This window comes from Hypanus sabinus, chromosome 2, assembly GCF_030144855.1.
Source record: "Hypanus sabinus isolate sHypSab1 chromosome 2, sHypSab1.hap1, whole genome shotgun sequence".
In the NCBI taxonomy this organism is placed as follows: domain Eukaryota; kingdom Metazoa; phylum Chordata; class Chondrichthyes; order Myliobatiformes; family Dasyatidae; genus Hypanus; species Hypanus sabinus.
In genome coordinates, this window is record NC_082707.1 from 10,888,845 (window position 1) to 11,177,202 (window position 288,358).

A 288,358-nucleotide genomic window follows, 5' to 3' on the forward strand; every position below is an offset into this window, starting at 1 on the left:
TATTATCAAAGTACATTTATGTCACTATATACAACCCTGAGATTCATTTTCTTGCAGCCATACTTAATAACTGTAATGGAATAATAACCATAAAAGAATTCATGAAAGACCGTAATTTTATGTAATATGAGCAACACTCACAAAATGCTGGAGGAACTTTCCTCAGGATTTCAGCCTGAATTATCGACTTACTAGATGCTGCCTGACCTGCTCAGTCCCGCTAGCATTTTGTGTGTGTTGCTGTGGGTTTCCTGCAGTTGCAGAATCCCTTTTGTCTATGCCCACAGACAGTATATAGTACTTAAATGCTGCAATAATATCTGCTTCCCACTACTCTCTGTGTACAATATTTACCCTGCACATCTCCTTTCAACTCCTCCCCTCACCCCTTCACCTCAAAATCAGAATGAGAACCAGGTTTGATTACTGACATACAGTCCACAAAAGAATTTCTGGATCTTGTGTACCCATCTTCCTCAATCCCCACTTTTTCCCAGGCTGACCTCAGTAGAACAGAAGGTAATAATAGGAGGAGTAGGCCCCCTCGAGCCTATCCCACAACTCAAGATGATCATGGCTGACCTAGCCCAGGTCTCAAACTTCTCCAGTGCTATTTCCCCATTAGTAATACATTCCCTGATCTTAGACAAACAAGAGAAAATCTGGAAGGTCTCGGCCCGAAACGTCGACTGTACTCTTTTCCGTGGATGCTGCCTGGCCTGCTGAGCTCCTCCAGCATTTTGTGTGCGTCGCCCTGGTCTTTGAAATATTTATCTACCTCCTTTAAATGCCACTAATGATACAACTTCCAAGTCATCTGGGGCAGAGAACTTCCACTTACAAGAAGAAATTGGCAGAGTATTGCCCTAGAAAGCATCCTGTCTGCATGATTTGTGGCTTTGTACAGCAACTGCTCTGCCTGTGACCACAAGAAACTGCAGAGAGTTGTGGACACAGTTCAGCACATCACAGAAACCAGCCTCCCCTCCATGGACTCTGTCTTTCAGTCCATTCTCTCTTCTCTCCTCTGCTTTTGGGCAGAAGATGCAAAAGGCATCACCGGATTCAAGGATTTGCGAATGCAGAAGGTGAGCCGGAGTGTCAGTGCCAACTGCCTGCCTTTTGATAGCTGCCAGAGAAGGGGTCTGTGAGCAGCCTATCACAGTGTGGCTTGCTGTGGCAGGCGGCTAGTCCTCTCTGCCATGTGTGGTGTCCCTCTCTTTTGGTGAATGTTGGAAATATCAGAGGATGTTTATGGATTGGACTATCGTGTTTATGGACTGTGAACTTTTTCAGACTGATGATTTTTATATTCTGTGCATTTTATCGCCTGTTCCTTTTCTGAGGGGAAGGTGTTTACATAGAAAACCTACAGCACAATACAGGCCCTTGCTTGGGGGTTAATGTTCTGTTGTGTTCTGTTAGGTTTTTGCATGGGGGGAGAGGTTTTTTTGGGAGGGGGTATCGATGTTCCTGGTCCATTTTTTTGTGGGGAAGTGGGTATTTGGGGGGGGGGGGTTGATCATTGGTATGCTATTTTTTTATGTAGGGGTGGGTTTGATGGTTTGATTATCCCCTCTGAACACCTTGCATTTTCTTTCTTTGTTTCGTGGCTATCTGGAGAAGACAAATATCAGAGTTGTATATGAATACATGCTTTGATAATAAATGAGTGAACCTTAATTAACCTTTAACCATTACTACAGATAATTTGGGTGTAGCATGGTAGAGTAGCACTTAGCGTAATGCTTTACAATACCAGCAACCTCGGTTCAAATCCCATTGCTATCTGCAAGAGCTATGTTCTCCCCGTGACTGTGTGGATTTCTTCCGGGTGCTCCAGTTCCCAAGCACATTTGAAAGATGTCCAGGTAAGTAGGTTAATTGGTCACATGGGTTTGCGCAATTTGTTCTTTTATTGTGCGCTGGGTGTTGATGTTTTCTTGGACAAGTTCCATGGTGCTTCTTTGTTTTGCGGTAGGACAAATCCCAGAGTTGTATTCTGTATACATTCTTTGATAACGAAAGAACTTTGCATCTTTGGATTGAGTGACATGGGTTCGTTGGACCGGTAGGACCTGTTATTGTGCCGTATCTCTAACTAAAACACACTCAGTGGCCACATTATTAGGTACACCTGTAATCATCTCGTTACTGCAAATACCTAATCAAGCAATCTTGTGGCAGCGACTCAATGCATAAAAATCAAAAATGATCGAGGTTCAGTTGTTCAGAACAAACATCAGAATGGGGAAGAAATGCGATCTAAGTGACTTTGACCACAGAATGATTGTTAGTGCCAGATGGGGTAATTTGAGTATCTCAGATACTACCAATTTTCTGGGATTTCCATGAACAACATTCTCTAGATTTTACAGAGAATGGTGTGAAAAACAAAAAAAATTCCAGTGAGCTGTGGTTCTGTGGGTGAAAATGCTTCGTTAATGAGAGAAGTCAGAGGAGAATGGTCAGACTGGTTCAAGCTGACAGGAAGGTGACAGTAACTCAAATAAACAAATGTTACAACAGTGGTGCGCAGAAGAGCATCTCTGAATGCACAACACGGCAAACCTTGAAGTAGATGGGCTACAGCAGCAGAAGGTCACCAACATTCACTCTGCCCACTTTATTAGCTACTGGAGTTACCAAATAAAGTGGCCACTGAGTGTAGATAAATAATGTTACAGAAGCACATTATGTAGAAGGGGAATGATGTTGTGGGTGGAGAGCTTGTTACAGAAATCCCAGAGTAACAGAGCAAAGTTCAGAAGTTGAAGGTCACAAGCACAGGAAGAGGTCATCCAGCCCCTATGGTCTAAAGGGCAAAAATTACTGCATATCGCTTAGTGCCATTTCCCTGGTTTTTCCTCACCAGCCTCACCAAACAAAAAACCTTGAAGATTTTCAATTAAACTCTGGCCCTCACCGCCTCTTGCTGCAGAGTTTCAATTTTCACAACCATAGCAGCTGGGGAGATTCAGTTAATTAAACAAAATATAGAGAGGAAATTCCAGCATTAGTAACCAGGTTCATGACATGACAAGGTACTGATAGAAACTCATCTGGTTTATCAACGTCCTGAACAGAGGCAGCCCCGGTCATCCTTATGGAGTCTGAACTGGTCCTTATGTGATTCTAGACCTGGTTCATGGGCTCTACTTATGGTACCTGTCCCTGCAGCTCAGACTGGGTGAATAAATCCAGTTATCCACGCACCCCTTGTAGTGCAGCAGTTAGTGCAATTCCTTTGCCACCGATCAGGGTTCGATTCCCGCTGCTGTCTGTGAGGAGTTTGTGCGTTTTCTTCGTGACCATGGTTTGCATCCAGGACGTGCTCCCTTCTCGCTACCACCATCGAGCAGGAGGCACAGAAGCTTTCGATCCCACATCTTCAGGTTCAGAATCAGGTTTAATATCACTGGCATACAGCGTGAAATTTGCTAATTTTATGGCAGCAGTACAATGCAATACATGATAATACGGGAAAAAAGTAAGTCCATTACAGTAAGTATATATATATGTATATTAATTACAGTAAAATAGTGCAGAAATAATATTTTATTAAAAAAGGTGAGGTAGTGTTCATGGGTTCAATGTCCATTTAGGAATCGGATGGCAGAGGGGAAGAAGCTGTTTGTGAAGGAATGGTTATTACCCCTGAACCATCAACGTCTCAACTAATAGGTGGTGTAACGCTATTACAGCACCAGTAACCCAGGTTCAATTCCCACCACTGCCTTTAAGGAGTTTGTGTGTTTTCCCCATGACCATGTGGGTTTCCTCCCACATTCAAAGATGTACTGTTTAGTAGGTTAATTGGTTGCATGGGTGTAATTGGGTGGTGCAGGCTCGTTGGACTGAAGAGCCGTCACCATGCTGTATCTCTAAATAAATAAATAAAAATAAAAATAAGCCCACACTCAGATTGGAGGAACAACATCTCGTATTCCGTCCGGGTTGCCTCCAACCTGATGCCATGAACATTGATTTCTCCTTCTGGTAATTACCACCACACCACTCCTTCACCACTCCCCATTCTTGTTCTTCTTTCACTTTCCCTTCTTACCTACACAACACCTTCCTCATGTGCTCCTCCCCCTTCCCTTTCTTCCCTAGTCTTCTGTCCTCCCCTATTAGATTCCCCCTTCTCCAGCCCTGTACCTCTTTCACCAACCAACTTCCCAGCCTTTCCTTCACCCCTCCCCACCTCCCAGTTCCACTTCTTCCTCCCTGTTCCCATACGCTGGCTTCTTCCCCCTTCCTTTTCAGTCCTGATGAAAGACCTCAGCCTAAAATGTTGACTGTTTACTCTTCCATTGATGCTGCCTGACCTGCTGAATTCCTCCAGCAATTTTTGTGTGTTGCTTAAAATAAAAATAAACCAAACACTCCCATAAAAGCTAATGTGATTCATTGTGTTTTCTAACCCACTGTACTATATTGAATGTTCACAGTGTGATGTCCTGTACACTGAAGAATGCAGATACAGTCTGGGTATTTGTTTTATAACTCACCTGTATTCAATTCATAGGGACACACAAAACACTGGAGGAACTCAGTGGTATGGAGGGAAATGGATAAGACCACAAGACTTAGGAGCAGAATTAGGACATTCAGCCCATCAAGTCTGCTCTGCCATTTCATCATGGCTGATCTCAGATCCTATTCATCCCCATACACCTGCCTTCTCAACATATCCTTTGATGCCCTGACCAAACAGTAAACAATCAACTTCCACCTTAAATATACCCATGTACCTGGCCTCCACTGCTGTCTGTGGCAGAGCATTCCACAGTTTCACTACTCCCTGGCTACAAAAATTCCCCCTTATCTCTGTTCTACCATGTTGCCCCTCAAATCTGAGGCTGTGCCCTCTGGATCTGGATACCCCCACCATAGGAAACATCCTCACCACATCCAACCTATCTAGTCCTTTCGACCTTCAGTAGGTTTCAATGAGATCACCCTGTATTCTTCTAAATTCCAATGAGCACAGGCCCAAATCTGCCAAATACTCTTCATACGTTAACCCCTTCATTCCCAGAATCTTTTATTTTGCTGTTAATTTCTGATCCCATTCCTGACACCAATGTGGTGAGCATTTGGGATAGTCAGCATTTCAAGTCAAGACCCTTCATCAGGACTGGAAGGGTCATTTGTTCATTATGTACCATGTCTTCTGATGTGGGTGATCATGGTCTTTCCATGACCACGATAGCTCTTGGCAAATTTTTCTATAGATGTGTTTCTTCTGATCAGTGTCTTTACGGGACGGGTGACCCCAGCCATTATTGTCTGCCTGGCGTCAGTGGTCACGCAAACTTGTGATGTGCACCAGCTGTTCATACGACTATCCACCACCTGATCCCATGCCTTCACGCGACCTTGATTGGGAGACTAAGCAAGTTTGACACCTTGCCCAAGGGTGACCTGCAGGTTAGTGGAGGGGAGGATCACCTTACACCTCCTTTGGTAGAGATGTATCTCCACCCACCACCCCAGAGGGATGTATAGATGCCTTCAGGCTTCTCAGGGTCCACACCACCAGGTTCAAGACAGCTACAGTACTGTACAAAAGTCCTGGGCACATACAGAAATTATTCCCCCATTCCCCTCATATCCCACCCCCTGGAAGTGTTCATGTTTTATTGTTTTACAACATTGAACCATAGTGGATTTAGTTTGGCTTTGTTTACACTGATCAACAGAAAAAGACTCTTTTGTGTCAAAGTGAAAACAGATCTCTACAAAGTGATCTTAACTAATTGAAAATATAAAACACAAAATAATTGATTGCATAAGTATTTACCCTCTTCAAGTCAGTATTTAGTAAATGCACCTTTGGCAGCAGTTACAGCTTTGAGTCTGTGTTTTCTCTGGAGCTTCAGAAACTGAGGGATATCTGATTGAATTGAATTGGCTTTATTATTTACACCCTTCATGTACATGGGGAGTAAAAATCTTAATGTTACGTCTCCATCTAAATGTGCAATGTGCATTTATAGTAATTTATAATAAATATTATGTAGAACAGGATACTCAATATAACATAGAAATACAGTTGCATCAGCTGAATTAAGCAGTCTGATGGCCTGGTGGGAGAAGCTGTCCCAGAGCCTGTTGGTCCTGACTTTTATGCTGTGGTACTGATTCCTGGATGGTAGCAGCTGGAACTGTATGTGGTTGGGGTGACTCAGGTCTCCAATGATCCTTCAGGCCCTTGTTACACACCTGTCTTTGTAAATACCCTGAATAGTGGGAAGTACAGTGCCCATACCCGGGAGTGATGGAGCCAGTCAGGATGCTCTCGATTGTGGCCCTACAGAAAGTTATTAGAATCTGGGGCCCCATACCAAACTTCTTCAACTGTCTGAGGGAGAGGTTGTTTTCTTGACACCCCTGTGTCAGTGTGTTAAGATTATAGGAGGCATAGATAGAGTAGACAGGGAGTATCTGTATCCTCAGCTTGAAATAACTAATACCAGAGGGCATGAGAGGGGATAGGTTCAAAGGGGCAAGGTTATACTCAGAGAGTGGTGGGTGCCTGGAATGTGCTGCTTGGTATGGTGGTGGAGACAAATGCATTAGGGGCTTTTAAGTTTGGATAGGCACATGAATATAAAGAAGATGGAGGGACATGGACATGATGCTGGTTTAGTGTTTGGGTGTTTTTAATTTGCTTTTTAGCTGGTTCAGCACAACAATGTGGGCCAAATGGCCTGCTCCTGTGCTGTACTGTTCTCTGTCTCTGTAAGAAAGATTTCCAGCACCTGCAGTCGATCTTTTGTCTTCAGTTTATGGGGACAGCCCCACCCCATTTCCAACTCTGGGCTTGGAAAATTCCACCCAATGCATTCCAGGCACACAGCAGAGATTATTCCAATGTCCTGGTCACACCCAGAATATACAGGGAATTGGTTTATTCACCTATGGTTCCATGGCCTCCTGCGTGGTCTTCATAAAGTGATATCTCAAGAAGGTGGTATCCATTACAGACGACCCTCACCTGCTGGGACTCATAACTACTATTGGTACAGGAGCCAGAAGACCCACACTCAACATTTTAAGAGCAGTTTCTTCTTCACTGCCATCAGATTTCTGAGTGGGCAATGAACCGATGAACATTACCTCACTATTTTCTTCCCTTTTTGTACCACATATTTTACATATATGTTTATTATTCTAACTTATCATTATATTTATATACATTACACCCTACTGCTTTAGAAGAAAACACTTTTCATGATCTACGTCAGTGACAATAAACCCGATTTTGATTCGGATTAACTCTATTCAGATGGAGTGATTTAAATCCAGGAACTCCCAGTTTGCTGCCCCCAGGAGACACAAGAGATTCGATGGATAGTAGAAGTCTCGAGCAACAAACACAAAGTACTGGAGGAACTCAACAAGGCATGGAAAAGAGTCACTGTCCCTTTAATCTGAGTGGGCACACGGCTGCGCAGTAACGGAAATGCTCCCGTGCACACAGCCTTTGTTGCCACGCAGCTGGAATTGGACACAGCCAGGAGAAGTTCACAAAATGTGAAAGATTTTCTTTGTATTTCATTATACCCTTCAGTTAATAAACAAAATCAAAAATTGTCAGTTTTCATTCTAAGTATCCATAGTATGCTTATTACTAAAAGAACATTTAAAGTGCCGCGCAGCTTTTCAGGCCCTGTAAAAAATACTTGCTCAGAGCTATGGTTGGTCCGCACAGCTGTGAAAAGAATTAAAGGGAACGTTGAAAGGAATAAGCGGTCAACATTTCGAGCTAGTTCACAATTCTGCTTTCTTTTTGCAGTATCTGTTCAGGGGCAATATCTTTCTTTTTGCACTCTATTTATTTTTTAATATATTGCAACTTACAGCAATATTTATGTCTTGCCACAAAACACCAGATTTCACGACGTGTGTCAGTGATAAGAAGCCTGATTTTGTACCATTACACTGGGGCCCAACACAAACTGAGGAACAGCACCTCATCTTTTGTCTGAGCACATGGCAGCCCTCTGGACTCAACAGGTAACTTGATTTCTCAATATTTCAGTAATCCATCTTTAATTAAAGGAGATTTAAAGATTTTAAAGGTCAGCTTTACTTGTCACGTGTACATTGCCATGTTGAAACATACAGTGAAATGCTTTGTTTTACGTCAGCATTCCAACACAGTCCGATATTGCGCTGGGGCAGCCCGCGAGGGTCACCATGCTTCTGCCGCTAACGGTGGTGTATAGGGTGCCGCAGCAGTGTAGCAGTGAGCATTACGCTATTACAACTCAGGGCGCCAGGGTTTGGAGTTCAACTCCTTCTCATGGGTTTCCTTTCACAGCCCAGAAATGCACCAGCTAGTGGGTTAATTGGTCGGTGTAAATTGTCCTGTGATTAGGCTAGGGTTAAATAGGTAGTTTGCTGGGCAGTGTGGCTTATTGGACCAGAATGACCTATTCCGCACTGTTATCTCCAAACAAATAGCATACCCACAACTTACTAACCTTCACTCGTACGTCTTTGAAATGTGGGAGGACCCAGAGCACCTGGAGGAAACCCATTCAGCCATGGGGAGAACATACAAACTCCAACAGAAAAACAGGGTGAAATGAACGCAGACCATGTCCCTGTAAAGCATTATGCTACCTACTACGCTACTGCACTTGTTTGTTCTTGATCCTCTCAGAATGGAGGGTATTCTTAGATCCCATTGTCACAGCTACAGTGTGTACTGCAAACCTTCAACCAATAGGGGCATGGTACATGGAAAACCACCATAGATTCCCCTCCATGTTCAACAGCACCTTGACTTGGAAAGGAGCAGATCGGGCCCATGAGTCTGCTCCACCATTCAGTCATGTCTGAGATACTCGCCCATTCTCCTGCCTTCTCCCCATAACATTTGACGCAATTACTAATCAAGAAACTGTCAACTTCCGCTTTACGTATGCCCAATGATTTGGCCTTCACAGCCATTTGTTGTGAATTAATTCCACAAATTCATTACCCTCTGGTGAAAGACATCCCTCCTCATCTCCAACACGAGGGATTCTATGGCTGCTGTAAGTTCACAAGATGCTGGTCTCTATGGATGGGCTGCAAAACAAAGCTTTCCACTGTACCTCAGTACATGTGACAATAATAAACCAATTTACTAACAGCTCTGAGAAAAAAACTCATCTCAATCTTCCATTGCAAACACGTTATTTATAAATGGTTCTGCATCCAATCCACATCCACCCTGTTCAAGAACAGGGTTTTAAACAAGTCACGTCCCATTTTTCTCAAATCCATTGGGTATAACCCCAACATGCCCCCTGACCTCCTTCAGTGTTTTGTGTGCATTATTCCTCATCCCTGTTCTAAAGGGAAGTCCTTGTATTCTGAGGCTGTGCCCTCTGATCCTAGACTCTTCTCCTATTGGAAACATTCTCCCCAAATCCACTCTATGAGGCCTTTCAATGTTCCATGGGTCCCTCCCTCTTTCTTCTCAACTCTGGCAAGTACAGGCCCAGAGCCAGCAAACGCTCCTTATACATTAACCCCTTCATTCCCGGGATCATTCTGGCGAACCTCCTCTGGACTGTCTCCAATGTCAGCACATCTTTTCTTAGATAAGGGGCCCAAAATTGCTCACAGTACTCCAAGTGTGCAAGTGTGGTCTGACCGATGTTTTATAAAGCCTCAGCATTACATCCTTGCTTTTATATTCTATCCTTTTGAATTGAATGTTAATATTGCATTTGGCTTCCTGGCCACTGATTCAACCTGCAAGTTGACCTTTAGGAAATCCTGCTGGAGCACTCCCAGATCCCCTGCACCTATTTTAAGATGGTTGGAGGAAAGGATGGTGGTGGGGGGGGGGGGGGGGAATTGATATCAGAGGAAGGCTTTTTTTCCACAGTTTGTATATACAGAGAGTGGTTGGTGCCAGGGCTGGTGGCAGTGGCAGATGGCAGTTACATTAGGGACATTTAAGGGACTCTTAGATTGGAATACAGATGAAAGAAACATGGATGCCCATTTGGGAGGTAAGGGTTAGATTGGACTCAGAGTAGGTTAAAGCATCACTACAATAATTTGGGCTGATGGGGGCTGCACTGTGATGTAATGTTCTATGAGAATTAGGCATTTTTTCACATGCAGAGAGGGGTGGGTGTGGGCGGGGAAGTGGTGGAAGCAGATACCTTTGAGGCATTTAGACAAGCTGGGAATGGAGTGATTCAAACGGCACGGTGCCAATGATCCAGGTTCGGTTCCCGCCACTGTCTATAGGAGTTTGCATGTTCTTCCTGCAACGATGTGGGTTTCCTCCAGGTGCTTCAGTTTCCTCCCTCAGTCCAAAACATGAATTGGTGACATGAGTGTCATTGGGTAGTGCAGACTCGCTGGACCAGAGGGGTCTGCTACTCTGTTGTATTTCGATATAAAAATAAATGATATAAATCATGTGCAGGGAGGCAGGAGACTTTGTACTCTGTACTGTCTGAATTTCTGAATGGACATTGAACCCATGAACGCTAACTCACTACTTCTTTTGCACTACTCATTTAATTTGACTATTTGGTCTATGTATACTTACTATACGTCACGTTATTCCTCTATTATTATGCATTGTGCTGCTGCCACAAAGACAAATTTCACACCAGAACTGCCTCTGCCTAATTCCAAGGATGAAGTGCAGGAGGGAGCATCCTCATTACGTGAACTGGTGTTGGACCATAAGCCATTAGAGTGGGATTAGGCCATTCTGCCCATCGAGTCCATTCTATCATGGGTGATTTGATATCTCTCTGAACCCCATTCTCCTGCCTTCCTCCTGATCCCTTTGACACTTTTACTAATTCGGAACCTATCAACCTCCGCTTTATGTATACGCAATGACCTGACCTCAACAGCCGACTATGACAATGAATTCCACAGAGTCACCACTCTCTGGCTGAAGGAATTACCCCTCATCTCCGTTCTAAATGGACGTCCTTATATTCTGTGCCCTCTAGTCCTAAACTCTCCTAGGAAGCATCCTGTCCACGTCCACTCTGTCTCATGGAAGACCTTCAGGGCAATGGCCACATCCGCGATCCTAACGCCCGCAAGTGCCAACTGATACCCTGGGTGGCCGGGGCTGCCGCCAGGATTTGCCACCACCCCACTCCCCTCCGGCCCGGGAACGGAGCAACGCTTCACGTTGCTTGGCGTGGGGAGGTGCTGAGAGCGCGAATTCCCCTTCCCTCTGCACGGCGGTGCGGGCTGGCAATCCGTCGAGCCCGCAGCCCTGGCACCGAGCGGCGCCGGGGAGGGAGGGAGGGCAGGCCAGGAGGCGGCGGTGCCAGCTGGCAGCCCGGCCCGTGACGGGGACGGGCGGCGGCTACCGCTCCCCTCGCCGTCTGATTGGGGCTCGGGGTCGCCGCTGGCAGCCGCTGGGCGGAGCGCTGGACCTGGTCTGCGGTGGAAGGGGGGGGGGGGGCGAGAGCGAAGGATACAAAGTATCAGGCCGGAGAAAGGAGGCACTCGGCAGTGAGGGGGTGAAAAGGGGGGAAATCACTTCCAAAGTGCCGGCATATCGGCGACAGGAGCCACAAAGTATCGACTGATCGGCGACAGGGGATACGAACTAGCGACTGGTCGTCAGGAGGGGATACAAAGTATCGGCTGGTCGGCGCCAGGAGATATAAAGTGTCGGTCGGGGAAGCGAGCGCGATCGGCGGCTCGGAGATACGACGTATCGAGAGGCAGTTGGATTCGGAAGGTGGGCCCGACGGCAGGGGGAGATTGCAGGGCGGCCTCTCCGAGGCCCGGAGCCCGAGCTCCAGGGGCGACCATGGGTGAGACCAAGATCATCTACCACATCGACGATCAGGAGACGCCGTACCTGGTGAAGCTGCCGCTGGCCGCCGAGCGCGTCACCCTGGCCGACTTCAAGCAGGTGCTGAACAAGCCCAACTACAAGTTCTTCTTCAAATCCATGGACCAGGACTTCGGGTGAGAGCCGGGGCCGTCGGCGGGGGGAGCCGGGGTAAGGGGAGGGGAGAGCTGGAATGGGAATCTGGGGAGAGGGAGAGCCGGGGGAGGAGGAGGAGAAGGGAGAACTGGGGGTGGGGGAGGGAGAGAGGGCCCAGAGTGGAGAGATGGGTTCCAGGGGGAAGGGATATCGGGGGTGGAAAGAGGGAGCTGAGAGACAGCATATCCCGGGAGAGGGGAAAACCCAGAGAGAACTGGGCCAGGGAGGACGGCTGGGGAAAGGCGAGGAGGGAGATGAAGCGGAGAGAGACGGGGGGAAGGAGAGGTTGAAGCGGGGGAAAGGAAAGGGAAAGATGTGTGGCAGAAAGTGGGCGAAGGGGAAGATTTGGGATAGGAAGAGAAGATGGTAGTGAATGGAGCTGGAGCCGGGGAGAGAGGGGAATCCAGCCTCAGCCCCAAGGCCTGCTGTTATTCTAATGCCCAGGCACTGATTGTGGCCCTCAGGCCGGGCGTTGTCTCTGAAGCCGGGGGGTTTGGAGTTGACATTACAGCCGGCTAGTGTTCAGGGATTGGGTTTGCTGTCAGTGTCCGGGGCTGGGACGATCTCCGGGACGGATAAGTGACCGGCCGACGCCCGCTCCCCTCTCCTTCCCACTCATTTTATTTTCCCTTCTCCCGTTGCTTCAACCCAGGGCCCGGGGGCGAGGACCGGCTGTGGGCTAGGCTGAGTTGGGCCAAGATCATCCCCGCTCCAGGCTGACACCTTCCTAGGGCCATGTCTCTTCATGTCCCGCGACTGGAGTCGGTTGCATGAGCTGAGACAGAGCCCTTGGCCCGGGGCCGGAGGGAAGAGGAGAGGTGTGTGGGTTGGGGAAGAGTCCGCGGGACCTAAGCCCCCATCATCACAGGAAAATGGCGGAGCTTCTTTTGTGTGGGACTGTTTTGCCGAGAGTCCGGCGTATTGTAACGGGGCAGAGGGTATTCCCGGCGGCTGGGAGCTGGGCCTTCCCCGGATAGGAGATCCAGGTAGTCCCGTCTCTGCGGTCTGGGGAAAGCCAGCAGCTGGAGCCTGGGGCACCGTCTCTAGACTGACAGCTCGGGAGCTGCCATTCGGGAAGAAGCGGCGGCCGCCGTTTCAGTGAAACACCGGGTCTGGGGGAAGGTAGTGGGCGTGAAGCTTTCACCCGGTGCAAAGTCTGCTGGCGAACCCAGACGGGGGAGGCAATAAATGAACTCCCAGCAGAGGCAAAGCTGACACGCACAAAATGCTGGAGGAACTCAGCAGGTCAGGCAGCGTCTATGGAGCAGAATAAAGAGTCTACGTTTCGGGCTGAAACCCTTCATCAGGCAAACTTAGGGTTGTTTTAGAGAATTCAGGTGGGTGGGGAGGCAACTGAGCCGAATTAGAGCGACAATCTACTGGAGGAACCCATTGGGTCGAAACGCTGCATCTAACCTGAGGACAATTCCTCTCACAGACGCTGCTCGACCCTCCAGCAGATTGTGCGCTGCTCCAGATTCCACCATCTCAAACAATCTGCTGGAGGTATTGATGCCGCGTTTCCAACCCGAAACGTCGATGGTTCTTATCCCCACCAGTACAGAGGCTGCCCAACCCACTGAGTTCCTCTGGCAGTTCGGCTTTACTTCAGCATCTGTGCCCGGGCAGGCTCAGCGGGTCAGGCGGTCCTGTGACCGGAAATAGCCAGGCCCTCTTTAGAGTGTGAATCAGAGAAGCACAGAAATCTGACAATAAACGATAATTGGTTTATTATTGTCACATGTACTGAGATACAATGGAGAGTGTTGTGTTGACAGGTAATTGAATGTATCAGTACATTGAGGTCTGATAAAAGGAAAAGCTGTGACATAAGATATGGGAGCCAAATTCATCAACCTTTGCATTTTGTTCTTAAGCCAGTGATTTTCTAATGTGGACAAATGTTTTTGTACACACACAATGATGTATCCTATCCAGTGCTTGGTATGGCAACTGGTGTGTTGCTGATTGCAAGAAATTGCGGAGAGTTGGAAGACAAATTTTATTGTGGTAGGTACAAGTCCATGTGAGCACAGGTGCAGCATCATCACGGGCACCTAGCACTCACAGGAAAAACTTAAATCAAGACTTAGGAGCAGAATTAGGCCATTCGCACCATGCAGTCTGCTCCTCATTCAATTATTATCCCTCTCAACCCCATTCTCCTGCCTGCCCCCCCCCGTAACCTTTGACACCCTGACTAATCCAGAACCTATCAACCTCTGTTTTAAATATACCCAATGACCATCTGTGGCAATGAATTCCACAGATTCCCCACTCTCTGCCTGAAGAAATTGCTCCTCATCTCTGTTCGAAAGGGACGTCTTTTTATTCTGAGGCCTTGCCCTCTGGCTCCACTATAGGAAGTTAAGTAAATTGCACTTTTTTTAAAAACAGAAAACGTAGAGCGAATAAGTCCATCTGAGTGCAAAGTAGTCCTAGTGTCGCTAAACTCCAGTGATTAGTGTTGTGCTGGTTGGTTCAGGAACCAATTGTTGAAGGGTAGTAGCTGTTGTTGAACCTGGTGGTGTGGAACTTCAAGCTTCTGTACCTACTGCCTGTTGGTAGCTGTGAGAAGGTGGCATGCAATGCACCCTCTAATCCTTTTTACAGCTGTGGACCAACCATTGCTCTGAGCAGGAAATTTTTGCACAGCCTGGAAACCGTGTGGCACTTTAAGTGTTTTTTTTAATACTAGGCATACTATGAATATTTAAAATGAAAATGGTAAAATGATGCAGTTTTGATTTTATTTCTTAATTAAAGGGTATAATGAAGTACAACAAAGAAAATCTTGGATGTTTCATAAGCTTTTTTTCATCTGCCTTTATTCCAGTCTGGGGGAATTCAAGGCTGTTGTGTGGGAGCCTGTCATTTACTGGGCAGCCGTGCACCCTCGCAGCCCAGAGGGAACAGCGATGGCACGGGTGGGGATCTTTGACAATGGATGTTGCCTTCTTGAGGCAGTGCCTTCTGGAGATGCCCGTGATGTAATGCGCTGAGTCTGCAGCTTCGCACATTCCTGGGCACTGGAATTGCCGTACCAGACCACGATGCAACCTGTCAGGACACTTCCAACTCCGTATCTGTTGAAGTTTGTTCAGTGACAAGCTGAAAGTAAAGATGCTGGCTTGCCCTCCTTGTGAGGTGAGGACGCACCCACCTGCACGACCTCTGTCCACACTCCCTGTCACTTCAGTAAAGCAGCTACTTTATTCAAAGACCCTTCCACCCTGGACATTTTCTCTTCCACCCTCTGTCATCAGGCAGAAGATACAAAAGCCTGAAACACGTACCACCAGGCTCAAGGCTATCTTCTATCCTGCTGTTATAGGACTATTGGATGGTCCCTAATATGACAAGATAGATCCTTGACATCACAATCTACCTCATTGTGAAGTTGCACCTTATGTCTGCCTGCACTGCTCTGTGACACTTTATTGTTACAGTTGGAGATTTCTGTTATTGTTGATACCTGTTGCTGACCACATTACTCAGCAGGCCGTCTGATAACATTGTCGGCGGTGAATGGGTAGTGGTGAGGCGGAGTTGGGTGTTTTATGGCAAATGTTGCAGAGTTTTCCAGTGTTGTAGAAGGGTGGGGTGTAGCTGGGAAACAGGAGTGGTGTGTGTGGGGGGGGGGAGTTAAAAGATGTACCCACTTGGTGGGAGGTGTTGCCAGAGGTGTAGGATGCAAAGACATTGGTGACACTTCTGATACCAACTAGCTGGTTCAGGGTGCAGAGCAGATTTGAAGGTCTGATTGGGTGTCTCCTGCTCCTTTCTTATGATGGAGCCCGATACATCCAGATCAACCAGATAATAAAAGCAGAAAAAAATTGGGTTGAAAAAGACACTTTTTTTCCAGCTCTTCAGAACATGAATTGTTAGAGTCTTGAAACTGAGTCCATAGGTTGGCTTCAGTGATCACTTAAGTGTTCTGAGGGGAGCTTGATGGTTGAATTGTAATAACTATTTCTGAAACTGGTGGTTTCTTCTGCCTGATGGCAGCAGCGAGAAGAGAGATGGTGGGTCTTTGATGATGGATGCTGCTTTTCTGCGGCAGAGCTCCTTGTAGGGGTGCTCAGGGCTTTCCCTGTGATGCCCTTTTCTACTCTTGGACCCTGGTGTTTCCATACCATAACTTATTTACTTTGAGCCACGACACCTAACATATAACCTAGCCTAATCACGGGACAATTTACAATGACCAATTAACCTAACAACCAGTACGTCTTTGGACTGTGGGAGGAAACCGGAGCACCCGGAGGAAACCCACGTGGTCGCAGGGAGAATGTACAAATTCCTTACAGGCAGTGGTGGGAATTGAACCCGGGTCACCGCCTGTACTATAAAGCATTGTGCTAACCACTATGCTACTGTGCTGTCCATTAACTATGTCAATGCAGCATAGAAAGTGGCCCTTCAGCCCAACTTGTCTGTGCTGACCATAGTTCTTGTTTGCATTGCTCATTCTATGTCCCTGTCAACTCCTCCTACACAGGAACTTATTCCAAATGTCATTTTAATGTGATTATTCAGCTTCCCTGAATCTAAGAGAGGAAATGCATCACCAGGATGTCTGCTGATCTTTGTGTCAGGTTGGCTGAGTTGGTAAAAGTGTCACACTGATAACCTGAATTTGCAGTCACGCATTCTAATCCAGATGCACACTTCCAGAATTAGTCTCTTGAGTCTGCAGGCTGTAGAGCTCCATGACTTTTGGCCATGACAGAATGGTGCAGTAAATAAATAATCGCAATTCAGAGGTAATGGGTGGACCGGAGAAGACAATAAATTGCATCGGGGGTGTGCTGTTGTAATTAGTACACAGCCTGTGTGGACAGATTTGTTCTGCGTACAAGAAATGTCCCTTACTTTGAATCGACATAACACCTTGCGCATAAAACATGCACTCAGAAACCACTTCATTAGGTATATCCTTCACCTATAAAGTGGCCACTGGGTGCATGTTCATGGTCTTCTGCTGCTGTAGCCCATCCACTTCAAGATTCGACATGCTCTTCTCCACTCCACTGTTGTAATGTGTGGTTATTTGAGTTACTGTCACTTTCCTGTCAGTGTGAACCAGTCTGGCCATTCTCCTCCAACCTCTCTCATTAACGAGGTGTTTTTGGACACCGAGCTGCCACTCACCATATGATTATTTTTTTTTGTTTTTTTGCACATTCTCTGTAAACTTTAGAGACTGTTGTGCATGAAAATCCCCGAAGGTCAGTCATTTCTCTGAGATACTCAAACTACCCCATCTGGCACCGGTAATCATTCCACAGTCAAAGTCACTTAGATCACATTTCATCCCCATTCTGATGCTTGATCTGAACAACGACTGAACCTCTTGACTATGTCTGCAGGCTTTTATACATTGAGTAGCTGCCACATGATTGGCTAAATTGCATTAACAAGCAGGTGTATTTAATAAAGTTGCCACAGTACAGCACAGGAAAAGGCCCTTTGGCCTACGATGTGGTGCCAAGCTAATTAAATGTAATTTAATGCCCAATTAAACTAATCCCTTTGCCTACACAATGTCCGTGCCCCTCTGCACATTGATATGCCTGTCTAAGAACACGTATTGTATTTGCATCTGGCAATATCCCTGGCTGCACACACGACCCTTTTAACTTAACAATCCTTCAACCAAAGTGCGGTATTCAATATTTCAACCCTAGGAGCAAAGTACTGACTCTGTGTCTCTCGTGATCTTGCAAACTTTAATCAGATCTCTCTTCATTCTCTGCCAGTTCATAAAACCAGTTTATAGAACCTAGAAGTTCAAAATAAATTTATTATCAGAGTATGTAAATATCACTATATACAACCTTGAGATTCATTTTCTTGCGGGCAATCAAAGAACACAGAACTACAATAGAATCAATGGAAAACTACACATATATGCAGACAATGTGCAAATAAAAAAAGTAATAATAATCAATAAAGACCGTGGGTGTCTTGGTAGCATAGTGTTTAGTGCGACGCTGTTACCACTTAGGACATTCCAGTGTTCAGAGTTCAATTTCAGTGCCGTTCTGTAAGGAGTCTGTGAATGACCTCTCCGTGGAATGTGTGGGGTTTTTCTTGGTGCTACAGTCATTTCCTACAGTCCAAACACGTATTGGTTAGCTTAATTGGTCATTGTAAATTGTCCTTTGATTTGGTTAGGGTTAATCATGGGTTGCTGGGCGGGCGTGGCTTGAAGGGCTAGAATAGCCGGTTACGCGCTGTATTGCTAAGTAAGATAAATACACCAGTTGTAGAGTTCTTGAAAGTGAGTCCACAAGTTGTGTTCAGAGATCAGTTCAGTGTTGAGGTGAGTGAAGTTATCCACACTGATTCAAGAGCCTAATTGTCGAGGGGTAATAATTGTTCCTGCACCTGGTTGTGTGCGACCTAAGGCTCCTGTACGGTGGAAGAGGACATGGCCTCTGGATGGTGGGATGTCGCCTTGTAGATGTGTTATGAGGTGGGGAGGGCTTTGCACAGATCAATACAGTGTAGAATGAGCCTGTTGGCCCACGATAACACCCTGTTAGCCTTTAGCAAGATCAATCTTATTCTTTCATCCTACATAGCCCATACACTTCCATTTCTCTTACATCCATGTTCTTATCTAAGAGTATCATAAATGCCTCTACCATCACACACTCACTACTCTTTGTGACAAAACCCTGCCTCACATCCCTAAGAGGATGTCCTTTGTGGAAAAATCCAAGTTTAGTAGTAGCAGGCCTCTGTTAGTCTCGATAGACCATGGATTTGCACCTTGGAAAGTTTCCAGGGCGCAAGCCTAGCAAGGTTTTTTTTTGTGGAAGACCGGCAGTTGCCCAAGCTGCAAGTCTCCCCTCTCCACGCTACCGATGTTGTCCAAGGGAAGGGCATTAGGACCCATACAGCTTGGCACCAGTGTCGTCGCAGACCAATGTGTGGGTAAATGCCTACCTCAAGTACACATGCAGCCTCAGCCAAGGCTCGAACTAGTGACCTTCAGATCACTAGATGAATGCCTTAACCACTTGGCCACGTGCCAACAAGAGAATCCAAGTTTATCAAAGCAGCACCCGCGTGCAATGCTGGCGGAACCCAGAGGCCTGGCAGCATCTGTGGAAAAGAGCACAGTCAACATTTCAAGCTAAGACGCTTCGGCGAGCCTGCTGAGTGTGTTGCTTGGATTTCCAGCATCTGCAGATTTTCCTTGTTTGTGGCAAGTTTATCAAAACTCTTTACCAAGGGAAGCTCATATATTAAGAAAATAATCAGTCTTTCGAATGGTGAAGCCCCTACAGTGAAGTACGTGGATATCTGAATATTTGCATCTGATATTGTGCAGAGCAGGAGGAATCCTGGAATATTGGCTGGGAAATGATGTGGTGCGGTGATGGCTTATGAGCCATGACAAGAGCTTCTGGAATGTTTTGGTCACTGGCACTAAATGAAATGTCTCGTTAGATTTTATGTATGTTTTTATGTTTGTATACTCTGCCCAAGGAAGCAGTTGAGGATAATTAATTAATTATATTTAAGATGCAGCTGGATAGGTAGATTTTTGTAGAGGACGGGAATTAGGGGCTCCTGATGATAGAGCAAGAAGAGCGCATTGGCTTGGATGGTGGGGGTCCTAGAAGATGGATATTGCCTTCTTGTGGCAGCTCTCCTGCTAGAGGTGCTCAGTGATGAGGAGCACTTTGCCTGTGAAGAACTGGCCTGTATCCACCACTTTCTGCAGCCTTCCTGGGCATTCGTGCTTCCATACCAGGCCATGATACAATGAGTCAGGGCACTCCACACTTCTTAAAGGAAGGGCGGATTGCAGAGAGTTGAGGGAGAGCGTGTTGGGGTGTGTGTGGGAAGCTGAAGGCTGGGTTGTCATTGATTGGACAATGAGAATGAGTATGTGTGTTGGAAGTTCAAAACAAGGAAAGGGTGACTTTATGGAAGCAGGTAGATAGGGTCATAAAGAGACCTTTTGGCGTATTGGGCTCCTGTATTCAGTACAGGAGTTGGGCTGTTGTGTTGAAATTATACCAGCCGATTTGGAGCTTGGCGTGCTGTTCTGTTCACCTACCTACTGCTGGAGATAGGGACAGCGTAAGCAGTGTGCGAGGAAGCTAGGCGAGCGGGCAGGGGTCCATGCAGAAAAAAAGCAAACCCTAGCCAGCTGGTTGTCCCGTCCATTCTGCTCTCCAATAGACATTAAATTGGACTACATCTATGGCAACGAAATACTTGGTGGGAGTACAGAAACGGACGGAATCCTGGATGCCGCCATTCAGCTGATTATTTATGAAACATCGGACTACCAACCTACTGACCTCTGTTGTGTCTATTGTCTTGTTTATTATTTATTGTAACGCCTGCACTGTTCTGTGCACTTTATGCAGTCCTGGGTAGTCCTGTAGTCTAGTGTAGTTTTTGTGTTGGTTCAGGTAGTTCAGTGTAATTTTTGTATTGTTCATGTAGCACCATGGTCCTGTAAAATGTTGTCCCGTTTTTACTGTGTACTGTACCAGCAGTTTATGGTTGAAATGACAACAAAAAGTGACTTGACTTGACTCTCGCGAAAGATAGCAATAAGATTGAAAGAGTACAGAGAATCTCTATGAGAATGTTGTTGGAACTTGAGGACCTGAGTTTTAGGGAACGGTAGAATAGGTTAGGACTTTATTCGCTAGGAATGAGGGGAAGATTTGATAGAGGTGTACAGAATTACTATGTCCTTAGATCAGGTAAATGTAAGTGTGACTAGAAGTCATGGGTTAAGGGTGAAAGGTGAAATGTCTGAAGGGAACCTGAGGGTGAACTATTTCACTCAGAGGATGGTGAGAGTGTGGAATGAGTTGACAGCAGAAGTGACAGATGCAGGGTCAATTTGAACATTTAAGAGAAATTTAGATAGGTACATGGATGGGAGGGGCATGGAGAGTCTGTGTGGTGCAGGTGTAGGCCAATGGAACTCGGCAGAACAATCGTTTGGCATGGACTAGATGGGGTGAAGGGCCTGTTCCTGTGCTGTATTGTTCTAGGGCTCTGTGACTCTAGGAATAAAGGTGAGGCCATGAAAAGGAATATTAAACTGATGGTACTATTAGACTGGGGGTGCACGCTACCTGAGCCGACAGATCAGCTTGAGTACTTCATTCCTTTCGGTATCAATGCAGTGGGCTGAATGACAACATAAATACATAAATTAGTGTTGCGGTTAGCATGCCGTTATTAACCGGGGGTTGATTCCGTACTGGCTGTGTGAGGAGTCTCTGCTCGTCCTCTCCGTGGAATGTGTGGGTTTCCCCCAGGTGATCCAGTTTCCTCCCACAGTCCAAAGATGTACCAGGTGCTAGCTGCTCATTGTAAATAGTCCTGTTAGGTTGGGGTTAATTGGATAATTCGGGGGTTTCGGGGGTGGTATGACTTGAAGGGCCAGAAGGACCTAATCCGCATTGTACCGCTAAAATAAAAAATAAACAAACAGATAAATAAATAGATAGATGTCTGATGCCTTTCCTGTGAGTTGGGACACGAGTAGAGAAGTTGTAGATGCGAAAGAATTCTGAGCCGGTGGTCATCGTCTGGCACAAGGGAAGTTTCCATAAAAGAGCTTTAATGATTTAGCTTTTGACGTAGATTGAAACATTGAGTGGAGTGCGTCATTTTTATAACGACAGCTCATTCTGAGGACATGCAGCGGTCAGGCCACATCAAAATAGCATCCCCACATCTCACCAACCTGAGCCACACGCTCGTGGGGAGAAATTGCAAGCTCCTTGCAGACAGCATCAGGGAAACGATCATTAGCGCTGTAAAGCATTTGTGCTAGTGTACTGCCTTGCTTGGAGTTTTTAGTGGGACTCTGGAAGTTACCCCTCACTTAAAAATCGAGCATGTCGGTTTACAATGAGAGCTTTCTGTGCATAGATCTGCTGCCTCTTCTGAATGATGCAGCCGCAACCATCAGAGAGACCTGAGGTCGTAGAACATGACGTCAGCCCATGACGTTGTGCCAACCTTGTAACCTACTCTGAGATCAGTCTAACCTTCCCTCCCACGTAGCCCTCCGCTTTTCTATCATCCTTTTGCCTATCTAAGAGTCTGAAATATCGCTAATATATCTGCCTCTTTCACCACCCATGGCAACACACTCACTACTCTGTGAAATACTTGCATTTGACATCCCCCCCACCCAGGATGTTTCCTGTAGTGAGAGAGTCTAGGATCGGAGAGTACTTAATTTTCAGCACCTTCTGGTGACGCCGCTCAAAAAGGCTGTCCACTTTATCTATGCCTCTTAGCATAAGACATAAAATATAGCAGCAGAATTGGGCCATTTGGTCCATCGAGTCTGCTCCATCATGGCTGATTTATTTTGCCTCTCAAACTCATTCTCTTGCCTTCTGCCTGTAATCTTTGACACCCTGACTAGTCAAGAACCTTTCAACTTCTGCTTTAAATATACCCAATGACTTAGCCTCCGCAGCTGACTGTGGCAATGAACACCACAGATTTGCCACCCTCTGGTTAAATAAATTCCCTCCATCCCTGTTCTAAATGATGCATTGCCTCTCTTTGACAGAACAGGTATCTTTCTATTGTGAGACTGTGCCTTCTGGTCCTAGACACTCTCACTGTAGGAAGTACCTCTCCACATCCATTATTGAGATCTTTCAGTGTTTGGTAGGACATGCTGGTAGGCTTGGTAGGGCATGCATTTCAGGTGAGGGGGGTGACTTTTAAAGGAGGTGTCATGGGCAGGTTTCCTGAGCTGGTGGTAGAGGCAGATACATTAGGGAAATTTGAGTCGTTTAGATGGCCCAATGGATGTGAGGAAAAAGGAAGGGTATGGACATTGAGATTAGTTATCCATCTTATTATTTGGTTCACCACAACATTGTGGGTCAAAAGGCCTGATCCTTTACTGTACTCTTCTGTGTTGCAATGAGATCCTCCTTCATTCTTCTAAGCTCCTGTGAGTACAGGCCAGAGGCATCAAAAACTATCTTGTACATCTCGATCGCGTCAATCGTCTTGTACACCTCGATCAAGTTATGCTTTATGCTGTATAAGTGCATTCAGTGATAGATCTTTGAATCGCATGTGATATGTCTTCCCAGTAATGGAATATATTAGCAGTGATGTGACTGCTGCTTAGATGTGTAGGGCCATTTTACCCTCAGGCAGGATTACTGATCAGGGAGCAGATTGTCGTGGATATATATTCTGCAGAAATCACATAAATGTTTTATCGTATGATATGGTAACATGGGGAAAAAAAGGTAATTAAAATGCAGTTTCAGGAGCTCTCTGCTGTTTAATTCCTTTTGGAGTGAATTGTGAATCACAGCTTTGTATCTGAGGATCTGGGTATCATGTTTCTGGTTTGTGTATCTCTCGTGTCACAGACTCCATGTACACCTGTGAATGTTGTACCATTTAAAGTATCTTGTACACACCAACATGCTGGAGGAACTTCTGTGGAGGGAAACACACTATCGATGTTTCAAATCCCGATGAAGATTCTCGGCCCGAAATGTTGGCTGTTCATTTTCTTCCACTGATGCTGCCTGACTTGCTGAGTTCCTGCAGGGTGTTGTACGTGTTACAGAATATCAGGATCTTCAGAATCTCCTGTGTTTGTGTCCAATGCAGCTGGATTCTGTGTTAATGGCCTAAGCGTGTTTATGTTGCTTGTGATGTGCACTGTGACGCTCAGATCAGTTAGAAGGCAGAATCAAGAATCCACTTTGTTGTACCAGGGAACCATTCAACAGTGCGGGAGCTGTCCTTCAGCCTGGTGGTACGTGCTTTCAGGCTTTGTATCTCCTCCCCGGTAGGTGAGGGCAGAAAGGAGAATGTCTGGGGTGAGGGGGAACTTTGATTTTGCTGGCTACAGAGGGGAGGCTGGTTTTCATGATGTGCCGAGCTGTGACTACACTTCTCTACAGTTTCTTGTGGTCTCAGCTAGGATCGTTGCTGTACCAAGCAGTGATGCATTTGGATTAACAGCGAAGAAACAAGCTGTAAAGATTGCTGCCCACTCCACCCACCCACCTAGAGGATAGACACCTCAACAGGATGTTTCCTATGGTGGAAGAGTCTAAGACCAGAGGGCACAGCCTCAGAATGGAGGGGCATCCTTTTAGAATGGAGATGAGGAGGAATTTCTTTAGCCAGAGAATAGCAAATCTGTGGAATTCTTTGCCACAAACAGCTGTGGAGGCCAAGTCTTTATGTATATTTAAGCCAGAGGTTGACAGATTCCTGACTGGTCAGGGTATGAAGGAATATGGGAGATGGCAGGAGATAGGAGCGGAGAGGAAAATTAGATCAGCCATGACAAAATGGTGGAGTGTACTTGATGGGCCAAATGGCCATCAGGGAGATGCTATAAGTCTATCACCACCAGGTCTACATGTCATCTCTGAATCTTCATTCCTGGAGCTCTCCACAAAACTCACTCAGGTGTGATACCCTGACTGTCCCTGCACAACAGCCGTTCAATGGCCTTTCCTGCTCTCCTTGTTCTGTGATAATTATTCAGTCTGTTCTTCTGTTCACATTTATTTCAGTTTGATTATTGATGTTTGCCATGTACCGTTCTGCTAATTGTTGATTGCACATGGCTGTTTGCACTATTGTCTTGTAAACTGTTGGTTGTACTGTCCTGTGTTTTATGCTTGGCCCTGAACCACAATCAGTTCTGGTGTGTTTCACATACTGGCAATAAAGTGATTCTCATTCTGAAATAGAATTATTATGGACCAGAGAGAGAAGATAGTTTGGGATTTTAAATAGTGTTGACAAAAGTTAGAACATTACAGCACAGAAACAGGCCTTTTGAACCTTCTTGGTTGTGTCGAACCATTTTTCTGCCTAGTCCCACTGACCTGCACCTGGACCATATCCCTCCATACCCCTCTCATTCATGTACCTGTCCAAGTTTTTCTTAAATGTTAAAAGTGAGCCTGCATTCACCACTTCAACTGGCAGCTCATTCCACATTCTCACTACTCTCTGTGTGAAGAAGCCCCCCCCATGTTCCCTTTAAACTTTTCCCTTTTCACCCTTAACCCATGTCCTCTGTTTTTTTTCCTCTCTAGACTCAGTGGAAAAAGCCTGCTTGCGTTCACTCTATCTATACCCATCATAATTTCATACACCTCTATCAAATCTCCCCTCATTCTGCCTGTTCGTCATGATTGGTTACTAATTGGTATTGGGGGCAAGTTAGATGTGATTGGTTTGGGATATTGGATGGTACAGGATAGAGATTTGGTAAGGACCCATACCACCAGGTTCAAGAACAGTTATTACCCCTCAACCATCAGGTACCTGAACCAGAGGGGATAACTTCACTCACCCCATTGCTGAACTATTCCCACAGCCTCACTTTCGAGGACTCTTCATCCCATGTTCTCTATTTACTGCTTCTCCATCTATCTATCTATTTAATCTTTCACTTTCAAGTTTGCATGGTTTGTTATCTTGCACAGTGGTTGTCTGTCCAACCTGATCGTCTTCTCAAGTCTTTCACTGATTCTATTGTGTTTCTTGGATTTTTTGTGAATGCCTACAAGAAAATGAATCTTAGGATTGAACATGGTGACATATATGTGCTTTGATAATAAATTTAATTTGAGCTTTGAATGTTGTCATCTGAGGGATCGTTCACTAATTATAGGAAGTAAGCCCATGGCTGCCCACAGATCCATTAGGGTACAATGTGATGTCAGGAGCTGCCTTTGCCTGAACCGTACAAGGGCACTGCACACAGCAAGCACACGCTTCCTTATCTGTGGTCTGTTTACCTTTGTAATTGCTCTTTTCCCTGGCTTTCATGTCTGCCTTTCTCTCTCTAATTGAGTTTAGCATCTGGTGAGGGACAGGCTGGGGCCCATCAGAATTTTCCGTGTTAAGTCTACTTACTTACCCTCCGAGGTCAGGAAACGTGGAGGATATTAGGTTGATTTGCAGTGCCAATCAGCTCATTTTCAGTCACTATATCACAGAGGTTGCTTGGGAACTGTCAGTGAATCTCAACTGACACGTCTAAGCCTCGATCGAGATCCAAATGCTATTGAATCGGGAATTAAGAACCCAGCAAATCTCCAAATACTTGTCAGTTCTGACAGCTTCTGTCGAGGGAGAAATGGGGTTTAGTATTTTTAAATGTTTCTCTCCACCTGTTGTGACAAATTGATAAATTGGTTTATTATTCTGGGGCGCCACGGTAGCATTGCGGTTAGCGTGATGTTACCGGGGCTCACGGCATCAGGGTTCAAGGAGTTTGTACATTCTGTCCGTAACTACTTGGCTTTCCCCCGAGAGTTCTAGTTTCCTCCCACACACTTCAAAGGTATACCGATTAATAGGTTAATTGATCGTTGTAAATTGTCCTGTGATTAGTCTAGTGTTGGCTGGCCGGTGATGTAGGGGCATCTGCACTGGACTTTGAGTGGTCCTGAGTTTGAATCCGGCCGGCTCCTTGCACACTTGCCATCCGCGCTGGGTTGAGAGTCAAGATTGCAACTCGGCCTCGTTAAAAACAGACAAATGCTGAAGAAGCGGCAGGGTTGCTGTCTGATGCACCACAAGGTATGGAGAGGAACGAGGCTAGTGTTAAATAGGTGGGTTGTTGGGAGGCGCAGTCTCGTTGGGCTGGAAGGGCTTGTTCTGCGTGATATCTCTAACTAAATCAATATTCAGCCACTGTTTTTAATTCTGAGTCACAGATAATACTTGAGAGCTGTCAGAAAATCTCAGCTGACATGTCCAACCATCAATCAAAATCAAAGTGCTGTTGAATCAGGAATTTTTAAAAAAACACCAAACTCTCTGAATACTTGTCAGTTCTGGAAACTTCTGTGGAGGGAAAGGCAGGGTTTAACTTTTTGAAATGTTTCTCTACACAAGCTGTAGCAAATTGGTAGATGGGTTTATTATTATCATATGTGGCGAAGTGTGGTGGAAAATCTTTGTGGGTTATATGCCATCTATTCAGATCATTACATTACATAGTACTTTAAGGTAGTAAGGCAACAACAGAATGCAGAATAAATTGCTGCAGTTACAGAGAAGGTAACATGTAGGCAATGTAGAACTGTGTTTGTTGTTAACACAAATAATCTGTTTCATAAGACCATGATACATTGGAGTAGAACTAGACAATTCTGTCCATTCCAGTGTGGCTGATTTATTACCCCTCTCAACCCCATTCTCTTGCCTTCTACCCCTCACCTTTGACAACCTGACTAATCAAGAAACTATCAATCTCTGCTTTAAATATACCCAATGACTTGGCGTTCATAACCATTTGTGGCAATGAATTCCAGAGACTCACCACCCTCTGGCTAAAGAATATTATCATGTACAATGTTCCCACTGATATTTTTCCAGCTGCGTAGACCAACCATTGCTCTGAGCAGGAGATTTTTATACAGCCTGAAAACTACATGGCACTTCAAATGTTTTTTTTGTACCATGCATACTTCGAATATTTAGAATGAAAATTGAAAAATCACGTACTTTTGATTTTATTAATTGAAGGGTATAATGAAATACAGCCCAACAAAGTTCACGTTTTAAAAACATCTTGTAGCTGCAGCCAATGCCAGCAGCAACAAAGGATATGTGTGTGGGGGCATTTGAATTACTTCTGGGACCGTGCACCCATGCAGCTTCGAGGGAACAGTTGTCATATGTACCCAAATATAGAGAAAATCTTCCTGGTTTGCATTCCATCCATACAGATAATTTCATTACACAGGGTGTTGTGATAGTGCAAGGTAAAACAATAAGATAATGCAGAATAAAAACAGAGAAAATGCAATGCAGGAGGAATATAACGTGCAAGTTCATGGTGAGATAGATTGTGAGGTCAAAGGTCCACCTTATTGTATTAGGAGGCTGTCTTATTGCGTAGATATGCCCATGGTCTTATTGCAGTGGGGTAGAACCTGTCCCTGAACCAGGTAGCATGTGCTTTTAGGCTTTTGTATCTTCTGTCTGACGGGAGAGAAGAGAAAATGTCCAGATGAGATCTTTGGTTGTGTTGACTGTTTTTCCGAGGTGCTGGGAAGTGTAGACAGCGTCCATGGAGGAAAGGTGTTTTCACAGCTCCCTGCTGGCCCTTGCAGTCTCAGCAGTATTCTGGAACTACAGTACTGTTCTCGATCCAGGTGCTGTCCTTGTTAAGTGTAAGTTTCCACAGCCCCTTGGGTAGAGAATTCCAAAGATTCATGTCCCTTTGAGAGATATATCTCCTCCATTTAAAGAGTTGACATTTAATCGGAAACTATTCACCTCCCCACCCTCACAACCACGGCGGAAATTGAAATTGGTTTGTTATTGTCACATGTAACAGGATACAGTGAAAAGCTTGTCTTGCATTCTACTAATACAAATAGATCATTACGCAATGCATCGAGGTGAAAGAATGTAAAACAATAACAGGTTGCAGGATAAGGTGTAACAACTACAGAGAAAATGAGGTAGATGATGAGGTCAGGAGCCTATCTTATTGCACCATTCAATAGTCATATACCACTGGGGTAGAAACTCACTAAATTGGTCAGACAGGATCTTTCTTCTGCCAAAGCTATGATGGCTGGCTTTCATTAATTGCTTGCCACGAACACAAGAGATTGTGCAGTTGCTGCAACCCTAGAGATTGATCATGCATTGAGGTAAACAATGACCATGCAGAGTAAACTGTTGCAGTTACAGGAAAGTGCAGTACAGGCAGACAGTAAGGTGTAAGATCATAACGAAATCGATTGTGAGGTTTAGAGTCCACCTTTTCATTCTAGGGAACCATTCAATAGTCTAACAGCGGGATAGAAGCTGGTGGTACATGCCTTCCGACTATTGCATCTTCTCCCTGATGAGAGAGGATGCCGGAGGTTGATGGGTCTTGTGTGACATTGGCTGTTTTACTGAGGCATCGAGAAGTATAGACTGAGTCTGTGGAGGGGAGGCTGGTTTCTCCACTTCTGCCCTCAACACTCCTCCACAAACAGAATCATGTGCGTTTCTTATCTCTCATCTTACCGTTCATTCTCAGACTCGGGTGAATATAGATACAATTCGCGCATTCTCTCCTCATACTAGGTGAAGTCCAATTTGGGGTATTGAACACAGTTGTGCTCACCCACCCACAGGAAGGATTTCAGTAAGATTGAAAGAGTGCAGAAAACAATTGCAAGGATGTTGCCAGGATCTCAGTAATAGGTGAGGCGTCAATAGGTTAGTACTTTATTCCCTGGAGTGCCGTGGAACGAGAGGAGGCTTGAAATACAAAATTATGAGGGTTATAGATTGGGTATATTCAAGCAGGCCTTTTCCATTGAGTTTGTGTGAGTCCCGAGCTAGAGGTCATGGGTTAAGGGTGAAATGTGAAATGTTTAAGGGGAACCCGAGGGAGAACTTCTTCACTCAGCCTTTTTCGATCCTCTTGGTTTAACATTGAATCTACAGAGCAGTATTTGATGTAAGGAAGGGTAAAGTTTATAAATGCCAGATGCTCCACAAAAGCACTAACATTGGGAGAAGATTCTCTGGATTTATATGGCAAATGAGTTTGGCTCTCTTGAGAGCAGTTGCTTTGCCTGTTCTGAAGTAGCAAGCAGGTGGATGGATGGGCAAGTAGGGTCTTCGCACACACTCAGTGGCCACTTTATTAGCACATATCTGCTCGGCTTGTCATGTGGCAGTAACTCAATGCGTAAAAGCACGCAGACATGGTCAAGAGGTTCAGTTGTTGTTCAGACCCAAACATCAGAATGGGGAAGAAATGTGATCTGAGTGACTTTGACCGTGGAATGATTGTTGGTGTTAGATAAGGTGTTTTGAGTATTACAGAAATTGCAGATTTCCTGGGATTTTCACACACAACAGCAGGGGTTCCCAACCTTTTTTTTTATGCATGGACCCCTACCCTAACCAAGGGACCAAGCCAGGAGAGGAACACCTGCTCTCAAGTTTACAGAGAATGGTGCGAAAAACAAAAAACATCCAGTGAGTGATAATTCTGTGGATGAAGACACTTTGTTATTGAGAGAGGTCAGAGGAGAATGTCCAGACTGGTTCAAGCTGACAGGAAGGCAACAGTAACTCAACTAACCATGCTCTGTGGAGTGCAAAAGAGCATTGCTGAATACACTGAAATAGATGGGTTCCAGCAGCAGAAGACCATAAACATACACTCAGTGGCCACTTCATTCAGTACACGAGGTAGCGAATAAAATGGCCAATGAGTGTATGTGAACATTTTTTATGAATGCAAAAGTCACCTTACATTCATTCAGCTACCAGCCAAATCTATGCAATAACTTAAGCTACGAACTGGTGTGGAGATGGGGGCAGGGGGAAAGGTTTGCACAATGCATCCATCTGTACTCTAGCAAACATCCAAAAAGATGTTTATAACTTCTGTACGCTCCAACTTGTAAATCCTGGAGTTGAATTCGCATCAGCCATGTTAACTCATTTTATAAAGGCAGGCCAGGTGCATATAAATTTGTGATTGTAACATGACCACAGTCGTTGCTGGTGTGGCAGGTCTGTAGAGAATTAGGTGCAGGATTTGTCAAATTGAACCTCAGGTGTGCTTCAATGTGGCTGATCCTATTGTAAACTCAGCTCCAAATCCTTGCCTACTCCGGGTGACTCTTTCAAAGGAGCCTATAGATTCCTGACTCCATCACCTAGAAACTGACCTCTGCGGCACATGTTCTCATTGTTACTTATCGACACAGGAGATTCTGCAGAGGCTGGAACTCCAGAGCAGCCCACACAATATGTTGGGGGAGCTCAGAAAGTCAGTCGGCATCTATGGAAAGGAATAAGCAGTCGAGGTTTCGGGCCGAGACCCTTCATCAGGGCTGGAAGGGAAGGGAAAAGACATCAGTTCTTGCCCAAACTTGGCACTGAGATTAACAAATTAGCAACTCAGTTTCTTAGGAGGAATAGTTTTCCTTGCAATCCATCACTTTCAGTGATCATGGGGCACTACAGGACAGAAACAATCCTTTGGCTCATCTAGCTCACACCAAACTGTCAATTCTGCCTAGTCCCATCAACTTGCGCCCAGACCACAAGCCTCCATACCTCTCCCAACCACATACTTACTCAAAACTCTCTTGTACGTTCATCCGTTTATCACAAACCTATTGGTCCCTGCCTTGAGCTGACTCCATAACCTCTAGGGTCCCTTTCAAGGACCCCATAGCACGTGTTCTCAATTTTATTTATAAACACAAGATTCTGGAGATGCTGGAAATCTGGATAACAGATACATAATGCTGGAAGAGCTCAGCAGGTCGGACAGCACCAATGGAGGGCAATAAACAGTGCCGTTTTGGGGCGAGACCCTTCATCAGTCTTGATGCAGGGTCTCGGCTTGAAATGGTGACAGATTTTTCCTTTCCTTAGGTACTGCCTGACCCGCTGAGTTCCTCTGGCATTTTGTGTGTGTTTCTCAGTATTGCTTGTTTACTTTTAAATTATTTGCATGATTTGTCTTCCTTTTGCACATCAGTCATTTGTCAATATTTTTTAATGTGTAGTTTTTCATTCATTCTATTATAGTTGCTGTAGCCAGGGGTGATAGTTGAGATACGCTCCTAGTGCTGTACTTCTCAAACAGCCTCTGACAACCAAGTCCAGCTCCTGGCTCTCCCGTGTGGCTTTGCTACCAAACCCAGTGGAACCTACTGACAGGAGAAGGGGCAGTTGTAGGTTACAGGCACCTTAAAACCAGTAGCTTTGGGCAGATGGGGTTAATCATCTGTGGTTGGCTGCCCATCGAGGAGAAGGGGAACTCTGATAAGCTGCTGCTTTGTGGCTATACCCACTCAAGGGGAAGGCTTTGGGAGTGAACCCCGAGGGGAAAAATCCTAAGGCCGTCCTACATACAGTTGAGTTCACTGCTGATTGGCAACTCCTGTGATGCTGCTGATCCAAACTGTATCGATCTCTGCCGTTCCTTTGGGCTCATCAGCTGTGTGACAAGGGCGAGCATGCTACATAGGCAACAGCTTGTTCTTCATATCGTACTGCCTTGGCTTGTGTATCATGTAGATAGCCAGGACACACTATCCATGGCAGCCTAGACCAATGGAGACCCTCATTACTCATTTCTTTATTTTCCTCTAAATGTCTGCAAGAAAATATATGTAAAGGTAGTCTGTCATGACATATACCGCACATGCTTTCAAATAAATTTACTTTGAAGATGACGCCTCCATTAGAAAGGGAGATGAAATATAAAATAAAACCTACTGGGGGTGGGGAACTCACCAGCTCAGTCAACATTTGTGTTGGCAAAGGGCTGGTTGAGGTTTGAGCTTGAGACCCCTCCCCATCAGATCGAGTGGGTCGTTGACAATAACACAGTGCTGTCATGGTGTACATTGGCAGACGACCGACCCAGGTGCGGAGGAATGACAGACTCCCGCGTTGAGGCAGAAACAAGAGTTTATTCATGGGAATTCCAGCAGAGCATCAGTTGCTTGGCTGAGGAACGTGGTGTGCCGAATCATTCTCGAAACCCGCACGAGTACCCCGCGATAAGCGCTAATTGGGAGTCCCCTTTAAATAAGCACAGTCTGCTGAAAGTCTGTGCCAGTCAAAGTAAACTTGACAAGCGTAAACAGAAAGCACAAGGGTCTATCGACTCTACTTAAGATGGCAATTAAGAAATACAGTTGCACAGGCTCACAGGGCTCATGACACAGAGAAGGGAGAGGCCGTTTAGTCCACCTTGGGTGTGCTGACTGTGATGCCAATTTAACTAATTTTATCCGCCTGCCCATATTCTGTGTTCCTCCATTGAAGAAATATTATCTGCCTGTCTCCTTTGAAGAAATCCTGACAAAGGGTCTCAGCCTGAACAGTTGGCTCATTATTGCTCTCTATATATTCTGGCTGACCTGTTGAGTTCTTCTAGCGTTTTGCATGTGTTCCTTTGAAGAAGAGATTTCTAAATTCTCATGGGAGGAGAGCCTTTTCTTTGTTTCTATCAAAAGTGGGCTTTTAGTCAGTTACCTCCACTTCCAGTCCTAATGAACTTTGCCAAAAATGTCAACTGTTTATTCCTCTCCATAGATGCTGCCTTACCTGCTGAGTTCCTCCAGCATTTTGTGTGTGTTCCTCCACTTCTAGGTTCTCCCCTAACACAAAACATTCTCTCAGAATGCTGGTGGAACACAGCAAGCCAGGCAGCATCTATAAGGAGAAGCACTGTCGACGTTTCAGGCCGAGACCCTTCCAGCATTTTGTGTGTGTTGTTTGAAATTCCAGCATCTGCAGATTTCCTCGTGTTTGCTCACAAAACATCCGCTTCTTGGAGTTGAGAGGAAAAATAAATCAGTCATTATGAAATGGTGGAGCATGTTTGATGACCTGATTCTGCTCCTGTGTATTATGGTTTTAGAAGGTTACGGGCAAAACACTGTCAGACTTGGATGGCTTGGATGGGTCCTCTTGTTCAGCATGAACTAGATGGGCCGAAGTGCCTGCTTCTTGTGGTGTATAACTGCAAGAGTCTGATTTGATGACGTCCACTCTACCAGGACGTTTCAGTGCCTTGTATCCCTCAGTGAACTCCTCTCTAACTTTTCTGCAGTCCGGACGATGCAAGCATAGCCTTGCCAGATATTCCTCAGTAAACAACTAACTCCTTCCACCTAGTAGATTAAAGGGTTGGACAGAGTGGAGAGGATGTTTCCAGCAGCAGGAGAGTCTAGGACCAGAGGGAGAGTAGGTTGTCTCAGAATACAAACTTATTCCTTTAGAACAGAAATGAAGAGGAATTTCTTTAGCCAGATGGTGATGAATCTCTGGAATTCATTGCCACAGGCGGCTGTGGAGGCCAAGTTGTTGAATATATTTAAGGCAGAGGTTGATAGGGTCTTGATTATCAGGGTGTCAAAGGTTACAGGGAGAAGGCAGGAGAAAGGTACTGAGAGGGATAATAAATCAAGCTATGACTTGATGAAGTGAATGGTTTAATTCTGCTGCTACAGTATTGTGCAAAAGTCTGAGGCATATAGAGAGAGGGAGCCGATGTTTGCACAGTACTCTATTTGTCATCGTGGAGGAAATAATGAGTTTTTAAATCTGGCAGGAGCAAAGGATGTTGGGAATGGCGAGGTGGAGTCCCACGTGTGGGACAGGTGACAGAAAAGGTGGGCTGGAGGGGTGGGGGGCAGGGTGTAGGTGATGCACCATCAATAACTCACTCTGAGACGTAAAAGCGAGGTATCGGATTTTATTGACAGGAAGAAGGAACAAGCAGTGGTTGACCACTATACAACATCCTGGAGACAGAGAGGCCAGGCTCAGACCTCCATCACCTCTATACCAGGGTCTGTGGGAGGAGCCACAGGAGCAGTCATCAGGGGGCGTGTCCAGACAAGTATATGTAGTTCACCACAGTAGATGCAGACGCACCCAGCCCTGAGACATTTGATTCCAAACAACTGGTTTATTGATCATTACAGAACAGCTCTCTGGTGCTTCCCACTTCCTCCCCACTCCCTTCCCCTTCGTCCAACCATGATTCCCCTCTCCCTGCCTCCTTCCCACTCTCAATCCACAATAGAGACCCACATCAGAATTGGGTTTGAAATACACATATGTCATGAAATTTGTACTTTTTTGCGGCACTGCAATACATAAAATTACTACAGTACTGTGGAAAACTCTAAGGCACCCTAGTGATATATATGTCCCTAAGACTTGCGCATTTATTGTATGTCTTATGGTTTTATAGTTGAGAAACCTTCCCTGAACTGTTTGCAACACATTGGTGTCTTCAGTTAATTCAGGACGTAAATGCTGTGTTCAGTAATCAAGGTGTGGCCTCACAATGCCCCATATATCTGAACTTATTGTCCCCACAACTGTATTCAGTTCCCCTCACAATGAACATAATATGCTGTGATTGTTTTTTTATGATTGTTACCTCTACCGAGATCCCGTGAAAAGCTTGCCTGTTGATGCAGAGGTAGAAAAGGGTAAAATAATAACAATACAGATTAAAGTGCAAGGCATTGCACTCGGGAAAGGCCTGGGCCGGATTTCCCCACAACGGTGGTGCCGCGGTGGCTGGCTGCTAAAGCTGCTGCCTCACAGCTGCAGGGTACAAGGTTCAACTTTGACCTCGGCTGTCGTCCATGTGGAGGTTCCACACTGTCCCTGTGATTGTGTACACTTTGTCACATTGTCCTCAAGCCATGCTGTCAAGTCATTTAACTACATAAATGGATACTGTCAAAGGAAGCAGCGTTTCTTAGGACCAGGGTGTGAAGCACAGCCGCACACGTAATACACATAAAACACACGGTAACTTTGGAAATTAAGAATAAAATCTACAAATGAATTACTCATAAATAAACAAGGTAAAGTGCATAGATTAAATATTGCAGGGTACAGAAAAAATTAACAAGTGACTCTTCAAATGCGATGCAGCAGGGAGTTCAGAAACCTGAAGGAAGAAACTGTTTCTCATCCTGACCGTTCTTGTCTTTACTCATCGGGGTCTCCTGCTTGATGGTGGAAAGTCAAAATGGATGTTGGATGGATGGGTGGGATCCTTGATAATATTAAGAGCCTTGATAAGCCCATAAGATACAGGACAGAGTTAGGCCATTTGGCCCATCAAATCTGCTCCATCATTTCATCATGGCTGATCCAATTTTCTTAGCCCCAATCCCCTGCAGCCTCCCTTCATGCCCTGACCAGTCAGGAATCTATCAACCTCTGGCTTAAATATACATAAAGTCTCGGCCTCCACAGCTGCTTGTGGCAAAGAATTCCACAGATTCACCACTCTCTGGCTAAAGAAATTCCTTCTCATCTCCATTCTAATAGGACGCCCTTCTATTCTGAGGATGTGTTTTCTGGTCTCACTATAGGAAACATCCTCTCTACATCCACTCTGTCAAGGCCTTTCGCCGTTCCATAGGTTTCAGTGAATTCTAGTGAATACAGGTCTAGAGCCATCAAACACCCTTCATGTGATAAGCCATTCCATCCTGGAATCATTTTCGTGAACCTCCTTTGAACCCTCTCCAGTTTCAGCACATCCTTTCTAAGATAGAGGGCTGAAAACTGCTCACAATACTCCAAGAAAGGCCTCATCAGTGCTTTATAAAGTCTTCACATTACATTCTTGTTTTTATATTCTAGTCCTCTTGTAATGAATGCTATCATTGCATTTGCCTTCCTCACCTCCCACTCGACCTATAAATCAACCTTTAGGGAATCCTGCACAAGGACTCCCAAGTCTCTTTGCACGTCAGCTTTTTTGTGTTTTCTATCCATTTAGAAAATAGTCAACCTTTTTCATTAATTCTACCAAAGTGCATGACCAACACATTGCTGCATTCCATCTACCGTTTTGTTCCCATTCTCCTAATCTATTTAAGCCCTTCTGTAGACTCCCTCAAAATTACCTGCCCCTCCACCTGTCTTCATATCGTCTGCACACTTTGCAACAAAGCCATCAACTCCATCCTCATAATCATTTATATGTAACGTAAAAAGAATCGATCCAAACAAAGACCCCTGTGGAACACCACTAGTCACTGGCAGCCAGTCAGAAAAGGCTCCCTTTATTCCCACTCTTTGCCTCCTGACAAATAGCCACTGCTTTATCCATGCTAGGATCTTTCCTGTAATACCATGGGCTTGTAGCTTGTTAAGCAGCCTCATGTGTGTCACCTTGTCAGAGGCCTTCTGAAAATCCAAGTACACAACATCAACCAATTCTCATTTGTCTATCCTGCTTGTTATTTCCTCAGAGTTCCAACTGTTTTATTAATCAAGATTTTACCTTAAAACCATGCTGAGTACGGTCTATTTTATTGTGTGTCTCTAAGTACCCTGAGACCTCATCCTTCATAATTGACTCCACACCTTCCCAACCACCGAGGTCGGATTAACTGGCCTAAACTTTTCTTTCTTCTGCCTCTTTCCCCTCTTGAAGGGTGGAGTGACATTTGCAATTTCCTGTCCTTCAGAACCATTCCAGAATCTAGTGATTCTTGAAAGATCACTACTAATGCTTCCAGAATCTCTTCAGCCACTTCTTTCAGAACTGTGGTGTACACAATCTGGACTTATCTACCTTCAGACCTTTCAGTTTCCTAAGAACCTTCTCTCTAGTTATGGTAACTTCACACACTTCATGCCCCCTGGCACCTGAAACTTTCACCATCTTGCTAGTGTCTACCCCAGAGCAGACTGGTGCAAAATACTTACTCAGTTCATCTGCTATTTCATTGTCCCCATTACTACCTCTCCAGCATCGTTTTCCAGCAGTCCGATATCCACTGTTGCCTTTTTTTTAAACACTTCATGTATCTGAAGAAACTTTTGGTATCCTCCTTAATATTATTGGCCAGCTTATTTTCGTATTCTATCTTTATCTTCTCAATGACTTCTTTGTTGCCTTTGAGCTGGTTTTTAAAAGCATCCCAGTCCTCCAGCTTCCTGTTAATTTTTGCTCCATGACATGTCCTCCCTTTGGCTTTCATGTTGGCCTTGACTTTTCTTGTTAGCCACGGTTGTGATATTATGATCACTTGCCCTAAGGGTTCTTTTACTTTAAGCTCTGTAATCAATTCCGGTTCATTGCACGACACCCAATCCAGAATAGCTGATCCTCTGGTGGGCTGAACCACGAGCTGCTCTAAAAAGCCATCTCATGGGCACTCTAGAAATTCCCCCTCCAGCACCAACCTGATTTTCCCAATCTACCTGCATACCGAAGTCCCCCGTGACAATTGTAACATTGCTGTTTTGGCATGCATTTTCTATCTCCTGTCGTAATTTGTAGACCACATCCTTACTACTGTTTGGTGGTCAGTATACAACTCACATCAGGGTCCTTTTACCCTTGCAATTCCTTAACTCTATCCACGATGATTCAACACCTTCTGTTACCTCTTTCTAATGATTTGGTTTGTATGCAGCTCTCCTGATAAATGGTCCCAATGGCTGGTAAGGAGATCCTTATGATCCTCTCAGCCAGTCTCACAGTCCTTTGTAGGGATGTCTGCTCCAATGCTGGGCTGCTCCCATTCCAGTTGGAGATATAGACTGAGAGGACGCTCCCTAAGTTGCTCCTGTAAATTTCAGTTAAGATTAAGGTTGGGGGGAGAACCTCACTTGCCTCAATCTCCTCAGGTGTTGGGTTAATTGGCCACTCTCAGTTATCCCATGTGTATTAGTATTGGATTATTGTCACATGAACATTGAAAAGCTGTCTTGCATACTGTCCATGCAGATCAATTCATTGCACAGTGCTTTGATGTACAGTACTCTGCGGTTGTCTTAGGCAAACATATACAGTTGTGCTAGAAAGTTGGTGAATTGTAGAATTTTCTCTATTTCTGCGCAAGTATGACCTCAAATGTGATCAGATCTTCACACAAGTCCTAAGATTCCTAGATAAAGAGAATCCAATTAAATAAATAACACAAAGAACATTACACGTGTTCATTTAATTAATGGGGAAAACTGATCCAATATTACATGTATTTGTTGGAAAAAGTGTGTGAACCTTTGCTTTCAGTAGCTGTTTTCATTCCCGTTGTACAGCAATAACTTCAACTCAATGTTTCCGGTGACTGTTGATCAGTTCTGCACATCAGCTTGGAGGAGTTTTAGGCCATTCCTCCTTACAAAACTGCTTCAGCTCTGGGTTTTTGTGGGCTTCCTTGGCTAAACTGCTTGCTTGAAGTCATTCCACAACATTTCTATCATATTAAGGTCAGGACTTTGACTCAGCTGTTCCAAAACATGTATTTTCTTACCTGTTGTTGATTTACTCTTATCTTTTCAGATCATTGTCGTGTTGCATTATCCAACTTCTGTTAAGCTTCAGCTCCCAGACTGCCACCCTGACATTCTCCTATAAAATGTCTTCATACAATTTTGAATTAATTTTCCTTCAATGACTGCAAGCTGTCCAGTTCCTGAGGCAGCAAAGCAGCCCCAAACCATGATGCTTCTTCCACCACGCTTCACAGTTGGGATGTGGTTTCGGTGTTGATGTGAAGTGTCCTTTTCCTTCCAAATATAGCAATATGCATTTCTGCCGAAAAGTTCAACTTTTGTCTCCTATGTCCACAGAACATTGTCCTAGAAGCATTGCAGAACATCCAGGTCTTTTGCAAACTTGAGACATACAGCCATGATTTTTTTTGGAGAGCAGTAGCTTCCTTCCATGAACGCTGTTCTTGTTCAGTGTTTTTCCAAAAGTGGACACACAAATGGAGACTTTGGCAAGTTCTAGAGGTTTCTGCAGGTCTTTTGCTGTTATCCTTGGGTTCTTTCACCACCTTCAGCATTGCATGTTGTGTTCTTGGTATGATCTTCGTGGGATGTCTACTCCTACAGAGAGGAGCAACAGTTCTAAATTGCCTCCATTTGTAGACTATATCTCTTACTGTGGACTGATGAACACTCGGGATTTTAGAAATAAGTTTGTAGCCTTTTTCAGCTTCATGCATCTCTACAATTCTTCTAAGATCCTCTGAAAGTTGTCTTGATTGAGGCATGTTGCACATAAAGAGATCTTCCTTGAGAAGAGCAGGCTGTCAGTAACCTGACTTTGTATGTCATCTTGCAGGGCAGGGCTTCTCTACAACCCACAACTGCAACCTCATCTCATTGACTGGAGCACCTGACTCCAAACAGCTTTCATAGGTTCACATACTTCCCCCACAAATATATGTAATATTGGATCATTTTTCTCAATAAATAAATCAACAAGTATAATTTTTTGTGTTATCTATTTAATTGGGTTCTCTTTATCTAGTTTTAGGACTTAAGTGAAGATCTGATCACATTTTAGGTTAGATCGATGCAGAAATAGAGAAAATTCTGCAGGGTTCACAAACTTTCTAGCGCCACTGTATAGCTAGTGAGCCTAGGACCTTTGCACAGTACTGCAGTCATTTTATGTATTGCACCATACTGCCGCCGCAAAAAAAAACAAATTTCATGATGTGAGTGATGATAAACCTGATTCTGATATGAGGCACTATTGTGGACTGAAAGTGGGAGGGGGGCGGGGAAAGGGGAAGGAAGAGGGGAGGGGACAGGAAACACCAGAGGCACATTCTGTAATGATCAATAAACCAATTATTTGGAATCAAATGACCTTGCCTGGTGTCTCAGGGCTGGGTGCGTCTGCACCCACACCATCCCTCTGCCACTGGCGCTCCACCCTCACCATCCTGAGTGCCTTTGCACCTGCCAGATTTACAAACTCGTTCTCCGTTCTACTTTGAGAAATGGAGTACTGCTTGAAAGTTTTAGGTGCCCTCACTATATATGTATGTACTGCTGTAAAGCAAGGAACAAGGTCACAATGCAGAATAAAGTGTAAAAACTTTCGAAACTGTACAGTGGAGTTAAATGACAAAGGGCAAGATGATAGAGAGGTAGACTGAGGGCAAGAGTCCATTTTACCATCCACGAGTCCGATCGCCGCGTGGTTTAAGCTGTCCTTGAGCCTGGTGGAATGTGTTTCCAGGCTTTTGTATCTTCTGCCTGATGGGAGAGGCGAGAAGAGAGATTGTCCAGTATAGGAGAAGTCCATGGTTATGCTGAGCCAGTGAGAAGTGGAGACAGAGTCCATGAAGGGGAGGCTGTTTTCTGTGATGTGCTGAGCTCTGTGGTTTTTGCAGTTGCTGATTCCTGGCAATACAGACAGAGGAGGATTAGTTAACTCGCTTTATTTGGCACATGTACATCGAAACATACTGTAAAATGCATCGTTTGCGTCAAATCAAATCAGCGAGGATTGTGCTGGGCAGCTAACATACCAGCATTCTGACAGTCATACCCTGGTATACTCGGATCCCTCTGCATTTGTGTGTTCTCTAGTCCCTCACCCTTTCTAATATTTCCTGCTAAATGTGGAGAGTTCTCCTTGGTGTCTTGCTGTGTAAACTGTCTCCAGTGTTCTCTGAGAGTCCGTCTTTCACAAGTTCACTTTTGCTGCTTCTGCAGAGAATGTAGATCATGCTGGCAATGTGATCCAATAACAATCACTGTGCCACCAGTTCTGGGCCCTTTATCTAACACAGGATGTGCTGGCATTGGAGAGGATCCAGAGGAGTTTCATGGGAATGATCCCGGAAATTAATCCTGGGTTAACGAATGAGGAGCGTTTGATGGCTCTGGGTTTTTACTCACAGAATGAGGGGGTGGGGTGAGGGGATCTCATTGCAACTTACTGAATATTGAGGGACCAAAATAGATTGGATGTGGGGAGGATGTTTCCTTTAGTGAGAGAATCTAAAACCAGAGGGCACAACCTCAGAAGTGAGGGGTGTCCTTTTAGAACAAAGATGAGGATGAATTTCTTTGGCCAGAAGGTGGTGAATCTGTAGAATTCATTGCTGCTGACTGCTGTGAAGGCCAAGTCTTTGGGTGAATTTGAACAGTGGTTTAATCAAGCTTCTTGATTAATCAGGGTGCCAGAGGTTATGGGCAGAAGGCAGGAGAATGGAATTGAGAGAGGTCATAGATCAGGCATGATATAACCATATATAACAATTACAGCACGGAAGCAGGCCATCTCGGCCCTTCTAGTCCATGCCGAACACTTGCTCTCACCTAGTCCCACCGACCTGCACTCAGTCCATAACCCTCCATTCCCTTCCTGTCCATATACCTATCCAATTTTACTTTAAATGACAATACCAAACCTGCCTCCACCACTTCTACTGGAAGCTCGTTCCAGACATGATGGAATAGTGGAGCAGATATGATGGGCCAAATGGCAGAATACTGTTCCTATGTCTCTTTGATCCCATACCATCAGGCAGGAGGTACTGTGGCATTAGGATAGGAACTGTTCAGATGGGAAGCATCTGTTTTCCTGGCCTGTGAACCACAACTCCCTGACACCATCCATGTATGAAGTGCCAGTAGAATTACACTGTTTACTTTGTAACCTCTGTTGCAAGTGCACCTTTTTATTTGTTAATTTATTTGTGGTAATATTAATTTGTACGTGATTTGCCCTGATGAAGGGTCTCGGCCTGAAACATCAGCTGTTTACTCTTCTCTGCAGATGCTGCCTGACCAGTGTTTTGTGTGTGTCGCTTGTCGCTTTGTCCTGCACCTTGGCTCAGAGGAATGCTGTCTTGTTTGGTGGTACATATCTGTACTGCTGAATGACAATAAACTATGCTGTTCAATAATGGACACAAAGTGTCAAATTACTGTCTCGCCAGAGAAGTTTTCCCAGGGTGGATGCTGATAGATTCTTGATTAGTAAGGGCATCAAAAGTTACAGGGAGAAGGCAGGGTAATAGAGTTTGAGAGGGAAAGCAGCCATGATGGAATGTCAGTGTGGATGATTAGCTTTACCCGTTGCATGTACATGGTAATATGGAAACATGCAGTGAAGCGTGCCTTTTGCATCAACAAACAATGCAGTCCGAGGGATGACTAGGGACAGCCGTGCTTCCAGTGCGGCAGAGCATGACCACAACTTACTAACCCTAAACAGATGGGCTGAATGGCCCGATTCTTCTTATGGTTTCCAGGGAGTGTTCTCTGTATGGGGAGGGAGATGGCAGGAGTGATTGAAGGACACAGGTGGAGGTGGTGTTTGTAGAGAGAGGTCAGTGAAGGTTGTTGTCTGGGGAAGGAATGGGTATGAAAGTACCTAATGTCGAAGGTGGGATAGAATTGAGATTAACTCCAAATCTACTGTCAGAGCTTGCTGTGTAGTTAAAGTTGGAAAGGCATTGGAGGCCATTTGGCCCATCGGATGTTTGACTGCTTTTGTTTGGTCATTCCCCTTGTACCATTCACCCAGCCTTTACCAGAGACAAGGACCTGTCCATTCCCCTCGATTGCTCGCTGCGGGTATGCAGCGGATTCTGGAGAAGCCTTGCCCAGCACTTTTATGCTTCCCTTTTATTCCTGGTGGCCTTGCTTTGGTTCACATCTCCCTCGGCTCCTCGTGTTTCTGCAGCTCAGCCATCTGCTACGTACCGCTCGATGCCGCGAACCAGCAGAGCAGCCTCCATCTCACAAAGCTCCAATCACTTCCGTCTTTCAGGAGGGTTGTGAGGGATTTCTGCTTTCCATGTTGGAGAAGGGATTTTACATTTCGCAAGGACAGTTTGATTATTTGGGTTGGAGTGTTAGTATATTGGCAGTGCAAAAATTAACCCTTCTGTGTTTATCAATCGCGTTACTGGAGATTAAGTGTCACTGGGCCCTGCTTCTTTGATCTGGCCTACACCTTCAATAAGCTGTGGGATCTACTGTATGTCCAATTATCATCTATCTTGAAAATTATTTGTCTATTTTGAGTGGGAGGCAAGTACCAGGTATTAGACGATAAGATATGGGACCAGAATTAGGCCATTTGGCCCATCGAGCCTGTTCCACCATTTCATCATGGCTGACCCAATTTTCCTCTTAGCCGGAGTCACCTGTCTTCTACCTCTGTCCCTTCATGTCCTGACCAATCAAGAATCTTATCAACCTCTGCCTTAAATTACGTAAAGGCTTGGCCTCCACGGTTGCCTATGGCAAAGAATTCCACAGGTTTGCCACTCTCTGGATAGAGAAGTTCCTCCTCATCTCCATTCTGAAAGGCCGCCAGTTCTGAGGCCGTGTTATGTGGTCTTGGACTTCCCCAGCATAGGAACTGTATGTTTGTATGCGCAAGCTGGGGGAGAATATTCACGGGGCTGGGGTAGGTGCCGCCTTTAGAATTGCGTATGTGTGGTATTGTGTGTGAGGTGAAAGTTGGGGGAGGCTGAGACTCTGCAGGTGTTGCCCAGGGTCCGGAGGTGTTTAGTGTGGGTGTTTATGGCTAATGGAGGTTGTGGCTTGGGGTTAATGTGTGTGTTCAGGGTTAGGGTTGAGATGTAAATGCCGGTTTAGAATTGCTTAGAGACATGCCTGCAAAATGTTGCAGGAACTGAGGTCGGGCAGGAGAATAAATAGTTTGTGGCTCAGACTTTTCATCAGAACTAGAAGGGAAGGGCAAAGAAGCCAGAATGAGAAGTTGAGGGCAGGGTAGGAGTACAAGCTTGCAGGTGGGACCAGGTGTGAGGGATGGTGGATGGGTGGTGAAGGGTGATGAAGTAAGAAGCTGGGAGGTGATAGGTGGAAAATGTAAAGGGCTGAAAGAGAAGGAATCTAATAGGAGAGGAGAGTGGACTGTGGGAAACAGGGAAGGAGGAGGGGACCCAGGGGGAAGTGATAGGTGATTGAGGAGTGTAGCTTAAGGTTGGGGTTGATTATATAAACCACCAGTGTAGAGTTGGTTGGAGCTGCTTCCTGGGGTGGTGGAGGCTGAGAGGAAATCTGATAGGGCTATATAAGATTATGAGAAGTAAAGGTAGAGTGGACAGTCAGTGTCTTTATCCCAGGGCTGAAATGTCTAGTACCGAAGGGTATTAAGGTGAGCGGATCATTTCAAAGGAGATGTGAGGGGCAAGTTTTTTATACAGAGAGTGGTGTGTGCCTGGAATGCACTGCCTGGGGTGGTGGTAGAGGCAGATACATTAGGGACGTTTAAGAGACATTTGGATAAGCACGTGAATGTGAGGGAAATAGTACGATATGGGCAGTGTGTAAGCAGAAGAGGTTAGTTTGGTTGGCCATTTGATTATTTGTCTAATTGGAATGGCACAACACTGTGGGCCAAATGGCCTTTTTCCTGTGCGGTATAATTCTATGTGTGAGGTAAGGTTCCATCTGTGCTGTTCTGCTCCCTGCCCTTCCCCCAGAGCTCTTGGACAGCTGTCCCGTGGCAGTGTTGACCTGGAGAGAGACGCGGCCTTCTTGTGAAGGTCTGGACTGAGATGGAGAGGGTGTGGACAGCTCCCCCCTCCGCCGCCGGCCCATTGATATGCATGAAGGCTCTGCAGTCATCACACTGACGTATTGTGGTGCCAGATGGAACAAGGGCGGCAGAGTGCTTCACTCTGATAATTGAATGCCGCTTGAACTGAGGTCATTCCTGCCCCCATTCTCATTAATCAGGTTGAACAAAGAGGGCCCATTTGAGTATTTAGATTCATTAAGATTTATCTATTAAGCACATGGGTGCGGTAACACATGCAGTGAAGTGTGTTTGTGTTAACAGCCTCATGATGTGCTGGTGGCAACCCGCAAGTTCTGCCACACACTGTGGGTGTCACACCTACCCGCTCACCACAAACAGGCTTCCACTGGGCCACTGATCTCCAGACCATGGCCCTGGAATCGTAGACATTAGGCATGACCTCGGGGTTTGGATGAGCCCCCTTTCTAAGAATGGGATGGGTTGGCAATGCAGAAGTTCTGGGGAGGTACACGAGAATTGTTGTAATGTGAGTATTATTAAAAGTAAGTTAATACTAATCGGGAAGCTGTTGGTAGCAGGAGGCAGGATCTGGGGTTGGCGGGGTCTTTACTTCTGCTCTTTTTACTCCCAGTATGCATTGTATATGGTTCCTCCACCCAGGCCGCACGAGGCACCTGGAAGCCTCTGTACTGTAAATATCATTTGCTGTCCCAGATAAAGATGCTCTTTTGGCCATCAAATTATCGAGTGGTCTTTTTGTAAAGTAGAAGTTACCACAAGAATGAGCCCAGGAATGAAAGGGTTGACATATGAAGAGTGTTTGTCTCTGGGCTTGTACTCACTGCAGTTTAAAAGAATGATGAGGGATCTCATTGAAACCTATTGAATGGTGAAAGACCTGGATAGAGTGGATGTGGAGAGGATGTTTCCTATAGTAGGGGAGTCTAGGACTCAAGAGTACAAGGACAGAGATGAGGAAGAATTCCTTTAGCCTGTGCGAGGCAAATCTGTGGCATTTTTTTTGCCATGGGTGGCTGTGGCCAAGTAATTGGGTATATTTAAAGTGGGGTCTGATAAGGCCTTTTGGAACTCTGGCTTTGGCCTTCGGGCTCAGCAACCAACAAAACTCTAGGTCTCTACAAGCTAGGTTCAACCCTCCGAACTAAAACAATTTAAGCTTATCTAATAGGCTTTCACCATTCAATAACTGGTCATACAACAAGGAAGCAAGCCTTTCAGCCCATCTCATCCATGCTGGTCAAGATTCCCGTTTTAACTAATCCCATTTGTCTGCGTTTGGCCCATATCCCTGTAAACATTTCTTATCAAATAGCTTCCAAATGTTAATATATCTGCCTCAGCCACTTACTCTGGCAGATCATTCCAGCTGCTGATGAGTCTCTGTGTAGAATAAGTTACTTTTCAGGTTCTTATTAAATTATAAAGTTGAAATAATGCAGATAAAATTTACAAGGATGTTGCCACTACTCGAGGACCTGAGTTACAGGGAGAGGTTGAATAGGTTAGGACTTTATTCCCTGGTGGAGTGTAGGAGAATGAGGGGAGATCTTATGGATGTACACAAAATGCACATCAGGCCGCATCTGTGGAAATGAATAAACAGTCAACGTTTTGTGCCAAGACCCTTCATTGGATAGGAAGGGGGAAGAAGCCCAAATACGAAGGTGGGGTAGGGAAGGAGTACAAACTAGAGGGTGATAGGTGAAACCAGGTGAGCAGAGGAGGAGAGGGGAATGAAGTAAGAAGCTGGAAGGTGATCGGTGGAAAAAGCAAAGGGCTGGAGAAGAAGGAATAGCAGTGGAGAGTGGACATAGGAGAAAAGCAAGGAGGAGGGGAACCGGGGGAGGTGATAGGCAGGTGGAAGGGTAAAGGGATTGGAAGAGGAAGGAAAGGGGAGAGGGAAAATTTACTGGAAGTTGGGGAAATCAATGTTCATGCCATCAGCTTGGAGACTACCCAAACCGAATACAGTCGGCCTGTGGCGACCCGCTTGTGTAGCACACCGCTACAGGCCCTGCTTATCCGCAAGGGATTGGTTCCGGGACCCTTTGCGGGTACCAAAAATCGCGGATGCTCAAGTCCCTTATTTAACCTGTCTCAGTGCGGTGGACATTAGGACCCAATGGCGGAGCTCTGAATCTGCAGTGTTTCTGTTCACGAAAATAATCATGGTCACGATTGAAAATAAATTGGAAATAAAGTGATCGGAAAGAGGTGAAATGCCATCGGTCATTGAAAAAGCATTAGGCTACAGTCGGTCAACGATCGGAACAATATTAAAGGAAAAAGTGAGAAAGGCCCTGCGCCGATGAAAGCTACAATTATTACTAAGCAACGCAGTGGTTTAAGTATTGGGTTTTGGGTTTTTGATCCTCACATCAACCAGGCACGGTGGAGAGCGCACTCGGGAGCGATCTCTCATTGGATCGAACGCGGGAACTTTTGTTCCCGAGCCCGGCGCTAAAACATACATTTAAGTGTTTTATATGCATAGAAAGGTAAAATATATACTAAGACAAACGTTTGACTAACTGACGCTAAATAATACCGGATGTACCAGTTCCAACTTAGTAAGAGAACTTCCGATTTTTTTTATCCCGATCCACGATAACCCACGCACATCCTCCCGTATACTTTAAATCATCTCTAGATTACTTATAATACCTAAAACAATGTAAATGCTATGTAAATAGTTGTTATACTGCATTGTTTAAGGAAAAAAAAAGTCTGTACATGCTTTAACAAGTGCTGGAAGAGCACTTCCAGGTTTTCTCAACTCGCGGTTGGTTGAATTCGCCCACTTGGAGTTCGTGGATGAGGAGGGCCGACTTGTATGAGGTGTTGCTCCTCCAACCTGGGAGTAGCCTCCACTTGGCAGTAGGGAGGTCCATGACCAACATGGTGGAATGGTAAAGGGGATTGGAATTAAAATGTTTGGCCATGGGAAATCCTATTCGTTCTAGTATCTAAATCCCTTTACCAGGAAAATGCTATATGCATTCACCCTATCAATGTCCCTCATAGTTCTGCACATCTCCATAAGAAAATGTCCTCACCGTCCCACATTCCAGGGAAGAGAGTCCCAACCTGTGTATCCCCTCTACAGAGAGGGGCATTCCGGACTTTGGAGTGCAATCCCAGAGCCATCTGCAAGGACTCCTCTGTGGAGTCTAGAATTAGGGGGTGAGAGGAGAAAGATTTAAAAGGGACTTGAGGAGTAAATTTACCAAGTGTTCAACGTAAATTTATTATCAAAATTCATAAATATCACCATACACAATGCTGAGCTTCATTTTCTTGCAGGCAATCATAATAGTACAAAGAAATATAGAATCAATCAAAAACTACACACAAACTGGCAAAAAGCCAAATGCGCAAAGGAAAGCAAACTGTATAAGTACAAAAAGTAAATAAATAATACTGGGAGCATGAGTTGTAGAGTCTTTGAACGTGAGTCCATAGGTTGTGGAATCAGCTCAGGCAGGGCTGGGGTGAGTGAAGTTATCGCCTCTGGTTCATGATCCTGATGGTGTAGTGTGGCGACCCATTTCCTAGCGTATCCGAACCGACTCACAATTAGATAGCCTACGGGGGTTTGCGAGCACAGAGCTTTGGAGCCTCTGCGCCACGGGGGGCCGGTTGACAGAGGCTTAAAAGTGAGGCTGAAGTTTTCGAATAAAGTTTTTTCCTTCGACTGCAGTTACCGACTCCGTGTCGTAATTTTAGCGCTGCGTGTAGCACACCGCTACAATTGGTGACCCCGACGGTCCAAACGATTTTTGGACCAGAAATGACCGACGCCGCCTCTGTTCATGCGGTTTCGTTGAAACTGCTGGGTTTCTGGACACAGCGCCCAGACCTATGGTTCCAGCAAGCCGAAGCCCAATTCCACGTTCGCCAGATCACCTCAGAAGACACCCGCTACTACTACGTGGTGAGCTCCCTCGACCAGGACACAGCGGCCCAGGTCGCGGAGTTCGTACAGTCGCCCCCGGCAGACGGTAAGTACACGGAATTCAAAGCTCTGCTCCTCAGGACTTTCGGACTCTCACGGCGTGAGCGGGCTGCCCGTTTACTGCACCTGGACGGCTTGGGCGACAGACCTCCATTGGCTTTAATGAATGAGATGTTGTCTCTGTCCGACGGACACACATGCCTCATGTTTGAGCAGGCATTCCTGGAGCAGCTGCCCGAGGACATACGCCTGCTGCTGTCCGACGCGGATTTCAGTGACCCCCGGAAGGTGGCAGCCCCGGCGGACTTGCTGTGGAACACCAAAAAGGCGAGCGGGGCGTCCATCGCACAGATCTCCCAGCCACGCTCCCGGCAGCAAACCAGTCCAGGCCCGGCCACAGAGCCCGCCAACCCCAAGCCCAATGAACACTGGTGCTTCTACCACCAGCGGTGGGGCGCAGAAGCCCGCCGTTGTCGCCCGAACTGCGTACCCAAAGACCTACAGAACTGTAAGTTTGTGTTTGTACGAAGGGGCGGGCATTGGCCGCCGCTGCAGCGGCCATACGAGGGGCCGTTTATGGTGCTCCGGAACAACGGGTCCACGTTCGTGCTGGACTTTGGGGGGGAAAGAGGAGGTTTTCACGGTGGACCGCCTCAAACCGGCCCATGTGGACCTGGCGCAACCGGCCGAGTTTCCGGCGCCTCAGCGCAGAGGCCGACCTCCCAAGCAGGTTCTGGCCCAGACTGTGGACATTGGGGGGTGTATCGCCGGTTCTGGGGGGGGGGGGGTTATGTGGCGACCCATTTCCTGGCACATCCGAACCGACTCACAATTAGATAGCCTACGGGGGTTTGTGAGCACAGAGCTTTGGAGCCTCTGCGCCATGGGGGGCCGGTTGACAGAGGCTTAAAAGTGAGGCTGAAGTTTTCGAATAAAGTTTTTTCCTTTGACTGCAGTTACCGACTCCGTGTCGTAATTTTAGCGCTGCTTGTAGCACACCGCTACAGTAGGGTAATAACTGTTCCTGAACATTCTTTGATAATAAATGTACTTTGAACCTCTGAACCTAGCGATGTGGGACCTCCTGTACCTCCTTCCTGATGGCAGCAGTGAGAAGAGTACGTGGCCAAGGTTGAGGGTGTCTTTGATCAAGGATGCCCATCAGCCTCCTGAATCATCATGGATAATTTCGCTCACCCCAGCTCTGAACTGACTCCACAATCTATGTTCTCAATGTTACTATTTTTTGTATTTGCACGTTTATATTTTGCATATTGGCTGTTTGTCCGTCTTTGTGTGTGTTTTTTCATTGAATCTATTGTATTTCTTTGCACTGTGATTGGTGCAAGAAAATTAATCTCGGGGACATATACATACTTTGGTAATGCATTTACTTTGATTATGCTGAAAAACAGATTTGTAAACAGCTTGAATTTAAAAAGAACCCTAAGTTGTGTCAGGCTGTTTTGGATAATCAGGTTAACAGCCTTGATATCAACTACCAGGAAATCCAAGTGCTAATTAGCTGTAAATACGAGGTTGTTTTGTATTGGAAACTCCTTCAGGCCTTGGAGGGAGGAGCAAACCCCACAGATGCCTGAAGGCCAGGATTCAACAATATACCCATGACCTAAACACCAGATGGTGCATAGAAAAAGCACAGATCAAGCGACCAGCTGATAACCACAGCATGTGGCGCTTCTGAACTGCCACTGACGCATATGGAGCAAATATCCTAGGGTCAACATGCACAACCTCCAAGAGGACCACAACCTTGTCGTTAGGTTTAGAGACGTGTACCTCAGGGACCCAGAGAACTCTGTTGGCTGAGGCCATGCCCTTGAGCTTTGACCCTTGGTAGGTCACCCATGCCAAACAGGTCAAAGGGTAGAGGCCAGACTAAGAATGGTCCACCGGTCCTCCAGATCCAGGGGTTCAGCTCGGGGCTAACAACCCTTACTGGTCAAACAAACAGTTACAGAAACAGCGATGAAGAATCCAATGTTTGTGTATGGGGGTATTCCTCATCTCTACATCTGGGGCACAATAGAGAAGATGGCCATGGAGAGACAGAGATGACCTTTTTTGCTGCCCTAAATGCTGGAGAAACTCAGGTAGCATTTATAGATGGGAATAAATCCTTGAAGTATCACGCCAAAGTATCATGCCTGATAAGGAAGCGCTTTGGCCTGAAACGTCAACATTTTATTCCCTTCCATAGATACTGCCTGAACTGCTGGGTTCTTCCAGCATTTCCAAGACCAGAGGGTACAGCCTCAGAATGGAGGGGCATTCATTTCGAATGGAGATGAGGAGGAATTTGTTTAGCTGGAGAATGGTGAATCTGTGGAATTCATTGCCACAGGCAGTTATGGAAGCCAGGTCATTGGATGTATTAAAGCTGAAGGTTCTTGATTAGTTAGGGCTTGAAAGGTTTATGGGGAGAAGGCAGGAGAATGGGGTTGAGCGGGAAAAAGGATCAGCAATGATGAAATGATGCAGCAAACCTGATGGACTGAATGGCTTAATTCTGCTCCTGTCTCTTAATGGTTTTATAGGTGTGTGTGTGTGTGTCACTTAAAATTTCCAGCATCTGTAGAATTTCTGGTGTGCCCCAAGGACACAACCTGCTGGAAGCCAAGAATAGAGAATCAGATGGTTTATATAATCAGGTTGATTATATAAACACAAGAGATTCTGCAGATGCTGGAAATCAGACACAAAAGACTGGAAGAACTCAATCGGTCATACAAGACATTACCCAGACATCTTTCCTGAATCAACATCTCAGCATGCCTATAGCATGATACAGCCTAGTCTACCAAGGGCAAGGTCTTCTCCAGCATTAAGCACATCTACAAGGATCACTACAGCAAGAAAACAGCTTTCATCATCAAGGACTCCAACATCCAGACCATGGTCTCTTCTTGTTGCTGCCATTTTACACAGGTACAGGAGCCTCAGGTCCCACACCACCAGTTTCAGAAGTGGTTATTACCCTTACAACCATAAGGCGCCTCAACCACCGTGGATAATTTCACTCACCTCAACATTGAACTGATTCCACAACCTGTGGACTCATTTTCACGGACTCTCAGCTCATGTTCTCAATAGTATCTATCTCTCTTTCTACCTATCTTTTTTTATTATTTGCAAAGTTTATCTTCTCCACATTGATTGTCAGTTTTTGTTTGTTAAATTTTTCAATGCTTCTGTTGTACTACTTTGAATGCCTGCAAGAAACTGAATCTCAAGGTAGCATATCGTAACTATACATACAATAATAAATTGACTTTGAACTTTGAAATTGGTAATTCGGTAATTTTTTCAGAAATAGGTACTGATTGCTTGATCATGTCAGAATCAGGTTGTGAAATCTGTTGTTTGGCAGCTGTGGTACAGTGCAAGACATAAGATGCTATACAAGACTAAGAAATGTAGAAACTCAAGTAAGTATTGCAAAGAGAGAGCAATGATAGTGAGGTGGTGTTCATGGGTTGGCGCATTGTCCATTCAGAAATCCAATGGCAGAGTGCAATGTTCCTGAAATGTTGAATGTGTGCTTTCAGGCTCCTGTATGGTAGAAATGAGAACAGATCATGTCCTAGGTCATTCTGGGCCAATGTCACCAGAAGAACTCCCCTGCTCACTTCATGATAGCACTAGTGGACTGAGCTTGTTCAGTGCGTGTACTTCCTGAGGACCCACCAACAGACAGCCCCTTAGGAGAAAATCATAATTGCATTACTACAGTGTGTGTGTGTACGTACATACTGATTGAGACAAATGCATGCCCAACTGCTCATCGCTCCAGACCTGCTGTGTTTTCCAAATGTAACATTTACGTTTGGAGAAACAGTTAAATTGAAGGGGATGAGAGCAAACTAGAATAATCCTCTGAAAAATGAATACAATATTCTGTTCAGAGTCAGATGGAGTCATATCACGGGCAGCTGTGGTCTGTGGTGAAGTCGTGACTAGAGCTTTGATTTACCACAGCTTCCTGTATTGGTCTCTCAGCCTCTACCACTTCCTGTCTTCTGTACGTTGTCATGCCAGTGGAGGAAGGCTGCTCCCTTCCTGAAAGGCTGAACGCTTTGCTCTGAACCTGTTGGCTTCGGCTTATGCTTGACTGCCAGTCAGAAGTCCAGCGAGGGGCCATAGACAGTAAATAGTCACACATGGGCGTTTTCTCCCCCCCCCCCCCCCCCCGTTCCATCCAGTGCTGGATTTAATGAGTGTGTTTTATTTATTTAGCGATACAGCGCGGAGTTGGCACTTCTGGCCCTTAAAGCCATGCTACCCCAGCGATCCCACTCATACCTAACCATGTGACAATTTGCAATGACCAGTTAACCTACCTGGTACCTCTTAGGACTGTGGGAGGAAACCGGGGCACCCAGGAAACCCCATGCATTCCACAAGGAGGATGCACCGAGAACAGCGCTGGAATTGAACTCCAAACTCCAGAGTGCCCTGAGCTCTAATAGCATTGCAGTAACCGCCACGCTACTGTGGCGCCCCAATTGGAGACACTCAGAAATTTTAAGTGATCCTGGAATGGAGCTGGCAAGTATAACCCCTGGTAACCCCTGCGTTCGTTTGTTCTTTATGTGCCATGTTGTTTGACGTAGGCGATTATGGTCTTTCCATGACCATGATTGTTCTTGGTAAATTTTTCTACGCAAGTGGTTTGCAATTGATGCCTTCTGGCCAGTGTCTTTACAAGACGGGTGACCCCAGCCATTATCAATTCTCTTCAGAGATTGCTTGGTGTTTGTGGTCCCATAACCAAGATGTGATATGCACCGGCTGCTCATACGACCATCCACCACCTGCTCCTGTGGCTTCACGTGACCCTGATCGCGCAGGGGGAGGGGGGGGCTAAGCAGGTGCTACACCTTGACCAAGAGGTAGCGGGAGGAAGGAGTGCCTGACACCTCTTTTGACACCACCCTTCCACCCGATCTTAACATTAGGGTCCGGAACTGGTTTACATACAGAGGCAGTATATAGTGAGATTGTTAGCAAGGAGAGACTGATGATAGGGTAAAATTGCAGTCAACAGAACAAGTCACAATGTAAAAGGCAGGCAAAATTGAAAAGGTGACTACCGAACTGAAGGTGTTATATTTGAATGCACACGGTATATGGAATAAGGTGGATTGACTTGTAGCAGAGTTACAGAACGGCGTGTATGATGTGGCTGAAAGGAGCTTAACGTCTAAGGATACGCATTGTATCAAAATGACAGGCAGGTCAGAAGTGGGGGTGACAATGCTCTGTTGGATAAAAAAAATGAAATCAAGTGATTGGAAGGAGGTGACATCAGGTCTGAAGGTGTTGAATCGTTGTGGACTGAGCTAAGCAACTGCAAAGGTAAAAAGACCCTAATGGAAGTTATATAGAAACCCCAAACAGTGGTAAAGATGTAGTCTACAAATTGCAATGGGAGGTAGAAAATGCACGACAAAAGGGTAATGTTATAATAGTCATAGGGGATTTCAATATGCAGGTAGATAGGGAAAATCAAGTTGGTGCTGGATCCCAAGAGGGGGAAATTTCTAGAATGCCTATGAGATGGCTCTTTACAGCACCTCATGGTTGAGACCACTAGAGACCAGCTATTCTGGACTGGGTGTTCTGCAATAAACTGGAATTGATTAGAGAGCTTCAGGTCGAGGAACCCCGGTGGACAGCTAATCATAATATGATCAAATTCACCCTGAAATTTGAGAAGGAGAAGCTAAAGTCAGATGTATCAGTATTACTGTGGAGTAAAGGGAATTACGGAGGTATGAGAGAGGAGCTGGTCAGAATTGATTGGAAAAGAACACTGGCAGGGATGACAGCAGAGCAGCAATGGCTGGAATTTCTGGAAGCAATTCAGAAAGCACAGGATAGAAACCTCTGTAAGAGGAAGAAGTATTCTAAAGGCAGGATGACCCAAGTGAGGCTGAGAAGAGAAGTCAAAGCTAACATAAAAGCCAAAGAGAGGGCAAATAATAGAGCAAAAATGAATGGGAAGTTAGAGGATTGGGAGGCCTTTAAAAGCCAAGAGAAGGCAATTAAAATTCATAATGAAGGAAAAGATGTATTACAGAGGTAAGTTAGCCAATAATATTAACAAGGATACCAAAAGTTTCTGCAGAAACGTAAAGTGTAAAAGAGAGACGAGAGTGGATATCGGACGGCTGGAAAATGATGCTGGAGAAATAGTAATGGGGACAAGGAAATGGCAGGTAAACTGAATCAGTATTTTGCTTCAGTCTTCATTATGGAAGTTACTAGCAGTATGCTGGAGGTTCAAGAGTATCAGGGGGCAGAAGCTTGTGAAGTTGCCTTTACTAGCTGGGAAGTGGGGCTGAGGAGGGGGGATAAAAAAGTATCAGCCACGGTTAAATGGTGGAGCAGACTCGGTGGGCCAAATGGCCTAATTGTACTCCTATGTTTTTTGGTCTTCAGTGTGAAAGACATAAGGTATGGCAGAAATTTGAGAGTGTCGGGGCAGACAGGAGTGTAGTTGCTATTAATAAGAGAAAGTGCTTGAGAAACTGGAAGGTCTGAAGGTGGATAACCCAACTGGACCAGATATTTTCACCCCCCTCCCCCCCCCCCCCCCCCCCCCGGGTTCCAAAGGATGTTGCTAAAGAGATTGTGGGAGTATTGGCAATGATCTTTCAAGAATAAATTGACTCTGTCATGGTTCCTGAGAATTGAAAAATCACAATTTTTACTCCACTCTTCATGAAGGGAGAGGGGCAGAAGAAAGGAAATTATAGACCAGATAGTCTGACCTATTGGGAAGATGTTGGAGTCGATTGTTAACGACGTGGTTTCAGGATTCTTGAATGCACATGATAGAATAGGCCTTAGTCAGCATGGTTTCCTTAAGGGAAAATCTGGTCTGACAAATCTGTTGGAATTCTTTAAAGAAATAACAAACAGGATTGACAAAGGAGAATTGGTTGCTGCTGTGTACTTGGATTTTCAGAAGGCCTTTGATAAGGCACCACACATAAGGCTGCTTAAGGGAGCCTTTTCTGTTTAGCTGCTGGTGACTGATGATGCACAAAGTACACTGCAGATGCTGTGGTCAAATCAACACGTACAAACAAGCTGGATGAACTCAGCAGGTCAGGCAGCATCTGTTGAAATGAGCAGTCCTGACGAAGGGTCTAGGCCCGAAACGTTGACTGCTCGTTTCAACGGATGCTGCCCGACCCGCTGAGTTCATCCAGCTTGTTTGTACGTGTTGATGGTGACTAGTGATGTTCTGCGGGGGTCTATGTTGGGACAGCATTTTATATTGCATGTCAATGACGGATGATGGAATTGAAGGCTTTGTGGCCAAGCTTGTGGACCATATGGAGATAGGTGGAAGGGCAGATAGTTTTGAGGATGTAGAGAGGCTACAGAAGGACTTAAACAGACTAGGAAAATGAGCAAAAAAGTGCCAGATGGAATACAGTTATGCACTTTGGAAGAAGGAATAAAAGGGTAGAATGAGAGAAAATTAAAAAATCAGAGGTGCAAAGGGATTTGGAAATCATCGGGTTCAGGATTTCCTAAAGGTTAATTTGCAGGTTGAATTGATAGTGAAGGCAAATGCAATGTTAGCGTTCATTTCAAGAGAATTAGAATATAAAAGCAAGGATGTAATGTTGAGGCTTTATAAAGCACTGGTGAGGCCTCACTTGAAATATTATGAGCAGTTTTGGGCCCGTTATCTAAGAAAGGATGTGCTGACCTTGGAGAGGGTTCAAAGGAGGTTCACGACAATGATTCTGGGATTCAAGGGCTTGCCATATGAGGAGAATTTGATGGCTCTGGGCCTGTACTCACTGGAATTCAGAAGAATGAGGTGTGACTTCAATGAAACCTATTGAATGTTGAAAGGCCTCGATCGAGTGGATGTGGAGAGGATATTTTGATGGTGGGAAGAGTCTAAGGCCAGAGGATACAGCCTCGGAAGAGAGAGACATCCTTTTCAGATAGAGATGAGGAGGAATCAGAGAATGGTGAATCTGTGGAATTCATTGTGACATGCAGCTGTAGAGGCTGATGTATATTTAAAGCAAAGGTTGATAATTTCTTGATTGGTCAGGGCATGAAGGGATACGGGAAGGTAGGAGATTGGGTCGGAGAGGAAAATTGGATCAGCCATGATGAAATGGTGGAGCAGACTCGATGGACCTAATGGCCTAATTCTGGTTCTATACCTTATGGTCTTAGAGTCCTCTGCGCCAAAAGAGTTGGATAAGAAAGAATCAGGAAACTAAGAATAAAATGAAAGATATCTAAAAAGGATCAAACTGTTAGACCAGTTTTCAAAGTTCAAAACTCAGTGGCCACTTTATTAGGTACACCTGCTTGTCAATGTAAATATCTAATCAGGCAATCATGTGGCAGCAACTCGATGCATGAAATCATGCAGACATGGTCAAGATGTTTAGTGGTTGTTTACACCAAACATCAAAATAAGGAAGAAATGTGCTCTAAGTGACTGACTGTGGTATGATTGATTGTGCTGGATGGGGTGGTTTAAGTATCTCAGAAACTGCTGATCTCATGCAGTCACTTGAGCTTACAGAGAATAGTGTAAAAAAAATCTTGTGAGCTGCAATTCTGTGGGTAAAAATGCCTTGTTAGTGAGAGAGGTCAGAGGAGAATGGCCAGACTAACAGGAAGGTGTCAGTAACTTAAATAACTGGGCATTACAACAGTGGTGTGGAGAAAGGCATCTCTGAATGCACAACCTGCTGAACATGGGCTATGAAGCAGAAGATGACAAACATAAACAGTACAATAAGAGAGCAAGGACACTGAGATGGTGTACATCAGTTCAATGTCCATTCAGAAATCTGATGGCAAAGGGGAAGAACCTCTTCCTGAAATGTTGATTGCCTGTCTTCAAGCTCCTGCACCCCTTCCCTGAGAAGAGGGCATGCCCTGGGATGTGAGGTTCATTAATTTGTTAAATGCCATCTTTCTGAGTCATCACCATTTGAAGCTGTCCTTGGTGCTAGGGAGGCCAGGTCTGTGATGGAGCTGGCTGAATTTACAACTTTCTGCAGCTTTCTCCTACCCGCTGCATTGGGTTTGCCGTGCCAGTTGGTCGTGCAGCCAGTTAGAATGTTCTCCGTGGTACCTCTGTAGAAATTTGCTGGGACCTTTGGTAATGCACCAAATCTCCTGAAACTCAGAATGAAATATAACCTGTGGTATGCCTGCTTCGTTAATTGCACCAATATGTAATTGCCTGGAGCCTGATGCCAAATGAAACTAATTCTGCTTGCCTGCACATGATCCATATTCCTCCATTCCGTGCCTACTTATGTGCTTATCATAAGTCTTTTGAATGCCTCTATTGTATCTGCTTCCACCAACACTCCTGACAGTGCATTCCACTCTCTGTACAAAGAAACTTGTCCCACACATTCCAACTAAACCTTTTCCCTCTCACCTTAAAGTAATGCCTTCGAGTATTCCGCATTACTATCGTGAGATAAATATTCTGATTGCCTCCCCGTCTGTACGTTTGCTGATGTTAAGTCAGGTTACCCCTCTCTGACGCTCCAGAGAAAAGAATCTAAGTTTATCCAAGCTCTTCGTAGAGCTCATACACTCTGATGCAGGCATCGTCCTGGTGAAACTCCCTGTTTGTGGCAACAACCAGTGCTGTGCTGGGGACAGCCTGCCAGTGTAACTCCGCTTCAGGCACCGACATCCATGCCCACAACGCACTACCCATATGTCTTTGGAATGTGGGAGAAAACTGATCACCCGGAGGTCACAGTGAGAACATTCAGTCTCCTTACAGACAGTGACAGGAATTGAACCGCAATAGCTGTCACTGCCATGTTTGGGGTGTACTTTTATTTATTCCACTGTACTGTTGTCACAAAACACCAAATTTCATGACATATATCAGTGAGATTCAAAATGATTCTGATCCTGAGGGTCCGTGGATCCTGATATTGGGTTAAAGTTTGCTTCACGTTCCAGACTGTTAAATCTCGACTAAACTTGATTACTCCACTGTACTTTGCTGAGAGACTTAAAAAGACCTATCTTTTAAATATTAGCTTTATGTAGTCACATGTACATTGAAACATACAGTGAAATGTGCCATATACGTTAATGACCGACACAGTCGGAGGATGTGCTGGAGGCAGCCTGCATGTGTTGCTATCTCCATAACTTAGGAACCTGAATCTGCTTGTCTTTGGAATGTGAGAGGAAGCTGGGAGATGCAGAGGAAACACAATGCAGTCAACAGGGAGCGCGTACATACTCCTTACAAACCGATTGCTGTTGCTGTAGAGAGTTACGCTAACTGTTAATGCTACTGTGCTGCCTGCTAGGTAAATGTAGGAGAGGTTTAGATAAGTAAGAGGTGTTGAGGGCTATGGTCCAAGCCCAGGTGGATGGGACTAGCTGTGGGTAATAGAGCATGGGCGAGTTGGGCTGAAGGGCACCTTGCATGATGTGCGACTGTTTCTCATGACAAGGTTGCAAATCATGATCCATCAAGAGGAATGGAGGTGTTGGCCCAGGAATCAAAGTGTCAGTTTTCATTAACTTTTATTTGATTTGATGCCTTTTGGCCTATAGTTGCTGGAGTTTAGAAGAATTCTGGGGGAGGGATCTCGTTGTGGCCTATCCAATACTGAAAGCCTAGATAGAGTGGATGTGTTTCCTGTAGTGGGGGTGTCCAGGTCTGAAAGGCACAGACTCAGAGGGATGTACTTTTAGAACAAAGATGAAGAGGAATACCTTTAGCCAAATGGTGGTGAATCTGTGGAACTAATTGCCATAGACTTCTGTGGAGGCCACAACTCATTGAGTATATTTAAAGTGGTCTTGTGGCTTGGAAGCAAAGTTTGGATGGATCATAAGAGCTTTTCCATGTAGTTACTGGGACATAGGACATAAGACATAGGAACGGAAGTAGGCCATTCAGCCCAAAGCTGATATGGCCATCAGCCCAAAATGGCTGATACATTATCCCTGTCTAAAGCAATCTCTTGTCTTCTATCCATAATCTTTTACACTGTTACTAAAGAAGAACCTATCAGCCTCCTCTTTAAATACACCCAGTGACTTGGCCCTTACAGCTCTGAAGAAGGAGCAGTGATTTTGAACCATATCAAATTGTTTACGAGGATGCGGCACGTCTGATTGATCGCATAATGAGAGGGTTACCATATGAGGAACGTCCGGCAACTCTTGGGCTGTATTCCCTGGGGTTCAGGGGAATGAAGGGTGATTTCATAGAAAAGTTCCAAATGTTAAAAGGCCCGAACAGATTAGATATGGCAAAGTTATTCCCGTGGTAGGGGATTCTAGGACAAGAGGGCACAACTTCAGGACTGAAGGACATCCTTTTAAAAACTGAGATGCAGAGAAATTACTTTAGTCAGAGGGTGGTAAATCTGTGAAATTTGTTGCCACAAGTGGCTGTAGAGGCCAAGTCATTGGGTGTATTTAAGGCAGAGATAGATAGGTTCTTGATTAGCCAGGGCATCAAAGGGTGTTGGGAGAAGGCAGGTGGGTGGGGATGACTGGAAGAATTGGATCAACCGATGATTGAATGGTGGAGCAGACTTGATGGGCCAAATGGCCTACCTCCCCTATATCTTATGGTAACAAATCTCACAAATCCTGAAGTTATTCCTTAGATAGTATTCTTAGAATAAATGGTCAGTCATTTGGCATTAAATTGAGTAAAATATCTTCCTCATGTGGTTGTGAATCTTTGGAATTCACAGGCCTTGAATAGTATTCATGATATTGTCTGACACTTGGTTACCTTGCTGTGATCCATCTTCAAAGGCCAAAGTAAATCTACCATCAAGTACATATATGTCACCACATACTACCCTGAGACTAATTTTCTTGCAGGCATTCACAGTAAAACAAAGAAGTACTATAGGCAATGAAAAACTGCGCACAAACAGACTGACAAGCAAACAATGTGTAACAGAGACAAACTAAGCAAATAATAATAATTAATAAGTAAATAAAAAATACTGAGAACATGAGTTGTAAAGTCCTTGAAAGTGAGTCTGTATGTTGCGTTCAGTGATCAGTTCAGAGTTGTGGTGAGTATAGATACCTAAACCATTAGGTGGTGTGGGACCAAGTGCTCATCTGCTTCCTTCCTGATGACTGCAGTGAGAATGGAGCCCGGCTTGGATGGTGGGGTGGGGGGGTTGATCTTTGACAATGGAGGCTGCTTTCTTGTGGCACTGCTCCTTGTAGATCTGCTCAATGGTGAGGAGGACTTCTCCTCTGAAAAATTGGCCCATATCCACCACTTTTTGGCAGTTCCACCATTCCTGATGAAGAGTCTTAGCCTGAAGCATTGACTGTTCATTCATTTCTATAGATGCTGCCTGACCTGCTGAGTTCCTCCCAATTTTGTGTTTGTATGTTACTTTGGATTTCCAGCATCTGCAAAAAATTGTTGTGTTTATCCAGCACTTTGGCATTGTTGTTTCCATACTAGACCATGATACAACAAGTCAGGATACTCTGCTGGGTATCTACAGAAGTTTGTCAAAGTTTTGGATGACATGCCAAATCTACGTAAACCTTTTGGGAAGTAGTTGCTGATATGCCTTCTTTGTAATGGCAATTCCAGATGGCAGTAACTTGAGTGTGATATTTGTGTTGGTATTTCAGAAAGTCTAAACTTGTCTCCATTTTCCAACAGGGTGGTGAAGGAAGAGATATCTGATGACAATGCCAGGTTACCCTGCTTCAACGGCCGTGTGGTATCATGGGTGAGTAAATGGTTTCTGATCTTAACAGCAATGTATGGAGAAACAGGCCATACAATCCCTGCCTGTCAGTATTGTTCTCACTATCAGCATGTCCTATCCCCTTATCTCCTTCTCCCTCCTATATTCTGAATTTCTTTTCAATTCCATCCAAGTTTCTAATGAATCTAATTGCTCTGTGTTATGTGCCATATATTTAAAATGCCAGCACTTAGCTACATGAAGAACTCTCCTTGGCACGGAGCTGTAGTGATTAGCAGAGTGCTTTACAGGACTGACTGCAAGATAAGGGTTCGATTCCTAAGTCTTCGTTAAATCTTTTTGTACTGTGTTATAATCCCAGGAATGAAAAGGTTAATATATGAGGGACATTTGATGGTTCTGGGACTGTACTCACTGGAGTTTAGAAGAATGAGGATGGATCTCATTGAAACACATCAAATGAATACTGAAAGGCCAAGATAGAGTGAATGTGGGAAGGATGTTTCCTATAATGTGTGAGTCTAGGACCAGAGGGCACAGCCTCTGGACAGAATGATGATTCTTTAAAACGGATGAGGAGGAGTTTGTGTTGCCAAATAGAAGTAAAGCTGTGGAATTCATTGCTACCAATGGCTGTGGAAGCCAAGTCATTGGGTATATTTAAAATGAAGTTTAGTAGGTTCTTGAATTAGTAAGAGTGTCAAAGGTCATGGGGAGAAGGAGGGAGAATGGAGTTGAGAGGGATAATGCATCAGGCTTGATGAAATGATGGAACCGACCCAATGGGTTGAATGGCTTAATTTTGTTCTTGTATCTTATGATCTTTTGGGCAGTACACTCAATATCACAACATAAAGAATTTGCCTCTATTTATTTATTTGCTTATTTATCAAGATATTGCAAAACAGCCCTTCTGGCTGTTCGAGCTGTGCTGCCCAGCATCCCTTGATTTATTCTTAGCCCAATCAAGCGACAATTAATAATGACCAATTAACCTTCTAACCAGCCTATCTTTGAATACCCGCTCACGGGAAAGGGTTGGGGAGTAAACCTGGAGGATGAATCCGGATCCGGGGTCCTTAAGGCCGTCCTACATTGAGTTCAACACTGATTGGCAATTCCTGTGGTACCACTGATCTCTGCCGTTCCCTTGGATAGATCAGCTGCGTGGAGAGGGGAGCCTGCTACGTGTGCAACAGCTTGCTCTGTATATTATATGGCCCTGGCTCACGTACAGAATTGTATATCATGTAGACAGCTGGGGCACAACATCTATGGTTGACCCTGACCGACGGAGGACCTCAAGGCTCAAGAGGGAGCATAATTTTAAGGCAATTGGAGGAAAGTATAGCAGGGAATTTACAGAGGGTCTTTTTTTACAAAGTGGTGGGTATGTGGAAGAAATTGCCGGGGGTGGCGGTACAGGCAGATACAAAGACAGTCTTAGATAGGTACATGGATGATAGAAAACGGAGGGTTATGTGGGAGGGAAGCATTAGATTGATTTTGGTGTAAGTTAAAGGGTTGGCATTGTGGGCCAAAGAGCCTGTACTGTTTATGTTTTATGTACGCATGATACACAACAGACTATTTTGAATTGCAGGTTTCTGGAAAAAATGTGTGATGATGGCTGGATAATCTGGAAATGCTGTTAAAAGTACATAATACTGGAAACAATTTAACACCATCTATATAATCCTCCATTTTCTTCCATCCATGTGTTATCCAAGAGTCTCCTAGATATCCCCAATATACCTGTGTGTTGTAATTCAGTGTAGTTTTGGTCAGTCAGCATCTGTGAAGCAATTAATGCTGCAGGTTTAAGATCCTTCCTCAATTATGGGTCTCAAACATTAATAGTTTCCCTTACTATAGACACTGCCTGACCTGCTGAGTGTTTCAAGTATCTTTGTTGTTATCTTAGATTTTCAGCATCTGCACAAGTGTTTTTTTTTCCAATCTGTTCTGTGAAATTGAAGGATAAGTAAGAGAAGTTTGTCCGGATGTGGCCTGGATTAGAGGGCATGAGATATAAGGAGAGATTGGAGAATCTTGGATTATAAAAGCAAAAGAGAGAGCATGTGATATAGCACAAATTAATGGGAAGTTAGAGGATTTGGGGAATTTTTAAAAACCACCAGAAGGCAACTAAAAAGGTAATAAGAAGAGAGAAGATGAAATATAAAGGTAAGCTAGCCAATAACATAAGAGGATAGAAAAATATTTTTCAGATATATAAAGAGTGAAAGAGAGGCCAGAGAGGATATCAGACTGATGGAAAACGGTGCTGGAGCGGTAGAGGTAGTAATGGGGGCCAAAAAAATGGTAGGTGAACTCTAGTATTTTGCATCAATCTTTCAAAAATCATTGTACTCTGGCATGGTGCAGAAAGGAAGGCAGCAGAAAGGAAATTATAGACCAGTTAGCCTGATCCCAGTAGTTAGGAAGATGTTGGAGTCAATTGTTAAGGATGAGGTTATGAAGTATTTGGTGTCACAGGACAAATTAGGACCAAGTCAGCGTGGTTTCCATTATGGAAAACCTTGCCTGATGAACCCGTTGGAATCCTTTGAGATTACGAGTAGGATAGATAAAGGGGGTGCGGTGGATGTTGTATATTTGGACTTGCAGAAGACTTCTGACAAGGTACCACACATGATGCTGATTAATTACTAAATTAAAAGTCCGTGTGTTACAGGAAAGTTACAGGCATGGTTAGAGCATTGGCTGATTGGTAGGATACTGCGAGCGGGGGGGCAAAAGGATCCTTTTCCATCTCATTGAAACCATATAACAATTACAGCACAGAAACAGGCCATCTCGGCCCTTCTGGTTCATGCCGAACGCTTTCTCTCACGTAGTCCCACCGACCCACACTCAGCCCATAGCCCTCCATTCCTTTCCTGTCCATATACCTGTCCATTTTTTAAAAAATAACAATATCAAACCAGCCTCTGCCACATCTACTGGAAGCTCGTTCCACACAGCTACCACTCTCTGAGTAAGGAAGTTCCCCCTCGTGTTACCCCTAAACTTTTGCCCCCTAACTCTCAACTCGTCCTCTTGTTTGAATCTCCCCTGCTCTCAATGGAAAAAGCCTATCCATGTCAACCCTATCTATCCCACTCATGATTTTAAATACATCAAGTCCCCCGTCAACCATCTACGCTGCAAAGCATTCGAATGTTGAATGGCCTGGACAGAGTAGATGTTGAAGAACAATGTATAATCCTCTGTAACTTCTGCCACCTCCTACGTGATCCCACCACCAGCCACGTCTTCCCCTCCCCCCCCACTCTCGGCTTTCCGCAGGGATCGCTCCCTACGCGGCCCTTGTTCATTCACCCCCCCCCCCCCCCCATCCCTCCCCACCAACTTCCCTCCGGGCACTCATCCCTGCAAACGGAAGAAGTGCTACACCTGCCCCCACACTTCTTCCCTCACCACCATCCCAGGCCCCAGACAGTCCTTTCAGGTGAGGCACCACTTCACCTGCGAGTCACCTGGGGTGATATGCTGTTTCCGGTGCTCCCGATGTGGCCATTTATACATTGGGGAGACCAACCGCAGACTGGGAGACTGTTTCACCGAACACTGGCGCTCAGTCCTCCAGCAGTGTCGGGATCTCCCTGTGGCCACACACTTCAATTCCACAGACCACTCCCACTCTGACATGTCTGTCCATGGCCTCCTCTACCGTCAAGATGAGGCCACACGCAGGTTGATGGAGCAATACCTTATCTCCCGCCTAGGTCGTCTCCTACCTGCCGGCATGAACATCCAACTCACAGACCTCCGTTGATACCCCTGCCCTCCCTTACCCCCATCCCTATCTATTATTTCAGTCTGGCTCTCTTTCTCTCTTTTTTTTCCCCCCTCACTATAATCTCCCCTCACCCTTCTTTCTCTTTTATTTCCCATAATTCTCCACCTTCCCCCAGCCCATTTCCCTCCAGCCTAACACTTCCCAGCTCTCTACTTCATCCCTCCCCCAACTTCTTATCTCCACCCCCCCCCCCCCCCGCCATCCCAAGTTACTTCACTCCTGATGAAGGTTTTCGACCCGAAACATCGTCACTACCTCCTCCCATAGATGCTGTCTGGCCTGCTGAGTTCTGCCAGCATTTTGTGTTTTTATAAATATCTCCTCATCTCTGTTCTAAAGGGATGTCCTTCTATTTTTCGGCTGTGTCCTTTGTCCTAGACCCTCCCACTACTGGCAACATCCTCACCATACCTTTCAGTATCCTGTAGTTCTAAAAGCAATTCCCCTCATTCTAAACTCCAGAGAGTACAGGCCCAGAGCAAACAAATGTTCCTCATAAATTAACCCTTTCATTCCTGGGATCATTCTTGTGAACCTCCTCTGGACCCTTTCAATGCCAGCTCATACTTTCTTAGATAAGGGGCCCAACACTACTCACAGTATTCCAAGTGCAGTCTGAGCAGTGCCTTATAAAGCCAACCTTGCTGTTATATTCTAGTCCTCAGATAATACAAAGATCGGTGGAGGGGCAGGCAGTGGTGGGGAAACAGGCTGCAGAAGGACTTAGACAGATTAGGAGAATGGGCAAGAAAGTGGCGAATGAAATACAATGTTGAAAAATGCATGGTCATGCACTTTGGTAGAAGAAATAAGTGTGCAAACTGTTTTCTAAATGGGGAGAAAATCCAAAAATCTGAGATGCAGAGGGACTTGTGAGTCCTTGTGCGTAAAGAAAAGATGTGCTGTTATTGGAGAGGGTTCAGAGGAGGCTCACAGGGATGATTCCAGGAACGAAAGGGTCACCGTACGAGGAATGTTTGACAGCTCTGGGAATTCGGAAGGTTGAGGGGGAATCTCACTGAAACCTTTCGGATGTTGAAAGGCCTAGACTAAGTAGATGTGGAAAGGATGCTCCCCATGTTGGGAGAGACTAGGATAAGAGGGCACGTCCTCAGGATAGTGGGGTATCCATTTAAGACAGAGATGCGGAGAAATTCCTTTAGCCAGAGGGTGGTGAATTTATGGAATTTATTACCACAGGTAGCTTTGGAGGCCAGATCTTTGGGTGTATTTAAAGTAGAGGTTGATAGGTTCTTGATTGGACACGGCATCAAAGTTTACAGGGAGAAGGCTGGGGTGTGGGGCAGAGGAGGGGAAAAAAGGATCAGCCATGATTGAATCAGACTCGATAGGCCAAATAGCTTCATTCTACCCCTATGTCTTATGGTCTTCAGTGTGAAAGACACTTGCAGTATGACAGAAATTCGAGTATGCCGGGGCAGATGTGAGTGTAGTTGCTGTTCATAAGGAGAAGGTGCTTTTAGAAACTGAAAGGTCTGAAGGTAGATAAGTTACCTGGGCCTGATGGACTACATCCTCGGATTCTGAAAAAGGTGGCTGAAGAGGTTGTGGAGGCATTAGTAGTGATCTTTTCAGAATCACTAATTTCTGGAAAGTGAGGACTGGAAAATTGGAAATGACACTCCGCCCTTTAAGAAGGGAGGGAGGCAGAAGAAAGGAAATTATAGACCAGTTGGTCTGACTTCAGTGGTTGGGAAGATGTTTGAGTCCATTATTAAGGATGAGGCTTTGGGGTACTTGGAGGCACATGATAAAATAGGCCAAAGACAGCACTTAAGCAGTGATTCTGCCTGACAAATCTGTTGAAATTCTTTGGAGTAACGAGCAGAATAGACGAAGGAATGTCATTGAATTTTATTTTGGATTTTCAGAATGGATTTGACAATGTGCTGCACATGAGGCTGCTAAACAGGACAAGAGCCCATGTAATTACAGGAAAGATATAGCATGGGGAGAAGATTGGCTGTTGGCAGGAGGCAAAGTGTGCCCCCTGCCAAGGGGGTCTTTTCTTGTGGTTCATCGTTGGGGCCACGTCTTTTTACTTTGTACGTCAACAATGTGGATGACAGAATTGATGGGGGGAAAAGAGGCAGATGGAATACAGTGCAGGGAAGTGTATGGTCATGCACTTTAGTAGAAGGAATAAAGTTGTAGAGTATTTTCTAAATGGGGAGAAAATTCAAAAGTCGGGCACAAACTAAACTGGGAGTCCTCTTGCAAGATTGCCTAAAGGTTGACTTGCAGGTTGAGTATGGTAAGGAGGGCAAATGCAATGTTAGCATTCATTTGGAGGGGACGAGAATACAAGGGGAAGGATGTGATCCTGAGACTTTATAACTCTTTGATGAAACCACACTCAGACTGTTGTGGGCAGTTTTGGGTCTCTTGTCTGAGAAAGGAGGTGTTGCTTGTGGAGGGGTCCGGAGGAGGTTCACTAGCAGTATCTTGTGAATGAAAGGGTTAATGCATAAGGAAAATTTGATAGTAATGTGCCTGTACCTGATGGATTCTAGAAGAATGAGGGGTGGTTCTGTTGTAATAGATCTGCCATGATGAAGTGTTGGAGCAGGCCTAATTCTGCTGCTATGTCTTATGGTCTGTTGGGTTATTTCCTCTGCAGAGCTCAAGGCTGAGGGGAGACCTGATGGAAGATTTTAATATTATGAGATACTGAGTAGATAACCAGGATCCTTTTCCCCAGGGCTGAAAAGGAGATGTGCAGGTGGGTGTCTGGAATGTGCTGCCAGGAATGATGCAGAAACAAATACAACAGAGGCTCTTGGATAAGTACATGGATGTGCAGACATGGTGGGATATGGGCATTGTGTATGTAGACAGGATTAGTTTAGTTGGGCATTTTATTTCTTTCTTCTAACTTAATTGTTTTGGCACAACATTGTGGGCTGAAGAGCCTGTTCCTATGCTGTACCGTTCTATGCTCTAAATAGCATTTGAGGCACCAAGACAGTCCCTGTTATTCTGTGGTCCGCGGTCTATAGCATTCTTCTGAGGAAGCTGGCAGTGCCTCTATTTGCTACCTCACATGAAAGCACCCCTGCACCTCTGATGAACGCCCCCCCACCCCAGTACACTGGAGTGTCCTTGTGTCTCTGCAGTCAGACTCGAGCCTCTGTCTCGGAGGTAAGAATGCTTGGGGGGGGGGGGGGTGGGGTGCCACGGTAGAGGAGCAGTTTGCGCAATACTGTGGATAATGCCAACAATTGGAAAATCGGGGTTCAATTCCCAGTGACTGTAAAGAGTTTGCAGGTTTCTCCATGACTGCGTGGATTTCCTCCAGGTACTCCAGCTTCCTCAACACTACCTGCCTCTCCACCTATCTTCGTATTGTCCGCAGACTTGGCCACAAAGCCATCAATTCCGTCATCCAAATCATTGATTTATAACACGAGAAAAGCTGTCCCAACACTGACTCCTGCGGAATAAGCAGAATAGGCCCACTTTATTCCCTAGTGGCCAAAGGAACTAGGGTAAAGGATGAACTGAAGGAAATTTATATTAGGCAAGAAACGGTGTTGGATAGACTGTTGAGTCTGAAGGCTGATAAGTCTCTGGGACCTGATGGTCTGCATCCCAGGGTACTTAAAGAGGTGGCTCTAGAAATCGTGGACGCATTGGTAATCATTTTCCAATGTTCTATAGATTCAGGAACAGTTCCTACTGATTGGAAGGTGGCTGTTGTCCCACTTTTCAAGAAAGGAGGGAGAGAGAAAACAGGAAATTATAGACCGGTTAGCCTGGCGTCAGTGGTGGGAAAGATGCTGGAGTCAATTATAAAACAGGAAATTACGACATATTTGGATAGCAGTAGAAGGATCAGTCCAAGTCAGCATGGATTTATGAAGGGAAAATCATGCTTGACTAAACTTCTGGAGTTTTTTGAGGATGTAACAATGAAAATGGACAAGGGAGAGCCAGTGGATGTAGTGTACCTGGACTTCCAGAAAGCTTTTGATAAAGTCCCACATAGGAGATTAGTGGGCAAAATCAGGGCACATGGTATTGGGGGCAGAGTACTGAAATGGATTGAAAATTGGCTGGCTGACAGGAAACAAAGAGTAGTGATTAACGGGTCCCTTCCGGAATGGCAGGCTGTGACCAGTGGGGTGCCGCAAGGTTCGGTGCTGGGACCACAGCTGTTTACAATATACGTTAATGATTTAGATGAAGGGATTAAAAGTAACATTAGCAAATTTGCTGATGACACAAAGCTGGGTGGCAGTGTGAAATGTCAGGAGGATGTTATGAGAATGCAGGGTGACTTGGACAGGTCGGGTAAGTGGGCAAATGTATGGCAGATACAGTTTAATGTGGATAAATGTGAGGTTATCCACTTTGGTGGCAAGAACAGGAAGGCAGATTACTATCTAAATCAGAATCTGAATCAGACTTTAATCGCCAAGTACCCGTGCACATACAAGGAATTTACTTCCAGCAGATGTAGTCCCTCTGCTCATAACAATAATAATGATAAATATAAATGAAAATATAGATTATACATACAGGTAGTGCAATCCAAGTAATAGTTAGCTGACAGTTAACCGGCAGTTAACTGTTCAGCAAAGTGACCGCAGTAGGGGAAAAACTTCTCCAGTGCCTATTAGTCTTAGTCTGGAGGGATCTGAAGCGCCTACCAGACGGAAGCAGTTCAAACAGTCAGTTAATGGAGTCAATGGAGTCAAGTTAGGAAAAGGGAAAGTACAACGAGATCTAGGTGTTCTTGTACATCAGTCAATGAAAGCAAGCATGCAGGTACAGCAGGCAGTGAAGAAAGCTAATGGCATGCTGGCCTTTATAACAAGAGGAGTTGAGTATAGGAGTAAAGAGGTCCTTCTGCAGCTGTACAGGGCCCTGGTAAGACCCCACCTGAAGTATTGTGTGCAGTTTTGGTCTCCAAATTTGAGGAAGGACATTCTTGCTATTGAGGGAGTGCAGCGTAGGTTCACAAGGTTAATTCCTGGAATGGCAGGACTGTCATATGTTGAAAGATTGGAGCGACTGGGCTTGTACCGTAAATTCCGGACTATAAGCTGCTACTTTTTTCCCACGCTTTGAACACTGCGGCAACACTGTGGCCTATACTACGGTGCGGCTAATGCATGTTTTTTTTCATGCCGCCAAAAACATTTTGCCTCGTAACAGTAGACCAATAAAATTGAGTAGTTCACAGAGGTCCAATGAAATTGTACGATAAATCAAGCGCACTTTCACAATTAAATTATTGTAAATCAGTCATTTGTACTCACCCTCATCAACATGGAAAACACTCGAAGAAAAGCATATGATGCAGCTTTTAAGTTAAAGGCGATCAATCTGGCGGTTGAAGAAGGAAATCGAGCTGCTGCACATAATCTTGGCATAAATGAATCGATGTTGAGACGGTGGAGACGCCAGCGTGAAGAACTGAGTCAATGCAAAAAGACAACAAAAGCTTTCAGAGGTAATCATAGCAGATGGCCCGAACTTGAAAACTTTCTTGAAGACTGGGTTAACACACAGAGAGCAGGCGGCCGCGGTGTTTCCACCGTGCAGATCTGACTGAAGGCTAAAGCAATCGCCACCAAAATGAAAATCGAAGATTTTAGAGGTGGGCCATCGTGGTGTTTTAGATTTATGAGACGAAAAGGCCTGTCCGTCAGGGTACGGACAACTCTGTGTCAGCAGCTCCCTCCCGACCACGAGGAAAAACTTGCTAACTTCCGCACATTCACTCAAACAAAGATAGCGGAGAATTCCAACGGGCCAGATGATATCATAAATATGGATGAAGTACCTTTGACGTTTGACCTGCCTCTCACTCGGACTGTTAATAAAAAAGGTGACTCGTCCATCACACTGAAAACAAGTGGCCATGAGAGAACGCATTTTACTTGTGTTCTGAGCTGCACAGCATCCGGACTAAAGCTTCCACCGATGGTGATTTTTTAAGCGGCTGACAATGAAAGTTTAGTGAAAGCTGCCATCAAGAGTACAAACTCAATTCCAGCTGTGATTCCTGGGGGCACCACGAAGTATTTGCAGCCACTGGACATCAGCGTGAACCGGGCATTTAAAGTGGCGCTGCGCGTTGAGTGGGAGGCTTGGATGACGAGCGGCGAGAAATCCTTTACCAAAACAGGACGCATGCGAAGAGCATCTTTAACTCAAGTCTGCCAGTGGATCCTAAATGCGTGGAGCCATGTCACAACATCCACCATCACCAGCGGGTTTCGAAAGGCTGGACTGCTGCGTGATGAAGAGGACCGCGTGCGCTCAAGTGAGAGCGACAACGAAGAGACTGAAGTGAGTGACGAGATCCTGAGGTTGTTCAATTCGGACACTGAAGGACTTTGATGGTTTTAGTGCGCAGGAGGAAGATGAAGAAGGCGATCAATAACTTTTCCTGGTAGGCTGCAGTATATATATTTTTTTACCAGTCGTTAGGAGATATTGGAATGTTGTTCGTGCACTGTTCAGTAAAAAAGTATACGCAATGTAATTTGTGTGTTACCGATACGTATGTATATTTAAAAGTAGCTGTGTTACAGGCACTGTTCGAAAAAAAGCATTTGCAATATATATTTGTTTATGTTACCATACGGATTTAATTAAAAGTTAAAAAATCCTCACGTGTAATAACTTTCTGTGTAAATATCTCATATTACAACGTGGGACACCTGCGGCTTAAAATCCGGTGCGGCTTGTACAAGTACAAAATTGATTTTCTTTCTAAAATTAGAGCGTGCGGCTTTTAATCAGGTGCGCTCTGTAGTCCGGAATCTACGGTATACACTGGAATTTAGAAGGATGAGAGGGGATCTGATTGAAGCATATAAGATTATTAAGGGATTGGACACACTGGAGGCAGGAAGCATGTTCCCGCTGATGGGTGAGTCCAGAACTAGAGGCCACAGTTGAAGAATAAGGGGTAGGCCATTTAGAACAGAGATGCGGAAAAACTTTTTCACTCAGAGAGTGGTGGATATGTGGAATGCTCTGCCCCAGAAGGCAGTGGAGGCCAAGTCTCTGGATGCATTCAAGAGAGAGTTAGATAGAGCTCTTATAGATAGCGGGGTCAAGGAATATGGGAGAGGGCAGGAACGGGGTACTGATTGTGTATGATCAGCCTTGATCACAGTTACAGAGAAAGGTTGAACAAGTTAGGTCTCTATTCATTGGAGCGTAGAAGGTTGAGGGGGGATTTGATCGAGGTATTTAAAATTTTGAGAAGGATAGATAGAGTTGACGTGAATAGGCTGTTTCCATTGAGAGTAGGGGAGATTCAAACGAGAGGACATGATTTGAGAGTTAGGGGGCAGAAGTTTAAGGGAAACACGAGGGGGTATTTCTTTATTCAGAGAGTGATAGCTGTGTGGAATGAGCTTCCGTAGAAGTAGTAGAGGCCAGTTCAGTTGTGTCATTTAAGGTAAAATTGGATAGGTATATGGACAGGAAAGGAGTGGAGGGTTATGGGCTGAGTGCGGGTAGGTGGGACTAGGTGAGATTAAGAGTTCGGCACGGACTAGGAGGGCCGAGATGGCCTGTTTCCGTGCTGTGATTGTTATATGGTTATATGAATGGCGGTGCTGGCTAGAAGGGCCAAATGGCCTACTCCTGCACCTACTGTCTATTGTCTATTGTCACTTTTGCCTCCTGACAGTCGGCCTGTCATCTATCCATATGATGGCCAATCTGCAAAAGCTCTCTTTATGAGCCTAGTTACCTGTGACACAGTTGATGGGAATGTTGTACAGGGCAAGTTAACAAGGAGTGGATTCCTCTGTGAACTAGTATAGAATTCAGGGGCCAACTGGCCTCCGTAGACATAGAAAGGAAATATAGGAATACAGTTACTAGAACTGAACAGGTCGAGCTAGTGAAATACAAAGGAACATTCCAACCCTGTAAGGCAGAAAAGCAGTTGTCAATAGAAAGGGGATCAGGTGACAAGTCAACACTCAACCCATCAGCTCAAGTTCCAGTAATCTGTCTTTGTTTTGGATACCTGCTGCTTGACAATTAGTCCTCAATTCATAGAATCAGAAGCCTCCCACGTGAGTCACTTCTCTCCCAAAGCGAGGAGACGCAGCTACTTGCCCAGGTCAACCTGATCACCCACTGCAAACCCATCTAGCCTGCGAGATTGCTGTCTCTATGGGGTGGCACAGAGGGCATCTGCCCTATTCTTGCTCGATAACTCTGGTTAACCTGTATAGTGAACTCTGACATAGTTTGTTGAAATGACCATACATTTCGGGGGCGATTGAGGAAGGACGATAATAATCGATTCATAGTAAAATAAGCACAGATACAGGCCCTTTGGCCCAATGAGTCCATTCCGACCACGGTGTCCACCCAACTATTCCCAATTTCCTGCATTTGGCCCATATCCCTCCAAGCCTTGTCCCTCCCTGTACCTGTCCAAGTGGTTCATAAATGATACTGTCTTACCAGCCTGGACTTACTTCTCTGGCAGCTCATTTTATATACTCTGTTTTAAAATTTAGTCATCAAGTTCCGTTTAGATCTTACTCCCCTCATCCTAAAACTATGCTCCTAAGTTTTGGATTCCCTACCCTGGGGAAAAGGCTTACCACCCACCTTATTTTTGGCTCTCATAATTTTAAATATTTCTGTAAGGTGTTCTTTCATTCTCCTACCTTCCAAGCAATAAAGACCTGGCTTGACCAGCCTCTTCCTACAAATCAGGCCAAGTATGTAGTCCTAGCAACTTCCTTGTAAATCTCTTCTGCACTCTTTCCAGTTTAACTAAACATTTCCTGTAACTCGTGACCAGAATGGTAATGGTACAACAATTGTGTCCTTTCCAGTGCCATCTGCAAAATAATATCCCAACTGCTCTAATCAACGCCCTGACTGATGAAGTCCAGCCTGTCACTTTCAATTAAATTTGTACTTGTACTCTTCGATCTCTCTGTTCCATTAATCCATAGTGCCTATAATTCAAAGTCCCATGATGGTGTGACTTTCCAAAATGCATCACCTCATACCTACCCATATAGGAATCCATTTGCCACTCCCTGGCCCATTACCCTAACTGATCAAGATCCCCCTGATGATCTTCTTCACCATCAACAACACTTCCTAATTGTGTGTCATCTGCAGATTGCTGATCGAGCCTTGTGCATCCCCATCCGGTTTATTGGTGTAAATAACTTAATGTCAAGGGTCCCAACACCAACCCCTGAGGGACACAATGAGACGCTGGCCTCCATTCTGAGAACCAACCTTGAACCAGCACCCCCTGCTTTCTAACTCTGAGAAGCAAGAGGTTCCATCGATGCTGGAAATCTCGAGTGACACACACAAAATGCTGGAGGAGTTCAGCGGGTCAGGCAGCATCTATGGAGAGGAATAAATAGTCAAGGTTTTGGACTGTGGACTGTCATCAGTACTGGAAGGGAAGGAGGCGGAATCTAGGATAAGAAGGTGGGGGGGGGAGAGAAAAGGAGTACAAGCTGGTGGGTTATAGTTGAAACCAGGTGGGGGGGGGTGTTGTGTGAAGGGTAAAACTGGGAGGTGACAGGTGAAAGAGGTAAAGGGCTGAAGAAGGAGGAGTTTGATAGGAGAGGACAGTGAGGTAAGAGGAAGGAGGTGGGAAATTATGGGTTTCCTTCAGGTGCTCCAGTTTCCTCCCACATTCCAAAGACATGGGTTAGGGTGAGTAAGTTGTGGGAATGCTGTGTTGGTGATGGAAACCCTGTGACACTTGGGGGCTGCTCCCAGCACGTCCTCGGGCTGCATTGGTTTTGATGCAAATGACTCGTTTCACTGTATATTTCGATGTACGTGCGGCAGATAAAGCTAATCTTTAACACAAGAGATGCTGCAGATGCTGGAAATCCAGAGCAACACACACAAAATGCTGCAGGAACTCGGCATGTCAGGCAGCATCTCTGGAAAGGAGTAAACGGCCAACATTTCAGGCCAAGGCATCATCTTATTTGCAGTTTGTAGTCATTTGCACATTGATTCTTTGTCCTTTCTTGAGTGGGTTTTTCATTGATTCTTTTGTGTTCCTTTGTATTCACTGTGAATGCCCTCAAGAAAATGGATCTCAGGGTGGTAAATGATGACATATAGGTACTTTGATAGGTTTACTTTGAACTGTACTGTTAAATCAGGGGAGAGCATGGAACCAGAAACGGGGAGGAGTTCAGAGCAGAAAGAGGGAGGAGCCAATCACAGGGGGGTTTGTTCGAACAGGGATGAGAACTTTTGGTTTGAGGCGTTTTTGGGCTGGAAGCCAAGATAGGTAAGCGAGTACATCTGAACAGGAACTGCGAGTTAATCAGCAGATGTTTGTCAAAGGCAGAAGATATAAATCACGGAACAATTCTGCACACAAGGAAGCCATATGGCCCTATCAAGTCAGTGTTGGCTCTCAGAGAGAGCCAATCAATCAATTTTCTGCCTCTTTCCACCTCTCCTTCTAATGCTTTTCCCTCTAGCTTATTATCAGATTTCTTTTGGAAGCTGCCATTGCAGCTGTTTCCAATCCCTTTCGGGCCAGATCACAATGCTGCACTGTGAAAAGTGAGTTTAAAACAGTGAACGTTCCTGGATTTTACAGTCATCCCTGTGGGCATCAGTCAGACCACACTTGCGTATTGGGGAGTAATTTTGGGCCCCTTATCTAAGAAAGGTTGTGTGGGCATCTGGGAGGGTCATTCACAAGAATGATGCAGAGTATGAAAATGCACGAGGAGCATTTGATGGCTTTGAGTCTGTACTTGCTGGAGTTTAGATGATTGGGGGGTGGGGGGTGGAATCTCATTGAAACCTGTCGATTATAGAAAAGTCTAGATGAGGGGTTCCCAAATGTTTTTATGTCATGCACTAATATGATTAAGTCAGGGTTTGGTGGACCCCAGGTTGAGTACCCCTGGCCTAGATAGAGTGGATGTTGAGAGGATGTCTCCTACAGTGGTGGAGTCTAGGGCCACAGGCTGTAGTCTCAGTATAGAAGGAACAGAGAAAAGGAGGAATTTCATTAGCTTGAGGATGGTGAATCTGTGGAATTTAGTTGTGGAGGCCAGGTCATTGGCCGAGGTTTACGGGTTGTTGATTAGGAAGAGCATCAAAGGTAATGGGGAGAAAGCTGGAGAATGGGGTTAAAAGAGATAATAAATCATGACAGAATAGCCTAATTCTGCTCACTTGTGGTCTTATGGTCTATTTCTTTTTACAAGAGGATACTCCAAATCATTTGTATTGTTTCAAGTATAGATTACGTAAGCTGGCAATTTGTACAAAGTAGATACGCTTTTGAATTAATTCGGAGATGAGGGGAGTCACCGGGCATAGCAGAGCAACTGAATGGGCTGAATGGCCTAATTCTGCTTCTGTGTCTAATGGTCTTGTGGACTGTAAACGAAAGGCCTCACTCCTTTGCTTCTCTGTCTAAGTCTGTGTCCTGTATCTATCAGACCTCATCTTAATTTTGGATGCTCATTTGAACTTTCAGAACAACTCCATCTCCAAGTCAACCTACATGACTGAAGTCCCTCATCTCCAGCACCTTCCCTGTGCTATCTCCAACTCTGAGAATCTGTTCTCAGATTGTTCAGAAATCCTGCTCCCTTTAAACTCACCAGCGCCCAGTTTCTTTGGCTCTGGGAATGTGTTCTTGGATTGTTCAGGGATCTTTCTTGGATTGTTTAGAAATCCTGCTCCGTTTAAACTCACCTGAGCCCAGCTTCTAATGCTCTTTCTAGCTTCACCTTGTTCACAATTCAACTTTATAATATCTGAAGAAGTGAAGCGCAGTGGGACAGTTAGTGTATCTGGTACTGGTTACTGGTTAGTGTATCGCTATTTGCCAGCAACCGCCACTGTCTGTAAGGAGTTTGTACATACGCCCCATGACTATTTTTGGTTCTTGGTTGGTGTGACTGTACCAAAACCCAATTTCCCTCTGGGATAGTATGTCTGTCTGTCTGTGTGGGTTACCTCTGGGTGCTCCGGTTTCCTCCCACTGTCCAAACACAGATGGGTTAGTTAATAAGTCACACGAGTGTTATTGGATGGCATAAGTTTGTTGGACCAGAAGGGCCCATTACCGTGCTGTATCTCTAAGTTAAACATTTACATGGGTAGGTCCTGCTCAGAGACCACCAGAAGCCAGAGGTGTCGTAGCATGTTCAGGGAGAGCACATGATACCATAGCAGTTAGTGTAACACTTTACAGAGATTGGGTTCAACTCCGCCAGTGTGTTGGTTCATCCTGTGACCACATGGGTTTCCTCTGGGTGCTCCGGTGTCCTCCGCCGTCCAAAGACGTACAGATACTGCTGTATCTCTAAACTAAAACTAACACTCACCACCTGGCTCAGGGACAGCTTCTACCCCATTGTTATAGAATGGTCCTCGAGTTCGACCAGATGCACTGTTGACCATGGTATTCTTCAAAACATGACTGATTGGTAAGTTTGAGCATTGAGGTGTCAGTAAAATGACATTATTTAATAATATTTGTATATTTGCAGTCTGTTGTAAGTTCTTTGTGTCAGTCAGCCATCTGTAGAATATGGAACAGCCAACAGTGCAGACAGGTGAAGTCCCTTTGACCCATGACTTTTGGGCAGATGGTGATACCATGTTAAAGTAAACCTTTCTGCCACTATATGATCTATACCTCTCCATTCCCTGCCTGTCCATTTTCATTGTCACATGTACTGAGATACAGTGAACAGCTTGTCTTGCCGTTCAGATCAACCATCACATTCTGTGGTGTACAGGTGGGAGAGGCCTACCCCAGGAGTCCTGGCTATTGACTGCAGCCTAGTGAAATCTGGCAACATCATGTCAGGGATGGACAAGGACTATAAGACGTAGGAATTAGGCCAGTCGCCCTATCGAGCCTTCTCCATCATTCAATCATGGCTGATTTATTTTTCCTCTTCACCCCATTTTCCTGCATTCCACCCATAACCTTTGACACCCTAATTCATCAAGAGCCTATCAACTTCTGCTTTAAATCTACCCATTGGCAGTGAATCCCACAGATTCACTATTCTCTGGCTGAAGAAATTCCTCCCCATCTCTGTTCTAAAGGTCGTCCTTGATTTCTGACTCTGTGTCCTCTGGTCCAAGGCTCTTCCATTATGAGAAACACCCTCTCCATCCACTTTATCTAAGCCTTTTAGTATTTGGTGGGTTTCAGAAAGATTCCATCCCCCCCCCCCCCCCCCCACCACTACCCCTCTCATTCTTTCCTCCCTCGCCCTTCTCTGCTACTTTATCTCTATTCCAGTTGGGATCAAGTATCTCAGACATGAAATGATGGCAAATGCTTCTCTCTCCATAGATGCTGCCTGACCTATTTGAGTATTTCCATTAATTTCTGTTTTTGTTTTGGGTTTCCAGCATCTGCAGTCTTTATTTTACATTTTTATTTGTTTAAGATTATTTAATGTCATTTCCAGTATATGTGTAATGGAGAATGAAATAATCGCAATTCCAGATCTGATGCAGCACAAAAAAAATCCGCAAAAGATAAAGAACACAATTATAGAAAAGCGCAATAAAATAATATAGCCAAGGTGCCTGACTTTTGCACTGTACTGTCGTAATGGTAGGTATCACACTGTACTGCTGCCAGCCTGGCATCCTTCTCTGCCCCTGTCCCACACTCTTCCCTTGGCACTTCACCCTCACCATTCCCAACATGCTTTGCTCCTGCCAGGTTTACAAATACACTCTCTCCTCTATGTTGACAAATACAGTACTGTTCAGAAGTCTTAGGCACCCTAGCTATGTATATGTGCCTAAGACTTTTGCACAATACTGTACATGGTTTGATTGCATGTCCATTAAGTGACAGTAGGCCCAGGAGTGTCTGTACATAAGGTGACTCTGACAGGAAATGATGAAGTAGTGACGGTTGGTGGTTGCACTGGGTTGGTTAATAGGTGCAAGTGTAGATCGGCCTCACTGCTTGGGGAAAGTAACTGTTTTTGAGTCTGGTGGTCCTGGTGTGGATGCCACGTAGTCTCCTCCCTGATGGGAGAGGGATAAACAGTCCATGAGCAGGGTGGGTGGGATCCTTCATGATGTTACCAGTCCTTTTCCATCTCTTTTCTGTACATATGTCCTTGATGGTGGGTAGACTGGTGCCAGCGATGATTTGGACAGTTTTGACTACCCATTGTAGAGCTTTGCTGTCTGTTGCAGCACACTTTCCGGACCATGCAGTGATGCAGCATGGTAGAATGCTCTCTACTGCGCATCTGTAGAAGGACGTGAGTATAGATGTGAATAGTCCAACTCTCCATCCCCCTCACAGGCATCAGCTTTTCTGAGTGTGCATGTTACAGTGATTTTTTTGGGTTTCGGTCATTTACATTTAGCAAATGGCTTTAGCTACCGGTCTTCTCCCTTTGAATATGTGTTGTGAATTTTATTTGGAGTGCCCGTCTGAACAATGGGTTCCTAAAAGCTGTGAATCTCAGACCAGTCAATGCTGATTAAAATTTACTTGGATGTCTATGGTGTGTATGCAAAGAGGGAGGTGTGAAGTTTGTATGCAGATTCAAAGAAAGCATTGTGTGTACTTTGTAATATGGAATTGTCCTTTAAGTTTAGCAGATAAAATACCAAGTAAGTGTATTGTGGATTTAAAAGCCGTGAGTCCCACTGCAAATGATGCTGACGTCTGTGATTTGGACACGAATCAGGAGGCATGAAGTAGTTTCAAAGAAAGCATTGTCCGTACGTAATAAATATGGAGTTGTCCTTTGATGTTTGGCATATAAAATATCGAGCCCCACGTTGTGCCAGCAGACCTTTCCACTGAAAGCATCTCCGTATGATGCCTGCTGTACCTGGTTTTGTCAAGTAAAGAAGCTGTTTTATATCTACCAGTAATTTCACTCATTTCAATTTCAGCGTTGTAGAATGTGTCTGGGACCATGAGAGGCGGATACGAGATGTTGGCTAGCTTGGTACAGCAGTGATATTTCAGCTTGTTTCACATATGCAGGCTTATGTAAGCCGATCATTAATTTAACCACACTTACAAACTGTGGGGGTGGCGGCGGGGGGGGGGGGGGCACGGTAGCACAGTGGTTACACCTTACAGCACCATCGTTAGGATAATCCGGGTTCCATTCCGCTGATGTCTGTATGTCTCCCCTTGACCGTGTGGGTTTTTGTCGGGTGCTGTGGATTGCCTTCCGCACTCCAAAGACGTACTGATTAGGGTTAATAAGTTGTGGGCATCCGCACCGGACTTTGGGCCAAGTGGTCCGGCTCGAATTTGACCAGCTCCTTGCACACATTCCAACCATGCTGAGTTGAGCGTTGAGCTAGCGACTTGACCTCGTAAAACAGAAACAGCAAGGTTGCCTCCCGAAGCACCACAAAGCATGGCTGCCCCCAACAGAAACCTCAGACGGTGTTGGTTGTTGATGTAAATGATACATTTCACTGTTTTGATGTTTATTGAAAGTGGCATCACAAGTAGATCAGCTCGTAATGTAAGCTTTCGGCACCCCATCAGCCACCTTAGTACTGAAGTATATTGAGCACAGGAGATGGGATGTTATGTTGAAGTTGTGTAAGATGTTGGTGAGGCCTAATTTGGAGTATTGTATGCAGTTTTGGTCACCTACCTGCAGGAAAGAAGTAAATAAAATTGAAAGAGTACCAAGAAAATTTACAAGGATGGATCTGGAAGACTGAGGACTTTATTCCCTAAAAATGTAGAAGATTGAGGGGAGATTTGACAGACGTATACAAAATTATAAGGGATATAGATGGGGTAGATGCAAGCAAGATTTTTCCACTGAGGTTGGGTGAGTCTAAAGCGAGAGATGATAGTTTGTGTGAAAGGTGAAATATTTAAGGGGAACATGAAGGGAAACTTCTTCACACAGAGTATGGAATGAACTACCAGCGGGACGTGGATGCAATTTTAATTTCACCGTTGAAGAGATGTTTGGATCAGTACATGGGCGTGAGGGGTATGCAGGGCTATGGTGTGAGTGCAGGTCGATGGGACTAGGCTGCTTAAATGGTTCAGCATGGACTTCACAGGCCGAAGGGCTTGTTTCTGCGCTGTAGTTTTCTAAGACTCTTATGTTGCAAACAAAGTTAATCTTTAACCTTTATGTGACCATTGTAACCTTGACGTTACTAATTACCTGAATTTAAATACGTACCTTCCTAATCTGGCTGGTTTGAACTTCTGTCTCTGGCTCAGTGAATGCGTGTCTGGATATTAAATACACAACTTTGCCATTATGCCACCATGCCGTGTGTGCAATAAATGTGTCATGGTTAGCACTTAAAGATTGGGATGTGATTTAGTGGGTTCTTTGTAAATAAAAGTCAATTTGAAGGCTATCACACACAGTATTCTTGCCCTCTGGCATTTTACTGCGCCCCTGGCACTATCCTAAGACTGCTGGTCGCTTACACACAGTACAGCACACTTCACTGTATGGTTTGTCATTTTTTGCAATGTCAATGTGCAATTTGACACACATAGGTAATCAGCCCTAAAGAAGGGTCTTGGCCTGAAACGTCAATCGCTTATTCATTTCCACAGACGCTGCTTGCCTGCCAGAAGGGGTTCCTCCATCATCTTGTGTGTGTCGCCTAGGTCACCTTGCACCATTTTGAGGAGCAGCTCCAAAACACCGTTGAACGTTGCAACATCCTCCGGTCAGCTCCGAGCTTTATTGTCCTGTGCTTCTCCTCTCTTGCAGCTGGTGTCAGCCGAGGGTTCCCACTCGGACTCGGGATCCATGTGCGCGGACACCCAGTCAGATCTGCCGCCCCCCATCGAGAGGACGGGAGGAATCGGAGACTCAAGACCCCCCTCCTTCCAGTAAGTACATTGGGAAGTGTGCTCTGTGTTAAGAGGGCCGACTCTGGCATGCGGTAGGAGGACGTTGTTCACCCTCTTGAACCAGTTCCAACATTCAATGAGCCAATGATTATCCTGAAATATCACCTGAGATTTGTTGTTTTGCAGCAGCAAAGACATAAAATAAAGCTGTGGTTTTATAAGCCATTAGTCAGACCACATTTGCAATATTCTGAGCAGTTTTGGGCCCCTTATCTGAGAAATGATCTACTATGATTGGAGAGGGTCCAGAGGAGAATGATCTCGGGGATGAAAAAGTTAACGTATGAAGAGCGTCTGATGGCTCTGGGTGACTCACTGGAATTTAGAATAATGAGATGGGTTCTCATTGAAACCTATCGAATAATGAAAAGCTTGAATAGAGTGGATGTGGAGAGGATTTTTCAAATAGTTGGGGAGTCTAGGACCGGAGAGCACAGCGTCAAGGCAAGGATGTCCCTTTAGAATAGAGATGAGGAGGAGTTTCTTTCACCAGAGGGTAGTGAGTCTGTGGAATTCATTGTGATAGTCAACTGTGGAGTCCAAGTCACTGGTTATATTTAAAGCAGAGTTTGGAATCATTTTTAAGGACTCTACAATTCATGTTCTTGATACTTATTGCTTATTTATTTATTATTATTTTTTCTTTTTGTATTTTTATAGTTTGTTGGCTTTTGCACACTGGTTGTTTTCCTGTCTTTGTGATGTGTGATTTGTCATTGATTCTATTGTATTTAGTGAGAACGCCCACAAGGAAATGAATCTCAGGGTAGTATATAGTGACATATATGTACTTAGATAATAAATTTACTTTGAGCTTTAACTTTGAGGTTCTTGATTAGTCAGGCCATCGAAAGGTACAGGGAGAAGGCAGAAGAATGGGATTGAAAGAGAAAATAAATCAGCCATGATGGAATGGTGGACTGAATGGCCTAATTCTGCTCCTATGTCATATGGTCTTACACTATATATTTCATAATATATAGTAATAAAAAAAAGATTAAATAAGTAGTGTTGATGGGCTCATGGACCATTCAGAAATCTGATGGTGGAGGGGAAGAAATTAAGTTTGGCTTCTGTAGCTTCTCCCTGATGGTGGTAAAGAGAACAAGGCACGTTCTGAATGACAAAGGTCCTTAGAGATGGATACTGCTTCCTTGAACTGATTCCTGTTAATCTGTGTGTTTGTAACAAAAATGTATCAGGTTTAGAATTGAACCAGTATCAAGAGCCATTTACAGAAAATATTTCTTAATTGCTGCTGGGGGGGGGGGGGTGGGGTTCAAAGATCCAATTTAATGTCAGAGAAATGTATACAATAGCCAGGGCATCAAAGGGTATGGGCTGAAAGCAGTGGAATGAGGATGACTGCAAGAATTGGATCTGCCCATGATTGAATGGCAGAATAAACTCGATGGGCTGAATGGTCTACTTCTCCTCCCATATCTTATGGTCTTATATACATCCTGAAATGCTTTCTCTTTGCAAACATCCACGAGAACAGACAAGTGCCCCAGAGAATGAACGATAGTTAAATGTACAAACCCCAAAGTCCCCCCCAGCTCCCCTCCCTCCCACACATAAGTGGCAGCAAGCAATGATCCCCCCCTCCCCATACTAGCAAAAAAAAGCATCTGTACTCGCCACCAAGCGTGAGCCGAGCAGTAGCAAAGACACAGACTTGCAGTTACCCCAAAGACTTTGTGTTTTACCCGGCATTCAACATACCACAGGCTCTCTCTCTCCCCCTAATAAGGGAGAAGGAGGTGTCTCTGATTTTCCCAGTGAGCAGGGAGACCTAACAAACTACTCGCTGGTTTACGATGTTAAAAGTCCGTTAAGCTGCTTTTTCCAAGCTCTGTGCCCAAAGGTCTGAAAGATGCTGGGTCTTTGGACACACAGCTGTAGATTTTCAGACTCTGCCGATGACACCAGAGCCCTGAGCTCTTCGGCTTCCAAATCCAAGCTGGACTCTCAGTCTGGACCCTTGGTGTCCTGAAACCCCGAGAACGGGTCCCACTCCCACAAAGAACCAAAGTCAGCGTATAACTCCGGGTCAGGGTCTTCAAAAGAACCCTGAAAGGGAAAAATAGAGGTATTAAGGATGGAAATGGAGCTGTTTCTGAAGATGTAAATAAAGAGTCGTCATTTAGTGCCGTCTGAACTTTGCTCAGCGTTTCCAGATTTCACTAGGGGTAAGCCCTGAGCTGAATTTCCCCACAACGGTGGGTGACTCAGTGGCACAGATAGTAGAGCTACTGCCTCATGACTGCAGGGTCCCAGGTTCAATCCTGACCTCGGCTCAGTCTGTGTGGAGCTTGCATTGTGTGTGTTTTGTCAAGTTTCCTCCCGTAGATAAATATTGGCCACTTGGGTGGAGACACATCTCTACCAAAGGAATTTTAAGGGCAAGCCACTTGGATCACATTTCTAAATGAATAAACAGTCGATGTATCAGGCCAAAGTCATTCATCAGGACTGGAAAAGAAGAGGGAAGATGGCAGAATAAGAAGGTGTGGGGGAGGGGGGGAGGACAAGCTGGAAGGTGACAGGTGAGGGCATGCGGCTTCACCTATCATATTCTGATGTTTGGTGTGAGCAGCAACTGAACCTCTTGACCATGTCTGCATGCTTTGATGCATTGAGTTGCTGCCACATGATTGGCCAGTTAGATCAAGGCGGAAACGTACCTGACAAAGTGGCCACTGAGTGTATAATGAAATGTTGTAGCGATGTGCTACACACAGCGCTTAAATAACGACACGCAGTCAGTAAGTCGTTTCGAGACTAGTTTATTCAAACTTTGCGGCGCTGGCATTTAAATCCCTAGCGCCCGCCCGCTCCTGGCAGGAATGACGTCAGAGGTGCATTACCAAAGTCTCCCCCGGCGCGCTGGCTATTTGTGAGCCGGTTCGCCTGCGCAGAAAGTGGGTCGCCACAATGTATTGTTTTATCCCAACGAGCAGCGGAGCCCGAGGATGTGCTGAGGTAGCCCACAAGTGTCACGATGCTGCTGGCACCAACAGACCCAAATTCTGTTCCTGCTGCTTTCTGCAAGTCAGGGACTGGAAGTTCTCCTCTCCCCAACTCCCCGGACTCTGCTGCTGTTGTGAGGTCAGCTGTAGGAATTCACCGCTCTGCATGGTGGCTGGTTAATACCTTTCATTATTGGATTAGTCAAGAGTGTAGTTCTGCTGAAGGAGGTGCTTTGTGTCTGTCGTTACAAAGCCTCCTTTTATCTTATTATGTTACTGACGAAACTGCCTCTTCAATATTTTTGGGGGTCAGGAGGAATTTTCGATTCAGTGAGCAGTCCCAGGGTCAGGCACCGAGGAGAATGAGCTTTAGGTTGCTGGAGTCTGCCCTGCCATTTTGTGAGATCACAGCTGATCCTTTGCCAGGCAGCATGGCTGCACAATGCTTTACAGCAACGGCATTCAGGGTTCCGTTCCCACCGTCGTCTGCAGTTTGCACGTTCTCCCCGTGGAGTTGCTCCAGGGGCTCCGGTTTTCTCCCACATTGTGGGTTAGGGTTAACGAGCTGTTGGGCAGGCTATGCTGGCGCTAGAACCATGCTGACACTGGCGGTCTGCCCCCAGCACATCCTCAGTTTGTGTTGGTCGTTGACGTAAATGTCACATTTCACTGTAGGTTTCGATGTTCATGTGAAAAGTGAAGCTGATTTTTAAATCTTCTTTGCATGAAATCTACCCTCTCACCTGACTTCCCTACAAATACTGATTGAGTTGTACCGTGTGGAAAAACTATTCACCTGCGCTGACCAGATGTCCTCCTGAGCTGGTCCCTATTCCCTCAATTTGGCTCGTCTCCCTCAACACCTTTGAAGAAGACTTTGCTGTTAAGCATTCTACTATCTCCCCCTGAATCTACTCAGCAGTTTAAGTCAGTGATATCTCAGCCTGCTCCATCACGGGCACTAGCGTCCCCACCCCTGAGGACATCCTCAAAAGGTGATGCCTCCATTATTGAGGACCCTCACCATCCAGGACGTGCCCTCTTCTCATTGCTACCATCAGGGAAGCAGTACAGGAGCCTGAAGACACACGCTCGACATTTTAGAAACAGCTCATGAACTCTACCCTCTACTCACTATTTTTGCTCTTTTTTTCCACTAAATGTACTGCACGGCCCTCACTATCACCATGATGTACCGTGTCGTATGACGTAGGGGCTCATGGTGCCCATGGTTGTTCTTGGCAAATTTTTCTTACAGAAATGGTTTGCCATTGCCTTCTTCTGGACAGTGTCTTTACAAGATGGGTGACCCCAGCCATTATCAATACTTTTCAGAGATTGTCTGCCTGGTGTCAGTGGTCGCATAACCAGGACATGTGATGTGCACCGGCTGATCGTACGAACGTCCACCACCTGCTCCTGTGGCTTCACGTGACCCTGATTGGGGGCTAAGCAGGTGCTACACCTTTCCCAAGGGTAGCTTGCAGGCTAGCAGAGGGAAGACAGGGCTTACAGTTCCTTTGGTAGAGACGTGTTTCCACCCTGCCACCCATACTGGACTGTGCTGCTGCCCTGCACAAAGCTGCAAATTTCACAGCATGTGGCAGTGATAATGAACCTGATTCAAATTCTGCTGCGGATCTTGCAAGGGCTGGCTGCCACCACCAGGGGTCACTGAGCTGACATTTAACACTCGGTTGTTTTCTGGGACAGTCTTTCACTTCTGCTGTTCCTCAGAGTTGCTTCACTTCTACCCCAGCAGGCAAGAGTTCCTGCAATTTTAGCAGTTGCTTCAGTGCCTTTCAAAATCCACAATAAACTTCCGGATTTCTCTTCCCACCTCGGGGCGCAAGTACCTAGTTCACTAAAAGCGGTGTCTAAGGTAGTTGGGGTGGTGACGAAGGCATTAAGCTTTCCGACCCTCATCAGCCAGAGTACTGAATATAGTAGTTGGGAACTCGGTCAGCAATCCCAAAAGGTTAATTCGCAGGTTGACTCAGTGGTAAGGAAGGCAAATGTGATTTTAACATTCATTTTGAGAGACAGTAAGTCACAGGAGCAGAATTAGGCCATTCAGCCCATCAAGTCTGCTGTGCCATTCATCATGGCGGATCTGTTTCGATGGGATCCCCCTCCTCATTCTAAAATCCCTCAGGTACAGGCACAGAGCTATCAAATGCTCCTCATGCATTAATCATTTCATTCCCAAGGTATCCGCAATGAACCCCCTCTACATGCAACACCTCCTTTCTTAGATAAGGGACAAAACTGCTCACAGTGGTCTGAGTGCAGTTTCATCGAAGGCTCAGGATCACGTCCTTGCCCTTGTGTTCTAGCCCTCTCCAAATGAATGCTAACATTGCATTTGCCCTCCTTACCATACTCAACCTGCAAGTCAACCTTTAGGCAATCCTGCACGAGGACTGCCAGGTTGGTTTGACCCGACTTTCTCCCCATTTGGTAAATAATCTACACCTCTATTCCTTCCGCCAAAGTGCATGACCATGCAATGTATTCCATCTGTCACTCCTTTCCCATCAATTCCGTCATCCAGCTTGTTGCCATACAGTGTTAAAAGAAGTGGCCCCAACAATGAACTCTGCGGCCGGCATCCGCAAGAGAAGGTCCCCTTTAACGGCACACTGTACCTCCTGCCAATCAGCCAGTCTTCTCTCCACGCTGGTATCTTTCCTGTAATTACATGGGCTTTTGTCCTGTTTAGCAGCCTCATGTGCAGCACATTGTCACATCCATTTGGAAAATCCAAGGAAGCAACATTACTGACTCCTCTGTCTATCCTGCTTGTTATTTCAACAAATTCCAACAGATTTGTCAGGCATGATCTCTGCTTACGGAAACCATGTTGACTTTAGCCTATTTTATCATGTGCCTCCAAGTACCCCAAAACCCCATCCTTAATAATGGACTCAAACATCTTCCCATCTGTTGAAGTCAGACTGAACAATTTTCCGGTCCTCAGGAACCATTCCAGAAACTAGTCATTCTTGAAAGATCACTACTAATGCTTCTACAATCTCTTCAGCTTCCTCTTTCAGAATCCTGGACTGTAGTCCATCAGGTCCAAGTGACTTATCTACCTCCAGACCAGGGGTCAGCAACCTTTACCACTGAAAGAGCCATTTGGACCCGTTTCCCACAGAAAAGAAAACACTGGGAGCCACAAAACCCGTTTGACATTTAAAATGAAATAACACTGCATACAACGTTTTGTTTTGCCTTTATGCTATGTATAAACAAACTATAATGTGTTGCATTTATGAAATTGATGAACTCCTGCAGAGAAAACGAAATTACATTTCTGCATGCAACAAAAACATTTTGAACTCCGAAAAAAAGACGTTGGGTTGAAGGTTACTTTTAAGTAAAATACTCAACGTCTATTTGAGTCCTTCTTGTATTAATGAAAAACGCCGAACTTAAATTTTCCGCCAGCAGCAAACCAAAAATAACGTCAGCCAGCTGTCAACCTGAAAAATAAAAGGACTATTTCACTGAACAATGAAAAAATATGAATATACGTAAAATAATAGGCAATTAAAATACTTATCATACTTGGTTAATGGGATTTCTGCTCCTGGACCTCAGCGCACAGCGTCTGCACATCAGGGCTGTATGACGCCACCTTCATCTTTACACAGGATCGTAAGCTGTCATCTGTGAGGCGTGCGCGATGTTTGTTTTTAATAAAGTTCATGTTGGAGAACACCTGCTCACATACATATGTGGATCCAAAGATCGACAGGACTCCAAGCGCATACTTTTTAATGTTTACATAAATGTCGGGGATAGCATTCCATGTTTCGAACACAAGTTTGTCCGGTTTGAGGAGGTTTTCAATATCATTCCATTTGTGATTCTGAGCAAGAACGGCCTTCTGACAGGCAACATCTTCAAGGTCTGCTGTCAAGCGTCTAAACTTGGACACCCATATGTTTTTGTCGGCTATGTCGGCCAGTTCCATCTCAAGATCAGGTTGACTCACACCTGCCAATGCAGTCGTATTCAGTAGGGATGGATCGATGCTTAGGGGAGTGACCGGGAAGGATAATGTGTGTTTTTCCTCTCTGAACTCACAGAAGCGTTTCCCAAACGATGTTTGCATTGCGATGATTGCAGAATGTAAATACTCCGAATTTATCATGTCGTGACCTTGTTTGAACTCTCTCAAATTGGGGAAGTGAGACAATGTGCCTTTCTGTAAATCTCTGGCAAGCACTGTCAACTTGCGCTCGAATGTCAAAACATCCTCCAACATGTGTAGGGCTGTGCGTCCTTTCCCTTGAAGAGCTGTGTTCAGCGTGTTCAGGTGCGCTGTCATGTCTACCATGAGGTGTAGCTTTTCCAGCCACTCCGGCTGTTCCAGCTCAGGAAAGGTGAGCCCTTTGCTGCCCAGGAAAGTTTTCACTTCTTCCAGACACGCGACAAAGCGTTTCAGCACCTCCCCTCTGGACAGCCACTGGACTTTGTTGTGCAGCAGGAGATCAGAATATGCGCTTTCCAGCTCGTCCAGTAACAAACGGAATTGACGGTGATTTAAACTTTTTGCCATTATTTTATTGACAATCTGAATGACAACATCCATTACTTCTGTGCATTCCGGAGGAAATGTTTGAGCGCACAGTGCCTCTTGGTGCAAGATGCAGTGAAAAGTCAGCAGCTTTCTGTCCAGCGACTTCTGCAGTAAAGCCACAAATTTTCCAAAGCCACAGGGAGCCGCAGCACAGAGATGAAAGAGTCGCATGCGGCTCCAGAGCCACGGGTTGCCGACCCCCTGCTCCAGACCTATCAGTTTGCCAAGCACCTTTTCCATATTAATAGCAATTACACTCACGTCCGCCCCCTGACACACTCAAATTTCTATCATACTGCAAGAGTCTTTCACACTGAAGACCATAAGACATAGGGGTAGAATGAGGCTATTTGGCCCATCGAGTCTGATCTGCCATTCAATCATGGCTGATCCTTTTTTTCCCCTCCTCTGCCCCATGCCCCAGCCTTCTCCCTGTAAACTTTGATGCCATGTCCAATCAAGAACCGATCAGGCTCTGCTTTAAATACCCAATGACCTGGCCTCCAAAGCTGCCTGTGGCAATAAATTCCACAAATTCACCACCCTCTGGCTAAAGAAGTTTCTCTAAATCTCTATTTTAAATGGATGTCCCACTATCCTGAGGACGTGCCCTCTTATCCTAGTCTCTCCCAACATGGGGAGCATCCTTTCCACATCTACTTAGTCTAGGCCTTTCAACATTCGAAAGGTTTCAGTGAGATTCCCCCTCAACCTTCCAAATTCGCGGACCAATCAAATGTTCCTTGTATGATTTCCTGGAATCATTCCTGTGAGCCTCCTCTGAACCCTCTCCAATGCCAGCACATCTTTTCTTTACGCACAAGGACTCCCAAGTACCTTTCCAGCTCAGATTTTTGGATTTTCTTCCCGTTCTAACATTCCCCGTTAGTCTGCACATTTATTTCTTCTACCAAAGTGCATGACCATGCATTTTTCAACATTGTATTTCATTCGCCACTTTCTTGCCCATTCTCCTCATCTGTCAGTCCTTCTGCAGCCTGTTTCCCCACCACTACCTGCCCCTCCACCGATCTTTGTATTATCTGAGGACTAGAATATAACAGCAAGGTTGGCTTTATAAGGCACTGCTCAGACTGCACTTGGAGTACTGTGAGCAGTTTTGGGCCCCTTATCTAAGAAAGTATGAGCTGGCATTGATAGGGTCCAGAGGAGGTTCACAAGAATGATCCCAGGAATGAAAGGGTTAATTTATGAGGACCATTTGTTTGCTCTGGGCCTGTACTCTCTGGAGTTTAGAATGAAGGGATTGCTTTTCGAACTACAGGATACTGAAAGGTATGGTGAGGATGTTGCCAGTAGTGGAGGGTCTAGGACAAAGGACACAGCCGAAAAATAGAAGGACATCCCTTTAGAACAGAGATGAGGAGATATTTCATTCACCAGAAGGTGATAAATCTGTGGAATTCATAGCTGTGTTGGGTCCAAGTTATTGGGTATATTAAATCCTAGAATATGGGGTCAAAAATACAATATGTCTTGGAAAGTTAAAAGAGGCAAAATTGGGATTGTGTAAGGAGAGGAGATAACGACAGGAAATTCTCCGAATGGAGAGCAGGCGGTACTGTGACAGGTGATGGAGCAGTCTCACCATTCCCCTGGGAGACAGCAACACAAATGATGCAGGAGCTCAACAGGTCAGGCAACATCTGTGGAGGAGAATGAACAGTCGATGTTTTGGGCTAAGACGGTTCATTAGGACTCGAATCTGTTGTTTTGCGTCACCTCCTGAAGATGTCCTTTATGGTGGGCTAGGCAGGTGTCCGTGATGGAGCTGGCTTGGTCTACAACCCTCTGCGGCCTTTTCTGATCCTGTACATTGGTGACTCCATACCAGGTGGTGATGGAATAAGGCTGACAAACTCGTAGCGCAATTAATGATTGGTCAGGATAACTTCTGTGGGCATCACTGAGTCATGGTTGAAAGAAGGTCATATTTGGGAGCTTAACATCAAAGGATATACATTTTACTGAAAGGACAGGCAAGAAGGTGTAGATGGTGGTGTGCCTCTGTTGGTAAGAGATAGAATTACATCTTTAGAAAGAGGTGACATAGGGTCGGAGAATGTTGAATCTTTGTGCATGGAATTAAGAAACTGCAAGGGTTAAAAAAACATATGGGAATCATATGTAGGCCTCCAAATAGTAGCCAAGATGTGGGGTTGAGATTACAAGGGAGCTGGAAAAGGCATGTAATAAAGGTAATGACACAATTGTAATGGGGGTCTTCAATATGCAAGGTGATTGAGAAAATCAGATTAGTGTCAGATCGGAATTTGTTGAATGCCTACGAGGTGGCTTTTTTAAGTAGCTTGTGCTTGAGCTGAATTGGGGGAAAATTATCTTAGATTGGATGTTGTGTAATAAACCCAGATCTTATTAGGGAGCTTAATATAAAGGAACCCATAGGTGGCAGTGATCATAATATGATTGAATTTATACTGCAGTTTGCGAGGGAGAAACACAAACCCATGTATCAATGGAATAGGTGGATTGGAGGAGGATACTGGCGGGGATGATGACAGAGGAGAGATGGCTGAGGTTTCTGGGAATAGTTTGCAAGGCACAGGATAGATATGTTCCACAAAAGTTGTTCTCAAATGGCAGTGGTAGGAAACCCTGGCTAACAAGGGATGTTAAGGACTGCATAAAAGCCAAGGAAAGGGCAAAAATAAGTGGGAAATTGCATGATTGAGAAACTTTTAAAAATCCAACAAAAGGCAACTAAAAAAGTTATTGGAAGGGAAAAGATGAAATATGAGGAGAAACTGGCAGATAATATAAAGCAGGATCCTTTAAATCCTGATGAAGGGTCTCGGCCCGAAACGTCGACAGTGCTTCTCCTTATAGATGCTGCCTGGCCTGTTGTGTTCCACCAGCATTTTGTGTGTGTTGTTGTTTGAATTTCCAGCATCTGCAGATTTCCTTGTGTTTGCTACTTGAAGTTTTTTTTCAGTTAAATAAAGAGTAAAAGGGATGTGAGAGTTGATATTGGACCACTGGAAACTGGTGAGGTAGTAATGGGGAACAACGAAATGACAGATGAACTTAATGGATACTTTTTATCAGTCTTCTCTATGGAAGACTCTAGCAGTGTGCCAGAGGTCCATGAGTGTCAGGGAGCAGGAGTGAGTGCCATTGCTATTACAAAGGGAAAAGTGCTAGGCAAACTCAAAGATCATAAGGTGGATAAGTCTCCTGGTTCACATAGACTACATCCCAGAGTACTGAGGGAGGCTTGTGAAGAGATAGCGGATGTGTTGGTTTTGATCTTTCAAGAGTCACTTGATTCTGGCATTGTCCCAGAGGACTGGAAGATTGCAAATGTCACTCCACTCTTTAAAATGGGAGGAAGCCAAAAGAAAAGAAATTATAGGCCAGCTAGCCTAACCTCAGTGGTTGGGAATAAGCTGGAGTCTATTATTAAGGATGAGGTTTCGGGGTGCTTGGAGACCAATGATAAAATAAGTCAGCATGGTTTCTGTAAAGGGAAATCTTGCCTAACTGACAAATCTGTTAGAATTCTTTGAGAAGTAACAGTGGTTGTCATTTACTTGAACTTTCAGAACACATTTGATGGCACGTGGCCAAGTGGTTAAGGTGTTCATCTAGTGATCTGAAGGTCGCTAGTTCGAGCCTTGGCTGAAGCTGCATGTGTGTCCTTGAGCAAGGCACTTAACCACACATTGCTCTGCGATGACACCGGTGCCAAGCTGTATGGATCCTAATGCCCTCCCCTTGGACAACATTGGTGGCATGGACAGGGGAGACTTGCCACTTGCTACATCCAGTCTTGCCCAGGCGTGTGCCCTGGAAACTTTCCAAGGCACAAATCCATGGTCTATCAAGACAGAGGCCTACATGATAAGGTCCATACATGAGGCAGCTTAACAGGAAAAAATCCCATGACATTACAGGAAAGATACTGACATGTACAGTGGAATGGCTGACAGGCAGGAGGCAGAAGAGGGGGAATAGAAGGAGCCTGTTTTTTGGTTGGCTGCTGGTGACTAGTGGTGTTCCTCAGGAGTCAGTTTTGGGGCAGCTACTTTTCACATTGTTTGTCAATGATTTAGATAATGGAATTAATGGCTGTGTGGCAAAGCTTGCAGATGAAATTAAGATAGGTGGAGGGGTGGGTAGTGTTGAGGAAGCAATGTGATTGCAGCAGGACTTAGGCAAATTGGAAGAATGGGCAAAAAAGGGGGAGTGTTTGGCACCTTTGGGTGAGTACTCACTGGAGTTTAGAAGAATGGGAAGGGGGAAATCTCATTGGGACCTACTGAATGTTGAAAGGATTGGATACGGTGGATGTGGAGAGGATGTTTCCTATGGTGGGGCTATCCAAAACTAGAGGGCACAGTCTCAAAATTGAGGGGTGACTTTTTAGAACAGAGGTAAGGAGGAATTTTTTTTAGTCTGAGTAGTAAATCTGTGGAATGCTGTGCCACAGACTGTGGTGGAGGCCAAGTCTGTGGGCATCTTTAAGCCGAAAGTTGATTGTTTCCTGATTGGTCAGGGCATCAAAGGTTATAGAAGAGCAGGTTATTATTTAAATGGTGAAAGATTGCAGCATGCTGTTGTGCAGAGGGGCTTGGGAGTGCTTGTCCATGAATCGTAAAAAGTTGGCTTGCAGGTACAACAGGTTATTAAGAAGGCAAATGGAATGTTGGCCTTCATTGCTAGAGGGATTGAACTCGAGCAGGAAGGTCATACTGCAACTATACAGGGTATTGGTGAGACTGCACCTGGAGTACTGTGTGCAGTTCTGGTCTCCATACCTGAGGAAGCATATCGCAAACATGAGGAAATCTGCAGATGCTGGAAATTCAAGCAACACACACAAAATGCTGGTGGAACGCAGGCAATGGAGGCAGCAGCTATAGGAAGAAGTACAGCCAATGTTTCGGGCCGAGACCCTTCGTCAGGACTAACTGAAAGAAAAGATACTAAGAAATTTGAAAGTGGGGGGAGGGGGCAATCCGAAATGATAGGAGAAGACAGGGGGCGGGGGTGAAGCTAAGAGCTGGAAAGGTGATTGGCAAAAGGGATGCACAGCTGGAGAAGGGAAAGGATCAGGGGAAGGGAGGCCTGGGGAGAAAGAAAGAGGGAGGGGAGCACCAGAGAGATGGAGAGCAGGCAAGGAGTGATTATGAGAGGGGCGGAGAGAGAAAAAAGGAGAAAATAAATAAATAAGAGATGGGGTAAGAAGGGGAGGAGGGGCATTAACGGAAGTTAGAGAAATCAATGTTCATGCCATCAGGTTGGAGGCTACCCAGCCGGTATATCAGGTGTTGTTCCTCCAACCTGAGTGTGGCCTCATCCTGACAATAGAGGAGGCCAGAATGGGAATGGGACGTGGAATTAAAATGCGTGGCCACTGGGAGGTCCTGCTTTTTCTGGCGGACCGAGCGTAGGTGTTCAGCAAAACGGTCTCCCAGTCTGCATCGGGTCTCACCAATATATAGAAGGCCGCACCAGGAGCACCGGACGCAGTATACCACACCAGCCAACTCACAGGTGAAGTGTCGCCTCACCTGGAAGGACTGGGGCCCTGAATGGTGGTGAGGGAGGACGTGTAAGGGCAGGTGTAGCACTTGTTCCACTTACAAGGATAAGTGCCAGGAGAGAGATTGGTGGGAAGGGATGGAGGGATGAATGGACAAGGGAGTTGCGTAGGGAGCGATCTCTGTGGGAAGTGGGGGGGGGGGAGACGTGCTTGGTAGTGGGATCCCATTGGAGGTGGCTGAAGTTACCCTCCCCCCCTTTTTCTCTCTCTGTGCCCATCTCACAATCACTCCTTACCTGTTCTCCATCTCCCACTGGTGCTCCCCTCCCCTTTTCTTTCTCCCTATCCTCTCCCATGATCCCATGATCTTCTCCCTTCTCCAGATCTGTATCCCTTTAGCCAATCAGCTTTCCAGCTCTTAGCTTTATCCCTCCCCCTCCTGTCTTCTCCTATCATTTTGGATTGCCCCCTTCCCCCCCCCCCCCCCACTTTCAAATCTCTTACTATCTTTTCTTTCAGTTAGTCCTGACGAAGGGTCTTGGCCGGAAACGTTGACTGTACTTCTTCCCATAGATGCTGCCTGGCCTGCTGCATTCCACCAGCATTTTGTGTGTGTTGCCTGAGGAAGGATACACTGGCTTTGGAGGCAGTGCAGAAGAGGTTCACCAGGTTGATTCCAGGGATGAAGGGGTTAACCTATGTGGAGAGGTTGAGTTGTCTGGGACTATACTTTCTGGAATTCAGAAGAATGAGAGGGAATCCTATAGAAACATATAAAGTTTTAAAAGGGATAGTTAAGATAGAAGTAGGAAAGTTGTTTCCATTGGTAATTGAGGCTAGAACTAGGGGTCATTGCCTCAAGATTCAGGGGAAAAGATTTAGGATAGAGATGAGGAGAAACTGTTTTTCCCTGAGAGTGGTGAATCTGTGGAATTCTCTGCCCAGGGAAGCAGTTGAAGCTTCTTCACTAAATATATTTAAGATACAGTTAGATTGGTTTTTATGTAGTAAAGGAATTAAGAGTTATGGAGAAAAGGCAGGTGGGTGGAGCTGAGTTTACGGACAGATCAGCCATGATCTTATTGAATGGCGGGGCAGGCTCGATTGGCCGGATGGCCTATTCCTGCTCCTATTTCTTATGTTCTTACATAGCGAGAAATCAGGTGCATGGGGTTGAGGGGGGGGGGGGGGGTCCAGGATCAGCCATGATGGAATGGCAGAGCAGACTTTTTTTTAAAAATGTCTTTTTTTTCCCAAATCTTTGTGTTATTATTATTATCCAAAATACAAGAATACATCGAAGTAAGTAACACTTAAGACGTCTCAAAAGGAAAAAAAATCAATATTAAAGATTGCAAAATATGATGACACAAAAAAGAGAAGAAAAAACCCTACTAAAGCAAGAAAAAGTGAGGGGAAAAAAAACCCATCAGGTGTTCAACCCCGGAGCCATGCGTCATACAAAAAGCTTCTAAAGATAAACATCAAAACGCCAGCAAAAATAGTCTATGGACAGATCAGCCATGATCTTATCGAATGGTGGGGCAGGCTCGATGGGCTGGATGGCCTATTCCTGCTCCTATTTCTATTTCATATTTCTTATTTTCTTACATAGCGAGAAATCAGGTGCATGGGGTTGAGGGGGGTCCAGGATCAGCCATGATGGAATGGCAGAGCAGACTTGATGGGCTGAATGGCCTGATTCTGCTCCTATATCTTATGGTTGTACAGAAATAAATTGTGCTTTATGTTCTCAGTATTTGTCTCATTGTTTGCTACAGCTGGGAAATCCTGCTGTGCTTACAGTGGCATGCAAAAGTTTGGGCACCCCTGGTCAAAATTTCTGTTACTGTGAATAGTTAAGTGAGTAGAAGATGAACTGATCTCCAAAAGTCATAAAGTTAAAGATGAAATATTCTTTTCAACATTTTGAACAAGATTAGTGTATTATTTTAGTTTTGTGCAATTTTAGAGTGAAAAGAAGGAAAGGGACACGTGCAAAAGTTTGGGCACCCCAAGAAATTTGCGCTCTCAAATAACTTTTAACAAGGTCTCAGACCTTAATTAGCTTGTTAGGGCTATGACTTGTAAACAATCATTGTTAGGAAAGGCCAGGTGATGCAAATTTCAAAGCTTTATAAATACCCTGACTCCTGAAACCTTGTCTCAACCATCAGCAGCCATGGGCTCCTTTAAGCAGCTCCCTGGCACTCTGAAAATTAAAACAAATGATGCCCACAAAGCAGGAGAAGGCTATAAGAAGATAGCAAAGCGTTTCCTCAGTACATAATGTAATTAAGAAATCGCAGTTAACAAGAACGGTGGAGGTCAAGTAGAGGTCCGGAAGACCAAGAAAACTTCCCAAGAGAGCTGCTCGTAGGATTGCTAGAAAGGCAAATCAAAACCCCCGTTTGACGCAAAAGACTTCAGGAAGATTTATCAGACTCTGGAGTGGTGGGGCACTGTTCTACTGTGCAGTGACACCTGCACAAATATGACCTCATAGAAGAGACATCAGAAGAAAACCTTTCCTGCATCCTCACCGCAAAATTCAGCGTCAGAATTTTGCAAAGGAACATCTAAACAAGCCTGATGCATTTTGGAGTCAGGTTCTATGGACACATTAAGTTAAAATAGAACTTTTTGGCTGCAATGAGCAAAGGTACGTTTGGATAAAAAAGGGTGCAGAATTTCATGAAAAGCACACCTCTCCAACTGTTAAATACGAGGGTGGATCGATCATACTTTGGGCTTGTGTTTCAGCCAGTGGCATGGGGAACGTTTCACTGGTAGAGGGAAGAATGAATTCAATTAAATACCAGCAAATTTTGGAAGCAAACATCACACTGTAAAAAAAAAGAGCTGAAGATGAAAAGAGGATGGCTTCTACAACAGGATAATGACCCTAAATGCACCTCAAAATAACAATGGACTACCTTAAGAGGTGCAAGCTGAAGGTTTTGCTATGGCCCTCACAGTCCCCCAACCTAAACATCGTCGAAAATCTGTGGATAGACCTCAAAAGAGCAGTGCATGCAAGATGGCGCAAGAATCTCTCAGAACTAGAAGCCTTTTGCAAGGAAGAATGGGCAAAAATCCCCCAAAAGGAATTGAAAGACTCTTAGCTGGCTACAGAAAGCATTTACAAGCTGTAATACTTGCCAAAGGGGTGTTACTAAGTACTGACCATGCAGGGTGTCCAAACTTTTGCTTTGGGCCCTTTTCCTTTTTTATTATTTTGAAATTGTATAAGATGGAAATAAAAAAAGTAATCTTGCTTAAAATATTAAACAAATATGTCATCTTTAACTTTATGCCTTTTGGAAATCAGGTCATCTTTTACTCGCTTAGCTATTCACAGTAACAGAAATTTTGACCAGGGCTACCCAAACTTTTGCATGCCACTGTATATTCTGTTGTGATGCTGACCGTCCGAAAGACATTGCAGTAATGTGGGAGCTCTGCCTCACAGTGTCTGTATTGTATTTCTCAACAGTGCAAACGCAGCTGGGAGTCAGGACAACCTAGACAATGAGACTGAGACGGAGTCGGTGGTTTCATCACGAAAGGAGAGGCTACGTCGGAAGGATGGGCACGAGCCCGGTGAGTGTCCCTGATGGAATGTCAGCAGAGCGGAGACAATGCACACTGGTTCTTTGAATATTTGATCGGATCACAAGTGTATGAGTAATCAGAGGTTCAAATCTGTGTTGTTTTCTTTTGCTTTTTCAATATGGTAGGTTTACATGGGTGGTGGGGTGGAGATGCGTCTCTACCAAAGATGGTGTAAGGCAAGGTGTAACATTTACTTAGACCCCCCCACCGATCAGGGTCACGTGAAGCCATGGGAGGAGGTGGTGGATGGTCGTATGAGCAGCTGGTGCAGATCACAAGTCCTGGTTATGTGATCACTGACACCAGGCCGACAATCTCCGAAGAGTATTGATAATGGCTGCAGTCACCCGTCTTGTAAAAACACTGCCCAGAGGAAGGCAATGGCAAACCATTTCTGAAAGAAAAAATGGCAAGACCAATCATGGTCATTGCCACAACCATGATCAATTGACCACATCGTACGGCATGGCACATAATGATTATGGTAACGCTTACAAGGATGCTGCCAGGACTCAGGACTTGAGATATAGGGAAATGTGTTTTAGGTGACATGAAGGTTGGTGGACTTGTGAGAGAGTTGTGGAGCACAGTGTGTTCTACAACTCTTTTTAAAAAAAAAACACACTACAACAAAAACCTGCCTCTCACATCTCCCTATACTTTTCTCCAAACACCTTAAAATTATGCTCCCTTTTATTAGCCTTTTCTGCTCTGGGAAAAAGGTGCTGGCTATCCAGTCTATTTATGCCTCTTAGCATCTTCAACTCTATCAAGTCATCTCTCATCATTCTTCACCTCTAGGAACTTGAATCTCTCAATCCTCTCAAACTCAGCACTGTTAGTGTAGATAGGAGCATGTGCACTGCCCGCTCCCTTTCTGAAAACAATGACCAGCTCCAGGTAAGGTTGGGTGAATGTTGGAGGGAAATAAGCAGAAATACAAAGGAAAGAGTCTTGTGAAAATTTATAAGGATGTTGCCGGGACTTGAAAAAGGTTAACTTTATCCCTGGAGCGTAGGAAAATGAGGGGAGAATTGATAAACTCTGAAGGGTATAGACAGGGTAATTACAAGCATGCTTTTCCTGTTGAGTTTGAGTGAGATTAGAACTAGAGGTCATGGGTTAAAGGTGAAAGGTGAAACATTTAACGGGAACTTAATTTGGAGGGTGATGTGAGTGTGGAACTGCCAGTGGAAGTGGTGGGTACAAGGTAAATTTCAACGTTTAAGAGAAGTTTGGATAGATACATAGATGGGAGTGCTATCGTCCACGTGGAGATCGATGGGACAGAGTAATAGTTCATTATGGACTAGATGGGCTAACGTGCCTATTTCTGTGCTGTAGTGCTCTGTTTGTCTCTAGGCTGCTGTGACTGTCAGTATTTATATTAGGTTCCATGTAATTCTTGAGTTACTCTTGCATTGACTTTGGTTTAGTTAATCAATACTGAATGACCACCTTGTGTTTGCATATACCAAATATGCAAAATACTGTATTGATCAAAGCAGAACCGTTAGAGGTTTTGGAAACACAAGCAATTCTGCAGATCCTGGAAATCCAGAGCATCACACTCAAAATTGGATCCTCTACTTCCTAACTGGAAGAGCACAATCTGTGTGGATCGGTGAATATTTCCTCCTCGCTGACGATCAACACTGGTGCATCTCAGGGGTGTGTGCTTAGCCCGCTGATATACCCATGACCGTGTGGCTAGGCATAGCTCAAATGTCATCTATAAATTTGCTGATGATACAACCATTGTTGGTAGAATCTCAGATGGAGATGAGAGGGTGTACAGGAGCAGGATAAGCCAACTAGTGGAGTGGTGTTGCAGCAACAATCTGTCAGTAAGACGAAAGAGCTGATTGTGGACTTCAGGAAGGGTAAGACGAAGGAACACATACCAATCCTCATAGAGGGATCAGAAGTGGAGGGAGTGAGCAGCTTCAAATACTTTGGGTGGCACGATCTCTGAGGACCTAATCTGGTTGCATCATCTTGATGCAGTCATTAAGAAGGCAAGACAGCAACTATACTTTATTAGGAGTTTGAAGAGATTTGGTATGTCAACAAATACACTCAAAAACTTCTATAGATGTACCGTGGAGAGTATCACTGTCTGGTATTGGGGGGGGGGGGGGGGGCTACTGAACAGGACCGACAGAATCTGCAGAGTGTTCTAAATTTAATCAGCTCCATCTTGGTTACTAGCCTGCAAAGCACCCAGAACATCTTCAAAGAGCGGTGTCTCAGAAAAGTTGTATCCGTTACTAAGGACCTCCAGCACTCCGGAACAGCTTCTTCCTCTCTGCCATCCGATTCCTAAATGCACATTGAACTGTGAACACGATCTCACATTTTAAAATATGTATTATTTCTGTTTTTGCATGATTTTTAATCTATTCAATATACATTTACTGTAACTGATTTATTTATTATTATTATTTTCCTTCTATATTATGTATTACATTGAGCTGCTGCTGCCATAGATGCTGGTGATAATAAACCTGATTCTGATTCTGGTATACTGGAGGAACTCAGCAGGTCAGGCAGCATCTATGGACAGAAATACACAGTCATGGTTTGGGCTGAGACCCTTCTGCCCCCTTCCTTACCAGTCTTGATGAAGGGTCTTGGGCCGAAACATGGACTGTTTGTTTACCTCCATGGATGCTGTCAGAGCTAATAAATCAGAGCTAATAAGCCTCACATAAATCATTTGATTTATTCCACACCATTCCACAGCATTGTAATGAATGGCATTTGAAACCCACAACTGGTAAGAACAAGTGGACAAAGAAGGGCAGCTGGCTCTATTTGTGGGAACAAACGTTTGTAGGTATGAATCTGAATTAGAATCAGGTTTAATATCACTGTACATACTGTACAGTGCAAACGTCTTGGGCACATATCTATAGTAGTGAGGATGCCTAAGACTTTTGCATAGTACTTGTATGTCAACACGAAGTGGAGAGTGAATTTTTAAATCTGGTGAGTGAGAAGGATGTTGGAAATGGTGAGGGTGCAGCGCCGCGGGAGAGGTGTGGTGAGTAATGAGAAAACCTGATTCTGATATGAGTCTCTGTTGTGGACTGAGAGTGGGAAGGGGGCAGGGAGAGGGGCAAAGGGGGGAGGGAGCGGGAAGCACCAGGGAGATACTACTGATCGATAAATCAATTGTTTGGAATCAAATGACCTTGCCTGGTGTCTCGGGGCTGGGTGTTTCTGTAGCCACACTACCCCCACCCCCACACCTGGCACTCCTTCTCCACACCTGTCCCACATCCCTCCTGCTGCACTCCACCCTCACCATTGCCAACATCCTTTGCTCCTGCCAGATTCACCAACACAAGTTAGATATGGCCCTTGTGGCTAAAGGGATCAGGGGGTATGGAGAGAAAGCAGGTACAGGGTTCTGAGTTGGATGATCAGCCATGATCATACAGAATGGCAGTGCAGGCTCGAAGGGCCGAATGGCCTACTCCTGCACCTATTTTCTATGTTTCTACACTCTCTGCTGCATGTTGACAAATACAGTACTATGCAAAAGTATGAGGCAGCCTAGCTGTACAAATGTGCCTAAGACTTTAACACAGTATTGTACAACCCTGAGATTCATTTTCTTGCAGACATTCACAATAATCATAAAGAACACGAAAGAATTCATGTAAAACCTCACACTACTAAAGCAGACAAACAACTGATGTGCAAATACAAAAAGTGAGAAAGTAATAATAATAAAAAATATACAATAAACATTGAGAGCATGAGTTGTTGAGCCCTTGGATATGAGGCCATAGATTGTGGAATCAGTTCAGTGTAGGAATTTTGTTCAAGAGCCTGAGGTTCCTGTACTTCCTTCCTGATGGCAGAAGCAAGAAGCGAGGATGTTCTAGGTGGTGGAGGTCTCTGATGATGGATGTTGCTTTCCTGATAAGTGTGCTCAGTGGTGGAGAGGGCTTTACCCACGATGGGCTGAGCTGTGATGCAGTTTGCCAGAAGGGCGATAACTTGGCCTTGGCTTGCCATAGTAGCGTAGCGGTTAGCACGACCCTAGTACAGCTCGGGGCGTCGGAGTTCAGTCCCGGCAGGATCTGTAAGGATTTTGTCCACCTGCCTACGATGACGAGGGTTTCTTCCCACAGTCCAAAGACGTACCAGTTGCTAGGTTAACTGGTCATTGTAAATTGTCCCGTGATTAGGATAGGGTAAAATAGCTGGGTTGCTGGGCAGCACGGGCTCGATGGCATGGAAGGGCCTGTTCCTCGCTGTATCTGTAAGTAAATAAATAAGCTATGATGGAGCAGATATGATGGGCTGAGTGGCCTAATTCTCCTCCTACATCTTACGGTCTTATTGGAAGTTGATTATTGCAGTGGTGTCTGTAAGTTGAGAATTTGTAACCCAGTGATGGTCTGTATTGGAAATCGGCACAAAGTGAGATCTTGTAAACACAGAGGTGAGCAGTGAGGATACTGTCAATCACCTGAGACTGGGCATAGACTGTTGGACTTGAACTTTACACGCTGAATTATGAAATGGTGCACTTTGGTGGAAAGGTAACAATTTGTAACGGCACTGAGTGAATAACCTCACGCTGACCTACTCCCTCCTCTCCATTCAGAGCTAGTGGACCGAATCCAGGCACATACATGACCTTTCCCATGCACTGCGCTTCCCGTTTCATCGTGTTTGTGCAGTTGTCAAGGAGGAGAGGCTGTGTGACATTTATTGGGCTTTGCCTGTTGATTAGTGAACTGTGTATGCTTGTGTAAGCACAGCACTGGAGCAGTGGTCAGTGTCACCCGATCCCGTTACTCCCTGCAGGGAACTTCTTCACTCATTTAGAACTGGGACTAGAAACAAGTGTGGACTGCTGTTGTAGGGGTAGCTTTAGCGCTATGATGGAAACAGAAGGTGGTACCTTGGTAGGGACAAGGCTCGTGCTATCACAGACAAGAGAAAATCTGCAGATGCTGGAAATTTGAGCAACACGCACAAAATGCTGGAGTGACTCAGCAGGCCTGGTGGTATCTTTTCCTCGATGCTGCCTGGCCTGCTGAGATCTTCCAGCATTTTTTGTGTGTTGCACAGGGTTAACTCTGTGTGAGGGCAGGTTTAACACTGGTCGGGACAGGATTAATGCTGTGGTCGCCAAGTCATTGGCTATATTTAAAGTGAATGTTGATTCTTGATTAGTCAGGGCATCAAAGATTATGGGGAGAAGGCAGGAAAATGGCATTGAGTGGGATAATAAGTCAGCCATGACGGAATGGCAGAACAGTCTCAATGGGCCAAATGGCCTCATTCTGCTCCTGTATCTTATATACTTATGGAACAGAACTGCCACTATTTCCACACTTACCCCTACGTGTCTACCTGTCACCTGTCAGCTCTTGCTCCATCTCTCACCCCCATTTTATAGTGGCCAGTTCCTTCCATCGTACAGTCCAGGTGAAGGGTATCTACCTACTGTCCACTTCACTCCTGACACGAGGAGTTCATCCAGCATCTGCCTCTTCTTGTGTTTCTGAAAAGACCATCCAAAGCTTCCACATTCTTCCTATAATGAGGTGAACAGAACTGAACGCAATACTCTTTTGCTCCATCCGCAAAAAAGACAGGATTTCCCACCGACAACCATTTCAGTTCCATTCCCCACTCCCATACAGACATGTCAGTCCATGGCCTCCTCTGCAGCCACGATGAGGACACCCTCAGGTTGGAGGAGTGATACCTCACACCCATCTGGGTAGCCTCCAACCTGATGGCATGAACATCGATTTCTCCAGCTTCTGGTAATTTTTCCTCCTCTCACTTCCCTCTTCTTAAATTCCCCATTCTGGTTCCTCGTGTACTACTTCTCACCTGCCTATCACTTCCCCCTGGTTTCCCATGGCCCAGTCTCCTCTCCTATCAAATTCCTCCTTCAGCTCTTTACTTTTACCACCCCTCACCTCTCAGCTTCTTGCGTCATTCCCAACTTGGCTTCACCTATCACCTCCTAGCTTGTACTCCTTCCCCCACCCCACCCCCTTCACCTTACTCTTCCTCCTTCCTTTCCATTCCTGAGAAAGGGTCTTGGCCCGAAACGTTGACTGTTTATTCCTTTCGTTAGATGCTGCCTGACCTGCTGTGTTCCTCCAGACTGTTGTGTGATTTCCAAAATCAGCAGAATCTCTTGTGTTTACAATGTTCCAAGTGTAGTTTAACAAGAACTTTATAGAGCTGCAGCATTACCTCATGGCTTTTGAACTCAATCCCCAACTAGTGAAGCCCAGCACACACATACCTCTGTGACAACCCTGTCCATTTGAACCTTCAGGCATTTGGTTTTGAAATGACCGACATGACCCTAATTATTTCACTTTGGCAACACTGATCACTTTGATTGCTTTGCTCTGAAAAAGGACCTTTTATAAGATAAAGGCTAGATTACATTTATCGGTCACATGAACATTCAAAATTCAAGAATGTTTAATGTAAGCACTAGTGTAAAGGAGAGGAAAATAATTGTTACTCTGGATCTGATGCAGCACAATAAAAACACAATGAGATAAGGAACAATAATAATAATTAAAACACAATAAATATAAATACATAAGATGGCTTATGTATATTGATTGTATGTCCATATAGTGACTCTAGGCTGTACATAAGGTGACTGATGGGAAATAATGAAGTACTGAGTGGAGGTGTTGATCAGCCTCACTGTTTGGGGAAAGTAACTGTTTTTGAGTCTGGTGGTCCTGGTGTGGATGCTGCATAGCCTCCTCCCTGATGGGAGTGGGATAGACAGTCCATGAGCAGGGTGGGTTGAATCCTTGATGCTGTTACTGGCCCTTTTTTGTGTAGACAGTATATCACTGATGGCGTGTAGACTGGTGCTAGTGACACATTGGGCAGTTTTAACCACCTGATGTAGAGCTTCCTTTCTGGTGCTGTATATCGAAATTTACAGTGAAATGCATAGTTTGCATCAACGCCCAACAAACTCCAAGGATTTACTGGGGGGCATCCTGCAAATATCGCCACTCTTCGAACGTGGAAGGAAACTGGAGCACTTGGAGGAAACATTTGATTAAAAACATACAAACTCTTTACAGACTGCAGTGGGAATTGAGCCCGGGTCGCTGGCACTGTAAATCATTGCATTAATGGCTATGCTACAGTACCGTCCTATTCTTTCATTCTGAATGTGTTCGTTCTTGTAAAAACTGCATATACCTTGTTTTTTTCCCCCTTCTGAATGCTGTTTCTATGATGTATGTCTGAGATGCTGCTGTGAGTTTTTCCATTACACCTGAGCAGATATGTGCCTGTGGATATGACATTAAACTTGAATTTGTCTTTATAGGCTCCCAGATCATTCTTCCTTATTATTTTGTTACTAAAAACCACAATTCGATTGTCTGTGAGTTTCCCATGGTCTTTCTGTTGTATCCCCTCCCCCCGTACTCTCCCTTTCAGTTTGCTGTTCTTGTTCATTGCCTTCTCACTGCCCCCTGACCTCTGACCTCCAAAGCCTCCCAGTGTTTGCTCGTAAATCACTCGGGCGCCTCTCTGTAAATAAAGAATGCCGAGGAGGTGTAGGTTACAGAGAATGGAGAGTGATTGGGCTGAGCTGAGGGTGAGAGCGGTGTTGGTGAAATGGAATTGGTTTATTATTGTCACACATACTGAGGTAGGATGATAACATATCTTGCACACAATCCATAATAATGATGCTTTGAAGTCGTAGAAGGGAAAGCATTAACACAAAGGAGGATGCAAGGCGGCACAGTACTGCCTGACACTTCACAGCACCATCATGATCAGAGTGCAGTTGCTGCCCTTGTCTGTAAGGAGTTTGTATGTTCTCCCTCTTCGTGCTCCAGATGCCTCTCACATTCCAAAGGCATGCGGGATAGTTGTGGCAGAGGCACTGGTGGGCTGTCGCCAATGCAATCTCAGAATGTGTTGCTTGTTGATGCAAACAATGGATTTCACTGTCGGGTTTGTTGTTTTGATGTAAATGTGACCCAAAAAGCTGATCTTTAATCTTTTAGAAAGAGTATATTGCATGCAGGCAGTAAGGTGCGACATCGTGACAGGGTAGATTGTGAGGCCGTAAGCCCTCGGGAGTAAGTAGTTCCATTGTCTAATAGTGGGTGAGCCGGCCGGCGGTGTAGTGGCATCCGCCCCAGCTGAGTGGTCCCAGGTTCGAATCTGGCCCGCTTCTTACATCCATGAGCTGGCAACTCAGCCTCGTAAAAAAAAACAGACAAATGCTAAAGAAATGGTAAGGTGGCAGCCTGGTGCACCACCAGGCGCGGAGAGGAAAAAAATAACAGCGGGATCAAAGTTGTTCTTGAGCTTGGTGGTAAGTGCTTTCAGGCTTTTGTGTCTTCTGCTTGGTGGGAGAGGGGAGAAGAGAGAGTGTCTGGGGTGAATGGAGTCTTTAATTACATTGGCTGCTTTCCCCAGGCAGTGAGAAGGGTAAACGGAATCCATAGAGGGGACACCAGTGCAGGGCTGTGTCTGCAACTCTGCAGTTTCTTGCGGTCATGTGCAAAGCAGATGCCGTAACAAGCCGTTTGCGTTGGGATTGGAAGCTTTCTGTGCTGCATCGCTAACGATTGGCATGGATCAAAAGAGACATACCAAATTTCTTTAGCAACCTGAGGAAGTAGCAGCAATAGTCAGCTTTCTTGGCTATAGCATCTACGTGTTTGGACCAGGATAAGCTATTGGTGATGTTCGCTCCTTAGAACATTTAAGTTTTCAGCCCTCCTGAGCTCAGTACTGATGATGTAAAGTTTGAGTGGTGAGCAGATCTGTGTGGTCCACAGGTTGCTAGAATGTGGCAACCACAGAAAAAAGCAATTTACTCTCTTCTGAGATAAACTTAATGCAAAGTCCAACACGGGAACGGAAGGATCTTTGGGTCCATGACCATGGGTCCCTCAAAGTTGCCACACAGGTTGATAGGTTGGTTAGGAGGTGTAGGGTGTGTTGGCGTTCATTAGTTGCGCCTTGAGTTTAAGAGATGTACGGTAAAACTCTGGTTCAACCACGCGGGTTCTGGTCGCTTCGTTACAGAGAGGATGTGGGAGCTTGAGAGATGGTGCAGAGTGATTCACCAGGATGCTGCCAGGATTACAGCGTGTCCTGAGGAGGAAAGGTTGAGTGAGCTCGGGCTTTACTCTTTGGAATGAGGGAAGTTGAGAGGCAACTTGGCAGAGGTGTATAAAATGATAAAAGGCATTGATAAAGTGGTGAGCCAGCACCTTTTTTCCCCAGAGCAGAAATGACTAATAGAAGGGGGCATAATTTTCAGGTGACTGAAGGAAAGGATTGGAAGCATGTCAGAGGTAGGTGTATTCACATAGTAGGTGGTGGGTGTGTGGAACGCACTGCCAGGGGTGATAGTAGAGGCAGATACATTAGGGGCATTTAAGAAACTCTTAGACAGGCATATGGATGATAGAAAAATGGAGGGCTATGTGGGAGGGAAGGGTTAGATAAATAGGGTCAGCATAACATGATGGGCTGAAGGGCCTGTTCTGTTCTATGTTCTATTCTACAACAATTTCCATTTCAAGTTCAACTTTATTGTCATCTGACTGTACAACCAAAAGGAGCAATGTTCCTCCAGACCACAAAACATAGATCACACACAACACATAAAATAAAATATGGCCACAGGTAACCAGTGCAGTAAAATGTAAACCGCTCACTGTCAGTAATGTTTTGAGGGGTTCGGGGAAGGTGTTACAGAAGGAGAAGAGTATGACACCAGAACGAACCCGGGAAGGTGAAGGATCTTTTTCAAGGAACGTCACAGGAGTCCTTCTCGGGCGTTTGTAATAGAGAACTTTCTGCAGTCCATGGTGGATGAAATCAGTGTGGCAAACAGTTTGCTGAGTGCACAGCTCCCAGTGTTTCTGCAGCAGATGCAGGCCCAACTGTTTGTCAGGGTGGCTCTGGCCACACGGATACTGACAGCACTGGCTCTTCAGGTTCTCAAGCTGATCTCCTCTTGGATTACTTGCCCCTGAAACCTTGCTTTGAGTCTTGGCACTTTGAACTGAGAGAGTTTATGAGCAGAGAAAGCATTGATTTTGGTACAAAGTCACAAAAACCGATATTGGCTCAAATGGCTGAAGTTTATTTAATGGGTTAGGTGATGAGTGTTTCAAAGGGGGTGACTGTGTGTACCTGTGAGTCTATGTGCATGTGAGTGTGTGTGAGAGAGGGAGAGAGCAAAAGTGAGACAGACTAAGATTGTAGAGATTAGCTTCAGGCCCTGGCAATTGATGGAAATGATTAAATTCAGCAATGAAAGAGAAAGGTGAAAATTGGAGGAACTGAGAGATATCAAGGGAGTAAGAATGAGGGGTGATCTCATTGAACACCGTCGAATATTGAAATGCCAAGATAGAGTGGATATGGGGAGGCTGTTTCTTAAAGTGGGGGAGTCTTGGACCAGAGTCAACAGCCACAGAATACTCGGACATCTGTTTAGAAAGAGATGAGGAAACGTTTCTTTAGCCTGGTGGTGATGAATCTGTGGAATTCATTGCCACAGGTAACTGTGGAGGTCAGGTCGTTGGGTATTTTATAGCAGAGGTTGATGGGTGCTTGGTTAGCCAGGGCATCAAAGGTTAAGGGTAAAAGGTAGGAGACTGGGATTGACAGGGATATAAAATCAGCCGTGATCGAATGACAGCACAGGCTTGATGAGCCGAATAAACGAATTCTGCTCCTACGTATTGTATGTCTTGTGGTCATATGGGTTGTTGGGCTGGAGGTGATTACATGATCGAGATACATTTCAGAATTCCAGAGTCTGTTTCAGCAGCGAATCACTTTGACAGAGCAGTTTATGAATTGACGAGTCAATGCTGTGAACCTGGACGGGACTTATTTGGCCAGCTTCACAACTAACTGCCATATTTTGTTGATAACAGCCCTAAATCAAACATAATTTGTGATCCTGTAATAAACGCAGGTGCAAGACTACACAGATTTGGCAGCATTTGTGTATCGTTTTAATTAGTAACATTCACCCTATGCTGCAGCCTGCCGGACGGAGTTCAGACTGATGCGTGAGCAGTAAAGGCTTGCGACAAGCCCCCTCTTTCCCAGAGACAGTTAACCCTCCACCTGGACCCTGAAAGGTGACCTGAGTGTGTAATGGTCCCTTTTCTACATGCTCGGGAGGCTGGACGAGTGAGACCAGCTCTCCTCCAAGATGAGACACAGAAAATCTCGGAGCAAACAGATGCAGGGATTTGCGTCGACGTTCAGTGCCAAGAATCTGCTGATTTAATAGCTCCCATTCTAACACTGCGAACAGACTAAGCCAACATTGTCACTGCATACTGTGACTGTTCATTAATTATAGATTTAGCACTTTGCAGAGGAATCAAGGGAGTTGGCAGAACATCCAACATAATGAACAACCTCACGCCTGCAGTAACAACCAAGGTCCAGGACTTCATTGTCAGATGGAAAAGTCCATGTGTGCACAGACACAATGAAAACCTTACTTGAGGCAGCATTATAGACACATAGCGTTATATAAGTAACATTCATTAGAAAAACATAAATCTATATTAAACAGAATACTTATAATGAAGTGCAGTATTAAAACAATTTTTTTTTTAATCGAAACTGAACAAAGTGTTACTGCTTCAGGGTTGTGTAGGCTGGTCCAAGAACCGAATGGTTGAAGGGAAGTAACACACACAGAATACTGGAGAAACTCTGCAGGCCAGTCCTGAGGAAGGGTCTCGGCCCGAAATGTCAACTGTTTACTCTTTTTCCGTAGATGTTGTCTGCCCTGCTGAGTTCCTCCAGCATTTTGTGTGTGTGGCTCGGATTTACGGTCTCTCATTGTTGTGGTTGAAGGGAAGTTGCTATTCTTGAACCTGGTGGTTCTGTATCTCCTGTCCGATAGTAGCTGCAATAAGATGACAGGCCTGGATGGAGGGAATCTTCCAGTAATTTCTCCCCTCTCCTTCTACTCCCCTTTTACATTTGCCATTCTAGTTCAGCTCTTACCCCTTTCTACCTCCATAGATGCCACCTGACCTGGTGAGTTTGTCAAGCATTTTGTGTGTGTTTCATTGTATTGCCAGCATATGCATAATCTCTTATGTTTATGAAACTCCTAATAAATTAAGTTTTTTTTTAAACACAGAGAATGGTGGTGCCACGGGTGGAGGTAGATGCAGGTATGTCAGGGGCATTTCAGAGGCTCTTAAATGGGAACATGGATGATAGAAAAATGGAGGACTATGGAGGGAAGGGTTAGATTGATCTTGGGTTAGGTATAAAGGTCAGCACAACGTCGTGGGCTGAAGGGCCTGTACAGTGTTGTAATGTTCTATGTTCTAAGGTTTAGCCGACTCCTCAGAGGGAGATGCCAGGAATTTGCAAGCACAAGGCAGAAAGTGTCTTCAGAGTTCCATAGGCTGGGATTACATTCAGGAATCACAGCAGAAACAGTTAGGTTACCATCATTGTTTAATCAGCCATTAACAATCAATTAGTAGCCTTTTGTTGTGTTACATTCATTATGTGGTTTTCCTGGCAGTGAACATCCCTGTGCACTCATCTGTAGACATTCTCAATCCCTATACCAGATGCTCCTCTGTGTCTGAACTGGTGTCCCTTGCCATCACTCTACCAAACCTGAGTTCTTCAGCTCTTTAACTCTTTCGTTCCAGAAATGTCACAGAGAGCAAATTTATACAGCAAGGACACAGGCCCTTCGGCCCAACTGGTACGTGCTGACCTCAGTGCTCCATCCAAGCTAGTCCCAATTACCACTATGCCTCTAAACGTGCGCTATGTTGGTGCTTGGATGTGTGGCAACAAGTCTGGCCTGGTAGTTAATGCATTTCACTATGCCCTGTTAAAGAGTCTCAGCTTGAAAGGTCAGCTGTTTATTCCTCTCTCTCGAGGCTGCCTGACCTGCTGGGTTCCTCAAGCATTTAGAGTGTGTTGCTCTGGATTTCCAGCATCTGCAGTGTCTCTTGTGTCACTATGATTTGATGTAAAAGTGATAAATAAACTTGAATCTTGTAGCTTTTCTAATCCATGTACCTAACCAAGCATGTTTTAAGAGTTGCAATTCTACCCCTCAGTGGCAGGGTGGTGATACGTCTCCATCAAAGGAGGTGGAATGCGGTCCTTCCTAGGCTAGCCTGCAGGTCACCCTTGGGCAAGGTGTAGCACCTACTTAGCCCCCAAGCAGGGTCATGTGAGGCAATGGGAGCAGGTGGCAGATAGTCCTATGAGCAGCTGGTGCATTATCAAAAGTCCTGGCGATCACTGACGACAGGCAGACAATCTCTGAAGAATATTGAGAATGGCTGGGGTCACTCGTCTTTGTGAAAACACTGCCCAGAAGAAGGCAATGGCAAGCCACTTCTGCAGAAAATTTACCAAGAACAATCATGGTCACCATGATTGCCTTCGTCATACGACATGGCACATTATGATGATGGATTGTACCCACCTCAACCACTTCCACTGGGAGCTCATTCCATATACCATCACCCTTTGTGTAAAACAAAATGACAGCCCTCAAGTTCCTATTAAAGCACTCCCCCTCACCTTACTCCTCTGCTCTCTAGCTTTTGATTCCATAACTCGAGGGGGAAAAAAACTGAGTGTCTGGGCCCCTCATAATTCTATACCCCTTCATAAGATCAGATTCAGAATCAGTCAGGTTTGATATTACTGGCAAATGTCATGAAATGTGCAGCAGCCGTACAATGCAATACATAATAAAACTATAAATTACAGTAAGTATATGTACAGTAGAGAATAAAATTAAGTCACCATCTTCATCATGATGTGCCAGGACGTATGACAAAGGCAATCATCAAGTTGACCATGACTATTTTTGGCGAATTTTTCAGTAGAAGTAGTTTTCCACAAGACGGGTGACCCCAGGTGTTATTAATACTCTTCAGAGATTACTGCCTAGCATCAGTGGTCACATAACCAGGGCTTGTGAGATGCACGAGCAGCTCATACGACCATCCACCACCTGGTCCCATGGCTTCACGTGACCCTGATCAGCGGAGGCTATGCAGGTGCTACACCTTTGCCCAAGGGTGACCTGCAGGTTAACAGAGGAAAGGAGTGCCTTACTCCTCTTTTGGTAGAGATGTATCTCACCCCCACCACCCGAAAAATTAAGCAAGTAGTGCAAAATGAGAGGGAAGAAATAGTGAGGTAGTTTTCATGGGTTCATCATCCATTCAGAAATCTGATGGCAGGCAGGAAGGAGCTGTCTTCAGGTTCCCGTAACACCTCATTGATGGTATCAATAAGGCATGTCCTGGGTGATGGGGTCCTTAATAATGGATGCCACCTTCTTGAGGTGTTGCCTGTTGAAGATGTTCTCAATGTCGGGAGGCTGGTGCTCATGACGGAGCTGGATAAGTCTACGACTTTCTGCAGCTTTTTCCAATACAGTGGCACCTCCGCACCAGCCAGTGATGCAACCACTATGCTCTCTACAGTACACTACATTTGTGGAAACTTGCAAGTGTCTTTCATGACATACCAATTCTTCTCAAACTCCTAATGAAATATAGCTGCTTTCTTTGTAATTGATGATCTCGGTCTCTGATACTCCATGAAATGAAGGCCTACCCTGTCCAACTTCTCCCTGTAACTCAATCCCCCAAGTCCTGGCCACATCCTTGTAAATCTTTTCTGCACTCTCCCCAGTTTAATAACTCCTCTAATGCAGCACACAAAATGCCAGAGAAACTCAGTATTCACTTTCTTGACATCTGTAATATTAGAACTCTGATTGGCTCCCCAACTGCAGTGTAGGAATTGCTATTGGCTGGCTGGCTGCTGGGAGGAAGCTGTGATTAGCTAGCTGCTCGCAAAGTGCGAGATGTGACTGGCTGTTTGTATGTGCGTGGGAGCTCTGGTTGGCTCTCTGTCTGTATCAGGAGCTGTGATTAGGTCTATGGACCGGGACGGAGCTGTGATTAGTTAGCTCTGTGTCAACAGTCTGATGAGGTAGCACAATTAAGTCCTGTTTCCATCAGTATCTCTTGGGACTGCTGTGGGTCTGTTGGACGAGCATCAGTAGAAGGGGAGTCACCTCCCTGTGGGGCCCACTGCTAGATTTATTCCCACTGGACAGAAAAAGCACTTAGAATTTTCCCTGTAACTTGTGGCACAGGAGACAGGAAAGCAAAGCACAGGAGGTTCTGCACCAGGGATTAACCCTCCCGGTGAGCTTCATCTGCAGACTGGACAGAGTCACGCATGCCAAGGAATGTAAAGTGCAGGTATACCCCACCCGTGGATCATCAGAACTCTCCTTGCGGAGTTTGTGCTGTCAGCTTCATGAGGCTAGCTGCCTTATTCTCACCTTGATCCTGGAGTCTGGATGGTGGAATGATGCCTTTGTCAGGCAGCGGCTTCCGGAGACGGGAAAATGACCCTTGAAGATTCCTGGAACTTTGGATTTTAATGATAGGAAGTTTGTTCTTCTAATCTGTCACCACAAGGATCTGAATTATTTCTTTTCCCTCCTGAATACCTTTCTGCGTTTGGAGTCTCTGCACTGTGAACTCCCATTGGAGAAGGTGTGTCTGCTGGAGTTGGTGACGCTGACGTGGGTGCTGGTGTCTGCTGCTCGGTGTTAGAGACAGCGCGGGCGGCCAGCGTGCTTGCGTTAACACCCTCACCACGGCCCAGCTGAAGATAGAGGCTCTCTGTCCTCTCACCCTGACGTCTGCCTCTGGCATTCAGCCTCTCCACCCACATTGTAAAGTGGGCTCTCCTTACAGCTGGGGAACAGTTGCCTCCATTTCACCAGAGAGTGGGGGACTGCGGGTGTGGTGGCCGAGGATGGTGTTCCTGTGCTTCAGGGTGAGGGGGAGAAGTCAGAGGCGGCCCACGCGAGTGCCCCTGCTCCGATGGACCCTGCCCACATTGCATCGAGCTCGCTGCTTCCCTGAGGTGCGACCTGCCGCCCGGATTTGTAAGTGCTCCCTTCAGCCCTTCATCCCCCTCATACCCCACCCACTAACCTCACCGCCCACACCTTCCTGGGAAGGTGAGACACAAACAGTTGTCTTTTTCAGACTGCAGACACGGTTTCCAGGGATTAGTCTGGTGTCCCTTGCACTTGCATTATGAGAGACCTAGACAGAACAGACATATCTTTTCCCCAGGGTTGAAACGTCTAATATCAGAGGGCATGCATTTAAGTCGAAGGGGGGTAATTTCAAAGGAGGTGTGGTACAGAGAGGGGTGGGTACCTGGAATGCGCTGCCTGAGGTGGTGGTAGAGGCAGATACTTTAGAGACTGAAGAGAAGTTTAGATCGGCACATGGATGTGAGGAGAATGGAAGGATAGGGACATTGTGTAGACAGAAGAGATTAGTTGCCCATCGGAATACTAATTTAATTGGATCAGCACAACATTGTGGGCTGAAGGGCCTGTTCCTGTGCTGTTCTGATCTACGTTCGATGCTGCGTTGCATCAGTGTGGCATGGTAGTGTAGTGGTTAGCATAATGCAGGCGATCCGGGTTCAAGTCCCTCAGCTGCCCGGAGGGAGTTTGTACGTTCTCCCCGAGAACCGTGTAGGTTACTACCGGGTGCTCCGGTTTCCTCCCACGTTCCAAAGACGTACTGGTTGTTGGATTAATTGGTCATTGTGAATTGTCCTGTGATTAGGTTGGGGTTAAATCAACTTAAATCACTGTTGGGTGGTGCGGCTCAAGGGACCAGAAGGGCCTAATCTGTGCTGTACCTCAATAATTAATAAATATTCAGTCCCAACCTCTCCTCACTTAATTAATTAAACCAGGGATTTTGATCAATTTAACTGAGATTTTTATTTGTGAATTACATGCTCCTAACAGGGAAAATTGTAAAGCATGAACAACTAAAAATTTTAAAAACTGCTATGTGGCAATTCAAAAGTATTCACCCCCCTTTGCTCAGTACTTAGTTGAACCACTTCTCGCAGCTATTACAGCCAGTAGTCTTTTTGGATAAGTCTCTGTTAGCTTTGCCCAGAGTAATGGAGCAAAATTTGCCCATTCCTCCTTGCAAAATTGCTCAAGCTGTGCCAGGTTAGTTGGGGAGCGGCAGAGATTAGAGATCTTGAGGTTTTGCCAGAGGTGTTCAGTTAGGTTGAGGTCAGGACTCTGCCTGGTCCGCTCAAGGACATCAATTTTCTTCATTTGAAACCACTCCATGGTTGCTCTGGTACTGTGCTTTGCGTTATTGTCCTGATTAAAGATGAACCTCCTCCCCAATTTAAGCTCTCTGGCAGAGGCTAGCAGGTTTTTAATCCAGAATCTCTCTGTATTTAGCAGCATTCGTCTTCCCATCAATCCTGACCAGATTTGCAGTCTCTGCTGCTGAAAACCGTCCCCATAACATGATGCTACCTCCACCGTACTCTACAGTGGGGATAGCGATGCATACTATTGGATTTATGTCATACATACCGCTTAGTGTTGAGGTCAGAAAGTTCCACTTTAGACTCATCTGACCACAAGACTTTCTTCCACTTCTTCACAGTATCTTGCTCAAACCGTATCACAGTACCTGTGTGGAATGAGCTTCCTGTAGAAGTGGTAGGGGCCAGTTCAGTTGTGTCATTTAAGGTAAAATTGGATAGGTATATGGATAGGAAAGGAGTGGAGGGTTATGGGCTGAGTGCGGGTAGGTGGGACTAGGTGAGATTAAGAGTTCGTCACGGACTAGGAGGGCCGAGATGGCCTGTTTCCGTGCTGTGATTGTTATATGGTTATATGGTTATCTTCTAAATGATGCTTTGCAAAGTTTTTACAGGCAGTTATGTGTGTTTTTTTTAAGCCAAGGTTTCTTTCTTGCCACTCTTCCATAAATACCCTTTTCTTCAAGGCCTCACAGAGTGTGGAGCCGTGAATTTCATCTCCAGTCGCAGCCGCTGATTTCCGCAGCTCACTCTGACTGGCGTAACAGCAGCCGCTCTTGCATTCTTCTCTGGTTACTAAGTTTAAAGGGGCAGTGTGGCTGTGATTTCATTTTTTCCCCCATTTTTTTCACTATGCACAGCACTGAGCTCTGGGGTGTGCTCAGTGCCTTTCAGATGGTCTGCACCCTTCCCCAGATCTGTGCTTCTCTACTATCTTTCCCCAGACTGGTCTTGAATTTTCCTTTGCCTTCATTTTGGTTTGGTCTCTTGAAACTCTACCATACTGCTGGACCTCACAAAGAGAGGGGGTATTTATTCCTATAAATTCATTGAGAACAAGTGGTCCTCCAGTTTTCTACATCAACAAATTGTGTGAATTTGTAAGGCAATATACCGTATTGCACCTGAGGAAAAGTCAGTGTGGTAATTACAAAGCGGATGAATATTTTTTCAGCCTCACAATTTTGGTTTCTAATTTTTAGTAAATTGTTGACAGGTCTTGGAATTCCCCTTTAGATTTGACATGATGCACAATACTTTGTAGATTAGGTTAAAAATCCTACTTCAATATATTTTAAGTTTAGAAAAGAAGACAGTAAATTGTGAAAATGGGGTTAGGGTTTGGCACTGTACGTTCACTCATTTTACAGGGATGTAACAGACGAAAAACTCGCAGATTTATGTATCCAGTTCTCTCGATGTGGCATCCTTACATTGGTGAGATTTGTCATAGATTGAGGTGACAACTTTGTCGAGCACCACTGCTCCATCTGCCAATCATTTTAATTCTCATTTCCATTCCTGTTCAGACATGTTGGTCCATGGCATTGTCCTGTGCCATGATGAGGCCACTCTCAGGGTGGAGGAGCAACAACTTCTATTCTGTCTGGGTAGCTCCTAACCTGATGGCATGTCGATTTCTCTTTCTGTTAATTTGTTTTCCTTCTCCCTTTCCTCTGCTTCTATTCCCCTCTCTCGACTCTTACCTCTTCTCACCTGCCAATCATCTTCACCTGGTGCCCCTCCTCCTTCCATGGTCCACTCTCTTCTCCAGTCCTTTACCTTTTCCACACACCTGGCTTCATCCATCACCTTCAGCTATCCTCCTTCCCCTACTCTCACCTACCCTTTTCTGGCTACTTTGCCCTTCCTTCTCAATTTCCATAGATGGTGCCTGACTTGCTGAGTTCCTCCAGCGTTTTGTGTGAGTGTTGCTCTGGATTTCCAGCATCTGCAGGTTCCCTTGTGTTTAATATTTGTGACTTCCTGCCACCATGCAGACTTCTGGATTCTTTCACCTTCCACTCATCTGCACGGATCTCTCACTGCTTGTTTCTGTGTAAGTTCACAGAACCTTGCCTGGATCTGTGAAATATGGACCCTGTACCCATCAAAACCATTGGGGCCAACCAGTAGAACAATTACAACAATCAGTTTGAATCTAGCAATGGCATTATCAAATGTGTTACAGTACAGCTGAGATCAGTCAGTGTATTAAACCAGAGTATAGTATCAGAGGGGGTATATCATACACACGGCTACAGTACCAGTGGAGACGGGTCTGTCACTGTATAACACCAGGGTACAGTACCGGTGGGGATGGGTCTGTCACTGTATAACACCAGGGTACAGTACCGGTGGGGACGGGTCTGTCACTGTATAACACCAGGGTATGGTACTGGTGGGGATGAGTCTGTCACTGTATAACACTGGGGTACGGTACCAGTGGAGACGGGTCTGTCACTGTGTAACACCAGGGTACAGTACCGGTGGGGACGGGTCTGTCACTGTATAACACCAGGGTACAGTACCGGTGGGGACGGGTCTGTCACTGTATAACACCGGGGTATGGTACTGGTGGGGACGAGTCTGTCACTGTGTAACACCAGGGTATGGTACTGTTGCAGACGTGTTATTCCTCTGTAATATTGCGCAATATTTTTAAAATCCTGCGCTGGAAAGCTGAAAATTATGATCTATCCTTCATAAACCGCATAATCTTGTAAACTCCATTCAGTCTCCTACACTTCTGAGACAACAGCCGGAACCTATCCAATCTCTGGTTGATCACTCCTGCACTGTCTTTAGTGCCACCACATCTGTTCAGTAGCACGGTGCCCAGAGTTGTACACAGTGCTCCCCAGGTTCAGGTTTAGTCACCACAGATACATCACAGCATTCAGCGAGATGCTCCATTTGCAGTAACAACCAAGTGTCGTCACATTCCTGTGCCAATGCTGATCAGCAGAACAACACAAGCAACAGCAACGAAGCAAAACAGAACTTCCAACCCAGCATTCATGCACACACACACCCCCACCCCACCACATACACCACACAACCCCACCCCCTCACACACCACACACCCCACCCCCTCACAAACCACACACCTGCATCCCCCCCACACACCACACCCCACCCCCCCACAAACCACACACCTACAACCCCAGTCATTAAACCTTAACCGGAACCTGAAATCTTTGCTCCCTGTGATGTCCCAAAAGCATCCCTACAACAAAATAACTAAATCTGAGTCACGACATCGACAGATATCACGGCTCGGCACCACCTTAGCAGTTCTGTGCAGTGATACAGGTGTGTTAGGCAAGGACTAATAAATTTGGAGCAGCCCGGTAGCGTAACAGGTAGCATAACACCCTTCCATCACCAGAGACCCGGGTTCAATTCCTGCTACTGCCTGCCGTACCTTCTCCCTGTGTTTCCTTTGGTTCATTGGGGCATGGTCTCGATGGGCTGACAGGCCTGTAACCATGCTGAATCTCTAAATAAAAACATAAATTCTAAATAAAACTGTAAGGAAAAAAGTAAAGGGATGGAAGTGTGGTGATTAGCACAACACGTTGCAGTGCAGGTGACCCAGGTTCAATTCCTGCTGCTGCTGCCTGTACAGAGTTCGTACGATCTCCTCGTGACTGTCTATTTTTTCCCTCTGGGCGCTCCAGTTTCCTCACACGTTCCGAAGGTGTATTGGTTGGTAGGTTAATTGGTCATTGTAAATTGTCTCATGATTAGGCTAGGGTTAAACCAGCGGATTGCTGGATCGAAGGCTCAAAGGGCCGGAAGGGCCTATCCGACACTGTATATCGATAATTGGTTTTTCAATATAAAAGATGATGCAACAGTTAGGAGGGTTTGAATGGCCGTTCCTGTATCAAGCCTTAGAAGAGACCTATGTGTTGGAATGCATGTGTGGTGTGGGAGAGCTGTTCTGTCTGACATAAACAGGCTTCAATAAATTACTTGGATTGGTTTTGAGCAGAGCAGGGAATGTTCCCAGGGTATCGGGCTGATGTTCTGGGTGTGCAGTGCAGTGTATCAACTCCAGCCTTTGATCACTCCCGTGGAGAGACAGAGGGGGAGAACAGCAAGTCATTACTCTACCTTCTCTGGTGTCCGCCTGGAGCGTCTACGGCTGGTAACACAGGTATCAGATTTAAGGAACGTGCAAATAGCTGACCTTGTTCTGGTGGGATAATTGACCTTGAAACCACAACATTATGGAGATGAGTGGAGGGATGGAGTCTGTAAACAGTAAAGACTCTCCGCTGACAGCAGCTTTAACATAGCATTATTTGTCACACGTACATCGAAATATTGAAACATACGGTGAAATGCATTGTTTGCATCAAGGACCAACACAGTCTGAGGAGCGTTGGGGGGGGGGCAGCTTGCAATTGGCACCAACTTAGCACGGCCACAACTAACTAAACCTAACCTGTATGTCTTTGGAATGAGGGAAGAAACCACAGCACCCGGAGGAAAACCACGCCGTCATGGGGATAACAGACATCGGCGAGAATTAAACCCTGAACGGTTACGCTAACCGCAACACTACCATAGGAAGTGGCACAACAAAGGGCCTGTACTATGCTGCACTGTTCTATGGACATCATGGTGAAGTTGGGCCAAGTGGCCTCTTCTGGTACTGGATGACTCTATGACATTGACTCCCTTGTTAACTGCACTGAGATTGGCAGCCTGGACGACACGCTTGCATGTACCAAGAAGGTATGGTCAAGGGAAGCGCAAGAGCACTTCGAAGTGGCAGACAGGACTGTAATCTTCGAATCTGGATGAGGATGTCACAGTTGTTACCAACTATCATTAAAACGGGTGTGGATGAGTGTGCACCTATGAAAACATGCTGTACCTTTCCAAACCAAAAGCTGTAGATGAACCAGGAGGTTTGTTGTCTGCTAAGGGCTAGATCTGTGTCATTTAAATTTTGTGACCTAGGTCTGTACAAGGAAACCAGGTATGACTTGCGGAGGGCTATTTCAAGAGCAAAGAGACAATTCCGAGCAAAGTTGAAGTCAACATTGGAGGCAGGACAACGCTGGCAGGGTTTGGAAGGCGTTACTTCCTACAAAGAGGAACCAGAGAGCATGAATGGCAATGATGCTTCACTACCTGATGAGTTCAACAACTTCTATGCCCACTTTGAAAGAGAGGATATAACTACAGCTGTGAAGATCCCTGCTGCGCCCGGTGACCCTGTGATCTCTGTCTCAGAGGCTGACGTCCAAGCCAAATCAAGTCACTTTTATTGTCATTTCAACCATAACTGCTGGTACAGTACACAGTAAAAACTAAACAACGTTCCTCCAGGACCCTGGTGCTACATGAAACAACACGAAACTACACTAGACTACGTGAAGCAACACAAAACTACATTAGACTTCAGACCGACACGGGACTACATAAAGTGCACAAAACAGTGCAAGACAGTAAAATAATTAATAAACAAGACAATAGGCACAGTAAAGGGAAAATTACAATATAATGATGTCAGAGTAGGGGAGATTCAAACGAGAGGACATGATTTGAGAGTTAGGGGGCAGAAGTTTAAGGGAAACACGAGGGGGTATTTCTTTACTCAGAGTGATAGCTGTGTGGAATGAGCTTCCTGTAGAAGTAGTAAAGGCCAGTTCAGTTGTGTCATTTAAGGTAAAATTGGATAAGTATATGGACAGCAAAGGAGTGGAGGGTTATGGGCTGAGTGCTGGTAGGTGGGACTAGGTGAGATTAAGAGTTCGGCACAGACTAGGAGGGCCGAGATGGCCTGTTTCCGTGCTGTGATTGTTATATGGTTATATGGATGTATATGTATGCAATGTTCTAGCAGGAATTGAGAAAGAAATGAGCAAAAATTGCAAAGGGAGTGAAGGTGTGTGTGTGTTTGTGTTCGTGTTCAAGTTAGTGTCAGACTAGACTCTGGGAATTGAGAATTAGTTTGTCTTTCAGGAAAGTGAACCGTCGCAAGTCAGCAGGCCCGGATGTAGTACCTGTAAAGGCTCTGCAAATTTGTGACAACCAGCTGGTGTATTCAGTAATTGGTGGGAGTATTCAAAGACATTTTCAACCTCTTACTGCTATGGTCAGAAGTTCCCACCCACTTCAAAAAGGAAACAATTATACCAGTACCCAAAAAGAATAATGTGAGCTGCCTTAATGACTGTTGCCCAGTAGCACCCATGTGTATAGTGATGAAATGCTTTGAGAGGTTGGTCATGGCTAGAATGAACTCCTGCCTCAACAAGGACCTGGGCCCATTGCGATTTGCCTATCGCCACAATAGGTCTACAGCAGATGCAATCTCAATTGCTCTTCACACGGCCTTAGATCAACTGGGTAATACAAATATCTATGTCAGGATGCTGTCGTTGACTATAGCTCAGTGTTTAACACCATTATTCCTACAGTCCTGATTGATAAGCTACAGAATCTGGGCCTCCGTACCCCCCTCTGCAACTGGATCCCTGATTTCCTAACCGGAAGAACACAATCTCTGCGGATTGGTGATGAAATCTCCTCTTTGCTGATGATCGACACTGTTGCACCTCTGCTCTACTTTCTAAATACACATGGCTGTGTGGCTAGGCATAGCGCCAATACCACCTATAAATTTGCTGATGATACAACCATTGTTGGTAGGATCTCAGATGGAGTCTAGAGTGTGAACAGGTGTGTGATATACCAGCTGGTTGAGAGGTGTCGCAGCAACAACCTTACACTCTATGTCAGTAAGATAAAAGAGCTAATTGTGGACTTCAGGAAGGGTAAGATGAAGGAATATTAGCCAGTCCTCATAGAAGGATCAGAAGTGGAGAAAGTGAGCAATTTCAAATTCCTGGGTGTCAATATCTCTGAGAATCTAACCTGGTCACAACATATCGATGCAGCTATAAAGACAGCAAGACAATGACTATATTTCATTCAGAGTTTGAAGAGATTTGGTTTGCACCCAAAACACTCGCAAGCTACCATAGATGTGCCGTGGTTAGCATTCTGACAGGCTACATTACTGTCTAGTATGGAAATGGATGCTACTCCACAGGATCAAAAGAAACACCAGGAAGTTTTAAAATTAGTCAGCTCTATCTTGGGTACTAGCCTCTGTATTGTCCAAGACATCTTCAAGAAGTGGTGTCTCAGAAAGGTGGTATCCATCATTAAGTACCCCAATCACTCATTCTCACTGTTACCTTCAGGTAGGAGGTACAGAAGCCTGAAGGCACACACTCAGTGATTCAGGAACAGCTTCTTCCCCTCTGCCATCCGATTCCTAAATGGACATAGAACCTATTGCTTTTTTTATTATTTCTGTTTTTGCACCATTTTTAATTTAACTATTAATGTATATATGATTTACTTATTTATTTTTCCTTATATTATCATGTATTGCATTGTTCTACTCCTGCTAAGTTAACAAATTTCAGGACACGTGCCAGTGATAATAAACCTGATTCTGATTAAATTCTGGGAACACATCCCAGAGCTGCTGACAGAGTGTACTGACTACTGATCCACAGCTGCCTACAGATGTCCCAATGTCATCTGGGTTGGGTCTGGAGTCAAGGGTAGGCCAGACTGGGTAAAGATTGACATCAATGAACTAGTAACATTTCTTCTTGTATCGTCGAAGTAGTTTAGTACCATCACATATACCAAGGTTCAGTAAAGAACTTGAGATTTCATTCTGTCCATGGGAATCGATTTATCTCACTGTGCTCTGAGGTAGGACAAGGGCAGAGCAATAGCAGAATGTAGAATAAATTGTAACAGACACAGAGAAAGTGCATTTCAGGTAAGCATTAAGGTGCAAGGTAGATTCTGAGATCAAGAGTTCATCTTATTATAGTAGGGGACTGCTTAGTAGTCTTATAGCAGTGGGATAGAAGGTGGCTTTAAGCCTGGTGCTATGTGTATCTTCTGCCCAATGGGAGAAGGGAGGATGTCTGGGGTGGGTGAGTGCTTTGATTTTTCTGTCTGCTTTGCTGAGGCAGTGAGAAGTGTAGGCAGAATCCACTGAGGGGAGGTTGGTTTCCATGGTGAACTGCGCTGTGTCCCCATCTCTGCAGTTTTTGCAATCCCAGGTGGATAAGTTATCAAGCCATGATGGATGTGGTTAGGATGCATCAATAACAATTGGCATGGGTCAAATTGTAACAGTGGTCATCTGTCATTACTAGCTTCTTGTAAATCTCAGTGTGGTTTCTATTTACAGTGTCCATGGAGGCAATTGAATTAGTGTTTATAATTGGAATTGGTTTATTATTGTCACGTGTACTGAGATATGGTGAAAAGTTTGTCTTGCATTCTGTTCCTACAGATCAGATCATCTCACAGTGCATTGAGGTAGAATATGGTAAAACAATAGTAATTCTTAGAGGTAGAGAATATAGTTTTAAAAGAGTACAAAAATGCTAACAGTAATAGGTGGATCTGCAAGGATTAGAATCAGGTTTATGTCTTGTACAGTGAAATTTATTGTTTTGTGACAGTAGTACAGTGCAATACATAATAAAAACATAAATTACAACCTCCTTACCCTAAGCTGGTATCGCGTTAGCTATTACTGTAAATACAGGCTAACAGCAACATAACTCTGCAACGCATGGCAAACAATGATGAAAGGGTAATTTCCAGTAAATAGCACGTCTTGGTGGGGATGGTTTGGGTAAACACAATACATAAAAACTTGAATGTTCCTTCAAGGGAAAATAGACTATTACTTGTACAAATACTGACACACCCATGGAAATTTACTGTTTGCCAAGAATCAATAATTTAGCTCACACCAGTAAAAACTTGGAATTAAATTGTACTGACAACATATTTTAAACTGTAACAAACAAAATCTTAAAAGGCCCTATCATATACACATATTAGTCCATAGCCTGCACTTATGGCCACGCAATCGATTCAGTTTGCTTCATTTTGTTTACTCACGGTACCGAAACCGTTCCGCGCTGAAGAACCAGTCCAAGCGAAACATAAATAAATGCCCATGCAACGTCCGAGGAAAAAAGCATCAACCTTTCTCCAATGATGTGTGCTAGCCAACTAACTGAAGGTTCTTTGCACATTCTGTGTCCGTTCCTATTCTCTTGCTTTCTCCTCCTTCAATCCCACACTCCCTAGACAATGGCTCCCTGTCCTTCATCCCAAGCTCTCTCTAGAATGTTCCCAAGACAAACCCTATCGGCTAATTGAACAAGCCTAACTTATCAGTCAACTGAATTATTATTTTAAACAGCAAAAATGTAATTAAAGGAACACTTATTGCATTTTGAGAGCCTTCAGAAAATAAAATATCCAACAGCATAACAGTATTAATAAAATAAAGCAGGGAATTATGTGTATAAAATTTAATTAAATAAATAGAGCAAAAAGAGAGAAAGAAATAATGATGTAGTGTGCATGGGTTGATTGTCCATTCAGAAATCTGTTAGCAGATGGGAAAATCTGTTCCTAAAACATTGAGTGTGTGTCTTCAGGCTCCTGTACCACTCCTTGAAGGGACCAATGACAAGAAGGCATGTCTTGGGTGATGTAGATCCTTAATGTTGGATGCTGCCTTTTTGAGGCATTGCCTTTTGACGATGGAAGCTAGTGCTTATGATGGAGCTGGCTCAGTTTACAACTTTCTGCAGCTTTTTCCAATCTTGTGCAGTGGCCCCCTCCAGACCAGATGGTGATGTGACCAGTAAGAATGCTTTCCACACCAAATCTCAGCAGGCTCCTAATGAAATATAGCTACTGTTGTGCCTCCTTTGTAATTGCATCAAATCACCACACTCCAGTCTAGTAACCACAACATTAACACATGAGATTCTACAGGTGCTGGAAATCTTGAGCAACACACACAAAATGCTAGGGGAACTTGGGAGGTTAGGCAGCATCTATGGATGGAAGTGAATATCCATGCTTTTCAATTTCACTTCCCATTCCCAGTCTGACATGTCGGTCCATGGCCTCCCCTCCTGTCATGATGAGGCCAAACATGCAATGGAGGTGGTCTCCAATCTGATGGCACGAACATTGATTTTTCAAATTTATGGTAATCTCACTCCCTCTCTTTTTCCATTCCCTGTTCTGGTTAGCATCTCACACTTCTGTTCTCATCACCTGCCCTATCACCTCCCCTTCCCTCTCCACCCCCCACCTCCTTATTCAGGCTTTTGTCACCTTCTTTTCTGGACCCGGAGAAGTCTCGGTGTGAAATATCCACTGTTTATTCCTCCAAAGACGCTGCCTGACTTGCTGAGTTCCTGCAGCATTTTGTGTGTGTTGCTTGATAACCTCCATAGGTGTCATGAGCCTAGTTCAGTAATGAGATGCATGTTTTAAGTGGCTCAGGAGTAGACCCACAGAAATAGGATGGGATAGAGATATATACCTTATAATAGTGGTCGTCAACCCGTCGATCGCGATTGACTAGTCGATCTTTGAGACTTACCCAGTAGATCCCGTAAAATAATGAAAAATAAATACACAAATACTGTTGAGAGAGATTGTTTCTGGGTTGCGGGGTTTTAGTTCCATTCTCTCTGCTCAGTGTGCATACGTGTTGTTCACCCGCACTACACAGTGTAATTCAGTGGTCTCCAACCACCGGGCCAGGAGGAAACAATATGAGTCAGCTGCACCTTTCCTCATTCCCGGTCACACCCACTGTTGAACTTGAACCCACACGAGGTCATCAGTCACCTAAACGCAGTGATACCCCCGCGCGGCCGGTGAGAACCGCCAATGCTACTGGCCCGGAGTGCGGCCAGTGGGAAGTGCCATTCCTACTGGCCTGGAGCACTGCCTCTGAACCTGTTTCCCACACTGAATGTTCATGGGGAACCCGGAGCTAAAGTGTTCACAGACGACCTAGTTCGGGCTCAGCGTTTCGTAACTATCAGAGCAGCTACCTCACTGTGATCTACTGAAACAAACTTTTGTCGGCCGATAGATCCTACAAGGGGGGCAGGCGCGCGTCCTGTCCACTCCTCGCTCGGTCGGTCAGTCACTCTCTCCGGACTGCGACCGCCGCGGCCCCGGCACGGGGACCTTTGGCCCTGACCTTGTCCTCTCACCCGACCCACGACCGACAGCACCTGGCCAAGGCGGCTGGCGGGCGGGCGGGAGGCTGTCCAAGGCAATGAAGCCCTCAAAACTGCTTCGGCACCTTGGGTCCAAACACGCTGCACTTAAAGACAAACGTGTTGAGTTTTGTGAGCGGAAAAAATGTGTGCAGCGCGGGACAGGAGCTAAGTGCTGAGAGCCACGAAAACTACATTGCAGAATAGACTGGACACAAGGAACCTGCTTCGAGTATCGCTGTATTCCCGTCGTGTTTAACAACCCCTCCCCCCGGTCAGCTGGTCTGCAAGAGTATTGTCAATGTTGAACTGGTCCGCAGTGCATAAAAGGGTGGGTACCCCTGGTGTTTATACATTATTTCTACTTCTGGGTTGCAGGGTTTTACTTCTGTTTTTTTCTGTCCTGGTGCGCATGCGTGTAACTAATTGATCTGGGGTCAATCTTGCCTTGAACTAAAGCCGAGGTAGGGGATCTTGGGCTTAAAAAGGTTGGTGACCACTGCCTTATAATATCATGAGGGGTGTTGTGGGCATCTTTGGCCATTTGGAATGTGGGCCACTTATCTACGAAAGGATGTGCTGGTATTGTATGAGGAGTGTTTGAAGGCTCTAGGCTTGCACTCACTGAAAGAATGGGGGGGTGGGATTTCATTGAAACTTATCAAATATTGAAAGGTCTAGACAGACAGATAATGCTAAAAAGATGAGTTGTAGAGCCCTCAAAAGTGAATCAGTAGATTGTGGAATCGGATCAGCGTTGAGGGGGTGAAATTATCCACACTGGTTCTGGAGCCCGATGGTTATAGGGTAATAGTTCTTCCTGAACTTGGTGGGGTTTCTTGATGATGGATGCTGCTGCCTGGTGTTAATGCTCCCTGTAACTGTGCTCAGCGGTGGGGAGGGCTTTCTCTCTGAATCAACCGCTTTCTGTAGACTTCTTTCATTCCTCGGCATTGGTGTTTCCATCCCCAGCTGTGATGCAACCAGTCAGGATTCTCTCCATTGTGCAGCTCTACAAGTTTGTCAAAGCTTACAGTGACATACCAAGGAGTTTAAAGCTTCTGACCCACTCTACCTCCAGTCCCCCAATGAGGTCTGGCTCACTGATCTCCGACTTCCTCCTGACCCACTCTACCTCCAGTCCCCCAATGAGGTCTGGCTCACTGATCTCCGACTTCGTCCTGACCCACTCTACCTCCAGTCCCCCAATGAGGTCTGGCTCACTGATCTCCGACTTCGTCCTGACCCACTCTACCTCCAGTCCCCCAATGAGGTCTGGCTCACTGATCTCCGACTTCCTCCTGACCCACTCTATCTCCAGTCCCCCGATGAGGTCTGGCTCACTGATCTCCGACTTCCTCCTGCAGCTGAGCTGGGCTGAGGGGCCCATTTGCATGCTGTGTGACTCTGAGAGTTGGACAAGAGTTTGGTGTCTGGCTGCAATGTGGGTCATAGAGCACAGAATATAGAAATCCACAGCACATTACAGGCCCTTTGGCCCATGTAACCTACTGCTGAGCCCTCTACTTTTCTAAGCTCCATGTAAGAGTCTCTTAAAAGACCTTATTGTATCAGCCTCTACCGCTGTCACCGGCGGTGCATTCCACATACCCACCACTCTCTGTGTGAAAAACTTACGTCTGACATCTCCCTTGTACCTACTTCCAAACACCTTAAAACTCTGCCCCCTCATGTCAGCCATTTTGGCCCTGGGGAAAAAGCTTCTGGCTATCCACACGATCAAAGCCTCTCATCATCTTCTACTCCTGTATCAGGTCAACCTCGTCCACGTCGCACCAAGGAGAAAAGGCCAAATTCACTCAACCTTTGCTCATAAGGCATGCTCTTCAATCCAGGCAACATCCTTGTAAATCTCCTCTGCACTCTGTCAATAGTATAGTGAGGTGACCTGAACTGAACATAGTACTTTAAGTAGGGTCTAACTAAGGTCTTGAATAGCTGTAACATTATCTCATGGCTCTTGAACTCAGTCCCATGGTTGCTGAACGCCAACACACCATATGCCTTCATAACAACATTGTTAACCTGTGTAGCAACTTTGAGTGTCCTATGGACATGGACTCACTGATCCTCCACACTGCCAAGTGTCTTACCATTACCAAAATGAACCACTTCACACTTATCTGGGTTAAACTCCATCTGCCACTTCTCAGCCCAGTTCTGCATCTTATCGATGCTGCACTGTAACCTCTGACAACCTTCCAGACTATCCACAACAGCCCCAATCTTTGTATCATCAGCACACGTACTAACCCACCATTCTACGTCCTCATTCAGGTCATTTATAAATATCACAAAGAGGAGGGTTCCCAAACAGATCCCTGCAGAACACCACTGGTCACAGTCCTCCATGCAAAATACAAACCTCTACAACCACCCTTTGCCTTCTGTGGGCAAGCCAATTCTGGATCCACAAAGCAAAGTCTCCTTGGATCCCATGCCTCAATACTTTCTGAATGAGCCTTGCATGGGGAACCTTATCAAATGCCTTACTGAAATCCATATACACTACATCCACTACTCTACCTACATCAATGCGTTTTGTTGTGTGCCGGCTGAGGGTAGCAGACACCAACAGAATCAACAAACTCATTCGTAAGGCCATTGCTGTTGTGGGGGTGAAACTGGACTCTCTGACGGTGGTATCTGAAAAGAGGATGCTGTCCAAGTTGCATGCCATCTTGGACAATGACTCCCATCCACTCCATAATGTACTGGTTAAGCACAGGAGTACATTCGGCCAGAGACTCATTCCACCGAGATGTAACACTGAGCGTCATAGGAAGTCATTCCTGCCTCTGGCCATCAAACTTTACAACTCCTCCCTCGGAGTGTCACACACCCTGAGCCAATAGGCTGGTCCTGGACTTATTTCCACTTGGCATGCTTAACTTATTATTTTAATTATTTGTGGTTTTATATTGCTATATTTCTTCATTATTCTTGGTTGGTGCAGCTGTAACAAAACCCAATTTCCCTTGGGATCAATAAAGTATGTCTGTCTGTCTGTTACATCCTCAAAGAATTCAATCAGGTTTGTCAGGCATGACCTGCCCTTGACAAAATCATGCTGACTATCCCTAATCAGATTACGCCTCTCCAAAAGCTCACAGATCCTGTTCAACAACTCGCCCAGCACTGAAGTAAGACTCGCTGGTCTATAATTTCCTGGGTTATCTCTGCTCCCTTTCTTGAACAACGGAACAACATTTGCAATCTTCCAATTCTTTGGTACTTCTCCTGTCCCTATTGATGCAAAGATAATTGCCAGAGGCTAAGCAATCTTCCTCATTTACCACAGTAGCCTAGGGTATATCTTGTCCGGACCTGGTGATTTATCAAACATAATACTTTTCAACAGCTCCAGCACATCCTCTTTCTTAATGTGTCAAGCATCTTAGTCCACTGTAAGTCATCCCCACAATCTCCAAGGTCCTTTTCTCGGTGAATACTGAAGCAAAGTATTCATTAAATACCTCCACTACCTCCTCCAACTCCATGCACGTTTCCACTATTGCACCTGATTGGTCCTATTCTCACACAGCTTGTCCTCTCTCTCTCTTCATATACTTGTCGAATGCCTTGAGGTTTTACTTAATCCTGCTCACCAAGGTCTTCTCATGGCCCCTTCTAGCTTTCCTAATTTCATTCTTGAGCTCCTGGCACCCTTGTAATTTTCTAGATTAATAATAGTACCTAGTTTCTTGAACCTTTCATAAGCTTTTCCTAACTAGATTGTCTGCATCCTTTGTACACCATGGTTCTTTTAACCTACCATCCTTTCCCTGCCTCAATGGAACATACCTGTGCAGAATTCCATGCAAATGTTCCCCAAATATTTGCCACATTTCTGCTTTGCATTTCCCTGAGAGCATCTGTTCCAAATTTATGTTCCCAAGTTCCTGCCTGATAGCATCATATTTCTCCTTATCCCAATTAAATGCTTTCTCAATTAATTGTCTGGAATTGGAGCTTGGCATGGGGGTAGGGGTGTTGGTGGGAGCAGATACCTAGGCGTTGTGGCTCAGTGTGTCTCAGAGATAGGAAGGTAGTGTTACTAAGCAAAGGAGCATTGTCTCAGAGGGTAATTACAGAGTCATTAAGTTGTAGATGTTTGAAAGCAACATTAAGTGGCAATAATGACAACTGTGTGCATGCTCCAAACAAAATTAACAAAATTAAGGAGAGACTGAAAGATTGATGATCCCACCTGTCATCTCTTCCTTAATTGGGTTGTGTGTGTGTAGGTGCATAAGACATAGCAACTGAATTAAGCCATTTGGTCCATCAATTCCATGGTCATTTCATCCTGGCTGATTTATTTCCCCCCTTATCCCCATTCTCCTGCCTTCTTCCTGTAACATTTGATGCCTTGACTAATGAAGAACCGATCGATCTCTGCATTAAATGTACCCAATGATTTGGCATCCACAGCCATCTGTGGCAATGAATTCCACAGACTCACGACACTCTGGCTAAAGAAATTCCTCCTTTTCTCTGTTTTAAATGCACGTCCTTTTATTCTGTGGCTGCGTCCTCTGGGATCCACTTCATTTTTCTAAACTCCAGTGAGTACAGGTCCAGACCAATCACACAGATCCTGCCAGCCTCTCAAAACATTTGCATATTGCACATTTAGACGGAGACGTAACATAACGATTTTTACTTACATCCTTTATATACATGAAGAGTAATAAAGTCAATTCAATTCAATTCAGGCCCCTCATATGTTAGCCCTTGCATTCCTGAAATTATTCTTGTGAATTTCCTCCGGATCCTCTCCAATTATTTTTTCTTTGCTAGATTATAAATTGCATTGAACTGCTGCAGCTAAGTTAACAAATTTCACATCACATGCCAGTGATAATAAACCTGATTCTGATTCTAACCTGCAAGTTAACCCTTAGGAAATCCTGTCCAAGGATTCCCAAGTCCATTTGCACCTCAGATTTTTAAATTTCCTTCCTGTTTAGAAAATAGTTCACACTTTTATTCTTTCTGCCAGAGTGCATGACCAGACAGTTCCCTACACTGTATTCTATCTGCCACTTCTCGGCCCATGCTCCCAATTTTTCCAAGCCCTTTGGAGGCACCTCTTTTTCCCTTATTAGGGGGAGAGAGAACCTGTGGTATGTCGAATTACTGGGCGAACGAGTAGCCTTTGGGATACTGCAAGTCTGTATCTTTATTAATGCTTTACTGCACGCCTGCGTGGTTGTTGGTGGTGGTGGGGGGGGGTGCCGATGCTTTTCTTTTGCTGGTGGGGGGGGGGGTCCGTTGCTTTTCTGCTGCTTGTGCGTGGGAGGGGGGCTGGGGGGGCTTTGGGATTCTAACATTTAACTGTCATTCATTCTTTGGGGCACTCTTGTTTTCTTGGGTATTTGTGAAGAAAAAGAATTTCAGGATGTACATTGTATACATTTCTCTGACATTAAATGTATCTTTGAAACCTTTGTTCCCCTTCTCTCTTAAAGCCACTTGCCTCTCCAGCTACCTTTGTATCACCTGCATATTTGACCACAAACCATCAATTCCATTGACATATAATGTGAAAGAACTGGTTTAGTTACTGACCCTTGTGGAATACCACTAGTCTCATGCTACCAACCAGAAAAGGTCCCCTTTATTCCAACTCTTTTCCTCCTGCTTGCCAGCCAATCTTCTATCCATCTTTCCTGTAATACCATGGGCTCTCATCTTGATAAGCAGACTCACGTGCCAAAGACCTTCTGAAAATCCAAGTAAACAACATCCACTGACTCTCCTTTCTGTATCGTGCCTGTTATTTCCTCAAAGAATGTGTGTCTGTGTGTGTGCCTGTGTTTGTATGTGTGTATTTTTGTTTAGGTGCATGTGTACGTATGTGTGTGGATCTGTGTGTATGTGTTTATGAATCACATACAAATGCCAGAGAACATACCTACACCTTTTTGTTGCATTCTTGATCTCAGACTTGAACCCCTCTGATTTGGTTCTCAGCAGGTTCCAGATATCATTGTTCAACCAGGGCCTCTGATTAGGAAAGGCCCTGAACGATTTCATGGGGATGACCCTAGTGTAGTCACTCAGGTCCTCAGATGAGTTGTTGAACATATCCCAGTTGACTGACTCAAGGCAACCCTGTAACTGTTCCTCTGCATCCAGCAACCACCTCCTGGTAGTTCTAATCTCTGGAGCCTTGCTCTTTAGGCTTTGTCTGTATGCAAGTAGCAGGAGTATAGCCAAACGATCTGACTTGCCAAAATGTGGTCTCGGAAAGGAACGATAGGCATTCCTTATACTAGTGCAACAATGGTCCAGTGTGTAGGGACCTCAAGTGCATTATGTGCTGGTGATAATCGGGCAGGGTTTTCTTCAAACAAGCCTGGTTAAAGTCGCCGACTATAACTTGAAATGCATTGGGATGGGCCATTTCTTATTTACAGACAGCATTGTGCAGTTTTGAGAGTGCTTGTTTGTAGTCGGCCGCTGGTGGTCTGTAACCTGCAATCAGGATCACGGACGAGAATTCTCAAGGCAAGTAGAATGGTCGTTAGTCAGGGGAACAAGAAGTTGACATCTTGTCAACTCCCAACATCTGTGCACCAACGAGATTTGACTAAAAACGATACGCTGCCACCTCTTTAGAGGTTAGATCCATTCTGAAAATCATAGAACTCTTTGGTGGGATAGCTGCTTCCGCTGTGCTGACTGTCAACCAAGTCTTAACACAACAAACAATTGCCATCTGCCTCTGATACAGAAGCCTTGCCCTGAGATTGTCAAACTTATTTTGAAGTGACTGTGCATTCAGTAACAAGAGGGTAGGCAGAGGAGGCCTCGTCCCTCTGAGCTACTGTCTGGTTTGAATTCTGCCTCTCCTGCCGCATTTACAGTCTTGGCCTTGGCAATGACCCTTAAAGGTGCCACGCTTTTTCTAAAGGCTGCTCTGCATTTAACCGTCAAACATGAGATCTGAAGATCATTGATGTAACTTCGTAGTCCCTTATTAATTTTTTTTTAAATTGTAATGTACAGTTTTTTATTATGTATTGCAATGTACTGTTGTGTAAAACAACAAATTTCATTACATCTGCCAGTGATATTAAACCTGATTCTGACATCACAGGCACATGGCATCAGATGGGTTTGTGGTATTCATCCCTCCGTGCACCTCCTCCACAGGTTCAGACTTGGAGGAGTTAACATTGAACTTGACGCTCCCTGGATATGTACAACAACGAGAGTGGGAGAGAATCTCTCAAATAGGATCAGTTTCCCTTAAATACGAATGAGATAAAGGAACATTGAAAGACACCTTTAAGTGCTCTAATTAAAGTTGAACTCGCAGATGGAGTACTGACCAATCTAATTGGATTCTGGGTGTGGTGAACAGTTTATTATGGGAAAGCTGTAAAAGATTTGCAATCACGATGAAGGGTCTCAGCCTGAAAATATCGACTGTTTGTTCCTTTCTGTAAATGCTGCCTGCCTCCAGCATTGTGTGTGCATGTTGAAAGATACGGTTTTGCAAGACAGGACAGTTGAGGAGCAGACATTTTACAAGCTTGTCCATGACAATGTTGTAAACCCCACCAGACCTAGTTTTATCAGTGTGTTATTTCATTCCATGGCAGAGAGCTATGCTTGGGGTGCAAGTTCATAGCTCCCTTAAAGTGGCCACATAGTAGACAAGGTTGTAAAGAAGGCACATGGCATACGTAGAACATCGCGGTAATGCAGCAGTTAACGCAACTTTGTTACAAAGTTCAGTTCTAGCGCTGCCCAAAGGGAGTTTGTACGTTCTCCTTTGGCTACACGCGCTTCCTCCCACAGGCCAGAAATGTACAGGTCAGCAGGTTATTGGGTCAGTGAAAATTGTTCTGTGAGTAGGCAGGATTAAATGGGTGGGCTGCTGAGAGGTGCAGTTCGTTGCACCTGAAGGAATATCTCTCTCTCCCCCCCCCCCCCCCCCAAAGGTCAGGCAGCATCTATGGAATAAACAGTTGATGTTTCGGGCTGAGACCCTTCATCAGGACTGGAAAAGAAGAGGGAATGTGGTGGTGGCGTGTGGGGAAGGAGTACAAGCTGGCTGGTAAGACTAGGTGAGGGGGAACATAAGTGGTTGGGGAAGGCTGGTAAGAAGCCAGGAGGTGATAGGTGGAAGAAGTAAAGGGCTGAAGAAGAATGAATCTGCTAGGAGAGGAGAGTGGACCGTGGGAGACAGGGAAAAAGCATGGTGGTGAACCTGTGGAATTCATTGCCACAGACAGCTGTAGAGGCCAGGTCATTGGGTGTATTTAAAGCAGAGGTTGAGAGAATCTTGGTTAGTGGGTATCTAAAGTTATTGGGTGAAGGCAGCAGAATGGGGTTGAGAGGGATAATAAGTCAGCCATGATCAAACGGGAGAGCAGACTCAATGGGCTGAATGGCCTGATGCTGTTCCTATGTCTTATTATCTTATGGATTAATGGCCAAAAGATTACTGTACTTCTACTAACTCCTGGCCAGCCCGGATTTGGTGGGCCGAAGGATCTGGTTCTGTGCTCTGTGATTCCTAGACAATGTGGACGAGGTGGGAAGGGAAATGAGCCAGTGTAATGTAGTAAAATTGTGAGTAAGTGTTATACTGTAAATGTAAAATGTTCTGCATTCAGTTTTCACCTGTACCACCTCAACTCACTGAGTAACAAAGTAATATCTATGAATGGCATACAAAAGACCATACGACAAGGGAGCAGGTTTAGGCCATTCAGCCCATCGAGTCTGTCCCACCATTCGATGTGTACCAATTCCATGGATTCACCAACTTCTGGCTGAAGAAATTCCTCCTCACCTTGGTTCTAAATGGACATCCCACTACAGTATTCTGAGATTGTGCCCTCTGATCCTAGACTCCCTCTCCACATCCACTCTATATAGGCTTATCATTATTCAATAGGTTTCAATGAGATCTCCTTTTGTTCTTCTAAACTCCAGCAAGTACAGACTCGGAGCCATCAAAGACTTCATTCATTTCTGGAATAATTTTTGTGAGCCTCCTCTGGACCCTCTCCAATGGCAACACATCATTTCTCGGGCACAAATCGGAACATTTCCACTGTCTCTCAGTACAGGTGACAATAATAAACCAATATATCTGCTGACTGCAAAGTATTTCAGATTCTCCAGATATCACGAAAGCTACTTGAGAAATTACAGTATTTCCAGCTTCTGTGACTCGGGAGCCAAAATATTTGGTTACAAATGGTCTTGCTGCCAGTATTCACATACAGCTTCATACTAGTCTGGACTCACTGCAGATTCAGAGGCAAAAATATGATCCATATCCTGGGATGGCTTTGTGTGCTAGTAATGTCCTGTGTTCACTGGGGGCCACTCAACTCATTCAGTTAAAATGTCGTATTTGTGGGGTCCTCCTCTGCAGTACAGTACTGCATTACCCCCTGCAACACAGCTCACTGTCGGGGTGACAAAGCCAATCCTTTTCATGTGTACCTCGAAATATACAGTGTAATCGGTACTTTCCATCAGTGACCAACTCAGTACATGTATTGGGAACATAGCGTGCCCACAACTCACTAACCATAACTGTATGTCTTTGGAATGTGGGAGGAAGCTATAGCACCTGCAGGAAACCCACACAGTCTTCAGGAGAACATACAAACCATTTACAGACAGCGGCGGCAATTGAACCGGGGTCGTTCGTCCTGTAATAGAGTTATACTAACCACTACGCTGCTGTGTTCCCCAACACTTGATCAGTTTGCGATGGATATTCACTGTCCAGGGTCTGGGGGGCCTTTCGTTTTTGCCAAGCTCAGCTTTCTAAATACAGCAGCTATGAGCTTCTGGAGATCAGAGCATTGATTCTGAGGAAGTTAAACTTCCAACCAATATTCTTTGTTCAGCCTCTTGTCATAAATGGGAGCCAGTCTTCAATTCTTAATGTAAATTGCAAGCAATAATCAGTGTAAAGGTTAAAGGACAGCTTTGAAAAAAAAACGCATCACTTTTGACAGAGCACAGACTGCTGGACAACACCTGGGGACTGACTGCGCAAGAAATGCAGTGTTAAACAGTGGGGTTATGTTAATTGGCCTGCATCAAACCAGACAACATTGGCTAAACTATTTAGTTCAAAGAAGCTTGTAAATCAGATTGATACTATCACTTAGCACATTAAATAATTGATCTATTAATAGTTAGAAGATTAATGTACTAAAAGAGTCAGCTTCACAGCATTTACTGTGGGTATCTAGAAGCTCTTCCTTCAGAAGCTTTTAGACCATCTGTGTGAAAAGGTTTCTTGTGTGTGTGAAGTCACCAGTGGCAGAAAAACAGTATAAACAGTCAGACTTATTAGGAATGGCCAAAGAACATCAAGAAGAATGACAGAAAGACAGAGTGAACTAGAATTTGTACCTTTGCCTTCAGTTTCTACAATGGTCGATTTGTTCATTTGTAACTCCCTGGTATGTAATTTTAGCTTTTAGGAGATGTACCTGTTTGGAAATCCTTTTGCATTTTAGAATTGTTTGTAATTTGGATTTTTTTATGAGATGGAAATCCCCTGTGAGCTTTAATTATGTTTTAAGAATTTTGTTGAAGTTCAAGTTTAATTGTCATTGAACCGTATGTGAATACCCATGAATACAGCCAAACGAAACGGTGTTCCTCCAGGGCCAAGGTGCAGAACACAATACCAACATTCACACAAAAGGCACACATAGCCATTCACCAGTAAACCAATGAATTGGGCTTGTAGCATTCTTGCGATCACTGATAGATTGCACACTTCCTACATATATTGACTGCTCTCTGTCGCAAGCAACGTCATAGTAGGTATCATGTCCAGCTCCTTCAGTTTCTCCACCAATGAGCAGCTCACTGATGGGGTAGACCTGCAGTACTTAAATTTCTCAAATGTTCAGCAGGGCCTTGAAAGTACATTTAAAAAGACAATGGCACTTCTGTGGACAGTCGTAGAGGCTGTTGTGTCTGAGCACATCACCATCTTACCAGAAATCTGGCATTTTAGTTTTAATGATAGTCATTATTTCTATTTTTGGTGATACACATTTAAATTTAAATTCAAACATGCATCACTAAAATATATGAACTTTGTTTAAGCTGATTTGTTAGCTAGAAGTATCTCCTCCTTGGTAGAGAGGGGGAACCCACTGCTCAAGTAGTGAGTATTGGCAGATAACCTCACAGTGGAGGAGAAACGGGGAAGTCAATTAGTTTTTGAGAGTAGATAGTCACAGGTTAATTTCCCTTTAGAGAGGGTATGTAGCTATTTTTGTCCAATAGAGCTTTCATCTGAGTTTAGAACTTCATGGTCACAAACCCAATACCATCAAATTAAAATCTGACATTTGTGGGATCGTCCTCTGCATTTATCTCTAACCCGCTACAAAACGGCATAGTGTAAGGTGCTATATTTCATTAGGAGTTTGAGGAGAGTTGGGGGGGGGGGGGTCACCAAAAATGCACAAATTTCTACAGACCTACCGTGGAGAGCATTCTAACCGGCTGCATCACTGTCTGGTATGGGGTGGGGGGGGGTGCTACTGCACAGGATCGAAAAAAGCTGCAGAGATTTAGTCAGCTCCTTCATGGGCACTGGCCTCCCCAGCATCCAGGCCATCTTTAAGCAGCGATGCCTCAAAAACGTGGTATCTATCATTAATGACCCCCATCACCCTGGACATGCCCTCTTCTCATTGCTACCCTCGGTCATCCTGTTTCTCAATGGATGTTGAACTATGTTTTTTGCCTTACTTATTTAAGTTAACTTGTGTATATGTACTTACTGTAATTCAGTTTTTATTTATTGCAATGTACTGCTGCTGCAGAACAACGTTTCATGACACATGCCAGTGATATTAAATCTGATTCTGATTAAATGTTGACATAGTGGACATACTTTGTATGTCTAAGTTACCTCTCTGAACCTTGGTGTGTTTCCAATGCTTTCCCCTTTATGCCGTGGTGACCTTTAATCTCTGATCTCCTGCCCACAGTTCCCCGAGTCAATGGCCACACGAAGATGGAGAGGCGACACGAGATTGGCGGCTACGAGAGCTCCTCCACGCTGATGAGCAGCGAGCTCGAGTCCACAAGCTTTTTTGACTCGGATGAGGATGATTCAACAAGCAGGTATGAGAGCTGCAACGGCGTTAGGTTTTGGTGAGACCTCTCCTGGGATGCCGTGCATGGGTGTGATCTCCCTACCTCAGGTTGGGTGTATGTGTGATAGACGGTTTGCCGTGAAAGATCGCTAAACTGCGGTGTGCGATACTGGTTTGCCCATTATGGAAGGATGTGGAGGCTTTGGAGAGGGCGCAGAAGAGGCTCACCAGGACTAGAGGGAATGTGCTATGCCTCATAATCTTATAAAGCTCTATCAGATCTCTCCCCAGCCTCCATTGCTGCGGAGTAAACAACAAAGTTAGTCCAGCCTCTCAGTATAGCACATGCCCTATAATCTAGGCAGCATCCTGGCACCCTCTCCAAAGCCTCAACATCCTTTCTATAATGGGGCGACCAGGATTCTATGAAATATTTCCAGATATGGCCCAAGTAGAGTTTTATAAAACTGCAGCATAACTTCCTATCTATTGAACTCAATGCCTCTACTAACAAAATCAAGCACGCCATATGCCTTCCTAACCACCTGCATAGTTGCTGTCAGGGACCCCAAGATCCCTCTGCTGATGAACAGTAGAGTCTTGCTCTAAACAGTCCTGAAGAAAGTTCTCAGCCTGAAACTTCAACTGTTCATTCATTTCCATAGATACTGCCTGAGCTGCTGAGTTCCCTGTGTTTTGGTGGGTTCTGGTGTACTATTCTTCACATTTCATCAGTCAAGGTGCAACACTTCGTATTTGGCCAAATTAAATTCCAGCTGCCATCTCTTCTTCCATATCTACAGCTGATATATATCCTGCTGAATTCTTTGCCAGTTTTCTACTCCATCCTTTGTATCACACCAATCTTTGTATCATCTACAGACTTACTAACCAACACATTTACATTTCATCCAGAGAACATCCCAACTCCTTAGGGATGGGTAGATTTGAACTCTGAACTCCGACACCCCAAGCTGTAATATTGTCACGCTGATGACTCTGTGACCTTGGCATCGAAATGTCCAGTGAAATGTGTCATACTGTTGCTAAATAGTAGTGTTCAGGGCTGTGACAGTTGGTTTAAGAAAGGGAATTTGCTGTTCCTGAACCTGGTGGTGTGGGGCGTCAGGTTTTTGTACCTCCCGCCTGATGGTAGCTGTGAGAAGGTGGCATGGCCCGGATGGTGGGGATCTTTGATGATGGACGTTGCCTTCTTAAGGCAGCGTCTCCTGTAGATGTTACCGATGCTAGGGAGGGATGTGCCCGTGAAAGTCCACTACTCTCTGCAGCTTCCTGCATTCCTGGGCTTTCGAATTGCCATGATGCAACTGGTCAGGACAGTTACAATCTGTATAAGTTTACAAGAGTGTTCAGTGACAAATCGAACCGTGAGGAAATGGTGTTTGTAGGATTAATCCTGTTTTTAACACCTGCTCTTAAATTTCAGTGTGTTATTTGGTGACTTATATATACTTAGATAATAAATCTGCTTTGAATTTTAGATGGACAAGGGCCTGATTCCAGAGTAATTAGCTGTCTGCCTTTCTCCCATCTCGAAGCAGTTCCATGGAACTCAACTCCTTACTTGTTCTTGATGCTGTTCTTTTTTTTCATTTATCCCCCACTGTGCCCAGTGGTCCCGAAATGCCCTGGACATTGCCAGGCAGTCAGCTCAGGCGGAACCCTCTGCTGCCCGTTCTCCAGGACCCACGTAGCTGTCTTAGCCAGCCACAGGAGCAGGTTAACTAGGACTTCCTCCTCCCTCCATACTGGAAGCCCAAAGGTGAAGAAGATGGGGCCATGTTCAAGTTCAAGTTTATTGTCATCTGGCTCTGTGTGTGTGTGTGTGTGTGTGTGTGTGTGTGTGTGTATGTGTGTGTATATGTGTGTGTACAGTATATGTATACATATACACACACACACACACAGCCAAATGAAACAACATTCATTGGAACCAAGATGCACCCTAAAAACACATCATATACAGCACATGAAACAAAAGATTACTACAAATAGTTAATAAAATATAATTCCTAATACAGGTAAACATAAAAGGCATTTTGTCCTAGTGCCGAGACCTCAGTAGTGGCAGTGTATCCATTAGTCTCACAGTCCGAGGGAAGAAGCTGTTACCCAGTCTGACAGACCTAGTCCTGATGCTCCTGTACCTCCTTCCTGATGGTAGTGGGTCAGGGAGATTGTGGGATGGGTGATAGGGAGCCTCAACAATGCGTTGGGCCCTTCATCTACAACACTCCCAGTAAGTGTCACGGAGGAGCCCAGTGATCCCGTCAGTGGTTTTCTCTGTCCTCTGTTCGGTCTTGTGGCCTTGTGGTCTTGTGCCTTGCAGCTTCTGAACCACACAATGATGCAGCCAGACAGGACACTCTCGATGGTGCTCCTGTAGAAAGTTGTTTGAATGGGGATAGAGACCTTGTACAACTCAATGTCCAAAGAAAGTGCAGACACTGCTGTGCCTTCTTAACTTCTGAGAAGGTGTTGTGGGTCCAGGTTAGGTCATCTGTTATGTGTACACCAAGAAACCTTGTGCCCTTCACTCTCTCCAAGGCTTAGCTGTTCTTGGTATTGTGTGAACATCCCACATAGCTCAGTTTAATGTTTCAGCTGTACATCTTTCTGCAAAAAACACAAAACATTTCACTATGTTGAATATGTTGCTCTCACTTGACAGTATGATCAAGTCAGGTTGGTTAATTTTTTTTCTTCAGTTTTAATGTTCTGAGCAAAACACGGTTTCTATGATACCTCCTGCCCTCTAGTGGCAGAATTGACTTCTTGCGCTTTACTGCTGAACTCAGCTTTGCAGAGGAGCTAAACCGTTTTCTCTAATCTGTTTTACTCTTCAAATCACTAACCCTTGCTAATGCCCAGAACCATGCTTTTGAGATACACTGGAGTACTCTGCCAATAGGGCAGACGGAACCATGGTTCTGTAGCAGTTTGCCTGACTTCACGATCTACCTCATTATAATCTTGTACTTTATTGTCTGCCTGCATTGCATGCACTTTGTTGGCTGTTACACTTCATTCTGCATTCTGTTATTGTTTTACCTTATTCTACTTCAATGCACTGTGTAATGATCTGAAACCTATGAGCAGAATACAAGATAAGCTTTGCACTGCATCTCAGTGCATGTGACAGTAATAAACCAATTCCAATTCTAGTCTTGGTTAGAATGGACCAGTTGGGCTGAAGGGCCTGTTTCTATGGTGTATGACTCTTAAATGTGGCCTAACCAATGCTTTATACAGCTGCAATATGACTTGCTAATGTTTACACTCAGCACCCTGACTAGTGAAAGATTAAAGATCAGCTTTATTGGTCGCACGTACATTGAAACAAACAGTGAAATGCCTTGTATGCATCAACAACCAGCACAGTCGGAGGATGTGCAGGGGGCAGCCTGCAAGTATCTTCCTGCTTCCGGGGCCAACAGAGTGTGCCCACAACCTATCAACTCTAATCTGAGTGTCTCTGGACTGTGGGGGGAGTCTGGAGCACCCAGAGGAAACCCACGTGGTCACAGGATAAGGTACAAAATCCTGACAGACGACATTGGGAATTGAATCCCAAACGCAGTTGCTGGCATCGTAAAATTTTGCGCTAACTGCTACGCCGTGATAGGCAAGAGTACCTCGTCAGGGAGCGGTGGATTGGCAGTGACCCATTCCTCCCATCAACTCCAGCCACTTGGACGTAAATGCCAGCAATCCAACAGCTTTAGCTCGAGACTTTGATGAAGCTTTGGTTGTGTGTCGCGCATCTGTTCTCCCTGGTCTGAGCTTCGTGTGGCGTGGGCTGGAGAGGGTGAGGTTACTAGGTGCTGCCTCAAGCTCTGACACCTGCAGGGCTAAGTACCACAGGCTGTGTTATGTTCTCCCCGTGACCGTGTGGGTTTTCTCCAGATGCTCTGGTTTCCTCCCACGTTCCAGAGACATATCGGTTGTTAAGTTAATTGGTCATTGTAAATTGTCCCGTGGTTAGGCTGGGGTTATACTGGGGGGGGTTGCTGGCTGGTGCGGTTTGAAGGGCCTGTTCTGCACTGTAAGTCAATAAATGAATAAAGAAAGGCTGAGGTGATTATGGAGGTTGTGCATGGCGATCTGTGATGACCTAACAGTCTGTCCGTCACTCGCTCCAGGTTCAGCAGCTCCACGGAACAGAGCAACTCGTCTAAACTGATGCGGAGGCACAAGCGGCGACGGCGGAAACCCCGGATCCCCCGCATCGAGAGGGTAGGGGCATTCCTCCAGGAGGGTGGGGGCATTCCTCCGGGAGGGTAAGGGCCTTCCTCCGGGAGGGTGGGGGTCCCTTCCTCGGGAGGGAGGGGGCGTCCCTCCGGGAGGGTGCATGGGCGTTCCTCAGGGAGGGTGGGGGCGTCCCTCCGGGAGGGTAAAGGCTTCCTCCGGGAGGGTGGGGGCATTCCTCCGGGAGGGTAAGGGCCTTCCTCCGGGAGGGTGGGGGCGTCCCTTCCTCGTGAGGGTAAGGGCCTTCCTCCGGGAGGGTGGGGGCGTCCCTCCGGGAGGGTAAAGGCTTCCTCCGGGAGGGTGCGCGGGCGTTCCTCAGGGAGGGTGCGCGGGCCTTCCTCCGGGAGGGTGGGGGCGTCCCTCCGGGAGGGTAAAGGCTTCCTCCGGGAGGGTAAGGGCTTCCTCCGGGAGGGTGCGTGGGCGTTCCTCAGGGAGGGTGCGCGGGCATTCCTCCGGGAGGGTGGGGGCGTCCCTCTGGGAGGGTAAAGGCTTCCTCCGGGAGGGTGGGGGCGTCCCTCCGGGAGGGTAAAGGCTTCCTCCGGGAGGGTGGGGGCGTCCCTTCCTCGGGAGGGAGGGGGCGTCCCTCCGGGAGGGTGCGCGGGCGTTCCTCCGGGAGGGTGGGGGCATCCCTCCGGGAGGGTGGGGGCGTCCCTCCGGGATGGTGGGGGCGTCCCTCTGGGAGGGTGCGCAGGTGTTCTTCAGGGAGGGGGTGGGGGGTTTCCTCACTGAGGGGGCGGGGGCATTCATCCAGGGGATGTGGGGATTCCTCATGAGGCAGTGGGTAGAATTACCCATTTCAACCCTGAAGAAAAGACTCTGGCTGTCCACTCGATCTATGCCTCTCATCATCTTATACACCTCTACTAAGTCACTTCTCTTTCTCCTTCACTCCAAATTGAATGACAAAGTGTTAGAAAATAGAATCCTTAAGCATGCTCTTAAGATTAGCTTCAAGGTTGTTTAGTGTCATTTCCTGTTCACAAGAGATTTGGAGAACAAATTAGTTATGCGATATCTGATACTGCACAAAAAAACACAATAATAAAAAGACAATAAATATAAATACATAAGATAGCTTATATACAAACCGTAGATTGATTGTATGTCCATAGAGTGACACTAGACATAGTGCATAAGGTGATTGTACAGGAGATGATAAAGTAGTGGGTGGGGGTGGGTTAGTGGGTGGAGGTGTTGATCAGCCTTACTGCTTGGGGAAAGTAACTGTTTTTGAGTCTGCTGGTCTAACCCTTCCCTCTAACGTTTGAGTATTTACAGAAGTGCCTTTCAGAGTACGTAGGTGGTAATCATGTTGATCTGTAGAAGGATCATTCCGCTACCAGCCCCTTCAGAATCGTTCCCTGTTATGGTTCAGGGACCCTGTTGAGGATCTGTGTTCTGGTCCCACAGCACAGCTGGATTTATCGGATTATGTTTGTGTTTTCTTTCAGTCCTCGTCCTTCAGCAGCATCACAGACTCCACCATGTCCCTCAACATCATCACGGTCACTTTAAACATGGGTAAGTGCACAGCTTTCAGCTGTGGATGCCTGGCCATCTTTTGCGACACATAGAGGTTCGTGTGACACTTTTACAGCTTGTGGCTCTCCGGAGTTCAGAGTTCAATTCCAGCGGTGTCTAAGGAGTTTGTTTGTTCTTCCCCTGAACTGTGTTTCCGGCTGCTCCAGTTTCCTCCCGCATTCCCAGTTAGTGGGTTAATTGACCATTGTAAATTGTCCTGTGATTAGGCTTGTGTTAAATAGGTGGGTTGCTGGGTGGTGTGGCTAGTTGGGCTGGAAGGGCCAGTTCTGCACTGTGTCCCCGAACAAATAAATAAATATTAGAAAGTGAGAGGGCGTAGCAAGAGCTGACCATCATATCTGACATGGAACGTAATGTACCAAAGGACATTCGGCCCATTGTGTCAACTTAACCCCACAGTCTTGCAAATCTGTGCAAATTCACACCCAATCCCATTTCTGTTTACTGCTCTCGATGAATCTACCTCTTCAGAATGTAGTATTGTCACATGTGTATTTAAAAAAAAGTCCTTTTCTCGATTCCATTAACAATTATGTTAAATCATTCACTTTTTTTCTCTCCTGCACTTAAATCAATACAAAATGTTTCGTTGGCCTCAGATTTACAGTCTAGCGTGATGGGCTGAGACTAGAAGAGATTTGCAGAAATAATGGCAGCTGTGTTTGAAGGAGCGTGATCATTAGGGTCATAGAACTCTGCAGCACAGATACAGGCCTTTCAGCCCATCTAGTCTGTGCCAAAATATTAATCTGCCAAGTCGAATCGACCTGCACTGGGACTGTAGCCCTCCATATCTCTCCTATTCGTGTACCTATCCAAATTTCTCGTAAATGATGAAATTGAACCCGCATCCACCACTTCCACATTCTGCACTCTCTCCACCCTCTGAGGAAAGAGATTCCCTCTCATGTTCCCCTTAAACTTAACCCATAACCTCTCGTTCTAGTCTCACCCAACCTCAGTGGAAAAAACCTGCCTGCATTTACCCTATCTATACCCTATATCTAACCCTGCCTGCATTTACCCTATCTATACCCCTCATCATTTGTGTCCCTCTATAAAATCTCATTCTCCTGCACGCTAGGGAATAAATTCCTAACCTATTCAACTTTTCCCTATAACTCAGGTCCTCACGTCCTTGTAATACCACCCTTTAATCCCTCCCACCCTATCACGCCCAAAGGAAAATAACCCCTTCAATAGAGTGGGATTGAGCAGCCTGTATTGCCTCTTCTACAACCAAGTCTCACTCAAGACCACAGTGTCACAATTCCACGCCCTAAGCTCATCTGCCTCTCCTACAATACTCCTTGCATTAAAATATACCTAATTCAGAATATTAACAAATTATTCAAAGCTGTTAAAATCCCTCAGCCAGATGGAAGTGGTCATGAAGACCTCAACAACATAAGTCTTGGGAGCAGAATTCGGCCATCCGGCCCATCGAGTCTGCTCCACCATTCCATCCTCACTGATTTATTATCCCCCTCAACCCATTCTCCCGCCTTCTCCTCGCAGTCTTTGAAATCCTTACTAATCAAGTGCTTATTGACCTCTGCCTTCAATATGCCCAAAGACTTGGCCTCCACAGCTGTCTGCAGCGATGAATTCCACAGCATCATTACCCTCTGGCTAAAGAAATTCCTCTTCATCTCTGTTCAAAATGGACATCCTTCTATTCTGAATCTGTGCCCTCTGGTCCTAGACTCTCCCACCATAGGAAACATCCTCCTCACATCCACTCTATTAAATTAGCCTTCCAACATTCGATAGGTTTTAATGAGATTACCTCATTCTACATCAATACAGTATATTTTTTTGGCCTCAGTATTTACAGACGAACGTGGTGACCTGAGACGAGAAGAGATTTGCAAAAGACATAATGACAGCTGTGTTTGCAGGAGAGTGAATTGTTCAAAGTGTTAAAATCCCGGCTCCAGATGCATTGCTTTTGCAGACTTTAAAAGACAAGGGGGAGATTTAGCAGATTGTATAATGTTGATGTTAGAAAATAAAATAGAATTATAAGTTTGGCAAATTGGTCATTAATTCTAGTTGTTAAAAGATGATTCGATAGTTAATGGAACTAAAAATAAATTAGTGTCCTGATGCCGGGTTTCATTGACAGTTCCTCCCTGCCACCTCCACAGCTGCTGCTCGACCCCATGAGTTCCTTCAGCAGATTGCTTGTTGCCCCAGATTGCAGCATCTGCCGTCCCTTGTGACATAGCTAATTAGTTTAACAATGGTGGTGGGAAAGACCACGAGATCTTCATTCGGACCAGAAATGAATAATGGAAAAATACTTGTAAACTGAAAATGGAATAAAGCACAGTCAGCATGGGCTCCACAAAGAGTGGCATGGAAGTGGAGTGGTCAGTATAACAGAATTACAGCACGAGCGCCTGGGGTTCAACTCCCGGCACTGTCTGTGAGGAGTTTCTACATTCTTCCTGCGACCATGTGTGTTTCCTCTGGGTGCTCCGGTTTCCTCCAACAGTCTGAAGATGTATGGGTTAATAGGTTAATTGGTCACATGGGTACAACTGACTCATTGTCTCAGAAGGGCCTGCTACCATGCTTTACTTCGGAAACTTAAAAAAAAATTTAAAACAATTAAAATTAAATCAAGGGAAGTTCTTGATTGACCATCTCATTGAATAAAAGAAATGAAAATGGTAGAGTATGAGACGTTATGTACAGTATCTGAATCGTTTTGATATTGGACAGAGCAGGTGGGAATCGGTGGACAAGCAACAGTTCACTTTTGTTCTGATGGTTACATTTATCCTCTTCAGAGAAATATAACTTCCTGGGAATCAGCATTGTGGGTCAGAGCAACGAGAGAGGTGACGGAGGGATTTACATCGGCTCTATCATGAAGGGAGGGGCTGTGGCTGCCGATGGGAGGATCGAACCGGGGGACATGTTACTGCAGGTGAGCGTGTTGTAATATCCACCCTATATCAATACCTCACCAATGTGTTCATGAGCTAAATTTCAAAGTAACTTTATTATCACAATGTGTATACGGTTAGTGGCCACTTTATTAGCTACGATCTGTATCTAATAAAGTGGCCACTGAGTATATTTCCATGGTCTTCTGCTGCTGTAGCCATTCCGCTTCAGGGTTTGACGTGTTGTGCGTTCAGCTCTTTTGCACACCACTGTTGTAACGTGATTACTTGAGTTACTGTTGTCTTTCCGTCAGCTTGATCCAATTTAGTCATTCTCCTCAGGCCTCTCTCATTATCAAGCCGCTTTTGTCCAGAGAACTGCACTCACTGGATTTTTTTTTGGTTTTTCTCACCAGTCTCTGTAAACTCCAGAGAATGTAATGCATGTGAATCTCAGGTTCTGAGACACTCAGACTACGCCATCTGGCACCAACAATGATTTCACGGTCAGAGTCACTCAGATCACATTTCTTCCCCATTCTGATGTTTAGTCTGAACAACAACTGAACCTCTTGACCGTGTCTGCATGCTTTCATGCATTGAGTGGCTGCCACTCGATTGGCTGATTAGACATTTGCATTAAGGAATAAATGCACCTAATAAAGTGGCTACTATCTGCTATCTTGGGATTCATTTTCTTTGAGGCGTTTATAGAAGAATCAGGAAATACCTATAATTAATGAAAAAATACAGACTGACAACCAGCCAATGTATAAATAAAAGAATATTGAAAAATGACATTTGTCATTGACAGAAGATGACTCAAAACTGGAAAGAGCTGGTACAGCATAGAATATACAGGCCTGATGCAGGCTACTCAGCCAATCGCTCTTTGTTCATGCTGACTAAGATTCCCATTTAGTCTAGCTACATTTGCCCCTGTTTAGCCCATCTCCCTGTAATTTTTTCTATCCATGTATCTTTTAAATTTGATAACGTACCAATCACCATCACTTCCTCTGGAAGCTCGTACCATATACTGACGACTCTGTGGGTGAAAGAAGTTGCCCTTTGTGTTTTTATTAGATCGCTCCCCTCTCACCTAGACCTATGCCCTCTAGTTTGTGATTCTCTGACAAAAAGATGGAGCACAGGCACTCCATCTATGCACCTTGTGTTTTTACACGACATTTATAGGATCACCCCTCATTCTCCCACGCTCTGATGCAAAAAGCACCTACCTGCTCAAACTTTCTTTATAACTCAGTCCCTCGAATGCCAGCAATGTTCTCCTAAATGCCTGCACTCTTTCCAGCTAGATGGCATCCTTCCAATAGTAGGGCAACTTAAACCGAACACAACGTTTCCAGATGAGGCCCCACCAACATCTTGTACATAGTGAAGTGTAAAAAGGTGACGAGCATAAACTCAGGCATGGACGTCGGGCTAAATGGCCTGTTCTGTGCTGGGGAATCTGTGCTCTGAAATCTAAATGTTTGATGAACAATTTGAAGAACACACACAAGATGCTGGAGGTACTCAGCAGGCCAAGCAGCATCTGTGAAATAAATAGCCGAGGTTTTGAGCTGAGACCCTTCATAGGAGAGATGTCGACTGTTTTTTCCCTGTCCCCATAGATGCTGCTTGAACTACTGAGTAACTTCAGCATTTTGTGTGTATTCCATAAAGACCATAAGAGATAGGAGCAGAAATGGGCAAATCAGCCCATTGAATCTACTCTGCCATTTAATTAGGGAGATTTTATATCCCATTCTTCTGCCTTCTCCTCTTAACCTTTGATTCCCTTCCCAATCAATAAATCATACTCGAGATTTCCAGCATCAGCAGACTCTCTTGTGTCTCTGCGAGGCAGAAAGCAGAGGGTGGCGGTTCAAGGTTGCTTCTCAGAATTGAGGCCAGTGTCTCGTTGTGTCCCTCGGGGGTCAGTGCTCGGACCCTTTATATTCAGTTACTTATATCAATGGTTGGGAGGGGGATGCACAAGATTTGTAAGTTTGCAGATGACACAAAATTAGGTGTTGATGGTGAAGAAGGTTATTGTAGATTACAGGGGGATCTTGATCAGTTATGGAAGTGGTCTAAGGACTGGAAAATGGATTTCAATATAGATAAGTGTGAGGTGATACAATTTGTAAAGTCAAACTAGAATAGGACTTAGACCAGAAGTTCCCAGCTTTTTTATGCCTTGACCAATAACATTCAGCAAGAAGCGCATGGACCTGAGGGTGGGAACCTCTGACTTAGACTATGTAGGGTAGGGCACAAGAGTGTGTAAAGGAACACAAAGACAAAATGGTAAAAAGTTTGTGGGAGTTTGTTGGGCGAGGTCTTTCAATGTGTTCCTGGTACTTTCTGTGAATGCCTGCAAACAAATGAATCTCACACAACAGTCTGTACGGTTTACAGTGTGAGAAACGAGAAAAACATCCAGTGAGCAGCAGTTCTGTGGGCGAAACTTCTTTCTCAATGAGAGGGGTCAGAGGAGAATGGCCAGGTTGGTTCAAGCTGACAGGAAGGCGACAGAAATTCAAATAACCGCGTGTTACAACAGAAGTGCACAGACGAGCACCTTTGAACAACATGGACGGGCTGCAGCAGCAGAAGTCCATGAACATACACTCAGGGGCCACTTTATTAGGTACAAGACATACCTAATATACTGACCACTGTGAGTATGTCCGGAATCTCTTGCAGATGATACAAGATTCAGTACAGACCTGTGTGTACTGTAAGTGGAGATTAGGCTGGAATAGGTTATGATGTTGAAGGTGGAACAGCTTTGAGCAAGTGTATGGTGTATTTCTGTTTCTCCCCCTCACTAGTCTTTTTCTGTCCTCTTAGGTTAATGACATCAACTTTGAGAATATGAGTAATGATGACGCAGTCCGGGTTCTGAGGGAGATTGTGCACAAGCCCGGGTAAGAGAGTTTCCCTTCGTGATTCTGTTGTAGACATATTCGAGTATGAAGATCATGGGTTCAAGCCCCATATAATCCAGCCAAAGTTTCCCAGTGGTTGAGCAGCATCTGTGGGAGGAGAGGGACTGTTAATGTTTTAGGTCAAATCCCTGCATTGATAATTCCTTACACCACATCACCCCCTGCCACACCTCCTGACAACAGATGGTGCTCGACCTGCAATGGGACCATACCCTTCCATATCCATGCTCTCTGTCCAAACCTGTCCTACGTTGAAATCGAGCTCACGTAAACTACTTGTGTTGGCAGCTCATTCCACACTCTCAGGACCCTCTGAGTGAAGAAATTTCCCCTCATGTTTCCCTTAAACCTCTCCTTTCACCCACAACCCATGACTCCTGGTTGTAGTCCCACCCAGCCTCAGTGGAAACCCTGCTTGCATTTACCTTATCTATACCCCTCATAATTTTGTATGCCTCTGTCACAGGGGTGTCAAACTACTGGCCCGTGAAGGGGTCCAACCCGGCCTGCAAGATGATTTGGGGGGAGAAGAGTATATTCAGGACCATTTATTATGTATCTGTACGGCAGCCGTAAAGTAGGCGGCAGTTAATCACCCGCTGTGCATAAGCACCATCCACCCTGCACTGAAGACCACTAGGGCCCCACGTACGTCATCAGAAACAGTATAAACACACAGAGTACTCGGGTAAGTAACACCTGCAGCAAGAACTGAGAATGTTTTCCAAGAAAAAAGTAGACATCGAAGGTCGGATATTCAACGGTAATTGGAAAGATCATTTTTACTTCTGTGAGGTCAATGGCAAACCTGTGTGTCTGATATACTCGCAACAAGTGGGTGTGGCATAAATATCAAACGACACTATGAGACGTCACGCGGAGAAAAATATGACAAGTACGCAGGACGACTCAGAACGCAGAAGGTAAACGAGCTTGAAGCAGCTCTGAATAAACAGCAATCAGTGTTCACCAAAATCAAGAGACTCGTGATGGAGCTGTCAAGGCCAGCTACATTATTGCCAACAAAATAACTGCTGCATCGAAGCCATACTCCGAGGGGGAGTTCATCAAAGCACGCATGCTGACGGCGGCTGAGCTGGTGCGCCCTGAGAAGAGACAGGCTTTTGGTAATATCAGCTTGTCAACAAATACTGTGGCAGAGAGAATTGGGGACCTTGCAGGAGATTTGAACAAGTCAGCTAAAAGACAAAGTGAAGTCATTTATTGCCTTGTCTATTTGCAATTGATGAGAGCACCGATGTGACTGATGTAGCTCAATTGGGAATATTTATTCGTGGTGTTGATGCATCTTTGACTGTCACCGAGGAGTTAGTGGAGATGGTGCCCATGACAAACACCACAACGGCGAACGATGTTTTCTCCAGCCTCGTCCAGGCCTTGGACAGACTGGGGGTAGACTGGAGTCACCCTGGCAACAGATGGCGCACCATCCATGGTCGGGAAAAAGGCAGGTGTTGTTGCGAAACTCAGAGACCAAGTTCAAACAGAGAATCCAGAGCAGGAATTCTGGAATTTTCATGGTATTATACACCAAGAGGCGTTATGTAGCAGGAGCCTGAAAGTGGATGATGTCATGGATCAAAATAGTTAATTTTATTAGAGCCAAGGGACTCAACCATCGGCAATTTGACACTCTTATCTGAAAGCAATATTGGACACGGCGACCCTACCACACTGAAGTCTGCTGGTTGAGCAGAGGGGTTGTGCTCAAACGTTGTGTTCAATTACGTGCAGAAATTGGACTACTCAGAAACGAGGAAGGGAAGCCAGTGGCAGAGTTGGATGACCCAGACTGGCTTCATGATCTTGCATTTTTGGTGGATATAACAGAGCACTTAAGTGTGCTTAATGTTAACATGCAAGGCCGCAACAAACTTGTTACGGAATACTACGACAGCATTCGTGCCTTTCAAACTAAATTAGGCCTGTGGGAGATGCAACTATCCCGGAGCAACCCGGCTCATTTCCCCTCTTTGCAGTCTGTGAGTGTTGCTCATGGGAGTAATGACAACATGGACAGGTACAAGGACAAAATATCACAGCTGAAAAGTGAGTTTCAGAATCGTTTCCAAGTCTTCACTCAGCTCGAGAAGGAATTCTCACTATTTTGCTCGCCGTTTGCCGTCAACGCAGCATCAGATGTTGCAGAGGAACTCCAAATAGAACTAATTGAAATTCAGTGTAACCCGGCTTTGAAATATAAATTTGAGACTGTGGGTCTGGACTCATTCTATCAATACCTGGAACCGATGTACCCTAAGATGACAGACTTTGCCTCAAAGATCCTTTGCATGTTCGGGACAACATATCTCTGAGCAGGTGTTCTCCATAATGAACATTAACAAATCCAAACTGCACTCGCAGCTGACACACAGACATCTAAATGATATTATGAAAATCACAACTGCCCAGAAACTGGTCCCTGATGTTGACAGGCTGGTTAAAGCCAACAGATGTCAGGTGTCTGGAAGCAGCAAGTGAAAAATGAGTGACACTGTTCGGTGCACTGCGACATGTAAGCAAAATGCGTTACGGAATATTGAGTGTCATAATGTGATTTATTCATTTTCTGACTATTCTGATATTGTAAATGTGATCACTTCAATAAAAATTTGAGGCTAACTGTGTTCATTGTCTGCTGGAAGCAGGCTAGTAAAAATTAGGTGCAGTTGTGTAGCCCACATTTACAATTTGTCTCTTTAGGTCTGCATTTGTGTCTGCTAGTGTTCGATTTCAAATGGTTTATTAATGGAAAGGGTGTGGCTGCCAAAACAATCAGCCAAAATAGCATCGTTTTTTTTTTCTCTCTCATCACAACTTTCTTGTAGCCTACGACTGTAAATTAGTACCAATCATAAAAATAATGCTTGCTAGGCAATCTTCTTTATGAATTTCATAAGAAATTCATAAAGAATTTCATAATTTCATAAGAAATTAAATTCATAAAGTGAAACACTTTGTAGTTATAGCAGAGACTGAGACACATGAGAGCAGGTTGAAAAAATGAAGGCAACGAAAGCTGTGGGAGCACACGTGCATGCGTTCATGCATGCACAACTGTTCCGGCCCGCATGAAGTTGCATTTTGCCCAATCTGGCCCATGACCTAAAATGAGTTTGACACCCCTGCTCTATCAAATCTCCTTTCAATCTTTTATGTTCTAAATAATATAGTCCTAGCCTATTCAATCTATCCTTATAACTCAGGTCCTCCAGACCTGGCAACATCTTGTAAATTTTCTCTGCATTTTGACAACCTTGGTTTCATCTTTCCTGTAGGTAGGTGACCAAAACTGCACACATTACTCCAAATTAGGCCTCACCAACGCCTCATACAACCTCAACATAACATCCCATCTTCTGTACTCAATACTTTGATTTATGAAGGCCAGTGTGCCAATAGCTTTCTTTACGATCTATCCGGCTGTGATGCCATTTGCAATTAATTATGTACCAGTATTCCCAGATCCCTTTGAGCTACCACACTCCTCAGTGCCCTGCCATTCACTGTGTAAAACCTACCCTGGTTAAGCCTACCAAAGTGCAACACCTCGTAATTGCATTAAATTTGTTCTGCCAAATTTCAGCCCATTTTTCCAGCTGACGCAGACCCCTCTGCAAGCCATGATAACCTTCCTCACTGTCCACTGCACCCCCAGTCTTGGTGTTATCCACAAATTTTCTGATCCTGTTAATCACATAACCACAACTGCAGCTCCTCTAGCAGATTGGGTTTTGCTGCAGATTCCAGCATCTGCTGTTTCTTCTGTCTAGTCTCTTAGTGACGTACTGGGTGAGACCAGAAAGCAAGCTTGATAGGTCATGTGATACAATCCTGAGGAAATGTAGAAAGTTCTCCCATATCACCCTAATATTGATTGCTAGGTCTACACCAGTTAAAGTATAACCTTACCATTGCTGCTTTGGATTACTTCCTCTTTACAACATCAAGGTTGATGGCCGAAGTGTAATAACTTCCTGAACCTCGTTCACGACATAGCTGAGTCACTTCCGACATCACAAGGATTATATTCTAATTGCTCCAGGGATTGTAAGGCACTGTGACGTGTTCAACAGTTTATAAAGGGACTATAAAATGATTCTTTGAGCAGTCTTCAGAGAGGGAGAGAATGGGTGTGAGTCTGCCTCCGTTACATCGGATTCACATTGCTCATTTTGTTTTAACGCAGCCCGGTGCTATAGTATACATCAGGAACAGATGCTGAAATAATTTTGTCTCACTTATCTCTCTAGCTTCTGGAATTTTTAATAGTTTATTTAGTACATAAAAACAGTACAGTACAATATAGCCCCTTTGGGCTATAATGTTGTGCCAATCTTCTAACCTATAGACAATAGACAATAGGTGCAGAAGTAGACCATTCGGCCCTTCAAGACTGCACCACCATTTTGAGATCATGGCTGATCAATTACTATCAATACCCGGTTCCTGCCTTGTCCCCATATCCCTTGATTCCCCTATCCATAAGATACAGAGAATTGGCCTCCACTACCTTCCGAGGCAGTGCATTCCAGACCCCCACAACTCTCTGGGAGAAGATGTTTTTCCTTAACTCTGTCCTAAATGATCTACCCCTTATTCTCAAACCATGCCCTCTGGTACTGGACTCTCCCAGCATCTGGAACATATTTCCTGCCTCTATCTTGTCCAATCCCTTAGTAATCTTATATGTTTCAATCAGATCCCCTCTCAATCTCCTTAATTCCAGCGCGTACAAGCCCAGTCTCTCTAATCTTTCTGCGTAATACTGTCCAGACATCCCAGGAATTAACCTCGTGAATCTACGCTGCACTTCCTCTACAGCCGGGATGTCCTTCCTTAACCCTGGAGACCAAAACTGTACACAATACTCCAGGTGTGGTCTCACCAAGGCTCTGTACAAATGCAAGAGGATTTCCTTACTCTTGTACTCAATTCCCTTTGTAATAAAGGCCAACATTCCATTAGCCTTCTTCACTGCCTGCTGCATTTGCTCATTTACCATCAGTGACTGATGAACAAGGACTCCGAGATCTCTTTGTATTTCTCCCTTACCCAACTCTACACCGTTCAGATAATAATCTGCCTTCCTGTTCTTACTCCCAAAGTGCATAACCTCACACTTATTCATATTAAATGCCATCTGCCAAGTATCTGCCCATTCACCCAGCCTATCCAAGTCACCCTGAATTCTCCTAACATCCTCATCACATGTTACACTGCCACCCAACTTAGTATCATCAGCAAATTTGCTGACGTTATTTTTTATGCCTTCATCCAAATTGTTAACGTAAATGGTAAACAGCTATGGTCCCAATACCGAGCCCTGTGGCACCCCACTAGTCACCACCTGCCATTCAGAGAAACACCCATTCACCGCTACCCTTTGTTTTCTATCTGCCAACCAGTTTTCTACCCATGTCAATGCCTTCCCCCCCGATGCCCTGAGCTTTGATTTTACCCACCAATCTCCTATGTGGGACCTTATCAAATGCCTTCTGAAAATCGAGGTACACTAATCCTCCGGATCTCCCCTGTCTAACTTCCTGGTTACATCCTCGAAAAACTCCAACAGATTAGTCAAGCATGATTTACCCTTGGTGAATCCATGCTGGCTCGGCCCAATCCTATCACTGCTATCTAGATATGCCACTATTTCATCCTTAATAATGGACTCTTGCATCTTTCCCACCACCGATGTTAGGCTGACAGGTCGATAGTTCTCTGTTTTCTCCCTCCCTCCTTTTTTAAAAAGTGGGATAACACTAGCCATTCTCCAATCCTCAGGAACTGATCCTGAATCTAAGGAACATTGGAAAATGATTACCAATGCATCCGTAATTTCCAGGGCCACCTCCTTTAGTACCCTAGGCTGCAGACCATCTGGACCTGGGGATTTGTCAGCCTTCAGTCCCATCAGTCTTCTCATCGCTGTTTCCTTCCGAATGTCAATCTGTTTCATTTCCTCTGTTACCCTATGTCAGGGGTCGGCAACGTTTACCACTGAAAGAGCCAATATGGACCCATTTCCCACAGAAAAGAAAACACTGGGAGCCACAAAATGAAATAACACTGCATACAACGGGGTTTTTTTGGCTTTATGCTATGTATAAACAAACTATTATGTGTTGCATTTATGAAATTGATGAACTCCTGCAGAGAAAACGAAATTACATTTCTGCATGCAACAAAAACATTTTGAACTCCGAAAAAAAGACGTTGGGTTGAAGGTTACTCCATAGTTAGCCTACCTTCGATCGAAAAATTAAAAGAAAGCGCGCACTGGCGGGTGTCAGGCATTGGCAGTTGTGATGTATATTACTAGCGATAAAAAAACACGTTGTAGCGGTGTGCTACACGCAGCGCTAAAATAAAGACTGCAGTCAAAGGTAACTTTATTCGAACTAAACAGCCTTGCTTTAAAGCCTCCCTCAACCCGTCCCCGTGGGCGCGGATGCTCCAAAAGACACGTACTCACAAACCCCCGTAGGCTATTTCCCTTAGCCGGAACGGTGGCTAATTGTGAGCCGGTTCGGATGTGCCAGGAAATGGTGTCTCCACAAAGTTTTCAGATTGTACAAGATCACCATAATCTTCAAATTTCGAATTACATTTCAAAAGCTAACAAACCACGGGGAGCCGCATCACAGAGATGAAAGAGCCGCAGGTTGCCGACCTCTGCCCTATGTCCTTGGCCCATCCATACATCTGGGAGATTGTTCGTGTCTTCTTTAGTGAAAACAGATCTAAAGTACTCATTAAATTCTTCTGCCATTTCTCTGTTTCCCATAATTTCACCCAATTCATTCTTCAAGGGCCCAACATTGTTCTTAACTGTCTTCTTTCTCTTCACATACCTAAAAAAGCTTTTGCTATCTTCCTTTATATTCCTGGCTAGCTTGCTTTCGTACCTCATTTTTTCTCCCCTTATTGTCTTTTCAGTTAAGTTCTGTTGTTTCTTAAAAACTTCCCAATCATCTGTCCTCCCACTCACCTTAGCTCTATCATATTTCCCTTTTTTTAATGCTATGCAATCTCTGACTTCCTTTGTCAACCACTGTGGCCCCTTTCCCCCCTTTGAATCCTTCCTTCTCTGGGGGATGAACTGATTTTGCACCTTGTGCATTATTCCCAAGAATATCTGTCATTGCTGTTCCACTGTCTTTTCTGCTAGGCTATCCGTCCAGTCAACTTTGGCCAGCTCCTCCCTCATGGCTCCATAGTTTCCCCTGTTCATCTTCAACACTGACACCCCCAAGCAGCCCTTATCCTTCTCAAATTGCAGATAAAAACTTATCATATTGTGATCACTACCTCCTAATGGCTCCTTTACTGTGAGATCGCTTATCAAATCCTGTTCATTACACAAGACTAAATCCAGAATAGTCTTGTCCCTGGTCGGCTCTCGTACAAGCTGTTCCAAGACTGTATCCCGTAGGCACTCTACAAACCCCCTATCCTGGGGTCCAGCACCAACCTGATTCTCCCAGTTCACCTGCATGTTGAAATCCCCCATAACTACTGCGACATTACCTTTGCCACATGCCAATGTTAACTCCCTATTCAACTTGCACCCAATATCCATGCTACTGTTTGCTGCTGTTTGAACCTACTCCAGGTTCAATCTAATCCTTCTGCCCCACATAGCCCTTCCTATTTTTTCATCCATGTGCCTATCGTGGGCAGATTTATGTCTCTACCAAAGGAGATATAAGGCGCTCCTTCCCTCCGCTCGCCTCCAGGTCACCCTTGGGCAAGGTGTAGCACATGACAAGGTCATATGGTGGCTGCTGCACATCACCTTCTGGTCATGTGACCACTGACACCAGGCAGACAATCTCTGAAGAGCATTGATAATGGTTGGGGTCACCTGTCTTGTAAAGGCACAGCCCAGTAGAAGGCAATGGAAAACTACTTCTGTAAAAAAAAAAAATAAAAATAAAAAAGTAATTTGCCAAGAGCAATCATGGTCACGGAAGACCATTATCACTTAGGTCTTATGACAAGGCACATGATGACGATGATAATGTGTCTTTCTAAAGGTCTCTTAAATGTCCTTAATGTATTTGCCTCTGCTATCACCCCTGGTATTGTATACATCCACTAACTACTACCTAAATATCTACCTCTGACATCCCTTCAATCATCTTAAAGTTATGCCATCTTGTATTAGCCATTTTTGCTTGGGAAAAAGGCTGGATGTCTACTCTATCTGTGCCTTCTATCATCTTATACACCTCTATCAAGTCACCTCTCATCCTCCTTCATTCCAAGAAGTGAAGCCCAGCTCACTCAGCCTAGCCTCACTAGACATGCTCTCTAATCTAGGCAGCACTCTGATAAATGTCCTCTGCACCCTCTCTAAAGCTTCCACATCCTTCCTTTATCAAGGTGACCTGAACTGAACACAATACTTGAAGTATTTTCTTGTGCAGTTGGAATTGGGATTTGTTTATTATTACTGTCTGTACTGAGATACAGTGAAGAACCTGTCTTGTATTCTGTTTATACAGGTCAGATCATTACACAATACATTGAGGTAACAAGAGGTAAAACAGTAACAATGTAGAATCTAGTTTAACGGCTACACTGAAAGTACAGTGTGGGTAGACACAGAGATCAAGGTTTGCGGAAGTTCTAAGTTCTTTTGTGTTCTCTCTCTCAGGCCTATCACACTGACTGTCGCCAAGTGCTGGGACCCCACTCCTCGCGCCTGTTTCACACTTCCCAGAAGTAAGTCCTTTCCAGAGGTTGTAGGTTGAAGAAAAATATTTGTATAAAACATGGGACAAAAGAGGATGGAATGGGATTTACCATCTCTTATCGGGTGTTGTAGAATTTGCAGCATGGAATCGGGACCTTCAGCCCAGCTCACCCGTGCTGACTGTTGCTCAGTGAGCACGGTCCCGTCTGCCGGCGTTTGGCCCCGAGCTGTCTGACCCTCTCCTATCCATCAAAATGGCTTGTGATTGTTGCCAGTGTGCCCGCCTCAGCTGCTATTTCTGACATCTCACTCCAATACGCACTACCCTTCGTGTGAAGAAGTTGCTGCTGATGTTACCTTTAAGCATCAGGTTTTAACCCTGTGCCCTCTCATTTTACCAGCCACTCCGTGGGAAAAGTACTGTGTGTTTTCACCCTGTCTACTACTCGGAACCCCTGTCTCGTCATTTCTCAATCTCCTACATTCCAGGGAATAATGTTCTAGTCTACACATCCTCTCCTTATAACTCAGGCCCCCAAGTCCAGGCTGCATCCTGGTACATCTTTACTCTTTTCTAGTTTACTAACACATTTCCTATAACAGGGTGACCAAAACTGTACATACTATTCCAACTGAAGCCTCACCAGTGCTGGATATACCTGTAACATAACTTTCCAACTGCTACACTCTGTGCCCCGACCAGTGTGCCGGACACTTTCTTCAACACCGATCTACCTGTAATGATGCTTTCGGTGAACTTGCACTCTGTCGCCCCTCTGATTCACAGTACTCTTTCCTGAACAAGTCCTACCCTGGTTTCATCTCCTTAAGTGCAATATCTCACATTTATCTGGATGTGCACAGCTCGTTAAAGATTTGCTTTGTTTGTCAAATGTGCATCAGAAATTACTGTGGAATATTTCGTTTGCTTCTCAAATGTGCTGTGTGCTCTCTGCAAGTTTCCCACACCAGCACAGCATGTCCAAAACTTACCAGCCAAACATCCTTGGAATGTGAGAGGAAAGCCATGCCATCACTGGGAGAATGTACACACAGCGGTGGCAATTGAACCCCAATCACTGATCACTGGCACTTTAAAGTGTTGTGCATACCGCGATGCTAACATACCCCATTTGTCAGTCCTCAGCTCCTATAACTAGATAAGCAGGATCCCCTGTGATTTTTCACAGGCTTCTACACTACCAACTGTTCAGGTACCGTCAGCAGTTTTTGTTTCTGGGGATGTTTGTTTTCCATTACAAACTCTCCTGTAAGAGTGAACGATGTAAAGTTCTCATGCTGTCGTCTAACCCTCCTGCCACCAGGTGGGGCTGGAGCACAGCAGTGATAGGGAGGTCCAGCCGCAATAAGACTGGCTTAGACAATAAGGCGTGGAATTGAAATTTTTGTCTCAAACTGACGGACAGATCCGTCATAATAAAAAAAGATGAAGAGAAAATGGGGAATTTTCTAGAGCTGTGAGCTGGGATACATCTTGTGAAAGGGCAATATAAACACAGTTATGGAAGGAGAAGTGGAGTCACAGCACAGAAACAGCCCTTTAGCCCTTGTACTTCATATCAAACATTTAAACTGCCTAGTACCCAGACCTTGGTCCTCCAGACCCCTCCCATCCATGTACTCATTCAAACTTCTCTCAAATGATCCAATCAAACCCTCATCCACCACTTCTTGTTCCTGTCTCTCACCCACCTCTTGAGTGAAGAAGTTCCCTTTCATGTTCCCCTTAAACATTTCTCCCTTTACCCTAGAACATAAGACTTAAGAGTAGAATTTGGCTATTCAGCTCATCGCACCTGCTCTGCCATTTCATCAGGGCTGATCCATTTCCCTCTCAACCTCATTCTCCTGCCTTCTCCGATTAACCCTATCTATACCGGATAACCCTATCATTGCTGATAATTTTGTATACAAATGGTCTGGTATCCTTTTCAAATCAATGTATGTGCTGCCCTTGTGGCCTTTCTGGTTTGGGTGATACAGCCAAAGAGGTTTTGATGTAATTCTGGAGAACATATGACCTTATAATATCATGAGAGACACAGATAAGGTGGATGGTCATGGGCTTTTCCCAGGGAAACCAATCAGAATCGGATTTATTATCACCAGTGTACTGAATATCTTGAAATTTGTTGTTTTGTGCCAGCAGGACTGTGCAAAACATAGAAAATTGCTATAATTTTCAACAAAAAAAATTAAAAGACATAATGAAGTAGTGTTCAAGTGTTCATGGATTGTTCAGAAATCAGATGGCAGAGGGGAAGGAGCTGTGTCTGAATCATTGAGTTTGTGCCTTCTGGCTTCTGTACCTTTTCCTGATGGTAGTAATTAGAAGAGGGCACATTGCAGATGGTAAGGGTTCTGCCCTCTTGAAGCACTGCGTTGTGAAGATGTCCTCAATGGTGGGGAGGCTTATGCCCATGACGGAGCTGGCCAAGTCTACAGCCCTCTGCAGCCTCTTGTGAAACTGTACACTGGAGCCTCCATATCAGACTGTGTTGTGACCAGTCACAATGCTCTCTACCGTGCACTCTGTAAAAACTTGCTAGGGGGGCATATGTTTAGGGTGAGAGGGGAGAGATTTCATGGGAACCCGAGGGACAATGTCTTCACCCAGTCACACAAAAAGAAATATATAGACCAAGTCCCTGAGTGTCATGGCCTGAAGATTGACGTTGCATGGGATTTTGTCCTGCAGTTAAGTTTCTGTAGGAACAAGCATGCAGCAGTTCCTCATGGTGTATTAGATGAATGTAGTCTAGCTTGTCTTCCACTGAGTAAACACTAGAGGGCAGCACTGGCGGGAAATCAGGGAATGGTTGAGGCAGGTATATTAATGGCATTTAAAATGTACTTGGACAGGTACATGGATAGGAACGGTTTAAAAGGGATAGGGGCCTAACACGGACAAATGGGCCTAGTTTAGATGGGAATATTGGTCGGCACGGGTGAGTTGAGCTGAAAGGCCTGTTTCCAAGCTGTCAGATTCGGTGACTGAACTAACATCTGCTTGCTTCCTTCAGGTGAGCCCATCCGCCCAATTGATCCGGCAGCCTGGGTTTCGCACACTGCAGCCATGACGGGAGCCTATCAGCCCTACGGTATGAGTCCGTCCATGAGCACCATTACTTCCACCAGCTCCTCCATCACCAGCTCCATCCCAGAAACCGAACGTAAGTCCCATCTGCACGTCGCCATTGATCGCGTGCCTGGCGTTACGCAGCACGGCTCTCAAATCGCCGAGCTGCCCAGCTTATTGTTTGCATGTGTCTGCGCACGCGTGTGCTTGCCTGAGTTCACCCGGAAGTTACAATGCATTTCGCGCCACAAGAATAGAAAGATTATGTTATACAACATGTGGTGAAATGCTCCGTTTGCATTAGCAAACAACGCAGCGTAAGGATGTGCAAGTGGATTGGTGGGGTGGGGCTGCCTGCAAGTTGGCCATCAATTCCGACCAGCATAGCATACCCACGACCTTTGGAGCGAAGGAGGATAAGTGACAGCTTGGTAGAGGTGTACAAGATGATGAGGCACAGATTGAGTGGATGGCCATAGGCTTTCCCCCCAGGGTGGAATGACTAATACAAGGGGGCATAACTTTAAAGGAATGTGTGGGGGAAGGGTGTCAGGTAGGTTTTTTGTACAGAGTGATGAGTGCACTGCCAGGGGTGTTGGTAAGGAAAGGTACTTCAGGGACATGTAGGACCTCTTGGGTACATCTAGGAATCTAGTGACCCATTGATAGTTCAACTCTCCTCACTATCATAGGTCTGAGACAAGAAATCTCTCTCAAGCTCAGCCAAGGATAGTGTCAAAACTCCAGAATAGATGGTCTTCCTTAAACTAATCAAGCCAAAAATCTCTTCTTAGTCTCAAAGCAATGGGTGGTGTAGTGGTTAGCGCCACGCTATTACAGCCCAGGGCACTGGAGTTTGGAGTTCAACTCTGGTACCGTCTGTAAGGAGTTTGAACGGTCTCCCCATGATGCATGGGTTTCTTCTGGGTGCTCTGGTTTCCTCCCACACTGGTTAGTAGGTTAATTGGTTATTGTAAATTGTCCTATAATTATAAGCATCCGTTAGTCTTGAGAGATAATGGATTTGCGCCTTGGAAAGTTTCCAGGGCGCAGGCCTGGGTAGGGTTGTATGGGAGACCGGCAGTTGCCCATGCATCAAGTTTCCCGTCTCCATACCACCGACGTTGTCCAAGGGAAGGACATTAGGACCCATATAGCTTGGCACCAGTGTCGTCGCAGAGCAATGTGTAGTTAAGTGCCTTGCTCAAGGACACAACACGCTGCCTTAGCTGAAGCTCGAACTAGTGATCTTCAGATCACTAGACCAACGCGTTAACCACTTGGCCACACGCCAACAATTAGGCTGGAGTTAAATTAGTGGGTGGCTGGAAGGGCCTGTTCCTGGCTGTATATATAAATAAATAAATAATCAACTATTCCAAGCACTCCACACAAATGTTGGAGGAACTCAGCTGGTGAGGCAGCTTCAATGGAAATGAAATAAACAGTCGGCGGTTTGAACCAAGACTGAAGAAGAGTCTTGGCCCGAAACGTCAACTGTTTATTCCTCTCCATAGACGCTGCCTGACCTGCAGAGTTCCTCCAGCACTTTTTGTGTGTTGCTCTGTGTTACCAGCATCTGCTGAATTTGTTTGCTGCATTCAGGGTGACATTTGTAGCATTGGTTTGGGTGTGTGGACAATCCTGTCAGCTGGTGGCAAAGGCTTTAAATGATGTCCTGTCTCTTACACCAGAGCCCACATCAGCAAGAATTTGATTCATGTACTTATTCATCCTGCAGGCTTCGATGATTTCCATCTATCGATTCACAGTGACATCGTCACCATCGTCAAGGCGATGGCATCTCCGGAATCAGGCCTGGAAGTTCGAGACCGGATGTGGCTTAAAATAACAATCCCAAACGCTTTCATTGGTACGTGTAACCCAGCCAGTGAGCCAGTTAACTGTGTAGATTAGAGTCAAAATCAAATTTATTATCACTGACCGATGTGCCATGAAGTTGGTTGTTGTACATCAGTAGTAAGGTGCAAAGACATAAAGCTACTATAAATTACAAAAATAAGTTGTTGGTGGTTGTCCATCATGTCTGCTGATGACAGGAAACCTGTGTGGGAAGAGCCATTGCACTGGGATAGTTCCACTGTCTCAGCCTCAGAAGTCCAGGTCTGGTGGTATGAACAAGCATCACAAACTGGGGTCTTGCTTGGCTGCAGTGGATGACATGACGTCTTCTGTGCCTTGTCATGCCCTTCGCTCTCCATGGAGCGTTACAGATCCACCTTCCTGGCAGCTGGATCTCGCTGTAGATCTCATCAGCCAGGTCTGCTAAAACTGACTTTGCATCCTATCTGATTGTTGTATGAGGCGGCCAGCTACCCCTCACGTGGTTCAGCCTGCCGTTCGAAGCGGTGTACCGGGGTGTGGCCCCTGTCGCATGTAGAGAGCTACTTGGAGACACAGGTGAGAGCTGTGTGTCTGTTGGGGACCAAAGGCAAGTTACCTGATATGTTAACGTCCAGGAATTCAAAGCTGCTAATTCTCTACACTCCTTAACCTCCAACGGAGACGGGTGCAGGGTCTCCATCCTTCCCCTCTTTGAAGTCAACTATCAGTTTAATTGTCATTCAACCATACAAGAATACGCATGAATACAACCAAACGAAACAGCATTACTCTGGGGCCAAGGTACAAAGCATTGTACCAACACTCATATATAGTACCAGGCACCTATAGCACGTGTAAGGTAGCAGTTAACGTACAGTTGCACAAAAATAAATGTATAGCCCGAGTCCCTGAGTGCCCTGTAAATCGATGGTGCGTTGGTGTTATCAGCAAGAGCAAGCAGTTTTCAGCAATCCATAGATGAATATATGCACGCATACATGCAGTCTAGCTTGTCATTCCACTGTGCGAACACTGGAGAGCAGTAACGATGGGAGGGGTCGACCCCCAACCCCGCCCGGACGCTGCGCTGTGCTGCCTCTGGAGTCTCCTCTCCAGGATGGCTGCGGCTTGAAGCCCAGACCTCACTACGGGGCCACGCAGTCTGTCTCACCAATAAACAAAGGAAACAGATTTGCAGTATTTTACGTTACCAATATCCAGCAGGGCCCTGCAATCGCAAGAGGAACATCCAAGACAATTCTTCACTAAGCATGTTTTTGAGGCCCCACTCAACCGAGTGACCTATCTTATTCCTGTACACTAACTCATCACCATCTGTGATTCGTCCAACAACATGGACGTTGCCCTTTTGAGGCAGCACCTCCTGCAGATGCCACTGATAGAGGGGAGCGACCTGCCTGTGATTGGTTGGGTGAAGACCACCACTCCTTACGTTTTTGATGAAAACTCCTTAACTAAAACTCAAGTTTTTTTTGTCCATTTTGAACAGCTGAGTATTGCCGGATTTTTGTACAGTTTGCAATATGCACAAGAAAACATTGGTGCCTAAAGTTCAATCTGCCACAGGCAAAACCCTTCCCTCTTGAGCACGTTAACATCAAGGGCTGCCACAAGAGAAACAACATCCATCATCAAGGATTACCACCACCCAGGTCATGCTGTGCTCACTACTACCATCGCGCAGGATGTCGATGCCACACCACCAAGTTCAGGATCAATTATTACACTTCCACCATCAGTCACCTAAACAGGCGTGGACAACTTCAAACCCCGCTACTCTGAACTGGTTCTAAAATGCACCGACTCACTTTCAAGAAGTCTTTACAACTCTTGTTCTCAGTATTGATTTGGTTATTTGCTCATTTTGTCTTCTTTTGCACATTGGTGGTTGGTGTTCATCTGTTTATGTACAGTTTTTTTGTTAAATTCTATTGTATTTATATTTTTCCTGTAAATGCCTGCAAGAAAATGAATCTCAAGGTAGTATATGGTAATGTATATGTACTTTGATAATAAATTTACTTTGATCTTTGAATAATTTACTTTTCAACAAATATTTTAGTTTAAAGCAGTGGAGGTTACCTCAGTAAGTATATTTAAGACCAGCTTGGATAGATTTTTGCACAGTAGGGGAATTAAAGGTTATGTGAAAAGGCAGGTAGGTGGAGATGAGTCCATGGCCAGATTAGCTATGATTTTATCTAATGGCAGGGCAGGCTCGATGGGCCAGATGGCTGACTCCTGCTTCTATTTCTTATGTTCTTAAAATATACTTAATGCCTTTCACCCCAGAAAAGATATTGAAGCTGCTTTTTTGAGTTGACATCTTCATTAAAAACGTTATAAACACTGAATCATTATGGTCAGGAAAGATCTTCCTGAAAGAGCAGAGGAAGAGGAGTCAACAATAATCTGCCAATTATTAATTAATGAAATTTGATTTACATTCTAACTACTTGCAAACTAAAACAGCGTGATCAAAACCAATAGCTGTCTGTCCTGTAAGCACAGAAATTTATCTGTAAAAAATGCAGATAAAAGTGTTTACTTTCTCTGTGATAATTGACTGAAGGGGAAATTTGCATATTATTCTGATCTTAATGGGTTAATTGTTTCAGAAATGGAGATTGACTGACTGACTACCATGCATTAACATCTCTCCAGGTTCTGATGTCGTCGACTGGCTCTACAATCACGTCGAGGGCTTTCCCGACCGGCGAGAGGCCCGAAAATACGCCAGCAACTTGCTTAAAGCTGGCTACATCCGACACACCGTGAACAAAATCACCTTCTCAGAGCAGTGTTACTACATCTTCGGGGACCTCTGTGGCAGTGAGTTGGTCACCTCATCATTACAGACTGTCTTTGTCAGGCATCCCATTACAGCAGTGGTTACTAACCATTTTCATGCCCATACCCCAACCATTTACCATGGGGTCCGTGGACTCGAGCTTGGGAACCCCTGCATTACAGGATGAATGAAGAGGCTCACCGGGATTAGGGAGCATGTGGACAGACTTGGGTTGTTTTCTCTGGAGAGGTGGAGGCTGATGAGAAATCTTGCGGAGGTTTATAAGATTATGAAAGGCAGTAGAAACAGTAGACAGGCAGTATCTTTTTTTCCCAGTCTTGAAATGTCAAATAACAAGAGGCCGTGCTTTTAAGGCGAGAGGGAGGCAAGATCAAAAGAGGTGTGAGGGGCAAGTTTTTTTTTACACGGGGAGTGCTGGGTGCCAGGAATGTGCTGTCAGAGTTAGTGATGGAGGGGAAAAGGATATAAAGATGAGCTTTATTTGTTACATGTAGATTGAAATCCCGAAAATACAGTCAAATGCATCATATTGATTCAAATTAAATCAATGAGGATTGTGCTGGGGGTATCTTGTAAGTGGCATCACACTTCCAGCACAACATGGCTTAGCCACAACGCACTAACCGTAACCCGTAGGTTTCAGGATGTGGAGGACCCGGAGGAAACCCATACGGTCACAGGGAGAATGTACAAACTCCTTACAGACACTGGCGGAATTGAACGCTGGTCGTTGGCGCTGAAATAGCAGTACACTAACTGCTACACTACCGTGGTATTGAAGAGGCACTTTGAATGTGCGGAGAGTGGAAGAATAGGTAGAAGGAATTCGCTTAGTTTGGTTTCTAGCACCAGTTTAATTTAGCATCAGTTCAGCACAACACTGGGGTCCAAATGTTTTGCTTTTGTGCTGAACTGTTCCATATTCTCTCTGAATGTAAAATTAATTAATACCACCCAGACCTAATGAAATTCAGAAATATTGACGGAAACCAAAGGTTCAAAGGTTCAATTTAATGTCAGAGAAACGTATACTATATACCTCCTGAAATGCTGTTTCCTCGCAACCATCCATGAAAACAGAAAAGTGTCCCAAAGAATGTTAGAACCCCAAAGTCTCCACCCCAGCTCCCCTCCCCCCCGCCTCCCCAGCGTGTAAGCGGCAGTAAGCACCGAAACCCCCTCCCCCCCACCAGCCAAAAACAGCGCCTCGGCCGAGCGCTCCAGCGTGAGCAAAGACACAACTTGCAGTTACTCCGGAGACTTTGCGTTTCACCCGGTATTTGACATACCACAGGTTCTCTCTTTCCCTAATAAGGGAGAAGGGGGTGTCTCCATTTTCCCAGCGAGCAGGGAGACATAACGAACAACTCACTGGTTTTCGATGTTTAAGTCCGTTATGCCGCTTTTCTCGAGTTATGTGCCTGAAGATCACAAAGATCCTGGGTCTCCAGGCACACAGCAGATATTCTGACTCCCCTGACGACACACGGGCCTCCTGTTGTGACACCAAACCTCGGTCCACTGGCCTCCAGAGCCCCAAGATCCTAGGCTTCCAAATTTGAGCCGGACTCCTTTGCCATGCCGATCAACAGCCGGTCGTGAGACCCGAGAGTGGGTCCCATTCCTGCAAAGAACCGTAGTCAGCATGTAACTCCAGGTCAGGGTCTTCAAAAGAATCCTGAAAGGGAAAAATAAAGATATTAAAGATGGAAATAGAGCTGTCTTTGAAGATGCAAGCAAAGGAGTGGCCGATAGGTGCCATTAGGAATGAATGATAAAAGGCCAAGTATACTTCTATCTATCTTTCAGGACCTGATGAAGGGTCTCGGCCCAAAACGTCGACTGCTTATTCCCATCCATAGATACTACCTGACCTACTGAGCAGTAGGAGCAGTATTAGGCCATTTGGGCCTTTGCGTCTATTCCACTATTCGATCGTGACTGATTAATTTTGCCTCTCAACCCCATTCTCCTGCCTTCTCCCCATAACTATTGATGCTACTACCTATCAACCTCCACTTTAAATAGACTCAATGCCTTGGCCTCCACAGCTGTCTGTGGCAATAAATTCAACAGATTCACCACCCTCTGGCTAAAGAAATTCCTCCTCATCTCTGCTCTAAGGGGACATCCCTCTAATCTGAAGCTGTGTTCTCTTGTCCTTGACCCCCCCACTATAGGAAGCATCCACTCTGCCTAGGTCTTTCAATATTCAATAGCTTTTAGTGAGATCACCCTCATTCTTCTAAACTCCTGCAAGTACAGGCACGGAACCATCAAATTCTTCTTGTACATTAATCAATTCATTTTTGGGATCATTCCTGTGACCCTCTCCAATGCCAACACATCCTTTCTTAGAAATGGAGCCCGAAGCTGCCACAACACTCCAAGTGCAGTCTGACCACTGCCTCATAAAGCCTCAGCATTGCATCCTTGCTTTTGTATTCCAGTCCTCTGGAAATGAATGCTAATATTGCATTTCGCTGGCAGCCAGTCCTTTATTCCCATTCTTCCACCAATCTTCTATCCACTTTTCCTGTAATTTCCATGTAATTCCATAAATACCTTGTTTTAGCATCCTCATGTGTGGCACCTTGTCAAAGGCCTTCTGAAAATCCAGGTAAACAATGTCCACTGACTCTCCTTTGCCTATCCTGCCTGTTACTGCCTCAAAGAATTCCAACAGATATGTCAGGCACGATTTCTCTTGACATCTGCCTATTCCACACTGAGTATTTGTCTTGTATATTTGGAATATACAGGGGCATGCTCTTTGTGCTGCCAGCACGCACTCTGAGACACATCCTGAATAGACACAAATATACGCTGCATAAGCATGCTGTCAGGCTCCATTAGTACATATGCTGTAAGTCATTGCATTGACAATAAACTACCTTCCCTTCAATCCTGCTACTCACTACACATTGGTTAGGATCTTGTGCCCAAGTTCTTCCCTGCCAATGAATCTCAGTCTTGGGGAGAGTAAACATTGAACACTACAGCACAGTACAGTTCCTTTGGCCTACGATGTTGTGAAGACCTTTTAACCTACTGTAACACAATCTAACGATTCTCTCCTGCACAACCCTCCACTCTTCTTTTATCCATGAGCCTACTTGAGTCTGATAGACTCTTAAAGGTATATAATGAACCTGCCTCGACCAGCACGCCTGGCACTAAAATCCCCACACCCACCACTCTCTGTGTAAAAATCTACCTCTGATATCCTCCCTTTCCTTTCCTCCAATCACCTTAAAATCATCCCTCCTGGTATTAGCCATTTCTGCTCTGAGAAAAAGTCTCTGACTGTCCACTCTGTCATAATGTCTCTTATCATCTGTTAAGGTACCACTCATCTTTCTTTGCTCCAAAGCCATCTTCATAAGGCATGCTCTCTAATCCAGGCAGCATCCTGGTGAATCTCCTCTGCACCCTCTCTAATCCAGGCAGCATCCTGGTAAATCTCCTCTGCAGCCTCTTTAATCCAGGCAGCGTCCCGGTGAATCTCCTCTGTAGCCTCTCTAATCCAGGCAGCGTCCCGGTGAATCTCCTCTGCACCCACTCTAATCCAGGCAGCATCCCGGTGAATCTCCTCTGCACCCTCTCTAATCCAGACAGCATCCTGGTGAATCTCCTCTGCACCCTGTCTAATCCAGACAGCATCCTGGTGAATCTCCTCTGCACCCTGTCTAATCCAGGCAGCATCCTGGTGAATCTCCTGTGCACCCTCTCTAATCCAGGCAGCATCCTGGTGAATCTCCTCTGCACCCTCTCTAATCCAGGCAGCATCCTGGTGAATCTCCTCTGCACCCTCTCTAATCCAGGCAGCATCCTGGTGAATCTCCTCTGCACCCTCTCTAATCCAGGCAGCATCCTGGTGAATCTCCTCTGCACCCTGTCTAATCCAGACAGCATCCTGGTGAATCTCCTCTGCACCCTGTCTAATCCAGGCAGCATCCTGGTGAATCTCCTCTGCACCCTCTCTAATCCAGACAGCATCCTGGTGAATCTCCTCTGCACCCTCTCTAATCCAGACAGCATCCTGATGAATCTCCTCTGCACCCTCTCTAATCCAGGCAGCATCCTGGTGAATCTCCTCTGCACCCTCTCTAATCCAGGCAGCATCCTAGTGAATCTCCTCCGCACTCTCTCTAATCCAGGCAGCATCCTGGTGAATCTCCTCTGCCCCTCTCTAATCCAGGCAGCATCCTGGTGAATCTCCTCTGCACCCTCTCTAATCCAGGCAGCATCCTGGTAAATCTCCTCTGCACCCTCTCTAATCCAGGCAGCATCCTGGTAAATCTCCTCTGCACCCTCTCTAATCCAGGCAGCATCCTGGTGAATCTCCTCTGCACCCTCTCTAATCCAGACAGCATCCCGGTGAATCTCCTCTGCACCCTCTCTAATCCAGGCAGCATCCTGGTAAATCTCTTCTGCACCCTCTCTAATCCAGGCAGCATCCTGGTGAATCTCCTCTGCACCCTCTCTAATCCAGGCAGCATCCTGGTAAATCTCCTCTGCACCCTCTCTAATCCAGACAGCATCCCGGTGAATCTCCTCTGCACCCTCTCTAAAGCTTCCCCATCCTTCCCATAATGAGGCAACCAGAACTGAACTCATTTTCAGTGCAGTACTGGGGTTTAGGGGCTAATGCTTTGTCCCTTTGTTCCTTGCTGAGGAAGACAGTATTTGGCTCGGCTGTGATTCCTCGCAGGAGAAAATGGCGTGCTTCTCTTCCATTTTGCTTAGAGAGGAAGTTTATAATGGAGGTTGCTTGTCCCTCTGGAACCAGTGCTGTCAGCAGGAAGGGCTCCATTACAGAGCAGGGGTAACCATCACTGAAACTTGCGCACCTATGCCCCTTTGCTATGGAGTTTGCTTGCTGGAGGGTTGTGGAGGCTTTATCTCTGGAAGCAGGAGGTAAATATTTAATATTTGATTAATAGATAAATGGTTGATGACGATCACTATTACAGCGTCAGTGGCCCGGATTCAGTTCCGCTGTCTGTGGGGAGCTTGTACGTTCTCTCTGACATATCGGCAACCGTGGGGGTTTCCTCCGGGTGTCCCAGTTTCCTCCCACATTGCAAAGAGGTGCAGATTAGTAGGTTAATAGTGCAGTGTGGGCTTTGGGCTGGAAGAGCCTGTGACTGTGTTGTATTTATGTTTATTGAAATGCAGTACGCAATAGCCCTTTCTGACCCCTCAAGCCCAGCTGCCCAGCAGCCCACCGATTGAACCCTATCCTGATCACAGGGCAACTTCCAATGACCAATCCGCCTACTAACCCATACCCCTTCGGAATGCGGGAGGAAATCGGAGCATCTGGAGGAAACCTACGGGGTTATGGGGAGAACATACAAACTCCTTACAGGCAGCAGCAGGAATTGAACCGGGGTTGCTGGTACTGTAAAGCGTTGTGCTAACCACTATGCTGCCATGCCAGCCCTCTTTAAAAGACGAGGAATAAGCAGAGGGATCTTGGGGTGCAAGTCCACAACAACACAAGTGGATAGGGTGGTACTGGGAGGTGCACAGCACGCTGGCCTTCATTGGGCACGCCACAGTGTAAACGTTGGAAAGTCACGTTGCTGCTGTATAAAACTTAACATGGGCTACATTGCGTGCTTTTGTGGCCAGCCCATTACAGGTAGGACGTTGAGGCTTTGGAGAGGGTGCAGAAGTAGGTGGGGTGGGGGTGACACACCAGCATAGCATGATGCTGTTGCAGCAACGCTTTGGATTGACAGCACAGACAAAGTGGGCCGAACGGCCTGGTCCTGTGCTCTTAGAACTTTCCTCCCACATTCCGAAGATGTACGGGTTAGTGTTAGGAAGTTCTGCCCACACTGTGTTGATGCCCGGATGCACGGCAAACACGTGGGCTGAACCCAGCTCTTCCTCGGACTGTGTTGGTCGTTGGGGGGGGGTATATGGGAGGCAGGGTTTGAGGGGCGGCACAACATTGTGGGCCAAAGGGCCTGTAATGTGCTGTACTATTCTATGTTCGATGTTGGTGCAAATGGCACGTTGCACTGTGTTGTTTGGATGTACATGGAACAATTAAACCTAATCTCTTTTTGAAAGATGGTGTATGATGGGCCAAGTGTTTCCCCTCCTCCCTCTTTTCCTGCATAGAAATACCCTCCCTCGGCCATCGGGCCTCCCTCGCTCTGGCCTTCCAGGCCTGAAGCTGTGCCGTTCGGCGTGTGATAGAACTAATGCCTGCCATATCTCTTGCTCCCACAGACATGGCCAACCTGACCTTGCATGACCACGACGGATCGAGCGGCGCCTCTGACCAGGACACGCTGGCGCCACTGCCTCACCCAGGGGCCGCGCCCTGGCCCATCGCCTTCCCCTACCAGTACCCGCCACAGCACCCCTACAACGCCCAGCCTCCGGGGTACCACGACGTCACGGGATTTACCTACGGAGGCGGCAGCGCCGGCAGCCAGCCCAGTGAAGGTGAGGAGCCCACATTGTGTGGATAAGGGAGGGGTGTGTCCAACCCCCCCCCCCGAGGTGTCTTCTCACTGCTTCCGGGCTTTGAGAGCAGAAGTTGGGTCAACACACACAAAAAGTTGGAGGGATTCAGGTCAGGCAGCCTCTATGGAGAGGAATAAACAGTCAACTTCTGGGGCTGGGACCTTTCATCGGGACTGGAGGATTAAGGGGAAGAAGCCACAATAAGAAGGGGGAGGAGTACAAATAGGTGAAGCCAAGTGAGGGGGAAGATAGATGGGTGAGGGAGGGCTTGAAGTGAAAAACTGGGAGGGCATAGACGGAAAGGGGCAGAAGAAGGAGGAATCTGATAGGAGAGGATAGTGGACTTTGGGAGAAAGGGAAAGAGGAGGCGATGGGCAGGTGACGAGAAGAGAAGAGGTATGAAGAAACCAGAAACGGGAATGTAAAGGGGGAGGGGGAGAAATGACCAGATGTTGGAGGAATCGATGTTCATGCCACCAGGTTGGAGACTGCCCAGACGGAATGTGAGACGTTGCTTCTCCAGCCTGAGAGAGGCCTCATTGTGATAGTAGAGGAGACTGTGGAATGGGAATGGGGAGTGGAATTCAAGTGGTTGCCACCGGGAAATCCTTCCCGTTCAAGACAGAGCGAAGGCAGTTGCAGTGGTGAGGCTGCGTTTGCTGCGGGAACTTTACCAGGTCGGTCACTCTGCTCTATGAAGCTGAAAAGGGTTCAGAGGAGACTGATGAGCGCGTTGCCGGGACTCGATGGACTGAATTATGGAGAGAGTGTGAGCGGGTCGGGACTTTTTTCACTGGAGAGTGGGAGAGTAAGAGGTGACCTTATAGAGGTGTATAAAACCATGTGGGGCATAGTTAGGGTGAAAGCACAGTGTCTTTTTCGCCGGGGTTGGGCAATCGAGAACTAGAGGGCATAGATTTAAAGTGAAAAACTTGTCTTTAGTGGCAGTGGTACAAAGACATAAGATTACGGTAAGTTATAAATTAACAGTGCATAGCGGTTACTTGAAAACAAACCAAAACCTACATAGTACAATACAAAGGTAGTCCCGATGAAGATTTTCAGCCCAAAATATCGACTGTTCATTTGGCTCCATAGATGCTGCCTGACTTGCTGAGTTCCACCAGTATTTTTATTTAGTGGTACAGCATCGAACTGGCCCTTCCAGCCCTTTGAGACAGGCTGCCCCAGCAACCCCCAACCCCCTAACCTAATCATGGGACAATTGACACTGACCAATTAACTGACCCAGTATGTCTTTAGACTGTCAGAACCCAGAGAAAGCACACACATTGCATGGGATGACATACAGAGGGTGCTGGGGTGAATTCCGAACTCCAGGCACCCTGAGCTGTAATGGCGTTGTGCTAACTGCTACGCTGTGCTTTCGTGCGTGTTGTAATGAGGCAGTATTCATGGATTCGTGGGCCATTCTGAAATCTGATGGTAGGGGAGAGGAAGAAGCTGTTTCTGACTCGTTGAGTGTGGCTGTTCAGGCTTCTGTACCTCCTTCCTGATGACAGTAATGATAAGGCAGGTTCCAGCTGGTGAGGACCCTTAATGATAGATGCTGCCTTCTCGGGGCACCACCTCTTGAAGATGGTAGGGAGCTTTGTGACCATGATGGAGCTGGCAGAATCTGCATCCCTTGGCAGCTGCTTGTGATCCTGTGCGTTGGAGCCTCCATATCAGGCGATAATGAAACCAGTCAGAATTCTGTCTACTGTGAGAGCACAGAGGTGTCAACTCAGCCAGCTCCATCATAGATAAAACTTTCCCCACTTCGAGAGGCAGTGATTCATGAATGCGGCATCTAGGGACCTCTTGCCATCAGTGAGGAGGTACAGGAGTCCGAAGACACATACTCAGCATTTTAGGAACAGCTTTTTCCTCTCCAACATCAGATTTCTGAACGGTCCATGAATTCCTCTTTTGCATTATTTATTATAAGGATGTCTTTTTTTTTTATGTCTTGGACCGTACTACTGCCCCAAAACAACAAATTTCATGGCACAAGTCAGTAACATTAGACCTGATTGTGATACCGAGGCAACACACACAAGATGCTGGAGGAACTCAGAGGATCAGGCAGCATCTGTGGAGGGAAACAGTGGACATTGCAGGAGATTCTTCCTCTTGTTGGTGATTAAACCTGGCTGTGTGTCTGAGCCCTGTTCTGTTTGTTTTCGCCCGCAGGGAGCCGGAGTAGTGGGTCCAACCGGAGCGGGAGCGAGCGGCGGGGAGGGAAGGAGAAGGAGGCCAAGCCTAGCGAGCCCAAGTCTGGGGGCAGCGGCAGCGAGTCGGACCACACCACACGGAGCTGCCTGCGGCGGGAGCGGGCCCCCAGCGAGCGCTCGGCCCCCGCCAGCGAGCACAGCCACCACAGCAGCCTGAGCCATCGGAGCCACCACTCGGTGGCGGCCAGCGCCCACAGCCACCACACGCAGCAGTCGTACGGGCCGCCCGGCCTGCCCCCGCTCTACAGCCCGCCCCTGATGATGATGCCCCCGCCGTCTGCCGCAGCAGCCCCCGGAGCCCCTCCAGTCCGCGACCTGGCCTCGGTGCCCCCTGAACTAACGGCCAGCCGGCAGTCCTTCCGAATGGCGATGGGGAATCCCAGTGAGTTCTTTGTTGATGTCATGTGACTTGCCTCCTTCATTCTCCGTAAAGAGAGCATCGCCTGTTCTGTCGCCCTACTAAAAGCAGAACGACTAAAATGCGGACCCTCCCCTCCCCTGTGTGATGAAGTAGCAGATCTGGAGTGTGAACAGGATTATATTTATTCAGCACTAATCTTGCGAGATTTATCACCATAAATACTTGTTTTTGCTTTCCTCTCCCCACCCTGCCCTGCAACCTTTAGTCCTTTATAAAACCAGACTGCGATTTGTAAATGGACAATACCCTGTCTGTCTGCCTCTTTTTAACACTTTCATCCTTGTAAGGTTTCGTTTTTTTTTAAAAGAAAACAAACAGTATTCTGAATCTATTGTAAATCGAACAATCATTTCCCATCTTATTTTCCTATGAAGTAATCTCCTGACCCTTTTGTATGCTTTTCTTTCCCCTTGTCACCACAGCGAAGAATGAAGGGGTGTTTGATTTCCTGTGACGCCAATTGGTAAGCAATTGGGACAGTGAGGTGGACAGTCATCTGCTGGATTGTGTCTGTCAGTCCTCTGTGTGATGTTCATTATGTTTTAACGGTCTGGTCACCAGACTGGAGGACAGCAAAGGAAAGACACAGAAGAGTCGGTCGATTTTTATCCTTACGTTAAACTCAGTCATTATGTGTACGATTATGAATCACGTCATAAACTCCTTAAAGGAAACACCGTAAGCCTTATAATTCATATAGGAACAAACGAGGAACTTCAACAGTGAAATCATATTGCAGACCTTCTGATGTTTTGTGTCTTGTGTAAAACTCTTCCTTTTATGAGTAGCATTTCACGGCTTGAGTTTCTGGGAAATTAAGTCTAAAGCGGTGTGGATCATCGACACGCCAGGCCGCTGCTTTCCGCACCTCTACCCTCACCTCCACCCCCCCCCCCCATTGGTTGCCATTCGGGCGATGGCAAAAAAAAAAGAAAAGGTACCTAACAATTGGTGAAGTCTCACTAAGGTCAGAGCAGCAAGTAGAATCAGATCCCTCAGGAACAAACCAACGGACTCTCCGTATAGAGGAGAAAGGCTCCCTCACATAGCCAAGGGTGGCTGCACCCTATCTCACCTCTTCATTCGATCACTGAATCTTAAATTGAATAAGAGAAATATATAACTTGGAGATGTGACCCTGAATGATGGTTTTGTAGCTGAAAGTTGCATTGTATACTTTAATAAAATGGTTCTAGATGATTTCTTTACATCAATTCATTTGGTCACTTGGAAGAGAGTTACAGACAATTAAAGCACTTCAACACACACAGAATGGGGGAGTTACTCAGCAGGTCGGGCAGCATCTACGGAGGGAAATGAACAGTTGGCGATCCGGGCCTTGTCTCTTCATCATCTGTGGAATAAAAAAGGCTGAAAGGTTCATTTATTTTCAAAGTACCTATGCTGTATACAACTCTGAGATTATTCTTATCCAAATGACCATGCAAATCAGTTCAGAGAGAACTAGCAAAATAAAGAATGGCTACACGATGATCAACCCCCCCCCACCCCACCCCGGCTCAAAATGCCACAAGAACATTGATCACCAAATCTCCCTCCCCTGCACAAAAAAAACAATGGAAGAGTGGGCGAAAACACAATATATAAACCATAAGATTAAAAAAAGTCCATAGGACATAAACCAAAATCCATACATGGAAACCTTGGTAACATTCACCAGAATTTTCAAAAGAGGGAAACTGGGCACAGTGATAGGCCACGCAAGTTTTCCTGTTCAGTAGCAGACTGATCCCACCAGAAATCAGAAGTCCATCGGCGCTCAGCGTCCCCTTTCTCCTCTATGCTTCAATTTTCCTCATCGCTTCAATTGGTGAATGATGGAAGCTTTAATCAGCAAAGTGGAGTTGAACGTCAGCCCACGTAGAAGCCAGAATAAGAAGGTGGAAGGACGGGGAAGAACATTAGGTGATAGGTGAGTCCTGGTGCTGTGAAAGGTGGCTGGGTGGGGGACAGGGAATGAAGCAAGAAGCTGGGAGATGATGGGTGGAAAAGGTAAAGGGCTAAAGAGAAATCTGATTGGAGATGGCCATGGAAGGAATGTAGGGAGTACAAGCTGGCAGGTAATAAGTTGGGGCTTATTCTGGCTTCTGCCCCCCTCATTGCCAGTCTTGGTTAAGGGCCCTGGCTCAAAACAGCAACTGTTATTATCCTCTACAGATGTTGCCTGACTTGCTGAGTTCCTCCAGCATTTTGTGTGTGTTACTCTGGATTTCCAACATCTGCAGAATTTCTTGTATTTATGTATTGGTAATTGCTGTCTAGACTGAAAGACCATCCTGCAATGTTCACTGCATTGAAAGGCAGAACACTTGCATTTATTGTTTAAAATTTTTCTGACTATTGCCTTAATTCAAAATGTGCTCTCACAGTCATATGGTGCAGAAACAGACTGTTTGGCCCAACTGGTCCATGCTAACAAAATGTTCATCCAGTTAGTTAATATCCAATAAATTTGGACCATGCCCTTCCTTCAGCATGGTCAGCCAAAGACGCCACTTTTCAAAGATAAAGAGGGATAGGCTTTACTTGTCTCATGTACAAACTTCGAAACATTCAAGGAAACGTGTCGCTTTGTGTCAATGAAGAACACAGTCCAAGGATGTGCTGGGGAAGCCTGCAAGAGTTACAGTGCTTCCGGAACCAATACAGCATTCTGATAATTTACTAACCCTAACCCGCACATCTCTGGAATGTGGGAGGAAACCAGAGAACCTGGAGGAACACCAGATGGTCCCGGGGAGATTGGTACAAACTCTTTACAGACGGCAGCAGAATTGAACTTGGTAGCTGATGCTGTAAGGTGTGGTGCTACGTTCTACGTTACTTTTGATTTATTAATTAATCCTGCCACCAACCTACTGTGCGAGATGTGTAAGAACAGATACTCCACACTTCACAATCTCAGGCCGGCGCCAAGCAGCTCCCCCCTAAAAATCAGAGAGTCGCCATGAGCTGATGTAAACAGCAAATGCTAGAAATAGCGGGCCAGGCAGCACCCGTGGAGAGCAAACTGGTCCACGTTTTGGATCAAAAACCCTTCACTGTTGACAAACTGCCAATTGATTTACTATTGCCACATGTACCAAGGTCCAGTTAAAAACTTCGTTCTGGCCCATTTGGCGCATCGAGTCTGCTCCGCCATTCCATCATGGCTGATTTATTATCCCTCTCAACCCCATCCTCGTGCCTTTTCCCCATAACCTCCAACACCCTTACTAATCAAGAACCTATCAACCTCTTTAAATACATCCAATGACTTGGCCTCCCCAGCCATCTGTGGCAATGAATCTATTTATTTCTGTAGAGCTACAGCAGGGAACAGACCCTTCCAGCCCAATGAGCCACACTGCCCAGCAACCCACCTATTTAACCCCAGCCTAATCACAGGACAATTCACAATGAGCAACTAACCCTATAGTGAGGGATTCTAGGACCAGTGGGCTCTGCCTCAGAATAGAGGGGATGTCCTTTTAGAACAGATGAGGAGGAAGTTTTTCCAACCAGAGGCCAGTGAATCTGTGGAATTCATTGCTGCAGACAGCTGTGGAGGCCATGTCACTGGGATAATTAAACTGGAGGTTGATAGCTCCTTGATTAGTCAGGGCATCAAATGTTACGGGGAGAAGGCCGGAGAATGGGGTTGAGTGGGATAATAAATCAGCCATGATGGAATGGCAGACTGGTATGGACATAATCATGCGAGGTAGGTAGTGAGGTCTAGATTCTATCTTGTTACACAAAAGATCTGTTCAATAGTATTATAGAAGCTGTCCTGATGTTACAAGGTACAAAAAAACCCTCAGACAGAATTGGACCAGAAACATGAACTCTTTCCAGAGATGCAGGTTGACATTTTCTGTTTTCTCTCCACTCTCTCCCACTCGAGGAGAGATTTACAATAAATTGTAAAGCAGGTAGGATTATATATATATATATATATATTTTTTTTTTTTTAAATTTTTAGTCACATGTACAAGGAAACAGATCATTTGCGTTAACAACTAACACAGCCTGAGGATATGCTAGGGCAGCCTGGCACTGACACCAATGGCAACATGCCATGTCCACAATGTTCAGCTGAACGACACACAGCCAACATACAAGAAGAAAGACACGACGCAGCATAAGCAAACCACTTTTTACCTCCCATCCCGCATCGGGGATCTCTGGGCTTTCTCCTCGGGGTGGGGCACAGGCTGCAGGCCTTAACATTGGGGATCACAGGTCTTCATCATCAGTGCCTATTGACTTGACCTCCTTGGGGATCGCTGGAGTCCATCATCTAGGCCTGCTAACTGAGCTCATGCCCGCGGATCTGCCCCGTACTAAAGTTGGTTCTATAGCTTTTCAGTAACGAGTGGAGAAATGGAGTGGTAATAAATGTGCTTTACAGAGCCCCTACCAGAATCTAAACTCCTCTCAGATTTAATGTTCTCCCTCATATGTCATCATGATGTGTTTAAAGGTTAATTTGCAGGTCGAGTCAGTTGTGAGGAAGGCAAATGTGATGATATCATTTATTCAAGAGGACTAGAATATAAAAGCATGGATGTAGTGTTGAGGCTTTATAAAGCACTGGTGAGGCCTCACTTGGAGTATTGTGAGCAGTTTTGGGCCCCTATTCAAGGAAAGGATGTGCTGACTTTGGGGAGGGTTCAAAGGAAGTTCATAAAAATGATTCTGGATTTGAAAGGTTTGTTGTATTGGGAGTGTTTGATGGCTCTGGGCTTGTACTCACTGGAAGTTCGAAGAATAAGAGAGATCTCAGTGAAATCCAATGAATGTTGAAAGGCTTCAATAGAGCAGATACAGAGAGGATGTTTCCTATGGTGAAGGAAGGCACAGCCTCAGAATAGAGGGATGTTGTTTTAGAACAGATGAGGAAGAATTTCATTAGCCAGAGAGTGATGAATCTGTGGAATTAGTTGCCACAGGTAGCTATGGAGGCCAAGTCATTGGGTGTATTTAAGGCAGAGGTTGATAGATTCTTGATTAGTCAGGGCATTGAAGGGACGGGGAGGGGGCTGAGAGGGAAAACAGATCAGCCACAAAGTTCAAGTTCACTCAACCTATTTTCATAAGGCACACTCTACATTCTTGTAAATGTCTGCACTCTCTATAGTATCCACATCCTCCCTGTAGTGAGATGACCAGAACTGAACACAGTACTCCAAGTGGGGTCTGACCGAGGTCTCATATAGCTGTAACATTACCTCACGGCTCTTGAACTCAATCCCACAGCTGATACACTTCCTTAACAACACTGTCAACCTGGGCAGCAGCTTTGAGTGTCTTATGACACGGACCGTAAGATCTCTCAGACCCTCCACACTGCCAAGAATCTTACCATTTATATTGTCTTCAAATTGGACCTATCAAAATGAACCACTTCACACTTATCTAGGTTGAAGTCCACCTGCCACTTCTCAGCCCAGTTCTGTATCCTATCCATGTTGTCTGTAACCTCTGACAACCCTCCACACTATCCACAACACCCCAAACCTTTATGTCATCAGCAAACTTACTAACCCACCCTTCTACTTCCTCATCCAGGTCATTTATAAAGATCACAAAGAGGAGGAGACCCAGAACAGATCCCAGCGGAACGACACTAGTCATGGACCTCCATGCAGGATACAAAGAATCTACAAGCACTTCTGTAGGCAAGCCAACACTGAATCCACAAAGCAAGGTCTCCTTGGATCCCATGCTTCCTAACTTTCTGAAGGAGCCTTGCATGGGGGACCTTATCAAATGCTTACTGAAATCCATATACACTACATCCACTGCTTTACCTTCAATGTGTTTTTTTACATCCTCAAAGAATTCAATCAGGCTCGTAAGGCACGACCTGCCCTTGACAAAGCCATGCTGACTATCCCTAATCAGATTATGTTTCTCCAAATGCTCATAAATCCTGCCTCTTAGGATCTTTTCCAACAACTTGCCCACTACTGAATTCAGACTCACTGGTCTATAATTTCCTGCGTTATCTCTACTCCCTTTCTTGAACAAGGGAACAACATTTGCAACCCTCCAATCCTCCAGTACTTATCCCATCTCTACTGATGATGCAAAGATCATTACAAGAGGCTCAGCAATCTCCTCCCTCTCTTCCCACAGTAGCCTGGGGTATATCTTATCCGGTCCTGGTGACTTATCTAACTTAATGCTTTTAAAAAGCTCCACCACATCCTCTTTCCTAATGTCTATATGCTCAAGCATTTCAGTCCACTGTAAATCATCCCCACAATTGCCAAGGTTTTTTTCTTGGTGAATAGTGAAGCAAAGTATTCATTAAGTACCCCTGCTATCTCCTCTGACTCCATGTACATGTTTCCACTGTTGCGCTTGATTGGTCGTGTTCACACAAAGCTCATCCTCTTGCCCTTCTCATCGCCCCTTCTGGCTCTCCTAATTCCATTCTTAAGCTCCTTCCTAGCAACCTTGTAATTTTCTAGTGCTCTAAGAGTACCTAGTTTCTTGAACCTTTTGTAAGGTTTTCTTTTTAACTAGATTTTCTACATCCTTTGTACACCATGGTTCTTTTATCCTACCATCTTTTCCCTGCCTCAATAGAACATACCTGTGCAGAACTCCATGCAAAGGTTCCCTGAATATTTGCCACACTTCTGCCGTGCATTTCCCTGAGAGCATCTGCTCCCAACTTATGTTTCAGTTCCTGCCCAATAGCATCATATTTCCCCCTACCGCAATTAAATGTTTTCTCAAATTGTCTCCTCCTATTCCCCTCCAGCACTACCTCCAAAATGCTTTCCCACTGAGAGATCTGACACCTGACCAGATTCATTTCCCAATACCAGATCAAGTACAGCCTCTCCTCTAGTTGACTTATCTATATATTGCTTCAGGAAACCTTCCTGAACACATGTAACAAATTCCACCCCATCTAAACCCCTTACGCTAAGGAGATGCCAATCAATATTAGGAAAGTTAACATCTCCCATCACAGCAACAATCTATTATTGCACCGTTCCAGAATCTGCCTCCCTATCTGCTCCTCAATAGCCCTTTTGTTATTGAGGGGGTCTATAAAAAAACAACCTGAGGAGTTATTTCCCCTTTCCTGTTTCTGACTTCCACCCACACTGACTCAGTAAACCATCCGTCCATGACGTCCTCCTTTTCTGCAGCTGTGACGCTCTCCATAGTTAACATTGCTATGCCCCCACCTCTCTTTCCTCCCTCTCTGATCTTTCTGAAACATCTAAAGCCTGGCATTCCTGCTCCTGAGAGATCCAAGTCTCTGTAATGGCCACAACATCATGGTTCCATATATTGATCCACACTCTAAGTTCATCCGTCTTGTTCATGATACTCCTTGCATTAATATAGACAACTCTCAAACTATCAAGCTGAGTGCATCTTTGCTCTAACATCTACTTATCCTTCCTCACAAACTCCCTACAACCTGTCTCTACTTGTGCTCCAACCACCCCATCCTCTACCTCTTCACTTCGGTTCTGACCCCCTGCAAATCTAGTTTAAACCCTCCCCAAAAGCATTAGCTAGCTAGCTCATGATGGTGCCCTGACAACTCCACCAGGAGTTAAGGACGCACACGCACACACACACATACTCCTCCCTGCCAGGATATTGGTCCCCCTTGGATTCAAATGCAACCTGCCCTTTTTGTACAGGTCACGTTTGTCCCAGAAGATGTCCTAATGATCCAAAAATCTGAACCCCTGCACCAATCTTCCACCTCATTCTGTTCCTATACTCACTGTCACGTGGCATAGGCAGCAATCCTGAGATTACTAGCTTTGGGGTCCTGCTCCTCGGCTTCCTTCATAACTCTCTGTATTCTGCTTTCAGGACCTCCAACCTTTTTCTACCTATGTCGTTGGTATCAATATGTACCACAACCTTTGGCTGCTCACCCTCCCCATTTCAGGATATTGTGGACACACTCAGAAACATCACAAACATATGATCTTATATTGAAGGAGGTCACTTGACCCCAGGAGACTTTGCTAGCTCATGGAGCAGTCCCATTGGTCCAATATCTCCCCCCCCCCCCAATGCCCTGTAGCCTAGTCTCATTCAGGTGCCATCATACTCCCATACCGGGGGTAACTAATGAACCAGCACACTCTTTTTGAAATGGAGGAACCGTCAAATGACTGTAGAATCACAGACAACACCCGAGGTTAGGATTGACCCCACGTTTCTGGAACTCAGATGGCAGACACTGGTTGTGGTACTGCCAAAAAATCTATCGATGATGTGGGAGGGATTGACTATCAAAGCTTGCAGTGTGATCTGGACGAGCTGGAGAAAGAGAGGATGGAATTTAATGCAGACAACTGTGAGATGTTGCACTTTAGGAGGACCAAACATGGTAGGACTTACAGAGTGAATGGTAGGGCACTGAGGAGAGCAGTAGAATGGAGGGATCTGGAAATACAGATCCTTGAAATTGGCATCACAGGTAGATAAGGTACATTGGCCTTCATAAATCAAAGTACTGAGTACAGGTGTTGGGATGTTATATTGAAATTGGCCATCTACCTACAGGAAAGATGTCACTAAGGTTGAAAGACTGCAGAGAAAATGTTCAAGGATATCGTCAGGATTTGAGGACCTGAGTTATGAGGAAAGGTCAAACAGGTTGGAGCTCATCCCTAGAGTGCAGAAGAATGAAGGGAGATTTGATGGAGGTTTTCAAAGTTATGAGGGTATAGATAGGGTAAATGTAAGCAGGCTTTTTCCACTGAGGTTGGGTGAGACTTGAACTAGAGGTCACGTGTTATGGGTAAAAGGTGAAATGGTGAAGAGGAAACTTCTTCACCCAGAGGTGTGTTCAATTTCAACATTTAACAGAAATTTGGAAAGGTATGTGAATGAGAGGTGTAGGGAGGGCCATTGTCTTGCTGTTCTATGACTGCTCTCGGAGTAGGTTAAAAGTTTGGCACAACCTTGTGTGCTGAAAGGACTGTATTGTTCAGTGTTCTAAAATCTAACTTTGCATAAAAATTTGGAATGAGGGCTGCTGGAGTCTTTTCAATGAACAGGTTGTTGCTTTTTTCTGACAAATTTAGAAGGTAATCTACACTCTGAGATTACTTTCTCTGAGTATTGAATCTACAAGGTAGAGTTCTACATGACAAATAGTTATATTGTGTTCAACTAACAGACCCAATGCTGTATCTGGACTTTTTAAAAATTACCCAAACTTAGAGATGAAATTTGTATGATATTGATTTTTTAACTTCAGAAAATAAATTAGAATCAGGTTTAATATCACTGGCATATGTCGTGAATTTTTTTTTGCAGAAGCAGTACTTCACAATGCATAATAATAAAAACTATAAGTTACAATAAGAAAAATATGTATATAAATAAATAGTGCAAAAAGAGAAGTGAAAAACACTGATTTGGTGTTCATGGGTTCATTGTCCATTCAGAAATCTAATGGTGGAGGGGAAGAAGCTATTCCTAAACTGTTGAGTGTGTGTCTTCAGGTTCCTGTACCTCCTCCTTGATGGTGAAGCTAATGTCCCTGATGCTGCTGGCAGTTTACAACTTTCTGCACCTTTTTCCGATTCTGTGCGATGACCACTCCATACCAGATGATGCAACCAGTTAGACTGCACTCCATGGTACATCTGTAGTAATTTGCCAGTGTGTTTTGTTACACATTTAGATGTCATAATCCTGTTACTTGTTGGTTGAAGTTCGTATGAGAACAGGTTTAAAGAAAGAGGATATGCGGAGTCAAGTCTCCAACACTGTTTTTGACTGTGGCCAAGCCTTAATGTTTGACCAAGCAAAGGTCAGGGGGCATGTCTCAAGTAAAGATTACCTTTATTTTTCATGTGCATTGAAACATTCAGTGAAATGCAACATTTGTGTCAATGACCAACACAGTCCAAGGATGTGCTGGGGGCTGCCCACAAATGTTGTCATGCTTCCAACACCAACATATTATGCACACAACTCACTAACCTTCGATATGTCTTTGGAATGTAAGAGGCAGCTGAAACAACTGGAGGAAAAGCAGCTCGGTCATGGAGAGAACATGCAAACCTCCTCAGGCATCACTGGTGCTGTAAGGAGTTATGCTAGCCCTGTGCTGTCCACAATGACAATGCCATGGCAATTAAAAAAACGATATATTATTTCTGTTTGTCCCTTAAATAAAATTACTGGTCATTTTCACCTTTCGAGCTTGATGTGGGTGTGCTGAGAGGAATGTAAAAGGTCCCCCACCTTTTTTAAAAAAACACTTTTCTCAGGCACATAACTTGTCCAAAAGCCTACAGCACGGAAACAGGCCCTTCAGCCCATTACAAGTGAAACACCCCGGTTTCCTTGGATGCATAAGGCAGGCTGAAGATGGCCTGTGTCTGTTCTTACAGAACTGCTAAATGAAATACCTGCAGCATAACAGTAAAAATGTGAACCAGGGCATTACACAAGGTAAGTACAAACTCAATTTATTATTGAAGTACATATATGTCATGGTGGTGGTGGACCTGAGGAGGGCTAAGGCACCGGTGACCCCTGTTTCCATCCAAGGGGTCAGTGTGGACATGGTGGAGGATTACAAATACCTGGGGATACGAATTGACAATAAACTGGACTGGTCAAAGAACACTGAGGCTGTCTACAGGAAGGGTCAGAGCCGTCTCTATTTCCTGAGGAGACGGAGGTCCTTTAACAACTGCCGGACGTTTTACGAGTCTGTGGTGGCCAGTGCTATCATGTTTGCTGTTGTGTGCTGGGGCAGCAGGCTGAGGGTAGCAAACACCAACAGAATCAACAAACTCATTCGTAAGGCCAGTGATGTTGTGGGGGTGGAACTGGACTTTCTGATGGTGGTGTCTGAAAAGAGGATGCTGTCCAAGTTTCATGCCATATTGCACAATGACTCCCATCCACTCCATAATGTATTGGTTAGGCACAGGAGTACATTCAGCCAGAGACTCATTCCACCGAGATGTAACACTAAGCGTCATAGGAAGTCATTCCTGCCTGTGGCCATCAAACTTTACAACTCCTCCCTCGGAGTGTCAGACACCCTGAGCCAATAGGCTGGTCCTGGACTTATTTCCACTTGGCATGATTAACTTATTTTTATGTAATCATTTATGGTTTATATTGCTATATTTCTACACTATTTTTAGTTGGCATGACTGTAACGAAACCCAATTTCCCTCGGGATCAATAAAGTATGTCTGTCTTATGTTCTACTATGAGATTCATTTTCTTGCAGGCATTTGCAAATATAAAGAAATATAAAGAAATTTGCAGATATAAAGAAACACAATAGCATCAATGAAAAACTTCACACCAAGACAAACAACCAATGTGCAAAAGACAATAAACTGAGCAAATACAAAAAGAAAAACTAAATAATTATAATAAATGAATAATAAATAGTTTTGAAAATATGAGTTGTAGAGTCCTTGAAAGTGAATCTATAATTTGTGGAATCAGCTCAGCGTTGAAGTGAATTAAGCTATCCATGCTGGTTCAGGAGCCTGATGGTCAAGGGGTAATAGCTGTTCCAGAAGAAGTCTATCTAGAAGTTTTGTGAGCTGCCTGAAAAATGTCACCATGTCAAAATGTACCAACTTGAAAAAAAATTGACTCCACAATGACCCTCAAGCACTCTTTTACACTAGTTCCACTTTCTTACCAATTATAATCCATATCCATGGATGCAGATGAAATTGAGGAACTCCAAGGAAACCCACATGGTCACGGAGGGAACCTGCAAACTCCATACAGACAGCATGAGAATATCCAAACTGCTGGCATAAACATTGGTTCCCTAACTTTGGGTAATTTCTCCCCCTCCACCTTCTCTTTTTCCATTCTCTATTTTAGTTACACTCTCACAACTTCTCCTCAGCTGCTCTTCTTACCTCAGTGGGCAGAAGCATGGCAGATGCAGTTTAATGTGGATAAATGTGAGGTTAGCCACTTTGGTGGCAAGAACAGGATGGCGGATTGCTATCTGAATGGTGTCAAGTTAGGAAAAGGGGAAGTACAATGAGATTTAGGTGTCCTTGTTCATCAGTCACTAAAAGAAAGCAGGCAGTGAAGAAGGCTAATGGCATGTTGGCCTTCATAACAAGGGGAGTTGAGTATAGGAGCAAAGAGGTCCTTTTGCAGTTGTACAGGGCCCTGGTGAGACCACACCTGGAGTATTGTGTGCAGGTTTGGTCTCCAAATTTGAGGAAGGACATTCTTGCTATTGACGGAGTGCAGCGTAAGTTCACAAGGTTAATTCCCAGGATGGCAGGACTGTCATATGTTGAAAGATTGGAGTGACTGGGCCTGTATACACTGGAATTTAGAAGAATGAGAGGGGGTCTGATTGAAACATGTAAGATTATTAAGGGATTGGACATGCTAGAGGCAGGAAACATGTTCCTGATGTTGGGGGAGTCCAGAACTAGAGGCCACAGTTTAAGAATAAGGGGTAGGCCATTTAGAACGGAGTTGAGGAAAAACTTTTTCAGCCAGACAGTTGTGGATCTGTGGAATGCTTTGCCTCAGAAGGCAATAGAGGCTAATTCTCTGGATGCTTTCAAGAAAGAGTTAGATAGAGCTCTTGAAGATAGTGGAGTCAAGGGATATGGGGAGAAGGCAGGAACAGGGTATTGATTGTGGATGATCAGCCATGATCACAGTGAATGGCAGTGCTGGCTCGAAGGGCTGAATGGCCTACTCCTGCACCTATTGTCTATTGAAAGGAAAGGGGAAGAAACCAGAATAGGAAGGTGGGGGGAGTGGAAGGAATACAAGTTATCAGTTAATAGGTGAGTTAATAGGGTTGGTGGGTGGAGGAGGGAGGAAAGAAGTAAGAAGCTGGGAGGTAGTAGATGGAAGAGGTAAATGGTTGAGGAAGGAGGAATGTAATTTGAGAGGACATTGGACCATGGAATAAAGGGACGAAGATAGGGATCCAGAGGGAGATGATGGACAGGTGAGGAAATGAGAAGGGGACGAGAGGAAGAAGCAGAATGGTGAATGGAAAAAGAGAGGGGGAAAATTGATGGAAATAAGAGAAGAAATTGATATTCATGCCATCAGATCAGAGGCTCAGAATTACTGACGTTTGGTGGCAAGACTACAAGACCTCTGGCTGTAGCCCCCTTGCTCTCTCTGTAACCATTTAGATTTCCTTCAGATACAAAGCAAACCTACAGCTTCAGCTCAGCCTGGAGTTCTAACTGATTGATTGGTTAAGTGTATTTGTCTCACGTACATTGCAAAGTGAAATGTGAGATGTTATTTCCAAGCTGCACTGACTGTGGGCTCCTGGTGAGGACTTCAAAGATCTAGTTGCAGAGTTCTGTGTTTTGGAGCTTGTTGATCAGTACTGAGGGTATGATATTTGAACGCTGAGCTGTAATCAATAAACAGCAGCCTGGCATAAGTATTATTGTTGTCCAGGTGATCCAAGGCCGAAGGGACTGCCTGTGAGATTACACCCACTATAGACTTATTGTGGTGATATGCAAGTTGCAGCAGGTCCAAGTCCTTGCCTAGGTGGTAGGAGTTGCTTCTAGCCATGACAAACCTTTGAAAGCACTGCATTTCATCACAGTAGATGTGAGTACAACTCACCTTGCTCTTCCTCGGCACTGATGTGACTGTGGGAACCTCTGACTGCAGCAATGAGAGATCGACAATATCCTTGAACACTCCAGCCATTTGGTTGGCACAGGTTTTCAGTGCCCTACCAGGTACACTATCTTGGCCTGACATCTTGCGAGGGTTCACCCTCGTGTTAGATGTTCTGACTTGGCCTCCAAGACAGAGATCACAAGTCACCAGATGTCACAGGATTTCACGCAGGTGTAGTTTTATTCTCCCTTTCAAAGCTAAAAAGGCATTGAGTCCATCTGGGAGTGAAGCATTACAGCCATTCATGACGTTAGTATCACTTTGTAGGAAGTAATGCCTGCAAACCCTGCCAGAGTTGTCCTGCATCTGGTTCCATCTCTATCTTCAATCAGAATTGGGTCTTTTTTTGCTCTTAAAGTAGGGTACCTGGACTTCGTGAATAATTCTGGATCACCAGCCTTGAATACTACAGACCTAGCCCTCTGCAGACTACAAATCTCTCTGTTCATCCACAGTTTTTATTTTGGGAATGTTCGGGTATGTTTGATCTCGAAGGCACACACACATCCATTCAGGTCTTGATGAAGTTGGTGACAACTGTCTGAACATCATGCAGTCCACTGACTCAAAGCATTCCTGTAGCTGTTCTACTGCCTCCCTTGACCATACCTTCTTGGTCCTCACCACTGGTGGTACTGTCATTAGTTTCTGCTTGCACAACTGGAGTAGAAGTACAGTCAAGTGATCGGACTTTCCAAAGTGCTGGCATGGGATGGCACAGTAAGCATTTTTGATGGTGGTCAAATGTGTTAGCTCCTCTGGTTCCACAGAAGGTGCTCAGAGAAGTCTTCAAGCTGGCCTGGTTGAAATAGGGAAGGCATCATGACTGCTGATCACAATGCTCAGCTCCTCCAGTGCCTGACTAACATTGGCCCGAGGTGGAATGTACAGCACTACCAGGAAGATGGCAGGAAACTCTCTTGGCATATAAAATGGATGATATTTGGCTGCTAGATGTTCCAGGTTGGGTAAGCAGTACTGAGACAAAACCGCCCAGTCTGTGCAGCAAGATGAAGCATACACCCTACCCCTGCACTAACTTTAAAAGACTCAGTGGTCCCATCTTTCCAGAGAACGATGAAGCCATCAAGCTACAGCATTGTGTCCAAAATGGCAGGAGTGAGCCATGTTTCCAAGAAGCAAAGTGAAGTGGTGGGTCTGAGCCATATTTCCCTGTATTATGTAGATAGTGGTGGGCTCATAGAGACACAGAGCACTACAGCACAGAAACAGGCCCTTCTTGTCTGTGCTGGGCTCTTGTTCTGCATAGTCCCATTAATCTGCACCTTGATCGAAGGCCTACATACCCCGTCTGTCCATGTACTGATCCAAACTTCTCTTAATCATTGCAATCGAACGTGTAGCCACCACTTTCTCTGGCAGCTCAATCTACACTCACCTCACCCTCTAAGTGAAGAAGTTTCCCCTCATATTACTCTTAAATGTTTCACCTTTCACCCTTAACCCGTGACCTCTAGTTCTAGGGTCATCCAACGTGATTGGAAAAAGCCTGCTTGCATTTACCTTATCTATGCCCCTTATAATTCTGTACACTTCTTTCGAATCCCCTCTCATTCTGCTACACTCTAGGGAATAAGTCCTAACCTATTCAATCTTCCCTTGTACTCTCTTTACAGACAATAGTGTTAATTTGTTTAGTCCTAGATTGAAAATTGATACTTGTTTGTATTCATGGTTGCTATTTATTTCACATTGTACTTTCAATCCATGGCTGCTTCTTCCTAACAGATACACTGCTAGAGGGCTTTGTAGTTTATAGGACTTAAGAGCAGGACCAAGCCATTTGGCCCATCAAGTCTGCCCTGCCTTTTCATAATGGCTGATTTATTATACCTTTCAATGCCATTCACCTGCCTTCTCCCCATTATCTTTGACTAATCAAGAACCTATCAACCTCCACTTTAAATATACCTAATGACTTGCCCTGCATAGCAATGAATTCCACAGGTTCACTGCCCTCTGGCTAAAGAAATTCCTTCTCATCTTTGTTCTAAAGAGTCATCCCTCTGTTCTGAAGCTGTGTCCTCTGGTCTGAGACTCTGCCACTATTGGAGACATCTTCGCCACGTCCTCTCCATCTAGACCTTTCAATGTTTGATAGGTTTCAATGAGATCCCGCCCCCACCCCGCCCCAATTCTTCTAAACTCCTGCAAGTACAGACCCGGAGCTATCAAAAACGCCTCATACATTCTCACAGAGTTGTGGCAAAGTACTTAAAGCAGTAGATTACTTTACACCATAAATTATGTCTAACTAAATTACATAGTAATTTAAAGAGTACTTGGACAGGAACGTGGCTAGGAAAAGTTAACTGGGATATGGTACATCGTACAGTAATTTAATGATATCGTAAATTCCATGTTGTAATAATAATAAAAATAATAATTGCTGTAATAATAGTAATTTAGCTGATTTACATCTTTGTAAGAATAGAATGTGTAGTGTAGCAGTTAGTGTTAGTCTTTAGAGCACCAGTAATCTGGGTTCAATTCCTGCCACTGTCTGTAGGAGTCTTGTGGGTTTCCTCAAGCTCAGCCCCATACAGTGTAGGTCACTGATACAAAATGATGATTTTGCTGTATGTTTCGAGGTGCATGTGACAAATAGATCTTAACCTTTCTCTTCAGTCTTTTGGATTTGCTGCCGTGTCACTCAAGAATGGACAGTTCAATGACTGCCGTACCATTGAAACAAAGCAATTCTGATGAGGCAATTCTCCGCTGTTAAGGAATAATCTCGGCAGAGATGATGAGTCACAAAATCATAGAGCAATATAGCACAGTCAGGCCCTTCAGCCCATCTGGCCCCTTCTGACCAAGATTACTGTCTAAATTAGAGCCAATTGACTTCATGTGCCCACAATCCCACTTCCTATACATCAACTTGTTCAAATACTCTTGCAATGTTGTTAATGTTCCTGCCCCAATGATATCCTTTGGCAGCTCATTCCATATGCTGACCACCCTCCCTCAAGGTAGAAAATTTGGCCCTCAGGTTCCTATTAAATCTCTCCCCTCTCACCTTAAACCTATGCCCTCTTGCTCTTGATCCCTGGGAAAAAGACTGTGTACATTCACCCTGTCTATATCCCTAATTAACATGGCACCATGGTAGTGTAGCGGTTAGCGTGACTCTATTATAGGTTGGGGCATTTTGGAGTCCAGAGGTCAGTTCCAGCACCCTCAGTACATTCTCCCGTGGAATGCCTAAGTTTTTCCCTGGTGCTCCAGTTTCCTCCCACAGTCCAAAGACGTACCGGGTAGGTTAATTGTCCCGTGATTAGGTTAGGGTTAAGTGGCTTTGTCGGGTGTTGATAGGGTGGCATAGCTCAAAGGGCCCAAATGGCCTACTCTGTGCTGTATCATTAAATAATTAAACAATCTGCACACCTCTATAAGATTTCCCCTCATTCTCCAATGCTCCAATGAGAAAATAAGGAACATAGGAAATAGGAGCAGGAGTCAGCCACCCGGCTCATCGAGCCTTCTCTGCCATCCAATGGAGTCATGGCCGGTCTGGCCATGGACTGAGCTCCACCTACATGCATTTTCCCCCAGAAGTCTTCATTCCTCTGCGATGCAATAATCTAGTTAACTGTATCTTAAGTATATTAAATGAGGTAGCTTAAATATATTTTATGATCTACAGTGTGTTCCATTTAATTGGGACACATTGGCATCAGTACATTTTAGCCCGACTAAACTGCTGCCCCAATGAGCAAAGATTCATGGAAACAGTTAAAAGGTATAAAAAAGACATACAACTGTTCAACTGAGTAAGCATTTAAATGAAATACAGGACAAATTAGAACACCACCAATAAGTCCACACTGCTATAAAACTGTGTATTAATTCCAATAAGTTACCGACCGAGGAATTCATGTTCTTTTGATCGACTGTAAATTAACAAAATCAGTGCAGGCACCTACTGCAGAAAACGGAGAGTGGGAATAGAGATCCTATTCCGGCTGGCTGCCGATTACCAGTGGAGTTCCAAAGGGGGTAGTGTTGGGACTGCTGCTTTTTATGATGCATGTCAATGATTTGGACTATGGGATTAATGGGTTTGTAGCTAAATTTGCAAATGATACAAAGATAGGTGGAGGAGCAGGTAGTGCTGAGAAAACAGAGAGTCTGCAGAGAGACTTAAGATAGTTTAGACAGGGAATGGGCAAAGAAGTGGCAAATGAAATAGAATGTTGGAAAGTGTATGGACATGCACTTTGGTGGAAGAAATAAATGGGGAGACTATTATTTAGATGGGGAGAGAATTCAAAATGCAGAGATGCAAAGGGACTTGGGAGTCCTTGTGCAGGATACCAGGTTGACAACCTCCAGGTGATGAAGAAGGTAAATGCAATGTTGGCATTCGTTTCTAGAGATCTAGAATATAAGAGCAAGGATGTGGTTTTGAGGCTTTATAAGGCACTTGTGAGACCACACTTGGAGTATTATGTGCAGTTTTGGGAAGGATATACTGACATTGGAGAGGGTTCAGAGAAGATTCATGAGAATGATTCCAGGAATGAAAGGGTTACCGTATGAGGAACGTCTGGCAGCTCTTGGGCTGTATTCCCTGGAGTTCAGGAGAATGAGGGGGATCTCATAGAAACATTCCGAATGTTAAAAGACCTGAACAGATTAGATATGGCAAAGTTATTTCACATGATAGGGGATTCTAGGACAAGAGGGCATGACTTCAGGATTGAAGGACGTCCATTTAGAACTGTGATGCAGTTCTAAATTACTTCAGTCAGAGGATGGTAAATCTGTGGGATTTGTTGCCATGAGCGGCTGTGGAGGCGAAGTCATTGGGTGCATTTAAGGCAGAGGTACGTAGGTTCTTGATTAGCCAGGGCATCAAAGGGTATGGGGAGAAGGCAAGGGAGTGGGGATGACTGGAAGAATCGGATCAGCCCATGATTGAAAGGCAGAACAGATTCAATGAGCTGAATGGCCTACTTTTGCTCCTATATCTTATGGTCTTATGCAGATAATGGACCGCCTTCATACAATGCTTCAGGCGACTGCATTCTTCAAATCTTCATTTTCATTGTAATGTTCAAGATGCCTTTAAATTCTTCATAATTCCTAACTTGTTGAAGTGGTGAAATCATTTCATTTTCACTCCTGGCCATTTCTGGCATCTCTAAGCCTGAATGCTTGATGCTGTAGTGAGCAATACAGTTCTGAATTGCCGTATTGCTTATTTTCTCGGCAACTATCAGTGACAAAAATCACTACTATTTCAGCACAAGCCCATGCAATTGACGCTAATTAGCAGGTTACTGCTCAAAGCATAGTGTGGTGTCCAACGTGTGGTGGGGCACTCGACTGACACCAGTTAGCAACTGTTTGGCAACAGTTTCCAGCACCAATTAAGCAGCATAGCATCCCAAAGAAAAGAAGAGCATCCCAGTTACTTTCTCAATTAGTTTTTGTTCCTTAAGAGTTGTCCCAAATAAATGACCACCCCAATTAAACAATGACTCAAACATCTGGAATCTGTACGTAAAGATGGTCCACTAAATGTATTTAATAACTATACAACAATAGACAACAACCTTAATAAATTGACAATATTTACTTAAAGAGCAGCAATTCAAAAAAAGAAAATAGATGTGATGAGGGTAACAAATCAAAATGCTAAAGACAATTTAAGTTCAATTTATGCTTGGAAAGCAGGTGTTGTTGCTGGAAAACCAAGCTCACACAATATTCCTACCCTGGGTATTTATACTGGTGTTTACACAACGGGTGCGAATCATGGTATGTACACATTGGTTGTGTATCGTGGAGTGTACACCCTGGGTGTGTATCATGGTGTTTATCCCCTTGGGGCATTTCACACTGTTCACACACTGGGTGTGTTTCAGGGTGTTCTTCCCTTGGGTGTGCATCATGCTGTTTACACACTGGTTTGTATTGTGCTTTGTACACCCTGGGTGTGTATCGTGGTGTTTATACCCTGTGTGTATGACAGTGTTTACACTGTTACGTACCCCGTAACTGGGTCACTTACCAGCAAAGATAGAGAGGTCCATTGAAGTCTGATGGTACTATTTTTAACAGTATTTATTGATAAAAATACACAAAAATAATATCAATGCAAACATACAGATAATATACGTCATCAATACTAAATCTAAAAGCGCGGGTATAATAATAATCACTAAGAAATAGCTCTGTCGTTGTCTAGGGGATAATGTATTGTCCGATGGAAATATAAAAGTCACTTCAGTTCATTCAGGCTGCAGCCTTTGGTTGGAGAGAGAGAGACAATGTTTTTAGAACTTGCCAGTTTTCCTTTTTATGATGTTGATCCTTCGAAATGTCGTCGGTGGTGATCTCTTCCTTAGCTAAGCCGTCTTCCGTGGTAAGGCCTCAATCCCGGGCAACGGGAAAGGACACAGGTGGGCCTTCCACCGGCTGTCGCTATTAAACGCTGTCACGGGATTTCCAGTGTTTCTCCTGGTGCGTCTAAAGGGGTTGTTTCCCCAGACCCTCTTTTATGCTGACTCACAGGGTCTCAGATGTCAATCAGGGTGGAGGGATGCCACCCCTCAACCAGCCCACTTTTGGTCATTCCCTGAGGGCTTCAAATAAATAGCACAGTACTCAATACCCAATTCCGTCTCCAAGAGACAATGGCCGTTTCCCATGGCTTTGTATCGCTGAGGGGCCAGGACATTCCAAACGTCTCTCTCTGAATTAATAGCGATCTTGCGATTCTCAAAAAGGAGGGGGCTACTTTGGACCCTTTGGCCCCTCAGAGTTGGGGCACAGGGTGTGTATCAGGTGGTTTATACACCTGGGTAATTACCATATCATAGTGCTAATTACTGGGTATGTGTCATAGTGTTTACACACTAGGTGTGCCTCATTTTGTTTACACACTTGGTGTGTATCATAGTGTTTATACCCTGGTGTGTATCATGCTGTTTTCACAATGGGTGTGAATCATGGTGTTTACGCATTTGTTGCGTATCTCAGTGTTTATACACTAGGTGTGTATCTCGGTGTTGTACCCTGGGTGTGTATCGCGTTGTTTACACACTTGGGTGTGTATGACTGTGTTCACACGCTGGGTGTGCATGATGCTGTTCACCCACTGGGTGTGTACCTTAGGGTTTACAATGTGGGTGTGAATCATAGTGTCTATACTCAGGTTGCGTACCATGGCGTTTACATCCTGGGTGTGAACCATGGTGTTTAAACACTGGGTGTGTATTATGCTGTTTACACCCTGGGTGTGTATCAGGGTGTTTACACACCTGGGTGTGATTAATAGTGTTTATACCCCAGGTATGTGTCATGGTGTGAATCATGGTGTTTACACACTGAGTGTCTATCATGCTGTTTATACACTGTTTGTGTATCGTGGTGTGTACACACTGGGTGTGTATTATGCTGTTTAAACCCTGGATGTGTATCAATGTGTTGGCACACCTGGGTGTGATACATAGTGTTTATTCCCTGGGTGTGTCATGCTGTTTGCACACTGGTTGTATAAAATGGTATGTACACCCTGGTGTGTATCCTTGTGTTACACACCGGCTGCGTATACTGTATTGGTGTTTACACTCTGAGTGTGTATCACAGGGTTTACACACTGTGTATGACAGTGTTTATCCCCTGGGTGTGTTTCACGCTGTTCACGCACTAGGTGTGTTTCACAGTTTCACAGGCATGTTTCTCTAGTGAGATGGAGGAACTGAGGGAAATACATGTTAGTAGGGAAGTGGTGTTAGGTAAATTGAAGGGATTAAAGGCAGATAAATCCCCAGGGCCAGATGGTCTGCATCCCAGAGTGCTTAAGGAAGTAGCTCAAGAAATAGTGGACGCATTAGTAATAATTTTTCAAAACTCCTTAGATTCTGGATTAGTTCCTGAGGATTGGAGGGTGGCTAATGTAACCCCACGTTTTAAAAAAGGAGGGAGAGAAAAATCGGGGAATTATAGACCGGTGAGTCTGACATCGGTGGTGGGGAAAATGCTAGAGTCGGTTATCAAAGATGTGATAACAGCACATTTGGAAAGAGGTGAAATCATCGGACAAAGTCAGCATGGATTTGTGAAAGGAAAATCATGTCTGAAGAATCTTACAGAATTTTTTGAAGATGTAACTAGTAGAGTGGATAGGGGAGAGCCAATGGATGTGGTATATTTAGATTTTCAAAAGACTTTTGACAAGGTCCCACACAGGAGATTAGTATGCAAACTTAAAGCACACGGTATTGGGGGTATGGTATTGATGTGGATAGAGAATTGGTTGTCAGACAGGAAGCAAAGAGTGGGAGCTTTTCAGAATGGCAGGCAGTGACTAGTGGGGTACCGCAAGGCTCAGTGCTGGGACCCCAGTTGTTTACAATATATATTAATGATTTAGACGAGGGAATTAAATGCAACATCTCCAAGTTTGCGGATGACACGAAGCTGGGCGGCGGTGTTAGCTGTGAGGAGGATGCTAAGAAGATGCAGGGTGACTTGGATAGGTTAGGTGAGTGGGCAACTTCATGGCAGATGCAATTTAATGTGGATAAATGTGAGATTATCCATCTTGGTTGCAAGAACAGGAAAACAGATTATTATCTGAATGGTGGCCGATTAGGAAATGGGGAGATGCAACGAGACCTGGGTGTTATTGTACACCAGTCATTGAAGGTGGGCATGCAGGTACAGCAGGTGATGAAAAAGGCAAATGGTATGTTGGCATTCATAGCAAAAGGATTTGAGTACAGGAGCAGGGAGGTTCTACTGCAGTTGTACAAGGCCTTGGTGAGACTGCACCTAGAGTATTGTGTGCAGTTTTGGTCCTCTAATCTGAGGAAAGACATTCTTGCCATAGAGGGAGTACAAAGAAGGTTCACCAGATTGATTCCTGGGATGGCAGGACTTTCATATGAAGAAAGACTGGATCGACTAGGCTTATACTCACTGGAATTTAGAAGACTGAGGGGGGATCTTATTGAAACGTATAAAATTCTAAAGGGATTGGACATGCTAGATGCAGGAAGATTGTTTCCGATGCTGGGGAAGTTCAGAACGAGGGGTCACAGTTTAAGGATAAAGGGGAAGCCTTTTTAGGACCGAGATGAGGAAAAACTTCTTCACACGGAGAGTGGTGAATCTGTGGAATTCTCTGCCACAGGAAACAGTTGAGGCCAGTTCATTGGCTATATTTAAGATGAAGTTAGATATGACCCTTGTGGCTAAAGGGATCCGGGGGTATGGAGATAAAGCAGGTACAGGGTTCTGAGTTGGATGATCAGCCATGATCATATTGAATGACGGTGCAGGCTCGAAGGGCCGAATGGCCTACTCCTGCACCTATTTTCTATGTTTCTACACACTGGGTGTGTATCATGGTGTTTTCACTTTGAGTGTGTTTACTGCATCAGAATCAGAATCCGGTTTATTATCTCCGGCATGTGGCGTGAAATTTGTTAACTCAGCAGCAGTAGTTCAATGCAATACATAATGTAGAAGAGAGAGAAAAAAATAATAAATAAAACAAAACATAATAAATAAACAAGTAAGTCAATTATGTACATTGAATAGATTTTTTTAAATGTGCAAAAACAGAAATACTGTATATTAAAAGAGTGAGGTAGTGTCCAAAACTTCAATGACCATTTGGGATCAGATGGCAGAGGGGAAGAAGCTGTTGCTGAATCACTGAGTGCGTGCCTTCAGGCTTTCGTACCCCTTGATGCACCATCAATAACTCTAAGAGACGTGAGGCGAGATATAGGCTTTTATTCACGGAAGAGAGCAGTCAGCAGCAAGAGACCACCATACAACATCCTGGAGACTGAGGGAGGAGCAGTGCCTCCAATCGCCTTTATACAGGGGTCTGTGGGAGGAGCCACAGGAGCAGTCGGGGGGGGGGGGGGGGGTGTGTCAGACAGGTATATGTAGTTCACCACACCCCTACCTGATGGTAATAGTGAGAAAAGGGCATACCCTGGGTGCTGGAGGTTTTTCATAATGAACGCTGCCTTTCTGAGACACCGCTCCCTGAAGATGTCCTGGGTACTTTGCAGGCTCGTACCCAAGATGGAGCTGGATAGATTTACAACTTTCGGTAGCTTCTTTCCATCCTGAGCAGTAGCCCTTCATTACGGACAGTGATGCAGCCTGTCAGAATGCTCTCCATGGTACAACTATAGAAGTTTTTGAGTGTATTTGTAAACGTGCCAAATCTCTTCAAACTCCTAATATAGTCACTGTCTTGCCTTCTTTATAACTACATCGATATGTTGGGACCAGATTAGATCCTCAGAAATCTTAACACCCAGGAACTTGAAGCTGGTGTTCGTACCATGGGTCTTGGTGTTCTTCTTTGGGTATTTACCTTTGAGTTTATATTCTGGGTATGTGTCATGGTGTTTTTGCCTATGACAATAAACATGAACGGTATAGCTGAATGACGTTGGGAAACTATAAATTGTTTTGAAATGGGCGTTCATAAATACGTATGAATTGTAATCGCCGTGGAAGCATCAATGAAAATAAAATAAAATAATCGAAGTTCCTGCACTCTACCAGGAAAACCACCTTGGAGTGTATTAGCCCAGAAGAAACTGGACATTGAAGATCTAGGGTGGGAGGGATGAGCAGGGCGATGTCACGTGACTAACTCCTCGGAGGCGTCTTGACGTCTTGTGCGTGTTGTCGTCACGTGACCGGCACGCCAGCTGAGCCCGGGCAGGAGGGCGGCGGCGGACATTTTGTGAGGAGCAGCCGGAAGCACCGGCAGGTGAGAGACGGGGGAGCCGGGGTTTTCACTCATTGCGGTGGCTTTGCGCTAGGTGGCCCTTGCCACACTCGGGCGCTCGGACATTCCCCGTGGCCTTCGCCGCTGGACAGCGCTGCTACCCCCGGCAAGGCCGAGAGCGGACATTTTGTGGAGGGTGGTCCCAGGGGGTGGGGATGGTGAGGACATCAACTCCCCTGTTCGGCGGCTGGTGGGCGTCGATACGTCTTTGGATTTTGGGGTAGGGTTGGAGGTGTTGGAGGACGCCGGTACTTCAGTTGGCAGACCCCTATCCTTGCTTTCCGACCTGGGGTTGTTGGTGAGGAGACTTCAACTAGCCGGCCTCTCGCTGCTGCTGCTGCTGCGAGTTCAGGGTGCGCCCCTATCCTTTAGGTGCTTGTCGCCAATGGCGAGGCTGCACCAGCAAATATTGTATCTAGTTTTACCCTGCCCGACCATACTGGAGAGATGGAATACAGCTGCTAAGGTTGCATGGATTAATCTTTGATAGGAGACAGTGCAGATGCTGGAAATCTGGTGCAAAACGCACAACATGTTGGAGGAGCCTCTGCGGAGGGGCAGCGTCTGTGAAGGGAAGGGGACGAGGTCTTTCATCACTACTTTGTTGCAGGAGCACAGAGTTTGGGCAGGCTAGAACTTGTAGGAGAATGAGGGGTGATCTTATAGTAGGGTAATCATGAGGTGCATAGTGTAAAGACAAAATTGGGGAGTGAGAAACTGTGGGGCATAGAGCCACACACAAATTACTGGAGGAACTCTGGGTCAGGCAGCATCTGCAGATGAAAATGGACAGTTGACATTTTATGTCGTCAGCCTTCATCTGGACTGTTATCTAGTCCAAGTGAAGGGTCTTGGCATGAAATGCCAATTAAGGTTTCCCTTGGAATCAGATTATTACAATATTCCCATTGAGCTGGAGGTACAGCAGCCTGAAGACACACTGAATGTTTCGGAGTAGTTATTTCCCTCCTCCATCAGATTTCTCAACAGACAATGAACCAATCCAAGAATACCACCTTGCTATCTTTTGCCCAACATCTTTAATTTTTAATGCATATATTTCTTATTGTCATAGATAGTTTTGTTTATGAATTGCATTGCAAAATAACAATTTCACAACATATGCCAGTGATATTTAACCTGATTCTGAAATGTGAACGAAATTTATAGTTTCATGGAAGCACCACATTGGAAAACATAAAATCTATAAATTGCTAAAATAAAGAGTGCAAAGGAGTAATGAGATGGTGTTCATAGACCATTCAGTTATTTGATGGCAGAGGATTAGAAACTGCTCCTGTGTTGTTGATCATTGGTATTCAGGGTCCTGTATCTTTCGATGGTAGTAACGAGAAGAGAGTATGCCCTGCATGTGAGGTCCTTATTGATGGATATTGCCTTCTTGACACAGCATCTCTTGAAGATGACCTTGATGGGGAAGCTTTTCCGTGTTGAGCCGGCCGAGTCTAAAACCCTCTATACCTTCTTGTGATGCTGTGCATTGGAAGCTTTTGTATCACGCTGTGATGCAATCAGTCAGAATGTTCTCCACAGTGCATCTGGTGAAAATGTTTTTGGTGACATGTCAAATCTCAAACTTCTAACGAAGCGGAGCTGTTGACGTGCCTTATTTGTAATTGCTTTGAAGTGTTGGGGCATGGAGCTTAGGAAACTAGATGGTTATGGGTAACCTTAGGTAATTTCTATGTAAGTACATATTCGGCACAGTATTGTGGGCGAAAGGGCCTGTGTTGTGCTGTAAGTTTTCAATGTTTGGACCTAGAATTTGAGACTGCTCACCCAGCTGACCCCTCAATGAAGGCTAGTGTTAGTTCTCCTGACTTCCCCTTCTTGAGGTCCACAATCAGCTCTTTCGTCTTGCTGATGTTGAGCACGACATTGTTTTTGTGATGCCATAGATGCAGCTCAACCTGCTGAGTTCATAGAACATAGAAATTTACAGCATATTACAGGCCCTTCGGTTCAGAATGTTGTACCAACCATGTAACTTTAGAAACTGCCTAGAATTTCCCTAGCACATAGCCCTCTATTTTTCTACACTCCATGTACCTATCTAAGAGGCTCTTAAAAGACCCTATAGTATCCGCTTCTGCCACTGGCAATGCATTCCATGCACCCACCACTCTGTGAAAAACGTACCCCTGACATCCCCTCAGTACCTATTTCCAAGCACTTTAAAACCCTGCTCCCTCATGTTAGCTGGGAAAAAAGCCTCTGGCTATCCACACAATCAATGTCCCTCATCATCTTATACACCTCTATCAGGTGACCTCTCATCCTCCAAGGAGAAAAGGCCAAGTACAGTCAATCTATTCTCATAAGGTATGTCTTCCAATCCAGGCGACATCCTTGTAAATCTCCTCTGCACTCTCTCTATAGTATCCTGCTTGTTATTTCTTCAAAGAATTCCAACAGGTTTGTCAAGCAATATTTTCCCTTCAGGAAACCATGCTGACTACAGCCTATTTTATAATGTGCTTCCAAGTACCCAGAGACCTTATCTTCATAATTGTCTCCAACATCTTCCCAGCAACTCCAGCACTTTGTGCATCTGCAATCTTGTGTGTCTTCACTTGAGGATATAGGTTCAGGATGTGAGGGGAAGGATTGAATAGGAAACTGAAGGGCAACTTTTACACCAAGACAAGGTGATCAGTATGTGGAATTGATAGCAAGAGGAAGTGGTTGAGGTAACAATCTTTAAAAGGGAACTTGGACAGGTACATGGATAGGAAAGATTTAGTAGGATTTGGGCCAAATTTGGGGAAATGGAACCTGTTTAGATAGGAATCTTGATCGGCAAGGGTCAGTTGGGCTGAAGGACTTTTTCCTGTGCTGTATGACTGACATCCTGTCAATGCAGTAGTATGCTCGTGACTAGCCCATTGGGCCCCATGTATTAATCGCCAGTGCTGCACTGAGAGGGTGAATGCCAGAGAAGCTCCTTCTGAAATGAGGCACTGAGTCATGTACTTGTTTCCTTCCTTCTGCCAGCTGCATTGAATGCCAAGGTTCATTGCTACCTTTCAATGAGGGGAATGTTACTGGGTGCCATTCCCTCCTTGATACCACTAGATGTAGTCAAAGTAACGTATCTTGGCAGCTGTGAATGTAAATTGACTGGAGTTAGAATGTTAACCTGATTTTTGTGTGCTGCAGTCCATGGTGTGGTACCTGAACCAAATCTGGAGAGATGGCTACCATTGATTGTGCCTAAGGGAGCTGAATATCTGGAATTCTCTGTACCAGAGATGTGTAGAGGCTAGCTATATGGCATTTTGCTGTCCCTATCCATGCCCATTGTCAATTTATCCTAGTAGCGTTTGAACATCTTGCAGCATGTCACTTGAATAATGAACTCTATGTGATACTTGCTGTTCAACTGTTAAGTTAGCATAAGTGTTGTAGATCTTAGAAATTATTCTAGTGGTTGATTTGGTCAAACTAGGAGGAAATGATGGATTAGGTAGTGAGGAATATTTTTCTCTGATTAGGGAGCATGGAAAGTAGGGCCTAATAATAGCGTAATGGTTAAAGCCAGGCTATTACAGCTAAGGGCATTTCAAGTTCAATTCTGCCAATGTCTCTTATTCTCATATACAGGGAGAATGTACAAAGGAGTACATTCTCCCTGTGAACCATGTGGGTTTTCTCCAGGTGCTCTGGTTTCCTCCCACAATCCAAATGATGTACAGTTAATAGGTTAATTAATCATTGTAAGTTGTCCTGTGATTAGGCTAGGGTTAAATAGGATTAGTTGCTGGATGGTGCAGCTTGCTGGACTGGAAAGGCCTGCTTTGTGCTCTATCCTTGAATAAAATAAATAAGATATTATAGCTAGCCATTTAGGATGAAGTTAGAACACAGTTTTACTTGCAGTAGATGGTAGAAGTTTGGAAACAATTTCTGCAGGTCTTATTGAATAACATAAAGGCTTGGGGATGGGCATGGGATGTATTAGCTTTCCTCAGCATTTTCATTACTTGGCAGAGTACAGATAGAATACAAGTGTATAAATATATTTGATGAAGTAGTATTTATATTTTAGTATTTGCCCTTATCATCACATTTAATAGGCTGCATTTTTTTTGCGTCCAGGGTTTGGCTTTTTCTGGTCATGTGTCAAGTTACAGTGAAAACCTTGTTTTGCATGTTATTTATGCAATCATTTCAATGTATCAGTGCATTGAGGTAGTACAAGGGTAAAACGATAACAGATGCAGGATAAAGTGTCACAGTTACTGAGTAAGTGAAGGGCCATAGCCGGGTGGTCAAGAATCATACTGAGGGATCAATAGTCTGATAACAGTGGGATAGAAGTTGACCTTGGTCTCTGCTTTGAGGCTTTTATGTCTTCTGCCTGATGGGAGGGGAAGAGAGAATGTCTGGGTGAGTGACGTCTTTGATAATGTTGGCTAATTAACTGACAATGATGGCTGGTGCATTGGTCTGGTTTTAACTTGTTTGATGCATTACCTTTACTGGTATAATATCTTCCTAAGAGCTAAACAGCTTCTTTAATTTGACCTGTTATCTCCTTTTGATGTAGAAACTCATTGAGAGCTGCTCTTGGAGCAATCCTGTTTCCTCCCCACTGATAACCATTCAAACATGACATCCTTTCAACGCTCAATAAAATCTGCAGATGCTGGGAATCCAAAGCAATATACCCAAAATGCAGGAGGAGTTCAGCAGTCCATAGATGCTGCCAAGCTTGCTGAGTTTCTCCTACATTTTGTCTGTGTGCTTTACAAGCTGACTTTCCTAACAGCCACCTACATTAGGGATAGTGTACATGCCTATTATTCCACTGACAATTAGGGCAGCAGTGTAGGATCTTTATTTCTGGCAGTGTTCATCATATCAGTAGCTTTCTCTCAGTTTTCACTACGTCAGTCATGCAAGATCCAGCTTGGAGACACAGGAATACCATCACACTCAGATATAGAAGGATTCTTTATTCTTGTTTCCGTAACAACCCTGACTGGTAAAACAAAATTGTTAGTCCTGAGCTGAACCCCGAGGACAGCTGGCCAACTTTTAATCTGCCTCTGCCCTTTGATCTCCTCGGCATGGGTGCCCCTACCAAGAGCCAAAGCATAAAGCCCTGGTCCCAGCCAACACACTTTGAGACATGAAAGCCTCCAAACCATACAAGGCTGTGATCCACTTGGAGGTGTGTACATGTATGTTAAGATATGTACCTACCAACTATCATGTCTTCAGGATGCAGGAGGAAACTGGAACTCCGAAGGGTGGGGGGGCAGTGGGTAAAGAATGTACAAACTCAGCCAACTTATTAACAATCCATTTTAATATTGCTGAATTTCTTAATGGTGTAAAAGGGATACTGAGTTTTTTTTATGCTGTTCAATGCATTTTCGATGCTCCAATAATTTAAGGTTGTTGCATTACTGCCTATGGTTTAAGACCACAAGCCATAGGAACAGAATTAGGCCATTCAACCCATCAAATCTACACTGTTATTCCATCATTGCAGATTTATCTTCTTCCTCAGCCCATTCTCCTGTCTACTCTTCATAACCTTTGTCACCCTTACTAATAAAGAAACTTTTAACTTACACTTATAATAAAACCAGGTTTAGGTTATTTTCCCTCAGCCATCAGCTTCTCGAACCAGATGTGATAACTTCACTAACCCGACCACTGACCTGATTCCACGGCCTATAGACTCACTTTCAAGAACACCACAACTCGCATCTCATCATTTATTTATTTATTTTTCCTTTTTAAAATTTGCAGAGTTTATTGTCTTTTGCACATTGATTATTATATGGTGACCTACATGCACTCTGATAACGAATTTACTTTAAACTTGCCTAGTATGTTTTAAATCTTGGTTTAGCTTTGCTGGAGATTTGACTCTGCAATTTAAATTTGGTCTGCCAGAAGATAGAATTAAATAAAGGTACAGGATAATCTGGTCAAAACAGGATAATCTGGTCAAAACAAAGCTTTACTACCTTTTCATACACTGTGCTACAGGTGGTGGCTTTGTCTTTAAATCTTTGTTTAAAAGGCAAAATGATTATTGACTTAAAATAAGCCTGCACACTTTTTCTCATCTGTATGCTGATCTTTGCCAACATTATTCAAAAACAGCATTGAGTCCTGACGAAGGGTCTTGGCCTGAAACGTCAACAGTGCTTCTCCCTATAGATGCTGTCTGGCCTGCTGCGTTCCACCATCATTTTGTGTGTGTTGCTTGAGTTCCACCTATCTTTTTATCTCTGAACCATCTCTAAATCTCAAAATGCTTATTTGCTACCCAGTTACTGAATGGGTACACATTTCCTCCAGAAACATTTTTTCATTCACCATTTCTGTTCTCTAGTCTCTGACTCCCTAAGATATTGTAGCAGAATAAGGCCATCTGGCCCATCGAGTCTGCTCTGTCATTCAATCATGGCTGGTCCTGTTTTTTCCTCCTTGACGCCAGTTCCCACCCTCCCCGTAACCTTTGATGCCATGTCCTACTAATCTCTGCCTTAAGTACACACAACGACCTGCATGTGGCAACAAATTCCACAAACTCAGCACCCTTTGGCTAAAGAAATTTCTTTGCATCTCTGTTTTGAAAGGGCGCCCCTCTATCCCGAGGCTGTGCCCTCTTGTCCTAGACTCCCACCATGGGAAACATCCTTTCCACATCTACTCTGGCTAGGCCTTTCAACATTCAAAAGATTTCAGTAAGATCCCCTACATCCTTCTGAATTTCAGCGAGTACAGATCCAGAGCCGTCAAAAGTTCCCCTTTCATTCCTGGAAACATCCTTGTGAACATCCTCAACATGTCCCACAGTGAGCTTCAGAGTGCATTTCCCTGCTAGCAGTAAGGTAATCTGTTTTCACCTATTATACCTATCGATTTCAACCCTCAGTCGATTTTGCATTTAATTCTGACTTGGAAGGAGGCCCATGAAGTCTATTAACATGAGATTCTGCAGATGCTGGACATTCAGAGCAACGCATGTAAAATGCCAGAGGAACTCAGTAGGTCAGACAGCATCTATAGAAAGGAATAAATAGTTGAGATTTTGGGCTGACCTTTCATCAGGACTCATGAAGTGTATTGGCCTGAAATGTTGACTCTATTCCTTTCCATAGATTATGCCTGAACTGATCAGTTTTTGCATGTAACCTTCAAGCCTATGTTGGCTCACAATTTTGCTGTTATGCCATATATTTTCCCTATAGTCTATTCTGGCTATATATCATCAATTCTTCCTGCACCTACTTAATTTATACTGGCTAATTACCCTGGCAGCCAAGATGTCTTTGGGATGTGGATCTGGGCTGGAGCACCCGCACAGTCACAGGGGAATTATAAACTCCACACAGATGGCATGGCAGGGCAAGGTTGAAGCAACCTCACTGGAGTTCTTCCATCTCATAGCTGTGCTACTTTTCCACTCAAATTTACTCCTGAAGTACTTGGAGAAAAAACCTTATTCATCTCTACACATCACAGAATCCCAGTAATCTCATCAACTTCTTTCATTCTCTTAATAAATGAGATTGTCCAAACTCTATCAAGGTCTGCCATGCAGCAGCTGCTGTTACTATGTGTGCTTGTTATTCAACATTACATTTTAAACCATATAAAATGAAAAGTAGAATTAGGCCATTGAGCCATTCCATTATGCCTGTTTAGACCATCAATCATTGGAGCAGAATTAGGCAGTTTTGCCCATGGAGTCTGCTCCGCCATTCAATCATGACTGTTCCTTTTCTTTCCCCCTCTTCAGCCCCACTCCCCAGCCTTCTCCCCATAATATTTGATGCCATGACCAATGAAGAACCTATCAATCTCGGCACAGACTAGAAGGGCCGAGGTGGCCTGTTCCCGTGCTGTGATTGTTATTTGGTTAAATACCTGGCCTCCACAGCTGCCTGTGGTAACAGATTCCACAAATTCACCACCCTCTGGTTTAAGAAATTTCTCCACATCTCTGCTTTAAATGGAAGCTCTTCTATCCTGAGGTTGTGCCCTCTTGTCCTAGACTCCCCCAGCAAAGGAAACATCCTTTTCACACTTACTCTGTCTAGGCCTTCCAGCATTCCTAAGGTTTCAATGAGAGCCCCCATCATCCTTCTAAATTCCCGCAAGTACAGGCCCAGAGCCATCAAAAACACTTCATATGATAACCCTTTCATCCTGGAATTATCTTTGTGAACAACGTCTGAACCCTCTCCAATGCCAGCTCATCTTGTTCATGGTACTCAAAACCATCCCTAGTACCTCAAGGTGAGGCCACACCAGTGCTTTATAAAGCATCAGCATTTCACCCTTGCTCTTTTAGACCTCTTGAAATGAAAGCTAATATTGCATTTGCCTTCCTCACCACCGATTCAACCTGTGAGTTAATTCTTTAGGGTGTCCCTTTGCATCTCAGATTTATTATCACTCTCAACCCCATTCTGCATTCTCCCCGTAACCTTTGAGGCCTTGACTAATTAGGAACCTATTAACCTCCACATTAAATATACCCAATGACTTGGCCTCCTTAGCCAACTTTGGCAATGAATTCCACAGATTCACCACTCCTCTGGCTAAAGAAATTCCTCCCCATCTCAGTTCTAAAGGGACGTCCTTGTATTCTGAGGCTGTGTTTTCTGGTCCAAATTTCTCCTGTAGGAAACATCCTGTCCACCTTCACTTTATCTAGTCCTTTTAATATTCAGTAGGTTTCCATAAGATCCACCCCACACAAACCTGAACTAGTGAGTACAGGCCCAGAACCAACGAACACTACTCGTGTTAACCCTTTCGTTCCCAGGATCATTCTCATGATTCGGCTGTGGGCCCTCTCCAATGCCAGGACTTTTGATTAAGAAATGCTACAATTTTAAAAGGTTAATGCTTGTTTTCCAGTCTATTTATATCATAATCCTGTATTTCTCTATTAGTACCTTTTCCACCACCCTCCTCTAACTGTATAATCCATCTCTGTTTCTCTGATCCTGGCCTCCTCCTCTTCCCCAAATTTGATTGAATGATTTATGATGGCTCTTGTATTGTCAACACCATCAAAGATCCCCTCTACACTTCAGCTCATCTTTTCAAGTTGGTGTCACGATTTTATTGAACACTATGGAACAGAAACAGGCCTGTCTAATCCATGCTGATTTATTGTGCTACCTAGCCCCATCAACCTTCACCAGGACCATAGCCCTCTGTACCCCTCCCATCCATTTACCTATCCTAATTTCTCTTAAATGTTGAAATCGACCCACACCCACCACTTCCGTTGGCAGCTCATTCACTACTCTCACCACCGTCATGCTACTCTCCTTAAACATTTCACCTTTCACCCTTAACCTGACCTTTAGTTCTAGTCTCACCCAACCTCAGTTGGAAAAAGATGTTCTGTCAAATTAATTTGAGGTAATGGGGCTCATCAGCTGTGGTTGGCAGCTCATCTGGAAAAAGAAAAACTCTAATCTCAATCCTCTGCTGCCTTGTGGCTATATCCATTCATGGAGAAGGCTTCGGGAGTAAACTCCGAGGAAAAATTCCAGAACTGAAGTCCCTAAGGCAGTCCTACTTTGAGTTCAACTTTGGCATTTTACGCATTGCCGCTGGTGTCAAACTGTATCGGTCTCTGTAGTTCCTTTGGGTTTATCAGATGCGTGGAGAGGGGGATCTTGAACATCAGCTTGAACTCTCTATTGTACTGCCCAGGCTTGCATATCTAGACAGATAGGACACAATATCCATGGTAAACCTTCACCAACAACGACTTCATTCTCATTCAGTCAAACTTTTAATCACATCTGTTTAACTCAATTTAGTGTCAATTTCTGTCAATATTCATGTGAAATATTTTTGTTATAGTTCTGTTTAAATTGGTACAGTTAATATCTAGTTAAGAGGATTGTACAATGTGACTATTGATATGTAATCTTGTCATCATGAACTGATATTTGCTTTGAGGCCTGGGACAGTGGCTCTCGTTTGAAATTCAGTTGTTGAGTGCAATAGATATTTTCTGTGTTTGGCTTTTTATACTTTTTTGGAAGTGTTGTGAAATGATAGATTATTTTCATTCCTTGGTGAATTGTTCCATGGTGTTTTGGTATCTCATGTGGAATTTGGATTTGTAACTTTGATTGCTGCAAATTCTGCACACTAAATTTGCTGCCTTGATCAATTTTTGTTGCTTTGAGCATTTCAACCTCAATATAAGTTTTATTTTCAGAAACAGATTTAATATCACTGGCATATGTCTTAAAATTTGTTGTGGTACACTGCAGTACATAATAAAATAAACATTATTTACAAAAAGAAATATATATAAATAAATTTATAAGCAGTGTGATAAGAAAAGAAATAGTGAGGTAGTGTACTTTAGTGTTCATTGTGTTCATTATTTGGAAATATGAGGGTGGTTGGGAAGAAGCTATTTCTGACAAGTTGAGTATGATTCTTCATGCTCCTGTATCATCTCCTTGGTGACAACACTGGGAAGAGGACATGTCCTTGGTGTTGGGCGTCCGTAATAATGGATGCTCTCTTTTTGAGTCATCATTTTTTGAAGGTGTTCTCAATGCTGAGAAGGCTAGTGCTCATGATGGAGCTGGCTAAGTTTACAGTTTTCTGCAGCACAGATCCTGTTCAGTAGTCCCTCCATTCCTGCTGGTGATGCAGACTCTTAGAATGCTCTCCACGGTACATCTGTAGACTTTGTGAGAGTCTTTGGTGACACAGCAAGTCTCCGCAAACTCCTTATGTAATATAGCTGCTGTTGTGCTTTTGTAATTGTAAACCTTAGATGGGAAAGATAACTGAGGTTTTTCTTGGGAAATGAAGGCTACAGTGAGAAAAAAAATCTTGCCTCTACCTGGTTTCTCTTGTTGGGGTGCTCTTTATAAGCTGCATAATACTGGAGTAAAACACTGTGCTCTGTCAATACAGTTGTCTGCACATGTTTGTAGAACAGTTTGAGATAATTAAGACCATTGGACTCTTAGATATCATTGTCCAAAGGGCTGTGCAGTGTTATGATACAAGTAGAAAACGGTCGTATTTGATTCAGATAACTCTGTGTGATGACCTTGCTTTTGGTTTGAATTCTGCATTTGTCCAAGATAACTAATCAGACATCTTCAAGTCAAACAGTGAATGTTGACGAGGTGGGGCAGAACAGACAAAAAAGGAGTTGAATAGAGAAAGTAATGAATGAGCAGGGAAACTAAAAAGAAAACTGACTACAACTTGCTAATACTTAGTTTTTAAACCATGGTATTACTGCAAATCATTTTTCAGTTACATGTAGGTCTGCAATTTCAGATAAATGCTCCTTTTTTTCCCAGGTTTTCTTGCTCTTTTCCTGAATTTCACATCAAGAATTACAAGCATGTGTCAGGAGCAATTAGTGTGTCCCACTGTTGTAGATAACACGTTCTTCTTCAGGGTACCATCTCGGCTTCTATATCAGTGCACAGAGGAGACTGCAGCATTGTCGGCACTGTCATTTGCATGAGACTAATGTTAAAGGTTATGTGGCATTATTGGAAAAACAATGTTCTCGCAAGTACTGGCTAGTATACTACTAACTGCACATCACCAAAGTCAGTTAGCATTCCTTTCATCACTGCCCTTTGGATCTGTGTCCTGTGGTCATCATAACAGATTCAGCAGTGATTGAGTCTGAAATACTTGATTTTAGATATTTTATAATGCTTTTCTTGATGTTTCTGAAACTACACTAGCTTCACTTGAGAACGCGCTATGGCTTTTTGAGGTAAGATTTTACCATGAGAGTTTGTATCTGGTAAAATATCCCTTGTATTGTGCCCATTTGGTGGAGAACAACCAGACTTTAATTGGTACTTGTTCTAATTAAGCTATTTGACTACCTTTCATTGTCACTGAAAGAGGTTTTATTTGATTATGCTTATCTGAAGACTGGCAGTACTGTAAACTGTTTCCAATGATCCAAGAACGCATGAACGTTACCTCCTTTTGCATTATTAATTAATTAATTATTATTATTATGAATGATTATGAATCAGATTTATTATCACTGACATATGTCAACTTTATTTTGTGCAGTGCAAAGACATAAATATAAACTGCAAAGAATCATTTCACATCATCAATGTTAGTGATAATTGATCTGATTCTGAAATATAACTATTCCTGGTTTGTTACTGTTTAAGGGTAACTTACGGGAAAAAGAATGAGATGGGATCTGGTTGATATCTATCAAATGCCGAAAGGCCTGGACAGAGTGGACGTGAAGAGGATGTATTCTACCATGAAGGTGTCTAGGACCAGAAGGCATAAGGATATCCCTTTAGAACAGAGATGAGGAATTTCTTTTCCCAGAAGATGGGGAATCTGTGGAATTCATTGCCACAGGGTAATGTGAAGGTCAAGTCATTTGGTATATTTAAACGGAGATTGATAAATTCTTGGTTAGTAAGGGTGAAAAGGTTATAGGGTGAAGGCAGGAGAATGGGGTTGAAAGTGAATATAAATCGCTAACAGCAGACTTGATAGGCCAAATAGCCTAATTGTCTCCTCACTTTTAAATACTATATGACATGCTATTTATGTGAATTTCCTTTACTTCAGACTGCTCACAACACTGCCAAAATCAGTACCCCAGTTAACAATTTATGCAGCTGCATTCTCCAACTGGCTGCAGGGTTGAAAGATGAAAGCTTAAAAGATTGGTCTTTTTTGCAGGGGCTAAATTACCTTTATTTGTTACGTATTCAGGCAACAATAAATATATGAGTTCGGCAAGGGTTTTTTATAACAAACAACACGTTTATTAAACACAGAAAACAAACAAACACTAACGTAACCGGAAATCAACTGTGGTGCGGCAGCTCAAACAGTTCTTAAAGCGATATTGCAAAAACAGTTCTTTAAAGTGGTATTGCCAAAGTTTGATATGCTCACAGTCCATTTAAAAAGGAGAGACTTTATAAGACAATTTAAATTCTCTTTCACGTCGCTTTGCTTCGATCCCCGACGTCGAACTTCCCACGAAGAATTTACGAAATGAAACGGCTTAAAGGCACTGACCTTTCCTTCCTCACTATCCTCAATCCTTTCTGGTAAACCCAGGGATTAACGCAAGAATAGTCAACAAAATCCTTCCAAATAAGGATCAAACAAAGGTCCACCCGTTTCACCGTAGAAATCGATTCTCCTCGATCTTTAACTCCCGAACGTCGATCTTCACTGATTCCTCGAACTAGCAGAATCGTAAAGAACCTGCTGGCAATGACCTTTTAAACTTTAGGCATTAGATAAAACTTCATCTTTCAACTAAACTACGTCATCACTTAAATCACGCAGTGGCATGAAGTCAACTTGGCAAATCCAGCCACGAACTGCCCCTCCTCACAGGGTGGGGTCTTCCTTTTATAACCTGTAAAAAAAACCTGTTACATGATCTCTACTGGCGGGAAAATGACGTCACTCCACCATCACAAGACCAAGTCCAGTATAGCTTCAACCCCAGTCACGTGACAAGGGTACCACTGTCATGTGTCACGAGTACGTAATACCTCCCTCCAAAAAAAACATTTTTGGTCTGACAAGAACAAAAATTTTTAACAATTGCTTACAAGAAAAACAAAGGTATAAATTTTATAACATACACAATATACAATACCATCATATAACAGCTTATAACTCACAATACAGTTGGAGTGTTACAATTGAAAAAAAACCACTCCATAAAAAAAAATTAGTGTACATTCAACATCGAGATAGACAATCAGCAACCACATTATCTTTACCTTTAATATGAGTTATCACAATATTGTACTCTTGTAACATCAAACTCCAATTTAATAATCTTCTGTTTTTGTTTTTCATCTTACTCAGAAAAACTAACGGATTATGATCAGTGTAAACAATAAGTGGTTTTTGTGTTGTACCAACATATACCTCAAAATATTCCAAAGCTAAAACAAGAGATAACAATTCTTTCTCTGTTGTCGAATAGTTTCTTTGATGCTTATTAAATTTCTTAGAAAAGTAAGCTACTGGATGATCAACCTCATCACCCTCATTCCTTTGCAATAATACTGCTCCTGCAGCCTCATCACTAGCATCCACAGCCAATGAAAAAGGTTTTCCAAAGTCAGGTGCCTTAAGCACAGGTTGTTGACATATCATTGTTTTTAATTTTTCAAATGCTTCTTGACAAGGAACTGTCCACACAAACTTCTCATTCTTCTGCAGAAGGTTAGTTAATGGAAGGGCAACATTAGCAAAATTTTTACAAAATTTTCGATAATATTCTACCATTCCCAAAAATCTTCTGAGAGTTTTTTTCCCGTTGGAGTCGGAATCTCTAAAATTGCCTGAACAGGAGCTACCTTACCTTGACCCACAACATAACCAAGGTAAGTCACAGTGGCATGTCCAAATTCACTCTTGGCTAAATTAATAGTTAACTTTTGAAAGCCTTTCAAACAATTTCTCCATCGCAATAATGTGTGCTTCCCAAGTATCATTTCCTGTCACTAAATCATCAATATAAGCATCAGTATCTTTCAATCCCTGAATCACAGAGTTAATCATCCTCTGGAAAGTACCTGGGGCATTCTTCATCCCAAATGGAAGAACATTATACTCATATAACCCAGATGGAGTTACAAATGCAGAAATCTCTCTACCTCTGTCCGTTAATGGAACACACCAATACCCTTTCAACAAATCAATCTTTGTAAGGAACTTTGCTTTTCCAACTTTATCTACACAATCATCTACTCTAGGAATTGGATATGCATCTGTTTTCGTTACAGCATTCACCTTCCTATAATCTGTACAAAACCTAATACTACCATCTGGTTTTGGCACCATAACACATGGCAAACTCCAATACGAGTTAGAATGTCTAATGATATTATTCTCTAACATATATTCAATTTCTTTCTCAGCAAGTTCACATTTTTCTATGTTCATCCTATATGGATGTTGTTTAATAGGTTTGGCATCTCCAACATCTACATCATGTGAAGCTATAGTAGTCCTTCTCGGAACATCTGGAAACAACTCCTTATATTTAAAAATTAACTCCTTCATCTGTTGTTTCTGCTCTAATTGTAAATGTGCTAATTTCTCATCAATATTTTCCAGAATGGTTGAATTTGGTAACCTAACAGAAACAATGTTGGATTTAGAATGAAAGTCAGATGAATCATCTATCATGTTCCTAGTTAAATCAAACTCATTCTCACTAACCACAACAGTCACAGTATCAGATTGTTTCTCAAAATATGGTTTTATCATATTTATATGGCAAAGTTGTGTTGACCTTCTACGATCTGGAGTTTTTATCACGTAATCCACATAATTGATTTTAGACACAATTTCATAAGGACCATGAAATCTAGCTTGTAAAGGATTTGTCTGCACTGGGAAAAGAACCAACACCTTATCTCCAGGCTTAAACATCCTCATCCTAGCTTCTTTATCATACCAAGTCTTCATTTTCTCCTGAGCCAACTTTAAATTTTCCTTAGCTAAGCTACAAGCTTTATGTAACCTGTCCTTAGATTTCAAAACATAGTCCAACAAATTAGTGTGTACTTCCTTACTAATCCACTGTTCTTTCAATAAAGCTAAAGGTCCTCTAACTCTATGCCTAAACACAAGTTCAAATGGACTAAAACCTAAAGATTCCTGTACCGATTCCCTTACTGCAAATAAAAGTAAGTTTATACCCTCATTCCAGTCACTTTCATTTTCCACACAAAATGTCCTAATCATATTCTTGAGGGTAGGATAAAACCTCTCCAAGGCACCCTGCGATTCTGGATGGTATGCAGACGAAGTGATTTGCTTAGCTCCCAATTTATAAACTATCTGTTGAAATAATCCAGACATAACATTACTGCCTTGATCAGTTTGTATCGCCTGAGGTAATCCAAAATAAGTAAAAAAATTTATAAGGGCCTTTGTCACAGTTTTAGCTTTTATATTCCTAAGTGGTACTGCCTCTGGAAACCTAGACGAAGTACACATGATAGTCAACAAATACTGATAACCAGTTTTTGTCTTTGGTAATGGACCAACACAATCTACAATAACTTTAGAAAATGGTTCACCAAATGCTGGGATAGGTTGTAATGGAGCTACTGGTGTAACCTGATTTGGTTTACCCACAATTTGACAAGTATGGCACGTTTTACAAAACATCGCCACATCTTTTCTTAGACCAGGCCAGTAAAAATGTTTTAAAATCTTGTCCACAGTTTTCCTTACCCCTTGATGTCCACCTAAAGGCACACTATGAGCTGAAGTCAAAATCTCATTTTGATAAACTTTTGGGACAACTACCTGGTAAACAACATTCCATTCCTCACTTGCAGGAATTGTAGGCGATCTCCACTTCCTCATCAACACTCCTTTTTTCAAATAATATCCTACTGGCACCTTCGCAATTTCACTATCTAGTAAAGCCTGCTCTCTTAATTTTATAATCTCAGAGTCTCTATTCTGCTCTGCTATCTCCTTCTGAGACAGAGATAAATCTTTATAGTCAGACTTACTCCCAGAATCTTGTTCAAACAACGAAGATAAGAAAGTCTCTGACACATCCTCAAAACTCGAATCCTGAGTTGAACAGTCCTGAGTAACAACCTCATTCTGCGCATCAATCTTTTTAGCCATAGCTCTAGTTACAACACAGGAAGAATCTGTGTTAGAATTCAACTCTGGTTCCTCTGACTCCATTGTCAAATGCACTTCAGGAAAAACTTGTCCACCTGCCAAGTCATTACCTAACAAAGAAATACCCTTCACAGGTAAGCTATGCTGTAATCCTACTTTAACAAATCCTGTAACTAACCCTGACTTTAAATTTACTTTATGTAAATGTACAGGCATAAAATCACTCCCAACACCTCTTATGTAATTCACCTCACCAGTATCAGACTCTTCATTAAACTTCAACACACTGTCTAACATCAGTGATTGAGAAGCACCAGTATCCCTAAGGATTCTTATTGGCACCAGAGTAGATCCTTCTTTCAAGGATACAAACCCTTCAGTTATAAAATGATCATATCTCTTTCTAACTTGGTCAGACTCTAACAAAGCCTCATTTGTGTTTATCAAACCCTGTAACTTTACAGGTGCTTCAGTATGTTGCACACAAGCATCTGGAACTGCTTCCTTCTCTTTCTTTTTCAATCTGAAACAGTTAGCTATTACATGGCCAGGCTTCTTACAATAGTTACAAGTAATACCAAACTGTCTTTCCTTCACAGGCTTTCCTTCCTCCTTACCTTTCTCATTAACCTCTGATTTAATTTCTGATTTACCTTGAGTCTCCATGTTATTTTTTCTCTTAAAATTTCTGCTCTGAGGAAATTTATTCTTATGGATTAAAACATACTCATCAGCTAATCTAGCACAGTCCTACAATTTATCAGTACCCCTCTCATTTAAGTAGGTCCTCACTTCAACAGGAATGCTTCTTTTAAATTCCTCCATTAAAATCAGCTCTCTCAATGTATCATAGTCCCCATTTACCTTTTTAGAAGAAACCCATCTCTCAAAATACATAGCTTTATCATAGGCAAATTCCACATAAGTTTTTTCCACAGACTTTTTCAAACTTCTGAATCTTTCCCTATAAGCTTCTGGGACTAATTCGTATGCGTTTAAGATATGCCTCTTCACAATATCATAATCAAGTGCTTGTGCAGCAGTTGAAGCTGTGTAAACTTGGTGTGCTTTACCTTTAATTACACTCTGTAACAACACTGACTATTTATCTTTCAGCCACTCTGACATCCGAGCAATAGTTTCAAAATGTTGAAAATATCTTTCCACTTCTGTTTGATTAAATGGAGAGACCAATTTAATTTCTTGACTAGCAACAAACGGTTTTTTAGAACCAGAAGACTGATTCCCAGACCTTAATTCCTTCATTGCATAGTCAAAATCCCTCAAATTTTGATCCGCCTCCAATTTACATCGCTCCAAATCAGCTTTACTCTGTTCCAACCTCATTTGTTCGATTTGCAACTGCATCTCCAGATTACTTATTGGAAACGACTTTAAAACCGAATCATCAAAAACACCCGAGACCACATAGTGTGACACGATTTTCCTCTGTATCACAGCCTTTGATGTAGTCGTCAAAATATCTTTAAGTTGCAATCTACTAGCTATCTCAAACACCTCAGTTTTTTTCGCCTTCGCTAACAACTCCGCACCTGGCGAAGCCAGAAACTTATCAATATTCATTGTTACCGAATACCACTCACAAGCCAATCAAACAAAAGAATCGAGTATTCCCCTTTACCAAAACACCGATTTAAAAGCTAGCAAGCATTTAAACTCAATCGATCCAATCCGGATGCAGCCCCCATATTTATGTTACGTATTCAGGCAACAATAAATATATGAGTTCGGCAAGGGTTTTTTATAACAAACATGTTTATTAAACACAGAAAACAAACCCCCCAGAAGTAAACAAACACTAACGTAACCGGAAATCAACTGCGGTGCAGCAGCTCAAACAGTTCTAAAAGCGATATTGCCAAAACAGTTCTTTAAAGTGGTATTGCCAAAAGTTCGATATGCTCACAGTCCATTTAAAAGGAGAGACTTTATAAGACGATTTAAATTCTCTTTCACGTCGCTTTGCTTCGATCCCTGACGTCGAACTTCCCACGAAGAATTTACAAAACAAAATGGCTTAAAGGCACTGACCTTTCCTTCCTCACTATCCTCAATCCTTTCTGGTAAACCCAGGGATTAACGCAAGAATAGTCAACGAAATCCTTCCAAATAAGGATCAAACAAAGGTCCACCCGTTTCACAGTAGAAATCGATTCTCCTCGATCTTTAACTCCCGAACGTCGATATTCACTCTCCACTGATTCCTCGAACTAGCAGAATCGTAAAGAACCTGCTGGCAATGACCTTTTAAACTTTAGGCATTAGATAAAACTTCATCTTTCAACTAAACTGCGTCATCACTTAAATCACGCAGTGGCATGAAGTCAACTTGGCAAATCCAGCCATGAACTGCCCCTCTTCACAGGGTGGGGTCTTCCTTTTATAACCTGTAACAAAAAAACCTGTTACATGATCTCTACTGGCGGGAAAATGACGTCACTCCACCATCACAAGACCATTACCTCAAGTCCAGTATAGCTTCAACCCCAGTCACATGACAAGGGTACCACTGTCATGTGTCATGAGTACGTAACATATTTCTTTCCCTCTTCTTTCTCATTCTAGTATTTCATCCACTCTCAAAATAACTCTTTCAAAATGAGTCATGAAGTATGGTTCCCACAATTTTATTCCCAATACGAGATGTGCATATTCTTGTAGATTAATGATTGCTGCTGGGGCTACTACACTCATTGCATATTTTGTGTGGGTTTTTAACCAGGCCACATTTGTGATGTGGTCCCATGAGAATCACTGGAGTTTAAGTCTTAGGTTCTAACTGAATTTTTCTGCTTATCGTGTGTTGAAGAGATACAGTTGGGACCTGAAGTATGTTTGAAAGTTGAAGAGAGTGTTTGGAGGTGAATTACCCATTTGGTTTCCCCGAGGTAATTTTGTGTAACTTTGAAGTAGAGCGGGGAATTATTTACAGGCTGTCACCAGTTTATGAGCGCCCATCCCATCCCCTACATATAAGCAAACTCCCATAATATTAAATTCAAAAGTTCAACATGCTTGTTTCTATGAATGGCAGGAACTAGTTTCAACCACTGTCCCCCCCCCCCCCCCGCCCCCAGTCATGATTGTTCTTATCATTCTTGTGTGCTTTTAATGGCATTCATTATATTAGATTATGTGTCCCAGGTACAGTGAAATATGAAGTGAAGTGTGACACTTCACATTCCACAGATTCCTCTCCCATCCATACATCCATATACTTATCCAAATTTCTCTTCAAATTAAGCCCACATCTACCACTTCCATTGGCAGCTTATTCTACAATCTCACCACCCTGAGTGAATTCCCCACCTTAGTTCCCCTTAAATATTTTATTTTTCACCCTTAACCCATGACCTAGTTTCTAGTTTCACCCAACTTCAGTGGAAAAAGTCTGATTGCATTTACCCATCTATAACCCTCATAATTGTTTCTACCTCTATCAAATTCCTATCATACACTCCAGGGAATGAAGTTCTAACCTATTCAACCTTTCCCTATTCAAACTCAAGTCCTCATATATCAAAGAGAAAAAAAATCAGTATGGGAAATAATAATTAGTCAGTCCTAATGCAGAGTGTCGACTCAAAACGTCAACAATTCCTTTCCCTTCACTCACTGCTCGATCCGCTAAGCTCCTCCAGCAGATTTTTTTCTCTTTCTCTAGATCCTTGTGTTTCCAATCTCTAGTGTTTTCTTAATTCTCGTTTTTTTTGGGTGGGATGAAGGACTTTATGTGGACACATTTCTTTTGGTAAGGTGGTTAAATTTATCCTCGTTGCGGGGTTGCGATGTATCAGTTTTTGTGATATTGCTGCGTTTGGTTCGCCTACTTGTTCCAGCTGAATGTGGGTAGGTCTGCTTTGTCGCATTGCAGACTTCAGTTTCCTGGAACTGCCAGTTGGATATTTTTTTCCTGGGTGCAGAGCACGCCTGAACTTTGCATTAAAACAAAACTCCATAGTGGACAGTGAACTCTCCACAGTTAATTTGAAATGAGCCCTTTGCAAAGCAGTTATTTCAGTCTCTTTATCAGCAGTGGAAAGTCAGCACATTGCTGTCGTACCCGACTGCTAATCCTGTTATATTCAGATGAAGCTGTCAGCTCTGTTGAAATAGTTGATGACTTTGCCAGCGGGTGTTTGCGCATTCTAGTGAGGAGGATGGAATAGCTTCTCTTTTTGAAATAGTGGATCTGTATTTTTCGAGAAAGCTGCTTTTAGAGAAAATGGTACATTAGAACGCAGAAATGAAAGTACAATGCGGCATCTAGTGCTGTTTGTTTTCCCTTCAGTCAATGTAACGAGTGAGTTGGTTAATGTGGTGCCTAAGCTCAGCATTGATCTGCGCTGAGTATTGACAGGGTATTTGTGAAAAGTGTTTGTATTTTCTGAAGAATAAAAGCCATGATAAGGGATCTAGTAAGTTTAGTTTGCTTATGGATCCCTTTATGTATTTGCTGATGTGTTTATTTGTTTCTTATCAAGGATATTTTGGCCCTGACAGCTACTGGAATTCTATTTTGTTTAAATTTGATTTTGTTACCTAATGAATGATGCAGTGTACTGGTGATTTCAAATTGGACAGTATGCTCTAAAACAAGTTGGGACTTGAGGACCTGAGTTTAGGGAAAAATTGAATAGGTTAGGATTTTATTCCCTGGTGTAGGAGAATGAGGGGAAATTTGATAGGTATACAAATTTGAGGGGTATTGATAAGAATAAATGCAAGCAGGCTTTTTCCACAGAGGCTGGGTGAAACTACAACTATATGTGAAAGGTTAAGGGTGAAAGGTGAAATATTTAAAGTGAACCTTTAACTTATAGGCTGGTGATTGTGCAAACGAGCTGCCAGTGGAAGTGATGCATGTTTTTTTATTTCAACATTTAAGAGACATTTAGATAGTTTTGTGGGTGGGTGGGCCTTGGGCTGGGTGCAGGTTCATGGGATTTGGCAGGTTAATAGTTTAGAATGGACTAAAGGCTTGTTTCTCTGCTGTAGTAGTTTGTGGCTCCATTGAGCGCACAGGATATCTTCAGGAAATCGGATTGTGAAAGATGTCTGTCAGAAAGTGATCCAGTGGTCCTTGTGAGATGTTTAATTTTGGATTTTAGTTTTCAGGATAGTGGTGGATCACCTTATTATGTGACAGATGAATGGTGCTTGGGTTGATTTTGATAGTCATTATATAGTTAAAGGGAAAGAGTGGGATGGGAAAATAAATTATTGATCTAAGGTTCCAGAAAAGAGTGAATGGGAACTCAGTGCTGCATTTAATTTCAGCAAATTGTGGCTTCAGGAAGGAGGGCACTCTCTGTTTTAGAAAGTAAAGATTTGCATTTGCATAGCACCATGCACTATTTGACAAATTGTTTTATCATTGAATACTTCTGCAATGTTATCAGTAATGCTTATCTTGACATTTAGAAAGCCCATATAAATGTGCTATGAAGGTTTTTAAAAATATAGGTAAATGTTTCTCTTCAGCAAACATGAGGAAATCTGCAGATGTTGGAAATTCAAACAACACACACAAAATGCTGGTGGAACACAGCAGGCCCTCCTTATAGATGCTGCCTGGCCTGCTGTGTTCCACCAGCATTTTGTAAATGTATCTCTTCAGAGTTTTTGCCATTATGTGGATGTGGGAGATTTTTACCTCTTTGCATGTTAATGCTGTGTTAAGTGCTTCACATGGCCATGCTGAGAAATGCATTTGATGGCTTTGAGCCTGTAATCGCTGGAGTTTAGAAGAATGGGGTGGGGGGGGTCTCATTGAAACTTATGAAATGTTAAAATACTTAGAATGGACGTGGGGAGTCTAGAACCACAGCCCATAGAAATCTACAGCACATTATAGGCCCTTCGGCCCACAATGTTGTGCCAACCATGCAACCTACTCCAGAAACTGCCTAGAATTACCCTACCTATTTTTCTAAGCTGCATGTGCCTATCCAAGAGACTCATAAAAGACCCTATTGTATCCACTTCTACCACTGTCAATAGCACACACCCACTACTCTCTGGAAGTAGGTACATTCCCCTTGTATCTACTTGCAAGCACCTTAAAATTATGTCCCCTAGTGTTAGCCATTTCAGCCTTGGGAAAAAGCCTTTGGCTATCCACACAATCAGTGCCTTTTGTAAACCTCTATCAGGTCACCTCTCATCCTCCGTTGCTGCAAGGAGAAAAGGCCAAATAAGGCATGCTCTCCAATCCAGGCAACATTCTTGTAAATCTCCTCTGCACTCTCTCTATAGCATCCTCATCCTTCACTCCAAGTGAGGTCTAACTAAGGTATAGCCATAACATTACCTCACGGCTCTTGAACTCAATTCCACAGTTGATGAAGGCCATCACACCATATGGCTTCTTATCAAACTGTCAACCTGCACAGCAGCTCTGAGTGTCCTCTGGACATGGACCCCAAGATCTTGCTGATCCTCCACACTGCCAAAAGTCTTACCATTAATATTATATTCTGTCTTCAAATTTGACCTACCAAAAAGAACCATTCCACACTTATCTGGGTTGAACTCCATCTGCCATTTCTCAGCCCAGTTCTGCATCCTATCAATACCATGCTGTGACCTCTGACAACCCTCCAGACTATCCACAACACCCCCTCCACTTTTGTGTCATCAGCAAACTTATTAACCCACCCTTCTACTTCTTCATCTAGGTCATTTATAAAAATCACAAAGGGGAGGGTCACAGAACAGATCCCCGTGGAACACCACTGGTCACCGTCCTCCATGCAGAATATGAACCATCTACAACCACCCTTTGCTTTCTGTGAGCAAGCCAATTCTGGATCCACAAAGCAATGTCTCCTTGGATCCTGTGCCTCTTTACTTGCTGAATGAGCCTTGCTTGGGGAACATTATCAAATGCTGTACTGAAATCCATATACACTACATCTACTGCACTACCTTCATCAATATGTTTTATTACCTCCTAAAGTATTCAGTTAGGTTCATAAGGCACGACCTGCCTTGATGAAGCCATGCAGACTATCCCTAATCAGATTGTCTCTAAATGCTCATAAATCCTGCCTCTCAGGATCTTCAGCAACTTGCCCTCCACTGAAGGTAAGACTCACTGGTCTATAATTTCCTGGGCTATCTCTACTTTCTTTCTTGAACAAGGCAACAACATTTGCAACCTTCCAGTCCTCTGGTACTTCTCCCGTCCCTATTGATGATGCAAAGATAATCGTCAGAGGCTCAGCAATCTCTTACCTTGCTTCCCGCTTTAACCTGGGATATATCTCATCCAGTCCCAACAACTTATCTAACTTAACCCCTTTCAACAGCTCCAGCACGTCCTCTTTATCTTAATGTCTATACACAAGCTATCAGTCTGCTGTAAGTCATCCCCACAATTGCCAAGGCCCTTTTCACCGGTGAACACTGAAGCAAAGTATTCATTAAGTACCTCTGCTACCTCTTCTGCTCCATGCGCGTTTCCACTATCACACCTGATTGGTCCTATTCTCACACGGCTCATCCTCTTGCTCTTCACATACTTGTAGAATGCCTTGGGGTATTCTTTAATCCTGTTTACCAAGGCCTAGCTCTAACAGTACCTAATTTCTTGAACCTTTTGTAAGGTTTTCTTTTTAACTAGATTTTCTGCATCCTTTGTACACCATCGTTCTTTTAGCCTGTCATCCTTTCCCTGCCTTAATGGAACATACCAATGCAGAATGTCATGCAAATGTTCCTTGAACATTTGCCACATTTCTGCAGTACATTTCCTTATTATCTACCAATTTATGTTCTCAAGTTCCTGCCTAATAGCATCATATTTCCCCCACCCCAATTAAATGTTTTTCCAAATTGTCTACTATCCTTCTCCAGTGCTATGCTAGAGTTGTGATCAGACCTCCAAAATGCTCTGCCACCAAGAGATCTGACACCTGACTAGGTTAATTTCCCAATACCAGATCAAGTATATTCTCTCCTTTAGTTGGCTTATCTACATATTATGTCACAAAACCTTCAACTGAACAGGCCTAACAAACTCTACCCCATCTAACCCCTTGCTCTAAGGAGATGCCAGTCAATATTAGGAAAGTTAAAATCACCCATCACAACAACCTTATTATTGCACTGTTCCAAAATCTGGGCCTTCCTATCTGGTCCTTGATGTCTCTGTTATTTTGGGGGGGGGGTCTATAAAAACACCCAGTAGAGTTATTGCCCCCTTCCTGTTTCTGACTTCCACCCAGAATGACTGAGTAGACAATCTCTCTGTGACTTCCTACTTCTCTTCAACCATGATACCATCCCTGATTAGTAGCGCCATTCTCCCACCACTTTTACTTCCGTCCCTTGTCCCTTTTGAAATAGCTAAAGCCCAGCACATTCAGCAGCTATTCTTGCCCCTGAGACATCCAAGTCTCTGTAATGGCCACAATGTTATAGTTTGATGTATTGATCCACACTGTTTTAAGTTCATTGCCTTGTTTATGATACTCCTTGCATTAAAATAGACGTATCTCAAACCATCTGGTTGAGTGCATTTTTACTTTATTTTCTGCTTTTTCTTATATAACCATATAACAATTACAGCACAGAAACAGGCCATCTCGGCCCTTCTAGTCCGTGCCGACGCTTATACTCACTAGTCCCACTGGCCCACACTCAGCCCATAACCCTCCATTCCGTTCTTGTCCATATACCTATCCAATTTTACTTTAAATGGCAATACCGAACCTGCTTCTACCACTTCTATTGGAAGCTCGTTCCACACAACTACCACTCTCTGAGTAAAGAAATTCCCCCTCGTGTTACCTTTAAATTTTTGCCCCCTAACTCTCAAATCATGTCCTCTTGTTTGAATCTCCCCTACTCTCAATGGAAAAAGCCTATCCACGTCAACTCGATCTATCCCCCTCATTATTTTAAATACCTCTATCAAGTCCCTCCCTCAACCTTCTACTCTCCAAAGAATAAAGATCTAACTTGTTCAACCTTTTCCTGTAACTTAGGTGCTGAAACCTAGGTAACATTCTAGTAAAACTTCTCTGTACTCTCTCTATTTTGTTGATATCTTTCCTATAATTCAGTGACCAGAGTTGTACACAATACTCCAGATTCGGCCTTACCAATGCTTTGTACAATTTTAACATTACATCCCAACTCCTATACTCAATGCTCTGATTTATAAAGGCTAGCATACCAAAAGCTTTCTTCACCACCCTATCCACATGAGATTCCACCTGCAGGGAACTATGCACCATTATTCCTAGATCACTCTGTTCTACTGCATTCTTCAATGCCCTACCATTTACTATTTATGTCCTATTTGGATTATTCCTACCTAAATGTATCACCTCACACTTATCAGCGTTAAACTCCATCTGCCATCGCTCAGCCCACTCTTCTAAGTGGTCTAAATCTCTCTGCAAACTTTGAAAACCTACTTCATTATCCACAATGCCACCTACCTTAGTATCATCTGCATACTTACTAATCCAATTTACCACCCCATCATCCAAATCATTAATGTATATGACAAACAACATTGGACCCAATACAAATCCCTGAGGCACACCACTAGTCACCGGCCTCCAACCTGACAAACAGTTATCCACAACTACTCTCTGGCATCTCCCATCTAGCCACTGTTGAATCCGTTTTAATACTTCAATATCAATACCTAACGATTGAACTTTCCTAACTAACCTTCCGTGTGGAAAATTAGTTAGGAAGGTTCAACACACAGACTCTTCTGATTCTTCCTCACAGACTCCCTACAAGCTGACATTAGTTGTGCACCAACCGCCCCATCCTCTGCCTCTTCACTTCCATTCCCACACTACTGTAAATCTAGTTTAAACTGTCCCCAATAACGTTAGCAAACCTTCCTCCCAAGATACTGGTTCCTGTCCAGTTCAGGTGCAACCCATCCCCCTTGTACAGTTCACTCCTTCCCCAGAAAAACTTCCAATAATTGAAGAACTTGAAACCCTGACCCCTGCACTATCTCCTTAGCCACTCATTTATCTGTGCTATCTTCCTATTTTGACCTTACCCCATCTCGTAGCACTGGGAGTAATCCTGAGATTACCACCTTGGTCATCCTGCTCTTCAACCTTCTTCCTAGCTCCCTAAATTTACAGTGCAGGACCTCAACCCCTCTCCTGCCCATGTCATTGGTACTAACATGTACCATGACCTCCGACTGCACACCTTCTTCTTCAAGAATATTCTGCAACCACTCAGTCAACGAGCACCCAGGAGGCAACACATTATCTTGGCATTTCTTTTGCTGCTTCAGGATCTCCTATGTGAGCGCTTAACTCTTGAGTCCCCTATGACTGTTGCTCCGCTTGACTTCGCCCTACCTTTCTGAGGCTTAGAGCTGACCACAATGCTATTGGTCCGGCTGCTGCTGCCTTGCCCAGATAGGTCACCCCCCTCAGCAGCATCCAAAGGTGGTATACCTGTTGCTGAGGGGAATGGCCACAGGGGGACCCTGCACTGACTTCTTTCTCCCTTTACCTCTGTTCACCCATCTACTCCCCGAATTCTGCACTTTGGGCATAACCACCTGTTCAAAAGTCATTTCTTTCAAATGCTCTGCTTCCTGGATGATCCTAAGTTCATCCAGCTCCAGCCTTTTAATGCGACCTTTCAAGAGCTGAAGTTGGCTGCACTTCCTGCAGGTGTAGTTATCATGGAGAGTATCAGGTTCCATGAATTCCCACATCCTACAGGAGGGGCATTCCACTGCCATATCTGCAATCCTGCCTGTACTGTACAATGGGCAACCAAGATCAAATCTTCTAATCTGTGTCTTTGGCCTCAGCCTCTCCTCGTTGAAGCCTCTTGAGTCAAAGCCTGGTGCTCCCACTCTGACTGCTGACCCACTCCCAATGATAGCCACCCCACTTGTCCCTTCTGTACTTTTATTTACTTTGAAGTGCTCTGCTCCTGCCCTCTGGAATCAGAATACAAGAACATCCTTTTGGAACAGAGATTTCTTTAGCCAGAAGGTGATAAATCTGTGGAATTTATTGCCACAGATGGCCGTGGAGGCCAAGTCATTGGGTATATTTAAAGCGGAGTTTGATGGGGTTCTTTAATTGGCAGGAGAATGGGGTTGGGATAATAAAAGTCATGGTGAAATAGTGTAGCAGACTCAATGGACTGAATGGCCTCATTCTGCTCCTTTGTGTTATGGTCTAAATTATCTTGCCCAACTGAATGGCCTTTGTGCCTAAGTTTAAGGTCAAGGTTGAATTGTTGATGTGCTGGAGTGAGGAGTGGTCATGTTCTAAGGTGGGTTCTGATCCTGGGATTCACGGACCTCACAATTAATGCTAAGGGTGCATGGCATAAAAAGGGTTGGGAATCCCTGGTCGAAGGTAACCTTGAATAATTAGAATATTTGAACAAAAAGAAGAAAAATATGGCTGTAATCAAAGTTTGTACCTGCAGTGATACTTTCTTTATTTTGTTTTAGGTCTTGATCATTATGGGCAGGGAGGACTAACCACGATTCTACCATGATTGGAGGCTTATTCATTTATAATCACAAGGGAGAAGTTCTCATCTCCAGAGTCTACAGAGATGATATTGGGTAAGTACTATTACAGTTGAGACAGACTTCTTTGTAGTAACTATTTTACCTTCAAGTTATTTTAGTATTGAATTGTTAATGGGATGATGTTGCCTTGAGTCATGGGAAAAAATGCTTTGTTAATGAGAGAGGTCAAAAGAAAATGGCCAGACTGATTCGAGCTGACAGGAAGGTGACAGTAACAACCAAAAATAATCTCAAAAACTGATCCTGTTCTCTGTGTATTGAATGGAAGAACCACATACCACCATTGATTAGGTGCCTGGCAGTGGGTTTGTGAATAAGATTAACAAAATAATTTTCTACTTATTACTAGGGATGATTTTGATCCTTTCTTGAAGGTCAATAGTGAGAGATATGCAGCATCTTACTCTCAGTGGCTCCTTTATTAGGTAGCAACTGTGTGTATGTTTGTGATCTGCTGCTGCTATAGCCCATTGACATCAAGGTTTGACATGTGCATTCAGAGATTCTGTTCTGCACACCACTGTTGTAACATATGGCTATTTGAGCTTCTGTCACCTTCCTGTCAGCTGGAATCAGTCTGGCCATTCTTTTTTGACCCCTCTCATTAACAAGGCATTTTTTCCCACAGAAGTGCCCCTCACTTGATGTTTTGTTTTTATAACTATTCTCGGTAAACTCTAGAACTGTAGTGTGTGAAAATCCCAGGAGATCATCAATTTCTGAGCTGCTCAAACCACCCCATCTGCAATCAACAATCATTCCATGGTCAAAGTCACTTAGATCAAATTTCTTCCTCATTCTAATGTTTGGTCTGAACAACATTGAACCATGTCTCTATGCAGTTATGCACTGAGTTGCTGCTGCATGATTGGTCAATGAGTTATTTCCATTAACAAGCAGGTGTACAGGTGTATCTAATAAAGTGGCCACTGAGTGTAGTTTGAAAGCAGTTGTGAGGCACAGTATACAGGTTTCCCCCACTATTTGAAGGTAGAACGTTCCTATGAAACCGTTTGTAAGCCGAAATGTCGTAAATTGAAGAAGCAATTACCATTAATTTATATGGAAAAATTTTTTTCAGCGTTCCCAGACCCAAAAAATAACCTACCAAATCAGACCAAATAATACACAAAACCTAAAATAACACTAATATATAGTAAAAGCAGGAATGATATGATAAATATATATCCTATATAAAGTAGAAATATTGTATATACGGTGTAATTTCACTTATCAAGCTCGGGAAGACAGCGAGCCAAAGACGTACTGGTTAGTAGGTTAATTGTAAGTTGTCCTGTGTGTTAAAATAGGTGGGTCGGAAGGCCTGTCTCACGCTCTATTTCTAAATAAAGTAAAATAATTCTCATCTCATGCAGTTCAGCCAGAATAGAAACTACAAAATAAAATGAAATTATCTAACTTTTATTATCCATCCCAGTTATCATTGAGGCGTTCATCTAATATGTTCTATTCTCAGATAATGACTAGCATCATGTAAACTCGTGTGAAACTTAAAAAAAATTAAAAGAAATAGGGTGCCATGATAGTGTGGTGGTTAGCCCGATAGTATTACAGCTTGAGGAACCAGAGTTTGGAATTAAATTCCGATGCTGTCTGTAAGGAGTTTGTGCGTTCTCCCTGTGAATGTTTGGGTTTCTTCTGGATGCTCCAGTTTCTTCCCATGGTCCAAGAGACAAAACGGTTAGAAGGTAAATTGGTCATTGTAAGTTGTCCTGTGATTAGGCTGGGCCTGTTTTGAGCTGCAACTCTAAATAAAATAAATAAAACTCTTGACAGCAGTAAGATTTATGAACTATGAAGATAAAATGGAGCTGCTTCAAATGGCCATCGCTGAACATCGCTTTCTCTCTCCACCACTAAGTGCTGTTGCTTTGGTTTCTACCCCTGTATTTTGAAATGGGTTTTCAGGTTGCCACAAACTAAAACTGTTGTTACATAAATGAGAGCTTTGGATGAATGATTTTGCAGCTGCATTAAAGAACGGTGGAAATTCAAACTGTTTGTGTGTTCAGAAATTAAACTGCATGGAAAATAAATGTGTAGAGGATGGGTTATAGATTCATGGGTGTGTAGCCGGGATTGAGTACAGAGGTAATAGAAACTGCTGTTCAAAAACAGATTTAAAAGGTGATTAAAAACAAGAATTGAAGCTCCTTGGTTATAGGGAAATGTTGAACTGGTTAGGACATTATTCCCTAGAGCGTAGGAGAGAGTTGTGAGATAGTTTGCAAAATTATGAGCGGTTTAGATAGGCTAAGCACAAGTAGACTTTTTCCACTGAGGTTGAGGGAGACTAGAACTGGAGGTCATGGGCTAAGGTTGAAAGGTGAAATGTTTAAGGGGAACATGGGGGGAACTTCTTCACTCAGAGGCTGGTGAGAGTGGAATGATCTGCCAGCGGAACTGGTGGATGCAGGTTCAATTTGAAGAGAAATTTGGATAGGTACCTGGATGGGGAGGGGTATGGAGAGCTATGGTCTGGGTGCAGGTCAATGGGACTAGGTAGATTAATAGTTCGGAACGATGGGCCGAAGGGCCTGTTTCTGTGCTATAGTGTTCTATGACTATGGAGCTACTTCCTTATTAGTAATTAATAACTAGTGGGAAACAGATTTAGTAAGTTTTGAAAATAAATCCTTACTGAATAGTTGTAATCTGGAATGTATTGCCAGAAAGGGTGGTAAAATGAAATTTATCAGTAACTCTCAAAAGTAACATTAGTGATATTCAGCACTATGGAAGGAGAGTGGGATTTATTGTACAAACCTCATTTCCAGAAAAGTTGGGATATTTTCCAAAATGCAATAAAAACAAAAATCTGTGATATGTTAATTCACATGAACCTTTATTTAACTGACAAAAGTACAAAGAAAAGATTTTCAATAGTTTTACTGACCAACTTAGTTGTATTTTGTAAATATACACAAATTTAGAATTTGATGGCAGCAACACACTTAACAAAAGTTGGGACAGAGTTAAAATAAGATTGAAAGGTGCACAGAATATTCAAGTAACACTGGTTTGGAAGACTCCACATTAAGCAGGCTAATTGGTAGCAGGTGAGGTATCATGACTGGGTATAAAAGTAGCGTCCAACAAAGGCTCAGTCTTTGCAAGCAAGGATGGGTCATGGCTCACCCGTTTGTGCCAAAATTCGTGAGAGAATTGTTAGTTCAAAAAGGATATTTCCCAACACAAGATTGCAGAGAATTTAGGTCTTTCAACATCTACAGTACATTCATATTGTGAAAAGATTCAGAGACATCTCAGTGCGTAAAGGGCAAGGTCGGAAACCACTGTTGAATGCGCGTGATCTTTGAGCCCTCAGGCGGCACTGCCTAAGAAACCATCATGCTACTGTGACAATTATAGTCACCCGGGCTCGGGAGCACTTCAGAAAACCATTGTCACTTAACACAGTCTGTCGTTGCATCCAGAAATGCAACTTGAAACTGTATTAAGCAAGAAGGAAGCCATACATCAACTCTATGCAGAAACACCGGCGAGTTCTCTGGGCCCGAGCTCATCTCAGATGGACCGAAAGACTGTGGAACCATGTGCTGTGGTCAGATGAGTCCACATTTCAGCTAGTTTTTGGAAAAAACGGGCGTCGACTTCTCCGTGCCAAAGATGAAAACGACCATTCTGATCGTTACCACCGAAAGGTGCAAAAGCAAGCATCTATGATGGTATGGGGATGCATCAGTGCCCACGGCATAGGTGAGTTGCATGTATGTGAAGCTACCACTGACTCTGAGGTGTATATTAGGATTTTAGAGATACATATGTTGCCATCAAGGAGACGTCTCTTCCCGGGACGTCCACGCTTATTTCAGCAGGGCAGTGCCAGACCACATTCTGCACAGGCTACAACAGCATGGCTTTGTAGACACAGAGTGCATGTGCTTGACTGTCCTGCTGCCAGTCCAGATCTATCTCCTATTGAAAATGTATGGCGCATCATTAAGAGGAGAATCAGACAACGGAGACCACGGACTGTTGAGCAGCTGAAGTCTTATATAAAGCAAGAATGGATAAAATTTCCGATTGCAAATCTATTACAATTAGTATCCTCAGTTCCAAAACAATTAAGAAGTGTTATTAAAAGGAAAGGTGATGTAACTCAATGGCAAACATGCCTCTGTCCCAACTTATGTTGAGTGTGTTGCAGCCATCAAATTCTAAATTTGTGTATATTTACAAAATACAATTAAGTTGGTCAGTAAAACTATTGAAAATATTTTCTTTGTACTTTTGTCAGTTAAATAAAGGTTCATGTGAAATAACATATCACAGATTTTTGTTTTTATTGCATTTTGGAAAATATCCCAACTTTTCTGGAAATGGGGTTTGTATAATGCTTGAATGCACAAGCATAATATGACAAGTGGCCCCTTGAGGTGTGCAAATTGGAAGTACATTGATTTAACATCATTCTATAATAAGACACTTGATCCTTATTTGAGCTAGGATTTAATTCTTGATGCTACGCTAAGCTGCAGGTAAGTTAACGTGTGCACTATCAGGAACTTCTGCTTCGGTGGATGGGGATAATCGGCCACAGGTTGAAATATGGAATCAGGTGAAGGCAAGACCATCTTCAGTTATACTGACACCACCATTCTCCAGTGAATTCATGGGTACTCTGCATCAAGATAGGCACAAATGCACAAGGAAAGAGGGCTGGAGCAAAGTAACACCAAACACTTGCTTTTTATTCAACAAAGATCTAGTGCTTTCCTGGCATATATTACGAATACACTCTTCTCGGGCTTCCAGCTGGATTCATGTGTCAATTATAACCGACGTTTCGATGACAAACTCTGCCATTTTCATTAGGGCTGATGCCTGGTATTTATACCCCCGTAGTCCATCCGTCCTCCCGATTGGTTAGTCCACATCCATTCATGAGGGACTATGGGGTTATAAATACTGCTGGTCAAGACATGCCCAGGCATCATCCCTGATGAAGGTGGCAGAGTTTGTCATGGAAATGTCAGTTATAATCGATACCTGTACTTGGCTGGAAGCCCACAAAGAATTTATTTTATTCATTTAGAGTTACAGCATGAGGCAGACACTTCTGGCCCAATGAGCCACGCCACCCAGCAAACCCCACCCCCCTCCCCATGTAACACTAGCCTAATCACAGCATAATTCACAATAACCGAGTAACGTACTAATCAGTACATCTTTAGACTGTGGGAGGAAACCGGAACACCCAGAGGAAATTCCACACGGTTCACAGGGAGAACATACAAACTCTTTTTGGATGTCTCTGGAATGTACCAAGTTGTAATAGCGACATGCTAACCTTTATGCTACTGTGGTGTCCATTGATTAGATATCTTCAGTGGGAGAAAAGAGGACGTATCTGACTAACTTTGTTTTGTGCAAAATACTGTTGTTTATAACATATGCACAGGGTGTTGTTTGCACCCTGGGTTGCAAGTAGGTCTTGTGGCTCAGTCAGTACATTGCAATATTTAATAATGATAAACTGTAAATTACAAAGGAAGCATATTTTTTAAAAATTAAGTAGTGAAAGAAGAGGGTAGTGTTCATGGATTCATTGTATACTCAGAATAAGGGGAAGAAGCTTTATATAAACTTCAATAAATGTAGTCTATAAATTTAAACATATCTTTTCCCTTGTGTTCTTTTTTTCAGTTCTATCTGTCTCTGTTCCCTCCCCCTACTGTACAGTAATAAAATAATTTCCATCTCCCACCCTTCCTGCTCTTGCCTTTCAAGCCAATGACTGGGAGCAACCTTTCTTTGACTCGATCTCCTATCACTTTTAACTTTCTTCCCCCCCCACCCCAATTAGATCATTCCTACTGTCTTTAACATGGACACAACTTTTCGTATTGTGACTTAAATAAAATTTCTAATCTTTGCTGGTTGGAGGAATGTATAAATCTTTCTCTATCATGGTTACATGCAAATGAGAATTCTTTCCTTTCTGTGAGACTGATTTCTTTGAAAATACAAATCATTTGAAGAAGCTTTAAACCATTAAATAACTTTTATTTCCTTTCAATCACATGGACACTATTGCTAGCAATTTTCTACCATGTCACAGTTGCTACCTTTGTAAATCTAGTTTTCAAGTGCTGATAATCGATTTGGCACTATAGAGTAAGGGAAAGTGAATTGGAGAAGTCTTGAGTTACTGTACTATATAAGGTTATCCTTATGTACGTACCAGCAGTCATCCTTTTATCATGATTAGGAACTCTGCATTTTTGTAGTACTAAAGCTTCCTTGCAGCCCAATGAGCTGTACCACCCAGCAATCCAACTATTTAACCCTAGCGTAATCATAGGACATCTTACATGGTTTTGTTTCACAGATCAAAGATGTACCGGTTAGTAGGTTAATTCATCATTGTAAATTGAATTATTTACAAAAAGTATCCCTCTGAGGCAGTTTTAGTAACTGATTGGCCTGGGTAGTACATTTTTCTCAGCGTAGGACTGTACCAACACTTACGTCCATCAAATTCCTCTTCTAATTTCTTGGGTCTTTTTGAAACTTTGTAAAATGAACATGAACTGCTATGCCACAAAGTGTCATAATCATAGAGCACAAAAGCAGGTACTTTGGCCCATCAAGTCTGTCCTGATGTAATCTGCTTAGTCCAATCAACCCTTAACTGGACCATAATCCCTCCATACCCCTCCCATCCGTGTACATAGAAGAAGTGCTACCTGTATTTTGGCTAATGAACTTAAATGCAACTTCTATTACTTATTAAAATCAATTTGGTCTTTGTCTTGTGTGGCCTCTCAAAAGGTAGTCAATTTACCTTCTAAGACTGTGATCATGCAGAAGCAAGTTCATTAGTATTTTAAAAGGGTATTGGATATTTACTAGGTGCAGATAGTTGGGACAAATTAATATTTAATTTTGTAAATAGAATGTTTAGAAATACTAACAGCATCACTGAATAATATATAATGCATTTGAGCAATGGTGGGGTGAGTCAATAGCCATTCCTCTCATGGGTGAGAACTACTGTAAGGTTAATAAGTAGACAATTTATTAATGAGTGCCATGGTGACATAGCAATGAACACAATGCCATTACAGCTTGGGACATTTTGGAATTTGCTGTTAAGTTCCGGCATCATCTAGAAGGAGTTTGTCTGTTATTCTTGTGAACCATTGAGTTTCATCCAGGCATTCCGGTTTCCAGCCACTCTCAAAAGATATACTTGTAGTAGGTTAATTGGTCATTGTAAATTGTCCTGTGATTAAGCTAGAGCAAAATAGGTGGGTTGCTGGGTGGTGCGGCTTGTTGGGCCAGAAGAGCCAGTTCTGCGCTGCGTCTCTAAATAATGAAATGATAATAAATAATGTTCTGGGCATTTCGTGTTTCTCAGGATGAGAGATGTTGCCACAGAGGAACTGAATACTGTCTGTTTCAGGTATATTGTTAGCATCTACATCAGGAGAGTTATGGCTGTTGACTAGCCCTGCCAATAATCACAGCTAAAGATGCTGAAAATAATAGATTAGTTTCCAGCTATGGAGAGAGAAATCTGTTGGTTCTCATCAATATACACTCAGTGGCCTCTTTATTAGTTGCAGGAGAGAAACCAGTGTGGTCTTCTGCTGCTCTAGCTCATACACTTCGAGGTTTGTTGTTGTTGTGTTCAGAGATGCTCTTCTGCATACAACTAATGTAATGCGTGGTTATTTGAGTTACTGTGCCTTTCTGTCACCTTGAACCAGTCTGGCCATTCTCCTCTGACCTCTCTTTAACAAGTGTTTTCACCCACAAAACTACTGACCAGTGGATTTTTTTTTGTTTTACCACACAATTCTGTGTAACCTTTAAATACGTGCATGAAAATTCCAAGAGATCAGCAGTTTCAGAAGTACTCAACCCACCCTGTCTAGCACCAACAATCATTCCATAGTCAAGGTCACTGAAATCACATTTCTTCCCCACTCTGATGTTTGGTTTGAACAACAACTAGACCGCTTAACCATGTCTGCATGCTTTTATGCATTGATTTGTTGCCACATGATTGGCTGATCAGTTATTTGCGTTAATGAGCAAGTGTATCTATTAAGATGGCCACTGAGTGTACTTTCAATAGAACTAACAACATTAGAAAACAAGCACATTGCATAGAAGGAGAAAGGTGGAGAGAACAGAGAATATCAGTGATAGATGGAAACTGAGAGGATGATGTGGCTGATAGATTTGGTGAAGGTTTATTCATTGCAAACTATCCTTTTTCTCCACACCGCCTCCACAGCTTTTGGATGTTTGGGGTGTTATCATGGTTGAGATAAAACGTCATCAATCTCAAAATTTAAGTGATTATATACAGATGTTGCTCAATCTGCTGAGAATTTTCATTTTTTTCCTATTTCTTATTTCCAACATTGGCAGTATTTTGAATTTTCAGTGCTGTTGTCATGTTCAACCACTTACTCTTCAGCTTATTTCTGAATATTTTTACCTTACCAAAAATACTCAATACTCACTATTCTGCAGATTTTCAAATGGTGATGACACCAACTGATTGTAATTAAGTCAAAATCTCATCCACATTTGGCTCCATCCGTGCATCTATATTACTCTGCACAGGTAACCGAGTTCCAGTAGGTGAAGTAGTTTTACATTTCAGATTCAGATTATTGTCATTTAGAAACCACAAATGCAATGCAGTTAAAAAATGAGACAACTTTCCTCCAGAATGATATCACAAAAGCATATGACATAACAGACTACACCAGAAAATGTTTGACAATCCTTAATCCAGAGTCCGGAGAGGCTGCTGCGTATTAATATCGCGCTACCATCTTAGCGCGTTCGCCGGAAAGGAGCTCCAAATCCACCAGACAAAACAAGACCAAAAGCTAAAGCTACAAGACCTGCACAAAACTACATAGTTACAACAGTGCAAACAGCAGCATAATTGATTTAAAAAAACAGACCATGGGCACAGTAAAAATAGTCCAAAGATGTTAAAAGATTATAAGTTCGAAAGAAACCACCACACAGATTCCACAAGTCCTCAGGGTCCCGATTTGACTTGTCATCCCACGCCGACGGCAGAAGGGAATACCCCCGCTATGGACTTCCACGGCGCTGCCCAACTCAGCCTGGCAGACGCAGCACACAGTGAAAGCGGCCTGACCGCATCGGACTCCGAGTCCGTCGAACCTCCGAGCCTCCGACCATCCCCTCCGGCACAGCTTCTCTGAGCACCATCCTCTGCTGAGTGTATTAAGACGCCCCCGCCAACAGCCATCGGCAATGCGACCCCAAGGACTGGAGGCCTGTTCTTCCCAGCAGAGACCTGGACCTCCCAGCAGCAGCAGCAATGACAAAGGTCTTCCTGGAGATTTCCAGATGTTCCTCCGTGCTCCCATGTTCGTTTTCAACCAAATATGATTGCGCACGGCGCCCCGCTTCACAAGTAACGGATAATCAGCTCTGGAGTCTGAGTCTGATTTGTGGCCAAAGCTAAATTAACGATTGAACCCAATCCCCACAACTCCTCTCTCTACCTCATCTTCTGAAACTTCAATTCCTTTTTTGAACAGTAGCCTTAACTATTCTACTTCTTGTAACCTTTGTAGCTTTCCTACCTGGTCCTATTTTGCATTGCAACTTTTCAACACCTCTCTGTGCTTGTTGACCTGTATGATATGTTAAACAATGCCCTAAATTGTTAAGGGAGCACCTAGCTTTTAAATTCTCATTCTTCAAATCTTTCATCTTCCACAGCTCAATAATCCTTAAACTTGCGTATGAATAAAAAAAAACTAATTTCCTCGCTGTAATCAGAACTTCTTTCCCCAAACTTCCCCATCTCCTTCACTTATTCCCTTTAGATGCAGCTTAAAACCAGACTTCTAAACTATGGATATCTACCCTAACATCTTCTTGTGTGACTTAATGTCAAATTTTATTTGATGCAGGGTTTTCCAACCTGTGGTTTACGAACCCTTTGGTTAAAGGCCCATGGCATTAATAAGGTTGAGAACCCCATATTTGATGTGAACCACAGTGGACTGTTTTTATGGCATTAGAAGCATTATATAAATTAATCTTGTTTTGGTCTGTTCTCCAATAGTTAACAATGAATCACATTTTCTCTTGTCTCAATACCATTTTCAAATCTAATGATTGGAAATTAATCCTTTAAAGTAATGGTTTCTGCTTCTGGCTGTTCCTAGTCACAATGTTTTAAATTGGTATTCTGCCTCAGGTTGCAGCAGTGAATTCAATACTGCATATGTTCTTTGCTAACTTTATCTCAAGTGATGAGGAAAAGAGATTTTTTTTGATGTTAGAGTTACTGTGGAATAATTGACATTGGGTGGGGATCCATCCAATGCAACCTGTTAATATGGCTCCAATCCTCAAATATATTTCTAATTTATATAACATGTTAATTCTCTGATATGGATCAGGAAAACATTACAATATCAGCATGAGGCACAATCTTTCAGTGCTTTGCCCATCTGATGGTTGCTGTTGTGATGTGATGTCCATGTCAAGGACTTTTTCTATGGCCCTTTGAAGCCACTTGTAGTTTCAGCTCAGAATTGTTTCTAAGCATAAGTCTTGGCATGCTGGCATGGAGGTTGAAGCTTGAAAGTAGCAGAATCTTAAACAAGAAATAAACATGAGACTCTGCAGGTGCTGCAAATTCAGAATGTCCCACACAAAGTGCTGGAGGAATTCAGTGGGTCAGACCATCTATGGAGGGGAATTAAAAAGTCAATGTTTCATCAGTCCCAAGTTCCTCCAGCATTTTATGGGTGTACAAGTTCCATGTTAAATCAGTGGAGTTGATTTCTACACCATAGACACAAGCACAAGACCAGTGCTCAGCTGAAGCTTAAGAAGTTCCAAAGATATATTGGTATGAGGACAACATGAGTTATCAAATCCAATTCCACCATGCATGGATTTACAACTGTCTGGATGAGGCATGTAATATGCTAATTTATGAACTGTAATGCTATCGTACTTCTTGGTGATTTGCACCTCACAGTTGTCCATTGTTCTCCTTTAGATATCTTTGTGTTTCTCATCTGTGTGTGTGTGTTTTTTTCCTTTCTGAGCTTTGTACGTTCTAACCCTCTCTCTCGTTGATCTGTCATTTCCCCTTCCTTGCTGACGTCTCATTTTTCCTCATCTCATCATGTGCTCATTGGCTGCAATAGGAATAGGTAAGAGTCCTTTGTCACCTTGTACTATTTAACTAGTGTTTTGATCTATTTTGAGCTCTCTTTGGCATGTTGGAAGTTTTCATACGGTTGAATCAATTAACTTGGCGGGTGGGTTGATAGAAGTGTTTCAGCACCACCAGTTGGCAGTGAATTCAGATTAGTTAGCATAAAATTTAGCTTCACTAGGTTAATATGATATTTTAAGGGAAACTCTTGAGTATGAGTGAGGAAGTGTGAGTTTATGAGGGGGGTATATGTGGAGCTTCCACACCAGCACAGGCTATACTTTTACTTTGTTTAACGTTCAGGGTGTGCTCTTGGGAATGAGAGCATTAATTGAATCAATGTTAAAAGCCAGCACTGTTAATATTACATACAAGAGATGTTGCTATTTTAGAACATAGACCAATACACTATAGATATCAGCTCCCAATGTTGTGCCAACACTTTAAGCTACTCTGAAGATGAATCTAACCCTTCCCTTCCACATAGTGCTACATTTTTCTTTCATCCATGTGCCTACTTGAGAGTCTCTTAAGCCTAATGTACCTGCCACTGCCACCACTCCTATCAGGGATTTCCATGAGCACTGCCTCTGACAGTGCCCTTATACTTTCCTCCAGTCACCTTAGAATTAGGCTCTTTCATACTACCCATTTAGTCTCCAGCTTTTCACTCTGTGCCCCTTATCATCCTACACACCTCAATCACGTCATCTCTCATCCTCCTTCATCCAAAGAGAAAAGCCGTAGTTTGCTGAATCTATTCTAGTAACACATGCACTCTGTTCCAAATGGCATCCTTGTAATTCTTCTCTACATCCTCTAAAGCTCCTATTTTGCTGCTGTCAGGAATCTGGAGTGATTGCGCCAGGAACTTCCTCGCAGTTTATAATGGAAGATCTAAATGTGAGAGTTGATGCTGGATGGGTGGTGTGGCTGCTGTACTGCAATGTGCCTGAGACTGCACCCTGTGTAGTACAGTGAGCGTGGATCATTTCCGGGGAGTAACAGCAGGCTCCATGTATGAGTAGGTTTCAACATATGCCTTCCCTGCCCTGTGATGGCCTGCATGCCTTCTCACCCACCCATGGGGTGTTTTCACTGTCATGTCATTGGAAGGTGCACATTCATTCCTGGTTTCCTGCTCAGCTGCAAGGGTGGGGCGAGAAGCAGATGGTCTCCCAGGTTCCTGGCACAGCAGTACACAGCCCAAAACAGATGGCTTTTTTAAAGTGCCAGCAGTTATGTGACCACATGTTTAAACTGGAGAACTGAAGACGATGTTAGGAATTGGTGTTCTGTGGGGCAGGGCTAAGAGGAATACCAGCTTAGTTGGGCTGAGCTTAATAATCAGTATATTTTCATAGAAGGAAGATTCTGCAGATGCTGGACCACCAGAGTAACACATACAATGCTGGTGGAACTCAGCAGGTGAGGCAACATCTATGGATGGGATTAAACAGTCGTCATTTCATCAAGGCTGGAAAGGAAGGGGGAAGAAGTTAGAATAAGGTGGTGGGGTATTTTATCATTCCTAACGCAAAATGCTGGAGGAACCCAGAAGGCCAGACAGCATCTATGGAAAAATTTATAGTCAACATTTTGGGCTGAGACCCCTCAGTAGGAAGTCATGGCCCAAAATGTTAATTATACTTCTGTCCATAGATGCTGCCGGGCCTGCTGAGTTCCTCCAGCATCTTGTGTGTGTTGCTTGGGTTTTCAGCATCTGCAGATTCTCTCTTAATGGTGTTATTATCATTCCTACCGACTTTGACTTTCGACTAGACAATGATTACAGTGCAGCATTTTTCATTCTCTGCTTCCTGGAGCCCAGTCATGTTGTGGATTATATCTCAGGAAAATGAGCCAATTATGTTCCTGTCAGTGCTTGAGAATTTGTGCATTGTGCAAAGTCAGACTGTCTGTGGCTATTTACCATCCTGTGAACTTTGGTGTAAGATTTGGCAACGTGTTGCAGCTGCAGGAAGTGCATTTCTGCCATCGTTGGGTTCCTGCCAGGGCTTAGAAAACTCATCAGATAAAATTGGAAGGATGTAAATGAGTGAAACCTGGTGGTAGGCAAAGGAATGAGCGAAATATGGCCTTTTAGATCAGTATTCTTTTGAAGGATCAATTTGTCCATCTCTCTGCATCCGGAGTAAAGAGGGATTATCAGATTCAGAAAGGGATTTTCATCTGCTCAAAGGCAACTTTTGTTAAGTTGTTTCCTTGTCAAAACTATTTTTCCCCTCTAGTTCTATTGATCTAACCACCAAGTTACAGGTGTCACAACAGATCAATGTAACCACATAGTTTCATAAGTTAAGAGATTCTTGTAAAAGTGCAACAAGTTTTGCTTTGTATTGCATGACCTTTTTTTTTATAATCAAAATGCACTCTTCGAAGTTGAACTAACAATGTCCCATGACTAGTGACTGTGCAAAGTCTTGTCTGAGCTGTCGATCTAGGTCCTGGCGATCAGCCCAACATTTAAGTCAGAACAGTGTGAAGTGATTATGAAGTTCACAGAGGGAGCTCATCTTAAATATTAAACACTTAGTCTATTGTACACAAGCTGAATGACACTAATTTTTAAAATCTTTGCATTTAAGCAAAAACTGCGGATGCTAAAAATTAGAACTAAAACACAAAATGGTGGAACAATGGTTGGGCAGAATCCTGAGAAGTGAAGCCATAGTGAATTTTCAGTTTAGAACTGGGAAAGGGAGAAATCTTTCCTATTATTGTTAAAGGGACTTCATTTTGAAACAGTAAGTGTTGCTTCACAAATGCCTGACCCATGTTACCAGCATTTTCTGTTAAAATGAGTTTCTTATCTCTAAAGATGAAATTGTATGCACTATGTAAGTGACATGAATATTTGATGGACACTGGCTAAATGTTTTTGATTTCTATTTCAGACGGAATGCAGTGGATGCTTTCCGTGTCAACGTCATCCATGCCAGGCAGCAAGTGCGTTCACCAGTCACCAACATTGCACGTACCAGCTTCTTCCATGTTAAGCGTTCGAACATCTGGCTGGCTGCCGTCACCAAGCAGAATGTTAACGCAGCCATGGTTTTTGAGTTTCTGTACAAAATGTGCGATGTTATGACTTCGTACTTTGGAAAGATCAGTGAAGAAAATATCAAGAACAACTTTGTCCTCATCTATGAACTGCTGGATGGTAAGTGCAGTCGACAATAATGATGACAATGTGTATCTGTCTGTGAGCTGAAGAGTATGAGAATCCTCAAGTTCTAATCTGGAGTGAGTTGAACAGAAATTATTAAAAATTTAGATCCATAGTGAAAATACAGCAAAAATTATAAAAAAAAATTAAGGATGGGAAAGTTTATTTATTTTATTTAAAGCTAACAAGCCCTTCCAGGTAAAGGGTTTGTACGTTCTCCTTGTGACTACATGGGATTCCTCTGGGTGCACTGGTTTCCACCCATGGTCCAAAAATGTACCAATTGGTAGGTTAATTGGTCATTGTAAATAGTTGCATGATTAGGCTAAAGTTAAATCAGGGGATTGCTTGGTGGCATGGCTCAAAGGGCTGTATCTCAATAAAATTAAACAAGCCTGCACTGCCCAATTATACCTGTGAAACCAGCACATCTTTGGAAAGTGTGAGGAAATGAGCACCCAGAGGAAACCCTCGTGGTCACAGGGAGAAGGTACAAATTCCTTACAGCCAGCAGCAGGAATTGAACCCAGGTCGCTGGTGCTCTAATAGCATTAAGCTAAATAATATACTTTAAGGATGTACGGATTTGAAAATAAGGAAATCTGGGAAATTACTGGATGTGGAGCAGGAGTCAGTAGGGTAATACTGTAACAGTAATTTAAAATTATTGATCACAACTGCAATTTTTTTGACTGTGACAATAAGGACTATATATGTATGAGTCAATAAGCTTTTATTTCCAAGTTTGGACATTCAAACTTGCCTAAGACCAATCATTTATCCAGAGCCCTAAGGTTGAAAGTTTTTTTTTCTCTCCCCACTCTCCCTCAAACCCCCCCCCCCCCCCCCCACACACAGAAATCTTGGATTTCGGTTATCCGCAAAATTCTGAGACTGGAGCCTTGAAAACATTCATTACCCAACAAGGAATCAAAAGTCAGGTAAGCAATACCAAGTGGTCTGAAGAAAGCTGCATTGTTATAGGTAATAGCAAGGAGTTACTTATACATTTGCTCTCAAGATATAATGTGTTCGCCATGATAATTGGTAGCTATATTTAAAATAGTTTTAATTAAAAGATAGCTCAAAATACATGTTCTACAAATGTCTTGCAGCCTTCACCCATTGAATATGGCACTGGCTGGAGGCCATCTGTTGGTCGGGGGTTGACCATGGATGTATGGTCTAAGTGTCTATACACAAGCCAATACAAGTCAGGGCAGAATGATACTGAGAGCAAGCTGTTGTCCATGCAGCTGGCACCACCTTGCGACATTGCTGATGAATCCAAAGGAAAGGCAGAGACTGATACAGTTTGGCACCAGTGGCATCACAGGAGTTGCTAGTCAGTGTTGAACTCAGTGTACTCTGCTCCTGAAGCCTTCTCCATAAGTGGGTGTAGCCCCAAGGCAGTGGAGGTTTGAGATCAGAGTTTTCCTTCTTTTAGATGAGCTGTCAACCATGGCCAACAAGCCCCATTACACCCGAAGCAACTGGTTTTAAAGCTGCAATAACCCACTTTTGCCCCTTTTCCTGTCAGTAGAAACGGTTTCACATGTGAAGGACAGGAGGTGGACTTGGTTGGCAAAAAGTATTTCAGATGCACACCATTGGGAACATTTAATAGGTAGTTGGAGCTTATCCTCACCAACTCCCCGCTTCCTTCCCCTGGCTATGACAACCTTAAGGAATGGGCACTGGCTATCACTTTAAAATAAAGTAGTTTATTTAGACTGAAATTGAGGCACTTATTAGGGCAGTAAATCTTTTCAGGCCTTTAATCACAATTACAAGTTCTTTTGGCCAAACTGATAGCGACAACACTGGAGTCCGTATATTTTTACTTGCAAGTTTTCTATCTTGAGCAATAGTGAAGGCTTCAATATCCAGAACGCTTCAATATCCAGAACCCTAATGATCAGTATTTTGAATGAACTCAATGACTGAGCCTTCACCATTGATAAGAAAATTTGGATGATGGTATGGAAGGAGGTATGGTGGTATGGTGCTATCGAAGGAGGTGAAAGGTGTTCTTTCTCTCTGCTACACTGCAGGTCACTCTTGGGCAATGTGTAGCATCTGTTTAACCCTCTGATCACTGTCAAATTCAGCCATGGGAACAGGTGGTGGGTGGTCGTATGAGCAGCTGGTGCTGCACAAGTCGTGGTTATGATGTCAGGCAGACAATCTCTGTGGTTTCTATACATTTGTTTTAATGCTTTACAGTGGGATTCAGATTCATATTTATCACATATACAGAGAAATGTATAGCGAAATATATTGTTTGCATTAACAATTAAAACAGCCTAAGGATGTGCTGGGGGTAGCCTATCAGTGACACCACACACTTGTGTTGCCAACATGACATGCCCACAATGCTCGGCAGAACAACATGGAACACAACAAAGCAGAATATAACAAGCAAGAAAACGAGCCCCTTTCCTCCCTATCACTGACATTCCCATATGATATTCCTGAAACCACAGAACAGGCCTCCGGGTTGCTGGCCCTGGTCATCAGTCTTTGACATCCAGACTTCTGATTGTATTCACACTTTGACTTTCCATATCGAACACTGGACTAGCCGATAATGGCACGCCGAACTCCAGGCTTCAAACTCTGGGCTTGCTCAGTCACTGGCCCTTGTGCCTTCTGCTCTCACGGACATCTGCTCCTGGAACCCACCGACCTGGGACAACTCAACATCTATGGGTGTCCTTCATCATCTGTCCCGCATCAAGTTGGTGTCTTCATAACAGGATCTCTGGATGATCCTTGCACTTGCCCCAAACTCCCTCTTCCCAGAAGGACACGAGTTCAGAAATTTTAACAGCTTCCTTAAATCCTGCTGTAATTTTCATTCCCTCTTCAATTAAAGAGTGTTGAATGAAAGTGAGTGCTGTGAGTAACAAATGTTATGTTGATATTCTTTCTTTGTGCAATCAACACTTTGTCCTGAGGAACACCTGACAGCCAGATACTCCACTTTGCTCTTACGAGCATAGCAATGTCAGCTTCCTGAGGCAGGACTGGTGCCAGCACTCTAATAACATTTCCTGTTTGTAAAAGCTGGCAGGCACAGATAGTGTTATTTGTTCTTTTGTTCTGGGAGACTATGATTCAGCACATGGCCCGAATTTGCTGCCATTGAAATGTAGTACACAGCCTGACTCAGCAGGAAGTCACTCAGTATAACATTGAGAGCTTTAAGGCTTTTTTAGCCTAACACCCCTGGTTTGGGGGTTTGAGCATATCAACTGTGCTGGTAATGATAGGATCATTCCTTTTTCCCGCCAAAAAAAGCACTATACATTCAGTGGCCACTTTATTAAGTATCTCCTGTACCTAATGAAGTGACCACTGAGAACCACATGTTCATGGTCTTCTGCTGCTGTAGCCCAAGGTTTAACATGTACATACCACTGTTGTGATGTTTATTTGAGTTACCGTCACCTTCCTGTCAGCTTGAACCAGTCTGGCCACTCTCCTCTGACCTCTCATTAACAAGGCATTTTCACCCACAGAGCTACCACTCACTGGATGTTTTCTTTGTTTTTCCACTCCATTCTCTATATACTCTAGAGACTGGTTTGCATGAAAATCCCAGGAGGTCAGCTGTTTTTAAGATGCTCAAACCTCCCAGCCTGGTACCAGCAAACATTCCACGGTCAAAGTCACTTAGATCACATTTCTTCTCCATTCTGATGTTTGGTCTAAAACCCAATTGAACCTTTGGACCATGTCTGCATGCTTTTATGCATTGAGTTGCTGTCACATGATTGGCTGATTAGAGACACACACACACACACACACACACACACACAATTGTACAGGTATACCTAGTAAAGTGGCCACTGAGTGTGCAGCAATATGAAACACTTTTTTGTTTATCTGGAAGGAGTGTGCCTTCATGAAAAAGACATGTAGTTGAAAGCCTTATATATGCACAAAGGTTACAAGCACTCTGAACCTGGTGCAGCTTTTTATGTTTTGAATTATTTTTGATCTCGGGGTTTAGTGTGGAAGTGTGTGTATTTTTTGGATTAAAAGTTACTTCATTACGCTAGGTTTTTTTTCTCATGTGCGTCACATCTGGGAGTTACATTTTCAGCATTTTTAATCAGCTCAAAAAATATAATTCTTAGGTTGCTTGTCACTTAACTCTAAGACCATATGAAATATGAGCAGAAATACACCATTTTGAGGCAATTTATTCCAGGAGTAAGGATTTGAGATGAATTATTATTTACAGAGTGCTGAACAGGCCCTTCTGTTCTAACGAGAAGGGCTGCCCAGCAACCTACTTATTTAACACTAACCTAATCACAGATTGTTTATAATGACCAATTAACCTACCAGCCAGTATGTCTTTGGACTGAAAGAGGAAACTGGAGCACCCGGAGGAAACCCACAATGTCACAGGAGAGCATACAAACTCCATACAGACGGTGCCGGAATTGAACTCCAAACTCCCAAATGCTGCAGTATTATTGCCCTAACTGCTCGCTACTGTGATTTGATAATTGAATGCTGCAAATGCTCTCTGGGAGTGGGAGTTTAGATGCCTGGCAAATTGAAGTTTTATCAGTTATATATTTAAAGAAATGGAAAATATATTGATATATGGAAAGTTAATGAGGAGAGGGATAAATAGGGTGATAAGTTGGAAGTTTTGTTATCTGTCTTCAGGCCAGAGGTGCCTGAGGTGAAGCCAAATAAACTTGGTCAGCCTGTGGAACATCAAATTTCCTGTCAGTCTAATAGTTTAATCGTAGGCATCAAATTGTGTATCACAATGGAGAACTCGGCAGTCAGTCCATTTGATAACCTTTTGGAGAAATGTAAGAGCTAATACTCATTCAAATACAAACTATTGATGTGCTTAAAATTACTTTTTGAAATGCAGCTTGTGCATAATTTGAAATATCCTGGAAAAGGTGTAGTTTATCTCTAAAAGGGGAAACAGAATAATTATTAGTATATGGCTGTTTATGTGGACCTGAGTCACATTTAACGTCACTGACATATGTCATGAAATTTATTGTTTTGTGATAACGGTACAGTGCAATACATAAATAGGAATGAGAACTACATCCATAAAAGTTAAATAAGTAATGCAAAAAAGAGAGCAAAACATAGTGAGGTAGTAGGTGAACCAGCTGGACAGGTTTTTTCCCATTAATAATTCCTCTGTTTACATGGAACATTTGAAATGAGCTTTGTCCAAAGTGATTTTCTGCGGTGATCCCCAAGGCAGGCTGTCTGAATCTGTAAGATATGAAAAATCAAATTCCCCAAGCTCACGTAGTTAGTGACCATCCATACTGGGAATGAAAAGGTCTTGTCATGAAGGTTGGTTTTACTTTTCACGAAGCAGGTGATGAATTAGTGAACCAAAATTTGAATTTATCATGTTAACACTGGAGATATATTCCTTTCTCCCTGCAAATAGCAATGGATTTGTTTTAGTGAGCAATCTATCTCCCTGTCCAGGCAAGTGGAAACTGTGTCTTGGGTTTCCATTGCAGTGAAACTACCCACATAAGCACACACTTCAGACGAGTAACAGAAAATCATTTTATTTATTGCTGATAAATAAGAATAAGGAAGATGATAGCATCATCTAATCAATTCCTGTTTCATTCTGATAATACACCATTTCAACATAGGCCAGCTTTTCTAAATGGAGTAACTTGGTGAAAGTGCAACATTCACAGTTATTCAGTTAAAGAATGCTATAGAATTAAAGAATATGGGTCATTAGCATAATGCTATGACATTGCTAGCAACCTGGGTTCAATTCCAACTGCGGTCTATAAGGAGTTTGTATGTTCTCCATTTGTTCAGTTTCCTCCCACTTTTCAAAGATGTACAGGTTAGTAGGATGGATGGGTGTAATTGGGCAGCAGGGGCTTGTTGGGCCAGAGGGCCAATTGCCGTGTAGTATTCAAAGAAAGTAAAATATAGAATAATGCTAGACATAGAATAGAGTCACAGAACACTACAGCACCAAAGCAGGCCCATTGGCCAATATAATGCATGCTGAACTATTAATCTGCCTCGTGCCATCGATCTGCACCTGGGCCATAGCCCTCCATGCCCCTCTCATCCATGTGCCTTCTTTTGAATGTTGAATTCGAACCCGCATCCAACATTTCTGCTGGTGACTCATTCACACTCTTACCACCCTCTGAGTGAAGAAGCAATATCATCTTAATTCCTAAATAATTGATGTAGTTTATTACTTTGTATTTTGACCTTCATGATCTTGTGTAGCAGAGAATTGTAATTAACCTTTTTTATAATGTCAGCATCATTATAATCACTGGATTACAAAATTAATTGCATACAAACTTTCTCAAAAGGATGAAGCAACATGATAGACAGCTATATCAACACGTCATATCTTATTATTGTTGCACTTGCCCTTGTTGCTAACTTGTTCTCTCTTTTTTTTTAATCATCTCTGTGTACTGACTGCTTGCCTGTTAACCATGTGTATGGTGCTCCTGGTTCTAATCCTGCTCTCCTTTCTCTTTCTCCACCTGTGACTGGCGACCTGACTTATAGCACCAGGTAGGAGAATCTGCCTGCTTCTGTGTTGCTTACTGGTGATGGGGGAAGGGTACTCCAAACTACTGACTGAAAAGCCTTGGAATCATTGACTTGAATCTTGTCCTTGACATAAGCGGAAGTCATTGTGAAGATCTGCTGTGGTGTAAAGTATTGTGGATACTCCATCTAATGACAGTTGACTGTGTTTGTAATCCAGCACTCCTAAAAAAAAGTGTTTTGTGTTTGGTTCTAATATGAGCATTCCTTTTTCCAGACCAAGGAAGAACAGTCACAGATCACAAGCCAGGTAACTGGGCAGATTGGATGGAGGCGTGAAGGGATCAAGTACCGACGAAATGAACTTTTCCTGGATGTTCTGGAGAGTGTCAACCTGTTAATGTCACCTCAAGGTATAAGATATTAAAGTGCTGCTGTCAATTGAAGGTTCTTGCTCTCATTTTGATATCTGCCATTTTTCAATGTCCTGTGACAAATTTTGCATGCATATCTCTGTACTTCAGTATTGTAGACAAGTTGTGCAGCAGATTTTGGGTCTGCAAGGAAGAGTGTACAGGTTTGGAGGCAGTGCAGCACAGCATAGGGTCAATGATACATCCCGTGAAGACAATTTGACAAAATTCAACATATACTTGGAGGTTGGAAAAGATACTCAAGCAGTCTTTCATTTATTTGAACTCTAAATAAATTTCAGAGATAAAGTGCGGAACAGGCCCTTCTGGCCCAATGAATGATACTGCCCAGCAACCCACCTAATTAACCCTAGCCTAATCACAGGACATTTTACAATGACCAATTAACCTACTAACTGGTACATAATTGGTTTGAGAAGATGAAATAGTGGTGATGTGAGGGAAGTGGAGAGAGGAGCAAACAATGAAGTGGTTGAAGCAAAGTTCAGTTCAAGTTAAAGATTAACTCGGCAAGTGTATGTCGCCTTATACAATCTTGAGATTCATTTCCATTCAGGCATTTACAGGAAAATAAATACAATAGAATTTATTTAAAAAAGTGAATAACAATAACAAACAACCAATGTGCAAATGAAGACAAATAATGCAAATAATAAAAAATGTAAATAACACTGAGAGCCTGAGTTACAGTGCCCTTAAAAGTGAGTCCATAGGTTGTGGAGTCATTTCAAAGTTGAGGTAAACTGAAGTTATCCATGCTGGTTCAGGAGTCTATTGGCTGTAGGGTGATAACTGTTGTTGATCAGGTGTGGAACCTGATGCTCCTGGACCTCCTGCCCAATGTAGTAGTGAGAAGGGAGCATAGCCTGGATGATGGAGGTTCTTGATGATGGATCCTTGTAAATGTGCTCAATGGTGGGGAGGGCTTGAAGAGGAAGATGAGGTAACATCTAAAAAAAACAATGCTGGAAACACTGGGCAGATTTCCAGCATCTGCAGTTTGATGATTTTTGTCAGCAGATAATACATGAACCAGATGAAAGGTACATGAACCAGATGAAAGGTTTCTAAAACTGAATTATCTCCACTGATACTTTGCTTAGCATTCAGGATGTGCTTCCAAGAGCAAGTATTAATGGGATCAATAGTAAAAGTGATTGTGATTACATTAGAGTTTAATTTCTGTGGCAGTGACTTGATGCAAACCCTTGAACTGTACTCTGCTGATGAGCCTGTCCTCTGCTGATGATCACGCAGAAGATAAATGTGGTTCCTCGTGGAAAGACCTTCAATAAAGACTAGGGTTTAATAGACAGGACTAGACTGTAAAACAGAAGAGCTTAATTAGGCCATTCAAATCATGGCTGATTTATTATCCACCTCAACCTCATTTTTCCCTGTAAGTGGCAAAATGGTATGACCTCTATGCTGAGATGTAGAGACTTTGACTTGAACATTTGGTTCATCATGGACATTCTTCTTCTAGCGTTTGAGTACTGTGAGCAGTTTTGGGATGTGCTGGCATTGGAGAGAGTCCAGAAGAGGTTCAGGAGGATGATTCCTGCAGTGAAAGGGGTAATATTTGTTGAATGCTTGATGGCTTTAGACCTGTACTTACTGTAGTTTAGAAGAATGAGGTGGCATCTCATTGAAAGCTACTGAATATTGAAAAGGCCTATCTAGAGTGGACGTGTAAAGGATGTTTCTAGTTGTGGGAGTGTAGTCAGCACACTCAGAATAGAACAGATTAGAAGAATTCCTTTAACCTGAAGGAGGTGAATCTGTGGAATTTGAGGCCAAGTTATTGGGTATATTTAAAGTGAAGTTTCATAGGTTCTTGAACAGTAAGGGTGTCGAAGGTTACTGGGAGATTGTAAGAGAATGGGTTTGAGAGGGGAAGTAAATCAGACATCATCGAATGTTGGAGCAGACTCAATGGCCGAATGGCCTAATTCTGCTTCTATGTCTTAAGGTCACCCTATAACATTATTTGCTTTTCCCTCCCAATCCCTCACATTGTATTTATTTCATCTGGGTCTGTGCTGTAAGCAATCCAGCGCTAGATTTGTTAGCCTGGCAAAAGTCCCAGCTCGTGCAGATCATTGTTGGAATCGGTTTGCCCTGTGTCAACAGACTACCCAGGTCCTTGTGCTGGATATGATGGAATTCACTTGTTCCTTCCCCTCCCATTTGTTGTAGAACCAGTAGCCATTGAGGTCATAAATTATCTTTATCAAGGATCAACTTTATTTGCTATATACGTATAAAGGCTGACTTAAACTTCTGCATCAAATGAACGCTGTAGGTACGGTGTAGCCGTGCAACATGCTGTACCCTACACCCTACCCTATGCCATAGCCTGACGCACACCTCTCCAAAAAAATAACTGCATGTTGTGGCGATGCAGATCGCAACAACTGTGATTGGTCTGCTTGGTAGCATCGCATTTCCTCCTGTCTATAGGCATACACAGAAGTATAAATCAGCCTTAAATGTATTAACTATTTGCTGCGGTGCATTGGCATGACAGGCAACAAAAAAAAGGTCATTCACTAAGATTCAGGATTCGAGCTACACATCTTCCGAATTATTTCTAGATGCAAAGTGTTTAATGTCACTTCCTATTCACAAGTGAATTGAATGGAATTGACTTTATTTCTTAACATCCTTCACATACATGAAGAGCAAAACTCTTTACTGTATGTCTCTGTTTAAATGTGCAATCATAGTAATTTATAAAAATTTATATTAAATAGAAGAGTCAATGTAACATAGAAATATACACAAATCAGTGTGAGTTAATCAGTGTGATGACCTGGTGGAAGAAGCTGTCCCAGGGCCTGTTGGTCCTGGCTTTTATGCTGCAGTACCATTTCCTAGGTGGTAGCATCTAGGATAGATTGTGGTTGGGGTGACACGGGTCCCCAATGATCCTTTGGGCCCTTTTATCACACCTGTCTTTCTAAATGTCCGGAATCATGGGAAGTTCACAACTACAGATGTGTTGTGTTGTCCATAACACTCTCTGCAGAAACCTGTGATTAAGTGAGGTACAGTTTCCTTACCAGGCAGTGATGCAGCCAATCAGGATGCTCTCAGTTGTGCCCCTTAGGGTTTGGGTGCCCATACCAAACTTCCTCAACCGTCTGAGGTGAAAGAGCTCTGTTGTGTCTTTTTCACCACACAGCTGGTGTGTGCAGACCACGTGAGGTCCTCAGTGATGTGGATGCCGAGGAAATTAAAGTTGTTTACCCTCTCAACCCCAGATCCATTGATATCGATAGGGATTATTCCTCCTGTAACTCACAATCAGCTTTTGTTTTTGCGACATTGAGGGAGAGGTTGTTTTCTTGACATCACTATGTCAGAGAGATGACTTCGTCCCTGTAGGCCACCTTATTATTGTTTGAGATTAGCCCAGTCAAAGTAGTATCATTGGCAAATTTAATTAGAAGATTAGAGCTGTGGGTGGCGACACAGTCATGGGTATACAGGGAATAAAAGAGGGGACTTAGTACATGGTCCTGAGGGGCTCCTGTGTTGAGAGTCAGAGGGGTGAAGGTGAGGGAGCCCACTCTTAGCACCTGCTGGCAATCTTACAGGAAGTCCAGGATCCAGCTGCACAAGGCAGGGTCAAGGCCAAGGTCTCTGAGCTTCCTGTTGAGCCTAGATGAAGTTATGGTGTTGAATGCTGAACTGTAGTCCAAGAACAGCATTCTCACATAAGCATCCATACAGTAAACAATCTCCTACACTAAACATAAGTGTAGGAGATTGAAGTAATTGTTATTCCAAATCAGATGCAGCACAAATTAAAAACATAAAAGATAAAGAGCACAACAATAATAATGAAAAAATACACCATAGAAATTGGAGTGACACGCTAGGGTAGTAGTTAGCACAACATTTTACAGTCCTGGCAACTTGTGTTCATTTCCTGCTGCTGTCAATAAGCAGTTTGTACCTTCTTGCTATGACCAAGTGCGTTTCATCCGGGTGCTCCAGTTTCCTCCCACAATCCAAAAACACTCTAGTTGGTAGGTTAATTGACCATTGTAAATTGTCCGATGATTAGGTTAGGGTTAAGTTGAGGTTTGCCGGGTGGCGAGTCTTCGAGCAGGCTGTGTGGGATCCTTAATGATGTTACTGACCCTTTTCTGGCACCTTTCTGTGTATACGTCCTTAATGACGGGTAGGCTGGTCTCAATGGTGCATAGGCCATTTTAGCTGTTCTTTGTGTAGCCTTCCTGTCTGCCCCAGTGCAGTTTCTGTATAACCATATAACAATTACAGCACGGAAACAAGCCATCTCGGCCCTTCTAGTCCATGCTGAATGCTTACTTTTACCTAGTCCCACCGACCTGCACACAACCCATAACCCTCCATTCCTTTCCTGTCCATATACCTATCCAATTTTACTTTAAATGACAATACCGAACCTGCCTCTACCACTTCTACTGGAAGCTCGTTCCACACAGCTACCACTCTCTAAGTAAAGAAATTTCCCCTCGTGTTACCCCTAAACTTTTACCCCCTAACTCTCAACTTGTATCATCAAGTGATGCAGCTTGTTAGGATGCCCTGTTACATATTTGTAGAATGACTTGAGTGTAGGTGTGCAAAGTCCAACTCTTCAGCCTCCTCAGAAAAGAGAGGCATTGGTGAGCTTTCCTGGTTGTTTGGCATGTGTTCTGGGTCAATGCGATATGTGCACTCCCAGGAGTTTGGAACTGCTCTGTTTCCACTGCTGTGGCACCGATGTAAAGCTGTCGGAAGGTTAAGGAAAAATAATATACATAGGCATATACTGCTTGGTACAGTTTTTGTACCAAGCAACTTGTAAGGATACTGTGCATCTGCAGAATGGCATAAGTATGGATGTGTGAAGTCCAGCTCTTTTCAGCCTCAGTTATAAAAAAATAAAGAATAATATTTTTTAAAATGGTTAAAGTACAGATACAGAATAAAATGTGCATAATATCTAAATACAGAAACTATTTACAATGTCAATAGTATAAAAAGTGGTTTATACAGTGCAGTGTTGTACTGTCTACAGTGCAGTGACAGTAGTAATAGATAGAGGGAGTGGTGTGGCTGTCTGTGGGAATAAACTTTTAAGATGGCATGAAGTTTTTAGTTTTATAGCCCTATAGCATTTTCCTGAAGGGAGCTTTGGAAAGACAATTTGCTGGGTGAGTAGAGTCCACAATGATTTTTTCTGCCCACTTGTTACCATAGAGAATTCTCTGGATTAACAGATCTCTGAAGCCAAACAAAGAGAAGTGCAGCCAACACATATCCAATAGGAAATGACATGAGAGTCTAGGATCTGGCACACTGGATCCTGTAGCATCAGGCCAACTGCCCTACAGTTCAACACTGCGTTTCACAAGTTTTTTGGCAGACCTTGAGGGCAAGTTCTTTCTAAGGTACAAAATGGTGAATTTACCTGTTCACACCACAGGACCAGGAATACCATAACAAGTCACTGGTCTCTGGGTAGCATTAAAGGGGAACGCGTGTATCTTCACCTGAAAAACGTGCAGCTTATTTTCACCAGATGTAGTTCCATTTTTAAAATCTCAACATCCCCTTAGTGCTTGTATATTTCCAGAACATTTTGTTATTTGCACCCCTTTAAGATCTGAATCCCATTCAGCACCCCAGTTTTGTTGTAAAGGGAGTGTTGTTTGTTAACATCAAATCTCTCTACCTTTCTTGCAGGTCAGGTTCTAAGTGCACATGTCTCGGGCAGGGTGGTAATGAAGAGTTATTTGAGTGGAATGCCAGAATGCAAGTTTGGAATGAATGACAAGATTGTGATCGAGAAGCAAGGGAAAGGAACGGCTGATGAGACCACAAAAAGGTAAGAGGTAAAGAATTAATTTTACCAGGATGTACTTATTTGCTGAGTTGATTGGCCTCTGAAGATTCATTAGAAGAGGCCAAGTTACTGGGTGCATTCTCATCCCATGTCTTATGGTCTTTCTGGCATCTGCAGAGTTTTGCTTTTCAAGTCTAAAACTTCACTGGTTTGTATAACAGATCTGTTTGCTTTGGTTATTATTATATTTTCTGACCTCAAAAATTCTTCAAAGTCCAGTTGCACTGATGCTGTCAGTCTTGACTCTGGTAGAAACCGTGTTTCACATTTTTACTGCATGTTTGAGCAGATTTGTTTCCTTTGAATGGTGGCTTTGCTGTCTGCACTTTTATCCAGACAGTATTTTCATGTAGGAGGGTGGTCATTACTGTAAAATGAAGGGGTGGGGGTGGAGTGAACTCTGTAGTTAATATGCTTGTGTTGTATCAAACCAAATTGTAACGTTATCCTCCTTTTAACTTTTGCAGTGGTAAGCAATCTATAGCAATTGATGACTGCACATTCCACCAATGCGTACGGCTCAGCAAGTTTGAATCTGAAAGGAGCATTAGCTTTATACCACCAGATGGAGAATACGAACTCATGAGGTATATACTCAACTATATGCGTGGAACAAATGGGCTAGTGAAAACATGGGAGCTGGCTTCAGATTGCCAAAGTTGATTTTTGAATCTGATTTCACCTTTGAACTATATAAGATTTATTTTACTTAAATATTTTCAATTTGAAATCCAATTACTGTATATTATTAACATTGGCAAGGCTTATGAATCTTTTCCTTGATGTACTGCATGAGATTTGATCAAGTATTTAAGATACTTCAGTTAGACTTGACTAAATGCTTCAATTTAACTTGGAATACTGCAATGCTGGATGGTTGAAATTTGAGATTAAAGTTGATGAACTTCAATAATCAGTGAAATACCAATGCATTAACAAGTGATTAAGTGAATTACAGACATTAATCATCCCTTCATCTGCTGATTACTTGCTCTAAATTAGGTACTTTCCTTTTTGGGGAAATATTAAATACCACATTTATTGCAGGAATGGGACATTCATCCTTTCAAGTCTGCTTTACCATTGTGATCACTACTCATCCTCTTATTACTGCCAACTCTACATACCTTTTGATAGCTTTGGTATTTAGAAATAAAGAAAAAGTTTGCAATTACCTGCTTTTCTGCATTAATTACTCAAAATATGGTTTGATCTTCATTTGTCACAATAATAAACAAACATAATCTGCCTAAACTATTAACATCCAAACAATTGTATTTGTTGTCAATAGTGAGTACACCATTTAAACAATCACAGTCTAGATTCAAAAAGTATGTAAACCTCTGGGGTAATGCCTTCTACAAAAGCTATTTGGATACAGGTGTGTCAATCAATGGGATGAGATTGGAGGTCTGTACTATAGAGGTACCCTGCCCTGTAAAAAAAAACAGTCAGGTGAGCCTGCACTTCTCAGGAACTATCTGCTTATGTGCATCAAGCCTCAAGCAGTACAATTTTCAGATGACCTTAGAAGAATTGTAGAGATGCATGAAGCTGGAAAAGGCTACAAAATCTTGCCCCTTGCATCTCCTTTGAAATTATTGCCTGTCACATATAATGTATGCCCTCTGATATTGGACTCTATCTATGCCTCCCTTAATCTTATAATATTCTATTAGATCTACCCTCAGCCTCTGCCTCTGTAGATAAGACAATCCAAGTTTGTCCAATCTTGTGTTATAGCACATGCCCTCTAATCCAGGTAGCATCCTGGTAAACCTCTCTTGTATCTTCTTGAAAGCCCTTGACGTCCTCTCATAATGGGACGATCAGATCTGTATGTAGTACTCCAGATGTATAGTTAGTAATCCTTTTCTCTTGCTTTATCACTGAATAGCTACCAAATATAGTTTACTGTTGCAGATGTTTGCAAGTGAAGCAGAAGTTTATGTGGACAGATAAAATCACAAACCTTTCAAAGCACTATTCAATGTGTTTACTTTCACCCATCTGTAATAGATTAAATTATTTTTCTTAAGGTATCGAACCACTAAAGACATCATTCTGCCATTCCGTGTGATTCCATTGGTCAGAGAAGTTGGTCGCACTAAACTCGAAGTGAAAGTAGTGATTAAATCGAACTTCAAACCATCTCTGCTGGCTCAGAAGATCGAGGTAAAATATTTCCAAACTTTTAATGTCTGCTTGCTTTAAACACTTCTGTATAAGGTCTGGGCGACTCAGGGTTGGAGTTTTAACAAAAAGTGCAATATGCACCTAGTGACCACTTTAGTAGCTTCCTGTACCTAATAAAGTGGCCACTGAGTGTACATTAATGGTCTTCCATTGCTGAGCCCATCTGCTTCAGGGTTTGACGTGTTTTGCATTCGGAGATGCTCTTCTGCACACCACTGTTGTAACGCGTGTTTATTTGAGTTATCGTTGCCTTCCTGTTAGCTTGAACCAGACTGGCCTTTCTTGTCTGAGTTTTCCCATTAAAAAGGCATTTTTGCCCACAGAACTGCTGCTCACTGGATGTTTTTTGTTTGTAAACTAGAGTCAGTTGTGCACTAAAGGAGATCAGTTTCTAAGATACTCAAGCCACTTTGTCTGACATCAAAGGTCAATGTCACTTTGATCACATTTCTTCCCAATTCTGATGTTTGGCCTGAACAACAATTTTGATCATGTCTGCGTGCTGTTATGCATTGAGTTGCTGCCAAATGATTGGCTGATTAGTTAGTTGCATTAGCGAGCAGATGTGTGTGTACCTATTAAAGTGGACGAGGAGTGTAAAATTCCAGAGCTCTTACTGTCTAGTCTTCCTAGGGAAGCTAAGGTTTTTAGCTGCAGCTTATAGTCAGAGTTCAACATCTGGTTTGATGAAAGTATAGCAGTTTTGTATCACCTAGCATTGGAGCTATTAAAGCAAGGCTTTGTCTCATTTGCTATCTCAAGTTAACTTTTGTATCCTTGCTTTAGTTTTTAACATCTCATCTGCAGGAAGCTACCTGAATAGCAATGCATTCTCAGTTCCAGCAGTTACGTGTCTGAAGTTGAATCCTTGCGGGTCACCAAAGTGTTGGTGTCCTCCCAGTGACTGAAAATCTAATTGATGTATCTTGGTAGTTTCAAATTGGTAACTTCAACTGTGTACAGAACAGGAGCCCCTATTACTGAAGAGTATTCTTTGCTTCTGGCCCGCTTTTGAACAGTAAAGTGCTAAATGAACAAAATATGTCCTTGTGTTACATTCTGCTGGTGTTTTGTCCAGTAGTATCTCAGTACCAACTTTCTTCTGTGAGGGTAGTAAATCTCTGGGATTCTGGGACAACTCCTTGGAATCTGTCCCTGAGAGTTCTGTAGGCAAATCATTAAATAACCATAGGAATGATACAGGGCAGTCTCTTCAGCCGTCTGTGTTGACCATGCTGACAGGTTAAGTTAACCCCATTTGCCTACCCCTTCTGGTTTATGTCCCTCCATTCCTGGCCTGGTTTTTTTTTTTTGATTTTCTTGAGTAGTATTCATGCTAAAGGTTAACTGCTGGATACATTCCATTATGCTGCAGAATAAACTTTCATTAAAACTAATATAATTGTGCTTGCACTGAGAATCAACAAATATACAGAGCAGCAAGTGGACAATCAGCCCATGAGCAACTCTACAATTCATGTTCACTATTATTTATTTATTATTAGTAGTAGGTTTATTGTTTTGTATTTGCACATACTGTCTTTTGCACATTGGTTGCTTATTAGTTTTTGTGCAGTTTTTCATTGATTCTATTGTATTTCTTTGTTCTACTATGAATGCCTTAAAGAAAATGAATCTCAGAGTAGTTTACATTGACATATACGTACTTTAATAATTTACTTTGAATTTTTGAACTTTGATTGCATTGCTCACTTCTTAGTTCTTTGTAGATGTCCTAGAGTCAGTACTCCAATTGCCTATTCCAGTGATAGTACATAGAACAGCACAGCACAAGTCATTCGGTCCTCGATGTTGTGCCAGACTTTTAATCTATTCCAATCTGGCCTCTCTCTCTCTCTCCCACAGAGTCCTCCATTTTTCTTTCATCCATGTGCCTATCTAGGAGTCCCCTTGATGTATCTGCCTCTACCACCATTCCCAGGAGTGCATTCCAGACACTTACCATTCTGAGTAAAAACACCTCTGAAATCCCTCTTATACTTGAGGGTTTGTTGAGGACTTCACGGCAGCAGCAATTTTCAGATTTTTACTCTCAGTGAAAAGACAATTTCTCCACTCCCCTAATTGTTATACCTCATTATCTAAAACCTACATTTCTAATTGCAGCCTCTCCCCCTTGGCCTCCCCTGTTTCAAAGAAAACAACCAAGTTGGTCTCTGCTCAGATCATAATAAACCAGCCTAAATCTGTTCTGCATCTGCTTTCGTTCTGTCCCATCCTTTTTCAAGTGTTGTCATGCCTATGCCTATCAGGTACAGTTAACCTTCTGAGAAGTAAGTTGGTAATCCTGGCTTTGCTGTTTTATCCTGAATATGCAGCACTAGGCCAAGTGTATTTGGCGGCTCCCAACATTTTTCTTGTCTCCATCACCCTATAAAAATGATTTGTTCCATGTGTTGATGGTCAGTAGGGAACCAACATCTGGTGGGAAAGCATCTGCAGACAGTTTGTGTTTCTTGGCAGCAGCTCAGTTACAGATTGAACCTGCATTCCTGGGAGTGTACACGTTGCATGGATTTTACAAACTCCAGTACAGCTGTCCTGTGCAGTGCTGTTTGTTTTTGCCGATATGTCGTTAGCTTCGCTCATTGAATTGTGGCCACTTGACTCATCGACGCTTAACCTTCTAGCAGTTGGCCCCTGCTAACTGGAGACATTTTGAATTAAGCCTTGGGTTTACTGCTGGATTAGCAGGAGTCTTATCTCTTCATTTAACAAGAAGCCTACTTAATGTGTGATTGGATCTGAGGGGATTTTGTTCAAGATGGATGAGTATGCTATGATGCGCGCTGTTTACTCAGCCAGTAGGGCCTCAGCAGTTCCTGGATAAGGAAGCAATGAACATTGTCCTTTCTCATACTGACCATTGTAAGGAAGAAAATCAATGCTATTTTGGTCACCTGCTGCAGCCAAGCAGTCTTAACAAATAGTCTGTTGAATTGAAGCATGAACTATTTGTCTGTAGATGCTGTTCAACCTGCTAGTGTTTCCAGTATTGTCTGTTTCTTATTCTTATGATTTAACAATACCATAAAAGAGATGAGCAGAATTAGGCCATTCAGTCCATTGCGGCTAAAATACTATTCAATCATGAATAACTTACTTCCCTCCTCAACTCCGGTCTCCTGCCGCCTTTGATACCCTTATTCATCAAGAACCTGCCAACCTCTGCTTTAAATATACCCAATGACTTGACCTCCAAAGCTGTCTGCCGCAGTGAATTCAACAGGTTCCACCCTCTGGCTAAAGAAATTACTCCTCATCTGAAAGAATATCCTATTCTGAGGCTGTGCCTTCTGGTCCTAGACTCTCCCATTAATGTAAGCACACTGTCCATGCCCACTCTACCTAGGCCTTTCAGTATTCATCCCAAGTTCAATTGTCATTTGACCATACACATGAATAGAGCCAAATGAAACAGCATTCTTCTTGGGGTCGAGGTGCAAAACACAGTACCAGCAGTCATGGACAGTACATTTAGCACATACATTTATAATAGCAGAAGAAAATACAGTCCAAAACAAATGTAAAAATAATATAGCCCAATAATAGTGTCATGGACTGTAGATTGATGGTGCATGGATATTGTCCTCGAGCCACTTTTCTGCAAGTCCAAGCCAGTAGCACTTCCTCATCTCATGCAAATGTAGCCATAGACAAACACAATCCGGCTTGTCTTCCACTGGGCGACCACCGTGGGCAACACCAATGGGTGTGGCCAGCCCCAACCCCACATGGAATCCAGTAGTACGTGACTGGCTTTTGTGTCTCCTTCCTCAGTGGCCGAAATAGGCCACCCCAACAAATGAAATGTGGGTCTTGTCCATCCATGCAACAACTGACGCAACACAGATACCCGCATTTGGTCTCACCATTGAACCAGTGAATCAGACTCTCGGTATTCTGTGTTACCAGTGCCTAACAGGGTCCTGGGATCACAATAACAGTGCCCAAGACAATTACCCACTCTGTCCGTTGTACTGTACACCACCTCTGACTTGTTCTTCCCTGGATGGCTAAATCAAGGTGCAATACGGTGCACAAGTCTAGCTCCACTGCTATCCAGCAGCTTGCTGATGGGATAGACCTGCTGTTCTTGCTGTTCTTAATGACAAGCAATATCTTGCAATCTTGACTGTGAGTCATCGCCACCCACACAAAATGCTGAAGGAACTCAGCAGGCCAAACAGCATCTATAGAAAAAAAAGTCCTGCTGAAGGATTTCAGCATGGAAGATTGACTGTACTTTTTTCTATAGATGCTGCCTGGTCTGCTGAGTTCCTCCAGCATTTTATGCGTATTACTTGAATTTCCAGCATCAGCAGATTTTCTCTTGTTTATGATTGTGAGTCCTTGTGCAGGGTTCCCTAAAGTGAATAACGATGCATTTCTTACACTGTATTCCATCTGCCATTTCTTTCCATTCTCTTAATCTGTCCAAGTTCTTCTTCAGAAACTGCTTTCTCAACACTACCTGCCTGCCCACTTACCTATGCATGATTTGCAAACTTGGCCCCAAAGCCATCAATTCAGTCATCCAAATCATTGACATATAATGTGAAAAGTAGTGGACCCAATACCGACCTCTGGAATACCACTAGTAATCTGGTAATGTAGGCAAACACTTATAAAGTAGCAAGAGACAAAGCAGTTCAGCTCTGTCATTTAAACAGTTGAACTGTCTCACTGACAGTACTGAAGATCAGTTTATAGTTTGAATGTGATTCCCTATCTTTATGCATTGCTGATTATTCAAAGACCTTGTTAATAAATTCCCAATTACATCAAGACTGTAACATAATTGGGTTCATTCTTTGGACCTTGAGAGGATATGGCTACATTCCATGGAATGCACAGGGCTCCAGGCAGAGTTGAAATCAAGAGCCATTTACTTTCCATCTCAAGTTGCTGATCTGTTTTGTTTTAGGATACATCCATCATTGAGGAAGTGTCGAAATCGAAACCGTTCCAAACCGCCAGTTCTTTGAAATCCAAGCAGGGAAAGCTAGCAAAATAAAGCACTTACTGGAAAGGTGCCAGGAATGGGGGAGTCTGGTGTAGCTGGATTTGTTATCCTTTTCAGTGGGAGTTTTGAGTCCCTTAGCATTGTGGAATGGATGGAATACATCAAAAGAAGCTGCTTACACTCATGAATGTAAACTAGAGATCTTAGATTGAATGTAAACGGGGAAATGATGAAGAGGATATAATGCTCCTCTTTCCAGTGAGCTAAGTGAAAGGATGCTGGCTGCAGATTCTGTTATCTAATTCTCAGCTGTAAATTAATACGCTGCAGAGAAGATGGTTGTGTTCCTAGAAAATGACCTGCATTGTAATTTTCTGTGACATGAAGGCTTGCCACCTTTTTCTGCTTTGAGAAACAATGGGGAGAGGGGTTGGGAAGGAGATAAAATCTGTCCTTCAGCAACACACAAAATGCTGGAGGAAATCAGGCAGCATTTATGGATGGAAATAAACTATCGTTGTTACAGGGTCTCAGCCCGAGCATCAACTGATTATTCCCCCTCCATAGATGCTGCCTGACTTGCTGACCTCCAGCATTTTTTGTTTCTGTTGCTCAAGCATTCCAGCATCTACAGAATCCCTTGGGTGTCAAAAAAATTGGGAATGTTTTGCAGGTTGGACAGCACCTGTGGACGTAAAAGATTAATGTTTTTGTATTTTTAAATTCTGTCCTTCTTTACTTCATAGACTCCATGAGGGTGAATTTTATTCCATATCTTCAACTTCGGGGTAATGGTTAGTGAATTCTCTAGTGGTGGATTACAAGTACCCGATTGTCATAACCCAAGGGTTGGCTGGTGGAGCGGTGTGCATTCCACATCTCCAGAGCTGGCACAAATAGGATGAACTATGTGGTGGTGTTTGCTCTGTGGTTCGGCGATATCAGCCTGAATTTCTCTGGGACTGTGGCTTGTATTGTCTGAGACTGCAGTTTGGTATAGTCATAGAGTTCCAGTCATACGTGCAGCAAACCTGGCAAGTTTTGAAAATCTCAGAACAAGATGGTTGTTGAATTCACTGAGAAAGTGAGGCACACAATTGGCGAAATCTAAACAGAGGGCCAGCACAGTAGCAAAGCAATAGTAACCTTTATAGTGCCAGTGGTCATTGATCAGTGTTCGATTTTTGCCACTATCTGTAAGCCTGTGTGCTCTCCTTGTGACTGCCTGGGTTTCCTCAGGTTTCAGAGACATCCAGGTTCGGGTTACTGAGTGTGGATGTTCAGGTTCAGTTTATTGTCGTTTATGTGCTATGTTGGTGGCGGAAACATGGTGGTACATGTAGGCTTCCTCAAGCAATCCTTGACCGTGTTGGTTTTTGACACAAACGACACCTTTCACTGTGTTAATGTATATGCGACAAATCTAATCTTTATTAATGAGCAGCAGTGTGGGGAACAATTTTATGTTACTTTTCTATTAGTGTTTTAAGCTTAGAGCAGTCAATCAAACTCCATCGTTTGTTTATTCTAAAACATTTTGGATGTAGTATTTCATTACATTTTTAAAGGCAAGTCGGCTAACAATTTCCCAGCTTCTCACGTCATCTGCCTTCCCCTTCACCTAGTCCAGGGGTCGGCAACCCGCGGCTCTTTCATCTCTGTGCTGCGGCTCCCTGTGGTTTGTTAGTTTTTGAAATGTAATTCGAAATTTGAAGATTATGGTGATCTTGTACAATCTAAATAAAACGTTGTGGCAACACCATTTCCTGGCACATCCGAACCGGCTCACAATTAGCCACCGTTCCGGCTAAGGAAGATAGCCTACGGGGGTTTGTGAGTACGTGTCTTTTGGAGCATCCGTGCCCACGGGGGGGCGGGTTGAGGGAGGCTTTAAAGCAAGGCTGTTTAGTTCGAATAAAGTTATCTTTGACTGCAGTGTCGTTATCTTAGCGCTGCGTGTAGCACACCGCCACAACGTGTTTTTTATCGCTATTAATATACGTCACCACTGCCAATCCCTGACACCCGCCAGTGCGCGATTTCTTTTAATTTTTCGATCGAAGGTAGGCTAACTATGGAGTAACCTTCAACCCAACGTCTTTTTTTCAGAGTTCAAAATGTTTTTGTTGCATGCAGAAATGTAATTTCGTTTTCTCTGCAGGAGTTCATCAATTTCATAAATGTAACACATTATAGTTTGTTTATACATAGCATAAAGGCAAAAAAAACCGTTGTATGCAGTGTTATTTCATTTTAAATGTCAAAAGGGTTTTGTGGCTCCCAGTGTTTTCTTTTCTGTGGGAAATGGGTCCATATGGCTCTTTCAGTGGTAATGGTTGCCGACCCCTGACCTAGTCGCATCTATCACCTTCTAGCTTGTACTTCTCCTAGCACAGGGGTCGGCAACGTTTACCACTGAAAGAGCCAATATGGACCCATTTCCCACAGAAAAGAAAACACTGGGAGCCACAAAACCCTTTTGACATTTAAAATGAAATAACACTGCATACAACGGTTTTTATTTGCCTTTATGCTATGTATAAACAAACTATAATGTGTTGCATTTATGAAATTGATGAACTCCTGCAGAGAAAACGAAATTACATTTCTGCATGCAACAAAAACATTTTGAACTCCAAAAAAAAGACGTTGGGTTGAAGGTTACTCCATAGGTAGCCTACCTTGGATCGAAGAATTAAAAGAAAGCGCGCACAGGCGGGTGTCAGGCATTGGCAGTGGTGACGTATATTAATAGCGATAAAAAACACGTTGTAGCGGTGTAGCGCTACATGCAGCGCTAAAATGAAGACACTGTAGTCAAAGGTAACTTTATTCGAACTAAACAGCCTTGCTTTAAAGCCTCCCTCAACCCGTCCCCGTGGGCGCGGATGCTCCAAAAGACACGTACTCACAAACCCTCGTAGGCTATCTCCCTTAGCTGGAACAGTGGCTAATTGTGAGCTGGTTCGGATGTGCCAGGAAATGGGGTCTCCACAACGTTTTTAGATTGTACAAGATCACCATAATCTTCAAATTTCGAATTACATTTCAAAAACTAACAAACTATGGGGAGCCGCAGCACAGAGATGAAAGAGTCGCATGCGGCTCTGGAGCTGCGGGTTGCCGACCCTTGTCCTAGCATCTTATTCCGGCTTCAGCCCCATTCTTTTCTACGGTAGTTCTGATGAAAGGTCTCAACCTGAAGCATTGACTATTTATTCCCCTCCATAAATACTGCCTGATCTGCTGACATGCCTCAGCACTTTGTGAATGTCAATAATAGTATGCCTGTTTCAATTAACTTTTTTTTCCAAGATTGTTTAATGTAATTTCCAGTTCACAAGTGTAAAGGAGAAGAAAATAATGGTTACTTCAGATCTGGTGCAGCACAATAAAAAACACAATGCGATGGAGAACACAATAAAAAAAAAAGGATAAATATTAATGGCTTCCATATGATGATTGTATTTACATTGTACCTAGGTACTCCTGTACTTACTACCTATTTTTCAGGAATTTTCAGCATTGTGATTACTGGTGAGCAATGAGGCCAATCGTTGTTTGGGATTGACTGTGGACATTGTGTCCTAGCTGTTTATGTGATATACAAGGTAGGGTTGTACAAAATGGGGAGCAAGTTGTTCACGCAGCAGGCTCCCCCTCTCCAAGTAGCTGATGAATCCAAAGGGTTGGCAAAGATCGATGCAGTTTGCACCAGTGACGTCGCAAGAATTGCCAGTCAGCATTTAACTCATACTCTCCCAAAACATTCTGCATGAGTGGGTATAGCATATGGCAGTGGAGGTTTGAGATCAGAGTTTTCCTTATCCACTGGTGACCAATTTGGCTTAATTTTAGACCTTCAAGTTGCACTCACTGCAAATCATGTATATAACTTCACTTTTTCCCCTCCCATTCTCTGCCCTCAAACTAATTTCAATCTATTCCTTTATTTCACCCACCACCACTACTCAGCATCTTTGTTGCAGGTTCCAGCATCTGCAGAGTCTCTGCTGCTAAAGAGCATCTGTATTGGGTGGAAGCAGGAAGGGGAAACTGGCCAAGCATTAAGATACGGCTTAGCATTAAAGGAGATCGAGTCCCAGTTGAAAATATTTCATCAAGTTTGAATGAAACAGCATGATATCTGGGCAGATCTGAAAAGTTCTTTACAATCAAAATTCAGATTAAAATTCAACTTCTGCATTCAGCTTCTTGCTGCATTGAATTTTCCTTGATCTCCCACCGCAGAGAAAGTTGATGCTTTTTTTCATGAAGCCAGGTGGTTTGTCCAGTGCCAACATTAACAATGCTAAGCTCTGTTTGAATTCTCTCATATGGATGTGCTGCTTCTAAACTGGGTAAAGTGTCAGGGAGCTGAATGATGTGTTTTTTGTGATTCTGTATTCATCTGGCAGCAAAGGGGATCTCTAGTCCTCACTTTAGAGAGACACTGCATTCCTCACTTTAGAGAGAGATGAAAATACACAGCAGTTGGATGAGAGTTTTTGTGTATAAATTGCTAAATAGAACAGTACAGCACAGTGCAGTCCTTTGCCCTCTGAAGTTGTGCAAACCTTTGAACCTATACTTCAGGACTAATCTAACCCTTCTCTCCATTTTTCTTTCTTTCATGTGCCTGTCTAAGAGTCTCTTAAATCTCCCTAATGTGTCTGCCTCTTCCAACTGCTGGTAATGCACCACTCTGTTTAAAAATATCTCCCACTGTTTTTTTTTTGTCCAATCACCTTAAATTATACCCACTTGTATTAGCTGTTTCTGCCTGTCCATTCAATTAATGCCTTTAACTTTTTACTCGAATTAACTTCCAGTAATTTTCCCCCCTCTACCTATCCATTCTCCACTCTGGCTCCCCTCCTACCTCTTCTCTTCTCACCTGTCATCTCTCTTGGGTCCCCTCCTCCTTCCCTTTCTCCCATGATTTACTCTCCTCTGCAACCCTTTACTTATCATCTCCCAGCTTGTTATTTCATCTTCCCTCCTTCACCCATCTACCTACTCCCTCACTTGGCTTCACCTGTTGCTTCCTAGCTATCGTCAACTAATGTGGATTGATAACTGCTTCCAGATTCCCACATGACTCACCTTCCCCATTACCTAGTCTTACCTTTCCACCTGCTAGCTTGTACTTCCTCTTTCCTCAATTTCTTATTCTGGCTTCTTCCCCCTTCCTTTCCAGTCCAAAACATCAACTATTTATTCCTTCTGATAGATCATTTTATAATAAATAAGTAATAAATAAATAAATAATAAGCTGCAATAAGTGTATGGGACACTGGAAAATTGTTGAATTTCCCCTTGGGGATGAATAAAGTATCTATCTATCTATCTTTTTATCTAATGAGTGACCAGAGCTGAACAGAATATTCCTTGTATGTTTTAACCAGAGTTTAATAGAACTGCAGCATTTCTTTACAGCTCTCGCGCTCAATCCCCTGTCTAATGAAGGCCAACATACCATGCACCTTTTTAACCTCTCTGTCTTCCTTGATACTTTAATATCTTCTATCCTTAGACTGGCCTAAAACTGACCTTTTGAGTATTTATAATTTTACATCACGATTTTCAACATCTGTGATTCTATTATATCTACTCTTCCATTCCATTTTATTATCGAGGGAACCGGGTTGCAGGTAGTCAGATTAGTGAAGGTTGACCTATATATATTATACTACCTTGAAGTACATCTCCTAAAAGGCAGCTATGAAATATAGAAACCCAAAAGAATCCATTAAAAATAGACTGTCAAACACCCAAAGTGCAGAGGAAAAAGAAGCAAATTATGCAAAAAACCAGCACAAGCAAATAAGTGTTCTGAACTGAAGTCCACAGAGAGTCTGTCCCCACCCTTAGTTTGGCGCAGAGCAGCAAGCTGAACTGGCCTGTCCTGAGCTCAACCCTTCTAATTCAGTTCGGCACTTAAATCAGTTGAATCTCTGGTCTTCCTCACTCTTGCTGATGGTCTTGCTATCTCGTTTTGCCTTGGTTATGCTGCATCGAATTGCCTCCCAAGTCCAAAGGGAAGTTATAGATTATTGCTTCAATGATCACTTACCAGAAAAAGAGTGAATAACGAAGTTTCACTGTTTCACTGGCTACCAGCAGAAGTCACTGAGCACCATGTCCAGATACTTTTAGTATCACTTTATGTACGTGTAATCATTCCATGTATATAAGCTATCTTATGTATTAACAGTACTGTGCAAAAGTCTGAGGCACATGTATATAGATAAGGAGCTTATGACTGTTGCACAGTACTGTAGTAATTTTATGTATTACATTGTATTGCTGCTGCTGCAAAAAAAATCAAATTTCCTGTCATATGTGAGTGATGATAAACCTGATTCTGATACTGGTCTCTATTGTGAACTGAGAGTGGGAAGGGAGCAGGGAAAGGGGAATCATGGTTGGGAAGAGGGGAGGGAACGGGAAGCACCAGGGAGACATTCTGCAATGAGCAACAAACTAATTGAAATCAAATTACTTTACCTGGTGTCTCGGGGCTGGGTGTGCCTGCTCTCACGCCACCTCCATGCCCTGGCGCTTAGTCTGCCACCTCTCCCACACTCCTCCCATGTGCTCTACCCTCATCATTCCCAGCATTCTTTCTCCTGCCAGATTTATAGACTCACTCTCCACTCCATATTGACAAATACTGTACTGTGCAAAGGTCTTGGCATCCGAGCTCTATATACATATATATATATACATGCTTACATACAGTTTGTTTATTGTTTTTATTATTGTGTTTTTATATATGCTGCATTGGATCCAGAGTAACAGTTATTTTGTTCTCCTTTACACTGTACTGGAAATTACATTAAACAGTCTTGAATCTTGAAGGGCAGAACACCACAACTGATTTCATTACTAATTTATTTCTGCTGTATTTTGCAGGTGCGTATTCCAACCCCACTCAACACCAGTGGAGTGCAAGTCATCTGTATGAAAGGAAAAGCCAAGTACAAGGCTAGTGAGAATGCAATCGTGTGGAAGTAGGTGGCCTTAAACTTTATTAATTAAACTTTGCTCCATTATAGTTGTGCTACAGGATACCTACAACAAAATTAGTGGAGATGCAGCTAGTTCAAGCTGCTGCCACAGCTCCAGTTTAATCTTGACCTCCTGTGTTTCTTCTGTGTGTTGTACCACAGGGGTTGGTGTTGAATCCATTGTTGTTTGTCATCTATATCAACAATCTGGAAGATAATATGGTAAAGTGGACTGGCAGATTTGTGGGTGACACTAAGATTTGTGATATATACAGTGCCTCTAAAACATATTCACCCCCCCTTGGAAGTTTTCATGTTTTATTGTTTTACAACATTGAATCACAGGGGATTTAATTTGGCGTTTTTGATAGTGATCAACAGAAAAGACATTCATTTCATAGTGAAAAGAAATTTTACCAATTTATTATAGTTATTAAATACAAAATAGTTGATTGCATAATTACTCAAGCCCTTCAAGTCAGTATTGAGTAGATGCACCTTTGGCAGCAATAACAGTCTGTGTGGATAGGTCTCTTATCAGCTTTGCATATCTGGACACTGCAATTTTCCTCCTTCTTTACAAAACTGCTTAGGCTCTATTAGATTGCATTGGAGTTGTGAGTGAACAGTCATTTTTAAGTCCAGCCACAAATTCTCAATTGAATCGAGGTCTGGTCTCTGATTTGGCCACTCCAAGGCAAATGTTTTTAAGCCATTCCTGTGTAGCTTTGGCTTTATGCTTGTTATGCTTGGAGTCATTGTCTTCCTGGAAAACATGTCTTCTCCCAACGCGCAGTTCCCTTGCAGAATGCATCAGGTTTTCCTCTAGGATTTCCAGCATTCATTTTACCCTCTACTTTCACAAGCCTTCCAGAGCCTGCTGCAGCGAAGAATCCCCACAGCATGCTTCATGATAGGGATGGTGTGATTTTGATGATGTGCGATGTATGACTTAAGTCTGATGGCCAAAAAAGCCCAATTTTGGATTCATCAGACCATAGAACTTTTTTCCAGTTCACGTCAGAGTCTCTCACATGCCTTCAGGCAAACTCTAGCCGAGGTTTCATTTAGTTTTCTTTTTCAACATTGGCTTTCTCTTTACCCCTGTCCCATAAAGTTGCGACTGGTGAAGCACCTGGGAGCATTCTCTTCCATCTCAGCCACTGAAGCTCCAGAGTTGTCATAGGTTTCTTGGTGGCCTCCCTTGCTATTTCCTTTCTTGCACAGTCACTCAGTTTTTGAGGAAAGCCTGCTCTAGGCAGATTTACAGCTGTGTCATGTTCTTCCATTTTTTTGAGGATTGACTTAACTGTACTTCAAGGGATATTCCATGGCTTGAAGTTTTCTTGTATCTGTCTCCTGACTTATGTTTTTCAATAAGGTTTTTGCAGAGTTGCTTGAAGTGTTCTTTTGTCCTCACTGTAGAACTTTTGCCAGGATATTAGCTCACCTGTAGTTGGACCTTCCAGATACAGGTGTATTTTTACTACAATCAATTGAAACACTTCGACTGCACACAAGTCTCCAAAAACACTTCTCTATTTAACTAATTATATTACTTCTAAAACCAGTTGGCTGCACCAGTGATGATTTGGTGTATCATATTTAAAGGGGTGAATACTTGTGCAATCAATTATTTTGCGTTTTATATTTTCTATTGATCAGTGTAAAAAAAAAGCCAAATTAAATCCTCTGTGATTCAGTGTTATAAAACAATAAAACGTGAAAACTTTTATGGGGTAGAATACTCTTTGTAGACATTGTAAGTTTTTAGATTGGAGTGGACTGATTATGGATATTCAGCATGGCTTCGTGCATGATAGTAGGTAATTTCTAACCAATGTTAAGAGTATTTCAGGAAGCTACCAGGAACGTTGATGAAGGCAAGGCAGTGGGTGTTGTCTATATAGATTTTAGCAAAGCATTTCACAATGTCCTGAATGGGAAGTTAGTCAAGATAGTTCAGTTGCTTGGCATTTGATGAGGTAGTAAATTGGATTAGACATTGGCTTTCTGGGAATAAATTTGTGTATATTTACAAAATACAGTTAAGTTGGTCAGTAAAACTATCGAAAATCTTTTCTTTGTACTTTTGTCAGTTAAATAAAGGTTCACGTGAATTAACGTATCACAGATTTTTGTTTTTATTGCATTTTGGAAAATGTCCCAACTTTTCTGGAAATGGAGTTTGTATTGTAATGCTAGAAGCATTGTAAGAAAGGTGGATGAGCTTAGATCATGGATTGACACCTGGAAATATGATGTAGCTATTAGTGAAACATGGTTGCAGGAGGGGTGTGATTGGTAACTAAATATTCCTGGATTTTGTTGCTTCAGGTGTGATACAATTGGAGGGACAAGAGGGGGAGGGGTTGCATTGCTTGTCAGAGAAAATATTACATCTGTGCTCTGGCAGGATAGATTAGAGGGCTCATCTAGGGAGGCTAGTTGGGTGGAATTGAGGAATGGGAATGGTGTAGTAACACTTATAGGGGAGTATTATAGACCACCTAATGGGGAGCAAGAATTGGAGGAGCAAATTTGCAAGTAGATAGCAGATATTTGTAGTAAGCACAGGCTTGTGATTGTGGGAGATTTTAATTTTCCACACAAAGACTGGGAAGCCCATATTGTAAAAGAGATGGATGGTTTGGAGTTTGTAAAAGGTGTGCCGGATAGTTTTTTGCAGCAATACATAGAGGTACTGACTAGAGAAGGGGCAGTGTTGGATCTTCTGTTAGGGAATGAAATAGGTCAGGTGATGGAGGTATGTGTCGGGGAGCACTTCGGGTCCAGTGATCACAATGCCATTAGTTTCAATATAATTATGGAGAAAGATAGGACTGGACCCAGAGTTGAGATTTTTGATTGGAGAAAGGCTAACTTTGAGGAGATGCGAAAGAATTTAGAAGGAGTGGATTGGGGCAATTTGTTTTATGGGAAGGATGTAATAAAGAAATGGAGGTCATTTAAAGGTGAAATTTTGAGGGTACAGAATCTTTGTTCCTGTTAGGTTGAAAGGAAAGGTTAAAAGTTTGACAGAGCCATGGCTTTCAAGGGATATTGGAAACTTTGTTTGGAAAAAGAGAGATATCTACAATAAATATAGGCAGCATGGAGTAAATGAGGTGCTCAAGGAATATAAAGAATGTAAGAAGAATCTTAAGAAAGAAATTAGAAAAGCTAAAGGAAGATACGAGGCTGCTTTGACAAGTCAGGTGAAAATAAATCCGAAGGGTTTCTATAGTTATATTAATAGCAAAAGGATAGTGAGGGATAAAAGTGGTCCCTTAGAGAATCAGAGCGGAATCAGAGTGTGGAGCCGAAAGAGATGGGGGAGAATTTGAACTATTTCTTTTCTTTGGTATTCACTAAGGAGAAGGATATTGAATTGTGTAAGGTAAGGGAAACAAGTAGGGAAGTTATGGAAACTATGACGATTAAAGAGGAGGAAGTACTGGAACTTTTAAGGAATACAAAAGTAGATAAATCTCCGGGTTCTGAAGGATATTCCCTAGGACCTTGAGGGAGGTTAGCGTAGAAATAGCAGGGGCTCTGACAGAAATATTTCAAATGTCATTAGAAACGTGGGTGGTGCCGGAGGATTGGCGTATTGCTCATGTGGTTCCATTGTTTAAAAAGGGTTCTAAGAGCAATTATAGGCCTGTCAGTGGTGGGTAAATTACTGGAAAGTATTCTTAGCAAATTTCCAGAAAAGTTGGGATATTTTCCGAAATGCAATAAAAACAAAAATCATCTGTGAAAATCCCTGGAAAACTGTCCAATTGTCAATAAATCTGAAGCCCTCCCTCCTGCACCATGCCTTCAGCCATGTGTTGATCTGCACTATCTTACTATTTCTAAACCCACCTGCAAGTGGCACTGGTGGCAATCCTGAGATTACTATCCTGTAGGTCTTGTCCTTTAACTTGGCACCTACCTCCCTAAGCTCACCTTTCAGGACCTCCTCACTCTTCCTACCCACGTCATTGGTCCCAAAGGATGCCAAAGGTTTTTTCACATACATAAAAGTGTAAAGGAGGCTCAAGTGGTCACAGGAGGAATATATGAACTCATTACAGACAGTGACAGGAATTGAACCCTTATGTTATAATTGTTTGCAGTGTAAAACATTATGCTAACCACCATATCACTGTGCTGATCCACAATTCTAACTGCACAAATGTTGGAACTGGGAAATTGCCCCAGTATGTTGCTTTTCTGGGCCAGTTTAGGAGGTGTGTTGCTGTGCTGTTCAATCATGAAATTTTAAAATTGAAGATTGAGTATAAATCCCTGTGACCTAAAGACATTTCCTTGAAGTTAATGTCCTGATGAAGAGTCTCAGCCTGAAATGTTGACAGTTTATTCACTTCCATGGATGCTGATTTCCTCAAACATTTTGTGTGTATTGCTCTGGGTTTCCAGCATCTGCTGAATCTTTGCCCTTGGAGTAGGTACTATGTTAAATTGAAGGCAATATTAGTGCTCTTTTGTCCTTGGTTGTCATTGCATGTAAGTGTGATGGTTTGGAGTCATAAAACAAAATTTAGTTCAAAATGACAGTATTTGGCTCATCTAATCTATCGGTGCAGGTGGAGGTATGGAGATATGTCTTTACCAAAGAAAGTGTAAGGCTTTCCATCCCTCTGTTAGCCTGCAGGTTACCCTTGAGCAAGTTGTGGCAGGGTTATGAGGAGCCTCAAGAGCAGGTGATAGGTGTATATCACAAGTACTGGTCATTTAACCACTGATGCCAGGCAATCTCTGAGAAGTATTGATAATAGCTGGGGTCACCTGTCTTGTAAAGACACTACCCAGAAGAAGGAAATGGCAAACCACTTCTGTAGAAGTATTTGCCAAGAATAATCAGGGTCAGTCAGCCCCACTATTTATCATAGAAAACTAAAAAGATATGTTTCTAAGATATTTGACTATATTCTACAGAATATTCTATTGTACTCTGGGTATGGGCAATTGAATTGAAGGTAGGAACAGTCTGCTGGAGGAACTCAGCAGGTTGATCAGCGTCTGTGTGGCAGGAAGGGATTGTCATAATGCAGGGTTTCAAACAAAATGTTGGCAAGTATTGATGCAAGGTTTCCATCAAAGCGTCAACAGTTCCTTTCTCCCCACACAGACATTGCTCAACACTGCTGATTGAAACATATAAGATTATTAAGGAATTGGACACGCTAGAGCAGGCATGGGCAAACTACGGCCCGCGGGCCATATGCGGCCCATTAAGCTTTTTAATCCGGCCCGCAGAACTTGATGAAATTATATTAATAAACCTTGTTAATGTTTTTTCCCCGCAATTCTGGCGTTTTCCCAATAGATGACGCATTCTATATACATTGACCTTTGTTGAGGTGCAGCGTATTACTCCACATTTGCGCTTTACTTTGTGACCTTGTGGCGACACATTTCCTGGCACATCCGAACCGGCTCACAATTAGCCAGCGTTCCGGCTAAGGGAGATAGCCTGTGGGGATTTGCGAGCACAGAGCTCCGCATATTGGCGCGCTCTCACTGTTCTGTCATTGTGCAGGTCGTTGTTGAGTTTTGGCACAGGGGACAATTGAATAAGAAGGAGCAGGACAAGTAGACCTGCATCTCCTACCGTTTTTGAAATAAAGACTGTCAGGAGGAGAGTGATGATGATAATATCTTGAAGGATAACAGAATTTTCAGTGCTTTAAAATAATAACTTACTATTAAAAAAGCTGTATTTTATTCATTTAATTTTCAGTGTTTTAAAAGACATTTCAATAAATAGCTAAATACCATGGGACTTCAGAGACAGATATTTTGTTGTAATGCATTTGTTCATTTTCAATTGAAATTAAAGCACATGTTTTCTACATATCCCATGATATTTTATTTTCTCTTATGAGGTGTATTACCAAAACACTCCGTCCATCTGCTCCTGGTCCGGCCCCCCTGTCAAATTTTAGAACCCTTTGTGGCCCTCAAGTCAAAAAGTTTGCCCATCCCTGCGCTAGAGCCAGGAAACATGTTGGGGGAGTCTAAAACCAGAGGCCTCAGTTTAAGAATAAGGGGTAGGCCATTGAGAATGGAGTTGAGGAAAGATTTTTTCACCGAGGTTGTGGATCTATGGAATGCTCTGCCTCAGAAGGCAGTGGAGGCCAATTCTCTGGATGCTTTTAAGAAAGAGTTAGATAGAGCTCTTAAAGATAGCGGAGTCAAGGGATATGGGGGAGAAGGCAGGAACGGGGTACATTGTGGATGATCAGCCACGATCACATTGAATGGCGGTGCTGGCTCGAAAGGCAGAATGGCCTACTCCTGCACCTTTTGTCTATTGTCAATCTGCTAAGTTCCCCCCAGCAGATTGTTACTTCAGATTCCAGCACCTGCAGACTTTTGTGTCTCAAGAATATTGCTGAACCCTGCTATTATATATATAGATATGATTTGTAAGGTGGCACTGGACTTATTTGGAAAGCGGAAATTTATCCACTTTCATTAATCTCCTGTTACCTGTCCCCTCAGGATAAAGCGAATGGCAGGAATGAAGGAATCGCAGATCAGTGCGGAGATTGAGCTTCTACCCACTAATGATAAAAAGAAATGGGCTCGGCCACCCATTTCCATGAACTTTGAGGCAAGTATGATAGCCTAAAGGGCACTACTGTATGATCATGTTTTTGCATTTTCACAGTTCGTGGGCGACAGCTTACTGTCCATGTTGTATTACCCTGGCTTGCGTATCATATAGACAGCTGAGGCACAACATCCATGGTTGACTCTGATCAAAGGTCAGTGCTATTAAGGGGTCTACCATTAACTGCATACTTTCTCCTTTGACTTCCCAAAATGCAACACCTTACTTACCTGCATTAAACTCTTGTATCTCCTTAGTTTTTTGAACAAGTGCCCCTTTGTGCAGGGTGCTTCTTGACCCCATCCTGTACAGCCCATGTAACATATTTATCTCCATATTTTGGACTCTTCCCTACATTTACCCATATTACTTACTGCCTGTTTTGGTGGTGTTTAGGGTAGCAGCAAAGGTCCTCTATCTCCGGCTGTCCTTGGCCACTCAGATGTAGAAGGATGTTTTGATGTAGAAGGCTGTTTTCAAAGCAGTTTTGTTTGACCAGTCAGGGTTGTTAGCCCAGAGCTGAACCTTTGAATCTGGAGGAGCGGTGGACCACTCTTAATCTGGCCTCTACCCTTTGATTTGTTTGGCAGGAGGGACCCTACTAAGAGCCAAAGCATAAAGCCCTGACTCCAGCCAGCAGAGCTCTCTGGGTCATTGGTGCACGCAAGCCTTCTAACCATGACAAAGTCTTCTTGGAGGAAATTTACTCAAATACTGTTTAAAATTCCTTCATTAAACTTTGATGTTTTATTGTCCCTTGGTTTTCACTTGCTCCCCTTAACACACTGAAAATTCTAATGATATTTCTACTGTAGAGTGGATACAGATGTTCCTTTCAGTGCTGGAGTCTAGGATCTAAAGGCATATCCTCAGAAAAAAAGGGCATCTCTTTAAAACTAGTTGAGGAGAAACTTCAGCCAGAGTATGACAAATCATTGCCACAGGGGGATGTGGAGTCTGTCACTGAATGTAATGAAAGTAGAGATAGATAAGTTCTTTATTGGTAAGGAGGTAAAAAGCCTGCTTCAGCCCAGATATAGGGTGTTGACCTGAAATATCAACTATTTCCCTCCGAAGATGCTGCCTTGACCCACTGAGTCTTTCTGCTGTTTTGTTGGTTGCTGTAGAGGTCTCTGACTGGCAGGCTGAGGTGCATTTTTGCTGCCAACTTCATTTAACCAACCTCTTCCCATTGCCGTCTGCAGGTTCCATTCGCTCCTTCTGGGTTGAAGGTGCGTTACCTGAAAGTGTTCGAGCCAAAGTTAAACTACAGCGATCACGACGTGATAAAATGGGTCCGGTATATTGGGCGAAGCGGGATCTATGAGACCAGATGCTGAGAGCAGGGCTAACCCAGCAGCTCCACCCCTCCATGGCACCCACTGAAATCCATCGGACTCCTTGTTGGCTACTACACCCTGCACTTGATGTTGCCCAGGAGATGGCAGAAACTACATCTGTAATGTTGTGACTGCACGACCAACAATGGAGACCCAGTCGACAAACAATCCTGCTTCTGCCTCCTTTGATCTTTTTTTAATATATATATATTCTAATTCCTCCACCTGACCTGTCCTGTTCCCCTCAAACCGTATCCAAAAGCAGATCCCATTTCATGTCCACTTGACATTCAGCTCATACAGTGTATTTCCCAACAATGTAAACATATAGTAGTTCAATAGAATAGAGAATGTAACAGGACATATTTGGTAGACACTGAACTTTTAACTGCTAAAGTGTTGTAATGAATGTTCTGTGCAATTGACAGGCACCGCTAGTCCTTCCATCAAGCTGAGGTCCAGTTGCTGCAGTGTCTTTTTGTTTTGAATTATTAATCCCTGTGACTGAGATGCTTTGCCAGAAATGTTCCTTGTCTGTCTTTGGTTCGTGCAGTGGAGTGTAAGTTCACTGGCTGACACTTGTCTCTGTGAAATTTCAAGCTTTGCCGCTGAGGGAGGGGTAGAAGGCACCACAGGAACGACGAGGGTGTATATCAGTATGTATTTACTGCTCAAAAGGGAGGAATATGTGCTTAACATTTATGGAAGGTGAAACACACCTCTATTAATCCCAGGTCTAATGACCAGGACCTTTGAAAGGAGGGGCAAGACAGACCTAGAACCAGAGTGATGGAAGGTAATTCCAGGTCCCTTCCTCCATGGAGATTCCTTTTCTCTTTGCTCACTCTGGCTTTGAGCCTGTCTCCGTGGAGCTGGTTGGTGCAGACAAGCTTGCATTACAGCACAGGAGTTGCATATCCCTGCGCAGTTCTGTTAACACTGGGCCTCAGTACTGTGTGTATGTGTCAGATCATGGCTACTTTGGTCAGTCGGTGACCGTTTTCAGAGAAGGGACGAATGCTGAAGGTGCTCGTCTGTAAATCCTTCTGCTTGATGGTGTGATTCTTCTTGAACAACTTTTTGTGATTGTCCAGTTAATCTTAATAAACCATACAGAATCAGTTAGATTGTGGCACTTCATTTAACTAAAGAAGAGGGGAAATTAGTCTTTGAAATTTTCCTTTGCTCCTCAACACTAAGATCTGTCTTGTCTAATCTTTGAAGTTACCATAGGTGGCATTTCAAAGAACACAATGCAGGCCCTTCGGCCTATGATTTTGTGCCTATCTATGAGTTTCTTCAATATCCCTAATGTATCTGCCTCTACCACAACACCTGACAGGGATTTCAATGCACTCACCAATTTCTTTGGTCTTCCCTCCTGGTGATCTGAACAAGATAATAAAGGATGATATCTAATTAAAGATCAGCTTTATTTGTCCCATGTACATTGAAACATACAGTAAAATGCATCATTTGTATAAGCGACCAGCAGTCTGAGGATGTGCTAGAGGATGCCTGCAAGTGTTGCAATACTTCTGGTGCCAACATCACATATCCACAACTTACTAACCTGTATATCTGTGGAAATTGGGAGGAAACTGGAGCACCTGGAGGAAACCCATGTGGTCATGGGGAGAACATACAAACTCCTTCAGTGTCTCCCTGTAGAGAGATTCGAAAGCAGAACAAGTAATCCGGTGGAGGATCTAGAAACTCGACTGGGCTTGTGGGGGGGGGGGGGGAAGTTGTCAATGTTTTGTAAAGTTCAATGTTTCCTTCCCCTCCCCACAAATGCTGAATCTTCTGAGTTCTTACAACAGATAGCTGAAAAGCATCTCCACTGCGTCCGCTGTGCCAGCTGCAACCTGCTGGCCAACAATTATAATTGCATTAAATATGGAACACCTATGAGATGGATTTTTAGAGCAGCTTGTGGTTTGAGCCCACTAGGGAAAAGGCAATTCAGGATTGGGTATTATGTACACACCTAGGTTTTCTGAGAAAGCTTAAGGTAAAGGAATGCTTAGGAGACAGTTATCATAAATTGAAGGAATTCACCCTACTGTTTGAGAGGGAGAATCCTCATCTTCTGTCATTCACATCCCCCATTATGAAATCTGCCCTTCACCTCCTGACTCCACCAACTGGTTCCCCTCCATTACTACTACCACCATCTGCCCTCCCTAATCCATGTTCCACCTTCCTGTCTCAGAAGATTACATCATCATCTACCTTTTTATCACTTCCCAGCATCTACTGTTCCGACTCCCTACCTCACCTGTATCCACCCCCTTCCCTCTCCCTTTAATACTAGCTCTCTAACCTCTTCCCAGTCCCAATGAAGGGTCTTAACTTAAAACAGCCACTCTTCCCTCCAGAGATGTGCCTGACACATTGAGTTCCTCCAGAAAATTATTTAGATACCAGCATCTGCTGTCTCTTGTGCTTCCTATTATAAATATGGACTATTTTCCCCCCTTTCACATCATCTGAAGTCTCATAGCCTGCGCTCTTGAAGCTCTTCCTGTTGTTTGATACTGTTGTTCTTGTGTGGAAGCATAACACCAGATGCTGTTGAGTTAATTATGGGTTGTAATATGACCATGACTTGATCTTATCCTCCAGGTGAAAAATTACAGATCTACAATGAATACAGATTACTTTTTTGGGGAGTGGGTGGAGTGGGATAAAATACCATTCATTTAAAAGTGTCAGATTTTTACCTCTGTGTTCTGTATAGTGTTTCTTCTCTACATCTTAAATGCTAAATGCTCTTTTAGCGTATTAATTAGTTTAATGCTCAAATATTTTGTGATGTTACTATTAATTTTCTGAGGATTGACACCTTGTTTTGCTGAAGACCTTAGCTCCTGTTAGGATCACCCGTAGCAGTGAGGTCAAGGGGAGGTCCCAGACAGAGGTCCAACCGAGACCTCAACAGTGGAGCTTGCAGAAGACCATAAAACCATAATGACATAAGAGCAGAAGTAGGCCATTTGGCTGAGTCTGATACACCATTATCTTCCTTCTCCCCATAACTTTTTTGACACCCTAACCAAGAACCTGTCAACATGTGCCTTAAATATAACGACTTGGGCTCCACAGCTATCTGTGGTAATGAATTCCACAGATCAACCACTGGCTAAGAATTTCCTCCTCATCTCTGTTCTAAATGAAAATCCCTCTATTCTGAGGCAGTGGCTTCATATCTTAGATACACCCATTATTGGAAACATCCTCTCCACATCCACTCAAGGCCTTTAAGTATTCACTTTTTAATTCCACGTCTCATTCCCATGGCCACCTCTACTGTCAAGATGAAGCCACACTCAGGTTGGAGGAACAACACCTTATATTCCGTCTTGAGTATCCTCCAACCTGATGGCATGAACATTGATTTCTCTAATTTCGTTAATGCCCCTCCTTCCCTTCTTACCCCATCCCTTATTTATTTATTTCTCCTTTCTCTCTCTGTCCCTCTCACAATCACTCCTTGCCTGCTCTCCATCTTCCTCTGGTGCTCCCCTCCCCCTTCCTTTCTCCCTAGGCCTCTTGTCCCATGATTCTCTGCATCCCTTCTCCAGATCTGTATCCCTTTTGCCAATCAACTTTCCAGCTCTTAGCTTCATCCCTCTCCTGTCTACTATCATTTCGGATTTCTCCCTCCCACTTTCAAATCTCTTACTATCTTTTCTTTCAGTTAGCCCTGATGAAGGGTCTCTGCCCAAAACGTTGACTGTACTTCCTATAGCTGCTGCATGGCCTACTGTGTTCCACCAACATTTTATGTGTATTGCTTGAATTTACAGCATCCGCATATTTCCTCATGTTTGCCTTTCAATATTTGATTGGTTTCAATGAGATCCACCCGCATTCTTCTAAACTCCAGTGAGTACAGGCCCATAGCCATCAAACATTCCTCATATTAACCCATTCATTCCCAGAATCATTCTCAAGAACCTCGTCTGGACCATCTCCAGTGCCAGCAAATCTTAGGTAAGGGGTTCAAAGCTGTTCACAAAATGCCAAATGTGGTTTGACCAATACCCGATAAAACCTCAGCATTATGTCCTTGCTCCTATATTCTAGTTCTCTTGAAATGAATGCTAATATTGCATTTGCCATTCCTTCATCACCAGATAATGTTTAGGAAATCATGTCCAAGGACTCCCAAGACCCTTAGCACCTTGGAGTTTTGAATTTTCTCCCCAAACGCACTCTGTATTTCAACTCTTTGCCTCCTGCCAGTCAGCCAATGTTCTGTCGATGCTTGTATCTTTCCTGTAATACCATGGGCTCTTAACTTGTTAAACAGACATGTACCAGGAGGGGGAATTTTTAGAATGCCTATGAGATGGCATGTGATTGAGCCCACTCGGGGATCAGCTGTTCTGGACTGGGTGTTTTAAAAGTATTTTAAAGAAAAGATGTCACAACCTTGGCTAACGAGAAGCAAAGCCAACAAGAGAGCATATAACAAAAAGATAGTGGGAAGTTAGAGGATTCAAAAGCTTTTAAAACCAACAGAAGGCAACTAACAAAGTCATGAAGAAAATAAAGATGGAATACAAGAGTAAGCTAGCCAATAATATATGAGGATACCAAAAGTTTCTTCTGATAAAGTGTAAAAGAGAGATGAGAGTGGATATTGGACTGCTGGAAATTGATGTTGGAGAGGTAGTAATGGGGGACAAAAAATGGCAGACAAACTGAGTAAGTATTTTGCATCAGTTTTCTCTATGGAAGACACCAGCAGTATGTTGGAAGTTCTAGGTGTCAGGGGTCATGCAATGTGTGAAGTTACCATAACTAGAGAGAAGACTGAAAGGTCTGAAGCTAAATAAATAGCATGGTTTCCTCAAGAGAAAATCTCTGACAAATCTTCAAATTATTTGAAGTAAGAATCAGTTGATGTCATCTGTTTGGATTTTCAGAAGGACTTTGACAAGGTGCCACACGTGAGGCTGAGAACAACAAGCTACAAGCCTCTGGTATTACAGGAAAGATTCTAGCATGGATAAAGCAGTGGCTGACTGGCAGGAGGCAACGAGTAGGAACAAAGGGAGCCTTTTCTGGTTGGCTGCTGGTGACTAGTGGTATTTCACAGGAGTCTGTGCTGGGGCCAATTCTTTTCATGTTATACGTCAATGATGTGGTTAATGGAATTGATGGCTTTGTTGCAAAGTTTGCAGATAATATGAAGGTAGGCAGAGGGGCAGGTAATTCTGAAGAAGTAGAGAGACTACAAAAGGACTTAAGTTATGAGAATGGGCAGATGGCATACAGTGTCAGGAAGTGAATGGTCATGCACTTCGGTAGAAGAAATGAAAGGATTGACTATTTTCTAACTGGAGAGAGTGCAAAAACTGAGGGACAAAGGGACTTTGGAGTTCTTCTGCAGGATTCCCTAAATGTTAATTTTCAGGTTGAGTCTGTTAAGAAAGGCAAATGCAATGTTGGCATTCAATTCAAGAAGACAATTTAAAAGCAAGGATGTAATGTTGAGGCCTCACTTGGAGTATTGTGAGCAGTTTTGGGCCCTTATCTTAGAAACAATGTGCTGAAACTGGAGAAGGTTCAAAGGAGGGTCACAAAAATGATTCCAGGATCATTCCGTTTGTCATATGAAGAGCATTTAATGGATCTGGGTCTGTCTTCACTAGAATTCAGAAGAATGAGGGTTGACCTAATTGAAATCTATTGAATGGTGCAAGGCGTTGATAGACTGGATGTGGAGAAGATGGTCCCTATGGTGGGAGAGTCTAAAACAAGAGCACAGCCTCAGAATAGAGGAGTATCCTTTTAGAATAGTGAGGAAGAGTTTTTATCCAGATAGTGGTGAATCTATGGAATTAATTGCTACAGGCTGCTGTGGAGGCCAAGTCTTCAAGTACAGTATATTTAAGGCAGTTGATAGATGCTTGATTGATCACGGCATGAAGGGATATGGGGAGAAGGGAGGAGAATGGGGCCAAGAGAAAAATTGGATCAGCCACAATGAAGTGGCAGAGCAGACTTGATGGGTCAAATGGCCTATATCTGCTCCTATATTTTATATCTTATGTTATGGTACCTTGAAAAAGGCCTGAAAATCCAAGTGAAAATAATCACTGATTCTCCTTTGTCTATCCTGCCAGTTGTTTCCTCAAATAATTCCAACAGACTTGTTGGGCAAGATTTCCCCTGAAGGAAATCACACAGATTTTGGCCAATTTTATCATGTGCCTCCAAGTACCCAAAACCTCATCTTTAACATTTGAATCCAACATCTTCCCAAAGACTAAAGTCAGACTCACTGACCCATACTTTCCATAAGACCATAAGATATTGGAGCGGGGTTTCATTTGTAGTCTTCTCCTGTTTTAGCACGGCCTTTCTAAGATAAGGGGCCCAAAATGGCTTACAATACTCCAAGTGAGGCCTCACCAGTGCTTTATAAAGTTTCTTCTGCCACCCTGCCTCCTTAAAGATTGGAGTGACATTTGCAATTTTTCAGTACTCTTAAACCATTCCAGAATCTAATGATTCTTGAAAGATCATTACTAATGCTCCTGCATTCTCTTCAGCTACCTGTTTCAGAACCCTAGGGTGTATTCCATCTGGTTCAGGTGACTTATGTACCTTCAGACTTTTCAGCTTCCCAAGCACTTATGCCCTTTGACACTCTCAGATTTCTGGCATACTGCTAATGCCTACCACAGTGAAGATTGATGCAAAATACTTAATGCATTTCGTTGGCTCCCAATACTACCTTTCTGGTGTCATTTTGCTGCTGTCCGATATCCACTCTCACTTCTATCTTTTTTATCTTTTGGAATTATCTATCTTGCAACTTCCTCATTGCCTCCAGAAACTCCAGCCATTGCTGTTCTGCTGTCATCCCTGTTAGTGTCCCCTACCAATCCACTTTGGGCATTTCCTCTTTCATCCCACTGTAATTCCCTTTAATATTGATACATAAAACTTTACCTTCTCCCTCTTGAACTGCAGGGTGATTTCTATAATATGATCACTGCCTCCTAAGGGTTCGTTTACCTTATGATCCCTAATCAAATCTGGTTCATTCCACAACACCAATATAGGATTGCCTTTCTTCTAGTGGGCTCAACCACAAGCTGTTCCAAAAAGCCATCGCGTAGGCATTTTACAAATTCCCTCTCAGTTTCCAGCACCAACTGATTTTCCCAATCTACCTCTGTTGAAATCCCACATGACTATCATAGCATTGACCTTATTTACATGCCTTTTCTATCTCCCATTGTAATTTATATCCTACATACTGGTTACTGTTTGGAGGCCTGTATATAACTCACATCAGGGACTTTTTGCCCTTGCAGTTTCTTAACACTACCCACAAGGATGTACATCTTCCGATCTTATGTTACCTTTTGCTTTTTGATCAACAGAACCACCTAGCTCCCTTTGTCTACCTGTGTGTTCTTTTGATACAATATGTATCCTTGGATGTTAAGCTCCTAAATATGACCTTCCTTCAGGCATGACGCAGTGATGTGCACAACGTCATACCCGCCAATCTCTAACTGTGCTACCAGATCGTCTTCCTTACTCCATACACTGTGTGCATTAAAATATATCACCTTCAGTCCTGTATTTGTCACTTTTTTCAATTTTGCCCCATGTTACACCTCAAATCATCCCACTGACTGCAATTATGCCCCATCTCCTGCCTGTCCTTTTTCCACAGGCTCACTACACAATGCATCCACTTGTATACCAACTACCCCATCCTCGGCCTCTCATTCATCTGTATTATCATCCTGTTCCCGCCCTGACTAGCAAATAGCACTGGGAGTAATCCAGAGACTACTCCCTTGGAGGTCCTGCTATTAGGTCTCTTCCTTCCTTATCTCACTGTGCAGGACGACTTTCTTCTTCTTACCTGTGCCAATGTGCACCAGAACCTCTGGCTGCTCATCCTCCCTCTTGAGAATCTTCTGCAGCTGCTCTGAGACATCCTGGACTCTAGCACCTGGGAGGCCACACACCATCCCATTGTGTATTTGTGGCAACAGAATCTTCTGTCTGTCCCTCTAATTATGGCTACCACCCTTCTCTGCTAAGCCTCAAAGCTGACCACAGTGCCACTTGGCTTGGCTGCTGCTGTGCCCTGATAAGAAGATGGTGACACATCACATCAGCAGTGAAAGCAGAAGAAACTGCAGCAGTGAAGGGTCCCGCAGTCATCTACATTTCACGCCACTGGACCATGACTGCAATCTGTCAAGAACCATGTGGTGGCTGCTCATGCATCAGCCTCCCCACAAAGTCACTTGCAGGCATTCTCCAGAAAGGGAATTCACAACTGTTTTGGAGAACATCATACTCAACTACCATTACAAATTACAATTTTTGATTAAAAACTTGGAATGTAGGATATGGAAAGCTAATGTGAATTTTGAAGAAATTTTAAACTTATGCTAAATTTGTTTATTACAAGGTTATTGCCAGGACTTAAGGATCTGAGTTATAGGGAAAGGTTGAATAGGTTAGGACTTTATTCCCTAGAATGTAAAAGATTGAGGAACGATTTCATGGATTTATACAAAATTGAGGATATGAACAGGGTAAATGCAAGCAGGTTTTTCCCTTTGAGGTTAGTGAGACAAGAACTAGAGGTCGGGTTAAGGGTGAAAGATGAAATGTTTAAGGGGATCATGAGGGGGATCATCTTCACTCAGAGTATGGTGAGAGTGTGGAACAAGCAGTGCAAGTGGGGTCGATTTCAACATTTAAGAGACATCTGGATAGGTGCATGGATGAGTTGGTTATTGAGGGCTCTGTTCTGGGTGATGGTCAATGGGCCTAAGCAGGTCAATGATCTGGCATGGACTAGATGGGCTGAATGGCCTGTTTCTGTGCTGTAGTGTTCTGACCCCATTGTCAATTCCCGAGTGAAAAGCATGCCTCACATAAATACTGTCCATAATTACACAGTACACTGAGGTAGTACAAGGAAACAGTATAGAATGCAGAATAATGGTAAACTGAAGAAGCAGCTGAGGTGTGTGCAATTATAATTATACACACCTCTACAGGTACATTGGTAATAATAATAGCTTCATTTATATTGCACCTTTCATACATGAAGATGCAAGCTCAAAATGCAGATTTAGTTGCTCTTCATTTATCAGCTGTATTCTCCACTGTCATAGCTCTAGCGACTGGAATACTTTCCCCAATCCTCCTGAAAAGAACCACTGACAAAAATAAACCAGATCACCCCTTGGGGTTCCTCTACTTGACTCAGGAAGTCAGAGGCCTGATGTCTGTGAGTTCACTAGGCCAATGGAGGCTGGAAGTATGGAGAT

General features: G+C 43.8%; 2 protein-coding genes across 2 annotated transcripts; both read left to right on the forward strand.

The window, feature by feature from the left end:
• The first annotated feature begins 11,262 nt into the window (after positions 1-11,262).
• Positions 11,263-177,433, forward strand: LOC132406410 (segment polarity protein dishevelled homolog DVL-3). Its single transcript, XM_059992051.1, has 15 exons — positions 11,263-11,976; positions 61,544-61,613; positions 82,170-82,291; positions 98,899-99,005; positions 139,387-139,522; positions 143,658-143,751; positions 145,215-145,284; positions 148,104-148,243; positions 151,065-151,141; positions 159,849-159,916; positions 162,932-163,081; positions 164,729-164,860; positions 167,518-167,685; positions 173,915-174,133; positions 176,351-177,433. Exons 1-15 carry the CDS (start codon positions 11,816-11,818, stop codon positions 176,797-176,799), a joined length of 2,163 nt encoding a protein of 720 aa, XP_059848034.1. The 5' UTR covers positions 11,263-11,815; the 3' UTR covers positions 176,800-177,433.
• Positions 177,434-201,167: 23,734 nt separating this feature from the next.
• On the forward strand, positions 201,168-280,151 carry LOC132406420 (AP-2 complex subunit mu). The gene is made up of 11 exons (XM_059992058.1): positions 201,168-201,284; positions 229,486-229,602; positions 243,721-243,986; positions 244,851-244,933; positions 250,822-250,957; positions 256,703-256,844; positions 257,330-257,449; positions 258,902-259,037; positions 270,964-271,061; positions 277,575-277,686; positions 278,892-280,151. Exons 2-11 carry the CDS (start codon positions 229,529-229,531, stop codon positions 279,024-279,026), a joined length of 1,302 nt encoding a protein of 433 aa, XP_059848041.1. The 5' UTR covers positions 201,168-201,284; positions 229,486-229,528; the 3' UTR covers positions 279,027-280,151.
• Positions 280,152-288,358: the final 8,207 nt, after the last annotated feature.

Coding starts and splice junctions, on each gene's coding strand:
- LOC132406410 (XM_059992051.1), top strand. CDS start 11,816: ATGGGTGAGACCAAGATCATCTACCACATCGACGATCAGGAGACGCCG. Junction 145,285..148,103: donor CACGGTCACTTTAAACATGG/GTAAGTGCACAG, acceptor TATCCTCTTCAG/AGAAATATAACTTCCTGGGA. Junction 174,134..176,350: donor CGGCAGCCAGCCCAGTGAAG/GTGAGGAGCCCA, acceptor TTTCGCCCGCAG/GGAGCCGGAGTAGTGGGTCC.
- LOC132406420 (XM_059992058.1), top strand. CDS start 229,529: ATGATTGGAGGCTTATTCATTTATAATCACAAGGGAGAAGTTCTCATC. Junction 243,987..244,850: donor CATCTATGAACTGCTGGATG/GTAAGTGCAGTC, acceptor CCCCACACACAG/AAATCTTGGATTTCGGTTAT. Junction 250,958..256,702: donor CCTGTTAATGTCACCTCAAG/GTATAAGATATT, acceptor CCTTTCTTGCAG/GTCAGGTTCTAAGTGCACAT.